The 273,614-nt window shown below is 42.0% G+C and overlaps 5 protein-coding genes and 1 long non-coding RNA gene across 10 annotated transcripts in view; 4 read left to right on the top strand and 2 right to left on the bottom strand.

Annotated features, from left to right (window-relative positions):
• The first annotated feature begins 32,833 nt into the window (after window positions 1-32,833).
• Window positions 32,834-59,023, top strand: LOC127586409 (THAP domain-containing protein 5-like). 2 transcript variants are annotated; one of them, XM_052044348.1, is made up of 4 exons: window positions 32,834-33,037; window positions 40,757-40,948; window positions 51,343-52,455; window positions 56,279-59,023. In XM_052044348.1, the coding sequence occupies exons 2-4, from the start codon at window positions 40,790-40,792 to the stop codon at window positions 56,405-56,407; spliced, it is 1,401 nt and encodes a 466-aa protein (XP_051900308.1). In that variant the 5' UTR covers window positions 32,834-33,037; window positions 40,757-40,789; the 3' UTR covers window positions 56,408-59,023. The 2 variants fall into 2 exon arrangements, with proteins under 2 accessions (XP_051900308.1, XP_051900307.1); XM_052044347.1 differs by having other exon boundaries at window positions 51,340-52,455.
• Window positions 59,024-61,590: 2,567 nt separating this feature from the next.
• On the top strand, window positions 61,591-120,342 carry LOC127586408 (uncharacterized). Of its 4 annotated transcripts, none has more exons than XM_052044345.1 (25): window positions 61,591-61,939; window positions 68,586-68,829; window positions 70,078-70,182; window positions 72,980-73,135; window positions 74,712-74,807; window positions 78,461-78,915; window positions 85,787-85,901; window positions 88,600-88,985; window positions 89,877-90,024; window positions 93,746-94,042; window positions 95,166-95,390; window positions 96,468-97,285; window positions 98,580-98,683; window positions 100,855-100,903; window positions 101,055-101,216; window positions 101,795-101,906; window positions 103,562-104,010; window positions 105,692-105,853; window positions 109,549-109,660; window positions 110,276-110,736; window positions 111,886-111,980; window positions 113,934-113,985; window positions 115,863-116,020; window positions 118,190-118,300; window positions 120,260-120,342. In XM_052044345.1, exons 2-23 carry the CDS (start codon window positions 68,769-68,771, stop codon window positions 115,917-115,919), a joined length of 4,677 nt encoding a protein of 1,558 aa, XP_051900305.1. In that variant the 5' UTR covers window positions 61,591-61,939; window positions 68,586-68,768; the 3' UTR covers window positions 115,920-116,020; window positions 118,190-118,300; window positions 120,260-120,342. The 4 variants fall into 4 exon arrangements, with proteins under 4 accessions (XP_051900305.1, XP_051900306.1, XP_051900304.1 ...); XM_052044346.1 differs by having other exon boundaries at window positions 74,682-74,807; window positions 96,468-96,514; XM_052044344.1 differs by having other exon boundaries at window positions 74,682-74,807; window positions 103,565-104,010.
• A 1,067-nt stretch (window positions 120,343-121,409) lies between these two features.
• On the top strand, window positions 121,410-131,455 carry LOC127586452 (uncharacterized). Its single transcript, XM_052044427.1, has 3 exons — window positions 121,410-121,464; window positions 123,211-123,374; window positions 125,166-131,455. The coding sequence occupies exons 2-3, from the start codon at window positions 123,320-123,322 to the stop codon at window positions 125,978-125,980; spliced, it is 870 nt and encodes a 289-aa protein (XP_051900387.1). The 5' UTR covers window positions 121,410-121,464; window positions 123,211-123,319; the 3' UTR covers window positions 125,981-131,455.
• Window positions 131,456-140,537: 9,082 nt separating this feature from the next.
• On the top strand, window positions 140,538-222,567 carry LOC127586261 (mitogen-activated protein kinase-binding protein 1-like). The gene is made up of 29 exons (XM_052044066.1): window positions 140,538-140,858; window positions 165,797-165,888; window positions 173,737-173,799; window positions 176,229-176,286; window positions 179,850-180,020; window positions 180,521-180,658; window positions 181,456-181,638; window positions 181,730-181,890; window positions 181,992-182,181; window positions 182,453-182,602; window positions 183,126-183,301; window positions 185,143-185,234; window positions 188,479-188,604; window positions 191,937-192,007; window positions 193,419-193,540; window positions 195,291-195,366; window positions 196,806-196,917; window positions 198,668-198,731; window positions 199,295-199,417; window positions 200,644-200,759; window positions 202,943-203,008; window positions 203,540-203,574; window positions 204,691-204,936; window positions 212,453-212,550; window positions 214,678-214,732; window positions 217,093-217,369; window positions 217,511-218,350; window positions 220,290-220,375; window positions 221,029-222,567. Exons 1-29 carry the CDS (start codon window positions 140,742-140,744, stop codon window positions 221,269-221,271), a joined length of 4,347 nt encoding a protein of 1,448 aa, XP_051900026.1. The 5' UTR covers window positions 140,538-140,741; the 3' UTR covers window positions 221,272-222,567.
• Window positions 222,568-226,970: 4,403 nt separating this feature from the next.
• On the bottom strand, window positions 226,971-240,790 carry LOC127586286 (uncharacterized). Its single transcript, XR_007958669.1, has 4 exons — window positions 240,701-240,790; window positions 232,587-232,654; window positions 230,282-230,338; window positions 226,971-227,673 (listed from the first exon to the last, which is right to left on the bottom strand). It is a non-coding gene; the product is annotated as an uncharacterized LOC127586286 (long non-coding RNA).
• A 25,092-nt stretch (window positions 240,791-265,882) lies between these two features.
• The window catches only part of zgc:162698 (Transmembrane protein 87A-like), a 47,596-nt gene continuing 39,864 nt past the window's right edge, over window positions 265,883-273,614 (bottom strand). The window contains exons 19-21 of the mRNA XM_052044095.1: window positions 271,238-271,290; window positions 269,977-270,007; window positions 265,883-267,531 (exon numbers count right to left, since the gene is read on the bottom strand). Of these exons, the coding sequence (XP_051900055.1) occupies window positions 267,490-267,531; window positions 269,977-270,007; window positions 271,238-271,290 (126 nt within the window). The 3' untranslated portion in view covers window positions 265,883-267,489. The remainder of the gene's footprint in view (window positions 267,532-269,976; window positions 270,008-271,237; window positions 271,291-273,614) is intronic.

Raw genomic sequence — 273,614 nt, 5'->3', positions numbered from 1 at the left:
TAGATCGGGGAAAGGGGAGGTGTGATGGGACCTGGATATGCCTGTACACCAGTCACTGAAAACAAGCGCTCAGGAGCAGCAAGCAGTAAAGAAAGCAAGTGGTATGTTGGCCTTCACTGCAAGAGTCATAGAGTCATACAGCTAGAAACAGGCCTTTGGCCCAACTCAACCATGCCAACCAAGATCTCCATCTAAGCCACTCCGTGTTTGGCCCATATCCCTCACCTTTCCTAGTCACATACCTGTCTAAGTACCTTTTAAGTGTTATTCATGTACCTGCCTCAACTACTTCCTCTGTTGAATAACCAAATCTATTTTAGTAGCTGAATGCTCAAACACCTCCTGTAGATCTGTTAAACCGTTAACCCATGCCGACTTTGTCCAATCTCATAAGTGCTTTCCCAGTGTTTCTTTATTGCATCTTTTATAATGGCCTCTAATATTTTCCCCTCCATGGATGTTAGGCTTAGTGATTTGTAATTCCCTGTTTTTCCTTCTCTTCCTCTTAGCTTTAACAACAGAGTCACATTCGCCACCCTCCGGAGTTTGAAGCATTTTGGAAGATGACCACCAATGCCTTCACTAACTAGGTTAACGAGGTTTGGAAGATGACCACCAATGCCTTCACTAACTAGGTTAACGAGGTTTGGAAGATGACCACCAATGCCTTCACTAACTAGGTTAACGAGGTTTGGAAGATGACCACCAATGCCTTCACTAACTAGGTTAACGAGGTTTGGAAGATGACCACCAATGCCTTCACTAACTAGGTTAACGAGGTTTGGAAGATGACCACCAATGCCTTCACTAACTAGGTTAACGAGGTTTGGAAGATGACCACCAATGCCTTCACTAACTAGGTTAACGAGGTTTGGAAGATGACCACCAATGCCTTCACTAACTAGGTTAACGAGGTTTTTTTTTCTCTTTCTAGCGTTCGGGACAGCGGCGAGTGACTGCGCAGGCGCGTGACGTCACCCGGAAGCGCGCGGGCGATTTAAAAAGCAGACGAGCATATCCAGCGGGCAGTGTCGGAGCGGGCAGTTGAGCGAGAGGGAGCAGAGTGGGTTCGGCTTTGGCTCAACGGGCTTCGGCGAGAGCGGGAAAGAGGCGAGATTATAGAGAGGGGTGAGTTATTAGTTTAGTTTAGTGTTGAGCTCAGTGATATTCAGCAGTATGCATCTGGATTAGTGTTGTGTTTGGAGTGTCAGATGTGGGGACCTGGGAGACGACCAGACTCCCTGATAACTACATCTGCGCAAAGTGCACCGAGATGCGGCTCCTCAAGGAACGGATTGAGAGTCTGGAGCAGCAGCTGGATGACCTTCGGTTGGTTAGGGAGAGCGAGCAGGAGATAGACAGGAGTTATAAAGATTATGTAGACAGCACCTCAGTGGCAGTCCCCCTCAAAAACCGATATCTCATTTTAGATTCGGTTGGAGAGGATGACTTCATAGAGGAAGACCTCAGCAGCCAGGACCTTGGCACCGTGTCTGATACTGTGGTCCAGCAGAGGAAGAGACATGCAGTGGTTATTGGGGATTCGATAGTAAGGGGTACGGATAGGAGATTCTGCGATAGCGATAATGAGTCTCGGATGGTGTGTTGCCTCCCTGGTGCCAGGATACGGGATATCACAGACCGTGTCGAGAATATTCTGAGGGGGGAGGGTGAGCAGCCAGAAATCTTGGTACATGTAGGTACCAATGATGTAGGTAGGAAAAGAGAAGAGGTCCTGAAGGAGGAATACAAGGCATTAGGGAGAAGGTTGAAAAGTAGGACCTCAAGGGTAGTAATCTCAGGACTACTACCCATGTCGCGTATCAATGACAGGAAGAATAGAAAGCTCTGGCAGTTAAATGCGTGGCTGAGTGACTGGTGCAAGGGGCAGGGCTTCAGATTCTTGGATACCTGGGACCTTTTTTGGGGGAGGCAAGACCTATTTGCTAAGGATGGGTTGCATCTAAACTCCAAAGGGTCCAATATCCTGGCGGGAATGTTTAATTTAGTTGTAGGGGAGGGTTTAAACTGATCTGGCAGGGGGATGGTAACCAGGATGCTAGGTTACAAGATGCTAAGGTGAGGGAGAAAGTGTATAGAAACGAATCCATTGAGGATGGCAAGAATGACAGGCAGGTGATAAGTCAGGATAATTTACTGAATAATAGAAGTACAACAAATCCGGATGTTAGGATACAGAATGTTAGGATCGGGGATGAGGATGTTCGGATACCGAATGTTAGGATAGGGGATGAGGTCTACACGAACATGTCTAAGATAGTAGGTAGCGAAGATAGTAAGAAGGATGGACAGGTAGAAAGTCAGGATAATCTGCTGATCAATAGAGGTACAATAAAATCAATAGCAGATACCAGTCTAAACATACTATATTTAAATGCACGTAGCATCAGGAATAAAGTAGATGACCTAGTGGCACAACTACAGGTTAATAAATATGACATCGTTGCAATCACTGAGTCGTGGCTTCATGATGGATGTGATTGGGAACTGAATGTCAAGGGGTATACAGTATATAGGAAGGATAGGAGGGTAGGCAGAGGGGGAGGTGTGGCCATGATGGTTAGTAGCGATATAAAATCAATAGAAAGGAAGGACATTGGGTCAGAGGAGGTGGAATCCTTATGGGTGGAGCTGAGAAATAGCAAGGGTAAAAGAACAATAATAGCAGTCATATATAGGCCCCCGAACAGCAGTCAGGAAGTGGACCATAAGTTGCAGATTGAGATAGAAAAAGCATGTCAGAGTGACAATGTGAAGATAATTATGGGGGATTTTAACATGAAGGTGGACTGGGAAATGCAGCAAGGCGGTAGTACTCAGGAGAGTGAGTTTGTGGAATGTCTAAGGGATGTTTTTCTGGAGCAACTTATTGAGGAGCCCACCAGGGGATCGGCTGTTTTGGATTGGGTGCTGTGTAGTGAACCCGAGGTGATTAGGGAACTAAAGGTAAAGGAACCACTGGGAACAAGTGATCACAATATGATTGAGTTTAGTTTCAAGTTTGAGAAGGAGAAGCTGATAACTGGTGTATCGATATTTCAGTGGAATAAGGGAAATTACAAAGGTATGAGAGATGAGTTGGCCCAAATTGATTGGAGGAGTAAGTTAGCTGGAGGGACGGCAGAGGAAAAATGGAAGAAATTTCTACAGGAAATAAGGACAATGCAGGACAGATATATTCCAAGAAAAAAGAAGGTTTTGAATGGAAAAAAGGCACAGATGTGGATAACGAGGGAGGTGAAGGATAAAATAAAAGCAAAAGGGGCGGCGTACAAAGTAGCAAAAATTAGTGGGAAAACAGAAGATTGGAACGATTTTAAAAATCTGCAGAGAGAAACTAAGAAGGTCATTAGGAAAGCAAAGATGAGTTACGAAAGGAAGCTGGCGGACAACATTCGGAAGGATTCTAAGAGTTTTTTAAATACATAAGGAATAAAAGAGAGACACGGGTTGACATAGGACCAATTGATAACGGTGCAGGAGGTATTATAATGGATGATAGTGAGATGGCAAGGGAATTGAATGAATATTTTGCATCGGTCTTCACCGTGGAGGACATAAGCAATGTGCCCATTAGTCAGGAGTCTCACGAATTGGAGCTGAGTTCAATTGAGATTAATAGGGAGAAGGTGCTTGGAAAACTAAAGGGGCTTAAGGCTGATAAGTCTCCCGGACCGGATGAGGTGCATCCCCGGGTTCTGAAGGAGGTGGCTGTGGAGATAGCGGAGGCGTTGGCGATTATTTTTCAGGAATCGATAGATTCTGGCATGGTTCCGGAGGACTGGAGGGTAGCGAATGTAGTTCCGTTGTATAAGAAAGGTGGGAGGCAGCACAAAGGCAATTACAGACCTATTAGTCTGACGTCAGTGGTGGGAAAATTATTGGAGTCTATCCTCAAGGAGGAGGTTACCGAATACCTAGAGGCGCAAGGCAAGATAGGACCTAGTCAACATGGTTTTGTGAAGGGGAGGTCCTGTCTGACCAACCTATTGGAGTTTTTTGAAGAAATCACAGGTAGGGTGGATAAGGGAGAGGCGGTAGATGTTGTGTATTTAGACTTTCAAAAGGCCTTCGATAAGGTGCCTCACAAGAGACTGATTAATAAGATGAGAGGTCATGGAATTATGGGCAGGGTAGCAAAATGGGTGGAGAATTGGCTGGTTGGCAGGAAGCAAAGGGTGGAAATAAAAGGATCTCGTTCTGGTTGGTTACCGGTTACTAGTGGTGTGCCGCAGGGTCGGTGTTGGGGCCTCTCCTTTTTACCTTGTACATCAATGATTTGGATGATGGAATAAATGGTTGTGTGGCTAAGTTTGCGGATGACACCAAGATAAGTGGAGGAGTAGGGAGCATAGAGGAAATAGAAAGAATGCAGAGGGACCTAGACAGTTTAGGAGAATGGGCAAGGAAATGGCAGATGAGATTCAATGTTGAGAAATGTGCAGTTGTACACTTTGGAAGTAGAAATAAGCGGGTAGATTATTATCTAGAAGGAGAGAAGATTGATAGTGCGGTAGTACAAAGGGACTTGGGGGTACTTATACAAGATACCTTAAAAGTTAACCACCAGGTTGGATCGGTGGTTAAGAAAGCGAATGCTATGTTGGCATTCATCTCGAGAGGTATAGTGTATAAAAGTAAGGAAGTGTTGATGAGGCTCTACGCGGCGCTAGTGAGGCCTCATTTGGAATACTGTGCGCAGTTTTGGGCCCCGCATCTTAGGAAGGATGTGCTGACGTTGGAGAGGGTTCAGAGGAGATTTACGAGAATGATTCCAGGAATGAAAGGGCTTAAGTATGATGAGCGTTTGTCGGCTCTTGGACTGTACTCGCTGGAGTACAGAAGGATGAGAGGGGACCTCGTAGCGACATTTAAAATGTTGACAGGTAAGGATAGAGTAGATGTGGCTAGGCTGTTTCCCTTGGTGGGCGTGTCCAGGACCAGAGGGCACAATCTTAGAATTAGAGGGTACAGTTTCAAGACAGAGATGAGGAGAAGTTTCTTTACCCAGAGGGTGGTGAAATTGTGGAACTCCTTGCCACGCACAGCAGTGGAGGCCAGATCAGTGGGGGTATTCAAGGAGGAGATAGACAGATATCTAAATAGTCAGGGTATCAAGGGATATGGGGATAAGGCTGGCAAATGGGATTAGAATAGTTTTTTTTTTCTCTCTCTTTTTTTCCCACCCCATTTCTTTTTCCCTTTTCCTTGGAGCAGACTCGATGGGCCGAATGGCCTGCTTCTGCTCCCTTATCTTGTGATCTTGTGATCTTTAGTACTCTGGGATGTAGATTATCAGACCTGGGATTTATTGAGCTTTAGCCCCATTAATTTCCCTGGCATATTTCTTCATTAATATTGATTTCCCTCCCTCTCCATGTCAATAGGTTCCCTCACATATCGAGGAGGTTATCTGTACTTCCTTTGTGAAGACAGATCCAAAGTATGTGTTTAATTAGTTTGCCATTTCTTGGATCCCAGTTATAATTCCTGCCCATTTCTGTCTCTAAAGGATCCACATTTGTCTTCTCCAACCTTGCCAAATGCAGTTTAATGTGGGGCAAGTGTGAGGTCACATACTTTGGAAGAGGAATCTAAAGGCAGACCATTATGTAAATGGAGAAAGACTGCAGATGAGTGAAGTGCAGAGGGGTCCGGGAGTTTATATACAAACTGCAAAATGTTAGCGAGCAGCTACAGCAAGTGCTTACGAAGACAATTTGCCTTTTGCTCTTTATTGCAAGAGCATTGGAATGTAAAAATAAGGAAGTAGTGTTACAAATGTACAGGGTGTTGGTGAGGATGCACCTGAAGTACTGTGTACAGTTTTGGTTCCCTTATTTATGAAAGAATATATTGGTGTTGTAGGTAATCTGAAAGAGAATCACTAGGATTCCCTTGGGATGAGAGCATTGTCCTATCACCAGCAGCTAAAGCAATTAGAATAATATTCTTTGAAGTTAAGAAGAATGAGGAGTGAACTTATTGAAACATATAAGACCCAGAGGGGATCCTGACAGGGTAGATGTTGAAATGTCTCCAAGAGTGGGAGAGTCTCGGATGAGGGGACATAGTTACAAGATTGGGGATGGGGTGGGTGTATTGTGAAGGGTCATGGCTGTCACATGACACCATTGAGCACATGGTCGAAAGCCACACCACTGTCAGTCAAGGTCTGGCTCCACCTACCCATCAGTGCACACCCTTGACCATTGGCTCCTGTACACACCTTTGTACCTGGCCTTGAATCATTGGATTGTTTGAATTACCTGGGCTGGACCACCCAGCCCTCCAGCACTATAAAGAATGCCATACGTGCCTGGTTCTCTCCCTTTTGATTGCTCCAGGAATTGTGAAACAATGCTGAAGAGACCATTGGTAAGAGTGTGCACTTCCACAAGGGTTAGGAGCATCCTAAATAGATTCCTGGGAGTGTAGAGCCGATGCTTGCACTGAGTCGGGGGCGGGGGGGGGGGGGTCAGGCATTGTATTGTTTCTTCCTTGATCATTTGTAGCCAGTTTGTTGTGTGTGTGTGTGCGCGTGCACACACCTCAGCCTTGTGATTTCCCTCACGTTCGCGATCACCTGTGTGTGTGTGTGTAAGTGCATCCATTCCCATTCATTCTGTCCCGCATTTGTCTTTGTGAATAAATCATTTTCTTACTCCAAAGATTGTGTCCAGAGTCCTTGCGCTTTGAGACCTTAAAGAACTTGTCTTACAACAGTGGGGGTGCTGTCATTTGAAACTGAGGGGTATTGAACTTCTTCTTATGGAGGACGGTGAATTCTCTCCCCTGGAAGGTTGTGCAGCCACAGATGAAGGTGGTCATCAGGAGGAGGGTGACACTGGGGACACCTTTACCCCCATCGTCCAGGGACTTGTGCATGGTGACCCGTCGGACCCGCTCCACCTTGGATCCCCAGATGAACCGGAAGACGGCGCGGGTGATTTCCAAGCCAGAGGAGGAAGGAACAGGCCACACCTACGCCAAGTACAGCAGCCCTGAGAGCGCCTCACACCTGATGACCAAGTTCTTCCCAGTTATCGATAGGGAGCGCCATTCCCACAGTCCCAGTTTCTGCTTCACCTTCCCAATCCGCTCCCGCCAATTTTTGTTGCACGCCCCGGCCCCTCCGAACCAGATCCCCAACACCTTCAGATAGTCAGGCCTGATGGTGAAGGGGACTATGGATCGGTCGGGCCAGCATGTACGTGTGTGATACCCTGTCGAAGCCTGACGTATGTCTTGCTGTTGTCTAGGTGCTCCAAAGCCGAGTGGAGAGCCAGTGAGATTGCATCCACTGTAGACCTGTTGTGGCAGTAGGCAAATTGCTTTTCATTTTGTAAGCCATTACAAAACCCACCTAACCTACTTGTATTCCTTTTCAGCCTTCTTAACTAACTTTCCTGCCTATCTTAGTGTCATCAGCAAATTTAGTGACTATACTTTCAAAGCCTTCATCCTAGTCATTTGTATGAATTGTAATAAGTTAAGGCACCAGCACCAGTCCCTCTGACACACCTTGTCAAACAGGAAAATAATTATGTAAGCGTACTCTCCATTTCCTGTTAGTCACACCAATATGCTATCTCCCACACTATGAACTAGTATTTTCCACAATAACTTTAGAAGCAACCTCTTGCTAAATGTCTTCCGGAAATCTAAGTGCAGTACATCCACTGGTTTCCCTTTATCTACAGTATACTCAAAGTGTGACCCATTTTATTTCAGCATTAGTGTAAGTTGTGACATGTCAGTGTTCATACTCCACATTCAGATTAGTCATGTACACCAAGGTGCAATGAAATCCTTGCTCGCATGAAAGCTCACAGAGTAAAACGTAAACATGGTAATAATAAATACAGCGACAAGCACTAAACCATAGAATGGTGCAAAGATTGCAGTGCAATCTACATGACTCTCCTGCCATTTCAGTTTTCAGTCATTCTTTTTCCCTCCTGTGAATATTTGCCTCATTTTCAGATGCTTCTAAACTATTTGATTCCACTGTGGCAGAGTTCCAAATTCCAAACATTCTCTTTGCAAAGCAGCTTCTCTCCACTGCGGAAGGGGAGGAACAATATATTGAACTCTTAGCAGCTAAACAAGCCTCCCCCTATGACTTGAAGAAAGTATTGGAATAAGCACCAGAAATAGCCCTGTATCTCTAATATGCAGATACATTTATGTGGATTATCTCTATTTTTCCTCATAGTACTTTTAATCTAAAAATCATATAATTACAGATTTGACAGGAACAATTAAAACTTACGGTGAAATACGTACATAAATCTTCCGAAGGAATTATCTTCAGGATAAGATGTATCTTTAACCCTCCAGGGTAAATAAATAATATAATTGCATGGTAACAAATTGAAACCATATCTCACTTGTTGATTCAAAAAGTATTCCAATATGTGATTTAATGTAGGAATCATGGCAATCTGATCCAAATGCCAATAAATCAGCTCACAACATAAAATAATGAAACCTAGGATAAGCTGAGTCTACCCAAAATGGATTCTGATTCTGATTCTAATAGTTCATTGAAAACGGTGTCACAGGTAGACAGGGAGGTGAACAAGGCGTTTGGCACGCTGGCCTTCATCAGTCGGGGCATTGAGTATAGCAGTTGGGACATTATGTTGCAGTTGTATAGGTCGTTGGTGAGGCCACACTTGGAGTACTGTGTACAGTTTTGGTCACCCTGTTATAGGAAAGACGTGGTTAAACTGGAAAGAGTGCAGAGAAGATTTACGAGGATGTTGCCAGGACTAGAGGGCCTGAGTTATAGGGAGAGGTTGACCAGGCTGGGTCTTTATTCCTTGGAACGTAGGAGAATGAGGGGCGATCTTACAGAAGTTTAAAATTATAAGAGGCATAGATCAGGTGAATGGTAACAGTCTATTCTCCAGGGTAGGGGAGTCCAAAACTAGGGTAAGGATTTAAAAGGGACCTGAGGAGCAACTTTTTTCACGCAGAGGGTGGTGAGTACATGGAATGAGCTGCCAGAGGAAGTGGTTGAGGCAGGTACAATAGTATCATTTAAGAAGCACCTGGACAGGTACATGGAGGGGCGGGGCTTGAAGGGATATGGGCTGAACGCAGGAAGTTAGGACTAGCTGGGTGGGCACCATGGTCAGCATGCACTGGTTGGGCTGAAGGGCCTGTATCTGTGCTGTGTTGCTCTATGACTCTCTATGACTCTATAGTAACACAATAAGTGTTCACTGATGCAAATGGCTTAGGTATGAAGCAGTATCATGAATAATGTGTCTAATATTAAAGGGATTGAATTTTTTCAGCAGGGGAGGAAGGGATTTTTAGCTACATTGTCTGACCATAAGTAAGCAATGATCTAGCAAGCAACAGTACCAACACATTAGTGTCACCATATGCTTTTACCTTATAAGAAGTATGGATGGAAAAGTAAAAGGCAGTAAATTCATTATCTAGTGTACTATTGAACCAGGTTCAGTCTTGGCTTGTATCCAATTCGGTGATCTCAGCTGGAACTATCTTAAAGTGACAATTAACCCTGGTAGCACTCAGCTGATAAAGGGGAAAGAAAAGACAGAACTCTTGTCCCCAGTCACTGTTCAAATGGAAACTGTCTTGTTAGCACAGGGTGAGAGCAGAATCTGACATGGCTGGGGGACCTCACTTGGGTATAGGCTTCTGGCATCGTTATGCATGAGCTACAAGCTTGTGAAAGAGCTTCCACTGAGCCACAATGACATACTTTCAGAGGAGACATTAACTTCATATTACAATAAAGCACCAAAGCAAGCCATAAGGCCTTATGGAGGCCATTCAGCCCTATGAGTCTGTTCCTTCATTCAGTAGAATGTTAGCTGATCCAACATTCCACAATCCCACTTTCCCGCCCTGCCCCATATCCCTCGATTCCCCTCCTGGTTAGAAACCTATTGATCTCAGCCTGAAGTATACTCAAGGATTCTGCCCCCACAGCCCCCTGTGACAAGGAATTCCAAAGACTCACAATCCTCTGAGAGAAGAAATGCTCCCTCATCTTAATCTCAGATGTGGGAAGGATATTAAGGAGAAAAGTTTGCAAAGAAATTGCAGAGATGTACAAAAGCCACAAAGCAATAATAGGTGACTTCAACTATCAAAGTATAGACAAGGATAGCAATACCTAAGGAGCAAAGAGTGGGAAGATGGATTGTCACAGTCTTTTCCCTAGGGTGGGGAGTTTAAAACTAGAGGTCATGGGTTTGAGATGAGAGGGGAACGATTTAAAGGGGACCTGAGGGGCAAGTTTTTCACACAGAGGATGGTGGGTATACAGATCAAGCCACCAGAGAAAGTGGTAAATGCAGGTACAATTATAACATTTAAAAGAGTTTTAGACAGGTTCATGGATAGGAAAGGTTTATAGGGCAAATGCAAGCAAAAGGGACAAGTTCAGGGAGCTATCTTGGATGAGTTGGGCCAAAGGGCCTGTTTCCGTGCTGTATAACTCAATGATTCTATGTGCGTCCTCTTATTCTGAGACCCTCTGGTTCAGGACTCTCCTGTCAGAATAAACATCCTCCCTGTACAGCTGCGGGAGAAGCTTATATGTTTCAATAAGGTCTATACAGGTTTTGTGGTTCATGTAAGCCTTTTCCTGTTCCTCTTCAACATATCTTGCATTTCTTTCTTCATTGTATATTTTTCTAATGTAAAGTAGCTTGCCAAAGATTAATCAAAGAGGCATTGACTGCCAAAAGAAGGGTTTGAGCTCATTTGTAAATGTTTCAGAATTAGAACCAGAATGAGGATTACTATCACTGACTTATATGACATGAAATGTGTTGTTTTGCGGCAGTAGTACAGTGCAAAGACATAAAATTACTATAAATTGCAGAAGTATATAGATAGTGCAAAAGAAGGAATAACAAGGTAGTGTTCATGGGTTCATGGACCATTCAGAAATCTGATGGCAGAGGGGAAGAAGCTGTTCCTGAAACTTTGAATGTGGGACTTCAGGCTCCTGTACCTCCTCCCTGATGGTAGTAATGAGAAGAGGGCATGTCCCGGATGGTGAGGGTCCTTAGTGATGGATGCTGCCTTCTTGAGGCACCGCCTCTTGAAGGTGTCCTCGATGGTGGGGATTGTGCCCGTGATGGAGCTGCCTGAATCTATAACCCTCTGCAGCCTCTTGGGAGCCTATGCATTGGAGCCTCCGTACCAGGCTGTGATGCAACCAGTCAGAATGCTCTCCACCGTACATCTACAGAAATTTATGAGAGCCTTTGGTGACATACCAAATCTCCTCAAACTCTTAATGAAGTAGAGCCACTGGCATTCCTTCCTCATGATTACATCAATGTGTTGGGTCCAGGATAGATCCTCTGAGATGTTGACACCCCTCTGTTTGTACATATCAAGCTGATGGACAGGACTGGTGTTACACCTCTACTGAGCCACCAAAATAATTGTTCCAGAGGTGAAAGTAAGCCCATTCAGGACTTAGAACCCTCCAGGCAAGAAATATCCCTCATCTCGGTTCCAAATGGACAACCCCTTATCCAGAGACTATGCCCCCTAGTTTGAAATTCACCAGCCTGAGAACAGTGTCGATTCCTCTCAAGAGTAATGACTGAGGCAGCCTCGTTGATACTTCATGTCACTGAGGAGTGACACAGCGGTTTAAGGAATTGAGCTAGTAATGCTAAGTCCTGGACTACTGATCTTCAGACACAAATTAAAATCTCACAATGGCTGCTGAGCAACTTAAGGAAATTGGGAATCAAAAAACTTGTGACCACGGATTGTTGGTGAACTAACACTTGCTATTACAGCACAGAAGGAGTCCATTCAGCCAATCAGGCCCACGCCAAATCTCAGTAAAGCAATCCCATCAGTCCCATCCCCTTTGCCCCTGGAGTCACACAACGTAGTCCCTCTCTGACGCCCATCAACTCCCCTGTGTTTCTTTTGCCACTTATCTATCCTAGAGCTAACTTACAGCAGTTAATTAACCTACCAACACATCTATGAGTTGTAGAAGAGCATCCCAGAGAAACCATTGCAGTAAGGGGAGAACGTGCAAACTCCACAGACAGCACCGGAGATAAGGATCCAACTCAGGTCACTGGAGGTGTGAAGCAACAGGCTAACCACTGCGCCTCTAAATGTCCATCAGGAAAGGAAACCCTTGCCCAGTCTGGGCAGTATGTGACCCAGATCCACTCTTAGCTGCCCTCTGAAATGCCAATGGGAATTGGTTTAAGGGTGGAGATTTCATGGTTGATGTTAAGGATTTCCAGGACCATTGCTTTCTGAATACATACCTCTCTGCTAGTTCTTGCCAGTGGGACAGAACACAGCCAGGGATCATGATAGAGGAGAAACAAGAGACTGCAGACGCGGGAATCTGGGCCAACAAACAGTCTGCTGGAAGAAATCAGCTGGTTGAGCAGCATCTGTGGGGGGGGGGGGGGGAAGGAACGGTGAATCTTTCAGTTCGAACCCCTGGATCAACTCCTGATGCAGGTTTTCCACCTGAAACGTTGACAGTTCCTTTCCTCCCACTGATGCTGCTCGACCCACTGAGTTCCTCCAGCAGATGTTTTTTTGATCATGATAGATGAGTTTTTGATGCTATCTGAAGGATATGATTCTGTGAATACGACCAGGTCAGGTTGTTATAATGCTGTTAATCAACAGGTTAGGCAGCATCTGTGGAAAGAGACACAACAGTGATAGTGATGATTTTCTTCAGACTTAACAGGCTTTTCCTGAGGGAAAGCTCTTGCAATGTGGACATTGGAGTTACTCTACCCAGAGTGCAATCTACAGCTTCTTCCAGTGGTGTTAACATGGAGAAGCACTGATTCATTAGGGAGGATGGTAGATGGTGATAAGGGAGGGGGTTCTTTACCCGTGTTTCACTGACTCAGCTGAGCTGAGAAGCCTTTCTCCATGCTGCATAATTCTATGACATTACAACTCAAGAATGGAAGGGATCATCGTCAAGCTAACTCCAAAACTCCTGACCCGCAGAGTTCCTCCAGCATTTTGTCTGCATTGCTCCAAAACACATTAAGCGGGGAAGGAAGGGGGTGAAGCTGAGGATGGTTAGTCACAGGTGCCGATGAAAACAAAGCAAAGATTTTGTTGGAAGGAGGAATGAAGTCAGATGAACATGAAGGACTCGGAGGTGTGTCAGGTCCCAAGAGTTATCGAAGTCTGTGATGCTTGCACCTGAAAGGAAGAAAGAATCTCTTGATAGAGTGATGGTTGAGGTGAAATATGAGCAGGAATTGAAGGCTAGAAGAGCTTTGCTGCTATGGCTCAGACCTTGCTGTGCAAGGCCATCGTCTGTTCCTAAATGATTGCCAATGGAATTTTCACTGTACGATCATGAAAGTCACCTCTTCTTACCTTATGATGGAAGGAAGGCCATTGATGAAGCACTTAAGCTGTGCTTATAGTATTGCCCGAATGTACACATGCTACTGTGGCAAAATGATTAATTTGCAACAAACGCAGCCATTTCTTTGCAGCATGGGGAGATTATTTCTCTTTCTTCCCACTGATTCCAGCTTTACCCAGGCATCATAATGCATAGTGTTCCTACATCTCTACTTTACAACAATGGCATCTCCTCCTCCTTCTCCTGTTCACTACCTCACAACATCAGGACATGTAAATCTCTTGGCTTTTTCAGTTGCTTGCCATAGGGTGAGACATTCTGACATTGATTCTCTGATGCTATCAAACAATCTTCCATTGAGAGGCTTTTAATCTCCATTCATCACTTCCTTTGTTGTACGCCCACCATTAGAAAACATTGCCCTTTATCCTCTTCATGTTTGCACCTTACTTGTCTGGCTGCACTGCACTTTCTCTGTAATTTTATCACTATATTCTGCATTCTGTTTTCTTTTCCTTTCGTATTTCCTCAATGTACTTGTGTATGGAATGATCTACCTGAACGGCCTGCAAACAACAGCTTTTCACTGCATCTCCGTACATGTGATAATAATAAACCAATTACAACAGTCTTCGTGGACTCTTTATAAAACTAGGATCGGCCAACTCCTTGTTGCATGTCTGATGATGATGGCTTTAATGTGGCCTTTTCTCCACAACGTTCTCCTCAAACACCTCATTTCACTCGTCACCAAGTTCCTTCCAGGTTTGCTTACTGCTGACAAAGGTTTTATGGGAGAGATTTCTTCTTATGGCTGATTGAGGCTGTAGGATTGGTGACATCTGGCAGATTATTTGGCTTGCCCTGGTGCATGTGGTCTCTCTCATCCATTCATCAATGGTGCTAGATGTCTCCAGGCAGATGAACCAATCCTTAGTGACGCATGATTAATCTCAAAACAAAATGCTTGTTCTCCCTTTTTGACTGACTTTGCTTCTACTTTTTCAGTATGTATTGCAAAGCCCCATTTATCACCAAAAAAGGAGATTTGTTTGTTGCATTTGTAAGGGAATGCGGACTCTTGTGGTATTATTATTCAAACATGCAATGAACAGAAAGGGTGATGAATTGTATATTTGCAAAGTTCCCTCTTTTAACTGTTACAAAACATTTGCTTACAGAATTTGTCTTTGTTGACTGTTGAAAACCAATTCTCAGTCAAAAGATACCTTTCTTGAATGTGCTTTCTGTACTGCCTGACAGTTAGGATGTTGCCTGCACAGCCTCTGCCACAATATAGTCACATCTAGCATCTCTGTTTCTCCATCATAGTCCTACGTCTTCATTCTAGCTTCTGGTGCAAAACTTAATGAGTGACTCATAATCTTGTGGTGTCTCTATTTTCTAGCCTCTGCTTTTCTCTCTCTGTTAGCACAGCCCAGCTTAATGATGTGTCCAACAGCCCTGCATTTTGCAAACCCTACATTCCTTTGTCTGTATTCTCACTCTCTAACTGCTCTCATTTCATGGCTTTTGTTCTCTCCCTCTCTCCCTCTCTCCCCCCTCTCTCTCTCTCTCTTTCTCTCTTTCTCTCTCTCTCTCTCTCTGTACTTGTCTTCATTAGCCCATCAACCAGATAACATCTGCAACTTATCCACAGTTCAACCCTGGCCTCACCCTATCAACGATGTTCCCTTTGTCTTGTCTGACATCTCCCACCTTCTCTGCAGCCTAAAACTAACTCACTCCATGTTCTGACGAGGGGTCTTGAACCTGAGATGTTAAGGCTATGACTCTAACACTGCTTCTCATTCTATAGAAACTGCTTAACCTGACGCATCTTTCCCACATCCTGTGTTTTTAATTGCCAAGAGCATTATAATTGAGATAAAACGTTATCAGTTTTCCCAGAATTTACTTCCTTTACATATGTGGCAGAAGAAAGGTTTACAGAGGCACTGACAATAAAACCAAAGTTCAAAGCAAACTGATACAGGGAAATTAATAACCAAGGAAACCATCGCATTTGTTTGTTGACACTGTCCTACCTAAGGTCAATGCAATCATCAGAACTATGAAGAACAGTATACGGAAGTTGCCCTAGTGTGTACGTCAATTTTATATAAACTGTCCTCCAAACTTCGGATTCTTTTTGGTTCTGGTGAGTTCGAGGCCAATATGTCCATCTTGAGTTATGGTCCCAGAACTCCCCAGAACAAGTTATGGTCCCCAGAACATTATGTGCAAAATGAAGTGTGAACATATGTTTACACACCTGTTGTTTCTCTGCATCATTGATGTTTTATTCTGAAGCATTTTGTGGTCACCTTATCTGGTGCTGACCTGCTTAACACTAACCATCAGATTGAGCCCTTTCCAGTCACCTTAAAGGGCCCTTTCATACTTGTGAACTGATGTTTGATTTCCTTGTTTGTTGTTTGACCCTGAAGAGTTCACATTGTCCAGTGAAGGAAAGGCTAAAAGTCCATTCACATCACACTGGATTATGGGACAGTACAGTGGCACAGCTTGTAGAGATGCTGCCTCGCAGCATCAGAGACCTGGGTTCAATCCTGACCTCAGGAGCTACCTTTGTGGAGGGTGCAGATTCCACCCCTGTGACTGCGGGGGTTTCCTCCGGGGGCTCCAGTTCGCTCCAACATTTCAGAGACGTGGGGGTTGGTAGGTTAATTGACTCCAGTGTGCAGGTGAGTGGCAGAATCTGGGGGAAGTTGATGAGAATGTGGGGGAAATGGGACTAATGTAGGATTAGTGTAACTGGGTGGCCAATGGTCCACTCTTGTTCCTACCTTCTATGTTTCAAGAACCAATGCAGCAGATGGTACCATGGTAATTAGGTGAGGGACTGAAACTATGACTTTCCACATACTGCTACAATGGGACAGGCATTGACATTAATAAATGTCACTAAGTGATGTCATCATTGTGGCATCCTGGTGCACGGGAGCTATCTGCTTGCAGTTTAGCCCCGTGTTTCCCACATTGCATCTCAGATCCACTTCATGGGCTGTAAAGTGAGATGGGGAAAGGTGGTGTAAAAATACAAAGCCAGTCTTTCGTTGTGACCTTGCACCTTATTGCACTGCACTTTCTCTGTAGCTGTGACACTTTACTCTGTACTGTTATTGTTTTTACCTGCACTACCTCAGTGCACTCTGTACTAACCCAATGTAACTGCACTGTGTAATGAGTTGACCTGTACGATCAGTATGCAAGACAAGTTTTTCACTGTACCTCAGTACAAGTGACAATAATAAACCAATACCAATACCAATGGCCTGTGTTAGCTGCTGGTGTTCTTCTTTGGCTGGAGACCTGAGAGGGTTTGGGGGTTGGGGAGGGATATTGAGGAAGTGAGGGCTTTGGGGAACTGCCACAGGTCAGCATAGGTCAGCCATTTTCATCCTGAATGGCAGGGCAGGCTTGAAAGATCTGGTGTTTGACTCCTGCTCTTATCTTCTTGTGTTGTGAATAAGACCAGGGAACAGGAGACTGTGAATGTGTATGATGACCAAGATTAGGCAAGACGAAACATTCTGCTTCATTTCCTTCTGCACTGCTGGCAGCCGTCATCTGCACTACTCTGCAAGGTTGGGAATGTGCAGGGCATGCAGTGAGGTGCATTCACGCGTTCCCTGTGAGCCACTGTTTTCAACAACAAGGAGATGACAGGTGTGGCCATTCAGTAGAACATCTGGCAGTGCTTGAGATGTCGGTGTAGGAAGCCAGTATGGGCAGTATTGAGTGTTTGAGCCTGAGGGAGAACTTCAGTGAAGGATAGGGTGGTGGTGAAAGGGTATTGTTTTGTTATAGTTAATGAGGTTAAGAATTTCAGTCTGTATTTTGATATGCATGTGACTAATAAAGATATCTTATATCTTATCTTATAAGTTATGATTAGAAAACATTTTATTAGTTTTCTTACCCTGATGTCTCCATTTGGATCATTGAATTTTTCCATGCAATGGATGAACCTCTGCTCCCAGTTTACTCCTCCAGATACCTCCTGACCAGAGCCAGGGCTCTGGCTGCCTTTTACTTGCACTGAGGCCAGCAACGCCGCGCCTGACAATCTTGTTAACGAGATAATTCCTTTCTCCAAGAATCACACCTTTCCTACAGTGTGGCGAACAGAACTACACACATTACTCCAGTTGTAACTTAATTTACATTCTACAAAGTTGTACCACAACCTTCTTGCTCCTAATAGAGTTTGCTCTGGCTCCTACAGACAGGTATTCCATGTCCCTTGTAATCCACTGGCTGCCTTCAGGGTCCTTGGACATGTACACCAAGGTTCCCTTTGATCCTCAATATTTCCTTGTATCCTGCCATTCATTTTGTATATCCTGCCCTCATTAACCCTCTCAAAATGTATCAACCTCACACTTTTCAAGATTAAATTCCATTTGCCATTTCTCTGCCCACCTTACCAACTCATCAATATCATTCTGTAGCTGAGGACCACCCACCTCACGATCAACACCACCACCAAGTTTTGTGGCCTTCATCCACTTACTAAACATACCTCCTATACTCACATCCTGATCATTAATAACAAACAGCAAGGGTCCAAGTACTGATCCCTGCGGTATGCCATGGTCACTGGCTTCCAGTTGCAGAACAACCCTTGACCATCACCCCCTACCTCACGTCACCAGGCTGATTTTGGATCCAATTTGTCAAATTGTCCTGGGTCCCATGGACTCTTACCTTTAGGACTTGTCTCCCATGTGGGACCTTGTCAAAGGCCCTAGTCCATGTAAACTACAACTTTCATTGACGTTTAGTCACCTCTTCAAAAGCACGATTAAAGAAGTCAGACAGAATAAAGCCACACTGACGATCCTTGATTAATCTCGGTCTCTCCAAATTCAGGTTAATCCTATCTCAGAAAATTTTTCTTGATTACCCTCTTGCTCATAGTACACGTAAATTCTGTAGGATTTTCCTTAATAATGCCCCCCATTTTGTCTGCTTAATTATTTTTTAATACCACCCCCCCCCCATACCTTCTATCTTCAGTTAGGCCTCTCCTGCTTTCAGTTTTGTAAACTTGCTCCAGGTTTGATCCTGACTTCAGGCGCTGTCTGTGTAAAGTTTGCACATTCTCTCCATCACGGTGTGGGTTTACCCCGGGTGCTCCAGTTTCCTATCGCCTCTCAAGGACGTGATAGTCGGTTAATTGGCTTCTGTAAATTACCCCATTGTGTAGGTAAGTGGCAAAAAAGAATGAAAGGGAGTTGATGAGCATGAGAGAGGTTATTGTACTACCTCAATGCACTCTGTACTAACCCAATGTAACTGCACTGTGTAATGAATTGACCTGTACGAACAGTATGCAAGACAAGTTTTTCACTGTACCTCAGTACAAGTGACAACAATATACCAATACCAATGCCAATACAGAGCTAGAGGGAAATAAGGAAGCAGGAATGGGATGGAATTGATCTGCTGGGAGCCAGCATGGAATTGATGGGCCGAAGGCCTTCTACGACAAAACTAAGTAAGGGTGTTCAACATTCCCTCTTGATTGACAGTCAAAGGCTTTAGTGAAGTCAAACAAAGGCCACGTACAGTGGGTGGTGCTGGTCCTTGCAGTTCTATTGGAGTTTCCACACAATGAAGGTCAAGTCCATTGTGCCTCTGGATGGATGGAATCCAAACTGCGATTCAGGGAGCAGCTTCTGGGACGAGGTGTTTAAGGAGGACCCTGGCAGTGACCTTCCCTTGGGGCTGGCAGTAGAGAAGCTCCTCTGCAGTTACCGCTCATCTCCTGCCAGCCCAGCCATTCCCTTTTCTCTCTTCTACCTTTTAGGAGAAGATACAGTAACTTGAAAGCCTAGATAACCAGACTCAAGAACAGCTTCTTCCCCACTGCTATCAGACTTCTGAACCAATCACCTCTTTCACATCCCCTTCCCGGGGGTGCTGCCATATTCTTGAACCCTCAGTTCTACCTCTTCCGTTTTTTCACTTTAGCATATCTTTTTGCATTACTTCACTTTGCACTCCTATACTTTGCACCATTCCATTGTTTTTGCGTTTGTCGCTTTATTTATTATTGTATTCATTATTACCATGCAAATTATTTACTCTGCGAGCTTCACACAAGCAAGGAATTTCACTGCACCCTGGTGTATATGACAATAAACGAATCTGAATGTGAATCTGAATGACAGCATTTCTGTAGCCCTCTGGCATGTCCTCCTCTTCATAGATGTGGATGATGAGGTTGTGGATTTATGGAAATCAAGATGTGGAATCAGTGTGGGTGGTGCGATGAAGCACCAAGAAGCAGAGAACATTGGTGGGCGTTGTCTATTGGCCTCCAAACAGTAGTGGTAATGTAGAAGGCAATATCAGATAGGAAATTAGGAATGCATGTAACATGGATACTACTGTATTCTTTAATCTACATATGGACTCGACAAAACAAATTAGCAATAATGGAGGATGAATCCTTGGTGAGTGTACAAGATGTGTTTTTTAGACCAGTCAACTAGGGAACAGGCTATCCTAGATTGCAGTGAGAAGGGGTTAATTAATAGAGACACAAGAGATTACAGATGTTGGAATCTGGATCAACTAGCAGTCTGCTGGAGGAACTCAGTGGGTCGAGCAGCGTCTGTGGGAGGAAAGGAATTGTGAATGTTTGGGATCGAAACTCTGCATCAGGAGTGAGCGGAGAGGGGAGACGGCCAGTATAAAGAGGAGGGGGAGAGTGGGAAGACAGGAGTTGAAGCTGATTGGTGGACTGGGGGCGGGGGGGGGGGGTGAAAGATGACAGGCAGGTTGTGCCAGGTAGGGGAAGGGGGGGGGGGGGAATTGGGAGACGGTGGCAGGTGAATGATAAGCAACAAACAATCTGCTGGAAGAACTCGACGGGTTGAGCAGCATCTGCGGGAGGAAAGGAATTGTCGACGTTTCGAGTCAAAACCCGGCATGAGGTGAATGATAGATGGAGCCAGGCAAAGAGAAAAAATGAGAGAAAGATGGAGTGAGGTGGAGGGAGGGGAATGCGAAGATCGGAGACAGCTGCTGGAGCGAGACAAGCAGGAACACAAAGAGCTAGCAGTTGCTGGAATCTGATAAGTAAAGGAGGTACTGTCAGGGGAGAGGTCTGCGGTTAATCATAATCTTCTTCAGCATGGTTCATTAGGGCACTCTTCCCGTAACATGGCAGGATTCTTCATTAAGATGGAAAAATTCTTAATTTGATGGCATTCTATGTTGGCGCTGGAAGCGTGGCGACACTTGCGGGCTGCCCCCAGAACACTCTACACAAGAGATGCATTTCACTGTGTGTTTCGATGTACATTGGTATTGGTATTGTTTATTATTGTCACTTGTACCGAGGTACAGTGAAAAACTTGTCTTGCATACTGTTCGTACAGATCAATTCATCACACAGTATATTGAGGTAGTACAGGGTAAAAACAATAACAGAATACAGACTAAAGTGTCACAGCTACAGGGAAGTGCATTGCAGGTAGACAATAAGGTGCAAGGTCAAACAAGGTAGATTGTGAGGTCAGAGTCCATCTCATTATATAAAGGGACTCATTCAATAGTCTTATCAGAGTGGGATAGAAGCTATCCTTGAGCCTGGTGGTATGCGCCCTCAGGCTCCTGATCTTCTGCCTGATAGGAGAGGAGAGGAGAGAGATGACCCGGATGGGTGGGGTCTTTGATTATGCTGGCTGCTTCACCAAGGCAGTGAGAGTCCATGGAGGGGAGGATGGTTTCTGTGATGTGCTGGGCTGTGTCCACAACTCTCTGCAGTTTCTTGCGGTCCTGGGCAGAGCAGTTGCCATACCAAGCCGTGATGCATCCAGATAGATATGGTGCATCAATAAAAGTTGGTGAGTGTCAAAGGGGACATGCCAAATTTCTTTAGCCTCCTGAGGAAGTAGAGGCACTGGTGAGCTTTTTGGCCATGGCGTCTATGTGGTTGGGCCAGGACAGGCTATTGGTGATGTTCGTTCCTAGGAACTTTAAGCTCTCAACCCTCTCGACCTCAGCATCGTTGATGTAGACACCACCCCCTTTCCTGAAGTCAATGACCAGCTCTTTTGTTTTGCTGACATTGAGGTTGTTGTCATGACACCATGTCACTAAGCTCTCCATCTCCGTCCTGTACTCCAACTCATCGTTAATAAAGAAATCTTATCTTATCTTATAAATGGGGTAGTTTGATCTGAAATTTGCATCCTAAACCTAAAGAAAGGAAACTATGAAAGTACGAGATAGAGAACGCCAATGAGAGGTATGGTGGGAGACAAACAATTAGCAAATACTTAAGGAAAGGACACAGGAATTGCAAGTTGAATGTTTAATTCTGGAGCAAAAATGCAAAAGGAAAATTGGCTTAACTGTGTCTTACAAAATAAATTAAGGATTGCATCAGATCCTAACAGGAAACATATAAAGTTGCCAGAAGTTGCAGGCTTGATTGGGAGCAGTTTAGAATTCAGCAAAAAAAGACAGAGTTTGATGAAGAGAATGATAATAAAATGAGTGTAAACTTACAAGCACCATAAATATGTACTGTAACTACATCTATAAATATGTAAAAATATTTTAAAAAACCAATGCAGATGTAGATTCTGTCTGAGTCAGAAATTGAGGAAATTACAATGGGTAACAAAGAAATGGCAGAGTAATTACACAAATGCTTTGGTTTTGTTTTAACAGGATACAAATTAATTCCTAAAAATGCAGGGGAACCAAGTCCTTAATGAAAATGAGGAACTCAAAGAAACCATGCATAAACAACAAGAAGATGGAGTATACAAGTGCGACAGAGACCCTAGTGGTATGGTGCCAAGAAACAACCTGTCCCTCAATGTCAGCAAAACAAAGGAACTAGTCATCAACTGCAGAAAGTGGGGTGGAGTACATGCCCCTGTCTGTAGCGATGGTGCTGCAGTGGAGATGGTTGAGGGTTTCAAGGTCCTAGGCATAATTATCACCAACAATTTGTCCTGGTCCACACATCTTAATGCTACGGCCAAGAAAGCACACTTGTGCCTCTACTTGCTCAGAAGACTAAGGAAATTTGACATGTCTCTGGTGACTCTTACAAATTTTTACAGATGCAACATATCTGGATGATAACAGGTTGGTATGACAACTGCTCTGCCCAAGACCTCAAGAAATTACAGAGAGTTGTGAACACAGCCCAGTCCAGCACGCAAACAAGCCTCCCCTCCACTCTGTCTACACTTCCTGAAAAGCAGCCAATGTAATCAAGGACCCCTCCCTCCCCGGTCATTCTCTCTTCTCCCCTCGACCATCAGCAGGAAGATACGAAAGCTTGAAAACACATACCATTGGACTCCAGGACAGCTTCTATCCCACTGTTATCAGACTCTTGAACAGACCTCACATACACTAAAGATGAATTCTTGATCTCACAGCTTAGCTTGTCGTGGCCCTTGCGCTTTGTTTGTCTACCTGCACTGCACTTTCTCTGTAGCTGCAATACCATATTCTGCATTTTGTTTCTTCTTATTACCTCCATGCACTTATGTACAGCATGACCTGCCTGGATGGCATGCAAGCAAAGTTTTTCACTGTATCTCGGTATACGTGACAATAAACCAATACCAGATCACACTGTAGAAATTAATAGCACTGAAAGGCAATACATTCCGAGGGCCTGATAATGTGCATCCCAGAATACTAAAAGGGATAGCCATGCATGCATTGGTGGCCAACTTCAAATATTTTATAGATTAGAACATAGAACAGTACAGCACAGGAACAGGCCCTTTGGCCCATGATGTCTGTGCCAAGCATAATGCCAAATTAAACGTCCCTTCATGCTGCACATAATCCATATCCCTCCGTTCCCTGCATATTCATGTGCCTATCTAAAAGCCTCTCAAACGCCACTATCATATCTGCTTCCATCACTACCCCGGCAGCGTGTTTCAGATATCCACTGCCCTCTGTATAAAAATCTTGCCCAGCACATCTCCTGTAAACTTTCCTCCCGTCACTTAAAGCTATGCCCTCTGGTATTTGATATTTCCATCCTCGGAAAAAGACTCTGGCTGTCTACCCTATCTATTGCCTCTCATAACTTTATAAACTTCTATCAGGTCTCCTCTCAGACTCCAACACTCCAGAGAAGACAACTCAAGTTGTCCAACCTCTCCTTATAGGTAATACCCTCAAATCCAGGCAGCACCCTGGTAAATCTCTTCTGCACCCTCTCTAAAGCCTCCACATACTTCCTGTAATGGGGTGACCAAAATTGCACACGATACTCCAAGTGCGGTCTAACTGAAGTTTTATACAACTGCAACATGACTTCCTGACTCTTACACTCGATACCCCTAGCGATGAAGGCAAGCATGCCATATGTCTTCTTTACCACTCTATCTACTTGTGTTTCCACTTTCAGGGAGGTAATGGACTTGGACCCCAAGATCCCTCTGTGAATCAATGTTGTTAAGGGCCCTGCCATTAACTGTATACTTTCCCTTTACACTTGACACTTTAAGTGCAACATCAAACACATACCCAGATTAAACTCCAAGCTATGGTGTACTTGGATCTTCAGAAGGATTTTGTAAAGCATCACACAAGTGGTTAGTGAACAAAATTAAAGCACATGGCATTGGGGGAAACATATTGGCATGGGTTGAAAACTGGTTAATAGACAAGAAACAGAAGGAATAATTGGGCTTTCTTGGGGTGGCAAGCAGTGACTAATGGGATACTGCAGGGATCAGCCCTTGGGCCCCAGCTGTGTACATTGTACATGAATGGCTTGGATGAGGGAACTGGTTGTAACTTTGCTGACAACATGAAACTTGCATGCACTGAGGTCCCCTTCTACATCAAAATTTCCCAATCTCTCACTGTTTCAAAGATAAACTGCCTCTCTGTATCTCTTGTGGGAATGGATGATCTCATATTTATCCACTTTCTGTGCATCTGCTGTGCATTTGCCAATTCAATTAACTTGTCTAAATCATCTTGAAGTCTCTCTTTGTCCTCAGAACTTGCAAATGCACAGCAGATGCACAGAAAGTGGATAAATATGAGATCATCCATTCCCACAAGAGATACAGAGAGGCAGTTTATCTTTGAAACAGTGAGAGATTGGGAAATTTTGATGTAGAAGGGGACCTCAGTGCATGCAAACAGGTAAGACAAATGGAACGTTGGCACTCATTTCAAGAGGTTTTGAATACTTGAACATGGATGTCTTGATACAATTAGATAGGTTGCTGGTTAAACCACAACTGCAGTTTTGTTCTCCTGAACCAAGAAAGGACATCCTTTCCATAAAGAGACTGAAGCAAAGATTCACCAGACAGATTCCTGGGATGGCAAATCTGTTGAATGAGGAGAGATCAAATCGATATTTCTATTGTTTAGAAAACTTAGAGGAAAGCTTATCAAAACATACAAAATTCAGGCAGGGCTCAGTAAACAGGATGTGGGGAGGGTGTTTCCACTGACCGGGAACTCTAGAATGAGAAGTCGCAGTCTCAGAACAAGATATTTAGGACTGAGATGAGAAGGCATTTCGTCACTCAGAGGGTAGTGAACCTGTGAAATTCTCAAACACAGAAGGCAAAGGAGGCCAAGTTGCCGAGTTTAAGAAGAAGGGAGGTAGATCTCTAGACACTAAGAGCATCAAGCGTTAAGGGGAAAGAGGAATATATTATTGAACTCAAAGTTCAGCTGCGATCGTGTAGAATAGTAAAGCAGGGTCAAAGGGCAGAATGGCCTAGTCCTGTTCCTATTTTAGTCATTTCTGTTTCCATTTCACTGAAGTTCCACACCATCAAGTTTTGAACATCAGAAGGATACTGTCTGCTCATGAGGCCCTTTTTTTTAGCTGACATATTGCTTTTTCAGCTTCTTGGGCGGGTGACACAGTGGCACAGTTGGTAAAGCTGCCACCTCACAGCACCAGAGATCCAGGTTCAAGCCTGACCTCCGATCCAACTGTGTGGAGTTTGCATGTTCCCCCTGTGACCGCGTGGGTTTCCTCTGGATGCTCCCATTTCCTCCCACATCCCAAAGAAATGCAGGTTAATAGGTTAATTGACTGCTGTAAATTGCCTCTGTAGTGTATAGCCGAGTGGTAGAATCTGGGGGGGAGTTGTTGGGAATGTGGGGAGAATAAAAACTGGGATTCATGCAAGGACCAGTGTAAATGGGTGTTGATGGTCAGTGTGGGTTCGAAGGGCCGAAGGGTCTGTCCTGTTGGCCATGAAGGAATTAGAATATGAAATGCAGCTTACTGGAATGAGTCAAGGACAGTGGAAGTCGACAAAACAAATGTCTTTGTTGTTGCCTTGTGGTGGAAAGAATGGAGGCTGCCGTTTAGATATTTATAGAGATATTTATTTATTTGTCACATGTACATGGAAACACACAGTGATATACGTCTTTTTTCGTTGCTAAGAATGTGCTGGGGGCAGCCCGCAAGTGTTGCCACACTTCCGGCACCAACATAGCAGGCCCACAACTCCTAACCCGTGGGAGGAAACCGGAGCACCCGGAGGAAACCCACATAGACACAGGGAGAACGTACAAACTCCTTACAGGTAGCAGTGGGAATTGAACCCGGGTCGCTGGCTCTGTAATAGCGTTACACTAACCATTATGCTACCATGCTGCCAGCAATGAGCACAAAATGCTGAAGGAACTCAGCAGGTCAGGTAGCAGCTATGGAGGGAAATCAACAGTCGATGTTACAGGACGAGACCCTTCACTGGCCCGAACACCGACTGTCCATTTTCTTCCATAGATGCTCCTGACCGGCTGAGTTCCACCAGCATTTTGTGTCCGTTGCTCCAGATTCCCAGCATCTGCAGTCTCTCTTGTGTCTCCATTTTGTGAACAGGTTCTTGCTTAGGGATGGCTGGATCAAAGCAATTGAAAATGGATACGGTGAGGTCCCTATTGATAATCTGCTAAACCAGAGATCATGTTCTTTTGGAAGGTTTGAACTGCAGATTTATGGAAGGGCAGTTTGTGTCTATGAACTGAAGTAAACTGAGCCCAGCAGTTAACTAACCTGGCTGAACTGGTTTTAATTGGCCTGACTCAGGGTGAACAAAGAAAGGGACATGAGTCCTTATTTGGGAGAAGAGCAATAAAGTAATGGACCAGAGCCAGAGACAACAAAATCAAAGCACAACAGTTTGAACTAATAAGGAAAGGGAATAAGAATGAGGGACATTGGATGTGAAGCAGTGAGAACTCTGGAGGCTAACTATCACAAGGAAGACCCCATGCCTGGGGCAGGCAGAAGAAGAAGTTGGCCAACAGGAGATCCCCTATTTCAGTGTTGGGACATCACCTCCAGGCCAGGGCACCCACGGCCTCCGGATCCCAGTCACTGTGTGGCCTCCTGTACGTCGGAGAGATCCGACACAGATTGGGGGACCGCTCCATCCGCCCTAACAGCTGGGATCTCCAGGTGGCCAGGCATTTTAATTCCACTTCCCATTCTCACACTGACGTGTCTGTCCATGGCCTCCTCTACTGCTGAGTTGTGAATAGACGCAGTTTAAAGCAACAGCACCTCATATTCTGCCTTGATAGTTTCTGACCTGACGGCATGAACATCAATTTCTCTAACTTCCGGTACCACTCCCCTCTGTCCCGAACCCCCTTTTTAACCCTTATCCCACCGGCCCCATCACCCTTCTCTTTTCCCTCCCCTGCCTTCTTGGTCTGCCCATCACTCACACATTCCTCCCTCTGGTTTCCCTCCTCATCTCCTTCTTCTTTTCCATGGTCCACTGTCCTCTCCTATCAGATTTCATCTTCTTCAGCCACCTATCACCTCCTAGCTTCTTACGTCATTCCCATTCTCCCCCATCCCTCACCTGCCTATCATCTCCCTCTCACCTGGATCCACCTATCACCTGCCAGCTCCTGCTCCACCCCTTTCCTCCACCTTTTTATACTGGCTACCTCCCCTCTTTCTTTCCAGTCCTTATGGAGGATCTCGACCCAAAATGTCAACTGACCGCTTCCCTCCATAGATGCTGCCTGACCCGCTGAGTTCCTCCAGCATTTTGTATGTTGCTCCAGATTTTCAGCATCTGCAGTCTCGTGTCTCGAGTTTTGAATTAATTAAGATTCATGTGGTAATTTGACCGAGGAAGGATCAACAGTCCAAAGCTGTGTCCCTCTGTGACTCCTCTTGTTTCTCAAGGATGATGGTGAGGCAGGGCTGGATAGCTTGCTTGGGATGTTGCTCAGGGCAAGGAAAGAGTTACAGATGAGAGGTCAAAGTGTTCCTGTATTTCCAGTGTTCCCCTTTTGCTTTCTGGTGTGGTGTGCATTTCAAATTGGAGGTCAATTTACATACAGTAACCTGATGTGGTTACAGAGAGCCACCACACCCAGGAGATCTGTAGAGAGCAGCTTGCAACGAGTCTACTCATTACCCTTACTATAATCGTTCTACGCTTTTAAATTTAAATTCTATGTAACTTACTATACCTGTACTACTTCAATGCACTCTGTACTAACTCAATGTAACTGCACTGTGTAATGAATTGACCCGTACGATTGGTACACAAGGGAAGTTTTTCACTGTACCTCAGTACGTGACAATAATAAACCAATACCAATACCAATATCAAACATTGGAATCACCAGGGCAACCCAGTCACACCCTATCAGAAATATTCCCCTTGTCCTAGCCATCCCTTCCCCACCCTCCCTGTAACTTAAAACTAACTTGTTTACTCACTTTCCTGTTCTGATGAATGACCTTTTTTCTCTTTCCACAGATGCTGCCTGACTGGTTGAGTATTTCCAACATTTTCTGCTTGTATTGCCAAGAACACTTTCATGCCACTGACTGCAAGATCTTGTTATATGTATATTGATCTCCAAGCACTAAAACTTCCAAAGCACTTCAAGGAGCTTTAGTGCCATGGATTGGGAAAGTTGCTGGAGATGTTGCCACCTTCCATTCATCTTCAATTTTAATGGCTGAATTCTACTGGAGGCCATGGCCATTAGTACCCAAGGCAGAGGATTTACCTCAGGAACATAACTGAGGGGCTAGGAATGTCTTACTGAATGGACATATTGCTAATTGGTCTTGGCCTACTGCAAGGATTAAGAGATAGGGTCAAGTGAAGGTCAAATACCTTTCACTGAGCACCGGAACATGCAGCTTTCTGCTTTTTTAATCTGTGCACAAGGTTCCAACTTCCCACAATGTTTTGTTGGAACATGGTTCATGAACACAAGACTAATTGGATGGTCCTCTCAAACAGCCAGGATGGGCACAATGCAGTAAATGCCCTTCTTCTGGGGAGTATCATTCAATGAAGTATTTATCCTGCCAGTTTACGTCAGGCTGGTGTTGGTAGTTACTGTGACATGCTCTCTTGTATAAGACAGTGTCTGCCCTCTGTTGGTAATTGCCTACAATACAGCCCATTTACTTTTGAATTTTCCTCTTTCCTCTCCCAAGGACGGTGATTCTCATTGGAGTGCTGCTCCATAAAGTAAACATGGATTTGCTTTCATATAATCGAAGATCAAGACATCCAGAGACTTCACAGCCAACAGATTGGTTAGAATTCCAGTTATTTTGTCACACAGGAGGCAATAATGCACAGAAAGATTCAATAATCTATGACTTTATCACACAGGTATCATTCAGCCAGATCTATACTGGACTTCCTTCTCCATCTCCCCCTAACCCCACCTCCAAGGTCGATGTATCCACTCTGAAGTGTGTTGCCCAGTGCTGTATTGGGATCCCACCATAACCTCATACAACTGCAATGTGACCTCCAACCCTTTGAATTCCAGCTCTCCTGAGCCAAAGGAAGGGTCGAGAGTGAAAAACTCCACTCTGACATGAATCGCCAATCTACTGTGAGTCTGAGATCAGTTACAGAACTTGATGACATAACAACGTCCAATGCTTTCTCCTTATTGTTAATGAGTGGAAGTTGCCTGTGTGTAGTTCCTTTTACTAGGGCTTCAGGGAGCGAGGTCTTCAGTAGCAAGGGGGCACCAAGATGACTGCAGACCAGATTTGGCTGCATAAGCATCAACAGTGACTGGACTTCATGTACTTTCAGGTTTATGTTGGTTAGGCCGCACTTGGAATATATTGTGTAGTTCTGATCGCCACACTATAGGAACGATGTGATTAAGTTAGAGACGGTGCAGAAAATTTTGTTGCCAGGATTGGAGGGCTTGAGTTATCAGGAGAGATTGGATAGGTTGGGTCTGTTTTCCCTGGAGGAAGGGAGGCTGAGAGGTGACACGATAGAGGTACAGTATATAAAATTATGAGAGGCATAGACAGGGTAAATCGCTAGAGTCTGGTTCCCTTGGTAGGGCTGTCTAAAACTAGAGGGCATAGGTTTAAGGTGAGAGGGAGGACGTTTAAAGGGGAACTGAGAGGTAATTTTTTTCACACACTAGTCCTTTTCAATGTGGGTTTCCTCCAGGTGCTCTGGTTTCCACCTACATCTCAAAGATGTGCGGGTTGTAAGGTTAATTGTTCACTATAAGTTGCCCCTAACATGGAGATGAGTGGTAGAAACTGGCGGCAGTTTTTGAGTATATGGGGAGAAATAAAAAGGACTAACGTCGGATGAGTTTAAATGGGTGCTTGATGGTTGATGTGGAATTGATGGGCCAAAGGGCCTGTTGCTGTGCTGTATGACTCTGATTCTAATGACTTAACCACATTTGGTTAGTAGCTCTATCCTGGTTACGTGTTTTACTGAACAACAATACTGTAGAAATGCAGATGCGGGGCACTTCAGGAATAGATAAATAAATTGTCAGAGTAAGACAGAGTCAAGGGTTCTCACTTCAAGGACTGAGTCTTTGAAATATACCCTCCACAGGTGCTGACTGGGATCCATTCCCAATTCTTAGATCTGGCCACCCACCTAACTGCATCCCCGTGACCGCTTCCACACACCTAACCACGTTCTCAGTTTCCGGCTCCCACCTCACAACTAACCCCACCATGATGTCTAATGCATTGTTGTATCAGCCACTGCTGTTAATTATATGTCAAAATTCATAACCCTTAAGACCATAAGATATAAGAGCTGAATTAGGCCATTCGACCCATGCTGCCTGACCTGCTGGGTTCCTCTAGCAGTTTGTTTTTTTTTTGCGCCAGATTCCAATATCCGCACCACAAGACCATAAAAGATAGGAGCAGAACCAGGCCATTCGGCCCATCTAGTCTGCTCCACCATTCAATCATGGCTTTTTTTTTAAACAATGCCACTCTTCCACCTTCTACCCGTAACCCTTAACTCCCATAGCAATCTAGAACCTATCAACCTCTGCCTTAAATACACTCAATGACTTGGCCTTCACAGCCCTATGGTACACATAGGTTCAACTGAACATATGTATGTGTGCTACACATAGGTCCAACTGAACATATGTATGTGTGCTACACATAGGTCCAACTTTACATATGTATGTGTGCTACACATAGGTCCAACCGAACATATGTATGTGTGCTACACATAGGTCCAACTGAACATAGAGTGGCATGCAAAAGTTTGGGCACCCCGGTTAAAATTTCTATTACTGTGAATAGCTAAGCAGCTAAAAGATGACCTGATTTCCAAAAGGCATAAAGTTAAACATGACACATTTCTTTAATATTTTAAGCAAGATTGCTTTTTTATTTCCATCTTTTACAGTTTTAAAATAACAAAAAAAGGAAAAGGGCCTGAAGCAAAAGTTTGGGCACCCTGCATTGTCAGTACTTAGTAACACCCCCTTTGGCAAGTATCACAGCTCGTAAACGCTTTCTGTAGCCAGCTAAGAGTCTTTCAATTCTTGTTTGGGGGACTTTTGCCCATTCTTCCTTGCAAAAGGCTTCTAGTTCTGTGAGATTCTTGGGCCGTCTTGCATGCACCGCTCTTTTGAGGTCTATCCACAGATTTTCGATGATGTTTAGGTCTGGGAACTGTGAGGGCCATGGCAAAACCTTCAGCTTGTGCCTCTTGAGGTAGTCCGTTGTGGATTTTGAGGTGTGTTTAGGATCGTTATCCTGTTGTAGAAGCCATCCTCTTTTCATCATCATCTTTTTTACAGATGGTGTGATGTTTGCTTCCAGAATTTGCTGGTATTTAATTGAATTCATTCTTCCCTCTTCCAGTGAAATGTTCCCCGTGCCATTGGCTGCAACACAAGCCCAAAGCATGATCGATCCACCTCCGTGCTTAACAGTTGGAGAGGTATTCTTTTCATGAAATTCTGCACCCTTTTTTCTCCAAACATATCTTTGCTCATTGCGGTCAAAAAGTTCTATTTTAGCTTCATTAGTCCACAGGACTTGTTTCCAAAATGCATCAGGCTTGTTTAGATGTTCCTCTGCAAACTTCTGATGCTGAATTTTGTGGTGAGGATGCAGGAAAGTTTGGAGAAAAAAGGGTGCAGAATTTCATGAAAAGAAGACCTCTCCAACTGTTAAGCACGGGGGTGGATCGATCATGCTTTGGGCTTGTGTTGCAGCCAGTGGCATGGGGAACATTTCATTGGTAGAGGGAAGAGTGAATTCAATTAAATACCAGCAAATTCTGGAAGCAAACATCACACCATCTGTAAAAAAGATGATGATGAAAAGAGGATGGCTTCTACAACAGGATAACGATCCTAAACACACCTCAAAATCCACGATGGACTACCTCAAGAGGCACAAGCTGAAGGTTTTGCCATGGCCCTCACAGTCCCCAGACCTAAACATCATCGAAAATCTGTGGATAGACCTCAGAAGAGCAGTGCATGCAAGACGGCCCAAGAATCTCACAGAACTAGAAGCCTTTTGCAAGGAAGAATGGGCAAAAATCCCCCAAACAAAAATTGAAAGACTCTTAGCTGGCTACAGAAAGCGTTTACAAGCTGTGATACTTGCCAAAGGGGGTGTTACTAAGTACTGACCATGCAGGGTGCCCAAACTTTTGCTTCGGGCCCTTTTCCCTTTTTGTTATTGGAAATAAAAAAGTAATCTTGCTTACAATATTAAAATGTGTCATCTTTAACTTTATGCCTTTTGGAAATCAGGTCATCTTTTACTCGCTTAGCTATTCACAGTAACAGAAATTTTGACTGGGGGTGCCCAAAGTTTTGCATGCCTCTGTATGCATGTGTGCCACACATAGGTCCAACTGAACATATGTATGTGTGCTACGCATAGGTCCAACTGAACATATAATTGAAAACAAAAGGTCATAAAATGATGAATTAAACACTGTTGAAGTTGGCCAACAGTGACAATGAGGCGCCAGGAGAAAATATGGCGAACAGGTCGCCCGACGCGCCACACGCCAGGGTGGGCGCCGCCATGTTTGATGCAGGCGCCGGGCGCCGTGACGCGCGGTGCCCCCGGAGTCACGTGAGGAGGGGGGGTCGGCGGCGAGGGCGCGCGTGGGCGCGCGCTGCTGGAGTGCGGCCGTCGGTTTGAATTTGAATTTGAACTTGAAGGGGAAGCCGTTGCGGGGCCGCGGGCCGTGCCAGGGCCATGCCCAAGAACTGCGCGGTGACCGAGTGTTGGCGGCACGCAGGGCAGCTGGCGGCGGACAACCGGAAGATCAGCTTCTATAAGTGAGTGGCGGCGGCCTAGGGCCGGACACCGGCGGGTGTGGGGGCGAAGGGCGAGGCTCTCCGGCCTGCTCAGCCCGGTGAACGTGCCGCCGGAGTAGGAGGGGAGGTGGGGCAGAGGGAGACCGTTCAACCCTTCTGGCTGCTGCTCGACACCCGATGATCCGGCATCCCGGGACGTTGGTGCCGGACGGGCCGTTTTTCTGGACCAGTGGATGTTGCTCCCATTAATGCCCAGACTCACCTTTACTTCACTGTTATATGTTACGCGGCAGTATAATAACATTTCCAGCGAGTTTAGAGAGAGTATGAAATATAAATGCACCGTGCACCCGTCCTGGCCACAAATCTGCCCACATCCCTAACCCCTGGTGTTCTGGACACCAACCCTGGTCTCAGCCACAGTCCAGACTCCGGACGTACAGAGTCACAGAGCTATACAGCACAGAAACAGGCCCTTCGGCCCAACCTGTCCATGCTGACCAATACCCTGCTTGTTGTGTGGAGTCCTGCCTCATATTACAGACTGATGAGCGAGCCAGATGCCTGATCATCAGGGTTTCCAATTAGACGCTGGATTATCAGAGTTTTACTGTACTCATTCCTCCACCAATATAAACAAACTCATCAGTTCCGTGTTGCCCCTGGGATCTTGCTGAGTACATATGGGTTGCTGGGTCTGGCTGTCACCCCTTGATGCTCTCAGTCTTGATGCAGGGTCTTGACCTGAAACATCGACCATCCCTATGCCTCCACAGATGCTGCCTGACCTGCTGAGTTCCTTCAGCAACTTGTTTTTTGCAGCACAGAAGCAGGCCCTTGCAGCGACTGCATCCATGCAAACTGTGATCCCTAATGATAATTCCATTTGCCTGCACAAGGCCCATGTTGCTCTAAGCCTTTTAAGCTTTATAATTGTATCCGCCTCTACTATTACCTTCTGTGTGCAAAATATTATGCCTCAGATCTCCTTTAAATTTCTCCCCTCTCACCTTAAATCTGTGCTCTCTAATTCCAGACTCCCCTGCCCTGGGGAAAAAGATTCATATTAGCTATCCTATCTATGCCCTCATAATTTTATAAACTTCTGCAAGGTCACCCTGCAGCCTCCTAAGTTCCAGTGAGTTACTCTCCTTTAATTACAGCCCTCCATTCTAGGCAACATGCTGGTGAATCTCTTTTGCGCTCTCTCTATTGCTACCACATCCTTCCTGTAGTGTTTGGACTGGAACTATACACAATACTCTAAGTGCAGTACAACCAATGTTTTGTACAGCTTGCAACAAGATGTCCCAACTTTTATTGTCATAGCATCTGAAGGCAAGCATACTGAATACCTTTTTCACTACTCTGTCCGCCTGTGTCACCACTTTCACGGAGCTATGGTCTTTCAGCCCAAGGTCTCTCTGTCCATCAGTGCTCTTTAGATCCCTGCTATATATTTATTCTGTATGTCCTACCAGACTTTGATCTCCCAAAATAGCATCTCACACTTGTCTGGATTAAATTCCATCCGCCACTGCTCCACCAAACTCTCCAGCTGATCTATGTCTCACTGTATCCTTAGTCAGTCTCCTTCGCTATCTATGACTCCACCAACTTTATGTGTTGTCTGCAGAAGTTACTAATCATACCTCCTTGAGTCTCATCCAAGTCATTCATGCGTGTGTGTATGTGTGTGTGTGTGTGTATATATATATATATATATATATATCTCTATAGAGGTCTGTGGTACACCACTTGTTACAGATTTCCAATCGGGAAAAAAACGCCCATCCATTACTGTCTCCTTATCACTAAGCCAATTTTGGATCCGTTTGACCAACATGCCCCGTATGCCTTGTACCTTAACCTTCTGGACTAGCCTTACTCGAGCCTCATCTATTTTCCTGGTCACCTCCTCATAAAAAAACCTCAATCAGATTTGTGAGATATGATCTCCCCTGCACAAAACCATGCTGATTCCTCCTAATGTCCCTGCCTTTCCAAGTCAACATAAATCCTCTGCCTCAGAATCTTCAACAACTTTCACTGATGTGAGGTTCACTGGCATGTAGTTTTCAGGCTCATCCCTACAGTCCTTTTTGTAAAAACATTGGCTATTGTCCAGTCTTCTGATACCTCACCCATGCTTAACAAAGATGCACAAATCTCCATCAGAACCCCAGCAATCTCTTCCCTTGCTTCAATTAGCATAATGAAACCAGATGACTGCAGACCCCCCCATCTTTAATCACCTTAATATTAATTAGTTCAAAGCTTAATTTTCTGTACTCAAGTCGCTCATTTGCTGTGTGAAAACCACTGAGGAGTTGCATGCATAACTTGCCATTGGTTGTGGGCGATAATGTGACTAATTTTCAAATACCAACTCTGTTAAAGATGTTATATGTAGAACCAGTTTATGGGACCTTTGGAAAATACATTTGACATCAACTTCTTTGTTTCAGTATGTTTACAACAAGTTCTTTTAAGCAAAATTACCCTCTTTAATATAAATCCACTGAATTCGGGTTTAAGTCCTGAGGACTGCAATGTGTCAGTTTAGAAAACAGGATGCTGTTCCTCGAGCTTGAATTGGGCTTCGCCAAATAGTGTAAGCCATCAGAAGTAGTGTGGAAATGGAGAGGAGAATTATAATGAAAGCAACTCAAGCTCAGGGTCACCTTCGGGGACTGAAGGAAGGTGTTCTGCATTGTCGTCATCCAATCTGCTTTTATTTCTCCAACTTAGAAGAGACCACATCATGATCACCAAATGCAGTGTGCTAAGTTGGAAGAAGTACAAGTGAATTCTTCACCTGGATGGCCTGTTTGTTCTCTCTGGATGGTGGAAGGGAAAGTCTTGCATCTCCTGTGATTGCATGGGAATGTACTGTGATTGTTGATAGAAATACAAGTGTGACCCAGTGAGTCTCAGAATGTTTAAAGTGGAGGGGAAGATGTGGTTGGTTATAGGATCATGTTGAGGATGGAGGCTGATCTGTTGAATGTGGAGGCTTATCGGGTGGACAGTGAGGACAAGCTTTGAGTGGGAGAAAGAGGTGAGAGCACAAGTACAGGAAATGGAACAGATGGTTGAGAGACCTGTTAACTATTTCAGAGAAGAAACCAGTTAAGGATAAAGGAAGATGTCTCATAAACACTGGTGTGGAAAGTGGCAGTAGTGGAAAGTGGCAATAATAGAAAGTGACGGAGCTGGAGAAACTGGCAAAATAGAATGCTGCCTAGGTAGAAGCAAGGTGGAAAGAGATATGGTCTAGATGGTTGTGGTCCTCTAATGGATATTGACTGATAATCTATCTCCTGAGATGGAGATACAGAAGTAGAGAAAATAACATAAAAGAGCAAGGGAAGAGTCAGAAGTGGACCCTGTGAGAGTAGAGATTGGCATCAAAGCTGGTGAAACCTTCGCAATCTGTATGAGAGCAGGGAGCAGTACCAACCATCAGTGTATCAGAAAGAGGTGAGCCTGAGTATCACTGAAACAAAGACTGTTCCACATATTTCACAAGGAAACAGACAGAGATCTCTTGGACCCATGTGGGTTCCCATAGCTACATTGACTTGAAGGCAGTGATTAGAGTTAATAAAATTGTTTGATGTGAAAATTTGTTCATCTGGATGAAGGAAAATGTTGGTGAATGGGAAGGGGCCGGGCTTCCATTCAGGGCCAATAGGCTTTCCTGATGTAGGATAGTGGTGTAGAGGGAGTGAAAATCGATGGTGAAAAGGAGTTTGTTGGGGCCAGGAAAATGGCAAAATGGTGAGGGCAAGTGAGTTGTCACAGATGTAAATGGGAACAAACTAGACAAGGGGAGAAAGAAAGTTCGAGGCCAAGGGGAGATTGATGCAATGGGTCTACCAGGACAATCCCACATGAGGATATTGGGGAGGACATAGAAGCAGATTGTGTGTGCTTGAGGGACAATGAGGCTGTGGAGAACAGATCTCTAGAGAAAATTAATCGGTGGCAATAACCTTGGGTTCATTGAGATCATGGTTCAGAGGGAAATATGAGCAAATGGCAAAGAGCTAGCCTCTGAAAGATGAAGGTCATTTCACCAAACAACAATACTGTCCTTGTCAGCATGTCTGATGACCACATTGGGATTTGTCCTTAGTGAGCAGAGTACAGCTAGTTTTGAGGGGGATAAATGAGAGACTAAGGGCAGTGGAAAAAAAAATTGAAATGCTCCCTGTCATTTTGGCAATTAGCAGTCAATAGATTAGTGAGGGTGATAGGTCAGGGGGAGGGGTCCAGATTCTGAAGACTGGTCCACAGTCTGGAATGTAGACTGCAGTCAAAAGAAATAGGTGTGGAGGTGAGGTAGTGAGAGCGGTGTTAGGTTTGGAATTCATTGAGAAGTACTAATTAGTGTGAAGTACTAATTTGTTGGAGCTGTAGCATTTTGGATGAGACAATGAGGCTCCATTGCTCCACCTTGATTGTATAAGAGCAGTGTAGTTCTCGGTTGGTATTCTGGCCAATGTCACTAAAGCACTTGGTCACTTAATTGCTTTTCATTGCTGCCTGTGGGACTTTGCTGTGCATGCATTAACTGTTGGATTGCCTGTTCATGACAGCGATTTACATTTCAAAACTAATTATAAAGTACTTTGAAAAGCTGAGGATGTGTTCATCTCTGTGAATAAACTGCATGTCATTTTTACTGGTTATAATGTGCTTCTTTTCACTTTCCTATCTGGAAATGCCTGCACTCGATATGTCAACATGATTGTAGGTAATAGATTTTGCACCAATTTATTATCCATTTAGACACTCTCCTACAATATGGGCAGCACAATATGTCTTTTTCTCTGAACTTGTGAACTGGTCCTAATAAATCCCAGTTGCTAATATTTGCTGTATAGTATAGTTTGCACTCTCTTGCAGTATATTTTCCAATATTTTTTGTTATGGGGACTTGCATAGATTCATGGGATAGATTGATGGCTACTGTGAAGCACTCAAAAAGAATTATTTGAACCTCCCTTAATTATGGAAAGCAGACTATTTCAACACTAGAATACATTGTACTTCACAGCACTTTACCCTTACCACATTCTACATGCAGGTTTTAGATATGTTCCAGCCATATTGTTATTCTTTATGTCCAAGTAAAGCAAATTTGTTACATTGTTGAGGTGGTAGAGAATTACAGACTAATGCATTACGGAAAGAAGCCACGCCACACATTGTATCTGCATAGAACCTTTTAAAGAGCAATGTGATTACTCCCACTGCCCTGGTGTTTTCCCATTTCTCTCAATTTTTTTTTCTTATTCAAATTATTATATAGTAGGATACTAAGAAGTGTAAAGGAATAGGGGGACCTTGGAATGCATGTCCACAGATTCCTGCATGTCACTGTTTAGGCTAATAAAGTGGTTAAGGTGGAATATAGGACTCTTTCTAGTTGAAACATAGAATATAAGAGCGGAAAGTTTGTGCTAGAACTTTTAGGACAGTTTAAGTTGTTGCATATCTTTTTAGTCACAATACTGCAGGAAATATGAGGTGGGACTAAAGAGGATACAGGGAGATTTGTGAGGATAATGGGGAGAGTGAATAGGAAGAACCTAGTTTCTTCAGTTCCTTTATAGAGTTAAAGTAGTGGGTAGAAAGATTGGGGAAGAATACCTTCACTCAGTCTGTGTGGGAGCTTGCAAGAGATAGAACCCTCATTCTGTTTGAAAATTAACTGAATGTACTTTTAATGTGTCTCTGGGCAGTGAAATTAATCCTTTTCAGCTGGTATTAACGTGGTAGGTGAAATGGTCTCCGAATCCTCCTCTTAAATCTTTGCATTCTTTCTTAAGTGGTGCCTAGAATTGGATGAGATCCGACAGGTGGAACCAAACTGATAATTAGTGTTCGTCTTTCTTGTTTATATATTCCATTTCTCTATTTAATAAAACCCAGTGTTCCATAATTTTATTAATTGCATTGCCACCTTCATAAACCCAGTTAAAATGTAGTATCTTTAATCTGGTTTAATCTTTCTGACTGAAATATATGATCTCATTTTTCTGCATTGGATTTCATCATTCTTTGTTTGCAATCCTGTTGCTTATATTGAGTGTAGATGAGACTTGATTGGCGACCTTTCCCCTTCATGCAGATGTTCTAATAAAATTATAAAAGTTGACAACCTAGTTAGAAGCCATTTGTCCTCTAATGTCTGATCTGGTTTTGGTTAAAGAAATCAAAAATAACCACTTTGCTCTATTATGTCTCAATAATTATGCAATTTTCTCATTTATTTATTGAATTTAACTTCTATTAAAAGTTGATATGAGCTTCTCTTTTCTGTGATTAAAGCAGTTGTAATTCTGGCATCCCTTTCCAAAATGAAATTTCACTCAATTGTTCATGCTAGTTTTGTGAAGAACTTAACTTTGTCATTGAAGAGGGAGTGCCTCACTGTGGGAGGGGTGGTGAGGAAAGACTGCCACACTCAGAATACCGAAAAAAGCAAGTGAGGAGATTGCTGGGGCTTTGACAAAGATCTTTGTGTCCTCACTAGCGAGGTCCCAGAGGACTGGAGAGTAGCAAATGTTGTGCCATTGTTCAAGAAGGGAAATAGGGATAATCCAGGTAACTACATGCCAGTGAGCCTCACGTCAGTGGTAGGGAAGCTATTGGAGAGGATACTGAGGGATAGGATTTATGCGCATTTGGAATGACATGGCCTGCTAAGGGACAGTCAGCGTGGCTTTGTGTGAGTCAGGTCATGCCTTACAAATCTGATCGACTTTTTTGAGGAGGTGACAAAGGAGCTTGATGAAGACATTATTTACATGGACCTTAGTAAGGCATTTGATAAGGTCCCTCGTGGTAGGTTATTCTGAAGATAAAGATGCATGGGATCCAGGGTGAATTACAAGTCTGGATTCGGAACTGGCTTGCCCATAGAAGACGTTGGAGTGGAGGGCTGTTATTCTAGCTGGAGGTCCGTGCCCAGTGGTGTTTCGCAAGGATCAGTGCTGGGACCTGCGTTGTTTATGTATCAGTGATTTGGACAAACTTGGGTTGTTCTCCCTAGTGCATTGGAGCTGAGGGGAGACTTGATAGAGGTTTTTAAAATTATGAGAGGCATAGATAGGGTAGACACTCAGAATCTTTTCCTCAGGGTAGAAATGTCAAACACCTGAGGACATGTTTTTAAGGTTAGAGGGAGGAAGTTTAAAGGCGATATGAGGGGCAAGTTTTTTTACGCAGAGTGGAGGTGCCTGGAATAGGTTATCAGGGGTAGTAGTGGAAGCAGGCAGTTTGGTGGAGTTTAAGAGGCTTTTAGATGGAGACATGAATATGAAGGGAATGGAGGGATATGGATGATATACAGGAGGAGGACATTTAGTATATATTTGCATCAAGATCGGCACAACATTGTGGGCCGAATGGCCTGTCCAGTGCTGTACTGTTCTATGAATCTCTACCCAAAAGAAATAGTTTGGTCAATTTACTTGACCCATCACAATTGGACAAAAAAGGTAGCTTCCTTTCTCCACAAAATATCTTGGTTGATGTTAGATTGGATTGAATCATGGAGAAATCCTTAATTTACTAACTGGAAACAAATGTGTAAATGAGAGGTCTTGAGAGTGAGTGTTGGTGGAGCTAATGAAAAGATTATTTTAAAGATTAGTGCTTTGAATAAGCTGTTGCCTATAGTAGCAGAAAGAGTCTCACAGAAGCAACTTTTTTGTTTTGATTGAGGTTTCCATCGAATGACAAAGAAAGACTCGCACAATGGCTTTCAAATATGAAAAGGGAGAAATGGGTTCCATCCCAGTACAGTACATCTGCAGTGAACATTTACTCCTGAAAGCTTTGAATGGAGGGTGGGGGACACGATACTTGAAGGCAGATGCTGTACCTACAATTTTTTCTTTCCCGGAGCAGCCTACGGTACGTTGCTCACAATAGTTTGGATTTTCTGCCATATGTACCTACCCCAAAAGCTGGAGTACTTCTACAAATGGATCTGAAATTGCTTCATATGTAGTGCATGGTGCAATTGAACCCTAGCGTGTCAAAGAAGGAGGGACAAATGAAAACCTTAGTGTTTTCTGACCTGATATCTAAGTGAAGCTGTTACCAGTAGAGGTGATTCCTAGGTGGATTAAGAACCTAGGTAATAAGACAGAAAATGTGAATTCAAATCCCACCATAAAATTTGAGAACTTGAAATCTTTGTTTATTAAGGCTGAAATAAAAGATAACTTCTTGCCAGTCAGAGTGACCATGACCGTTTTTAAAAAACCCAACTATATCCATTCTGCCTGTGTTTGTCTTTCACCTCGCCTGTTGATTCTGACTGCTTCCTCGGGTCCCCTCTGGTCTAAGAGCTGACAATAGGTGATGACATTTCCATGATCCCCCATATCCAGAGAATGAATTTCATTTTCAAAAAATCTGGCACAGCCAATAAATGAAATTCAATCTAAAAGGTGTGCAGGAATTTATAACAGACTTAAGATATTATATCAAAAATCATTGCTTTTTTTGAGATGGATTTTTGCCTGTTGTATGAGGGATATTTGTTGGAGAATCAGTACATTTTGATAATCACATGGATTCCAGCAAACTAGAGTGGAAAATTATTTCAATGCCAGGTTAAGCTACTTTGATGCAACAGTGTCCACTGTGAAGTATGATAATCATATTTCTTAAACTAGCCTTCTTGTGGCCTCCCAGATCACTTAAGGCATAACTTTATAAAATGTGTTTAATCTGGAATGCATGAGTTTCTGAAGTAAGGCAACAGATGGAGCCTTAGAAGAGACGGAGTCTCAGAAGAAGAGATAGAACAATGAAGTACTGTAATAGTTTATGCATATTGAGTGGTACCTTCAAGAGTTGAGGTTAACCAAACTCCTTTCTTGTAGGACCCTTGCATCTAATGGTGGGAGCTTTTCATCATATTGCTTTGAGCTCCGTGAAAAATCTGGGCCACAATGTGAGGACTAGTGCAATAGTTCAGAGTTAGTAGAGTACGAGTATGGGTTGGTTTGTTGAAGCTTTGTAATGCCATGGACAAACTCAGTTCCATGAGTTAAACAGAAACACCCATATCTTGCAGCAATCTGATAAAGGAAGGTGAGGAGCAACTTAAAAAGACTTCTTGAAAAGGACACATGAAAAATTCATGTGAATTAAATTTAAGTTTAAATCATTGCTGCAGCACAAGAAGACAGGTGTATAAACCAGTGAAGAATATTAATTCAGGAATAGAATAGAAGGACGAAGCATAGAAAACTTGACCACAAATAATCAAGGGTAATAGAGATTTTAAAAGAGAGAATTAATCAAGAGAGAGTTCAAATGTGAAAACTGGTTCAGATTGAGCTAGCTGTGTTGTATGGTCCTCACATTAAAACTTAGCTATACTGAAAGTTTTCTTATGGCCTGATACACAGATTTGGCTTAATTTTGCTCAGCTATACATTCCATTTCAATTTATACTATCAGCAACTGGAAGGTAGTCAAGAGACACAAGGCCTTTTCACTTCTTGTACATTCAGGCAAATGTGAACTGGATTTCTTCTGTTGCAAAGTTTCTCTAAAATGGGCAGGTTATCTTCCTGATACACAACCCTTTTGCAGAAGAACTGGCTAGATGCGATTTGGGGAGATGACTGACACTCTACTTCTGTATCACATGTGAATATGAAATAGTATTGAGACACTAGAACTTGGTTCAGCAAACACCAGAATTGTCTAACAATGGGATAAACCCGTATCAGTAGTGCTCCTACTGTCATGGTTCATTTACTCTTCTAGGAAAGTCACTTTATTTGTATTTCCCCACACTGGATTAAATACTTGCAAGAACAAAGCACAATTAATATTGTAAGTGTGCTAGTTCATTAGTGTCTTTTGATTCAAAGTTTAATAACTTATAGTCTAATAGAATCACATGAGGTTCAATAAATTAAAATTGTATCATTTGATTTGTCACACTGTAGCCATTGAATATAAATGGATTATATGTACTATATTGTGGCAGCCCGCACACGTGGGACTTGAACCGCCATTGGGAGCTGTGGGCAGACACGCGATAGCGTGTTTGGAACTACCCGCTTGGGGCAGACCCTCCGGGGACAGTCGGACGTCACGTCCGCCCCGCGGGTCGCTGGGGCCCTTGGGATGGGAGATTGAAGCGCGCGATTTGGAATCAGTAAAGGGTTTTTTTTTGAGTTCAGCACTCTCTGCCTCCATGTGTTCCTTTAGTAGCGCTTTGCGTGTGGCTACATTGGTGACCCCGACGTTCCAGACGGCATCTGGAGCCGGTGACTCAGCGACCAGCCATAAGTTTGAGCAACTCGCACAGCGCGGTCTCTCTGAAGCTCCCGACTTTCTGGGCCACTCAGCCCCACATTTGGTTCGAGCAGGCTGAGGCCCAGTTCAATATCAGAGACATTATAGCCGACGCCACGCCGTACTACTACGTGGTCAGCACGCTCGACCAGGACACGGCAGGCCGGATCATCGACTTCCTATGCCAGCCACCAACGGAGGATAGGTACACTAAGCTTAAGGCGCTCCTGATCTGTACCTTCGGACTCTCCCGCCGCGAACGGGCAGCGCGGCTCCTACACATGGACGGTCTGGGCGACCGCATGCCATCTGAGCTCATGAATGATATGCTGGTGCTCATGGACGGCCATAAGCCATACCTTTTATTTGAACAGTTGTTCCTCGAGCAAATGCCAGAGGACATTCGCCTCCTTCTCATGAGTGAGGATTTCAGCGACCCACGCAGGGTCGTGGCTAGAGCAGACATCCTTTGGCAGAGTAAGCAATGTGGAGCAGCCTCCATTGGCCTAGCCATGAGCGCGTGCCCCAAAGCCCAGGCCCCGCAACCGAAGCTGTTGAGACCCACGGGGGAAAAAGACAAAAGTTCGGAACAATGGTGTTTCTATCACCAAAGATGGGGTTCAGGCGCACGCTGCTGCCATCCACCATGTGCTTTTCTGGGAAACGCCGGGGCCAGCTGTCACTAATGGCTACGACAGCTGGCCACTGAGACAGCCTCCTGTACCTCTGGGACCGACACTCCGGGCGGCGCTTCCTGGTAGACACCGGGCCGAAGTCAGTATACTTCCCCCCCCGAACATGGACACTCGTAACGCGGTCCCAGGCCCCGAACTCAACCGCTGCAAATGGCACCAGTATTCGGACATACGGCCCGCAAACTATCTCACTGTGTTTCGGGTCCAGCCATTTCACTTGGACTTCCACGTTGGCAGCGGTGTCACAGCCACTACTAGGGGCAGATTTCCTACGAGCCAACTGCCTCCTGGCCGACCTAAAAGGCCGGTGTTTGATCCACGCGGAGATGTTCCAGACTTTCCACCTCAGAGAAGCCAAGCTACCCGGCCCTCCACCTGGATTCCGTGACCCTCTCGGGTAACGAATTCACCAGGGTGTTGGCGGAATTCCCCTCCGTAGTCACCCCGCAGTTCTCCACGGCCGACCCCAAGCACAGCGTGCAGGACCACATCCCCACACAAGGACCGCCACTGCACACCCGAGCTTGCAGGCTCTCACCCGACAAGCTCCACCTCGCCAAGGAGGAGTTCCGTAAGATGGAAGAGATGGGAATCATACGCCACTCAGACAGCCCATGGGCATCCCCGCTGTACATGGTGCCCAAGTCCGCAGGAGGATGGAGGCCCTGCAGAGACTACAGAAGGCTCAATGACGCCACAACCGCCGACAGATACCCCGTACCCCACATCCAGGACTTCACGGCGAACCTGCATGGAGTGACCATCTTCTCGAAAATCGACCTGGTCAGGGGGATACCATCAGATCCCAGTGTACCCTGACGACGTGCCCAAGACAGCCCTCATCACCCCGTTCGGCTTGTTCAAATTCCTGAGGATGCCTTTCGGTCTCAAGAATGCAGCCCAAACTTTCCAAAGGCTCATGGACTTGGTGGGACGCGGCCTGGATTTCGTTTTCATTTCCTTGGACGATAGCCTGGTGGCCAGCAGTTCACACTAAGAGCACGTGGCACATATGCGCCAGCTCTGCCAATGCCTGAGCGACCACAGACTGGCAATCAATCCGGCGAAGTGCCATTTCGGGCTGACAGAGATCGACTTCTTGGGCCACAGAGTCAACTGACATGGCGCAGTTCCCCTACCGGACAAGGTCCAGGCCATCCGCCAGTTCCCCAAGCCCAGCACGGTCAAGGGCCTGCAGGAGTTCATAGGGATGGTCAACCTCTATCGTTGGTTTGTGCCAGCAGTGGCACGCATCATGAGACCCTTGTTCAGTCTGATGGCCGGCAGGGCCAAAGAGGTGGCATGGGATGCGGAGTCCACGGAGGCGTTCTAGCAGGCCAAGGAGGCGCTGGCAAAGGTGGCCCTCCTAGTGCACCCGAGAGTTGATGTACCCATGGCACTCACAGTCAACGCTTCCGACACTAGTCAGCGGAGTCCTGGAGCAGCTTGTCGAGGGCCAGTGGCGACCACTCGCTTTCTTCAGCCGGCACCTATGGCCACCAGAGGTGAAGTACAGCGCCTTCGACAAAGAGTTGCTAGCGCTCTACCTGGCTGTCCAGCATTTCTGGTACTTCCTTGAGGGAAGGGAGTTCACCTTGTATACGGATCACAAGCCCTTCACCTTCACACTGGCCAAGGTATCGGACCCATGGTTGGCTTGGCAGCAGAGGCACCTGTCCTTTATTTCAGAATTCACCACGGGGAAGAACAACGTCGTCGCCAACACACTGTCTCACCCCTGCCTCCACTCAGCAGGCATATCGTCCTCAGGAATAGACTACGCAACACTGGCAGAAGCACAATGGTTGGATACCGAGATCCCGGCTTACCGCACTGCCGTTTCGGGGCTCCAGTTGGAGGACGTCCCCATCAGCCCGGCAGCGGATCGACTCCTGTGTGACGTGTCTACCGGCAAACCCCGACCCGTGGTACCAGCAGCATGGAGGCGCCGGGTGTTCGACATGCTGCACAACTTGGCCCACCCACCCATCCGGGCGTCCATCAAGCTGGTAGCGGACAGGTTCGTCTGGCACGGTTTGCGCAAACAGGTCGGACACTGGGCCAGGACCTGTGTACACTGCCAGACCGCTGAAGTCCAGCGGCACGTGAAGGCTCCCCTCCAGCAGTTCCAGCCAACGCACAGGAGGTTCCAACACATTCACATGGACATCGTCGGCCCCCTGCCAGTCTCCCGGGGCACCAGGTATATCTTTACCATGGTAGACAGGTTCACCAGATGGCCAGAAGCCATGCCGCTTGCAGACACGTCCACTGAGTCCTGCGCCAGGACGCTCATTGCAAACTGGATCGCCAGGTTCAGCCTCCCAACAGACATCACCTCCGACAGAGGGGCGCAGTTCACTTCTGGTTTGTGGACAGCACTGGCGCAGCTCCTGGGCACCCAGCTGCATCACACCACAGCATACCATCCCCAGTCCAACGGTTTGGTAGAGCGATTCCACCGGCATCTCAAGTCGGCCTTGATGGCGCGCCTCAGGGGCCCCAACTTGACAGATGAGCTTCCCTGGGTCCTACTGGGCATCTGCACAGCCCCCAAGGAGGACCAAGGCACCTCCTCGTGGAATTGGTCTACAGCGCCCCCCTGATGGTCCCGGGCAAGTTCGTACCAGAGGCCCGGAGTTCAGAAGAAACTCCAGCAGCGGTGCTAATGAGGCTGCGGGACAAGGTAGGGACCCTGGCGCCGGTCCCGACCTCCAGGCATAGTCCCACGCCATCCTTCACCCCTAAAGACCTCCGAGTCTGTGAGTATGTTTTTATTCGCAGGGGCATGCACAGGTCACCTCTACAGCGGCCGTACGAGGGACCCTTCAAGGTGATCAGGCACAACGGATCCACATGTGTCGTGGAGGTGGGTGGCCGGGAAGAGACTTTTACAGTGGACCGTCTCAAACCGGCGCACTTGGGCATTGAGCAACCAGTGAGGGTACCTGCACCGTGCCGGCAAGGCCGGCCACCCAGGCAAGCCACACAGACTGCGGGCTCCACTCCCCCGATGGACGTTTCTTGGGGGGGTGGGGGGGTGGGTGATGGTGTGGCGGCCCACACACGCGGAACTCGAACTGCCATCAGCAGCTGTCGGCAGACACGCGGTAGCGCGTTTGGAACTACCCGCTCGGGGTGGACCCTCCAGGGACAGTCGGACGTCACGTCCACCCCGCGGGTCGTGGGGGCCCATGGGATGGGAGATTGAAGCGCGTGATTTGGAATCAGTAAAGGGTTTTTTCTGAGTTCAGCACTCTCTGCCTCCATGTGTTCCTTTAGTAGCGTGTTGCGTGCGGCTACAATATTTTTAAAAATCTCCAAATTGATTGAAAACACAAAGTAGGGAAATAGGACAAGTAGGGCAGCAAATGTGGTAGAGAGTTAACTTTTCCAATCAGTCATTGATAATTGAACTGAAATGTTCAATTATCTCTGCAAATGTTGTCTGGCCAGCTGACTGTTTCCATTATTTTCTACTTATTTCAGTTTTCTAGCATGCTTAGTATTTTACTACTGTAAGTCTTCAAGCTATTCAAGATCCTGCTGTTCTGACTTCTTTCCTTGTGTGGTTGTCCAATAACATGTAATGGTGTCATTCTATGCCATTCCTGACAACATTTTGAAAATAGATACTTTATTCTCCTAATGACAGAGCTAGGAACTGATAACTGATCAAGGTAATTGAATGCATTAGCAATGTCTCTTTGCCTGCTGCTAGGTGTTTTGTAAATCATGTTTATCAGAGAAAGTAAGTTATCTCAAATCAAGAAAATCGATGGTGTTGTTGATAGTGAAGAGGATGGTCTGAGGTTAGAGGATGATAGTGATCAGTTGGTAAGATGGGTAGAGCAAAGGCAGATGCAACTTAACTCTGATAAGTGTGAAATGATGCACTTAAGGTGAACTAATAAGGGTAGGACGTGGACAATGAATGGTGGGGCCCTAGGGAGTATTGAGGAACAGAGCTAACTCAGTGTACAGGTCCAAGGATCCCTGAAGACGGCAGCACAGGTAGATAAGGTGGTAAAGAAGGCATACAGAATACTTGCCTTGCCTGGGCGTGGAATGCAAAAACTGGGAGGTTAAGGTACAATTGTATGAAACATTGGTTATGCTGCAGTTGGAGTACTGTGTAGAGTTATGGTAATTGCACTGGAGAGGGTGCAGAAGAGATTCACCATAATGTCGCCTGGGATGGAACATTTCAGTTAGGAGGAGAGACTGGATAGGCTGAGTTTGTTTTCCTTGGAGCGGAGGAGGCTGAAGGGGGACCTGACAGAGATAAATAGTAAATTTTCCCCATAGCACACGTATCCAAAACTAGAGAGTATATGTTTAGGGAAATGGGTAAGGAGTTTAGAGAAGATCTGAGGGATAACTTTTTTACCCAGAGGATGATGGAATCTGGAATGCATAGCCTGAATGGTGGTGGAGTGGGTACTCTTTATAACATTTTAAGAAGGATCTAGACAAGCATTTGAATTGCCAAGACATAGAAGCCAAGGACCCAGTGCTGGTAAATGGGATTAATATAGATGCTAATGGTGGATAGGTGCTTGATGGACATGGTTGGCTGAAAGGCCTGATTCTTTGTTGTATGACTCTGACTAAGGGAGACATTCTTGTCATATTTAGATATAATGTGACTGCTCCTTAATATATGGTATCTGAACAGATTTCGAAGACATATCTTCCATGTGTTGATTTTTAGAATTCATTCAAGGGAAGTGGGCTTCACAGGCTGAGCCAGTGTTTAATTGCCTGTCCTTAATTGCCCTTGAGAAGGTGGTGGTCAGCTGCTTTTTTTAAACCACTGCAGTCCTTAAGTGTGGGTATACCCACAATGCTGTTAGGGAGAGTGTTCCAGGGTTTTGACCCAGCAACAGTGATGCCAGTTTTCTTCCTTGGTACCAAACATTGTGTTCGTACATTGGAAATTTATGTAGGCGTTAGTTAATTATTGACCACAACTGGTCAATTAATTACTAGCAGAGGTGTGAAACTATTTAAATGTAAGTCATGCACAGTAATATGTGCTAAATGCCTCTCATTCCATAGTTCTGTTTCTCAGAGTTGTGAAAATAATCAAATAGAAAAGTAAAACTGTGCTTGTATGTTGATAGACCTGAGTTTAAAGTTAATGTTAAGCAGTTTGTGATCACAGCTGCAAAAGTAAAAGGGTGGGTCATTTTGAAAGGGTGTCAGAGCTGTAGTTGTGATTAAACTCATTGAATAGGAAAGGATTTTCTGTGCAAACAGTTGATATTTCCAGAGAAGGTCCGAGCACATCAATCTGTACCGAGCTCTTGGGTAGGGGAGAATTGATACATACAGATGTTTAGAAAGAATCTTCTGATAGCTGAAACTGAGCATGATATTGAAAGGAACCTTTGAAGAGATAGTTGTATTACTAGAGTTGATTCCATTTTTGATTATTGTCATGCTAACGTTAGTGTGTCATATTGCATATCTCGGCAGTCACAGATGGAATAAAGCTTGCTGGATCAGGTCTGGGGAATAAACAGGGGCTAGATAACCTCCAAACATTCTCCTTCATTCACTTAGATCATGACTGGTTGGTATTCTTATGTTTGAAATTATATTTTAGATATTTCTAATTCTAAATTATATTGTTTCTCCATGTTCCTTTGAAGGCACTGACTTTTGCTCGCTTGGGTAAAATTACAGGTGGCTTGGTTCAGTTGCCCTGCTTTTGGCTGCCTCCGCAGAGGTGGTGGCTTCAAGGGCACAATCTAGATAAGTAAGCAGAATTCTGAAGGTTGTATTTACATGACATCCCATTTATGGACAATGTGAAAGATTTATTCCTTTTTAGGTAAAGGTAAGATCCCATATAACTATTAGAAAAGTAATAAAGATGTTCTTCTGGTACCCTGGCTAGCATTTCTAAAAACAATAGTGATCACTTTAAAGTGAAAAGCTTGGGAAATCAAAGACATTGCAAAACAGAATTATGGAAATGTACTTTCAGGAGACACTTTGGTACATTCTATCCACGTTATCAGCTAAATAATTCCACCTTCCGGTCAGTGGTCTGCAGCCTTGTAGTTAGAACGCAAAAAGTGCCTACCTAGGTGTACTTGTGCAGAGAGTTTCTGCCTCAGCTATCATCGAGTCAGAGAATTCCGTAGTACTGCAGCTGTTTGAGTCAAAACTAATTTCCACAATCTCGATTAGTGCAAGCTCTACTTCTCTGATGCCTCTCCTAGATAGTCATTCTTCATTTGTGAGCCAAGATGGTGGATGATAGAATCTATTACACTGAGAAGGACATTGTGATTGAACCTGATTCTAATCTTTGAAATCTCCACACAAGGACTTTCCACCAAATTAAATTTGTAATTGGGAAGCCTTGTTTTTTTTTCAATACACTGCACAAATGGCTACACTTCAAAAGGAAAAAAAAAATCAATAGCTATTAAGGTTCATTATGTTCTCAAGTCATAAAAGATGCTGAGAAATAAGTTTTGGGGAATAAAGGAGATGTAATAAACAGAAAGCTCAACGATTCTCCATTACCATCTCCCTGTCGTAAAGGGGTGTGGTCAAATGGTGAAGTGCTTCAAGTGTTACCTAGAGTAAGATAACCTGACACAAAATAGAAGTATATAAAATTGAGAGGCATAGATAGGGTAGATAAAATCTTTTTACCAGGATGGAAATGTCAAATAAAGTTATGTCCTCTAATAACTTGAAGGTAAGGGGGAAGTTTAAAGATTTATGAAGGAAGATTTTTTTCTTACACAGAGTGGTAGGTGCCTGGAACATACTGCCAGGGAAGTGGTGGAAGCAGATACAATATTTATTTAGACAGACACACAAACAAGCAGGAAATGGAAGGATATAGAGCATTGGCAGGCAGGTGGGATTAGTTTAGATTGGTATCGTAGTTGGCGTAGACATTATGGGTCGAAGGGCCTGTTCCTGTGCTGTACTGTTCTATGTAAAATAATAATGAATCTTAGAAGTTCTGGTCCATGGTGTCATATTTTGCCACATCTTGCCCATATCAATTAGGCCATGAAGGTGGTTTTCGTGATTTTCTTTTAAAATATAATTTTAAACACCTAACTATTTTTGAAGAATTTCATTATTACACCAATCATGTGTCAGTGACTCTTGCACTGTAGGTATACTCATGGCACTGTTGCTGACATGATTTTTTTTGAACTAGATTGTGTTATTTATAACTTTGAAATTAAACTTTTGAATTTGAAATTTTTAACAACAGTTTCTAACTCTTCAAAACAAAACTTTCAGCAGAAAAGGAGAGCAGTTGCTCGATCAAATGGAAATAAACGGCAAAAAAAGAGGTTGGAAGCTCAAAGCAATGAAGAAGAACCATTGCAGCAAAAGCAAACTGTTCCAGTTCAATCTCCTGCATTGACCGAGCCGAATGCACTTACCGTCCTAACTCTGCCAACAGAATCAACTTGTTTAACAGAGGCAGCTGCATCAACTTCAGTAACTGAATTTGATAAGGTTATTATATCCTCTGTAGATCCATGTGATGAATCTATATCTGAAACAATCACACCATCTACCACATCTTTACCAAGTGTGGCAGCAAACTCCTTTGGCTCACTACAGATAGCCAAAGATGGACCATCTCAAACTTTACTCGAAGAGCAATCAGTGTTACCATTTGAAAATGTTGCAGCTATTGAAACAGTTCAACTTGCATCAACATTGGCATCAATTGATACTGTAGGAGCTACTGCAATGATGCCATCTGTCGAAACTTTACAGTTTACACCAATGCAGGCATGTGATGAACCAGAATCAACGTTTACATCGATAGAAATTGTACTACCAGCACAAGACCAACAAGACATTGAAACATTGTCATCCTTCCAACAAGAGCCTCCAACACCAGTCCTATCTACCATTGCAACGCCTGCCTTTGAGAATGTAACTGCTTTAGCGGTAGAGTCAACTTCCCAAGTGTTATCGCCCACTAACCTGTCTTCTCAGACATCACATTTACTGACTGCGGCAACTGAGCCTTTGAAATCCGTGTCTGCTTTCGAAACAGTGTTGACCTTACCCTCTACACTCATTGTGCCAATTATGTCAACTCTGCCAGTTGTCCAAAGCCATGCAGCTATACCTCCTGAGCCAATCATTGCAGCAGTAGAAACAGTTATGACCACACAAAGTGATACACAGGAAGTACAGGGTGAACATTCGTACTACAAAAATGACCTCACCATTGAACAACTTGAAGAGATTGTTGCTAGCCTGCAGAAAAAAGTGAAAGTTATACAGCAGCGAGAGAGGAGGAATTCAGCCCGGCTAAAAGCCATGGAAAATCTTGTGAACCAACTGAAAAAGGAAAATGTTATATCAGAGGAGAAGTTGAAAATAATGGAGATGGTAGGTGGAGTTAATTTTAGGCTTATTGAAAGTCCTAAGTAACAGCATACAATGCCATCAAGGTAGATAGAAGTAAATGAGAACTTGGTAAGGTGAAAGAGACTAGTTAACTATCTGCTTTCCTGGCTAGTCTCTCATTTTCCACCCTTTGTAAAAGTTAAGTATGTTTAGAAACTGTCTTCCTAATCGTAACTTACACAAAATCCCATTTGCCCTTCACCCCTGCTCACAGACAAAACATTCCATGGTCTCAGACCCTCCCTATTTCTGTAACTTCCATCAGCGTACAACTCTGAGGCCTCTGCTGTTTTATAGTTCTTGCCACATGGAAATTACCTGTTTTTGTCACCCCCTAGCCATACCACCCACTCTTCCATATTTGTATACCATTCCCTGTCTTATGGCACTTTCCCATGCAACCACAGGAGATGTAATACCTGTCCTTTAACACATTCCCTTCCACCATTCAAGGACCCAAGCAGTCTTTCCAGGTGAAGCAGTGATTCACTTGCACTTCTTCCATTCCAGAGCACTGCATTCAGTGTTCACAATGTAGCCTCCTCTACATTGGTAAAACCAAACACAGATTAGGTTATCATTTGCGGTTCACCCATGTTCATTCTGCAGGAGTGCCTCTGAACTTCTGGCTGTCTCCCACTTTAATTCAACATCTGACTCCCACTTTGACCTTTCTGTCTGTAGCCTCCTGAACTATTACAATGAGGCCCAACACAAGCCTGAAGAACAACACGTGATTCTTCTGCATTTTGCAGCCTTCCAGCCTCGATATCAAATTCTCTAACTTTAGGTAACTCGCACTTTCTTTCTGTTTGTATCAGACTAGCCATTTCTGCCTGTCATTTTGATTATTTTTCCATATTTATAGTCTGTCCTGCTGGGCATGTCTAACATTAGTACAAGAGTGATGGTATTATTCCAATTGTCAGAGGACATATCCTTTCCTATTATATACACATTACACAGACAAAGAAGCATTATCTCATCCTAACTGCTGCTCCTACTGCTACTTTAGCTCATCTGTTTTCACCCTATCAGAGACATTCCCTTTATTCTACCTATCCCTCCCCAACTTTCACCACTATTGTAAAGTAACTTGTTTTCTCTCTTACCCAGCTCTGATGATAGGTCCTGGACCTGATAAGTTAACTGTTACTCTATCCATAGATGCTTCCTAACATGCTGAGTGCTTCCAGCATTTTTTGTTTTTTTTTATTTGCCATCTCATGATTAACAACTGCACTTCAGCTGCCTGGCCTTAAATTCAGGAATGCCATCAGTAAATCTTTTTTTGGTTCTGTTCTTCTTTATAGATTTTCCTTAAAAAATTTACCTCTGCGACCATATGATACTCTTTTAACTTTTGCTCAGTAATACAATTTGGGGCATTGTACCTCATTTTAATGAACATTTATAGAATAGTTGTTTTCATTCCAATAGAGAAATAAAAGTTTTTTTAAAAAAGGAAATGTATCTGAAAATTGCGTTGAAGTCCTGGATTATTGCTATGGGACTTTAATATTCTGTTTTATTTTAGATTCTTGTTGAATTTAATTAAAATAGTTCTTCCTAAATAAGATTGCAGATATTGGAAGCACCCTTGATGGGAAATGTTTAGTGGTGATCCTCCATATGTTGTAATTAAACATTGAGGCTGGGATTTGAATCAAAATTGTGCTAGTATAAAAGGGTACAAGAGATGATGGTACTATCCCAGTTATCAGAGGACATATCCTGCCTATTATATACACATTAATGTAATTTTTGAAGTTTTGGGTTTATCATTCTTGTCTACCTTGGATAGAAAGATATTTCCTTATTTAAATTCAAATGCTTTTTGAGAATATAAGTTGGTGTCAGAGGGGTGGGGGTGCTGGTGGAGGTGAGGGGTCGAGGAAATCATATTCCTGATAGCAAGAACCACTATCCAAAATTTTGAACATTGTCATTGTATTGGTTTTGGATCGACACGTGCTGCTTGATAAAGGCCTTACCTTGAAATGTCATGGGGTAGGTGTCTTAAGGTAAGTTTAAGATAGGTGTGAATGTATTCAAATATTTTTTTCAGGTATGTTTTTGGCCATATTGACTAGTATTCATTTTACACATACCTACTGATTTATAATAGATTTTTGGCTGCCTTTTTTGTCCTCCCAGATTTTCTTTACCATACCAAAGCATTCTTATTTATTGGAGTAAAACTTGAATGTTAGCAGCTGGTTACAACATCACAGTTGACTTTGATCTTATTCTTGCCCGTTTCAGAGATGACGTATTTTTTGATTCTGACTACTTTTGTAAAATCAGTTCTGTGCCTTCTCATGTATAAACAGTTATGATTTCTGCACCTTCCTCTCAACTTGGGTGGTTCAATGCTACTATCTGTTTAGGTATCCTTCATTCTATCCTCCGCCAAAATACATTGCCCTTGGAAGGAGCTTAGATCTTTGAATACTCGTAATCGTATGTCCTAGTACCTTGGTAACTTTCTCATAACATAATGATCAGAATTGTAGATGCTATTAATTACAGACCTCTATGAATGTAGAAACACTTCATTCGCTTTTTTATTGTACCGAATGCAGAGGCTTCAGCACTATATCCACCTGTTTTTCGAAATCATCTTTTTGTTGTGTGCTGCAGAATAATACTTGGCTTGTTGTCACTGTTGAGCATTGTTCCAAACTTTATAATGGTGTACTTTTCTACAATAAGTAACATTTGGCACCTATCAGCCTAACTCTCCAATCTTTTATCGAACAATTTGGGATAGTTGGCCTGCTACCCTGTTGCTACCAGTTTTCCGTCCTCTATTCCAAATCAATGGCTTGTGAACAACAATAGCCTCAACACTCACCCTGACAGAGCTGCTGGTTACTTCTTTACAAGATAATGTGCATCAGAAATAGAGTCTCCTGCTCTGTGGGGCCTCTCTGATTTCAACTATAGTGATCATTCTCCATTGCAAACAGAGGGAATCATGACTTTCTGGTTTAAGAATTTATGTGGAGCACTTAGTTGTTGGGATATTGCATAACAGGCTGGGAAATTTGTATCCTCTGTTTGTAGCACAGAGTGGGGTCTCTGCAGAATGACTTCCTATTCTGAAATAAAAGCACCGCTCTTTGAAATATAATTGTTTTCAGGACTTTCCCCACACATTGATGTGGGCTGCTAGAAGTGCACAATATTCAAGGTTTCCATGTCATGGATTAAAATTGATACTTCCAGCTTTTTAAAAAGCTAATAATATTAGGTTCTAATATAAAAGGCACTCAACAAAATGTACTTGTCTTACACTTGTTGAAGGAATCACAGAATAGCAACTAATGAGAAAGCTGAAAACATGATTCCCAATTTGGATTAATTTTGTGAAGCTAGATATGCCTTCACTTTAACCTTTAATACCCCCACACAGAAATATCTTGTCTTCATTCTCTGCCTCAGAAAGCAAGATTGAGAATGTGAGCATGCACTTTGTTAGTCTGTGCCTAGATTCCCTGTACATCAACCCATGAAAAGACCATTTTAAGAGTGTTAGCATTGTTAACCTGCCGTTTGTGTATCATGATAGTGTAACTCAGTGAATTTTGTTACTTTTTTTGTTCTGCTGTTTATCAAACTGCACAAAACCTGTATGGTTCTGGGAGGGTCTCACAAAATTTACTCTTTAAATTTGGAAAAATTACCAATTTAATAAGCTGTACTTCACAGACTGAAAATTGACAGTTGTCTTAATGGTCATCATAGCTTTAAGAAGTTGTGGTATTTTTGGCTAATCGTTGTTTGTTGTTACAATTTTCAGACCTGCTCACAGACAACTGCTCAGGTGATGAATACCTCCAGTACTGTCACAGTCACTTGTGAAGATAATGGCAATATAATTTACACACTTCAACAGCCACCAATTGAAGAATGTGATCATGTTCTTTGAAGATGTTCAGCTTCAAGAATAATTGCTTACTAATCACTGCAACGGTTATTGTGTGTTTGTTCATGAAAAAATATTTTTTTAAATGAAAGATTAAATTATGTTTTATTTCTACCATTTCTCTGTTATCAGCTTTCCTCAATCCAGTTGCAGTGATGATCTTGACTAGATGGAGTTTAATGTGCATGAATGTTCATAAACTTAAGAAATTTTTGAGTCTTGCGAGGCCCTTGCGCTCTTTATCCTCCTTGTGATCGCTATGTTTATAACAGTTCTGAGAGCTATAATTCTCCAACTTGAAAACTTGTCTCATTCTATGGAAAAACAAGCTATTTATTCTGTTGAATTGCTTGTTCCTACCATTTAAAATTCTGCATAGCTTACTTTGGTTTGCCAGTTTTTTTTCCTTTGCTCTTCGGCTAATGGTCTGGACTTCTTACTGGTGCTCACTCATATGTGAGCCTTAGTGATGAGTATTTTTAACCTGATGGTTACAATTAATTACTTTCACTGAGGGACAGTTTTCCAGGACATGGAAGGTTTGAAGTAGGTAATATAGCTGCATCAGGAAATGATTAGTGTGTTCTTGGATGGAGATGAGATCAAAAAAATCTGTAAGAAGAAGAATGCTCTTTTGCCGTTACTGTCAGCTATGCTTCAGTGGTACCATTCTCAGCCTAGTCAGAAGGTTGTGGATCTGGGTCCCATCCAATAAACTTGAGTATATGTTGACACCCAATGCTGCACTATTGCAGATAGTCTCTTGGGTGTAATGTTAATGCCACCTTCTCAGATGCAGGTAAAACATTAGATGGCACTTTTTGAAATAGAGCTGAGGATTTCTTCCTGGCATCCTGGATAATTTTTATCCAAAATGTGGAACATTGTGTTCAAGTTATTTAAGATGATTCCTAGATTACACAAATTATACTGCCAAAACAAAGCACTAAATTGACTGTAAAATACTGAAGATCATTGTGCATTTGTGAGACATTTGTGGCTATGTTTGCTCCAGACTGTTAATATTTTATATCTAACTAAGGAGAGTTAAATATCTCAGAATCAAAATCAGAATCATATTTATTACAATTCAGGCAGGTTGCTACAGTAATTCGTAGGGTGGGGAGGTGAAGAGAATTATTCTGAATGGTATTCAGTCCTTTCCTTAGAAAGGCAAGAATAAGCTTGACTATAGAGCTCCCCAGTTGATGAATAGTCATCATTTTCACTGTTCAGATTATCACATACTTGCACCTGAAGCAATAGCAGGAACAGTAGGAGAGGAAGTAATTGAGAACATGAAAGAAATCATGTTATCTGGAAGCTATTAGGCAAAGCATTCCAGCACAAAATAAATGCAGAAACATGTGTTATATTATAATGTAAGCATTTGGATATTTAATGATTTCACTAAATCTTGTGAGGTAAGAAATGGTATTTCAATCAGTCTTGACTGAATTGTCTTCTGAGTCGGAAGATCAAAGTACGGACAGAATTCTGTTTTGATGGAAGAGCTGTCTTTCAGGTGCATCATTAAACTAGGACTCTGACTGACTTTGATTGCGAACTTTGACAAGTCCCATGGTATTACTTTGAAGAGCAGCAGGGGGTTTATCACTGATGTTCTGTCCAATGTTTAGTCTTCACATAATTTAAGAAAATACAACTGATCATTTTCACACCATTTGTGTGATTTTGCTGTGTATTTTGCAGTGTACTGCTGTCGCAAAACAACAAATTTCACATCATCTGTCAGTGATAATAAATTTCATTCTGATTCTGATTCTGAATTACCTGCCTTGTTTCCCACTTTGCAACAGTGACTGCTTTGAAAACACTGCATTGGATGTAAAGTACTTTATGACGTCCTGAGGTTCAAATGTGCTATAAAAATGTGTGGTGCCTTCTTTTCGCGTATTCATAACTGAATCCAACTTTGTGGCAATTCATATCTTCCCACAATGGCACTATCTTCACATTCAGAGGGAGGAAAAAAAGTCCCATCTAAGGAATTAATTTGTTTTTAGTAAATATCATGTCCAACCTGAATAAGAGAGCATTAAGATTCTATGTCCTTAAACAGCTGTATTGAATTAACAACATTTTGTTAAGAAATATTTATATAATTAATGCCTTCCGATATTCCAAAGCTCTTTACAGCCAGCATACAGTGAATTTAAATGATTTGTTGCTTTTAAAGTAAACACATTGTATACTATGTGTTTTGCATTGGTTTTCAATGTTTTTCTTGATGACTTGTGCTTTGCTCCCTACATTTTGGCTGTCAAATTTTTAGATGATTGGCCAAAGTGACAATTTTGTTCAGCTGCTTTTACTAGGCTGCATTCTTAAAAAAAAACAATGTTGGGTTGAGTTTCCCATATTTGATGGCTACTTGTTCACTTTGGAATTGCTAGTGTTAACTAACATTTTCTTAAAATATGGAAAGGGGAGCTTTAATTAGGGTAATACTAGGAAAATGAGGACAGTGTGCCTGCACAGAGTTTGAGGCAGGACTGCCACCTCTCAGGGCATTAAAATTGTACAATTTGTTGGCTTCCAAAAGCAGAGTAACTCATTTAAACAAATCTGTAATTGCTGCATCCTAAACGGTGCACAGCATGGTAATATTGCATTTACAGTTTCAGATGTATTTAAGCTTGTGTTAAAGGACATGATTTTTATTGAGTTTTGATTCTGCATTTATAACATCAGTATTTTGGAATTTTAACAAATGCCAATGTCATTCTGCAATTCATCTGAGCAAAATTGCTTAATTGCCAATGTAAAAAAAAGTGTAGCTTTTTCTAAGACATGGGATTTAGGATTGGTGCTAGCATCCTGGGCAATTGACAGATTACAATAGTTTTTAGTGTTTCAAAAGTGATGTGCAACTGAAATGTAAAAGAAAAACTGAAAATATTGGAAATCTGAAATACTGGAGACACTTAGTGGGTCAAAAATGGCAGTGGAGAGAGAATCGGGGTAATGTTTTAAGTCAATGATATCTCATTGGAGTTGCAGCTGTTCCAGAAGTGATATAGTTTCCAAACTGCACTTTATCATAATAATTGCCTTGTTCTAAACCTTTCCTCAGCCACCAAATGGGATTCTAAATTTGCCATCACTGCAAACTTGTGATTCAAGTTTATTTTTGAATACCTTTTATACTTATTGAATTTTAAGTGGAGCCTGTAACTTCGTTTAGACAGTAAATTACACACAATTCCACCTTTGGACAAGTTAAACCTTATCAGTATTGGCCTTGTTGTTGTTCTCAGTAAGCCTCGTAACCAAGTGCGATTGCAGGGATGTGAAAACTGCGAAAGGCTGAAGGAGATGATTTATCCTCGCTCTCTCTCCTGATTCTATCGCTGCAGGCAGAGGTGTGAAACTTGAACAGGCAGGAAAATGGAAGGTGAGTACGGGCCATCATCACTTCTCCTTGGTGTGAAAAAGCAGAGTTTGCTGGCAGCCTAAGTTCTCTTGCCTTGCATGGATAAAGTTTGGCTGCACTGGCGTGCGGGTGAGCAAAGCCTGCGAGGTGGACGGGCTGGGGGGGCGGGGGGGGTGGAAGATAGGTCCATGGGAGTGCGTTTGCAAAAACAAAAAATCCTGCCATGCTGGCTTTTCCTTGTGGGGAGCCTGGCGATAATTGCACCAGAGCCCTGTTGGTATTACAGCCGGGCCACGCCTGCAGGGCCAGCTCTTGGAATGGAGTCGGAGTAGCGAGGGAAAGGTCGGTGCCAACCGAGCCACGCAGAGAACCGGCACCACCGGGCGATGCCACCGCGGTACCACGTGCCCGCCGGGTGGGGGGGCGGTGAGGGGTGAGTCACGTGGTGCGGGCGGGCGGTGCGTGTTTATTTAGAGGCCCTGGCAGCGGGCTCCAGCACCTCACCGCCAGCGAACGGACACCTGCGGCCGCCCCCGGGGGTGGGCAGGGACCGCCAGCGCGCCCCGCTAACGGCGCCGACTAGTCCGAGGTAATCAAGCGGCCGACGGCACTAGCGTGTGCGGCGGGTGAGGAGAAAGAAGGGGGTGGGTGGGGGCGCAGGAGTGACCACCCACCACCCCCCCCCCCTCCTCCGCGCCAGCACGGAGAACCAGGCGGGCAGGCTGCGCCGCCACTCGAGGCCGAGGCGCCTTTTGTTCGGTGGTGGAGGCGTGGGCCTCGGCTGCGCGCACCCCCTCCCACCTCCCGGGCTGCCCCCAAACCGCTGGAGTGAGAGGAACAGGCGAGGTGAGCCGGTGAGGAGGGCCCAGCCCCCCCGACAGCGGGGCTGCGCTTGGCCCGGCCCAGCCCCAGCCCCAGCCGCGGGCGGGCGGGGAGAGAAGGGCCCCGGCCCGACCGCCTCCCACAATGGAGAGCAATCACATGCTCGGCTGCGCCCAGCGGTTCGCTCCCATTGTCTGCGAGTTTCACAGATTTTTTATATATCCTTGAACGATCTGCCCTGGCGGCCGTTCCTAAACCAAACCCCCTCAACCCTCCTCTCTCTACCAGCCAAGCATCACGAACAAAATCCCGCTGCAGAGAATCGGTCCATGTGAAGTTGGCCGCCGTGAAACAGCGCGCTGATCTCCCCTATTTGTTCCTCCCCGGCCCCTCTGCCGCTTTATTGAATATAATGGGAGTTGTTGCTGCTTCCCTTCCAGGATGTCCTTGCCGAGCCGAGTGTGGAGAGGACGCCTGACCCTCGGCGATGGCTGACGGCGGCCAGGAGCTGCCGGGCTTCTCCCACCCCCCTTTCTGCTCCATGGCCGTGCACTGATTGAGGCGTTGCTGCGAACTGCAAGCTGCCAACGGATTGCAAGCGCATACCTCTGGTAGTATATCCACACATACACGCTTCGCCATGGACGGAACAGAAACTGATGCCATCGCCCCCAGCCGTCTTCGCCGGCTTGAAGACAATGACGTGATGAAGTCTCCTCCATCCTGCCTCAAGTCTGGGAACGTCAAGGTCTATCTGAAAAAGTGGAGCATCTGGGACAAATTTTACAACTTGGGCACCGAGATGAGAATGTCCAAAAGGGGAAGGTTTATGTTTCCATACTGTGAATATTCCGTCTCTGGGCTGGATCCCGAGAAAAACTACATCATGGCAATGGACATCTCTCCAGGGACCAACTATCGCTATAGGTACAATGGATGCAAATGCAGATAATGGAAAGCAAACCCCACATGTGATGGGGAGGCTTTATTTCCATCCAAATGGCAGTGTTTCTGGAAGAGAGTGGATGGTTAAGCCATTGTCTTTTGCCAAACTCAGATTAACCAATTGCCCTACTGCAGAAGAAGGCAATGCAATCCTTCATTCAATGCATCGATATATCCCCCAATTGCACATTATTGTGGCTGATGGAATCATTGAGAAGCTAAACCTGAATGATTCCCCGTGTCTACACATTTGTCTTTCAACAAACTGAGTTCTTTGCTGTGACAAAGTATGAAAATAAATTTATCAGGCAGCTAAACACTTCTATAATCCCTATGGCACTGCACTGCGTGACATAAAGACCTCCAAACAGGTAAATGATCGGCTATAGACTTTTGGTGGAGAATGTTTTTTTAAACTGTGTGACCAAGGGCCTTGCTAATGGAAGCCCAACAAACTTAGTCAAGCTTGTATTCATCAAAGGGCATTTAGCTTTCAGTAATTGGCCTTAATAATATTTAAAAGTCTCGGCACTTGCTCTCAATGATTTAAACCATCCTGATTCACAACTGCAAGGCAAATTCTTGGCAGGTGCCGGTGAAATTATACAAATTAAAGAATGCAGACGCCACAGAGTTTCTGCACGTTTCTGGCAGTGCTGTATATCAAAATGTTTATGATGCAGTGTATCTGATGTGATTAAAGGAATTGGCGCATAATAGTGTTATCTGCAATTGTCGGTGCATTCATTGGACCTACACTTTTGGTTACTAGAAAATAATACAGAAAATTTCTTGGTACCCAAAGTTTCATTTTTTTTAAACTAATCAAATTTTAAATTTGCATTAAGAACCATTTTACATTCATCGAAGGGCTAGACAAGACTTTTCCCACATCTAGCATATTTTTTCCAAGTTGCCATTCATTTGTCCAAGCCAGTTCAGCAACTAGTGCTCAGTGTAATCACAAAACTCCTCCTGCCCTGGTATGTTCTCCAGTTTTGCCAAATTAAGTGCGAGTTTAAAAGTATTTTTAGCCACTCATCGTCGGGTCAGGCTGGGCCTCTTGTCAAAGCAGCTCAGTATTTCAGGAACATGGCATATTTATTATCTCAGTTGCTAACCTCCTCCTGAAATGCTCCACATTTGCCCTTCCATCTGCTCTGCCCCAAAGCAAGGAGCTTGTGGAGTTGGTCATTAAGATTGTTTCATTGCTTTATGCCACATCTTTCCCTTCCATAAGAAGGTTTACCTCTGTCTTAACCCTTCAACTTACATTTTTTTTGTTTCTCTCCCATGGTGCTTGCCCATTATTTTGACCACATAGGACTAGTGAGAGTAGGACTAGGCAAATGGGAATTGCTGAATTTCTACAGCTATTTCACTTTCTTGCTGTCCCTGATATCCTCGTGAGTCCCTTCGTGACAGAACTCTTGATAACAGGCATGAATATAGTAAACAACTGAAGACCATGGCCAGAAATTTACAACCCTCTGAATGAAGACACTTCTCATCATCTCAGCTTAAATTGACCAACCTGTGATTCTGAGATATAATCACTGCTTCTAGACTTGCCTGCCTGGAGAAAGTAGGAATTTTATAGTTCAGTGAAATTGATTATTCTTCCAAATGTTGATGAATATGGACCATTGTTTCCTCACGAGCAACTCCTCACTCAGTCAACTTCGTTGTACACTCTTAAGGCAAGTACAGTAAAATCTGATAATCTGCTCTCCAGTCTTTCGGATATCATGATGGTTCACCATCTGGCTTGCCTGGTTCTGTTTTCCACACTCCTTTAAACCTACTGGGGCTGTTTCCTGTGCTCCCTTTAAATTCACCTGGTTCACTGGAAAGGTTATTTCTTTCCAGACTGTTATTTCTTTCCAAACTGTTTTTCTTTTTTAAAAAAAAATTAAAAGTGTATTAATAGAATTAATATCCATTAGTCCTGGTGCCAGATTATTAGAGTTTGACTGTATGCCTTCCTTGGGCAAAACACAACCGGACTCATTAAACCATCATATAAATTGCAGCATCTTTTCTACTCTTTACTCCAATCCCTTTCAGCAAAAGGTAGTGATTACATTGCTAGGCCAGCAGCCAGAATTCTGGGTCATTTATCTAGAGATGAGAATTGGAATCCACCATGGGCAACTGGAATGAAATTGAAGTAACTTTGTAATTTTTTTTAACAGTAAGTGGTGGTAATCGTATCTGTGGTACCACCAGATTTTCATAAAATCCCATCTGCCCCTTCAGGAAAAAAAATCTGACATGTTTGCTTGATTTGGGGTTTGAGACGCTAGATGCACAATGGGAGTGTCCCTTAACAGCCTCTTAACAGGTGCCATTAGGGAGGGCAATAAATGCCAAGTTGCCAGCACAACATTGTGAATCCTCTCAAAATGTTGTGTTTATGTTTTTTGCACCAAAATGGATAATTTCACACATGCCCTAATTAAACTCTGCTATCTTGCTCAATCAGTCTGTATCCCTTTGTTTCTTGTGCTTGACTGCCTTTGCAGTACACATGGATGCCTTGTCCTTGGGTTCCCTCATTGAAGTTATCCATACACATTCTATATAGCTGAACCCTTGGCACTGATCCTTGCTGCATTAGACTATTTAAAGCCCTGCTATCCTATTTATATTACTGTCTTGCAGCAAATAACAAGTCTTTAATCTATATACCAATATATTTAAAAAAAATCCTAAACTTGTTTAATAGTTTCATGTGGCATCTTATCAGATGCCTTTTGCAAATCCAGATATACTATATCCTTTGGTTTTCCCCCTTATTTTCCAGTTAAGTGCACCTCCAATAGACTGTTCCTGTTAAAACACTATTTTCTTTTAATAATACTGTGCCTATGCTTGCTGTTTCTTTCATATCTATTGGGGAATAAATCTACGAGGGATTTTTAAGAACTGATGTCAGTTGACTAGCATATTGTTCTGTTTACTCTCTCCCTGTCTTGAATTTTTACATTTACAAACAAATTCCCTTTCCCTGTGCCTGAGTTAGCTGAGATTGTAAAAGGTTTCCTTTCCCTTGCTAACTGCCTCTTAGTTTCAAATTTGCCTTCTTCAGCACATTCAAATCACCTATCCATCTACAGCTTGTTTTTTTTCTTAATTCATGAAAGTGGAGGTGCCCTCTCCCAAATCTGTTTCCCATCTTTCTTGCATTATTTGATTTGGGGTCACTTTGGATTCTGAGAGTCATGGATTACAGCAAAATGCCTATAATCTGGAACACTCAGGACTTTGGTGCTGACTGGCAGATTTTCCAGACTACTGGATGTAATTCCTATCAATAACAGAGTTTAAATTCATTTGTTTAAAGGATGATGTTACCAGTATTACAATAAACTTTCTATTGAGCCAGTGAGTTTTGAGGGTGTGTGGGGAACTGGGGCTCCAGTGAGTGCAGGCAACGTTGCCTATGAGCCAGATACTGAACCATTGGGATGTCTGAATAATCGGATAGGGATTACAGGAGTTTTATGGTACCTTGTATGTAACGACCAAGTTGCTAGGAAGGAATGGGCCATTTAATTCCTCAGCTTGATCAGCATTCGGGAAGATTATGGCTGCTCCTGTACCTCAGCCTGGCCACTTCCTGTATTCCTTGATTCCTTTCTGCCCAAAAATCTGTCATAGTTAATCTTGTCAAAGCTTGAATATTTAAGTGTCTGGGTAGACAGTTCCAAAGATTTTTAATCATCTCAGTAAAGGCCCTGTCTCCTCAGGATTTCTGAGCTGTTTCGACTGGGTTAACCACCCCATCTTCCACCAATACCACTTTTTTTTTCTGCTGAGTGGACTGTCTGTGTCTGATAAACATCTGCACTGGGTTACTGAGACACAAGAGATTGCAGATGCAGGAATCTGGAGCAGTCTCGTGTCATTATAAAGCCATCTCCCCTTTACACTCTTGTCCCTGGTGCAGGGTCTCGACCCAAAAATGTCGACCATCCCTTTGCCTCCACAGATGCTGCCTGACCTACTGAGTTCCTTCAGCAATATGTTTTTTGCACCTGCTTACCTCTGGACTCTTTTCTCCAGGGCCCAGGAAATCTCTGGAAGGTAGATGTGGGTGTTCTGATTTTTTTTCACTTCATTCAGTCCCTTGGCAAAGACATATGAAGGCAAAACATAATTTTCCATCCATTTGGTGAAAATGCCCTGTTCTAACCTCACCTTTGACCCCTTCACTGCCTATCAGACTGGGTAAGCTGGAAGTTCTTCCATTTCAACGTTTGGGGTAGATTAAACCTGTTATCCTTGGCCCTCACTGCAAGTTGTTCCCTAGTTACCAATTCCATTCCTCTTCTTGGTAACTGTCTTAAACTGAACTAAACTGTTGACAATTTGGGGCTCTTGTTTGGCAGTAAGAAGACTTTAGATTCTGTAACCTCTTTCTTAAAGACCATAAGCATGTCTGTTCCCCTGTTTTAGCCCATCTACTTTGCTATCTCCTTGCTTCATTGTTCCAGTGCTATCCTAACCTCCATCTTCTACAAACCTATCCAAAACTATATTCCTACTTGCATTGTCCCTATCATCTATCATTAGTGCTCACTAAACTACACTGTTTGCCAGTTTTGCAAGTCCTCCATTTTAACATTTTCATCCTTGTGTTTAAATTTCCCCACAACTTTGACTGATCCATCTCTGCAAACCACTCCAGCCAAACCTAAGAACACTGCTTCATTTTTTTTACTTTGGAGGAATGGCACAGAATGTTAGCCTTCATCTCAAGGGAGCTGGATTATGTGTATCCTATCCTCTATTTTTTGCCCCAGTCATTAGTGATCTATTCAGCCATATAGGCCTAGGGGCAGATTTGCCCCTCTAAACCCCTTAGCCTGTCATTTTCATAAGGCTTGTTAAAACATACCCCTGTCCAACCTATTGGTCACCTATAATAATATTATAGGTGATATCCCTCCTTTGAGGTGGGGGAGAAAGGTCACTGGTTTATTGCACTCCTGTGACCACTTTGGGACGAGGATTCTGTTAATGGCTGGCTTTAAGCATGGTGTGAAAAGCAAGTTCTTGGGGAAGCTCAAAGGACTTAGAAATGGAGTGTTGAACTAATCTGCTGTGTAGTTTTAATAAGTTGACTTTCATAGCTAACGAGTAGGTCATGCATCCCTTAAGGACTATTATGCCTTTCAGTTAGATCATTTGTGCATTCATTTACCTCAGTTCCATAACTTTAATACTCTTGCTGGTATTAATGTTCTGAAATCTTGGGATGACCCACAGGTTTCAGAGCGAGTGTCCTGGATTTCCACTATCCCTGTCTGAAATGGTTCCTTGTATCTCTAGACCTGCAGGCTTAATAAATGTTTGTTTTGAAGTTTTGTTACGTTATTCCAACTGTTGAGTAATTCGAGATGGGATGTGTTTCGGATGCAGACCGAGAGGCATAAAATATAATGTCTTTTTGTTTTTTATTTAAAAAAGTCCCTATGTGGTTTAATCCAGCCACCAAAAATTAATCATCTGACAAATTATGCCTGAAGTTGTCTATTCTTTTATCTCTACCCACTCACTGAACTGTCCAAAATGAGTAAATGTTTTGTCTGATTCTATGCTGGTATAAGAAAGCCATGTGAATGCTTAAAAGAGAAGTCTATTTATGACTCACTTTAATTATCACCCTTTCTAGTGAGGATTTATCTCATGAGGAACTGTTTACTTAAAGTTGGAACAGCTAAAATCTATAATTGAGTAATGGAAAAACCCTATGAATGGAATTTTGATGAGACCTTTTCTTGTTAGTGGAACTGCTGCCTTGCTGTGCCAGTGATCCGGGTTCAGTCATGACTTGTGCTATCTGTATGGAATTTGCACATTCTCCTTGTGAATCTGTGGGATTCCTCTGGGTCCTCCATTTTCCTCCCATAGTCCAATGACATGGGCTGGTAGGTAAATTAGTCACAGTAAATTGTCCCTAGTGTGTAGGTGAGTAGTACAATCTGGGGGGAGTTAATAGGAAGGTGGGGGGAATAAAATGGGATTAGTGTATATGGGTACTTGATGGTCATCATGGACTTGATGGGTCCAGTAGCCTGTTTCTGTGCCTATGACTCTTAGTAATTGAGGTTGTCCTCTGCTTCTCAATTTTCCCTGGGCTCTCTTCTGAAGATATTGATTATTTTGGTCCTATAGAACCACATACTCTAACAGTCTTGATGTGCATTTCTCAAATAGCTGCTGCTGTAATTCTTGATTATGAGACTGGATTAAGAATAAATTGGGGGTAGGTGGGGATGGCAGTAGGTATTTTCCCCAAACCTAGTCCTACCCTCTTGGACATCCGATGGAGTGTTTCCAGGAAGAGTTGCTGGTTATCAGTCATAAACCTTGTGTATTTCTCTACACAACGCCTCTCAAAGAAAAACTTCAGGCTATGAGCAGTATGATGTTTTTATCACACCAGCTGCAAACTATATAATGGTGTGCAGATTATTCCTTTCTAAGCAGGGTTAGGAGAGAAGTGGGTTTTAAGAAGTTATTAAAATTTTGGCATTCATTTGTGATCTGGGAAAAAAGCTGGTTTTTCTTTGCTCCATGTTTCTTGTTTTTGTTTTGAAATGGAAGGAAGAAACTAAGGAAGAAAGATTAATTTTAAGAACTGAATTCGTGGTCACTTACAAGTTACTCAACTGGAGAATAAAGAATAGTCAACTGGGGAAAAGCACTGACCTTAGAGATCTTCTTTGTCATTCTGGGGGGTTTTCTTGAGTTGTTCTTGGGTTTGTGAAAAATTCTTCCTATCTATCCTATAGGAAACTTTTGAGAATGGCCTCTCGTACAGGTTTTTCTTGTTTTATTTTAGAAACTACCTAATTATTGTTACTTTTCAAACCATGGCTGAAATCGGGGAATTCCTGTCTGGAAAGTTGACTGGTAACCAAGTGCATGGATGTTCCAGTACGGTACGTGATTGATTCCAGTTTCTCCCTATGAAGCACTGAACTTTTGTCCATTATATGTCCACAGGATGGTGCAAATAGCCGAAGGCCTCGGAAGCGATGTGAAAAGAAGCCCTTCTTCAATGTAGTAAAAATACACAGTACCACAAATGATCAAGAGTCTGAGCAGAAACTGAAGGCAATTATTCCCTTAAAGGATGGTGCAGGAAAAATCCAGGAATGTACAAATAATCAAGAACCTTTGAAACGAATGAGAAGAATTACACCTGTAGAAAATGTATTGCAAATAAAACAGTCATTCAGTTTTGAAGGTCAGTAATAGAAATTTGTTTTTATGTTCACAGAATACTCTTGCACGTCTGACTGTTGAGTTCCCTGAATGCATTTTTTAGATTCTCAAATCTGGGTATTGCAATTCATTTTTCATACTGTGCACTTTTCTCCACTCATTTAAGTTTCTTCCTCATTGGGGCAAGGTTTCACTAGTACCTGATACCATGCTGTACCTTGCTCAAGTGACTATTTTGCAGGTCTTTTCTAAATCGTTGCCACTGGGGTTAATTATACAGGCAGTGCCATTACAATTGATTGACCTTTTTTTCTTGCATTTTTGCTGTTTTTTCTGAATCCAATAGAACATTGGACATTGAGCCTAGAATTTAACTCATCACCCTTTATGTGGAAATATTTCTTTGAAAAATGTTCCAGGCTTAAGTTATCACCTGTAAGGTTAAAAGTAAATACTGCTTTTTGAAAATATTTTTTATTACATGTTACTTGGGTTTCATATAATTCACGTACAGTCAGTTTAAAATAATAAAACATCTTTTGTATTCAATTCGATACTGGAATTCAGTTTGTATAACCTAATTAGTGCCTCAATTATGGATTTTAAAAGGATGCTTCATCAAAGGGAATGACTTGGAAAAGGGATGTATCACTTCTGTCAGATGTGGCCTAGAGCAATTATAGCACCATGTTTTTATGAAAATGCATTGGTCAGCTAGAAATAAGAAGCTGTAGAATATCATTTCTTGTTGATAACAAAGTTGGCTGTTAACAAGCATCCCATGAAATTTAATCCCATTTCATTATTTCTTGTTACCACATTGAATCAGCTGACAGCAGTAGATTCACATACTAGAAGTTCTTTGAATCCCTTGGGTTGTAATGATTATGATTGTGAGTAAGAAACTTCTGTACTAATGCTGCTTTTAACTGATTTCTCCTTTTTAAGGGCTTTGCCTCATAGGACACTGTCAAATAGGGACAAGGTGGAAGTAAGTAGCATGAACTAATGGGGACACAAACTAGATGGGGTGAGTTGGGGAGTGGAGGTGGTCAGTAGGTACATCAACAGCAGAGAGGCATCTGGATGGGACTGTTGCAGGATCGTAAGATAACACTTGGGAGAAAAGTGATTGTCTAGCATACCGAAGTGCAAACTTGAAAAATAAAGTGAGGAATGTTTCCTTGAAATACCTGAGAAATTTGAAGGCCCACTTAGAAGCTTAATTCATGGATTGCTTTTAATACCTAACTTCAAAACTCTCCAACAGGTCCTCCGGACAGGATAGCAGAGATTGAAAAACTTGAACAGAAACTACGGGAAGAGCTGAGATGGAATGGATCGCATGAAATACTGCATCCAGTGCTACAGAAATGTTAGTACACTTTGTTTTGCTGTTTTACGTACACATGATCCTTTTGTTAAAAGTTCCCTTACCCTTTTGATCCTTTTAACTTCTGCGGGTGGGCAAAAAGGCACAGAGAGGGAGAGAAGTCTTAAACATTCCACTTAAGCATCACATTATCGGGTTTTTTTTGGCTGCTGAGTGCATTTTACATGTCTATGTGTGGTAAAGCCAATAATTGGCATTTAAAGCTGCAGGAAGATGTCATGCTGGTGGAATGAGGAGTGTTTTTCTGAACTGGAGCAGAGTAGAAGGCACTTTGTGTGACTGCACTATGGCTGATATGGTAATGCTTATTGCAGATATCAGATACTGAAACTGAAAATCAAAAAAAGACTGCAGTTGCTGGAAATCTGGAATAAAACCCGAGAAACTGCTGGAAGACACTCAGCAGGTCAGGCAGCATTTGTGGAAAGAGAAATGGTTAACGTTTCAGGTCTGGAATCATTTATCAAAAATATTAGGAATAACAATGGCCCTAGTATCATCCCCTGGGGTACTCTGTTGTTGACTTCTCTCCAGTCCAAAATAAAACATTTCACTCTTCCTGTTGCTACAGACCCTTCTAGACATAGACTTTTAATCAAGATTGAAGCCAATATGTGGCACCTAATCAAGTGCCTTTTGGAAATCCACATGTATCACATCAGCTGTGTTTTCCTCATTACTCCTCTGTTATTTCTGAAAATGAATTTCACACATGAAAATCTCAGCATAAACTTCAGAACCTAAAAGAATCAGGCTGTACACTTGTAATTGTGTCTGCATGGATTTTTGTAAGGCATTTGATGAGGTCCCTCATGGTTGGTTGATCCAAAAGTATTAGGGATTGCATGGGATCCACAGTGACTGGTTAGTTTGGATTCAGAACTGGCTTGCCCATAGAAGGGTAGGGTGGAAGGGTGTTCCTCTGGCTGGAGGTCTGTGACCGGGGATAGGTGCTAGGGCCTCTGTTGTTTGTGACTAAATGTAAATGACTTGGTATGAAATGTAGATGGGGTTGGTTAGTAAGTTTGCAGATGACACCAAGGTTGGTGGAGTTGTGGACAGCGCAGAGGGTTTCAAAGGATACAGCAGAATATAGATCAGTTATAGAAGAGGTTTACCAGGATGCTGCCTGGATTAGAGGTATGAGCTATAAGGAGAGTGTGGACAAACTTGGGTGTTGTCTCTGGAGTGCAGATGCCTGAGGGGAGATTTGGTGGAAATTTATAAAATTATGAGTAGGGTAGGACAGAATCTTTTCCAGGTAGAAATATCAAGTACCAGAGCACATGCATTTAAAGTGAGAGGGGGAAAGTTTAAGGAGATGTGCAGGCAAGTTTTTTTTTACATGGAGAGTGGTAGATGTGTCTGAAATGAGCTGCCAGGGGTGATAGCGGAAGCAGGTAAGATAGCACCATTTAAAAGGCTTTATGATAGACGCATGGAAATGGAGGGATATGGATCATATACAGGCAGAAAAGATTTAGTTTAATTCAGCATCATGTTTGGCACAGATGTTGTGGGCTGAAGGGCCTGTTGTGCTGTACTGTTCTATATCCACCTCTCTTACAGACCTTTTCCCACTCGCATGCCTATAGAATATTTCTTTGTTTATTTGCTGCCAGTATTCTCTCTCGTTGTTTCTGTAATCAGCTTGGTTCTCGGTTTTTGTTAATAATCTGACTTCTGCTCGTATGTTCTTCTGTTAGTGGTTAAGGAACAAAGTTTGTAACTGGGACAGAAGATGTTAGCTTTGGTCTTCTAATCTTTTAATTGGTTGAAATTGCTAACAATGATGCAATGAATGAAACTAGTCTTTAGGGACCTGAGTGCATCCAACCAATGACTTTTTAAGCCCTAGGGAATAAACACAGTATCAAGAAAGAGAATGAATTAGACAGGTGAACGAAAAATGAAATTTGCTACGGGTTTGAGGAAGTGAAAGAAAGGAACAGATACTGAAAATGAATTCCACAGTTGTAACGTTTCAGCATTAAGGAATTAGGCTCAACACTTGTAATTTTACTCATGGGTTGTGGTCAATATTTAATGCCTTCTCTATTTGCCCTTCAGAAGGTGGTTTTGGGCTGCCTCTCTGAACTGCTGCAGCCCTCATGACGAAGTTTCTCCCTCAGCACCATTAGATGAGTTGTTCCCAGGATTTTAAGTACAGCAACATCTATTTCCAAGAGTGTGATTTGATGCTCTTCAATGCCCCCCTCCCCTTTTACTCAGGAAGGTGAAGTTATAGGTTTGAAATATGCTGTTGAAAATGCCTTGGTGACTTGCTATTGAATCCTTTTACTCCAGAGACAGTATTTTCCAAAGATTAATGAGCAATCATTGACAATTACATGTCATTAAAAGGATACTATACATTTATAATTATCTTTGAGTTTAATGGCCAAATATAGTGAGTTAACAGAAAATATGAGACGTGGAGAATGATACTTTTCTTACAACAACAGCTCAGCACTTTTCTCCACACAGCCCAACTTCCATGTTTCCTTCAGCCACTTGTACTCTCTGGCAAAGTGTCCAGTGGTGAGCCCTCAAAAGTGAGCAAATGTAGCTAATGTTATTCCTTATATCCCTCCTGAGTGGCCTGACTGAAGTCAGGAAGTCAGCGTACATTGATTACCTGGTAATACTATGCTGTAGTACCTTACAGTAATGCACTGAATTACTAATCCATGGTCTTTTAAACTAAGTCAAATGATCCTCATAACTGAAGTAATCTCCCAAATTATTGTGCTTATGTTTGCTGTCATTTTTTTTCTAGCTGGCATAAAGTTAAGTGGCCTTCAGCCCACTGAGTGGCTAAACTTGAAATATTTAGGACAGGCTTTGTATCATGGGCACTCTGTTCCCGGTTCTGAGCAGAATGTTGAATTGAATTATTCCTCTTTTCTTGGAGCGGAGACGCATGGAATTCGAGGTAAGTAAAGTATTCAGCCTGAATAAGTGTGCTCTTGAATAATCCAGTTTGTGCAGCCAAGGTATTGGTGTTGTAAGAGGAAGGATTACTAAAAGGATAACAATTCTGTTCTTGCATTGCCCATCTGAATTGGGCAGATTAGTTGCATTAATAATACCTTTAGCAATGTTTAGAGAGTGAATAATCTGACAATGTAGGATTCTAGGCATAAGACACTAACCTCAGGCTATTTTGGTGCACCTTATGGAAACTTGGACTATTTTAAGTTAATATTCTTATGTATTTGCATTCAGCGCAATTGCTGGTAAAACCAGAGAGACAAAATCACCATACAGCCCTCTAGTGCGATATTAAATTCTTTACATTAAAGAAGTTAAAAAGCACATCTACGCAGTAAAACAATCAAAGAAAATCAATGCTACCTTAAATAAATGGAATCATAATTACTTCTGTAGAGAGCTGATGTCTCTCATTCAGTTGAATGGAGACTGCTGTGCATGTACCAGGTTTAATTTGCCACATGTTCAAGGACACATTTCCTAGCTGAGAGTTGAGACATCTGTGAAAAATTTGTTTTTTTTTCCCCCACAAGGAGTCCTTCAGAATTGCACATGGGCATGTGGCAGGATGGAAAATTCCATTGGCTGATTCAGACTCCCATCACTGCAAACCAGGACGTCTGCAGGGAGCCACTGGTACATCCTGGCACCAGTTGGAAAATAAAATAAAAATAAACAAAATGCTAGAAACACTCAGCAGGTCAGACAGCATCTGTACACAGAGAAACAGATAATATTTTAGGTCAAGGAATATCCCAATATAATAGAAATAAAGATAATGTCCATTCCACATCCACTACGATGATCTAAGCAGCATCCTGAAAATCATACAACATCAAACTCATGGCACAGAAAGAGACCATTTGGCCTCTCGAGTCCATGCTGACTCCTGATGGAGCGATCCAGTCAATCTTGTTCCCCTATTCATTCCCCACACCCCTGCAAATTATTTTTCTTCCAGTGCCTATCCAATTCCCCTTTAATTAATTAATTCACATTGTCCAACTTGTCCAATATTCTCTGGTCAGTTTAGCTGAATCCACATGCCATAGTTTGGATGCATCTGCAGCTGCTATTTTGAGGAAGGGAAGAAAAAGAGTAAAATCACACAAGTGGGCTTTGATGATAAAGGTTTTTATGCCATTTGTGACTAGCCCTCAATTTAAATCATGTTTCTATCAATTAAGGCTTAATTGAGAGTTTCTTCGTTGAGTGACCATTAATGATGTTATCTGCAAACAAATAACATGTCTTAATATATGAGAATCTTCTGCGTATTGGTCCTCAAAACCACAAACCTCCATCTAATTGAAACCTGTATTAATTTTTACATTAGCTCATGGTCGCAGTACTGCTTTGGTAAACCGATATTGGTACTGGGAGCTCTAAATGAAAAATCCATGTATAGGGAGATCAGAAAAGAGCACGTATGCTAAACTTGTGAATTTCCCTTATGTTTACATGTCTTGTGGATGTATTACTTCCAGAAACTGGGATTCCATTTATTTCCCGGACAGGAAAAACAAATGATCTCACCAAGATTAAAGGTTGGAAGAATAAGTTTAATCTGCAGCCTGGGTCACCTGATGACAAACCAAATCCATTACCTACAAGTGAGCAAGAATTTTTTTGTTGTTTTTTGTAATTCTTTGTATTGCATGTATTTTGAGAAGTTCAGAGATCAACACACTACTGATATTTGTGTAGTATCATTACAAAGGATTAAAATCCTACCCAATTTCTGGAGAATCATGAAGATTAATGCTGATGAAAATGTGTAGCAAAAATGTACATATTGAAAGCAAAATATAATGTATTTCATACTGTATACTGTAGTTTCTCAAATCACGTGTCTTTTTTTTACCCCTCCTCCATGTTTTCAAGGTTAGTAAAAGATGCACCCCTAAAGTTACTTCAAGGCCAAAACCAATGCTGGACCATTATGCAACAAAAACTGTAGCAGTAAACACAAGCCTGAGAATTGCATTGTGACAAATCCTCACCCTGTATTAGTTATTTTCATAAAGATTTTATCCAATTGGTCTAATAGAAGGAAGATCCTGTATGAAAGGGTAGAGATGTTAATTCAGCTTGTTGAAGCTCTGCGGTGCTGGTGATTGGATTATAATGTAGAAACACCAGTATACCTGTTTATTATGCTTTCCCATATGGACAGAAATCACTAGGGATAACAGCAAAGAGTTTTTTAAAATTGAAGAGGGAATGATGAGCATTGCATTTACCAGTTTTAAATTTCATTGCTCTACTGTATAATATCTATTTGCATTGCAAGCTGCTCAGTGTTTTTGAAATCTTGATTTAATTAATCATTGGATGTTAATTTGTTGTATCTGCCTGTCTAAACAATATTCATATACATGTCATGTTTTTTTGGTAATGTCTTTTTCACTTTTTGGCTACAATAATCTTTCATTCCTGACAGGAAGAGTAATAAACAAATATGTTAGTGTAGCAGCAACGATTTTTATTTATATAATATGTAAAACAGCCCAAACCTGTTCATAGGAACATGCAGCAAGTGTGTAGGCAACCAGTTTGGACAAAAGAGAACAGAATATTAAAATATTGAAAAGCCAGACAGAGGAAGTCCGAATACATAGGGCATTAAAATGTCATAGATGGGTGTAGAAAATAATCAGATGTCTGGAATTCTTGTCTTTATATACAGTGGAATGACATACAAGGACAATGAAGTTGTGCTATACCTGTATGTAGCCTGGTTTAGACAGCACCAGGAGTACTATGAGCAATTCTGCACGTGTCACCTTAGAAGCAAGCATTTTAGACCTGTAGAGTGTGCAAGGTAGATTTACAAGTTTGATACTAGGCTCAAAGTGCAAGTTGCAAGCTATTCTTTAGAACTTAGAAGACTTACGGGTGATTTGTTAGTGTTTTCAAGATGCTAAGGATGGATGGAAATTATTGCTGCTGTTTGGGGAGTCTAAGTTCAGATGATGTATTCTGAATATTAGAGGCCATTCAGGATTAAAAGTAGCAGATGATTCTGCATGAAGGCAGTGGTAGAAGCTTTGACCTCTTCCCCACGAAGTAAAGAATACTCAATCATTCATGTTAAATCTGATTTAAATTTGTGATTAAACAATGGTATTGAGAGATGTGAAGAAAAGAAGTTGGGTTACAGCTTCTTCTTGAATGGAGGAACAGGGGCTAAATGGCTTATTAAACAAAATTTAATGAAGATGAGATATTAAGGCAGATGTCTGGGCAAAGGAGATAGTTTTAAAAGAAGAAAAACTAGTTGAAGTAGTTCCAGAATTTGAGGTATCGGTTGCAGAAGGCAAGGTAACAAATGGTGGAGCATTTAAAATAAGAGATGATAAAATGGCTAGAATTGGAGTAGTGGAGATATTCCAAAAGTTAAGAGCTGGCAGTAATTGGAGAGGAAATGGATGTGCAAACAAGGCAAGATACTGCTTAATGGATAGATACTGCTATAGGTAGTCCTTGTCCAAGCTTCTCTTCTTCTATCTGCTACATTGTAAATCAGTATAGTCTGTTCCATGTTTAAATTATCCAGTTCTAAGTGTCCCCCCTACTCCTCCAACCCCAGCCACCACCTGGATGGGGAGAGTGTTTGAACTTCCAGCTGGGATCTCTAGTGGATGAGCTCCCTGTGAGTCAATGGCAGTTTGTAACTGGATAGACACCACAAAATCACTATACTGGAAGAATGCCTGTGATGCAAAGCATTTCAACTCAAGTGTTCGAGATTGGTTGAGGCCCAGGTCAGCAGTGCTAGTCAAGTGTACAGGATGGAGTGGAGAAGGTTTATTGTGAGGACAAAACCGCCACAACAGCTTCATTATGGTGTATTGTCCTTCATCAATAGTGGAATTGAATTTAGGAGCTGAGAGGTAAAGTTGCAGCTATATAGGACCCTGGTCAGACCCCACTTGGAGTACTGGTCTCATTTCTGGTTGCCTCACTACAGGAAGGATGTGGAAGCCATAGAAAGGGTGCAGAGGAGATTTACAAGGATGCTCCCAGGATTGGGGAGCATGCCTTATGAAAACAGGTTGAGGGAATTTGGCCTTTTCTCCTTGGAGTGATGGAGGATGAGGGGGGACCTGATAGAGTTGTATAAGATGATGAGAGGCATTGATCGTGTGGATAGTCTGAGGCTTTTTCCCAGGGCTGAAATGGTTGCCACAAGAGGACATAGGTTTAAGGTGCTAGGGAGTAGGTATAGAGGAGATGTCAGGGGTAAGTTTTTTGCTCAGAGAGTGGTGAGTGCATGGAATGGGCTGCTGACAACGGTAGTGGAGGTGGATACGATAGGGTCTTTTAAAGAGACTTTTGGATAGATACATGGAGCTGAGAAAAATAGAGGGCTATGGGTAAGTCTAGTAATTTCTAAGGTAGGTACATGTTTGGCACAGCTTTGTGGGCCAAAGGGCCTGAATTATGCGGTAGGTTTTCTATGTTTTTATTATTGATCAGATTTGGCCTGCCTTGATTTGACTACAGATTGGTGAGCACAGAAGTGAAGAATGATTGAGGGCTGGTGTGAGTTAGGATATCAACAGCAGAGTTTTTGATAACCTAGTTCAGAGTTGATAGAATGGAGAGCTTGGCCAGGAGTTCATTGTCAAGACAACAGGTACGATTGACACTTTCAACAGCAGATGAGTTGAGACTGGGGAAGAGTCTAGCTTTGAGGTTAAATATTATTGATGACACATCTGTGGTCTGAATCTCATTTTGAGATCAAAGATGACACCAAGTTTGTGGACAGTCTAGATCAGTTCCATACAGTTGCCTCAGAGGAGATTGGGGTCAGTAGTCATCTAGCACAGTTTATGCTGGAGTCCAATGGAAATGGATTCAGTGTTCCAATAGTATGTTTACTGCTTATCAGGCATTGGACTGTCTATGGCTGGTTAAATAAGAATAGAGTCGCCAAAGTACAGTGGACCCCACCCCAGCTGGATGTCAGTGAGAGATGTAGGAGGAGGGTGTTTTTTTTGTTCAAAACCATGTAAAAGACTTGAGTCAAGCAGGTTCAGAGTGCCAATTCCAATTATTGAGCTGACTTGTAATAGAAACTGACAATATGAACCTACTAATTTCTTTCCCTAAACCAAGCTTGAACTGGGAAGAGTTTGTAGCTTGCTGGTCCAGATTAATTTTGATTTTTTGTGCAAGTTGCATTTAATGCAGTATTTCAGTAACTTTGTTTTCTCTCTCTCAAATTGGTACTGTTATTCATTCTCTGTTTTAACAGGTGCCACCACTACAGTTATTAAAAATAGATCAGCATTTGTTAGTGATCTGCTTGATGAATATCTGGAGAAAGAAGGGAAGATTATTGAACAGCAGTCTCTGCTGTATGACTACAACATGCCTGAAATTGGTTGTCATACTCCTAACTTGTTTGATTCATCATGCAATATTCAACAAAACACTACTACCCGTTCATCTGACTTGGTTGTGCCACCAAAAGATAAATCTTCATATTTGGAAATGTCACCTGTGTTAGAGAAACACTTCAGCGTTACAAACAAAGGGATATTCATCAGAGATGTACAAAGCAACAGCGTGGATGGGAAGGCGAGGTGTAGAAAGCCAAACAGCAATTCTGTGGCTAAAAGGTCAAAAATACCCAGTCAATATAAGAATGCTACACGATTAACTCATAACAGTAGCCAGTCTAGATTTCATGCTACATCCCCACAAAAGGTGAGCAATTTAATAATGATTTTATTTTTAAATAGTTTTTGATGAATTTTGTTCACCGGTAAGGGACATAGAGAATCAAATGCTTTTAGGTTAACAATAAATAAATTTCTTCAGTGTTTTCCTAACAATATTGGATGGATTGTCTTCTCATGCACCAATGTAAAAAGGATAAAATTTACCATGGCAATATAAACCGTTGCATTATCATTCTTATTTAATTTGGATATGTAATTGTTTTTTGTCTTGAGGTTGGAGTTAATAATTACGTGAAACAATTTGCTTTTAACAATTACTAGGAAGGTAATTTCACAGGGATTTCACTTCCCTTTAATAGTAGCTAGATTTGTACATAGCATAATCATCGTTGTAGACAACATAAATTGGCTGGAAACTAAATTGTATGGTATGGGAAGCTGGCCCTTTCTTCATTATGTAGCTTCAGTAAAGAAGCATTTCAAACTGAATGTCAAGATTTTGGCTCAATTTAATGTGTAGCTGAAGAATGTTGTAGCATTCTGAGCTATATATAAATTGGTATATGAGTATATACCATTTTTATACCAAATTTTCATGTGGACATTAGAAACAAAATCAGGAGTTTAGCCGCTTATGTCTGCTCCACTGTTCATTCAGATCATGTCTGGTCTTTTGCCTTCATGCTATCCTTTACTAACCCGTCTGGCTTGATTTGTTTAACTTTTTAAAAAAAACAACTGTCGATCCCCATCTTGTCATTGAGTGAGCCCCTCAACCCTCCTCGATTTAGAGAATTCCAAAGATTCACTGTTCTCCAAACAACAAAACTTTTCCTTGTCTCGGTTCCTGAATGGTCAAACCATCATTTTGCGACATTGACTCCTGATTCTAAATACCACAGCCAGGAGAGCCATCATTCCTGCGTCTACCCTTTCAAGCCCCATAAGTATTTGATATATTTCATTAAGACTGCCTCTTTTTTAAACTCTAGGGAGTAAAGTCCCAGTCTCCTTAATCTCTCCTCCCAGGAAAACTCCCCTGCCCTTCCTGATTGTTACTGTAGTGAACGTTTGTTTTGCTTCCTCTATCACGTGTATTTGCTTAAGGAGGGAGCCCATGGTATTCCAGATGCACTCTAACCAGGGATGTATATAACTACAACAAGACATCTTTACTCTTGCTTAAATCCTCTTGCAATAAAGGACAATATACAGTTTGCCTTCCTATTGCATGCAGAATCTGTTTGTTTGCCTTCAGTGATTCATTTTTAAAGGTATCTCTGAACACCACCTCCTTTCAATCCATCAGCACTTTAACAAAAAAACTACTCAACTTTTCTATTTTACTTAATTGAATGACTTCAAATGTTTTCGTACCATCCACTTGCATGTCCTTGTTCATTCATTTGACCTGCCTTTATTGTTGAAAGGCTCTTCGCAGTCTTCTAACATACTCCATTTGTATCCAGTCAAATCTAGTTTACTTTGTACCGATCCCTTCTGCACCCCACCAGTCACTGCCTCCAAACCTGGAAATGATCCATGACCAACCTTATTTGGTAAGGAGTGTAGAAAAGCATGTTGGGATCAGGACCAGGCATAACTGAAAATGAGGTGTCAACTACAGAGCAGCATGCTGCAGACTAAGCTAAGCAGATCTGAGCTTAGCCTTAACAAAGTGACTTCATTATAAAACTGCAGCAGAGTGATTTCTAGTGCTGTCTTTGTGGAGCTTGCATGTTCTCCCTGTGACTGCATGGGTTTCCTTTGACCATGAGAAATAGGAGCAGAAGTAGGCCATCTGACCCATTGAGCCTGCTCTGCCATTCAATAAGGTCATGGCTGATTTGACTGTGGACTCCGATCCACCTACCTGCCTTTTCCCCATAATCCTTAATTCCCTTACTATGCGAAAAGCTATCTAACTGCGTCTTAAACATATTTAATGAGGTAGCCTCTACTGCTTCCCTGGGCAGAGAATTCCACAAATTCACTACTCTCTAAATCTATCCCTCTGATTCTTGAGGCTATGTCCCCTAGTGCTAGTCTCACCTACCAGTGGAAACAACCTTCCTGCCTCTATCTTATTTTATCATATCCCTTTCATAATTTTATGTTTCTATAAGATCCCCTCTCATTCTTCTGAATTCCATTGAGTACAGTCGCAGGTGACTCAATCTCTCCTCATAGGCTAACCCCCTCATCTCCAGAATCAACCTGGTGAACCTCCTCTGTACTGCTTCAAAGCCAGTATATCTTTCCTCAAGGAGACCAGAAATGCATGCAGTACTCCAGGTGTGGCCTCACCAGTACCCTGTACAGTTGCAGCACAACCTCCCTGCTCTTGAATTCAATCCCTCTAGCAATGAAGGCCAACGTTTCATTTGCTGCCTTGAGAACCTGTTGCACCTGCAAACCAATCTATTGTGATTCATGCAGAAGCACTCCCAAATCCCTCTGCACAACAACATGCTGTAATCTTTCACTATTTAAATAATAGTCTGATCTTCTATTTTTCCTCCCAAAGTGGATGATGTCGCATTTACCAACATTGTACTCCATCTGCCAGACTCTTGCCCACTCACTTAACCTATCTATATCTCTCTGCAAACTCTGCACAATTTGCTCTTCCACTCAATTTAGTGTCATCAGCAAACTTGGACATGCTACACTTAGTCCCGCCTTCCAAATCGTTAATGTATATTGTGAACAGTTGCGGGCCCAGCACCGACCCCTGCGGCACCCCGCTCACCACTGATTGCCAACCAGAGAAACACCCATATATCCCAAATCTCTGCCTTCTATTGGTTAACCAATCCTCTATCCATTACTAATACATTACCCCCAAATCCATGCATCCTTATCTTATGGATAAGTCTTTTATGCAGCACCTTATTGAACGTCTTCTGGAAATCCAAGTATACGACATCCATCTGTTGCCCTCTATCCACTACGCTCATTAGATCCTCAAAGAACTCCAATAATTTTGTCAAACAGGACCTGCCCTTCCTGAATCCATGCTGTCTGCCTGATGGAACCGCTTCTATCCAGATGTCTCACTATTTCTTCCTTAATGATAGCTTCAAGGATTTTCCCACCTACAGACATTAAGCTAATTGGCCTATAGTTACCTGCCTTTTGCTTACATCCTTTTTTAAACAGTGGCGTGATATTTGTTGTCTTCCAATCTGCCGGGACCTGCCCAGAGTCTAGAGAATTTTGGTAAATTATCACAAACGCCTCTACTATAACTTCCGCCACTTCTTTCAGCACTCTGGGATGCATCCCATCAGGACCAGGGGACTTGTGTACCTTTAGGTCCACTAGTTTGCTCATCACTACCTCTTTAGTGACGGCGATTGTACTGAGGTCCTCACCTCCCATCACATCCATAACATCTCTTTGGCATGGTATATGTGTCCTCTACCATGAAGACCGACACAGAATAATCATTCAAGGCCTCGGCCATTTCCACACTACCCAATATTAATTCCTCCTTCTCATCTTCCAAGAGACCTACATTCATTTTAGCCACCCTTTTCTGCTTTAATTATTAAAAACTTCTACTGTACGATTTTATATTTTGTGCTAGTTTACTTTCACAATCTATCTTCCCTTTCCTTATTGTTTGCTTAGTGGCTCTTTGTTGCCTTTTTAAAGCTTTCCCAGTTTTCCAGTTTCCCATTCCTCTTGGCGACTTTGTATGCATGAGCTTTTGGCTTGATGCCTTTTTATATTTCCCTAGTTATTCCAAGGCTGGCTCTCCCCACCCTTACTGTCCTTGCTTTTAACTGGAATATACTTTTGTTGAGCACTGTGAAAAATCTCTTTGAAAGTCTTCCACTGTTCCTCAACTGTCCCACCATATAGCCTGTGTTTTCAGGCTACACTAGCCAACTCCTCCCTCATTCTGTTGTTGGTCCCCTTGTTTAGGCATAATACTGGTTTTAGATCGAATTATTGCACCCTCCATTTTGTATGAGAAACTCAGTCATACTATGATCACTGTTTCCAAGAGGATCCCAAACTACAAGATCGTTAATTTTACCTGTCTCATTGTATGGGACCAGATCTAAGATAGCATTTTCCCTTGTAGGTTCACTAACATGCTGTTTAAGAAAGTTGTCACGGATACATTCTATGAAGTCCTCCTCAAGACTGCCTCGACTAACTTGATTCGCCCAATCTATGTGGAAGTTAAAGTCCCCCATGACAACTGCCGTCCCATTCTTGCATTCATCAAATATCTTTTTGGTTTATTGCCTGTTCCACTATAATATTATTTGGTGGCCTATAGACATCTCCCATCAGTGATTATTTTCCTTTACTATTGCTCATCTCTACCCAGATTGACTCAACATTCTGCTCCCTGGATCTTGTATCATGTCTCATTATTGCCCTGATCTCGCTCTTAATTAAGAGCGCTACCCCACCTCCCTTACCTTCCTGCCTATCCTTCCATATCACCTGATACCCTTGGATATTTAATTCTTACTGTTCTTCACCCTGCAACCACGTTTCTGTAATGGCCACTAAATCAGACCCCTTTGTGCTGATTTGTGCCACAAGTTCACTGACCTTGTTTTGAATACTACTGGCATTCAGATAAAGTGTCCTTACACTCATTGTCCTTTTAGAATCTAGTAACCTCTGTGTCCTTCGCATTTGACTTTTCTGTACTCCACTCTTATTTTTCTCTTTTCTAACTTCTGCTCTGGTCTCTGCTTTGCTTCCCTCTGTCTGTCTGTATGGATTCCCATCCCCCTGCCATATTAGTTTAAACCCTCCACAACAGCACTAGCAAACAATCCCCCAGGACATTGATCCCAGTCCTGCCCAGGTGTAGACCATCCGGTTTGTACTGGTTCCACATCCCCCAGAATGGTTCCAATTCCCCAAGAATCTGAAACCCTCCCTGCTGCACCACTGCTGAAGCCACATATTCATCCTAACTCTGCTGCTATTCCTACTCTGACTAGCCCGTGGCACAGGTAGTCATCCTGAGATTATTACCTTTTGAGGTCCTACTTTTCAATCTATCTCCTAGCTCCCTGGATGCTATGGTTTCCTTCCATGTCCCAAAAATATGTAGGCCAATTGGTTAATTGGCCACTGTAACTTGCCCCAAGTGTGTAGATGTGGTAGAATCTGGAGGTGGGAGGGAGTGGGGAAGAATGGGGTGTTGATGGGAATGTGGCGAGTATAAAATTAGGGTAGAATTAGTGTAAAAGGGAGTACTTAATGATCAGCATTAGACTCGTTGAGCTAGGCCTGTTTCCATCCTCATCCCTCTATGACTTTATGGGGTTGCGATGTTTGCAGTCATCCAGAAGTGTCGAGTGGATGATTTGTCTTGGCCACCTCCTGAGGTCTCCGTTATCATGCGAGCTGGTCTGCAGTCAATTTGATTAATTTCCAAGTCATACCAAGAAATGCTGAGTCACAGGCTAGGGTAAAAGTTGTGGGCTTGGATAACATCCTGGAACTAATGATAAAGGTCTGTACCACAGAACTGGCTGATGCTCTGTCTAGGCTGTTCTAATACAACTACTGCATTGGCATCTACCTGACAGCAGAAAGTCCCCATGAAATACGGGACAAATCAGTCTGATCAATTACTTTCCATCAGTTTATTCTCAATCACTAGCAATATGATGGAAGGCATTCTCAAACATGCTGTCAAGTAGCAGTTATTCTGCACTTTGGGTTTGACCTCCACTACTTGGACCTTACTGCTGGTTTGGTTGAAACACGGACTAAGAAGTTAAACTTCAGAGGTGAAATAAGAGTGATTGCCCTTGACATCAAGGTAATGTTTAAATGCGTTTGGCATTGAGAGGTCTTGATGAAACTGTGGGAATTGGGTTGGGGGAATTCTGCACTGGCTGGAGTCAAACTTAGTACAAAGGTTATTGAGGCATCGATACAGTTCCTCGGGTCAATATCCTGGACCCAACCTCCAACTGCTCCATCGATGAATTTCCCTCCGTCATTATGTCAGAAGTGGGAATGTTTACTGATTTGAGTACTGTTGATTTCTGTTTGCATATCGTTGGCTAATGAAGCAGTATTTGCTCATATGGAGCTAGATTTGGCCAACATTTCAGTTTAGGCTGATAATTTTCAATTAACGTGTGGTGCCAGACAACGACCATCTCCTTCAAGTGAGCATTGCCACCTCTCCTTGCCATTAAAAGGTATGAGTATCACCAGATTCCCGATATCAACATCACAGAGAACCCTGTTGCACCACCAGCAAAGTTATTTGGGCAGATCAGAAATACGCTCTTTGGTCTGCCCAAAACTTGTTGGTCTTCCAGCACTGCGAGATGCCCGTAGGGGAATACTGCCGACTGGCACATTCCAGGCTGCAGGAGTACGTGCTGAGGGACGCACTGAAGCTGGGTGCAGCCAACGCAAAGGCTCGGTGGGGAGGGACTACAGTTTAGGGTTCTTCTGCCACTGGAGAAGGAGGGGTGGGGACAGGCGAGAAAGCCCCTAAATATTGTAAATACGGGACTGGGTAGCTTCCAGGGAGCCACACTTGTGGCATCAGTGCTTTTTTCTTATTATATATATAAAAAGGTAATGATAATGAATGATCTGTACAAGAATGTAAAGGTTTGCACTGTTTTGTAATTGTATATAGTTTCTTTTATTATGAATAAAGTTTATTTTGAATAAAAAAAATTGCCTACATGATTGCTGCTTTGACAACACTCAAGCTCAGCAGCATCAATGACAAATCAGCCCACTTGTGTGGTCCCCAACCTGACACTAAACATTCATTCATGTTGCTACTCATTGTGGCTACAGTCTGTATGATCTAGAAAATGTTCTGCAGCCATTTGCCAAGCCGCCTTTCCTGAACTATGATTCTTCTACTTTTTTTTTAGAAACAACTGAAACCAAGTTCTACAAACCTTAAGGTTGTGCATGTAACATCAAGTCCCAAAGGTGGAAAGAAATCCAGCACTTCAGGAAGTCAAAATGAAGCAATATACATTTCAGGTGAGGATAGTGAAAGAAATCTCACAAGATGAAAAGGAATCATAGACACCATGTCTTAAATTAGTAATGTATTTAAATGAAAATCTGATTAAGCCATGAATATGCAAATTATTTATTTCCTCGTGAATTGAGTTCTTGTCTGCTGAAAGCTTGGGCTATTAAGGTTGTAAAAGATGTCATGCCTGAATTGGAGCTTAGCCTGACTAGTAATAAAGGGAGTAAGAATCCCATCTTTGGATCCTGCCAGTTGTTTACATTGGCCATTGTTAAGGCAAATCTTGCATTTAAACAATATTTGATATTTGAATGTTAATTAGCATTGGTCATAGTCGTACAGTAAAAAAAAAGCCCTTCAGCCACCATGTCCACGTTGACCAGTGAGTACCCATCTATACTGATCTCATTTTCCAGCATTTGGCCTGTGGCTTTTTAAGCCTTGATGATGGAAGATGCTTTGAAAATTATCAGTGATTACCTATAACATCCCCTCAGGCAGTGCATTCCAGATTCTAACCACCCTCTGGGTGAAAAAATTCTTTGACAGAACCCCTCTAAAACCTCCACCCCTTACTCTGTCTATACCCTCTACTCTGGGAAAGGTTTCTTACCAGCAACCCTCTTTATGTCCCTTGTAACTTTGTTGACTTCAATCGGATGCCCTCTGTCTCCTAGACTTCATGGAAAACAAACCCAATCTTCATTGGCTACGTTGAACGGTCTCTGTTCCAAGCCTATTCTGGCCCCATTCCTCAACTCTTTCTCGGCTATATTGACAACTGCATCGGTGCCACCTCTTGTACCCATGCGGAACTCGACAGTTTCATAAATTTTGCCACAAATTTTCATCCTGCTCTCCAGTTAGCTTGGACCATCTCTGACACCTCTCTCTCCTTCCTTGATCTTTCCATCTCAGGAGATTCCTCATTCACCGACATCTTCTACAAACCCACAGCTACCTTGATTACAGCTCCTCCCACCCTCTCTCTTGCAAGGACACGACCCCTTTTTCTCAATTTCTCCACCTTCGCCACATCTGCTCCCATGATGAGACTTTCCACTCCAGGACATCCGAGATGTCCAACTTCTTTTCTAACTGGGGCATCCCCCCCCGACTGTGGTCGAGAAAGCTCAAACCTGTATCTCTGCCATTTCCCACACCTCCGCTCTCACCCCCACCCCTCCCAGACCCAACAGGGATAGGGTCCCCCTTGTCCTCACGTTTCTTCCTACCAGCCTATGTATCCAACACGTCATTCTCCGCCACTTCTGCCATCTCTGATGGAACCCCACTAACAAGCACATCTTCCCCTCCCCACCGCTTTCTGTCTTGTATAGGGACTGCTCTCTCCGCGACTCCCTAGTTTACTCCTCCTCCTCCTCCCACCCATCCCGCTCCCACCCCAGGAACTTTCCACTGCCCCGGTCATAGGTGCAACACCTGCCCCTACACCACCTCCATCCAGGGACCCAAGCAGTCCTTGGTGAGACCAAACGCAGACTAGGTGATCATTTCGCAGAACACCTGCGCTCTTGTCTGTAAGAGCGACCTGCGTCTCCCTGTTGCCAGTCACTTCAACTCCCCCTCCCACACTATCACAGATATGTCAGTCCTCGGTCTCCTCCACTGCCAAGTGAATTCCATGTGTAAACTGGAGGAACGGCATCTCATTTTCCATCTTGGAACCTTGAAGCCTAACAGTATGAACATTGAATTCTCCCACTTTAAGTAATCCCCACACCCCTTCCCCCCACTGCACCCCCCCCCCCACCATGTCTCTTCTTTTCTTCCCTTTGCTAGCCTCCTTCTGTATTTCTACACCGCAACCCCCCCCCCACCCCTTTTTCTCTCCTTATTTTTGACCGATCCCCCCTGGCGGATCTGCTCTCCCCTCTTCCGCTGCACCAGGACACCTCCCCTGTCCTGACCTGAAACAATGACTGCCTGCTTTTCTCCACTGATGCTGCCTGGCCTGCTGAGTTCCTCCAGCATCATAGTGTTTTTCATCTGGATTCCAGCATCTGCAGTCCTTTGTTTCTCATCTCTATTCACATCGCTGGTCTCCCAAACACTTGTTCGTATGTACGAAGTATCCATAAGTCAGGTGTTCATAACCTGGGAGAGGACCTGTGCATTAAGTTGAATATTTATCTGTATTATTTATGTGAATGACTCTTTCTTAAGTTTAAATCTAAACCTGACCCAATCATTTTTTACCGAATGTTTTACCGAAAGACTAAAGCAGGTGAAAGGTTGCTGCTTTGATATAAATGCTCTTTTAACTGCTCTGACTGGAGGCTCTTTCATCCAGTCATTGTCCTCTTCATACTACTCACTCACTCCACGCATGCTTTTCTCACCAATTCTGTGATCCAAATAGTCTGCACTTCTGCCTACTTTAAGGCATAATTATGTTTTTATGTGGATCAACAGTAGCATTGTTCTCTACCTATCAACACTACTGTATGCAGGGAGCAAGTCCATGACTAATCCACCAGTTGAATCAACGGTTGATGGTTATTTTATGTTCGTACCACTTGTTTTTGCACTGCCAGTGAAGTATTTTGGAATAGATAAGGGCCAAGACAAAATGTTAATTCATTTAATGTTATTTTTATTGCTCTAATTCAGTTTCTTGTCCTTCACCCATTACCAAATATATTTTCCATTTTTATAAACATTTTTCTTCCTCTTCCTCAGATTATAAAAATGGTGAAGAGCCAGAAGAAAGATGTAAGCAGCTACCGATGACCACAAGCAGATCGTCTGACTCTAAAACCGTTGAGATAATATCCTACTGTGCATGGAATGAAAGTCGTGTTAAGATTATTAAGCTGATCGCAGAGTGTGCTATGGCTAATAAACTTCCCTGTACACAGCGGTTAGACAGATATGAAATTCATTTGGAAAAAAGAGAAGGGACTCTGTTGTTTTCCCCGAAGAAGCAAGTTGATTTAAGAGCAACCATCCAGAATTTCTCTGACTCTGAATGTGTCTTTGACAAGCCAATGATGCAAACTATGGTGATTGAAGCTGTGGTTGGCAACTCTGCTTTTAAAGCAAAACTGAGTCATTTAATATCCAAGGTGAGAGCTTCACTTTTGTCATATTCCTTCCTGACAGAGATCAGTGGGATCTCTGTCACTTGCTATGCCACCTAAAAATGTGCAATGTTCCATTCAGTGACCCGAGTTAAAATTTGTTAAGACTTTCTAACAGTAGGAATATTTGAGTGAGATTTCTTTCTAGAAATTCCCAGTGTTGGTGTTCTCTGGGACACAAGATACATTTTATTAACAAGGTTATAATTGCTGAGTCCTTTAATTAGCGTGTTGTGCACCTTTCATCAATGGATGTGATTCTAGTTGGTGCATATTAGGAACTATAGCATTTTCTGGGTGTCCTCATTGTAGAGCTGAATATATTGCAATTCCATAGTACAGGAGATCAGCTTTCCTTCATTCCGTGATGGAGTGATTAGGTTCTGATTTGTTGCAGGGTAATTCAATACCGATCTTAAGAGAGGAAACCCGACAACAGGTGGATGTATAGCTGCCGCAAAATAACACATTTCACGACATATATCAGTGACAATAAACCTGATTCTGATCAATTTTGATGACCCTGACTTGAGCACAGAACAGTGTGTGCATTGAGAAAGGGTCATTGATGACAAGATGATGGGGACGGGGGTGGTGGGGTTGGCAGGCTGTGGAATGGAGGGGAAGTGAGGAAATCTTCTATTTCTTCATTGAATGGCATAATTCAGATGATTAGATATTTGTTGCATATCCAGCAGTTCATCCATAACATGTTTAGAGCCCCTTCCCCAGCTGTGGAGAATTGTTTGGCTTCTATGTTTGTAATGCCTTCAGGATGGAATAAAATTAATGTCTTTGCAGGAAATTTCTCTCAACATTTGTGTTAAGTTTTGCTAGATTTTGTAATTTTTTTTTGATTTGTATATTGTGCTTTAGGCTTCCAAGAATAGCTCCAACCAACCGCCTGTGGAACAGCTTAGTTCACCAGTTCATGTTGTAATGGATTTAGAAAAAAATGCATCATCACCTGAAAAGTCCCCGAGTGTAACCAGTTGCACTACTTCCCTATCTAATAGACTGACTAGTAAGTAAAAGCTCACAGTGAACTATATACATTTGAGTACTTTTCATCCTGTTTTTGTTTTTCGTTACGCTAATTTTAATTTAGATGGTACCTTTTTAAAGCAGAGTTAAAGGCCCAAAACATCTTTGTATGTATCTGATTAGAAACTGACTTAATGAGTACGGTGGACCCTTTAAAGTTTTTCTTAGGCAGTTGCATAGTATTCAAGGTGCCTCATTAGTGAAGGTGTCACTTTTAGTTCATCACTTGGACCTAACCAGACTGAGGTTAGTTCAATGTAAGCAATCCATGGCACAGTTAGAAGAGAATTTAAGACTTCTCCCTGATGTACGTGTCAACCAACACCACTAAATACACCTTCGTTAATCATTCAGCTTATTTGCTGAACACATGGGCACGTTGGTATTTCAAAAGTAATTCATTGGCTTTAAGATACATTCAGTTGCCTCTAGGATGTCCGGAAGTGCAATGGATTACTTTTCATTTTCTAAAGTCACTAGCATTTGATATAGGATGCCACATCAAAGGTTATTGTGAAAAATAAAAGCTTACAGTGTAAGAGGAACATGGTGTGGGTAGAAGGTTGACTGTTTAATAGGATACAGAGAATAGGCATGAATGGGTCTTTACATGTTGGCAAGATGAAACAAATGGCATTCTGCAGGGATTGGTGCTGAGGTCTCAACCATTAGTTGAAGGTATGGTTACTTAATTTGCTGATAAGATAAAGATAGATAGGAAAATATGCTGTGAAGAGGACCTGAGGCCACAAAGGGATAAGAGTAGGTTAAGTAAGTGGGCAGAGATCTGGCACATGGACTGCAATGTCTGTGATGTGGAAAAATGTGAAATTGTCCATTTTAGCCAGAATTATTTATTTTGAAAAGGCATCATCTAAATGGTGAGAGTGTGTAGAGCTGTAAGATGCAGAGACATTTGGGTGTACAGATGCAACCTATAATTAAGAAAGGCAATAGAATTTTATCATTTATTGCAAAGGAAATTGAATTCAAAATTAGGAAGGTTGCACTTCAGGTACATGGGGCATTTGTGAGATCTCATCTGGAGTTCAGTGTACAGTATTGGTCTCCTTATTTAAAGAAGTATGTTAATGCTTTGGAAGTAGTTATGAGAATGTTTACAAGGCAAAAACCTCAGGTTGGACTGTTTGTCCTGTGAGAAAGGTTGGACAGGCGAGCTTGTATTTGCGGAGTGAGAAGGAATGTGATTGGAAACGACAGGTCCTGAAAGATCTTGACAGGTCCATGTACAAAGGATGTTCTGTGGGAGAATCTAGAACTAGGGATCACCATTTAAAAATAAGGGGTCGATAGAGATGAGACAAACTCATTTTTCTTTAAGAATTGAGTCTTTGGAACACTTTCTCAGGGGAACTAGAATTTGAATATTTTTAAGGCTGAGGTAGATTATTGATAAGCAAGGAGGTGAAAATTTGAAGGAGATAGATGGAAATGGGGAATTGAATTCAATCAGCTGTGATCTTATTAAATGATGGAGCAAGCTTGAGGGGTCAAGTTCTTGTTCCTAATTTGTATATTTATGTGTACTGGTTTGGGTGACCATGTTATCTGTGATATAACACGTGTATTTGTAAAGTGATACACTTAAGCTTAACATTTGCGATCTAGTATGTTTGACACTGTAAATCGTGCAGATGGGGCAGGGAGTTGCAGAGAGACGGTATGCAGTGGGCAAAACTCTTCCTGAAGGATTCTGGTTTGAGATTATCCAGTTTGAAATCAGGAAAGATGAATCAAATGTTTGAAATGGCAAAGAACTAGGAACAAAGAGAGGGATTTAGTAGAGTTCAGAAATCACTGAAAGTTAATGGTCAACCATAACAACAATTGAACACGCAGATGAAATGTTGCTGTTTATCCCAAAGGGGGTTAGAACACAGAAGAGTGGAAGTTATCCTTCACATGGCTTTGGTTGGACCACACTTGGAAGACTATCTTTGATTCAGAGCTTGGAGGGGTGCACTTAGAATTAACAGAAATGATTGAAAGAGTTAAATTATCATGTTGTAGAAACTGATGTGTATTTGCATGAGCATTGTGGATTCAGGGATGATTTAATTGAGGTGTTTCAGTCGATCAGTGGAATTGACAGAGAAACCATGTTCTCTGGTAGGAGAGTCCCAAGCAAGGAGTCCTAACCTTGGGCTAGAGTTCGGCTGTTCCAAGTTGATATCCAGAAGCTGCCCTTCACTCAAAGGGAAGGGGAAATCTGTCCGACAGAAAGCTGCTGCCGAGCATCAATTCAGTATTTTAAAACTGAAGTTGATAGATTTTCTTTAGGTTTGTTAGGCAGGGTTGTTGAATTTATGAAATATGTTGGCATAGATCCAATTCAGTCGTAATGTGATTGAAAGACCCAATGAGACCTAATCTTAGGAACTAGAATAGTTGGACAATTCTAGTAAAAATTAAATTGTGTAATTAAAAAGGAGAGGTGGGAGATTGCCCCAGGACTGACCATCACAGTGGTGTGGGGCAACTGAAAAACTTGGAATGGAGAAGTAAGCTGAGCTTTACTGCAATGGACTGGCAGCCAACGTTGAACTTTATTTTCTAAACTCCTTTCTTAAAAAAAACGAACACATTAATTTTCTGTTATGTTAATGCTGATTAGTTGATCATACAAACAAAAATAGGCTTGAATCTCTCTGCCATTCAGTAAGATATTAAATCCATCTTGCCACTTGATCTCCAGTTACTCCGAGACCTCTGGTGTCCAAAACTCTATCGATCTCAGCCTTCAAAATACTCAACCACTGAACATTCATAACTGTCAAAGAATACCAAAGGTTAACAAACATTTGCTGAAAGAAATTCCTGCTCCTCAGTTCTGTCATTCCAGTCTTGTTCCTATGAGCTCAAATTCACAGACACTGACTTGGAACTTTTAATGCAAGTAATTAATTCTTCTAATTAGTACTTGAGTTTTCCCCCCAGTGTGAGAGAGAACGGAATGACAGAGTAAGAAATTTTTAAATGTTTAAAAAAAATTTTTATTTACAGCGTGGTAACAGGCCCTTCTGGCCCAATGAGTCCGTGCCGCCAATTTTAAACCCAATTAACCTACCCGTACATCTTTGCAATGTGGTAGGAAACCGGAGCACCCGGAGGAAACCCACGCAGACACGGGAGAACGTACAAACTCCTTACAGACAGCGACGGGAATCAATCCCCGATCGCTGGCGCTGTAATAGCGTCGCGCTAACCACTACGCTAGCATGCCACCTGTGTGGTTTGCTTGTTTTTTGCTTTCCAATCCTCTCACTTTATCTTTTGGTGCAGACTGTTTTATGTGATAGTTATGGCACAGAAAGAGCTCCTCAGCCACTTCCCCTTCTCTTTCTCCAAGGAAGTATTTTGGCAAATTTAAGGTATGTTGGGGAAAAAAGAAAAAAACGGTGCAAGATGTTCTCTGCTCCTTGGAACAAGCATAATGGCCTGCTTTTCCCATCCTGTATATTTCGGTTTTCTATTCTAGGTGAGCATCTTCCCCTGTTTAATTAGTTATTAATCATGCCCATGCTGCTAACATCTGAATATCAGCAGTGAATCAGTTGCATAATAAACATACAAATCGAGCTAATATAGATGTAATATAATATTTTGTAACAGTAAACTAATATAAATGTTCATATCGTGGTACGAGATACTTCACCTTTGTATTCCATTTTTATCTGCAGCAGAAGATCAACCTCAATCACCTCCTGTGTCGATAGCCCAGCAAAGGGAACAAGATGTGTTCATTGCAACCACTGACACTACAGTGAAAGATGTTCCCAAAGCCCCCTCTTCTATTAGATCTGCCATCACTACATTCCAGAAGATTGGGGCTTTGAGTACATTGGCGACCAGTACAACTCTAACACCTACTTCAAGCTGCTTTGTGAATCCTGTTGCATCACAAAACAAAACTGAAAACCCATCTACTCCAACCCGTTACCTATTGTGTAAGACCAATTCTTCTGGATTGACATTAGGTAGGCTTGATATTCATGATTTCCAGTCACATCTGCAACCATGTGATTTATTAACATGACAAGTTGGTGAATATTTTTATGCTGAGTTCAAAAGTCTGAATGGTACAGAACTAACAAAGATATGACATGGAGAGGAACGGAAACTTGGGTATTTCAGTGCTTAATCAGAAACAGCATGAAACCCACCTGAAAATTGAGTTCAAATAAATATGATAATTTAGCCAAAACATAATTTGATATTTGAAGTAAATCAGTGATTTTAGATTTTGCAGTAGGAATAACAGCTAAACTGCTGGCGTTTGTCATTGATATTGCATGAAATGTCAGTGTTTGGGATTTTCATGGGTGTATACTTTATGCATGCTTTTTGAAAGTTGCCAACAGGTTGCTACATAGTCCCATGGAATCAACAAAAATTATCTCGATCAATATGGTTCACTATATGAAGCAGCCCTGCTATTAAATATCCTGAAAACTCTGCTGTTAGTTGCCTGAGGTTTGAGATTTTAATAGCATGCTAAACCATAATTTCTGTATAGCAGATGATCTAGTAACGTAATAATGTTATGTATGTCTATGGTTCTAAAGTGGGAATTACAGCATAATGTTACTAATGTAGTGATATTTTAATAAACATAACATTTCATTTTATATTGCCTTAATTTTAAGCGATACGTTCCAATTTTTATTTAACACTTTTGGTTCTATTTCTGGTTTCCTGCCTCTGAGAATTCTTTAATATGATTGGCTGGTCATCCCACTTAACAGTTGCTGGCCACCAGAGATCTGTGTACTCCTTCCCCAAAGCAAAATATTGCAGATTTTGGAAATCAAATAAATACAAAGTACTGGAAATATGCTGCAGGTTAGGGGCATCTGTGGAGAAAGACACAGTTAACCTTTCAGATTGATGGCTCTTAAAGTTTGTCAACCCTGAACTTTCCACAGTGTGTAACATACTAAAATGCACTGATGTTGATTCTGCTGTTATCATAACATGCATTGGCAGGAGTGAGCAAAAGTTACTGAAGAATGGATTTTCTGTGTAACTTTATCTACCTTGGCAAATTATGTGAATCATTGGTTTCTCTTGCAGTTTTTTAATGGCTCACCTTTCTGTTAGGACCAACTGACTCTCTTGATCAAGATGGCCGACAGTGCTCCGTCTCAGTCACAAGCACCTTGAAGCTACAGACAGGAGACAATCTAATGCTTCAGCCTATTAAATGTACAGATGGCCGACAGTTATACAAGCACTCCAGTGGGAAAGTATTCCAACTAGTTTACACAAAGACTCCAGAGCAAATCCCAGTGCAACAGTTTGATCGCCCTCAATCACCCACTCTAGGTATGTAATGTAGAAACAAGCAGGATATTCAGGACTGGTAAGTTATGTTTGGTACTCAAAGTCTGTGTCTTGACTTGTTTTGGGTAACCATCTTATTGCAATAATTAGGGAAAAACTGTCATTAGGGAAAGTATGGCATCAGAATCACACACATTGATGTTTCTAACCACCAAACCAGCACAGTCCGGGGGGGGGGGGGAAGGGGGGGGGCGGTGGTGGTGGGGGAAATGTTATAGCCATACAATATCTAGGGAAGGCTTTTAATCTCACATCATGTATGGGTAAGGAATACCTGATAAATTGAGGTGCAGTGAAGCCAGCCTCACAAGGCAAAGGTAATGCTGGTGAATAACTAATAGATTCCAAGGAAAAATGTATGATAATTGATAACAGTTGTTATTATATCTTGAAAATTGTAATGCCTTTGTTGGATAATGTGTTTTTTCTTTCCCAAAGTAATATTTTCATGCTTGGCACCTTCAAGCTGGTGAACATTTCACAGTTGCTGGGGAATCTGATTTTTTTTTTAACTGCTGATTTAACCCTGATTGGTTTATTATTGTCACATGCACCGAGATACAGTGGAAAAACTTTATGTGCCATCTAGGCAGATCATGCCATACGTAAGTACATCGAGGTAGTGAAAAGAAAACAGAATGCAGAATATAGTGTAGCAGCTGAAGAAGCTAGAGAAGATGCATTGCGGGTAAACAAATTAAGCATGGCCCTTGCATTTTATCTGTGCACCTGCACTGCATTTTTTTTGGATAATGCATTTGAGATTTTAAAACATGGTTCATAATGTAATGTCTCAACTCAAAGATCCAAAGGTTGGTCTAACTTCCTGAGATTGGGTGAATTGAAAGTATTGATTTTTGAATGAAAGGGTTTGTTAGAGCACATCACAGTTGCCAAGCAGAAGTATTTCATTGAGAAGCATTTTATCTTTTTGAGGGGTTCACATGAAACCCCTTTTGTATGATGGCTGCTGGTTTATTGTTTTATTTGACTAATACCTTGTCCTTTGCCATAAAGTATAGCTCATGATTTTGAAGATTAATATTATTTTAATTGCAGGAACCCCTCCACTGGTCGAAATGCTTGCACCTTCTGCTGCTGCTTTGGTAGGTGATAGTAACACTCCTCAATGTATAACGGCTGCTACAAGTTCAGAATCGTATACCAAAAATGGTCCACCAGAAACGAGTGCCGGGACAGGTTTATGCACCTCTGCATCTCTGTGTGATGTTATCTGTGATACAGTACCGCCACAACTTCAGAGTAGCTCTACGACTTGGAAATTGGTGGATGAAGCTTCCCCACTCCAATCACTACATGTCTTTCCAGAAACTACCACAACAGAGGTCAGACAACACAACAGACCATATACTATCATTCCTTTGGCTGATTGCCAGTCCAAACCAAATACTGATGAATTAAACAATGATGTACTTGACTTAAAGATGGAAACGGATCCAATGAAATCGCCTGAGCCAGAAGAATACAATGAAAGCACTGGTACTGTCAGTGCCTTTCCTATGAAAAGTAGAGGCATTACTGTCACTGGAGCTTATGAAACAAAATGGGTACCAGAGAACAGCAAATTTGAAGAGTATCACAAAAGGACTGATCGCACATCACAATTTAATGTACACAAACCCAGAGAAACCCTTGTTAAGATGGAGAGGGACGTATCGGAAATAAATACCTGTGAGCTGGTTGATCCCGACGGTTCTGAAATATGCACTGTGACGGTAAAGGAGGAACCTTTGAATGATGAAGAAGGCAATAATTTTACTACTTTAAGAGATGATGCATTTAGAAGCTCCAAGCTGTGGAACCGATCGTTCAATTTGAACACAGAAGCTGTGACTGAAGCAGAATTAGGTGTACAGGTCTGTGTGGAAGAACTAATAATTCTGAAATAACATTTTTATAATTCATTGGCTTTGCAATAGAAAGAAAATTCTGGAAATTGCAAGGCAATAGAAAATTCTGGAAATTAAATGGACTAGGGTTTTTGTATATGTGCCTTTGGCTAAAAATGGTCAGTTGACATTAAATAACAGATATAAAGAAGCTTATTCCATGTGAAATAGTTATACCTAGGTAGAAAATATTTTCAGTTTAGCAGATGGTTAAACAGAACACATGTCTCCTCTATGGAGAATTTTTCCTTTTCTTTCACTCCTTGGTGAAGAAAATTACAGCCTTTCAATAGGTTATTTGTTGGGTTTTTCTGACCCTTCTAGCATTCCATTTTCGCTTGATCCTCGAAGCAATTACTATTCATTTTTGAGCAATACTCCCAAGAGTTCCTCAAATGAGTGACACTTTCAAGACTTGCCTTAAATGTCAGTGTTAGATGGAGCTCAGTAGATAAGGAGAAAATAAATAGATGCATCAGAGCAAGGAGATGGCAGTTAGTCAGAGTGGCCCAAGGATAAGTTTAGGGTAGACACGAGATGCACTTTCTTCACTAAGCATGTTAAGTATCCGTGGTGGGTTACCAGTATCCTGAAGCAGTTTGAATAATGAAGAAGGTTAGGTTAGTTTGTCAAGGGGAGGTGGCTAGTTGAGCATAAGGGCCATTAATAAAACTGAGGACTCTTTTTCCATTCAGGCAGCCAAATAACTTCAAACGGGAAGTGTAATCAGTGAGGAGAGGGAGAAAGCATTTAACATTAAACATTTGCATTTTAGGGTTGGGGTATCTTCTCACAAAATTAGAAGCCATCTTCAGTAAGCGACCTAGATAGTGAAGGTGGCGGACTCGTTCCACCCGGCTCATGGGGCTGCCCAGTTTTTTTTTCCTAAGAGCTTGAATCTGTTTTTCGTGTGCCACGTTAGTCAGGAGCTTGTCACTGCAACAGCCCACCTTGAATTCCTTGGGCAGCAGCACATTCAGTGCAACCTCTGGTGGAGATCTGTTCTTGGCTTAGCACTGTGAGGGTTTTTACCCATTTTAAAAGTGAAATTCCCTTTGTCAGAAGATGCTATTAAGCTAGGTGAACCATTAACAGACTAACTGGAGAAATATCTGACTCAAATTTTGCTGATTAGTTTGAAGTTGCTGCGCACGAGATGTCTCGCGATCATTTGTTACTTTGAAGGATGTTTTCCACCTGATGACACGTACTCTTTTCCTGCCATTTCTGTAACGATTATGATTGTTTTTTTTCCCTGCAGACTCATTCCAATAGTAGAGGTAGAATTGGATTTGGAAAGCTGATGTCCAAATCAGGAATGCCTAGAAATTTATTAACTGACAATAAGCCTGATGTGCCTCACAGGTCAGTAACAGTTAAGAGCAGTGAAAATTTGTTTGAAGTATCTATTATAAAGGGCAATAAAGTGAAAGTAAATCTGGAGCAATATTTTTAGCCCACGACAGTCATATAAAGAATCAAGAGTTGTAAAGGGCATCAGTGTATTTCCTTACATGTGGCATGATCAGTAGCTGGAAAGGATTTTCATCCTGGACACATTAAAAAGAGAACCTAGTGCTGTAATGATAAGTCAGTAGAGTTGTATTCCACAAAGATACAGCCAAATTTAAAGAATAATCTTTAAACCCCATATTCATCATCTATTCTGAGAGGATAAAATGTATCTTGAACCTCCTATAAATGAACTTCTATGAGAGGAAGTTGTGTTGTTAAAGTTCTACCCTCAATTGCACAGTTGAAAGTTAAGTTTGTTTGCCCGAAATGTGAGGGTTTTTATCTGAGCGTATGGTTTCATGAGATTTTATTGATCAAGGCAATAATACTCTGGGTAAAGCCACTGGACAATAATTTGCAGGCTATAATGATAATTGGTTACGATGATTAATGATCATTATCATGTATCATTATGATCCGCATATAATGATGGGGATAAAGCTGTCCCCATCCCCAACGTCATCAAGGGGCCTTCCATGGTGTAGATTGATCACCTTACAAGGTGCAGAACAGCTGATAAAAGCTTGAATAGCTAATAAAAGCTTTAATTGGTGTCACAGCCATCAAATCATTGAATGTTGCTGTATGACAGATTCCAAAACTATTTTGTTTTTATAAGAACTGTTCACATCTTACAATTTTTTTAAATAACTAAAAATATCTAAAATTCAAACAGAAATCTAAGTTAACAGATATCTTGGTGTGTCATAGATCTTCCTCTCCATTGAAGTGGGTGGAGATGCTGTTCCAATGTTAGTTGAAACTAGCTTAGGTTGTTTGGGCTTTATTTTGCCCAGTTTATTCTGCCTGCCGCTCCCCCCCAAAATTCTTAACTGAGCTAAGGGGGGAGGAGTTCCCCAGTGGAATGTAGATGTAGAAATACCAATCACCAGCTGACAGGAAGCAGGAAACCCACATTTGGTGGTACTTTGAAAATGGAAGTGCCAGTGTAAAGTTGAAATTAACTTTGTGTAGCCTTGGCTATTCACTTGTGACAAGTAAAGGACAGTGCCTCCATTTTGCATGGTTAAGAGTCATTCAACATTGAAACATGCCCTTTGGCCTCATGAATCACCAACCATCAAGCACCTGTTCATGCTAATCCTACACAAATCCCACTTTGTTCTCCTCACATTCCCATCAACCCCCCTTCCAGATCGTACCGCTCACCTACACACTAGGGAAATTTGCACTGACCACTTTAAGCTCCCAACCTATGCTGCTTTGGGCTGTGGGGGCACCCTGGAGCACCAGAAGGAAACTCTCATGGTCACTAGGAGAACTTCAGACCCCACACAGGTAGCACTGGAGGGCGGGATCGAACCCCGGTATTTGGAACTGTGATGCAGCAGCTCCACTAGCTGTACCACTGTTCTGCACACAGTGCCTTCAACGTTTAAAGCGTGAGCACATCTTCATCAGCAATTAATTAATCATGCACTTTTGCTCAGGGGTGCCCAGACTTGTGCTTGGTGGGCCATGTTCAGGTTAGAGCAGAAGATCATGAACCAACGCTTCAAAACATATGATACACCACTACATAAAGGCAGCTGGGCATGTATAGAAATATCAAATGTGTGAAATACTGTAAATGCTGATGTATGTAGGAGGCTGGTGAATGTCAGCATCCTCAACAGCTTCCACTGCAGTTTTCTCTCCAGCTGACTTCCTATGCAGCCTCCAACCTGTGCAGTGGTATGAAATTAGGGAGGAATGACTCTTTCTGTTATGTGTGATCCCTTGAATCGTGTGGTAGAATGTCAGAGTCTTCCTTTCAGTGGACCTGCCAGGTTTGCAGAGAGTAAAATATGGGTTATCCTGATTTTTATACTATTTAGGATAATCTCACTGTTGCAGGAATTTTGGAAACGAAATTTTGGAAGCATGCAACATTTCCAATTATATTTTTCTTTTTTTTTTGTTGCACTCTTGTATGATAATTGTTGAGATCTGCTTTACTTGCACTGATAAGTTGTTGCAATGGTCTGCGTAAGCCCTTACAAACTATTCCTGTTCTCTAGGGGATTTTTCCAGAATTCACAATCATCCACCCACTCCACTCAAAGAAAGGTGAGTCCAAATCAATGTTTATTTATGTTGCATGGTCATTAAAATTGACAATCAAACCTCAGTTGAGATGGTCATTGTACCTCAGACACTGTACTGTCCTTGATATCTCATGAAGGCTCAGCTGCTTTCATAATGATTTTGTTATTCTTAGGCATTTGAACCCTCTGTGCTCTGTGAAGCTCGAAAGAAGGCAATATTACACAACATGAGAGAACGAGAGTCCCGCAGGATGATGGAAAATCGTTTCAAAATACTGAAGAACAAGCTTTTTGATGACAGGCAAATAGCCTCAAAGGGTGCTATCCTTGATGAGGTTTGTGAATGATTTAATGTTCATAGTGTGAGGAGTGACAAGAAATTGGCCATTTTTTCAGTTGTTTTTGCATGTTACTTCTCCAGTGCACATTGATCTTCTAAGGTGTGAACAGATATCTTTGGCAAATAAGTACTTCTGTGTGCCATTTGGTGCGGTCAAAAGACTTTTTACTAAATTAAACTGACCCAATTTTCTTGCTGCAAGTAATTTATTTGGCTTGCCTGCTGGAATTTGAAACACGCAAAGGCCATTGAAATCACACCACAAATATAATTCAAGGTAGGGTTTAGTTAAACATCACTAAAATAGTAAAAGAAAAATATTTAAGCAATACAGCTTTTCTTTTCTGTAACCAGGTCAACCACAGATTAAGAATAGATAGCAACAGGTAGAGAGAAGGGCTGGAGAGAAGATGCAGGTGTATCATTTGGCACACCCAGCGCTTAATTCTGCACAGACCTTTTTGAAGTTAATGTTGAGGATAGAAATGTGTGAAGTCACTGCATAATATTCCCAAACGTTAAACTGGGCATTGATAATTTTTTGTATTTCATGTTTTTGCTTGTGATCTACAGGCCATTGATGTAATCACTAACTTGGATAGACAGTCTAAAAATCTAACAATGGAGAAGGAACTACTTCTGGGGAAACAAAAGATCCTGTTAGAGAAAATTTCTCTCTTATCTGGTAAGACCATTTCTGTTGAATGCTTAGAAATGTTCCCCTGACAGAACCATTTGTAATATGCTTATTGATCTCCATTGAAACAAAATTCATAGAGGGCTTGAGAGGGTAGGTGCTGAGATGTCATTTGGGTGAACTAAGAATCACACAGTTGGAATCCCCTGTGTAGGCGGGAAAGATGGTGAAATCCCTTCACTCGGACAGTTATTTGAGTTTCAGCACCGTGAGAATTAAAGGTAGGATGAGACAGAGAAGTGGGATGTACAAGTTCATACTTGACATGATTGAATCCTGATCCCGATCCTGCTCTTAATTCTTTGTTTCCGTCAGTGGGAAAAGTAGTCCAGCAGCAGGAATCAAGAGAGGTTTAGTCTTAAAACTGCCAACAGCAGAGTAGGAGAAAGAAAGAATCATCCAGAGAAGAGCAGAGGATATTAAAGAGTTATTCAATTGTAATGAGTATAATGAGAATAATTAGCAAAAGAACCAGAGAGGGGGGACAATTATTTAATGGTCTGGAGTGCAGTGTCTGAAAGTGCTGGAAGCAAATTCGGTAGCAACTTTTAAAAGGAAGGTGAATAAATATGAAGGAAAAATTGCAAGCCTATAGAGAGGGCATGGGAGTGGAACTTGGTAGATTTCTCCATCAGGGAGATAGCAGTGGTATAATGGACTAAATGCACCCCCTCCTGTGCTGTAGGAGTTCGGGTTGAGGAAGGCTCTTGCCTCATGAGACTCACCAGACATCTTTGTTTTGGTGATGGGATGTGGGGAAACACTAATAGCCACCTAAAACATCATTAAGAGTAATTGTATAATAAATGCTGGAAGCACTCAGCAGATCAGGAGATCAGCAGATCCTATGGAGAGAGAAAGAGAGTTAACTATTCAGGTTGATAACTTTTTATCACTACTGGAATAGTGAGAAAACAAATGTGTTTTAAGTTACAGAGAGGAGAAAAGGTAGAGAGAACATGTCAAGTGATAGGGTGGAGATCAAGATTGTTCAGGTACCACACATACTGTTGGTGCCACCTAAGACAGGGCAATAAATTCTTCCTAATTCTAGCTGATCTTCCTGGGGAGGGCAGCAGAGAGAACATTAAAACAATAATAGAATTATGAGATGCAGAAGACGGTAGTTGCTGTAAATGTGAAATAAAAGAGAATGCTGGAAAGATTCAACAGATCAGGTAGTATCTGTGGGGAAAGAAAAATCAAGCTAATGTTCCAGCTGGAATATCTTGCATCAGTTCGGACACAAATATGATAGATTAGTTATCTGAAATCATTGACTGCAATGATTTCAAGTTTCAAGGACTGCAACCTGTAGAGATGGAATACGAGTTGCTGTTCCTCAAGCCAATGTTGGACTTCGGAAGAGTGGAGGAGGTCAAAAAGACAGAGCAGAATAGGATGGAGCGTTAAAGTGACAAGCAGACTGCGCACTGAATTTTGCCACTGAAAGTAACACAAGCCACTAAATAAACACACAAAAGATGAACATACCTGAAGGAACATGAATACTTTAATTTCTCCAAATGCATTGAATACTATTTACCTTTTTTGAATATTCTACTTATTTCATAGTTGATTTTTATTGTGAATTTATGAGCTTGAATTGATGAATAGCAACTGAAGGACTGTGTTTTCCCCAGCAGAAATGGAACCAATTATAACACAAGGCGGCATTGAAGCTGGTGAAATAATTGAGACTGGGGAGGCTTTGAGTTTCTCAAGTGAGAGAGACTCCTCTTCTCAGAATTCCTTTGGAATGAAATGGTATTCAGAAGGTGGTCCTTTGGATGTCATGCCTGATCACAGGACAGATAGTGGAGTAACTCTGAAATATGAGACGAATTCAGCCAGCTCTGATGATATAGTTGCCGTTAAAGTTGGCGACTACTTGGGTGAGAAGTATAACAGTCAACTGGACTATCCTGGTGGTACTGACACCTTTCCAGTGAAAGAGGAGAATATTAATGATGATGAATGCTCTGCCTTCAGTTATCTAAAGGAACGTTGTTTTGGAAGCTCCAAGTTCTGTAGCTTTTCAGATTTCAGCACTGATATGGAAGCATTGAATAAAATCAACATGGATGCACTGGTATGTGTAGAAGTGAACTTTATGTAATTGAACGGCTCTTTATAATATAGTAAGTTTGACTGTAATTGGTAATGATTATTTCCCAATTTCAAAATGTTAAAGATTTTCAATATGTTGTGGAAACCTATATCCTTTAGTGGACCCAGCCAGATCTTGCATGGATGTTACCTTTTGTATGGCCCCTTGTGTTTCTTTCCTTCCCATTGCGACAACTGTAACTTTTTCACCAGTTATGTTGAGGAGAGGATGGGGACTGGAGAGGAGGACCAGGTGTGCAGAGACTACACCAGTTTGACTATAACTTCAGATATTTTTCTACTAGTTATCCCTACTTTTTGGGCATTACTTGCAGGGTTACTTATAACCAAGGGGGAAGAATCATAGCTTGAAGTGGCAGAATTATACACTGGGACCAGCTGGGCAATCAGTAGTATAGTAGATTAGCCCAGCTCAGATACTGTTGCCAAATTGGAGCATAGCATCACCCTTCAGCCCATCAAGTATGTGTCTGTTCTTTCAAACAACAATACTTCCATTTTCCTGCTCTTCCCCTGGGTCCCTTCAGTTTTTTTCTCCTTCAAACATTTATTCAGTAGCTTTTTATAGGTTTTAAGTTTTACACATGGATACACAATGCTGTTAATTCCAACGTCATGAGCAGATCTAAGCATTAAAAGTGGTTTGGAATTTTAAAATTAGAAAAGTGTCACCAACCATCTTTGAAGTGTTGGTGAACCCAGATCTTAGTTATGACATAACTAGCACTCAATACAATACACTCCCTAGCAAACTAAAACACAGCAATTTTAAATCAAAAAGGAGAAATTAATGCTGCTGTTCTGTTGACCATAAGATGGAATAGAAATGCTGTGCAACCCCTTTTAGCATCTACAGCAGGGAAGCTGTGGTCATTACTTCAGAGAAAAACTGGGTACACAAGCTTTAAGATCACTGGTATTTTCTCATTGAGCAGTCTGAATTGCAAGTCAAAAAATGTGAAGCAGCCAACAATTTGCATGTTTTAAGGAAATGGGAGGGCTAATGTTGATCACAGTTAATGTTTTAGTATAGCTATAGGAGAAGAGAAATAAAATCAAGTGTTTATTGGCTTAATTCTCTGATTCCTTTATGCCTGACTCTCAACAACGGGCCAAGAGATTGAATTCTTAAGTATCTTCCAATCCCTCTTGTTTTTGTGCCTGTAAATACATTGTGGAACAATGTTTTCAGATAAACGCTTTGACTCTTTGCTCGAGTGAAATGAGGCTTGTATCACTGGGAAAGGAAACGTACCTGATTTCTCTGGATTTTCGAGGGATTAAGGCTCTAAAGTATTCTAAGAAATTAGAGGCTTGCAAAAGAAGTGAATACACCAGAAAAAGTGATGAGGTGTGAAACAGAGAGGGAGGGAGAAGAGCTATTTGGGGACAAATAAATCCTCTTGTTTTCCATTTTCGCTGGACCCGAGCTAGCAAAGAATCTCCAATGATAAATAAACATGAGTTTCATATATCCTAATGCCCAGAAAAGTGATGAAAGGTTCGAACTGAACGGTAATTCCACTTAAGAAATGCAAAGGCAGTCTTCAGCAAAAAAAAATATGCAGAAGTCTTATAACTTAGTAATTTTTTTGGCTTCACTATGCCGTGTCATTTCCTACTTCTCGATTTCAATTCTCCAGGGGTATGGTGAACCAAAATGTGGTTGGACAGCCAGGAGGAAAGCAACACATCACACACTGAGAGAAAGAGAATCGCGCAAGTTGATGGAAAATCGCTTTAAATTATTGGAGAGCACAGTTTTCAATGACAAAAAGGCCCCAAAGGGAGCCATTCTCCTTAAGGTTTGTTTAGAAGAAGTCTGAACATTATTTCCTTATTTGTGAACAAAAGAAACCTTTCATATTCTGTGTGAGCTCAAAGTATGACCACTGCTTTCATTTTGATGGTTTAATTGCTGTTTGAGATGTGATATGTTGATCTGTCTGTTTTTCAGCATAATATTTTGAATTTCTGTCAACTGTTCCAACTCATTCGCCCCCCCTCATAAATATGCTTCCTTTTAGCCAGTGGTGCTGATGGCTGGGGCAAGCCGCAGGTTTGTTTTCTCTTCGTTGGATCTTGTTAAAGGATCACGAAGTTGCTGCTTCAGCAATACTCAAGTAGACACTCAGAAAATGGATGTAGCAAAAATGTGCTTGTCTCTTCTACATTGCACCTGCAGCCAGAAAATAAGTGTTGCTGCACATTTGCCTCTAAAACTATAAGGGTATTGTCTGGTCCACCCCTACAGCACAGAAACAGGCCCTGTGGTACATTGAGTTTGCAGTAACTATCAACCACCCATTTACACTAATCCTACATTAATTCATTTTTTTATTTCTCCCACATTCTATTCAACATGCCCCAGATTCTACCATTTACCTACACACGAGAAAATTATAGCGGTCAATCAACCTACCAACCTGCACGTGTTTGGGATGTGGGGGAGAAACCAAAAACCCATGCGTTCACAGGGAGAACGTGCAAGCTCCACACAGACAGCACCGGAGGTCAGGGTTTGAGCTGGTCTCTGGCGCTGTGAAGTAAGCAGCTCTACTACCTGTGCCAATGTGTCAGGCTTCCAAACCAAATCATGCAAAAGTAAATTGGATCCTACGTGCATACTGATAGCTTCCAGCTCTACTCGCCATCAGTTCTCCATGCCTGTGATTTACCAAAGTGTTTGACAAGAGACCAGTACTGGTTGAACAGAAATTCCATCCAATTAAGTCGTGAGATGATCGAATCCATTGTATTTTAACTTGTCCACGTACTTGTTACTAGGTACAGAGACTGCACAAGACTGCAGCCTTGCCAGTCTGTTTGACCCTGAAGTAGGTTTCGGGTCCCAATCCTCTCCAGTATCAAGGTAACCTATTTCCACCTCCAGACGCACTCCAACAGTTCGCCTGCTTAAGTATTTGTCCATTCCATTGCTATTGCTGGCTGACCATTCCAGTTTTCTGGCTGATTTTCTATCTGGAAACATCCATAAACTTCTACCAAGTCCACTCACCCATCACCACTTTTCGCTAGAATCAATGCCTTGCTGGACCAAAAGTTAAAGTTCTCATTCTTGTTTCTAAATTGATCTTTGACACCACTCATTCCCATCTCCACAACCTTCTTCAGCTCTGCAATCCTCTGAGATTTCTATGGCCTCATGCAGCTGCTGATTTTCGGTTAAAAATGCGGCTCTTTGAATGTGCTGCGGGATCTTTTAAGGCCAACCAGTAGGCTAGACAAAACCTTGGTTTACCTTCTCATCCAGGTGATGCTACCCTTGATGCTGCAGTGCTGTCAAAGATCTGCACTGGGCTCTGGTCTTTGCTGTGGCACTTGAATCCGTGTACCTCCAGTGTGGGGGTGATTGCTACCTCTGAAATACTGCTGATTCTGACTCTTAAAATTTCAAAAAAATAATAGTGACCATGAAATGATTATTTTTAAAGTCCTTCCTTGTGGAAGGAAATCTGTTATCCAATATAGTCAACTCTTAACTGCCTCCTCTGTTCAATGGCAGTTGGGTTTTACGAGAAGCACCTGCCTTGCCAGTGACACCCATATCCCATGTACGTACAAATAAATAAAACAAATACTGGGCAATCAGTAAACTTTTATGTTCATCACTGATCACAGGGAACAAGAAATAAAGTTAAAGCATGTTGACACAACACGTAGGTGGAGCGGTAAAGGGATGTTGGCTTTATAGTGTTAACCAGTGAATTATTGAACTATTTGGAGTAAGAAAGCAAAGATTTTGAATCGTAGAATCTTTACACCACTGCTCAGTCCATTGTGGCCATGCTGTTTGTAGATGAATCCAGTCAGTTCTGTTCCCCACTCTTTCTCTGAGGCCCTGAAACTATTTTTTCTCAAGTGCCAACCAGTTCCATTTAAAAGCCTCAGTAGATCTTTTCCACCATCCTTGTTAGTGGTGAGTGCAAGTTCATAAGAAGAAATTTTTTTTTTCTCACCTCCATTTCTCCTTGACACCTTTAAATCAAGGGTCTTGAACTACTGGAAACTAGATTTGTGTTCATCTTACCTGAACTCTCAAACATCTCTGTAAAATTTCCTGCATCGTAATTGCTGTAAGGAGCTGAAATACTCTCTGGAACCACTCTAGTAAATCTTGCCTCTTTGGGACCTTCACATTCTTCCTAAAGAGTCGTCAAAGTCGAGTTTAATGTCATCTGCACAAGTACATGTATGCACAGGTGCAATGAAAAGTTTACTTAGTGGCCACGAGAAGGTGTGGTACTCTGGTTGTGGCCAGTGTTTTATGAAGGTTCAGCATAACTTTTTATTTCTTATTCACATTATAAAGAGAGAATTTTGTTTCCTAACGTATTCTTGACGTATCCTACCACTTTGAAAGATTTGTATGCGCACACACACCCAGGTCCTTCTGGTCCTGCCCACTGTACCATTTAGTTTGTATGGTCTCTCCTTGTGCTTTCTACCAAGAGGTATCACTTCACACTTCTCTGTATTTCATTTCATCTGCCACTCACTTGTCCTATCTATGTCCTTGTCGTCTATTAATACCTTCCACATTACTATCTCATTTCCAAAGTTTACTCATCCTAAAATTTTGAAATTTTATCTTGCACATACTTTAAGTCATATATATCAAAATAAGCTGCGGTTCTAGTCACCGACCCCTGGGGAACATCACTGTATACTATTTTCCAGCACCATCTGCTTTCTATCCTTAAACCTACTTCTTATCCATGCTGCCGCTGTGGATATAAGTCCACAGTCCTCAGTTTTGCTAGGTAGCATTTTTATGTGGAAATTCAAATGAATGACATACCTTGCATTCTCTTCCTTGCCCGTCTCTACCACCTCATCAAAAGATTGAATCAGACTACTTTTGGGTCCTTTCAGAATGATTCTGTGATTGAAAAATCATTGCCGTTTTGGTCTGCAGAAGTCAATAATTCTCTGGGTAAACTGAACCAGTGCTGCTTTACTCACAACCTGTGATGTGTTGTTGCATGTTTTCTTAACCATATTTACTGTTCCACATAGTTGATGATGAACATCAAGTTTGCTGTTTTCCCAAGGTTTTGTTTATGGGGCATGGACAGCCCTGGCATTTATTCCCTAATTGCTCCCAAACTGAGTAGGTAGTTAAAAGTTGATCACACTGGAGTCACGTGCATGACAAACACTGGGAAAGCATTAAGTAACCGATTAGTGCAGGATATTAATATTTCATACGTGTGTTTGGCTTTGAGCATTTTGAGAACAAGTTCTGTTGTGGAGTGGCTCCAGCATAAGTGGGGTAGATTTGCCATCTGGATTGCTTGCTTCTATTTATGGATTATTTAAACCATTTGGCTACAGTTCTGTACTTCACTGGAAGTGACTGTGTAAACCTCCCTTGTTCATGTTAGGAGGTTTGCTGCCTTATGGACTGTCAGAGGATTGACAGATAATTTCTGGCACTGTCTAGTCAGGCATTTTTATCTTGGTTTTATCTTCGCAGGCCATTAATGTGATCAGCGACTTGGATATACAATCGGAAAAACTCTCCATGGAAAAGGAACTGTTAATGAAAAAGCAAAATAAATTGCTCGAGGAAATTTCACATCTGTCAAGTAAGGGGCGTTTTTTTCTTTAACTTTGTGAGGGTAAAGAAATAATTCAGATCATGTAACTTTGATCTGTACAATTCTTTGATCCCAGGAGAGATTACACTATAGCTTTTGACTTGTGCTACTGCAGTGTGAAGGTCAGTGAAGAAGATTCTTCTCCTTTGTGTGCGTGTGGATATGATAGCCAAACCAGATCTTTATGTTTGGTTGTGATGGACTTGGTGCGCTGAAAATTAATTGCAGTAGTTCTTGTTATTGGGAATTCATGTACCAGAATGAAAGAAGACAATTTGTCCTTCTGTTACAGATCTTTGTGACAGCAAGGGAAATCCAGTAGAGTTATTGGCCTTGTTACTGGCCTTGAAATCCAAACAATGCATTCAAATCTCACCCAGACTGGTTGAAAATTTGAATTCTGTTCAGATGTAGTTGTGGAATGATGTGATCGTGAAGCAGCTGGTTTCTTGTAAAACTCAAATGGCCTGCTTGGTTGCAGGCATGACAGTGTGGTGAACTTTTAACTGCCATCTGAAGTGCTCCACTGCTCAGTTAGAGGATTATCACAGCTGTCGTAGAAGGGCCAGTTCAGATGATCTGATCAGCTGCTTCCTTTTGTAGATTCAAGGTCTGAAGTACTTCAGGACCAGTCGGAAGAGGATGGGCGTTTCAGTACAAAGGGGATCTCTGACATAGAAGCCTTAACCTTCCAGCAGCCTTCTGATACACAATGGCTTGAAAACAGTGATCCTTCTGAAGCTGCAGAAATAAACGATAACGTGGTTTCAATTGTGTCAGAATGTCACAATGATGAAGGAGTTAAATGGGAGCAAGATGAAATGAAGGTCAGCAGCTTAAATACAATAAAGGTGGCAGGAAACTTCAAAGAGAATTACCAAGAACTTATGAACACTGATGGTTATGACCTCTCTGCAATAAGACGAAAGGCTTGTAATGGTAAAGATGAAGATGCCTCCTTCACTGTAGGGAAAGAATCATCTATTGGGAGCTCCGATTTTGGCAGTCATTCAGATTTCGACTTAAATATGGATGAAGTAAACGAAATAGATGTGGAAATATTGGTATGTATTGGATGCTGTTGAAATGAACCTGTTTCTTAAAAGTGATCAGGAGTAGGTTTTTTTCATTCAGAGTCATGCAGCACAGAAACAGGCCCTTCAGCCCACCATGTCCATGCTGACCATCAAGTACCCATCTGTACTAATCCCATTTACCAACACTTGGTCTGTAGCTGCCTGTGCCTTGGCAATTCAAGTACTCGTCAAAATAGTAATTAAATGTTTTGAAAGTACCTGTCTCCTCTATCCCTGAGGCAGTGCTTTCCAGACACCAACCATCTGGCTGAAAACAATTTCCTCCTCTGATCCCATCTAAACTTTTTATCCCTTATCCAAAACTTATGCCATCTGGTTTTAGACACCTCTGTTACAGAAAACATTTCATACTGTCTACCCTACCTATACGCCTCATAAATTTGTATGCCTCTATCAGATCTCTCGTCAGCCCCCAGCGTTCCAAGGGAAATGCACCCAGCCTATCCAGTCTGCCTTCATAACTGATATTCATCCCAGGCAAAATACTGGTAAACCTCCTCTGCATCCTCTCCAGTGCAATCGCAACTTTCCTATAATTTGGCAACCAGAACTGTACGTGGTATTCTAACTATGGCCTGATCAGTGTTTTGTAGAGTCTGTAACCACCTTGTTTTTATAGTCTGTGCTCTAACTAATGAAGGCAAGTATTTTGTTTTCTGCTTTCGTCTATCTGTGTAGCCACCTTCAGGGAGTCATGTTCCCTCAAAATCAGCTTTCATTATTGATTAACTATACCCCTTCTATTGGATGAAACCACTAGACAAACCTGTTGAGACATGCAGACTGAAGAGAGTACACTGGTCTCAGATACACTGATGTTTAGTGTTCTGAAGTTGGTTCATGCCACAGGGGAATTGGCCCAGGTTGTAATGTCGACTGTACTGTGATCCTGTTAGACGTATGTGAATGTCGGTGCTGGAGGAAGTTTTTGTTTTGCTGTTCCTGCCAATGTTTGTTGTGTAAGCTCCTGTGGATAGAGCACTTGTTACCTGTGTCCATCTTTAAAGGCTTCACTGTGAGTGATTTCCAGTGTTGGTTGGGTGAGTTGGTTGTGTAGAATTTAATTATTATTAATACAGTAACCCCAATCCTCATTATTTATCATTATCCACACAGACTCATTCGGAGAGTGAAAATGTGGATTTTGAGATGGAGGATGGAGAAGTAAATGATGGAACCTCAGCATCTGAGAAATTATGTGCACCTCCCAGGTTAGTGCAGAGAACCCAACAATTGCTATCATTCTGTTTTCTAGAGAACCTTTTAAAATCAAGTTTATGCATTCTTGGCTTTGTTCTGGAAAAATCAATGTCACAATGTGCCCTATTAAAAGGCACTTCATAGGGTCGCTGCACGGATGTGTCTGCCCAAGGAGTCAGATGCAACTGTATCAGCTTTGTGAATTTCCCCTCAAGTGATACAGAGTTCGTGTATGATAATATGTGAATCAGCTCAGGCTTGTGGATAGGGAAGTAAGAGAGTGTGGAGGGCCAGACTTTGAGAGCCCAATCAGGGCTTGGGAAAGAGGTGGTGGAACGATTGGGGTTAAGTCAGGGAGTTGCTATTATGGGAAGTGGAGATACATAACGTGACTCCCTTGAGTGAGATCTCAACCAAAGTAGCTCGATGGTAAACCTGGTTGTTTCAGGTGTAAGTAACAACTTCCACTGCTCAGAATTACATGTAGGGTGATCTCCCTTGCAGCTGTCCAAGTGAATGGACGTAATTTAATGCACGGTCACACTAGATGTGGTGATTGGCAATTAGAAGCACCCAGTTAAATTCCCCCAAGTCAACTTGGAAATTTGGGGAAACCGTGATTTTCAGACCCACAGCCCTGAAATGTCCTAATTTCTAGGTTACTGACATTTTTTTGCATGGGGAAAAGCAAGTGGTAGAGTAATTGTAAGATTCAGATGAAGGAAAGGGTAGAAGAGAAGGCCTAAGATAATAGAACACAGGAAGGTTGAATGACAAAAGGGACAAAAAGTGTGGCAATGGGACAAGTATAAAAAGCAAAATTGTCTGGTTCCATTTGTAACTCTCCACTGTGAATCAAATAATCACCTGGCATGGTTCTCCTCCTGCTCCCAAACAGTTACTTCTGTTGTATCCCTGGATCTGCCCTTGGTCCTCCTCTAATTTCTTGGCAACATTATCAATGCAACATCCAGCTTTATCTTACCACAGACTTGATGAACCTCTTCGCTGACTTCCAGCTGTCGCACTGCTTGTCCTTCCAAAACTGAATGGGTAGTAATTTTCTCCAAATAAACGTAGGCAAGACCAAAATCATTGTCTTCAGTCTCCGGCCTCCAACTGATCCCTAACTGTACACTTCATCCCCCTCCCTGGAAACTAACACCAAATCTGACTGACTGTTTGCAACAAGATGAGCCCATTTATGGCATCAGTAAGACTGCTTTTTTCAGCTCCTTAAGTCCACCTCTGCTACAACTTTTGACTATTTTAAGATGCTCTTTGCTGCTGCTTTCTATCTACCCCCATCCAAATTGTAATTCACAAAGTCCTGTTCACCCATCATACCTACTCTTTGCGAATATGCAACATATTGATTTAAAACTCTCATTGTTGTTTTCATAGCCTTCCATGTGTTTCCTATCTCTGAAATCTCCAACTTTATAGTCTTCAGTGATTTGCCCTTCTCCAGTTCTTGTCCCGTCTCTCCCAACTGTGGTCTCTTCTGTGCATCCCCAATTTTAATTGCTAATCCTTCGGCATTTATGCTTCCAGCTGGCAAAGCCGTATGTTCTGGAATCCTCTCCCTAAACCTCTTCTGTACCTCTTTAAGATGCTCCTTAACACTTGCCTCTTTTGCTTTAATATCTCCTGTGGATGTGACTATTTCAGCTTTCATTTGCTAATCCTCTTAAATGAAAAATCTTATGCTATGCTAAGAGTGCTGTATGAATGCTTTTGTAAGTTGTAACAAAGGTCATCAAACGGGGAGTATTTTCTTCTTTCCCAAACCCAGGTGTGCTGAGGTGAACTATTCAGCTGACTGCACACACCACGATTTGGACTTCGAACCTCTTGGGATCTCTGGTCTCTGTGCTGCAGAAGTGCATTTACTTGGGGTACTTTTTGTAAGAAAGATGACTTCCAACTCTGCATTGTAATTATTGAATGTTTATTTTGTTTAGGTGGCATTTTCATAATTATTCACAATCTCACAAGTTTTCACCCAAGAGGAAGGTAAGTCCTGATGACCGGTGTTGGTTTAATCATGTCCTGCATTCATTTGAGATGTGCATATTCTAATAGGATGTCTTCTGTTAGTTAATTTTTATATAAGTAGCTTTGGAAACAGAACTATAGAATTATAAAATATTGAAGCACGTTATCTTTCTCCTTCTGGTATAAACCCAGTGGTCTGTCTGCTCTCCGTACCACTGAATATTATTATTTAGAATCCTGCCCTCCAGTAGGTTTCAGAGACGTATTCTCCCTACAGCAGCCACTCAAAGCACTGCCAATGCTGTCTCTGTAGAATCTTCCAAATCCACTGGTGTGATAACTGACCTCCCCAGGTCAGTACCCCCAACACCGAGATTCTAATTACACAACTTCCTCCAGTGGGCAGGCCATATTATTCGAGTGCTTAACACCAGGTATTGGAAACAACCACACTACTTTGAGCTCCATCACAGCAAAGTACTGCCATGAAGCCAGGGAAATGGCTTCAAGGATTTTCTCAAAACCTCCTTGCAAAAACACATCCTGAGTGACATGTGGGAATCCTGACTCAAGACCAATCAATGTGGAAAAAGAACATCCAGGAAGGCACTGAGAGCCCTGAGTCTCTTCAGCAGCCTGCAGAAGCCAGGGAAAATGGTGGAGGAGCACATCACTTCCCATGCTGACCTCTGCAGACCTCTGACAGAGTCTGCAGATCCTACATGCATCTGTTAATCCAACTTGGAACACAGAACTGGAGTAGAAGTAAATCATCCTCAACCCTCAGTGAAATTGATCATTCAGCAGTGACTTATTGCAGAAAATTCCACACTTCTGTAAGGGTTTTTTTAAACTAACCTGCTCCTTCATTCTTTTTGTGTTCTTTGTGCCCTCATTAGTGTTTTGTCACTCACTGCAAGCAATCTTTTGCCTTTTATATTTGTGACCACAATATCAAACACATTCATTAGGCCTTCCATTATATAAACACTTCTAAGATTTTGGGAACCAACCACACCATATTGGTTCTGAACAATTGTTAGTTATGGAAGCTATTACTTTAATTTTTAAAAAAAACTATTTTCCATTTGTTTTTGTATTGTCTGATAAATGAAAGCTCCACTAGCTATGGACTTGCTAGGATTCTCTCAACAACAATTTACCAATTTTCAACAGCCTGGCTAATAGCTGTATCACAAAGTTTATTTGGGGGCAGCAGTGGGTTTTCTGTTGTACTAAGATAACTTCACTTGGAAACCAGTGCAGATTCTAGGTGATTTCTGGATTATGATTAGAATCATAGAACGTACAGCATAGAAACGGACCCTTTCAGCCCACCTTATCCATGCCGACTGTGATGTCTGTCTACGCTGCTCCCATTTGCCACATTAGGCCCATATCCCTCTAGGCCTTGTGGGCTGTACTGCTGCAGGATCTCAGCCTGAAACGCTGACTATCCCTTTACTGTCACAGATACTGTTTGACTTGTTAAGTTCTTCCAGCAGCTTATCTTTTGTTCCAGATTCCAGCATCTGCAGTCTCTTGTGTTTTCCTCTAAGCCTTTCCTATCCAAGTACCTGTCCAAACGCCTTTTAAATGTTGTAATTGTATCTGCCTCCACCACATCCTCTGGCAGCTCGTTCCAAATGTTCACCACTCTCTGTGTGGGTGGAAAAAACTTGCCTCAAATCACCTTTAAATTTCTCCCCTTAATTCAGGTCTTAATTCAGTACCTCTCTTTGAGTGTGTTCTTACGGGTTTTTACTGTCAGTTAAATTTCTGCTGTCCAGAAAAAGTTTGGTCTTTCTATGAAACATGCTATTTTTAGAAGCAGTAGCAGGCATTTCCTGTGGATGTGAGCTTGCACGTCTGTGCAACATATTTTTATTTTAAAGAGTCACAGTGCGTCTGAGCTGCGAAGAGTAGAAAGAATCCACTGTTGCACACGCTGAGAGAGCGAGAATGGCGCAAGCTGATGCAGAAACGTTTCAACAAGTTGCGGGAGCTGCTGTTTGAGGATGAGAGAGTTTCTAAACGTGCCATCCTTGATGAGGTTTGCTAAAGAATTTCTCTGGTGTTTTGTTTCTTAGATTAAGTTAAGAATCTTGACAGTTTGTTCTTGTTTCCTTCAGGAGTATGTTCTATCTTACTAAGTTATCAAGAAATTGTGGAAGGAGTAAAGAGCCATTCACTCCTGCTATATGTTGTATGCACTGTAACCATCAAAAAGTCTATTTTGTTTACTTAAACTCTGAAAGGAAGGTACTACATAAAAATCTCTGATCCCCAAAGGCAATGGGGCAGGACACCAGAATCTGTACCCGCCTTATGATTACATTGTTTAACTTGACCTACTGCCCTTCACAAATAGTATTTGTACTATTTTCCTAGCACAACAACAAAACAATCAACATGCCTTCTGGGGTATTTATTACTGTACAACATGTGAAATATCAGCCTTTGCCACTTGTGATTGATGATGCAGAATGTTTTCACGGGGGCTGTTTAGCACCCTGAGAGCAACATCTCTCGTGGATGTCAGCAGGAGGATAGGTGAGGGAGGGAGAGATCAAGATTCAAACTGCAGTATCCTCTTATATCTACCTGAGGTTTTTACCACTAGGGGACACTTAATCACTTCGCTTAGAATCAATGCATTTAGTTAATCCACACTTTATTTAGGCTTTATAAACTTCTCAGTAATATCCCATTGTTAATGTAAACTGACTCATAAATTACAGCTTTTCTACTACTTTGCTGGTTTCAGATTTATTTAAGTAGTAAATTAATGTCTTATAGAGTTGAATTCTGTCTCCAAGTTCTGCCAAAACTTGTTGAATGTTGTTTACAATACAGTAAAACACTGTAAATCCAGCACGTTTAGTATTTTGGTGGTACCAGACTGATAGATACTCCAGACTATTGGATATCAATTAATACTCCAACACTTTTAATTCACTTTTTAAGATATTACACAGTAGTATAATAACTTTTCCAGTGAACCCGATTAGTTTAAAGAGAGTATGGGAAACAGAATCCCGGGGGAGCTTGAAGGGAATGTAGGAGACAGAACCTGGCCAGCTTCAAGAGGGCACAGGAACTGAATTATGTGAAATGTTCTCATTTTTTATTGTGTCCTTGTGCACCTATATGCTGAAAACAATGCAATTATCTGTTGGCACTGTAACCAAAATCAAAATAGTATCTACTGACATAACATTTAGTATTTCACTCTGCAAGTAGGACACTGCTGTATGTACAGAGATAAAATGGCCAGGAATGTTACACTGCAGTAAAGGGTTGGTGGGAAGCAAAAATGATCAAAGATTGACTGAAACTTGAGACTCCTCACTTGGAATTCAGCCTTCGAAGTCTTGTTTGTAATTCTTTTGAAGATGATTTTGTTTTCTGCAAAGTACGTAAGAATCAGAACCAGGAGTAGGCCATTTTGGTTCCTTATGCCTGCCCTACCTTTCAATAATATTATTGCTGATCTTTCAATTCATTGCTATTTCCTGCACTAATCTCATATCCCTTTATTCCTTTAATATCTAAGTTTGGTTTTCTGAAAAAATTATAGGTGCCAACAGATAATTGCTTAATTTGATGTTTCTAACTTCTATAAGAAAATTAATTTTATATATGGCATCCAACCATACTTAAAGTTGGGACTATTTCCTTTTTCATTTGAAAATACTGGTTTTACAACTTATTTGTTCAGGGTTTCAAATTGCATTTTCCTGCAATTATGAAACTTTACGAGCACCTTGGCTTGGGCAAGGCAAGTCAAATGGATGTGGCACCCCAAAGCATAAATGGTTACATCAGAATAAAGTAAAATGGGAGACCTGCCCAAGAAACCAGTTTCTAAGTCAGAGGAGCAGTGGAGTGGTGAAAACTAAATGCCAATTATTTCTCATTTATTCCTGAAGAGTAATCGCAGATGACTTTGTCAGAGGCAAAAATGCCAGAAATTGTGTTCATTGCGGGTGTTTCAGAATCTGCTACTGCATTAATTCATGCTGTCCAGAGTTTGACAATCTACATAAGTTATTAATGACTTGCAATTAAATGTACACCAGATTTTTATGAATATTAAAAATGTGTTTATGGATAATTATAACCATTTTGCGTTGTTTTAACTTTTTGATTGCTGATTTTAGTGAGATACATCAGTACTAATACCAAGCTTTTCGTTACATAATTTTGTTCATCCCAACAGAGCATCAATGAAATCCAGAATTTGAGTCAACAAAGCCAAAAACTCTGTATGGGAAGAAGCTGCTAATGAAAAAACACAAGGCATTGTTAAAAATAATTTCAGTTCTCTCAGGTATTCTTCCCATGAAAATCTGTTCATTTAATTAATTCTTTAAGGAGTTAAACATCAGACTGGTTGGAATAGCCCTGTTTAATTTTGTTAATCCTATAAAACTATGAACATTCCTCTGTGATGGTGTGTCTACAATATTTGTAGTTGTTGTTGAAGACCATAAACCTTGTGTAAACCTTTCAATCCAAAATGCTAAAAATATACAACAGCCCTGTGAAGAGAAGTGAGGTGGGTTTGTTTATAGAATGACTCCACTGAAAGGGTGTTATTTGGCTAAACCTGCCCATGTAACCTTTGGGCAAATATAGAGAGGAGTTGAAGTAGCATCCAGAGTAGAGAAGTTGTGATAGAGGCCATTTGATATATTAGGCCCATGTCAAATTTTTGATAGATTTAACCAATTGTCCTCCCTCACTTGCCACCTGTGCATATATGTACCAGTGCATATGGCAATAAACTTGATTTTAAACTCAACTTTGATCCTCATTGCATTTCTGCCCCATCCTCCCCCTTAAGGGGGATGTCAGGAGTAAGTTTTTTTTTACACAGAGTGGTGGATGCGTAGAACGCACTGCCGGCAGAAGTTGTGGGGCAGATACATTAAGGACATTTAAGAGACTCTTAGATAGACATGTGAATGATAGAAAAATAGGGGGCTATGTGGGAGGGAAGGGTTAGATGGATCTTAGAGCAGGATAAGATGTCAGCACAACATGGTAGGCCGAAGGGCCTGTACCGTGCTGTAGTGTTCTATGTTCTTTAATGACTGTGGCCAAAGGTGGTGAGAATCCGTCCTTGTATTTCCTACGGCAGAGAATAGGGCCTATCAAGTCTGTGCTGTCTCTCTGAGCAATCCCATTCCCCCACTTGTCTGTAACCCACTCTTGTGCTTATTAACTCCTCCTTACACCCCTCTGCCCCCCCCCCCCAACTTCACCCTGCACCCGATTCTCCTGATGCCCACCTACACTAGGGATAGTTTACTCCAGCCACATAACCATCATGTCTTTGAGATGTGGGGGGAATCCTATGTGGTCATGGAGAATGTGCAAACTCCATACAGGTAGCAATAGAGGTTGGGATCAAACCCCAGTTGCTGAAGCTGAGGCAGCAATGCCATCTGCTGTTCTACTGTACTGGTTGAGGTGAATTGTATACTTGCATTACATGGCTAATTGAAGCCAAAAGTGTTTCTCGTTTCATTATCTTTTAATATCTTTTAAAATATATTTTAAATACAGGTCTGGACCAAGTCAGCGAATGGCTTATTTCTGATCTGTAAACTCAGTGACTAGTAAATCTTGCATATTATCATGAGGCTTACTATTTCTGTAGCTAATGCAATACTTGCTAAATTTGGTTCAACAAATTCTTCCTGAATTTGCAAAATGAGTATAATAAGAGTTCCTAAAAACAGGTCTGAAACTTTGCCTTGCATATTCCATAGATTATTTAGATAGATTAACAAAAGTAGATACAACTGACAAAGCTCTTAAATCCTACTGTGTGATAGAAATGGTGCCTCTGTATCCTCGTTGCACTTCTGCTCCATCCTCCTCTTCCTTTGAATTACCCTGGTTCTCCTTTGAAAGGGTAGTTATCAAAGGTTCCCAGCACCTTTTCTCAGAAACATCCCAATGAACACATCAACTGTAAAGGGTATAACAAATTAGTTCAGATCTATGCTAACAGTGTCACTTGCACTCTCTCCTCCGTGCTTCACTTGTTCAAATTTTGTCTACCTGCACACGTTTCCAGTACTGTTACTGGTTGACAATGTAAAAGTAAGGGTCCTTGTTCGGTAAATATCTCGGACGATGAATACCTAGGCTGTGATCAGCTAAGTCCGTATGGTTCAAGAGTCAACTTGGGAACATTTTGCTCTTAAATTAATGTTGTAGTTTTTGGATCATATGCTCTATCTTTGCAGACTAATTGTGAATTTCTCATATTATACAGCAGAGAAGAAACTTAAGAATCAGAAAAGTGGTGAGAAGAATTGTGAAAGACTATGAACGTAATGGAGCCACTGTTTCTACAGGCAGCCTGTAAGTAATGAAGTGTTCTATTTCTGAATTGATCCACAGATAAATATCAAGTCTAGCAAGGTATTTTCCTTTCAAGTGTACCCTGCGCTGACTCCATTTTTGTTATTCATACATGGGAGGTGGGCATACTGGAATCACCAGCACTTCATTTTTATCCAGCCTTGAGTGCCCTTGAGAACATGATAGTGAACAGCCTCCAGAAACAAGACTGTCCATGGGGTGTTGCAGGACTTTGCCTTGGCAGGGACGAAAGAATGGTGATTGCTTCTAAGTCAGAATAGTGTGTGATTTGGACGGACTTGCAGGCAGTGATCTTCTCACGTATGTTCTGGCTTTATCCTTCTGAGTAGTAGAGGTTGTGACATTTGCGACAATTATAAAGGAAGCCTTTGGTGGGGGGGTGGGGGTTTGCCCTGGTGGTACATGCTGCAGTTTGCTGGTGGTGGAAGGAGGGAGTAAGTATTTAATGAGATGCCTTCCAGTGGGCTGCTTTTTTCTTCATTGTTATTAGACCTGTTGCCATTAAGTCAAGTGGAGAGTATTCCATCAATGATCTGATTGTACATCGTAGATTTTGGAAAAATCTTGGGAGGTGAATTATTCATTGTGGAATATCCTGCCTTGTAGCTTTTGTTTTTATGCGAATTAAGCTCCTGATCAATGGTAAGGTCCTAGAATGTCGACAGTAATGTATTTGAATATCATGGGGAGATGCTTAGACATGGCTGGAATGTTCATTGCCTGCCAGTTGTGTGACATAAATGTTACTTCCCATCTACTAGCCCAAGTCCAAACATTGTCTAGGTCTTGCTGCATGCAGACATGGAATGCTTCATTATCTGGAGGGTTGCAAGAAGAACAAAACACAGCAAACTTTGGGGGAAAGGTCACTGATGCAGATAAAGATGATTAGGCATGGGAATCTCTGACAGTGAAGTCCTGAGGTTAAGATGATTGCTCTCCAACAGTGTACTGGAAATACAGATATGGGGAGAACTTCAACTGCATAAAATGACCAAAGACCATCAGAGTTGTATTAAATTACTTAACTGTGTTTTCAGCTATCATCTGCTGCAAAGGAGACCAATGAAGATTCTGCACTTGTACCAATAGCTGGTAAGATTTATTTAGTCCTTTCTTCAGTAGCATGTAACAAAACCATATCTATTATTGATCTTCCTGGTGCTGATTGGGAACCAACTACGAACAAGTTGAACTGATAAAGAGATGCATTCTGCCAAATGTTATGAGTTGCATCTCCTTCTTGCTCCTCAAAGATAAAGTTATCCCTATTCCCCAGAAATTCCTGCCTGAAAAATCTAAAACATCAGCTGTTCTTAAAATGTAGGAGTAGGATTGAGCCAGTTCTATTCACAAAGAGATAATATAATAAGAGTGTTGATTGATCTTTAGAAGAAGATTGTCCAATCATTTCAGAATTGAATTGGTCGTTTTATTTACATGGAATGAAAACAGCCATATCAAGCTGGTAACTGAGTTAATAGCATGAAGTGATCATGCTGTTTTATTTGTACAAATATCACTTAAAGCAAAAGACCTGCATTTATATAGCCTTTTCTTAACCTCAACATTCCCTGGAGTGCTTTACAACCAGTGAAGCAATTTTGAAGACCAAAATTATGTAAATTCTGGAAATTCACAATGAAAATGAAAGTGCTGGAAATTTTCAGCAAGTCAGGCAGTGATTGTGGAGAGAGGAACTGAGTTAATGTTTCAGGTCAGTGACTCTGCAATCCGTGGACATCCCTCCACTTGATGCACCCCACTACTGATCATAGCTTAAGGCATTGGGGTCAAAGTTTTAAAATCTCTCCCTCACCCTCTCTCCCCTCCGTTGCAACTTATATATCATGGAAACTGGAGAAATAGGGAGAGCACCCTCCAGTATTGTGAGCAGTTCTGAATTCATTGATGCAGAGACATTGGAGAAGATCTGTAAGAGTAAATAAATAGGATGAAAGCAAAAGAAATTATAGTCACAGGAAAGATGGAACAGACATGGTTTTTTTTTCTGGAGAACTAAAGGGTTTGATGGGGTAAATATGGTAAAGATGTTTCCACATAGGGGTGATCAGAACTACCAGGTATGATTTTTAAATGCAACTGTTTTTTTAAAAAAAATAATTGGAGTGGAAATCCAACTCTGGGATGGGTGCTGGAGAAGCATATTAGACAAAGTGACATACTAATAGACTTGTATGAAGATGGGAGGAGTTCAGTGTGGCAGCTAAACAACACAGTGGGCCTAAAGCAGGATGTCAAAATGCTGGAAGTACTTGGAGGTCAGGAAATGTCTCCAGACGGGAGACTCAGCAGGTCAGGCAGCGTGGACCTTTAGCTGAATGATTTTGTTTTTCTGTTCTTTTACTTAATACTGCATATATTGTCACCAAGATCATTCAGCTTGTCTGTAGTGAATCTGATGAGAGCTTACAGGACGATTAAGAAAAAAGTGCAGGTTACCAAAGGAAAAAACCAATGCTTCGAATAAGTGTAATTTCTTTTTGCAAGTTGAACAGGACTGGACTCATTCAGCTATAAAGGATGAACATATCAATGAGATGTACTTAACAACATAATTTAGGCTGAGGTTCTTGTCCTAACTATATGGGAACCTTCTGCTTAAATGCCCAAATCTAAAGATTCAAGAGGCAAAAATTGAACTTGCTGACACTGGTGAATACAGCCACACTGACACACTCCCAAAATTACTGCAAAGTTGCCAAATAAAAAGAGAAGAATTGTATAGTTACAAAGGGCCCCAGAATCTATCTCAGTTTTTAAACAATAGTGTTTAAAATCTGACACTTTTAACTTATTAATAAAACTTACTTGTCACAGGAACTCCTTTTCATCTTCTCCTTGAGAAATTGCAGTTTCTCCTCATGGCGAAGAGTTTGGAAGAAGCAGTCCTTTTGAACAGCCAGAAGCACTTGGCACCAAAGGACTAATGTCAGGGAGTGCTATGGTATGCCAGCAAGAGGAGACGCGTTTAGCTTTTCCAGGTACAGTGGCTTCTAAAGAGTGTGTCAAGATAATTGTTGTTTCTAAATTCTAGAATATTGGGAATATGAAATGCGGTCCAATCCTAAATTAGAGCCAAGTTGCTGGTAGAGGTGGGTGCTTTCATTTTCCAGGAGAGAACATTAACACTTAGCTTCAAAATGTACTTCGTGTTCATTGATGGACTACAGCCCGATTAAACTGCTCAGCCTTTGGAAAGTTATGGAATGGCACTGAAGCAAGGCATTCTAAATCACTTTGCAATCAATAATGTAGAGGTAGTGTTGTATAATTGGGAACATGAAACAGATTTCGCGTAAACACACAAACAGCAATGTTGGAGCAGGTAACCTATTTGAGTGATGTTCGTGGAGGAATAAATATTAAAGGCTCCCATACTGCTCTTTAAATAGTGCCATGGGGTGGTTAAGATCAATTGAGGGAGGAGGTAGGGTTTCATTTAAAGGTCTCATTTGATATAATGTAACACTCCCTCAGTATTGCACTGAAATGTCAGCATAGATTATGCATTGGATCTCTAGAGTGGAATTTGAACCAAAAAACCTTCCACCACCAAGACCAGAAAGGTGTCAGCTGGGCTGCAACTGACACTTAACACAACTGAAGCAGGTGAAGAAAGCTGAACTTCTGTGTGCTCTGTAAAATAATGGTACTGTTTTCGTAAGGAGATAGGAAGGGTATGAAGAGAATTCATTGCTGTACTGTGACAGACTCCTACATGCAAAGGTTTGAAAAGAGGTGAAACTTGTGAAATGTTTACAGAATGGAGTTTGCCTATTCTTCCTTTGACGGTATTGGTATCCCCTGGGTGCTCTGGTCTCCTGACATCCAAGGAAATGCAAGTTGGTAGGTTAATTGGCCCTAGTGTGTAGGTGATTGGTAGAATCTGGGGTGCTGATGGGAATGTGGGAGAATAAAATATGGGATTAAGCGTTTTATATTAATAAAAGTTGAAGGAATTTTAAAAAATCTACAATGGTGATTGAAAATACTTTTTCATATAAACATTCATGCAAGTGTATGAAGGGGCAATTTCGAAACACTAATTCTCAGAGATATACAGCACAAAACTCTGTTTGATAACACTGCATCAGCCAAAGGGTTGAAGATGAGGCAGTGCATATGTCTAATCAGAAACAAAGTTCAATTTTTTTATTTATTCAGAAGACAATCCATTTAGGTTGGAGGAAACAAAACCACAGTGATTTCTCCCAATAAAAGCATGTTAATTTCATCAGAAAAATGCAGTGAGGGTAGGACAGTTGTATGCGTACAGTCAATCACAGTAGTTTATAAGCAGTGTCTCACCAGGGAAATTACTAATTCATTTCTGCACGCCCTGGCTATGTTATTGTCACTATTGTGGACTAATATTAGCATATGACTTCAAAGAAACCTGAAGACCCTAAAAATCTGATGGATGTCATCATTCTTAGCAAACGACTGGCTGACCCCACTAGCAGCAGAGAAATTAAGATTTGGCATCTTTTGGGTTCCTTGGTGTGGACTTTGCCCTGATGCTTTCTAATGCAGTTGTAGCAAGCTACTACTGTGGAACTGACAACTGTTCACAAATCAGTGTCCTGTGGGGATAACACATTTTTAGAACTAGTCATCTGTGGCTGATTGTAATGTGGATTTTGAATTTTTAGTTGAATTCATTCTTATTTATATTATTGACATTGCAATTTGTTTTTTATGGCTTACTTATAAATATGCTGTACAAATGGCTTGTATTTTGGAATGTATTAAAATTTCTTTTTTTTACATAGAGAATTACTTGCACAAGTCATCTTCCCAATCAAGAGAGGACATGGTCGTACAGAGGCAACCAGAAAAATCGGGACAAGTCCGTGGTGTGGTATCAAGAGCCATAGATGTAGCATCAAGGAACCTTAAGACCGTGAAGGATGAAGAAGAGCACGTGAATGCATTGAGCCAGAAATTCAAACCAACAACAGATCTGTCGCCACTAAATGGAGGTCAACTTGAAAAGCCAGCACAAGAGGCTTTGTTTTGGTCAAAGTCAACAAGCAATTGCAGTACTGAGGTGGCTCTGGGAAAAGATCAAACAGATCCAAGATCAGCAGTAAAAGGGAAGCTGCAGGTTATCAGATCAACAAAGGGACAGGATATTCTTCAAAAACTGGCCAAGAAAGTGCAGGAGGCTGGAATAAAACCATGGACATGGAAGTCAAAGCGAGAAGATTCAGAGAATGTCCCACAAACATTGTTTGACAGTGCTAGCAAGTCAATCCAATGTTTCCAAAAGGCTTCCACCACCCCTGGAAGTGAATCTCCCATCACCCCATGTGTCTACACAGATGCAACAAAGCTTTTTATGGAAGGTAAAAGCTTGCATGGACTTCTGCCAGACCAAATATTGAAGCAGGGCCCACCACTGAATACAGGGGAACTGGGGCAAATGGAATCTGAACTGGATGTGGATTCAGCCTCCTCCAATGACTCTACCACAGCAGCACATGCAGTCAGAGAGCCCAAAATATTTATATCTTCTGTAGATATTCATTCAGCCAATGAAGCAAATGCAAATGGAGGCTACTTGCTTCTAGATTCCACACAATAGTAGGAAAGGTTCCTGAATGAAGTAGCTCTGACCGTAACAAGTGTTACTGTCTTCTCTCTTTCTCTTGTACTCCTGTGCCGAAGATCTCTCCACGCCTTAATGGAAGACTGCTGAGTAACCGATGGCCAGAAATGTTGAGTATGTTTTCGTTTTGGATAGATGAGCCGTGACTAGGATTGGGTTCGCCTGAAGCAAGCTTCTGAAACTAATAGCAAGGGCTGCACCCTGTGCTAATGTTGGATTTGACTTGATGTTTACACACAATCTTTTTAAGCTGTTCAAGAAAGTCTTGCTATGCTGCTTCTTTTGGCCAAACTAAAGGCCAAGTTCTCTTCTCTTTCTCTTTATTCTGCCCTCGTCAAGGTTACCGTCCTTCCAGCAGGAAGAGTGTAATCGAAGGGGAGTAGCTCTATGAGTGGATAGAACTGCAGGCTGTACAGCTGTTGACTTTGTTGCAATATTGGCACTTGCACAATAAGGTGATTATTGGATGCAAATGGGGGCAGGGAATTCAAACCAGAGTGAAATTAGAATGATCTGTGTGAAGAATGCATCCCAAGAAGTGAGACTCTCTGGCAGAATTTTGTATTTATGGAGATACCAACAGTAAAAACACCGCTCCGTCCCATCCCACGTAGGTTAGTAGCTGAAGCAAATCTATTTAATGTGCAAAAATAAACCATAAGAATGTTTCTTTTAATGTGAATGAGAGGGCCCTAATTCTACAACTTATTGAAGGTCTGTAGGAATGGGATCACTTTGCATGTTAAACTCTGAACTTCTGAAGACGTGAGACTCAATGTTTGTTGTGCATAAACTAGTGAGGCAGGGGTTATATCTTTAAAGTTTAAAGTGCTCACCATGCTTACAGGTTTGGGTCTTCAGTTTTTAACATGGTCTTAAGTGGGAACATATTGCACAAAAACCTTCACACAAGGTTATTTTTCCCCTTGTGTAGCTGTTATTTTTGTGCAGCACTTAACAATTGTCTTTGACGTTTTTAAAAATGTTTTAGAATCTTACACTAATGCTAAAATGGCTGAGAGGATATCTGGCCTTTTGCAGAATAGCCACTTATGGGCTACACTTGAAAGAATTAAAACGGTTAAAAATTTCAAAGTTGTAATTCTTAAGGCTTATTGCTCCCTGCAGAGCCCACCATGGGGCAGTATATGAACATTTGGTTCAAATGTACTTGCACTTGACTACAAGATGAGTCACTTTTTATTATAATTCCAAGTAAAAGGATTTGAAATAATTTTCTTGTGGTCCCAGTGCTGGATGCTCACTGTTCCCTAGCTGAGAGCAAGTGTGGGTCCTGCTTCCACATTCTTATTATGGAATAGACTCCCATATACAGTAGTGCAGGCCAAAACCAGAGATATATTTTATTTTGAAAACACACCGCTCCGTCCCATCCCAGCAATCAGCAATATTTTAGTGGACTTCAGCATCAATATGGATAAATGAATGAAGTTAAGCCCTGTGGTCAGCCTTATCAAGAATTATCTTGTCTGATCAGGTGTGAATAATGCTGTGATTCTTTTATCCACACCATTCTGTAGGAAGCAGCAGATCCCTTGTGGTATCTCCACTGGTAGCTTGGCTACTCTGCTCTGGTTGTGAATTACTGGTTTATAAACTTCTTTTCACTTGGGTATATTGGTGCAGGACCCATATAGCTTAGATGTTTGAAGAATTGCAGTTTAGTGAAGAGACTTGGACCATGTACAAGGTTTTTCTAACCAATACTTGGACTGTGGTTATGATGTTCCTCATGTGCTTCTATCTCTGGTGGACCATCACTTGCAAGTTTGTAGCTCAGAGTGTTCAGTTCAATTTGTACCACAGTTCTTTGTGTCGGTCTAATGTTTGTGGGTCAAGTGGTTTGCAAAGGTTGATTTTAGCACTGTGACCTCTGATGGGCAAATCCTAAATGAGAACACAAAAGGGTGGCTAGAAACTACAAGATATGCAAGTTATGGGAACCTGGATTTAATCCTTGTACATGTTCCCCTGGGCTCCCTGCTTGTGTATATATGCAGCCCAGAAAAATCCACTGGAATGTCATCTGGTTATGATCACTTGTTGCTGTAATTTGTAAGAAGCTCCTCTCCTTTATCTTGCATGATTATGGGGACTAGGTGGGGAAAAATTGGTCTGATGTCAGATTAGAATGTATCCTTGAGAAAGATTTCTGGAAGTGGTGAACAGGTGAGAATACTTGTGCACATTTTCAGTACTGTATCTTCATATTTCACACTGCTACACATGATGCACATTTTGCCATAATGGATTTGAAGGGCCACCAATGTTCTACCTCCTCATGATCTGGCCTTGCACTGCCATGAGGAAATATCCTCAGACACCTTTTGTTTTCCTGTTGGGATTTGATTATTTTTCACGTTTTGTGTCTGCACAGCCATCTCTGGCATTTGTTGTGTTTCACATTCTGTTTTGAATGCTTTTGAAATTTTCAGCCTAATTTAACAGTGCTTTAAAGTCAGAGGCATGGCATAGTTGTGCATCATTGGAGACTTTCTTAAAGGAAGTAGAGGCTCTATGTACAGTTTATAAAATTCTTTGTGTATACTATATATGATTATCAGATTGGAATATTGCTGCAGAATTCAGCCATTTGAATGGGACTAGTACATTGGAGATGCTGCATTGAATAGATCAACAACACTACACTTAAATCCTAGTCTCCATAATCTCTCTGGTTGAATGTACATTACACTAAGGGTTAGTTATCCATAATACATTGGTTTAGTATTCACTTCAATTGCTTGAGCTAGAACTTAATGGAAATTTGTGGGGCTAATTAACAAACTTTAAGTAGAAAATAGTCCTTATTTTAACAGCATTTAATCATTCACTAACCTCCTTCTGTTGAGTGAGCTGAAACATCAGTAGCAGTAATAGAATTGGCTTGTAATTTGTTTGGTATTCGAAAAGGAGACACTTGCAAGTGTTTCATGTACAGTGGGAGGATGTAACTGGCGCTAAAGGACTGCAGGGATTTGTATCTCCTTCCCCGTTCCAAAAGCAAAAGTACAGCAAACTGTTGCAGTTCCATTCATACCAGAATGTGCTGCATGAAGTAAGAAAAAAACTTGGTAGAGGGCAAGACATATTTGTTTTAAAATACGAATCATTTAAATTAAAAACCAACAGTTGGAAGGGCACATCAGGAACAATTGAGTTAATGTGTCTGTAAATTAACTCTAATTGTTACTGGTTGATTTCTCGCAGTGAGGAAATCACTGTTAACCAGCACACCACTGAAGTTCAGGCTTCCTGTCCTGAAAAAACTGCATGCAAAGTTAATTTGCTGTTAGTCATTTTAAAGGCTGAGGGAAGGAGGGCGGGACTGCTGGTGAAACTAAGCTTTCCTGGACACTACTGCTCTGTTTCTCACTCCAGTTTAAAACCTAGTTTTGTTTTTAGCTTGACTTTGTTTTGGTGGCCATTCCAAAATAAAAAACTGTTCCTACTGCCTTGCATTGCACCTTGATCTCTATATATCTGTGGCTGGAATATAGGATGAGGAGCAGCCACAAGGACAACCCACTTGTGATAATGGCCTTTCAGCCCCCGCTTGAATTTGAGCTGCATCTGGTGAAACTCAGGGTAAACATAGAATACTGTGTTTGTTCACTTGTGCAGGTGTAAGAATGAGAAGCGTGCTTGATCCCATGGACAACCGAACTCTCGTGAGGGAAGGTCGGTTCACAGCACTTCTACATGCCTCTCAACAGCTCACATAACCATTCCTGACCTGGGAAAGTTTCTTTTAATTCCCCTTTGGCCTGTAGCATTCCAACCCTTTGCTGTTGCTTCTGCTCTTCCAGATAGCCTGTATGTTTCTTGTCATTTCAGTTTAGATTAAACCTTACTGCAGCTTATGGAAAATGCAAAGATTGGAACCTTGCAGCTTGAGAAAATGTGGGCACCCAGCTTGAACTGCAAAGCAAAATGTAATCTATGCACTGTGGCAGATATCCTAGTCTGTCTTCAACAGTTATTTAAAAATCAGTTTTATTTTTATTTTTAAGCTAGTCTTTAGATTGCATAGTTGGTATACTAGATGAGGGAGTGAACATATCCGTTATGGAAGCTGTCAATTACATCAGTGATTAATCATGGGTAAATTTGGATCAGATAAGACTTTTGGATTGCATTCCCAAAACAAGTGAATTGTAAAATCTAAGTATAAAATAAGTTTTAAAGACCTCCAACTTTTTGGGCAGGTGGAAGCTACCCTTGGGGAGGTTCTTGCTCCATACCTCGAGTTTACTCTCCCAACTCTCTACTGATCATCCTATCAATGGGTTTGTCTGGTGCCAAGATATTTTTCAACTCACAAGGACTAATAAAATCAAGTACACAGCCATTAAAAGACTATTTGTTGACAGAATAAAAAAAAATATAGGAAAATATATAAAAGCCCACCATTGTACTTGTTTTGACATCAAGGCCTGTTTTCTTTGACAAAATGCAATTATTGGCACCATGTTTGGTGTAGACCTGAAGGGCCTGTTCCTGTGCTGTACTGTACTGATGACTGTAATTGGGATTCAACCTCTCATGTAGTCAATTTAAAAAAAAAGGTGCCCTCCCATCTAATGCTTTGGCCGAGTACTAGAATTTCAAGTAATTGTTTAATCATGACTGTGACATTTAGAATTGAAGGAAAATAAAGTGGTTGTGTCAGCTTGGTTCGGTTGCTAACACTCTCATCTGAGTGAGAACATTGTGCACAATCACCACCTTAAGACTCGTCCATAACTTAGTCTAACCCAACCATTGTTTATGAAGTTGATCTTCTTAGGATAATGTACCATCAGCATATTGAGGTAGGCATTAGAGACCTGTATGTCAATGAAGAGGGGAGATCTCATGCTGACCTGGCCAACATTCCTCCCTTAACTGGGTATCACGCTCAATATTAGTGAACTCTTGGTTACCCAAATTGGCTGCTTAATTTGCCCACATAACAATCACTGCATTGCAAGATAATTGTAAGTGTGAAGCTCCTTGAGACATTCAAGAGATGTAATTAGGTGCTATGTGAATGCAATTTTTTTTATAATTGTAACATACAAGGTATTTATCAGTGTAACTAATTTGTGTTGCAAGAATTCTGTGAAAATGGATATAAGCTGGACTGTGTGAAGATTCCAGAGCATGACTGAAACATTTAATGAGGAAAAACTCTTTAATGTTATTTCATAAAATGTAGAAAACATGACTTATCATTTTTAAAATTCATGGTGTTGTTCAAGTGCTTGTCTGCATAATGGAAGTTTTCCTTTCACGTTGTTGTAGTTCATTGTGACTAAAGGATATCTTTTTTAAATAGCAAATATTGATTTGCTAATGAATTTATCTAAACCTGTTTGTAAAGTAATACCAGTGTTATTTGTATTTTTAATATTTTTCAATGAAAGGTGCATCACCTAACAATTGGTGATAATTATTTTTAGTATGAATACTCTGTAAATACAGCAAACTAATTAAAAAGTATGTTTGCTGCAAAGTAAGTGTTTTATTTGGCTAGATGATCTTATTTGCATCCAAGTGACAATCTGGTGATCCCCAGAAGTCTTGATCTCTCTCCCTTTCTTTACCTTAACTCCTGTTCTCTTCCTTTTCACTCACTTCTGATCAATTTTAATCATTCTTGTTCATCTCAAATCCCTAATGCACTTCTAGCATGCCCTTAGTATATCTCTACTCTGTTATTTTACTACATTTGCTTACGGTGAAGAGTTGGCCTGTGAACATATTCCACCAGTTTTCTGGTATCTTGCCAAGTAGCCATTCAAGTAGATGGGGCTGTTGGCCCCAGGCTACAGAGACTGGGCTCTTCCTCCCTATATGTAGTGAATAATCTAGTTGAGATGCTTATGACTAAGGGATTTGATGAGAGAAGCACTCCTGAGGTGAAGTTCAAAGCAAAGGACTATAACTTTAAAGTAAGTAGTAGGCTGTTCAGGAATGAAGTCAGGAAGGGCAGTGGGAACTTAGATCATTTGTAAACTCAAAATCTGAGATCTGATTTTTAAGATGAGCTTATTAATTACCGATAGGAAGGTGAATGGAATTAAAGGACTGTATGTTTACTATTCTGTGCTCAGTGACACAACAAGAATGATTATTCCATCAGTTTAAATCTATTACATGGTGATGATTGGTCCCTGAACCACAAGGACCTGCTTTCCTACGCACTGCAATCTGAATTCCACTACTTTCCTTTTTCTGGCTCCCTGAATCAGGATTGTGCACCATCTGGTCCTATTTACAAGAACAGGCTTCCCTTCTGACCTTTTGGATGTGACACTAAACCAAAATCCCAGTTGTCTTTTCGACTGGTTTCAGGAGATTCGTTGGCAATGTTTAGAGAGCAGAATAAGCACATGAAGTATTAAATGGTTTCTGTGTTATTGCACAGTGGAGACTGCAGTCTAGGTTTATTATGATTTACTTGCTGAAGTAGAGTTGCTCACAAGTAGAGAGAATGTCCAATTATTTATTCCCTCTTGCCAAATCTCATTAAAATTTCAGCCAAAGAAATGATCAAATAACCATTAGGTCATTTTAAATAAAGAAGTCATATGTTTTAAATAGGATATTTAAACTCTCAGTGGCACTGCGATTAATCAGCTCAAAAACCTCTTGCACATTATTATGCAAACAGTTTGTTCAGGAATTTGCAATAGAAATCATTTCCACTGTTGGTAAGACAGTATCCCTGTCATTAAACTACTTTGCAATTTACAGGCATGAGAGCCAAATGGCTACCTTTGCTTCTATTTCCTATGCCTCTCCACCCCCCCCCCCCCCTTTTTTAAGGATACTCAGGAACATCTTGAATAACCTACACAAATAAAAACACTCAGGAGGTCTCAGCAGGTCAGGCAGCATCTATGGAGGGAAGTGGACAGTCAACACACAAAATGCTGGGTTCCTCCAGCGTTTTGTGTGTTGCTCTGGATTCCAGCATCTGCAGTCTCTTGTATCTCCATTTATGACTAAGCTATTAGCCTTCTGCTGTAAAGCTTCCTGCTCTGGCCCAGTGTCAAATTTTGTTTGATGTTGCTTGTGAAGTATTTTTAAATGTTTTGCCACATAAAAAGGCATTATGTGAAAACTGAAGCAAGAGAGAAGGACTTTGATTGATGGCCTGCCTTTCACTACTCCAGAATAATCCAAAATGTTTTGCAGCTATTTAAGTACTTTTCGAAATGTAGGGATTGAAGTGGTCAATTGCAGAAGAGTTGAACTTTCGGCAATGGCCAAGTGATTCATGTAATATTGGTGAAGGATAAACACTTTCTAGGATGTAGATAACAACTCCATGGCTCTTGAATCTTTTACATCCACTCATGAAAGCAGATGTCACCTCTGACAGTGCAAATGCAGACTGTTAGAACTTCCATCATCTCAGCCCATATATTCCTGGTCATTGCAAATTTTCCCATTGTATCACCTCTGATTCTTGGGTTAAGGCCTAAATTCCATGTAAAAATAAAATAAGTGGAGGCAAAGATGTGGTTGACATTTTTTGGGTCAGGACCCTACATCAGGACTTGATCCAAAACATCAACCATCCCTCTGCCTCCACAGATGCTGTCCGACCTGCTGAGTTCCTCCAGCAGTCCTCCAGATTATAGCAGCAGCAGAACCTTGTGTCACCAAATGCCATATTCTCTGGTTCTCATTGACCCTATGACCACCATTTCCAAGTCAGAACACCTCTGTTAAATTTCTTAATCTTTGTTCCAGTAAGAATAACTTGTCCAATATCTCCACATCACTGAAAACATTTGCACCCTCTCTGACACCCTGACATCATTCCTAATGTGCGGTGCCAAGTATTTGCTTTAATAGTCCGCTTAGTCAAAACAGTGACTTACATTTGTATTCCACGCCCCTACTCATAAGGACAGTTCTATGCACCCTTGTGGCTGGGCACTTAGCTGCTTGCCTCCTGGAACTCTCCTGGAGGCATTCAGCCATTTCTCATTCTGTGCATTTCCTGGCTATCTTTCCTGGCCCAGCAGTGCAATGTTGGGAACTGCACGTATTTCATACATCAATGTCTGTTCCCATATTGTCCAGGTTGTAGAATGAAATGAGATCAATGCACAAAGAAGGAATGTATTTTCTCCCTTGTTTATTTGACAAGTTGTCCATGATTCTTTTCCATGAAGGACTGAGTACACAGATTTTATGCACTGACCCATTCAGGTCAGGTTGCTTCAATTTTTTTTGTGTTCAATCTCCCACTGTTTCCATTCCTGATTCTGATTTTCGTGTCAGGTTGGAGGTTGTCAGTTATGGAATATTTGGTTGGGTTTTAAGAGTGTTGTCCCTTAATGTAGGTTTTCGTCAGGCTTATTGTAAGGCCGTATTTAGTAAGTACTTGCAAGAAACTACCAGTGAGGATGTGTAGATTAGTCTTGTTATCTGTATCAGAGGCCAGGCAGTCTGCATAGAACAAACCCCTGACAAGGACATGACAGACATTTGAGTTGGTCTTGATATGAGCTGCCTTGTAAAAGTATCCTGTCTGACTGTGTGGAGATGTATCCCTCCTGTTTTATTGTCAAACTCATGGAGAACAATAAGCTAAACAAGAAACCAGCTTGGTGCAAACACACGACCTGTTTATAACGTACAGCAGCATGGTACTCAAATTGCTGGACTTGTCTTTAAAGGCCAGGTATATTAATCTAGGGATGTTTGAACCTTACCATGGCATCTAGGAAATTTAAACATTTAAATAAATCTGGAATAAAGCGCTAGAATCGTGAAGCTATCAAGTTTCCATAATCTGCTTTACTTAATGACTTTCAGAGAAGGAAACTTGCTATCCTTTTCCTGTCCAACCTATGTGTGACTCCACACTTGCCAGTGTGGCTGACTTAGAATCCCCTTCTGCAATGGCTCAGCATGGCACTCAGTCCAAGGGCTTATTAGGCATAGGTATTAGATTCTGACCTGCCAATGATGGCTACATCTTGTGAATGGAGAAATAAGAAAAAAAACTCAACTCTGAATCTTGCTTGCACCGTTGCTGAGTGAAGGAAAGTGACTATGTTCAGTTGTCTGAGGATTAAAGGTTCCACTTTTCACCTCATAACAAATCATGAAGAAGCCATCTCTACCCAGAAGGTTGAACGGAGCACTGGGTGGAGCACTCCCTGAGAGGTATAATATGCACAAATACTGTCTCCAATCTAATAGCAGAAGCTACTGAAGATCTGGCTAACCTAAGCATCAAAGAACCAAATAAAGCTCCAGGTCCTTGCTGATAATGAAATCAGATATGGCATCTTCACCAGAAGGACGGCAGTGGTTCCAAGATGTTGGCTCACCTTCCCAAGGGCATTAAATCCTGGTTTTGCTGGCAATACTTGGATTGCAGAAAATTATTTTTCAAATGACACATGGGCCAGGGAGGTTAGAGGCAGGAGGTTGGTGATAAGACTTACAGGAATACATTCAGAGTTGGCCATGCTACTGGCCTAGCAAAATAAATAACCAGCACATAACAGAAGTTTTAAACTAAACATCACATGACTGCAGTCCAGCAACTGAATCACTCCCACTTTCTGGTCCAGTGCTGTTTGCAAACTCATACCATATCTGTAGGTTCTGTAACTTGTGTTTAATGTTTGCCTGTCTGAATTCAATCACCACACTGCCAGCCTTCAATAACTTTCCTCTGTTTTTGATGATTCAGAATTTGGATGCAAGTCTCATCTCCTAATGTGGAAGAGAATGAAGAGCTTCACCATTTTTGCCACTGATTTGGATGAGTTATGTTTGGAAAATTGAGTTGGAATCTAATTGAAACAAATTCTGATGCAATAACATTTTTGAAACATGATTCTGTGTCTATTGCTAATGTGTGGTTTGAATACGCTGCTGCTGCGTCTGCAAGAAAGTCTCTCTTCCTGGGTGGGGCAAGCAAAGCGCTGCCCTGTGAAGTGCAGAATGCAATGTTATGTAACCATTGGGCGAAGGAATAATATGCTCACCAAAGATTCTGTTGACAAATTTCCTCCTAGAAGCCTGCAGATTTCTTTGGCACCAAGACTGAGATTAAAGATCAAATATGTTGCCTCTGTCACCTCCCTCCCTCCTCCCCCTCCCTCCCCCTAGCCCACCAGATCAAACTTGATAGTTTAATAGGTTGGAGGGTGTCTTTCCTCTTGGGAAAGAGTCTAGATTTAGTGATCAGTGTTTAACAATACAGAGTTGCCCACTGAAGGCAAAGAAAAAGCATTTTTTTTCCTGGGGGATGTGAGTCTTTGGAATGCTTCCTCAAAGGGTGGTGGAAGCAGAATATTGAACATAAAGCAGGAGGTAGATAGATTCTTGATAACCTTTCACCCCCTTGCTTATCACAGGTAGGGAGGAATGTGGAATTGAGGTCACATTCAGATCAGTGATGATCTTATTGAATGGCTGAACCTACCCGAGGGGCTGAGTGGCCTACTCTTGTTCTGAATTCATATGTTAGTGTGTCCCCTCCAGTCCTAGACTAAAGCATGCATCTTTCTCCAGTTTCTCACCTGTTCTCGGCTCTCTGCAAGCTTGCCTCTTGTTCCCTCAACATTACACCCACTGGCCACTCACTTCCCTCCTGACGTAGTGTAAACAGAACATAGAACATTATAGCACAATACTGGCCCTTCCGCCAACGATGTTGTACTGATATTTCACCCTGCTCTAAGATCTATCTAACCCTTCCCTCCCACATAGCCCTCCATTTCTCTATCATTTATGTGCCTATCTAGGAGTCTCGCAAATGTTCCTAATGTATCTGCCTCCACCACCTCTGCTGGCAGTGCGTTCCATGCACCCACCACTCCGTGTTTTTAAAAAAAAACTTGCCTCTGATATCACCCCCCACCATACCTTCCACAATCACCTTAAAATTATGCCCCCTCACGTGAGCCATTTTCACCCTGGGAAAAAGTCTCTGACTGTCCACTCGATCTATGCCTCTTATCATCTTGTACTCCTTTATCAAGTCACCTCTCATCCTCCTTTGCTCCAAAGAGAAAAGCCCTAGCTCACTCAACCTATCCTCATAAGACATGCTCTCCTGACATTGTTAAAAATCCTCTCTCACCAGGGACAGACCACTTCACCATCACTCTGTCATCATGAACACTGTCAACGTAACCGTTCCGTCCCTGTAAACTACATCTTCTCCAACTTCCTTTCTTTCTCTCCAAAGTCTCCAAGTTTGAGCCCAGCTTACCCACTACTCCTTGTCTGAATGCTCCTGATCATCTTTTTGCCCCTGCCACAGCATCTTTACATCTCCAATTAAAATCATGACACCCTATATCATTGTGACAAGGGTAATCCATTCTTCCAACTCCTTTTAGTCAAGCTCTGCAGGCTTCGACATGGTTGCCCACGCCATCCTCCTCCATCTCCTCTCCACCATCACCCAGCTGGCTGGCACTGACCCCGCCCAACACCATTCTTACCCATTTGGTCACAAACAGGGAATCACCCATCATGGTTACTCGTCCACACCTGCACTGTTACCACTGGTGTCTCCCAAGTTTCTGCTCTAGTCCACCTCCTATTTCTGATCCTTAGCTACAATAATCCACAACAGTGACAGTTTCCATGTGAATTGATAGTATCTAACCTCCCTGTCTCTCTAGACTCCACTCTCTATAAATTGTCAGTGTGTTGCTTGATGTTCAGTACTGGAAGAGCAGAAATGTCTTCAACTAAATTTTGGCCAAATTGATGCCTTCATCTGCACTGGCTGTTATAACTGCCTCTCCCAGCAAACAGCTTCATCCCCTGCCTGCCAACCATCTGAAACTGATCCAGACAGTTCACATTGCTGGTGAGTAACCTCACCCCAAGTTAGTTATGGACCTCATGTTCGTTTTATCATTAACTGCTGATTTTCACCCCAGTAACATTGATTGACTCTGCCCTGCTTTGGCTCAACAGCAATGGATATTCTCATCATATCTTCAAACTGAATGATTCCAACACACTCTTCAGCTAGCCCTGCTTGGGGTTATCTAAAACTCCATTGCTTGTTTCCTAATGAAGCCCCTCACCTCAACGTAGAAGTGCTCCAGCTCTAAACTCTGTGCTGTCCAGCAGGAGGTGAGATTGCCTGCACATGACCTCCAGCTTGTCTTCCAACTTGTACTTTTCAATGCACAGGTATGCTAGTCAGAGATGGGCTGAACAACAAACAGGGGAAAGTCAGCTGACGAGGTAAGTACCGTCCCACTGATTCTTCGCCAAAATCAATCTTGATTTACTAGTTTCTGAAATTCCTAATGTTTCCATCGACCTTCGTCTGTAACTCTGGTAGAAGCTGGCGAGATCTCTCAGTGAACCTTGTGCCTGGTTACTGCTGTTTCCAGGAGATTTCTGATTGCCTTCATTCAGCGAGTCAGTTACTGGGATTGGTTCGCCTCACGGTGGTAGAGCAAGCTGAACCAACACTACATGGTGTGAGAGAGTGATACAGCCGAGTGAGATACTCCTGCTTCTGGAGAATGTGGACTTAAAAAACAGAAGTAGGAGGAGGCCATTCAGCCCCTCATGCCCTACTCGACCATTACTCAAGCCTCAGTAATAAATGTTCATGAAAAAGATCCTGGAAAATGTGGATAACTTTTCATATCTCCAGAACCATCTCTCAGCAGAGGCAGACATCGATGATGCAATTTACCTCCAGTGCACCAGCACAGATCTTGACTGTTTAAGGAAGGGACTGTTCAATGCTCTTGGCCTCAAGCCTGTTGCAACACCTGTGCTCTATTGGACTGCAGTGATCCCTACCCTCCTGCACACATCAGAGATATGTGGTACCTACTGCAGGAACCTCCAAGTATTGGCGAGCTACCACCAAATGTCTCTGCCAAATCCTCCAAATGCACTATCAAGACAAGTGAACCAGTGTCCCAATCCCTGCTCAGGCTATAAGTACACTCCAGCTTTTCTGATAGGAGAGTCATATTGCTTACTTGTCTGAAACAAGACTCCTAAAACAGGCAACCCAGTCTAAGTTCTGTCATTGTAAGAGATTAATGGAGGAAATCTCTGTGAAGAATGCAACTTCCCCACCAAATCATGGGAATCCCAGTTTTGTGACCAGTCAAAATGGAGTTGGATATGGGAAGGCACCAAGAACCTGAGTCTCTTTATTGGGAGCGGGTGGAAACTCATTGAAAATGGCAGAAGTAGTTAGTCCTCTTTCACCCCACCACCGACACGCAGCAGCAGCAATTTGTACCATCTACAGGATGTGCTGCAACAACTCATCAAGACTCCTCAGACAGCACCTTCCAAACCCAACGCCTTGACCAACTGGAAGGGCAAGGGCAGCAAAAGCATGGGGAACACCACCAGCTGGAAGTTGCCCTCCCAGCCACACACCATCCTGACTTGGAAATATATTGCCGTTCCTTCACTGTCGCTGGATCAAGATCCTGGAACTCCCTCCCTAACAGCATTGTGGGGATACCTCAAGGACTGCAGCAGTTCAAGAAGGCAGCTCACCACCACCTTCTCAAGGGCAACTTGGGATGGGCAGTTCTCCAGTTGTCTGCTGCCGATTGAGTTTGAATTGAGTCCATGTGCCATACTGTGAATTGGGTCCTCGTGTAGGGCTTCCACCCAAAGCGTCGACAATTCCTCTCCCCCCACAGACGCTGCTTGACCCACTGCGTTCCTCCAGCAGATTTGGTTGTTGCTCCAGATTCCAGCATCTGTAGTCACTTGTGTCCCCATGGACAATTAAATCCTGGCTCAGCCTTTGAAGCCCATGTCCCTTAATTGAATAAATAGGCAACCCATTTGCCCACCCACTCGAGCATCTATTGCCCTGTCTGTGGTAGAGTTTGTAGATCTCACATTGGCCTCACTACCCACCTCAGAACCTACAGAATTGGAGTAGAAGCATGAGAAGATGAAGATATCTGTCGACTATCAATGCTCACGTTTAAATTAAATAACTTGCATTTTTTCTACTGTTTCTGTACCCACACACAGAAGCAGAATTATTACTGCAATAGCCCACGTTGTATGTAAATATTCCCAAAGACTGATCAAGCAAGAGATTCAAAAATACAACTGTAAGAAGATAGCTGGGGTAAAAAGAATGTGAAATATAAGCTGCAAAGTTACTCACTTGAGTTTTGGATTGTCGATGGCGTTCATTGGTTCAGTCCCCTGCCAGTCATTCTGGTTTTATCCAATGACTACAGTGTGAGGGTTGACCCGAACGGTTCAGCGAGTCGATCCGTGCTTAGTGAGGGAGGCGTTGACTTAAATTCCTTTTCTGAAGTCTACTGGTTAAGACATTTGCCAATCTCCGCTCAATCCAATCACCAGGCAGAACGGTCTCCCAGGAGAAGAGAATCTCGGTGGGATTGGGCAAGCCGTCGGTCAATCACTCCCGGTTCTCCAATCGCCTGCTGCCGATTGAGTTTGAATCGAGTCCGCGCGCCGTGCCGCGAGCGAGGGTGGCCGTTGGAGACAGGAATTTAAATCTCGGCTCGCGAGTGCGCGGTGGCGCCCGGAGTAAATAAACAGCAGAAAGTGAACAAACTTCCCCGAGTCCGCCAGCGCGGCCGATGAGAGCGCACGGGTTCTGTCGGCGTTAGGCGACGGGTGGCCTCTGAGGTGTCTCTTTACGATTGTTTGGAAGTTTTGGCCAGCGGGCCTCGGGAGGCAGCGCGTTGGCCAGATGGCGACGGCCGGGGAGAGCAGCAGCATCACCAGCCGCATCAGGAACCTGCTGCGCTCGCCGCCCGCGCTCAACCTCAGGAGGTCCCGGCCGGCCGCCAGGGATGTCTCGGAGCGGGTAAGGCCGCGGGACGGGAGCCCGGGGGTAATTGGGTTGGGGTGGGGAGGACAGTGGGGCGAGGTTGAGGCTGGGGCGGATTGGGGATGGGAACTGAGGGCTACAGACCTAGGGCCCTAGTGAGGTGTGTGGAGCTTTGAGGGTTGAAATGGGTGGGTGGGGGGGGGGTGAGGTGTGGAGGTAGGTGGGTGGGTGGGGGGGGGGGGTGAGGTGTGGAGGTAGGTGGGTGGGTGGGTGGGGGGGGGGGTGAGGTGTGGAGGTAGGTAGGTGGGTGGGTGCCGGTGGGTGGGTAAGGTAGGTGGATGGGTGCTGGTGGAGGGGGTGTGGTAGGTGCGCGGGTGGGTGCTGGTGGAGGGGGGTGTGGTAGGTGCGCGGGTGGGTGCTGGTGGAGGGGGGTGTGGTAGGTGCGCGGGTGGGTGCTGGTGGAGGGGGGTGTGGTAGGTGCGCGGGTGGGTGCTGGTGGAGGGGGGTGTGGTAGGTGCGCGGGTGGGTGCTGGTGGGGGGGTGAGGTAGGTGCGCGGGTGGGTGCTGGTGGGGGGGTGAGGTAGGTGCGCGGGTGGGTGCTGGTGGAGGGGGGTGTGGTAGGTGCGCGGGTGGGTGCTGGTGGAGGGGGGTGTGGTAGGTGCGCGGGTGGGTGCTGGTGTGGGGGTGAGGTAGGTGCGCGGGTGGGTGCTGGTGGAGGGGGTGTGGTAGGTGCGCGGGTGGGTGCTGGTGGGGGGGTGTGGTAGGTGCGCGGGTGGGTGCTGGTGGGGGGGTGAGGTAGGTGCGCGGGTGGGTGCTGGTGGAGGGGGTGAGGTAGGTGCGCGGGTGGGTGCTGGTGGGGGGGTGAGGTAGGTGCGCGGGTGGGTGCTGGTGGAGGGGGTGAGGTAGGTGCGCGGGTGGGTGCTGGTGGGGGGGTGAGGTAGGTGCGCGGGTGGGTGCTGGTGGAGGGGGTGAGGTAGGTGCGCGGGTGGGTGCTGGTGGGGGGGTGAGGTAGGTGCGCGGGTGGGTGCTGGTGGGGGGGGGAGGTAGGTGCGCGGGTGGGTGCTGGTGGAGGGGGTGAGGTAGGTGCGCGGGTGGGTGCTGGTGGGGGGGTGAGGTAGGTGCGCGGGTGGGTGCTGGTGGAGGGGGTGTGGTAGGTGCGCGGGTGGGTGCTGGTGGGGGGGTGAGGTAGGTGCGCGGGTGGGTGCTGGTGGGGGGGTGAGGTAGGTGCGCGGGTGGGTGCTGGTGGGGGGGTGAGGTAGGTGCGCGGGTGGGTGCTGGTGGAGGGGGTGAGGTAGGTGCGCGGGTGGGTGCTGGTGGAGGGGGTGAGGTAGGTGCGCGGGTGGGTGCTGGTGGGGGGGTGAGGTAGGTGCGTGGGTGGGTGCTGGTGGGGGGGTGAGGTAGGTGCGCGGGTGGGTGCTGGTGGGGGGGTGAGGCAGGTGTGGGGGGTGTGGACTGGGGGTTTAGAAGATCGGATTATGGTCGTGGAGTAGAGGTTTAGGGTTGTGGATGTGTGTGATGGGGTGTAAATGGGATCTTGGGGAAGCAGTGGCAACTGAGCTAGGAAGAGGTATGGGAGAATAGGTGGTTAAAGAGCAGGTGGGCGTGGGACCTTTTGGATGGGAGCTGCAGGCTGGGAGTAGTGGTTTTGCATTGTGATGTTTGGAGGGGGTGGGTTAGGGTTAAAATTGCTGATAGACTGTATTGCGGACGGTACAAAAGCCAGACTGGGTAAAGATATCCCTCTGTGGTGAACTATTGGGGTTATGGAAAGGAAATTAGCATTAATAAGAAAATAGTTTTGGAGAAACTAATGGCGTTGAAAGCAGATACATTTCCAGAACCTGATAATTTGCATCCCAGGGTACTAAAGATGTTGCTGTGGAAATAGTGAACATCTTGGGTGTAATTTTCTAGAATTTTGTATATTTATGGAATAGCATATACAGAATAACGTTGGAGGTTGGTAAGTGTTAACCCTGCTATAATTTTTTTTTAAAAATGAGGGAGAGAAAATCTGAAAATTACAGACTGGTTAGACAAACTTCAGTACTGGGGAAAATGCTGGAGGCTGTTATGAAGCATGAGGTAACAACAGTTGGAAAATATCACTGGGATTATCACAATGGATTTCTGGAAGAGAATTATTGTATGTCAGGCCTTCTGGAGTAGCCAGTAGTAAAATGGGAAACCAGTAGATGTGATGTACTTGGATTTTTAGGAAGCCTTTAATAAAGTTCCACGAAAGATTGGTGAGTAAAATTAAAGTATTGTGGGTATATATTATGTGGATTCAAAGTTTGTTGACAGACAGGAAAGTGTAAGAATAAATAGCTCTTTTCGGGGTGGGGGAGGTATGGCAAGCAATAACCAGTGGGGCATTATGGCCATCAGTGCTTGACCCTCAGCTGTTCAGAATGTATATCAATGATTTAGATGAAAGAACAGAATATGTTATTGAGAATTAAAAACAAACTGTAAACATTCATCAGCTTAGGCAGCATCTGTAGATAGATGTTTTGAGCCAAAGCTACCTCATCAGAGCAGTGCTGCCTAACCCGAGTGTCTTGCGGACAACACTAAACTGGAACATTATGAAGAGGATACAAAGAGGTTTCAATGTGACGTAGATTAAGCGAGTGGGCAAAACTTGGCAGGAGCAGTATAATATAGTTCAAGTCTTTTTTTTCTTTCCCTTGTTACTTCTAACAGCCTGGGATTTATTTGTTCAGGCCTGGCAATTTATTCACCTTCAACAATGCAGAACAATTTAATACTTTGTCTCTCTCTATACATTCTTATCCCAGCCAATATTTAACACCTTTTATCTTTCGTTATAACAACATCATCATCATCATCCACCTCTTTTGAAGAGACAGCCACAAAGTATTCATTAAGGACCTTCATACACAGGGGAACTGGGCCTGACACCTTGTTTCGCACTCCACAGATACTGCCTGACCTACCAATTATTTCTAGCATTTTCTGTTTTTATTAGCTTTTTGGCCCCCAGTTGACCCTACTCTTGTTCTCTTCCTCTTTATGTGCTTCATGTATTCTATCTTTTGGATATTTGTTTTTTTCATATCCTTTCTTCGCTTTCCTAATTTCTCTTTCAAGGTAGCTTTAAACTTTGGTCTTCTGGTTTTTTTGCAGTATTGAACTCTTGAAGTCTAACCAAACTTATTTTTTGCCCTCCTATACACCTTGTAAACTTAGGGACCCTTTGGCTCGCCATCTGTGCTAACCATTGAGCACTCACTTGCACTAATCCCATTTTATTCTCCCTACGTTCCCATCAACTTCTGTCCCAAGATTGTAACCACTCACCTACACATTAGGAACCATTTACGGTGGCCAATTAATCTACTGACCTACACATCTTTGGGATGTGGGAAGACCTGGAACATTCAGAAGAAAGCCATGTGGTCATAGGGAGAACAGTCAGCACTTCAAGTCAAGATTGCCAAATCTAGAGCCCCTGCATGAAATGTGCATAGGAAGATGACGCAAAAAAAGTTTAGAATCAATCCGGGCCTTTCCCCAATTTAGAATCTTGACTTGTGTTTTATCTTTGTCTTTTCCTATAAATATAATTGGATTATGACCACTGCCACAAAAGTGCTCTCATGATGATCCTTTTACCTGCCCTGCTTCATTCCCGCATACCAAATTCCTGTAAGTCTTAAGGCCTCCCTCCTGCACTGCTTCCACAACCACACATTGATCTGCACTGTTATTACTTTACTCACTGTTATGTGATACTGGAAGTAAAACCCGGATATTATCACCTCTGAGCATCTGTTTGATCTTTCAGGACCTTGGCAGCACCACATTCCTATTTCTCCCTATGTTGTTGGTAATACAATGGACTATGACCTCCTAGCTGTTCACCCTCAATCCAGAATGGTCAGTGGCTGCTCAATGATATCCTTTGACTTTGGCATCTGGGAGGCAAAATACCATCATGGAATCATGTCTGTGACTACAGAAACACCAGTTTACTTCCCTAACTATTGAATCCTCTATCACTATATTGACCTTTCTCCCCTTCTCCCATATACAGCTGAGGTCTTGTCTGTGACTCCACTTCCAAGGAAGCTCTCCTCTATCACTAATCTACCACATGAATGATAGAGAAATGGAGGGCTATGTGGGAGGGAACAGTCAGATGGATATTAGAGCAGGATAAAATTTGGCACAACATGGGTGGGCCGAAGGGCCTGTACTGTACTGTAATGTTCTATGTTATCAAAAATGTTTAGAGAGCAAAATGCCTTCGAGCCTCCCTCTGATCATTTTTATTTGGTCTGTCTGACAGTTATACAGTCCCTGTCTGTCTGCATATTTCACAATCACAGATACAGATTTCGGATCATTAGCAAATCAACTGGGAGGTATAAGTTCTTGTTTTTATGCCCTGAAGATCATTGCCTGATAAGATGATCAAATCTGATTCCATGTTAACCTTTAAATGGATATTTTAGTACTTTTTAAGAAGAAAGATCAAAAGACTCTGGTGAAAGAGGAAGGGAAGTGGAACTAATTGTACTTTTTCATTCTCTAAGGGGCATTAAATGCCCTGCTACTGTGCTGCATTGATTCAAGTAGGAAAGGAAAACTGCACATAAAACTTAATATAATAATCAACCAATTGATGCTGGTCCACAAACAAATGAATAATCTAATAAGGAAACTTGAGAGCCAAAAAGATGTTTTGACACTGGAGTAGGAACTGCTGCAATGCTAAATGTTCATGAATGTATTTAACAAACATAGCTGGCAGTAATTGTTGAAAGACGTGCACATTCAAAATGGTGATGTGACATGTTGTAATGTTGCTATTTCTACAAATGTATGTCTACCTGCATGTCTCCTTTGAAGACAGTACTTATGAAACCAACTGTTCACTTAATGTGATGGGGATGATGTATGATCAGTGTTTGATTGAGAGAGAGAGAGAACATAGAACATTACAGCAAAGTACAGGCCCTTCGGCCCTTAATGAGTGGCATTCTTAGTTCAAAAGTTTAATGAATCTCTAAATTCCTTGCAGATTTGATCCTCCTACATTTTCCCTCCCCGACGGATGGTGCCCTGTAAAATAGATCTGGAACACATCTTTACTACATCTTAACTTAACCATATGGAACATTTACAAATACTCTGCTTTCTTTCCTATCATACGTGACTATCCTACATCTAGGAATACTTGGCATGTCTCCATTACCGCCACAATATTCCCAAATAGCTAGCTACACCCTCATCTAACCCACCATATCTACCATACTCGGTTACAATAGCACTTTTTGTTACCTCTTCAATCACATTCTCTGTGTTTCTTCTTGCATAAGAAAGTTTATTTAAGAACGGGAGTAGGGATAACCCTGGGAATTACAGGCCAGTGAGTCTTGCTTCAGTGGTGGGCAAATTGCTGGAGAAGATTCTTAGAGACAGGATTTATGGGCATTTAGAGAAGCATAGGCTGATTAGGGACAGTCAGCATGGCTTTGTGATGGGTAGGTCGTGCCTCATGAGCCTGATTTGAATTCTTGAGGATGCGACAATGCACATCAAAGGTCGAGCAGTGGAAGTGGTGTACATAGATTTCAGTAAGGTGCTTGATAAGGTTCCTCATGGAAGGCTCATTCAGAAAGTCAGGAGGCATGGGATTCAGGAAAACTTGGCTGTGTGGATTCAGAATTGGCTCGCCCATAGAAGACAGAGGGTGGAGGTAGATGGAGCGTATTCTGCCTGGAGGTCTGTGACCAGTGGTGTTCTGCAGGGTTATGCTCTGGGACCCCTGCTCTTTGTGATTTTTAGAAATGACTTAGATGAGGATGTGGAAGGGTGGGTTAGTAAGTATGCTGATGATACAAAGGTTGGTGGTGTTGTGGATAGTGTAGAAGGTTGCTGTAGGTTACTGCAGGATGTTAATAGGATGCAGAGCTGGGCTGAGAAGTGGCAGATGGAGTTCAACCTGGAAAAGTGTGAAGTGATACACTTCAGGAGATTGAATTTGAAGGCAGAATACAAGGTTAATGGCAGAACTCTTAGCAGTGTGGAGGAACAGAGGGATCTTGGGGTCCACGACCGTAGATCCCTCAAGGTTGCTACTCAGGTCGATAGGGTTGTTAAGGTGGTGTATGATGTGTTGGCCTTCATTAGTTGGGGTATTGAGTTCAAGACCCACAAGGTAATGTTGCAGCTCTATAGAACTCTGGTTAGACCACACTTGGACTATTGTTCAGTTCTGGTTGCCTCATTATAGTGGCAAAGATTAGTTGATCATTAAACTTTTGAACTAAGAATGCCACTCATTGAAGTTGCTGTTGGAAGTAATTCTGCATCAATTCACTTGTTAAAAGTGTACTTATTACTGGGATGGCCATCTTTAGTTATTACTGGGATGGCCATCTTTAGTTTTTGTTCTTGCATCTCATTAGGCTGCACGGTGAGAGGGGAATATAAAATGTATTATGATGCTCTTTAAATGGGAATTGTAATGAATGACAGCTGAAGATAAATAAGCCTGAATTTATTATTCCTTCCTGTTGGTGAGGAGAGCAGGAGGCCAATATTTGATATCTTGCACCCTGAATCGGGCAATCTTTTCCATTCTCCCGGTTCTATCTCCATCACATTTACTCTGATGTTGAGACTTTCTGCATGCATGCCTCTAAAACGTCTTTCTTCCTGAACAGTGATTATAGTGGACAGAGCACCGAACTGCATCTCAGTTTCCCACACTTCTGTTCTCAACCCCTCTCCTGAACAGAGCAAGAACAGGGATCCTGTGGTCCTTGTCTTCCATCCACCAGTCTCTGCATTCAACAGATAATCCTTTGCCATTTCTGTCAGCTGCAAAAAGATTTAGGCATCTGACGTGTATTCCCCTCCCCTTCCACCATTTCAAAGGGATTGCTCCCTTGTGACTCCCTGGTCAGCTCTTCTGCGCCCACTAATTGCCTCTTGTCTAAAGGCACTTACCCATGCAACCACAGGATACAACATCTACCCCTTTCATCTTGTCCCTTCCAAACATACAGGGTAGCAAAACAGTCTTTACAGGTGAAACAGTGACTCCCTTGTAATTCTTCCAATATAGCGTACTGCATTCTGTTGTACGCAAAGTGGCCTCCTCTAGAAACCAAGCATGGATTGGATGATTGCCTTGTGGAACACCAGCATTCAGCCTGCAGGAATGACCCTGAGCTTCCTAATGTCTGTCACTTTAATTCTCCATCCCACTCCCACTTTGTCCTATCTATTTGTAGCCTCCTGCATTATTACAATGAGGCTAACACAAGCTTGAGAAACAACACCATCTGCCTGTGCACATTGCAGCCTTTCAGATTCTATATCGAATTCCTTGGTTTTGGGTTCTTTCTCCTTTCTTGTGTCTGTATCAGAGCTGATCATTTCTGCCATCATCAATCTGATTTTTGGCTCAGTTTTTCTTTCTGTTGGTATAGTCTTGCCTATTGGGCATATTCCATAGCCTTACTATTAACAATACATGGGCAAAGAATCCTATTCTGATTCTAACTGCACCACTAATTTAGTCTTGCCCTAGCAGGGTATTTTTTTTATATTTCATTCATCCCTTCCCCCACCTTCTGCTACTGAAAACTAAACTTGTTTCCTCCCTTTCCCAGTTCATGTTGAAGGGTCTTGAACCGGTAACTCTTCTTCTCTTTCCATGAGTGCCTCCTTACCTGCCATATGTTCCCAGCATTTTCTGTTTTTATTTTGGCTTTCCAGCATCTGTTTTTTTTATTTTCACTGACTCTCAATCTGGGTTATGCTACTACACTTAGCTGCAGGCAATGATCTGTATCATTCTGCTGCAGATTAGTTAATAACTAAATTCAGATGTGAATTGGAATGAACTCTGTTAAAGAACATTTGACCTTTAAAATACTTAAGTACATGCTGAGATCTGAAGAAAGAAGAGGATCATTTGTGCAGTGGAAGAATTGGAGTGGGGGAGGCTTTTCAGCAAAAACCTGAGTGCTTGTTTTTCATTTTTTGTTAAGATGTCATGTCGTAAATTTGCTTTGGATTCCGTGACTTGAACAGCATAGTAAAACTTGGCTTTAGTGATGGAAGATGTGAAATCTGACAGGGAAAGTCTGCACGGTTAACTGACTTTTAAGCCTAAAATAATTTTGTTATGATTTGTTTTATTTTCAAATTGTTTCCAAATTTTTATTTGTAACCCATATTAAAGTTGATCCTTTACATGGTGATATTTCTCTGTGTTTATGGATCTGCAACCTGTGCCCCATCTTTCACATAGTTTGAAACTGCTGTGTCGAATTTTCTGAAGTAGAACACTTTTTTTGACCCAAGATGTGATGATATTCAGTCCCTAGAGCATTTTTTTTTTCACTGCACTCTCTCCAAATGTATGGTTTGTTCTTGTATTTTTCGCTCTCGCTAATGAGACTGGAGCTCTATTAGCATTTACATTAAGTTGTTGGGAACCCGGTTGAAATTTTACAAAACATCTCTTCACTATCACCACCAATAACTTTCAAAGGCAATTGATTAACTACAGTACCTGGGTAGGTAGGTGGGTGGGAAATCCAAGACTTCAGGGAAAGAGCAGAAAAGTGGATTTAATTGGAGAGGGCTTTCAAAGAGCCAACACAGCTATGATGGGCCAAATGTCTTCCTCCTATGCTATAAAATCCTGCTTTCAGAAGTAAAAGTGAGTGCTCAGTTAACACGTAGTGTCAATTGGAGAAGGACCACTCCAAAGAAAATGGAAGATCATAGCTAATCTGTGTATTAATTCTGGCTCATTACTTATCTCTACCTTTGTAGAACAAAAATCACCAAGGCAAATGAAGCCTTGGTTTAATCTCATCTTTTTAAAAGAAATAGCTCTTCTTAAAATTCATCAGATCTGCAGTACTGCATGGAAATGTTGGAGACTTTATGTTAAACTTCTAGTATGTGGCTTGAAACCAGAAGATTCTGATCTTAAACCAACAAGTTATCTCCTGTTCCAGGAATACTTTAGATTCATATCCACTCCAGCAACACTTGACCACAAATTTCTTGTATGCCTTAATTAATTGGCTACAATTGTAACCTCACAACAGACAAAATTTGAACTTGTGTTTTAACTAAATTTGTGTAAGTAGCCAATTTGTGGCTGGTAACTCTGGTATAAATAACCCACTAATGCCATATTTATAACATTTTCAGATAATTTAAAAATAACACCATATGCCATCAGGTTTTATATTGCGCTTTGGTATTTTGTGAGGGTGGACAGTTGTTGATGACTTTTTAGAAGGACAGGCTTTCAGTGTTATATTTTGCAGCAGTTTAATGGAAAGTGCTTAGATATTTGTATCATCCAAGTCTTTTGACATAATCTAATATCTTTAATTGCACACAGAATGGAAGCTTTATTCATCTTCATTTTCTTATGTAGACTGAGCATTTGATAGTTAAGGTATGTTTAGCGGGCAACTTTAAAATGATTCTTCTATAGCTTTTCAAGGAGCTAAAATGCCCATTGTGTTTACTTGGTATTTAAACTATTCTCTCATGTACATGCAATAAAATAAAATGTATTTGCTCTGAGCACTTACAGTTCTAACTTAGTACATCATTTGTACTGTAATGCAAGGTCAATGCCTAAATCAGCTCTGCAACACTTTTTGAATCTGATAAGAACAATTCAGAATTGTTATTATGCCTTCTAGATTATTTTATGCTCAGTTAGGGCTTCTAGGTCTTTTACTGGCTTTTCTGTAACCAACTAGCAACTCTGTACAGGTTTTCTTTCAGTTCTTCAATGCTGTTCCTTCAAAATTCCACTTGGTTACGTTGTATGGGGACTTTGAGATGACCTCTCGCATCTACCAATATGCTTTTTTAGAATTGTGGATTATTTCTGTTTTTGCAGCTAACAATGTACATAGAACACTACAGCACAGCATAGTACAGGCTCTTCGGCCCACAATGTTGTGCCGACATTTTATCCTGCTCTAAGATCTACCTAACCCTTCCCTCCCACATAGCCCCCTATCTTTCTGTCATTCATGTGTCTATCAAAGAGTCTCTTAAATGTCCCTAACATATCTGCCCCTACAACCTCTGCCGGCAGTGCATTCCACACACCCACCACTGTAAATTAAAAAAAACTTACTCCTGACATCCCCCTTATACCTTCCTCCAATCACCCTTAAAATTATGTCCCCTCTTGTTTCTTAACATTATTCAGTTTATGAAGATAATATTTGCAACTAGCATAGTATTTTTAACTTTGGTTTGTGCTCCATTTCTTTTGACTTTTTAAAAGGTGGGTAGACCACATAAAATATATTTTGTAGCTGGGCCTAATATCATTTCCATTTGCAGTGAATAACCCTCATTCAATGTGCTGCTTCCCTGCAGTCATTGGGTTCTTGAACCAACATGCACAACCCTAATTGCTACTTCATTATAGCAACAATATGACTACTTTGCACTACAATGGACTTCTATTTTGTTCCAACTGCGTTCTTTCTGGTATAATGTGGTATAATTATGTTAATTTGTTTTTCTTGTGAATGTGTATCTGATGCAATATGCCTGTGATGCTGCTGCAAGTAAGTTTTTCATGTTTCATGCTTGTACCTGGCTTCCTCTTGTTTCTTCCTTTTCTCCCTTTTTTTTGTCCCACCAAAAATGTTTATTTCCAGTAATCTAAAAATCTGTTATTTTGCAAGCAGTTGTTATTTCAAATGTTTTGAGTTAAATTACTACTAGGACCAATACATAAAGATGATGTTGAGATTATTGGGTTCCCTGCGTCAGACATTTCATTAACCAAGAGTAGGTAGCTAATTGAATTGCTGTTACAGAGCCATACAGATACTGATTTTAACCAGGACAGGTCTTAATTCCACTTCATTCTACCTCCTCCAGGATCCACAAGCATGGCTGTTCTGGTAGACCTAATCTTTCAGCTTGGTCTTGTGCTACAGACTTTATTCTTTTTTCCTATCTTTCCACTTATATCTGTGATAGTTCTACACGCTACCACTTTGACAGTTTCCTTCTCTCATATGGCTCATCATCACCATGGACATCCAATTCCTCTCAAACTCCAACCCATACCAGAAATGCCTGAGGGGCCCTTCACACTTGAGCAGAGGCCCAGTGGGTCCCCCTTTCATCACCCTCCATCGCCTGGTTGGACTTTTCCTTACATTGACCAACTTCTCCAACTCCACTTGCTCTTATTTAGTCAACCTGTACCAATGGAAACTTGCGTGGGCCCAAACTGTCTGTCTCTTCATTGGGTACATGGAATAGTCCTTGTCTGTGTTTCAGTTCTATTCAGGCTCCCTCTGTTTTTTTTTCCAATGATGACTATTGGTACTGCTTCCTGCACTTGCTCAGAACTCAAACTTCATTAACTTTTCTGCCAATTTCTCCCCTGCTCTCTTTTTCATGTGTTTACATCTGATTCTTCCCTTCCAATTTAATTTATTGGATTTGGTGCTCGCCTAATAGACTCTTCTATTGGAGTAACAAAATGTAGATTGAGTGATCACTCTGCAGAACACTTCCATTTGGTCTACAAGAATGACACTTCCAGATGTCTGTCACTTTATTTCTCCTACCTTCACTTGTGCTGACCTCTCATTGGCCTTTTTTTTCCATGCAGTGTACAAGACCAATTTCATCTGGAGCATATTCAATCGGAGCACATTAATGTTCTTGGGACTTTTGATTTGTCTCTTTACTCCAAGATTTTGGGAGCATGTACTATTTAGGAATCTTTGCTTGTATATCTGTGGGGAATACTAGATTATTCATATGAAATTGTACAGTTTCCTCTGATTTTGCTCATCAGTTGCAAACTCAACACCTGCTCATCAAGTTACCTCTAGCTCCTTGAAACAGGTACTGGAAAATGGCCACAACTTGTGAAATTAAACTGCCTTGTAGGGAGAAAGGCAGAAGCAACCTTGAACTCTAGTGTGTGTGTATGTTTTATATTTTACATAAATATAAATAGCTAGACTAATTGGCATGTAACTTCTTTTAAGCTGGTACCTATTGAAAAGTCAAAATAAAATCTGATTATACTGTGAAACGTTTGCATATTGACTTGCATCATGAATTTTTAGCTTTGCAGTCCTGTTATATTTCATGAAGATGTCATAACTGTATAGAATATAACCCAGGACCTTAGGTGATATGTTATGGTGTTTCTTGTGCATAACATTACAGAGGCATTCACAGTCAGAAATGAGCCATTTGGCCTCGCTTGTGGAAAAACTGCAGATGCTGGAAACATGAAATAATAACAAAAAACGCTGTTGGTCAGGCTGCAACTGTGGAGGGAGAAGTAGTTGACATCTGATTGGCCTTTCATCAGTTCTGAAAAATTGGCTCCTACTATCTCATTGACCTGAAATATTAATTGTTTCTCGTTGTTTCAATATGTTTCTAGCATTTCTGTGTATTTTGTACTCTGTATAAAGCACTGGTTCAAAATGCCTGACTCCATTCCAGCATTTCTTTTCACCAGTTTCCTATCTGATCGACAGACTCTTCCTCTAGCTATTTCCCTCACTGTGCTGATCTCATTGCTGTGCACAGGACACATTTGATTGCCCATGTATGTACTGGTAACAATATATTGAAAGATATACCTCCCCTAAAACAGGCTTTTCAAGTTCTTCATGGCCAATATTTAACAGGCTTTTCTTTATTTGTTGGGGAAGTGGAAAGGAGAAGGATCTTGTATGAGGCTGCTGTAACCAGGGACAATCAGCTTGGCATAAGTCACCAACTTTTGTAACTGGCTTGCAGGATTTAAAAAAAAAAGCAAAATTAACAGTTTAATGAACAAATTGTACAGTCATTTATTGCAAGCTGTAAATGTAAAATCAGAGCTAATAATGGTGGTAGCTTAATACAACAATGCTAGCTTATATTTGACCATTTATATTAATACAATAGTCAGAAGCCAATTTCATTTCAAATTAGCCTTAATGTAGAGAAATATTTCTATTCTGACATGAAGATACCATAATAGTGAATGTACAGATGCACATCTTGGATCAATTGGAAGCAAAAGCTAAGATATTTAAACATGCTGAACACTGAATTTGTAGCATAATAAGAAACCATTTGTATTTCAAAATTAGCTGCAGTTCTTGGGAGGAATTACAGTAACTGTTGAAACGTAGACTTCCATTTTGGTCTGTGCAAAAATTCTACTAAAGACCTAACTCTGCAAATGCAAGTCAAGCTAGATTTTCTTAAAGTTTGTATTATGGAAAACGAAGGAGACTTAATAAGGGAAAGATACTTAACAGTTGGCAAGACTATCTGAATCTTCCTAAATTAGGATGTTAACAACAAAGAGGGTCCAGTACAGTCAAACTTTCTAAATAGCATGTCGGTTGGTCTCAGCAGCTTAATAGTGGTTTGTTGCTCCACAATGCTATATTGTTTCATTGGGGGCTGATTACACTGTTCGAAAGTCTAGCAATTAGTGGAAGCTGATGTTATAGCAACTGAGAACTTCCACTTGTTTAATAATATTTTGAGTTCAAAATAAACAATGATTCATGTTGATACTTTTTTTCCACAACATTCTTGAAGTTGCTGAGATGAAATAACTTCTGAAGATTATTAACTTGTGGTATCAAAGGCTCTCTATGCTAACATCCCCACTCCTTACCACCCTCTTTCTTGTTTGAGCCAGTGATCCTGTTCCTTGGCTAGGTCTCACTCGCAGTGCATGTGTAATAACGAGAATCCAGCTACTTTTTTTTGTGCTTAAGAATGGAATTGTACTTCTATTTTTGGTATAGCTTTCCACACTGTACCTAATACATTTAGGGTGTGTGTGTTGACATAACAATGACTGTGATCCCAGCAAAGATCCCTGCAGACACCACTTCTGTGGTGTTGCATATTTTGAGCCCATAGACTTCTACCTGGAATGTTGCTGTTAAACTGTCAAAATAATTAGTAACATTGGATGCAGTAACATTCTGATGTTGTACTGTAAGATAAGATCCCTAATTTGATTCCTGATCTATACTGAATTCTAATTTTAATCAGGGTGGCAATGGGTACCCTGCAGTTTGTAGCAATGTCTCTGTTTTTCAGGATCTGAACATAGCTCGCAAGGCTGGTATTTATTGGCCATGACTAACTGCCTTTAAAAGGTGGTAACGAACTGTCTTCTTTAACAGCTGTAGTCATTCTACTGTAACAATATTCTCACAGTACTGTTGGGGAGGTAGCTGCAGAATTTGGATCCACCAACAACGAACATGAATTAGGAGTAGACTACTTGGCCTCTCAATCCTGATCCACTAATTAGTTTGTGACTGACCTGATGTAACTTCTGCATTCCTATTTACCAATTTAGGGTTGTATGTTCAATGAAGTTCCCTTGCACTCTTCTAAACTTTAGTAGATACAATCTAACCTTTTCTCATAAGATGACCTGTTCATTCCAGTTGTTAGTCTAGTAAACATTCTCTGAACTGTTTTTTACATATTAACATCCATCCTTGAGTAGAATACTGGGTAGCTGCTGCCTCACAGTTTCAGTTTACCCGAGTTCAACCCTGACCTCTGCTGTCTGTGTTGAGTTTGCATGTTCTCCCTGTGCAAACTCCCTGAGTTTGCATTGGTTCCTCCCCAGATACTCTGGTTTCCTCCCACATTCCAAAGATTTGCTATTTAGTAGGTTACTTATCCACTGTAAACTGCTCCAGTTTGTAGGTGAATGGTAGAATTTGGGAATGTTGGTAGAATAAAATGGGATTAGTGTAAATGTGGGATGGACTCAGTGGGCCATTGGGCTTGTTGCTTCGCTGTGAGTATGACACTATGGCTCCAGATATGGTGTCACCAATGTCCTCTATAACCTCCTGTACTTTTGTGTTCAATTCCCAAAGCAATAAACCATAACATCGTTGGCTTTCCTCATTCCTTGCTATCTTGTAGCTTTTTGTGAATCTTACAGTAGGGCATGCAGGTTACTCTGCATCCTAGAGCTTTGTACTACTTTGACTGTTTGGATAATGTGGTTTTGCTTTTTTTTTCTCCTGCCAAAATTGATTATTTTATATGTTATCATGTTAGACTTTTTTGTTACAGATTTTTGTTCATTTTGCTCTATCCTCCTTGTGCTTTTTTCACAACATGGAGTCCACTTGCCTTTATTTCGTCAGCAAATTTAGCAACCTTCATTGAAGGCATTTATATAAATTATAAAAATGTAGCCGATCGCGGCGCACTATGGAAGAAACAACGTGGAGGCAGAGAGAGCTGATCTCCAGAAACTTTACTTCAACCACACAAAAGCCCCCACCACCGCACGGGCCCTGACCACGTCAGAACGTTCCCGGAAGGTCTGCCCTAGGAGGTAGTTCAAGACGCACTTCCATGCATGTGCCCGATGGCGGTTCGAGTTCCGCGTGTGTGGGCTGCCACACCACCCCCCCCACCCCCGAAATGTCCATCAGGGAAGGGGAGCCCTCAATCCATGTGGCTTGCTGAGGAGACCGGCCACCCCAGCGGGGTGTGGTACCCTCACTGACTGCTCAATGTCCAGGTGCGCTGGTTTGAGGCGGTCCACTGTAAAAGTGTCTTCCCAGCCACCCACCTCCACGACACACGTAGATCCGTTGTGCCGGATCACTTTGAAGGGTCCTTCATACGGTCACTGTAGAGGTGACTTGCGCAGGCCCCTGCGAATAAAAACATACTCTCAGTCCTGGAGGTCTTTAGGGGTGAAGGCTGGTGTGGGACCATGCCTGGAGGTCGGGACCAGTGCCAGGGTCCCTACCTTGTCCCGCAGCCTTGTCAGCACCTCTGCCGGAGTTTCTTCCGGAGACTGCGGGACCCCGGTACGAACTCGCCCGGGACCATCGGGGAGTGCCATAGACCAACTCTGCCAAGGAGGTCCCAGGTCTCCCTTTGGGGCTGTGCAGATGCCCAGTAAAACCCAGGGAAGCTTGTCTGTCCAGCTGGGGCCCTTGAGGCGCGCCATCAAGGCCAACTTGAGGTGCCGGTGGAACCGCTCGACCAAACTGTTGGACTGGGGATGGTACGCTGTGCTGTGATGCAGCTGAGTGCCCAGGAGCTGCACCAGTGCTGTCCACAAACCGGATGTGAATTGTGCTCCCCTGTAGGAGGTGATGTCCGTACTAATGCCGAACCTGGCGACCCAGTTCGTAATGAGCGTCCTGGCGCAGGGCTCAGTGGACGTGTCTGCCAGCGGTATGGCTTCCGGCCGTCTGGTGAACCTGTCCACCATGGTAAAGATATACCTGGCACCCCGGGATACTGGCAGGGGGCCGACGATGTCCATGTGGATGTGTAGGAGCCTCCTGTGCGTAGGCTGGAACTGCTGGAGGGGAGCCTTCACGTGCTGCTGGACTTTGGCGGTCTGGCAGTGTACACAGGTCCTGGTCCAGTGTCCGACCTGCTTGCACAAACTGTGCCAGACAAATCTGTCCGCTACGAGCTTGATGGGCGCCCGGATGGACAGGTGGGCCAGGTCGCGCAGTACGTCGAACACCCGGCACCTCCGTTCTGCTGGTATCACAGGCCGGGGTCTGCCAGTAGACACAGTGCACAGGAGTCGAATCGCTGCTGGGCTGATGGGGATGTCCTCCAACTGGAGTCCCGAAATTGCGGTGCGGTAAGCCAGGATCTCGGTGTCCGACTGTTGTGCTTCCACCAGTGTTGTGTAGTCGATGCCTGAAGATGATATGCCCGCTGAGTGGAGGCAGGGGCGAGACAGTGTGTCGGCGACAACATTGTTCTTCCCCGTGATGTGGCGGATGTCCGTGGTGAACTCTGAAATAAAGGACAGGTGTCTCTGCTGCCGAGCTGACCATGGATCTGATATCTTGGCCAGTGTGAAGGTGAGGGGTTTGTGGTCCGTATAGACGGCGAACTCCCTTCCCTCGAGGAAATGCCGGACAGCCAGGTAGAGCGCTAGCAACTCTCTGTTAAAAGCGCTGTACTTCACCTCTGGTGGCCGTAGGTGCCGGCTGAAGAAAGCGAGTGGTCACCACTGGCCCTTGAGCTGCTCCAGGACTCCGCCGACAGCTGTGTCAGAAGCGTCAATGGTCAGTGCCGTGGGTACATCGACTCTAGGATGTACTAGGAGGGTCACCTTTGCCAGTGCCTCCTTGGCTTGCTCAAACGCCTCCATGGACTTTGCGTCCCATGCCACCTCTTTGGCCTTGCCGGCCATCAGGCTGAACAAGGGTCTCATGATGTGTGCCACCGCAGGCACGAACTGATGATAAAAGTTGACCATCCCAACGAACTCCTGCAGGCCCTTGACCATGTGGGGCTTGGGGAACTGGCGGACGGCCTGGACCTTGTCCGGTAGGGGGACTGTGCCATGTCGGTTAACCCTGTGGCCCAAGAAGTCGATCTCCGTCAGCCTGAACTGGCACCGCTGGGTTGATTGCCAGTCTGTGGTTGCTTAGGTGCTGGCAGAGCTGGCGCAAATGTGCCACGTGTTCTTGGCGTGAACTGCTGGCCACCAGGATATCGTCCAAGTAAATGAAAACAAAATCCAGGCCGTGTCCCACCGAGTCCATGAGCCTTTGGAAAGTTTGGGCTGCATTCTTGAGACTGAAAGGCATCCTCAGGAATTCGAACAAGCCGAACGGGGTGATGAGGGCTGTTTTGGGCACGTCGTTGGGGTGCACTGGGATCTGATGGTATCCCTGGACTGGGTCGACCTTCGAGAAGATGGTCGCTCCGTGCAGGTTCACCGTGAAATCCTGGATGTGGGGCACCGGGTATCTGTCAGCGGTTGTGGTGTCATTGAGCCTCCTGTTGGGCCTCTACCCTCCTGCAGACTTGGGCACCACGTGCAGTGGGGATGCCCACGGGCTGTCAGAGCAGCGGACGATTCCCATCTCCTCCATCTTATGGAACTCCTCCTCCTCGGCAAGTTGGAGCTTGTCAAGTGGGAGCCTGCGAGCTCAGGCGTGCAGCGGCGGTCCTTGCGTGGGAATGTGGTGCTGCACGCCGTGCTTGGGGTTGGCCGTGGAGAACTGCGGGGTGACTATGGAGGAAATTCCACCAACACCCTGGCGAATTCGTTACCTGAGAGGGTCATGGAATCCAGGTGGTGGGCCGGTAGCTTGGCTCCTCCAAGTTGGGAAGTCTGGAATGTCTTGGTGTGGACCAAACGCCGGCCTTTCAGGTCAACCAGGAGGCAGTTGGCCCGTAGGAAATCTGCCCCTAGTAATGGCTGCGATACTGCTGCCAATGTGAAAGTCCAAGTGAAACGGCTGGACCCGAAACGCAGTGGGATGGTTTGCGAGCCGTATGTTTGAATACTGGCGCCGTTTGCAGCGGTGAGCTCGGGGACTGGGACCACGTTACGAGTGTCCATGTTCGAGGGGGGAAGTACGCTGACTTCGGCCCCGGTGTCTACCAGGAAGCGCCGCCCGGAGTGTTGGTCCCAGAGGTAGAGGAGGCTGTCTCAGTGGCCAGCTGTAGCCATTAGCCATGGCTGGACCCCGGCATTTCCCGGGAAGGCACATGGTGAATGGCAGCGGCACACGCCTGAACCCCATCTTCGGTGGAAGAAACACCACTGTTCCGAAGCTTCGTCCTTCTCCCCAGTGGGTCTTGATGGCTTTGGTTGCGGGGCCTAGGCTTTGGGCTGCACGGTCGTGGCCAGGCCGATGAAGGCTGCTCCACGTTGCTTGCTCTGCCAAAGGACGTCTGCTTTGGCCGCGAACCCAATTGGGTCGCTGAAATCCTCACTTGCGAGGAGGAGGCGAATGTCCTCTGGCAGTTGTTCAAGGAACAACTGCTCAAACAAAAGGCATGGTTTATGGCCATTCATGAGCGCCAGCATATCGTTCATGAGCTTGGATGGCGTGCGGTCGCCCAGACCGTCCAAGTGTAGGAGCCACGCGGCTCACTCGCGGTGGGAAAGTCCGAAAGTACGGAGCAGGAGCGCCTTAATCCCAGGGTACCTGTCCTCTGTTGATGGCCGGCACAGGAAGTCGATGATCCAGCCTGCTGTGTCCTGGTCGAGCGTGCTGACCACGTAGTAGTACCTCGTGGCGTCCGATGTAATGTCTCTGGCAAACTGGGCCTCAGCCTGCTTGAACCAAACTTGGGGCTGAGTGGCCCAGAAAGTCGGGAGCTTCAGAGCAACTGCGCTGTGTGAGTTGCTGGAACTCATGGCTGGGCACTGAGTCGTTTGTTCCAGATGCCATCTGGAATGTTGGGGTCACCAATATGTAGCTGATTGCGGCGCGCTATGGAAGAAACGACATGGAGGCAGAGAGAGCTGATCTCCAGAAACTTTACTTCAACCACACAAAAGCGCGCCAATAAACTCTACCCACAAGACCCTGCCAATGCGCGGGCCCCGACTATGTCAGAACGTTCCCAGAAGGTCCATCCCTGGGAGATAGTTCAAGACGCGCTTCCGCGCCATGCGCCCAATGGCAGTTCGAGTTCCGCGTGTGCAGGCCGCCACAAAAAGTTCAATCCCTGTGGCAACACACCACTCTTTTTTCTTGCTAACCAGGATATCTGATTTCAGGTTTGAGGTTGCATTCCTACTGGTGGTAACATTTCACCCCCTTGCGTATCAAAAACCTATCTCCCTTTGCGTTAAAATATACAAAGCTATGCTTTCATTGGACTGAGGAAGAGCTCTAAAGATTTGGGGCTGTCAGAGAAAATTTCATCTTATCTGTCTTAAATGGGTCAATCCTTATTTTAAAACAGTGATTGATTTGTTCTGTATTATCCCATGGAGGAATAGTCCGCTCCACACCCATCTTTCCAAGACCCTTTGGGATCTTTGCCTTTCCTTCCCTTGTAAGACAACCTGCTCAGTTTAGGTAACAGCCTAGTAAGCCTTTCTGATCTGCTCTCAATGTATTAACACTTTCCCTAAAATAAGGAGACTAAAATGAGTACAAGAAGATAAGAGCAGGAGTAGACCACCAGGTCCATCAAGCCTGCTCTGCCATTCAATATGTTCGTGGCTGATCTATGCTGGCCTTGCTCCTCTTCTGTGTCAGTTACAGTGAACATTACTTCACATAAGGTCTCACCAATGCCTTGCATTACTGAAGCATAACTTTTCTTCTGTATTCAACTGCCCATTTTACATTTTCCCACATCAAATCTTTGCACACTTGCTGAATGTATTTGTCTCTCTTAGCCTGGTCCTCTTAATGACTTATTTCCAGCCTATCTTTGTGTCGTCAGCACTTGTAGCAACCATGCTATTTGGAGAGTTCATCTGTTATTTATGTAATTGTAAAAGGTGTGGCCCCAATACTGTTCCCTGTGGCACGCAAGTAGTTGTATCATGCCAACTGGATGAAGACTTATTTATACCAATTGCTTCTTTAAGCCAGCCAATTTTCTACCCCATCCATGTTGCTTTCTAACGCCATTTTCTGCAACAACTGTGATGCAGTACATTATATACTCAAATGCCTGCTGGAAATAGAAATATAATTTAAAACCCATGTGAATTCTTCACAAAACTCCAATAAATTGGTCAAACATGATTGACTTTTAATTGTTTCCTGATGTAAGATTATTAATAGTTTCCGACACTTTCCTTGATTATTGGCACAGCAAGCAGAGCTGTTGCCTCAGTGCTGTGATCCAGGTTCATCCCTGACTTTGGATGCTGTCTGCATGTAGTTTGCATGTTCTCCCTGTGACTGCATGGGCTGCTTGGTGTTTCAATTTCCTCCCACATCCCAAAGACTGGTTTGGTCACTCTAATTTTCCCTGGTGTATTAATAAGTGGTAGAATTTGTAGGGAGTTGATGGCATGGGTTACAGACAATTTCTGGAATTATTTGGTAAGCCAGCATAGACTCAAGCTGATTGACATAGAGGAAAACCATAAGGAAACATTGGTGTTAAGCCAACTGATTTTTATTTGTCTCCCTCTGAATAAAGGAGTTACAATTGCTATCTTCCAATTGAACAGAACCTACCCTAATCTAGGGAATTTTGTGAAATTAAAATCCACGCATCGACCATCTCACTAGCCACTTATAAGAAGAATGATGATGAAGTCCATCGGAGCCTGGAGACTTGTCAACCTGCAAATCCAATAATTTGCTCATTTCTGCTTTCCTGGTGATTGTAGTTTTCCCAAGTTCATCCCAATTCCCAGTTTGCAGCGATCTCTGAGATGTTGCTTGTATTCTGTAAAGATTGATGCAAAGTATCAGTTTAATTCATCTGCCTTCTCCTTGTTTTCAGTTATTAGTTTGCCCATATTCACACTCTATAGGCCCAAAACTCACTTTTTTTTCTAAATCCCTCATAACTCTTACAAGCTAGTTTAATATTTCTGGCTGGCTACGTTTTGTACTCAAATTTATTTCCTTTTTAGCCATCCCTTGCTGTTTTTATATTTTGTCCTGTCTCCTGTTCTACTACCCATCTTTGTAAAATTGTATGCTTTTTTTCTTTGTTTGATATTCTTTATTTAAACGTGGATGGTGCATTCTCCCCTTCGAATATTTTTTTACTGAAATGTATCTATTTTGTGTATTCTGAAAGACCCCCATAGCTATTAGTCACTGCATCTTGATTGTCTGATTCCTTAATTTGCCAGTTCCCCTTGGCTAGTTTTACTTTTGTGCCCCCACAGTTTAGCGTAAATTAAGTTTAGCGTAATAGTATTGGACACAACCTTGTGAATTGTAAATGCTGATACCTTTGGGGAGGTCATTAAACATCTCCTGTTGCAGGTCTGGTATAGCTGCTCTCTGGTTGGATCCAGAACATACTGTTGTAAAACTATCCAGAAAATGCTCTGTGGACTAATTGAGGTTACCTATACCCATCTGATTTTTCTAGTCTATATATAGATTAAATCCCCGATATCATTGCTGTCTTCTGTCAAGCTCCCACTATTTCTCCCTTTATGCTCTGTCCTACTATGGTTACAGTTAGGAGCCTAAACTACATTTGCATGGTTGCTGCTTGATTTTGCTGTTCATCTCCACCCAGACTGCTTATGTCCTGGTTTCCTGAACTTTTTTCCCCAGAAAGTTATCATTGGTTTTGTTTCAATATCTGATGGTTTTGGTGTATGTCAACAAATCCAGATTCCTTTGTTCAAGAAAGCGAGTAGGGATAACCCTGGAATTACAGGCTAGTGAGTCCTTACTTCAGTGGTGGGCAAATTACTGGAGAAGATTCTCAGAGACAGGATTTATGGGTATTTAGAGAAGCATAGGCTGATTAGTGACAGTCCGCATGGCTTTGTGATGGGCAGGATATGCTTCACAAGCCTGATTTGCGTTCTTTGAGGATGTGACAAAGCACATTGAAAGTCAAGCAGTGGAAGTGGTGTATATGGATTTCAGTAAGGTGTTTGATAAGGTTCCTCATGGAAGGCTCATTCAGGAAGTCAGGAGGCATTGGATCCAGGAAAACTTGGCTGTGTGGATTCAGAACTGGCTTGCCCATAGAAGACAGAGGGTGGTGGTAGATGGAGTGTATTCTGCCTGGAGGTCAGTGACCAGTGGTGTTCTGCAGGGATATGCTCTGGGACCCCTGCTCTGTGATTTTTATAAATGACTTGGATGAGGATGTGGAAGGGTGGATTAGTAAGTTTGCAGATGATACAAAGGTTGGTGGTGTGGATAGTGTAGAAGGTTGCTGTAGGTTACTACAAGACATTAATAGGATGCAGAGTTGGGCTGAGAAGTGGCAGATGTTCAACCCAGAGAAGTGGCAGATGTTCAACCCAAAAAAGTGTGAAATGATGCACTTTGGAAGATTGAATTTGAAGGCAGAATACAAGGTTAATGGCAGAACTCTCAGCAGTGTGGAGGAACAGAGGGATCTTGGGGTCCACGTCCATAGATCCCTGAAGGTTGCCAAGCAGGTTGAAAGGGTTGTGACGAAGGCGTATGGTGTGTTGGCCTTCCTTGGTCGGGGTATTGAGTTCACGAGCCGTGAGGTAATGTTGCAGTTCTATAAAACTCTGGTTAGACCACACTTGGACTATTGTGTTCAGTTCTGGTTGCCTCATTATAGGAAGGATGTGGAAGCTTTAGAAAGGGTGCAGAGGAGATTTACCAGGATACTGCCTGGATTGGAGAGCATGTCTTATGAGGATAGGTTGAGTGAACTAGGGCTTTTCTCCTTGGAGCGGAGGAGGAGGAGAGGTGACTTTCGATAGAGGTGTACAAAGATGATAAGAGGCATAGATCGAGTGAACAATCAGACTTTTTCCCAGGATGAAAATGGCTTACATAAGGGGGGTATAATTTTAAAGTGATTAGAGGAAGGTATTGGTGGGGGAGAAAAATGTCAGAGGCAAGTTGTTTTTTTTCACACGGTGGTGGGTGCATGGATCGCACTGCCGGCAGAGGTGGTGGAGGCAGATACATTAGGGACGTTTACGAGACTCTTGGATAGGCACGTGAATGATAGAGAAATGGAGGTCTATGTGGGAGGGAAGGGTTAGATAGATCTTAGAGCAGGATAAAATGTTGGCACAACATCATGGGCTGAAGGGCCTGTACTGTGCTGTAATGTTCTACGTTCTTTTGGAATTCATTAGTCAAAAGGGCTGTGGAGACTTGGTCGCTGTGTATATTTAAGGCAGATGGATCACTTTTTTGTATATTAAGTGACTTGGAGAAGGTGCAGTTAAAAAAAAAATCAGCCATAATCTTACTGAAATATGGAGTAGGTGTGAGGGGCTGAATGCCCTACTCTTTCATATAGAGCTCATTGATTTCTTTTCCACCCACCAAACTTATAATTGGGGCTAACAAAAGGGAAATTGGATAAGCAAAGGGCTACAAGGAAAGAGTAGGGAAATGGAGCTGACAGGATTGCTCCATTACATGAAATGATGCAAAGCAAAGTAGCAGTGTGGACTGCGAGGAGGACACTGAGATCCTTCAGGAGGCTGACTAAACCTCAGTCTGTCACCAGACTCCTTCTCCTGACAGCTAGACTACCTACAGCAGACATCTCAAGGCACTGAAAAGTACCAGTGCTGTCTCTACAAATCCTCCAAGTTTGCTGGAAGGATAGGCAAACCAATATCAGGATCCCCAATGTTCCCACCATCAAGGGCCTAGTTACTTTCAGTTGGCTACATTAGCAGGATGCATCATTGGCATGCTGATGCCAGACTCCTGAAACGGACACTTCCAAGTTTGCTTGTGGGAAGAGATTACCAAGTGAACAGAAGAAAAGATTTGAGGATATTCTCAAAATCACAAATGCAAATCCTGTTGACTCTTGATTCACTGGCACGTGACTGTTCAAAGTGGAGCAGAATCATTCAGAATGGTATTGAGAACCTTGGCTATGCAAAGAGAAGCCTGCCATAAGCAGCAGAAGGAGTGCACCACTTTGCCACTTACCCACCCACTGGCCCTGTCAGTTTTCTTCTGCTCTGTCTGCATTTCCCATATTGCCCTTGTTAGGCACCTTGGAACCCACAAAGCCAAAGTGGAATCAAGTCATTCTGAATCCTGAAAGTCATTGTAAGTCTGGGAGAGAGCATATTCAATTTGCAAAGTGGCCTTCAGCTTGATAACAATTCCATCACGATCAATGATTAACTTTTTCTTCCCTTTTTGCAGATTGTATGTATTATAGCAGCAGTGCAATCAATTTTTAATACTAAACAATTTTGTGTCATCTATTTGGTGAGGCCATTGAAATCTGATTATCCTTCACCTTTCTACTTTCATATCGTCACCCATCTTAATTCCATTCCTATAAATGCATTTTTAACCTGATTTGTGATTTTTGGGAAGGGATAAATATTTAAAATTGCATCCTTGATTATAAATATGATGTAGTGGAACTATGTGCTAGTTTTAATATTGTTTTCTTTTTGGTGCTTCGTCAAAATACAATTTCTGATAATACCAATAAAGTAATCTGGATGTTTTGCTATTTTGTTTTTCTTCCAGATTACACTGGACAAAGTCCTTGGGATTACAGCATCCAGCAGCAGTAGTTTAGCCTGTGATTTGACCACAGGATTAGTGGCATATCCAGCAGGGTAAGTGACAAAGTAGACCCAGGTTTTGTGGGGAAATGCATGAATGACAATTAAGGCAGTTGATGGGTATAATGAGGTCTTTTTAAGATGATTCTCAAGAATCTGCCCATTCAACCTAGGCTCTAAGATTATTGGCTTCATGCCTGGTCATTTTTTTGCCTCTTCTTGCCAGCATTGTATTTTTATTGCTGTACAAAAGAATAGTTCTCAGCAATGATAGCAAGTTCTGGTGGCACCTGGGAGATTTTTAAAGTTGGAAAAGGCTGAATACAGTGATGGATATTTCAGGTTAGAAGTACAGAAAACATTGCCTATTTGGCATAGATACTTGGATAGAGAAAATGAATGTACAAAAAAAACAAGCTGCTGGAGGAATTCAGTGGGTGAAGCAGCATTTCTGGACGGAAATGGACATTCAAGCTTTTGGGTTGAGACCCTTCATCTGGACTGAAAGAGTAGGCATGGGCAGGAGCTGGCAAGTGATAGATTGATCCATGTGAGGAGGGGTTGAAGATGGAGTTAGGTGGGGGAGGGAAAGGTGGAGATAGTGACAGAGGCTGGGAGGTGATAGATGGAGACAACAAAGGGCTGCAGATTGTGGATTTATTCATCCTTATGCATTCCAAGACATCCAACACATCCATCTTCTTAATGCTGACTTTGGACTATCAACGTATCCTTTCCTGAACTTGCTATCTTCCATGTCCTTCTCCTTGGTGAATACTGACATGCTTTGTTACACACCAAGTGGGGGGAAAAAGTTGATCAGAGAAGCAGGTCATGTATTCTGGTCTGGTGGTAGATGCTTTTATAGTAGATTAATGCAGTGATTAATATAGAGCATAATTACAACATATTATTGCTTAAATGAAGTTTTATGCCTGTGTTTTTCAATCAATAAGCATTGTTTTCCTTGGGTTATAGTCTGAATAATTAGAATAATGCACTGGGAGCATAGTAGTGCAACTGTCTCTTGGCTTCACTGACACGGTTTAGATTCTGATCTTGAGTGCTGTCTGTGTGAAGTTTACATTGTTCTACCTGTGACTGTGGGTTTTCCCCCAGGCGCTCTGGTTTTCTCCTACATAACAAAGATGTTCTGGTAGGTTAATTGGCCACTGTAAATTACCCCTTAATGGGTGACAGGTGAAATTTGGAGGACGGAGGATGGGCAGGAGTGATAAGCATGTGAGAAAGAATGAGTTACAGGGAAACAAATGGGGGAATGGAGCTGGGATTGCTCTGAGAGCCAACAGAGATTTGACGGACCATATGAGCATCTTCTCTGTAAGGAAATGTAATATGAGCAGGCAAAATTCCATGTTGTTATTATTATACTGAGTATGAAATTGCACTGTTGAGGCAGTTTAATTATATACACTTGCTAACCATGACCCCAAAGTTATAACACATCAAGCTACATGGTCTGCTCTTGCTTTTTATACAGGGATAACGAAGCTGTGTTCACTGACAGATTAACTGCTCTTCAGCAGATTTAAGTGATTATTAAGACTCCTAGGTCCAAACTCCTGACTCTATTTATAATTTGAATATGACTGCAAAGTACTTCAGGTTCTCACCTTTCCCTTATGGATTAAGTGGCTGTTAATGTGAATCTGTAATGTCTTTTGCATCAGTGCAAGCTATGCAATATAGTTGGTATGCTACAAAATTTAAACTTATTTCTGAACCCTATAGCTAAACTAGTACTCCAGTGTTAATTGATAAACATGCACCAATGAAAGGCTGTCAAGAGTATAGAGTGAAGTAATTGGTGAGAACTGCATTCATGTAGAAAATTGTAATCCTATGCAAAGAAAGTAAATGTAATTTCAATGGGTTGGAAAATAAGTTAATTTTATACAGATTTGATTCTCTAGCTGGCCAATCTAATGGCTTGCCATCAGCTTTAAATATCCTTGTGTTTTAACCTTAAATAATGTTTTCTTTCTGCCGTTTAATTAGAATGGTGTTGCCAACTGTTTAAAAATAATGAAGAATTCTGTCTCCCAGTAATGTGCCAAAATACTAGCAACTTAAATGAAAGTTTGGTTCAGGATTTTAGTCTGTTGCTTTTTTAAAATGTGTTGAATTAACCCAAAAAAAGGGTGGTTTTGTAAAAGGTAATAAATTGCAATTATTATGGTAACCTAGTTGTCCTTATTTTTAAAAAAATATTATTTAAATTTTAGAGTCTGTGATGTTTAATCTTGATATTCTGCAGTACACCTGTCAAACTATTGTACAGACTGATTTCAAGTCACTAGATCATTGTTTTATAAGTGTTTTCTTAAATGAACTACTCAGGAATTTGAATGCTGGTCTACCCTACTACATGGATATTTGATTTTGAGAAGCATTCTAATATAGATGAGGGCTTTCTAGCTAGCATGTGTGATTATTTTGATCCCTTCTCACTATGGGAAAACTTTCAGCGTGATTTGGGTATGTATGTGGATCAATCTGGATGTAATGAAGAGTGCTCAGTCGCAAACTGCAATAAAGTTATGAAACTTGAAATGTGTAACTGAGAATGTCTGTATTCACCAGGGAAGAGGACATAAAGGATAATACGTTCAGGGAGGGATACATTGATAGTCTGGAGCATGTCAGTATTAAGAAAGTTGTGGCGTTAGGTGCCTTGGAACACAAGGATGGATAAATCCTCAGTGCTGGATAAAATCTATCCCAGAATGTTATGAGAAACAAGAGGAGATTGCTGGGGCCTCTTGTTTCTCGTAACATTCTGGGATAGATCTTATCCATTTTCGCATCTTTGTTAGCCACAGATGTACCAGAAGACTAGAGGATAGCTAATCTCCTTCATTTAAGGACAGCAGGGATAAGTCGGTAGCTATAGGCCAGTGAGTCTTGCATTAGAAGTAGGGAACTTATTGGAGAATTCTAAGGGAAGGGATTGATGTACATTTGGAAAGATAGGGACTGATTTTGAGATGGTTAGTATGGCCTTGTGCAGGGAAAATCCTGCCTCATTAATTTGATTGTTTTTTGAGGAGATTAATGAAAGTGTGCAGTAGATGTTGTCTGTATGGACTTGAGTAAGGCATTTGACAAAGTCTGACTTGTTAGGCTGGTCCGGTAGGTTAAGGGATCCAAGGTGAGCTGGCTAATTAGATCCAAAGTTGGATTGGTGTTTTCTCATTGGAAGTTTGTGATTAGTGGTATACTATAGGCCTTGGTGTTGGCACCTTTGTTTGTGATGTATATTAACAACTTGGATGGGAATGTAGAAAGCATAATTACTATGTTTGTGGATGATGTGAAAATTGGTAGTGTTCTGGACAGCAAGGAGGGCAAATGGAATTTAATCCTGTTGAGTGTGAGGTGATGCATTTCAAGAAGTCAAATGGGGTAGGACCTGTCCAGTAAATGATAGAGCACTAAGAAATGTTGATGAACAGAGACCCAGGGGTCCAAGTCCATAGTTCCCTGAAAGTGGCAACACAGGTAGATAGGGTGGTGAAGAAGGAATATGGCATGCTTGCCTTCATAAGTCAAGGCATAGAATACAAGAATATGGATGTTATTGCAACTTTACAAAACACTGGTTAGGCCACACTTGGAGTATTGTCTGTGGTTCTGGTTGCCACACTATGGGAAGGATGTGGTTGTGCAGAGGAGATTCACCAGAATGTTGCTGGATAGGCTGGACATGTTTTCCCTGGAGTGAAGGAGGCTGACGGGTGACCTGATAGAAGTGTATAAGATTATGAGAGGTGTAGATAGACTATCTTTTTTCCCATGGTAGGGGTATCAAAAACAAGAAGGAATAAGTTTAAGTTGACGGGAAGGAGTTTTAAGGAGATCTGAGGGATATGTTTTTAGAGTCATAGAATACTACAGCACAGAAACAGGCCCTTCAGCCCACCTAGTCCATGCCAAGCTGATCTTCTGCCTAGTCCCACCTACCTGTACCCGGACCATTTCCCTCCAAACCCCTCACATCCATGTACCTACCCAAACCTCTCTTGAATGTTACAATTGAATGTTGCAATCTACCACTTCTGCTGGCAGCTTGTTCCACACTCACCACCCTCTGAGTGAAGAAGTTTCCCCTCTGATCCCCCTTGTATATTTCACCTTTCACTCTAAACCTATGTCCTCTAGTTCTAGCCTCACCCAGCCTTGGGGGGAGGGGGGAGGAAGCCTATATACATTCACCCTATCTATACCCCTCATAATTTTGTATACCTCTATAAGATCTCCCCTCACTCTCCTGCACTCCAGGGAATAAAGTCCTAACCTATTCAACCTTTCCCTATAACTCAGGTCCTCAAGTCCCAGCAACATCCTTGTAAATTTTCTCTGCACTCTTTCAAGCTTATTGACATGGTTCCTGTAGGTAGGTGACCGGAACTGCACACAATACACCAACATCTTCTACAACTTAAACATAACATCCCAACTCCTGTACTCAATGCCCTGATTTATGAAGGCCGAAGTGCCAAAAGCTCTCTTTACAACCCTATCTACCTGAGACATCACTTTCAAGGAACTATGGATCTATGTTCCCAGGTCCCTTTGTTCTACTGCACACCTTAGAGCCATACCATTCACTGTGTAAGTCTTACCCTGGTTTGTCCTCCTAAAGTTGAACAACTCTCACTTGTCTGCATTAGATTCAATCTACCATTTTTCAGCCCAGAATTGTAGAGACATCTGGGAAACGGGGCCCCTCAGCCCACCAAGTTAGCACCAACCATCGGCTACCCTTGAACTTTTCCCACATTAAACCCATTTTCTTCTCCTTCTCTCTCCTTTCCACCACACCCCCCAAAAAAAAAGAAAATTTACCACTTACCTACATGTTAGGGGCAATTTAGTGGCCAATTAACCCAGCCTACAGGTCTTTGGGATGTGGGAGGAAACCTGTCACAAACCAGCAACAAAAGAAACACACTGAGCATGATTCAGTGTTAAAAACTATTTTATTAATCACTACTTATGATAATACGGAAAATAAAAGTAAAAATGTTAGTATGTTAGAATTCAAAAATGTTAAACCTCGAACGTTAACCCCAAAACTAAACTCTTCGTGTGTGGGTGTGGCAAAGTCCAAAACTCCCAGTTCCGGAATGGTTCTTAAAGTTCAGTTCCGCAAGCCATAAGGTGAAACATGAGCAAGGGCTTCTTCAACAACCACAGTTGTCTGAAGATAAGACGTAGACGTAGAGAAACATAGAGAGAGTACATATGAAATCCAAATGTTCCACGATGGAACCCAAACGACACTTCAGTGTTTACTCGGTAGTGACTTCCTCACCCCGAAAAGCATTCGAATCGTGGTCGTCCACACACAAATACCTGTTTCCTTCTACAGGTCAGCAACAAAGTGAACTCCACCGGATTACTTCCAACTTCCATACATGGATTTCAGTGGCAAACAGTTATTGTTTCTCATCCATCGATAGAGAAAACAAGCAGGCTGGTGTCTCTCTCCCTTCTCTCTCTCTCTCCTTCTTCTTCTAACTTCTTCAACAACGTCATTACGTCCTTTATCTTCTATTGACGTAAGCACGCCCCACACACACAAACACACACACTCTCTATCTTAAAGGGACTTTCACTGAGTCCATAACAAAACCACAGCACCTGGGTAAAACCCACATGGTCACAGGGAGAATGGGCAAACTCCACATAGACACTACCTGATGTCAGGATTGAACCCAGGTCACTGGAGCTGTGAGGCAGTGGTGTAGAAGCTTTGCACTGAGCTGCCCTAACCACACAGTGGTTGATGTCTGGAACGCATTACCTGAAAAGATGGTGGAATCAAATACAGTTACTTCAAGAGACATTTTAGATGCTTAAATATGCAAGGCCTAGAAGGACATGATCCTAATGGGGCAATTGGGATCAGTATAGATGGGCAAAAAGGTTGTCATTTGAGGTAGTAGGTGCTAGGACCTGTTTTGTGATGCTGTGCGACTGCCAGGTCGCTTCACTTTTTGAGGGTAGTAAGCACGGAAATTCATAGGCCACCTGTCATCCATGTGAGAAACCTTAAATCATTCAACCAGTTTTGACAATTGCATTTCACGCAAGAAGCATTAATACATTACCAGAAAATGTCTGAGACCACACATCACCAATACCTCTGTCTTTATGTAAGAACTTCATCTTTGGTGTCTGTTAATTCTTTAAAATATGTATCATTTTAAAACTCAAATGTTCTATTGTTCTTGTGAAATGTTTCATTCAGCTCAAATTATTTAACATCAGATTTCAAAAGGAAAATCTGTTTGTGTATGCAGTATCTTTTCCAATAGACTATGGGAGATGGATAAAGAATATTGCTTACAATAATACTTCTGAAATTCTAGAGTGAAAGTTGCTCAATGATGGGGTTAGGGCATGGAAATCTTTCACTGTTCATTGAGTCACATTTGATTTTGAGCAGCTCCATGGATATTCTTTTTAAAAAGTGAACAGTCAAAATCTTTACCTTTTTATATTCTTTTAACTGAGTGAAGGTGTTGAATTTACAAAGTTAATCAACTGGTTAAACTCTCCTTTGGAGCACCTAGGCATCTGAAAAACAATGTATGTCAGGCTGCTGTTTATCAATCAATACAGCTCTGCATTCAACACCATCATCCCCTCAGTACTGATCACCAAGCTTCAAAACCTGTGCTCTGTACCTCCCTCTGCAACTGGATCCTCTACTTCCTTATTGGAAGACCACAGTGCGGATCAGTAATAACATCTCCTTGCTGACAATCAACACAGGCGCACCTCAAGAATGCATGCTTAGTCCACTGTGCTATTCTCTCAATGCTCATGACCGTAGTAAGCACAGCTCAAACTCTATAAATTCGCCCATAGCACCACTGATGTTGGTAGAATCTCAGATGGCAATGAGGTGGTGTACAGGAGTGAAACAGATCAGCTGGTTGAATGGTTCACAATAACAACCTTGCACTCAATGTTAGCAAGACCAAAGAATTGATTGCTGACTTCAGGAAAGGGAAGTCAGGAGGATACACACCAGTCCTCATTGAGGGGTCAGTGGTGGAAAGGGTGAGCAGCTTCAAGATCCTGAGTATCAACATCTCTGAGGATCTATCCTGGGCAATCACTAAGAAGGCATGCCAGTGGCTCTACTTTGTTGGGAGTTTGGGGAGATTCAGTATCACCAAAGACTCTTATAAATTTCTACAGATGTACAGTGGAGAGCATTCTGACTGGTTGCACCACAGCCTGGTATGAAGGCTTTGATGCACAGGATTGCAAGATGCTGCACAGGGTTATAGTCTCAGCCAGCTCCATCACGGGCACAACCCTCCCCGCCATCAAGGACATCTTCAAGAAGCAGTGCCTCAAGAAGGAGGCATCCATCATTAAGAATCCTCACCATCCAGGACATGCCCTCTTCTCGTTACTACCATTGGGGAGGAGGTACGGGAGCCTGAAGACCCACACTCAACGATTCAGGAATAGCTTCTTCCCATTCGCCATCAGATTTCTGAACAGTCCATGAACACTACTTTGTTGTTCCTTTTTTTTGTTGCACTATTTTAGTTTTGTAATTTATGGTCATTTTATATCTTTGCACTGCTGCCACAAAACAAATTTCATGACATACAAGTTGGTGACAATGTGATTCTGAATTGGATTTGTTTTAATCTAGGTAAATAAGCAAGAATAAGAAAAGATTAGTTTCACAGCACGTCATCACTGTGTCATTGTATGTTTGGTGTGGAATTGGTTTTGGTGAAGTTAGGGATTACTTTTTAACATTGAAATTGGTGTTCTCAAATGAGACAACTGTAATTTGATTTTTTTTTAGTCTGTAATGAAAATTGAGTTCTAATTTTCTGTTTTAAGGTGTGTGGTGGTGCTCTGCAACCCAAAGAAGAATAAGCAGACTCATATTCTCAATGCTTCCAGGTAAGTGAGATCCAAAGACAACAAGTAAGACTCCTTTAACCAAGCAGTTGATCTGTACCATTGCTTGAAGGGATATGGCTTAGACCTGCCACTACAAATTCAGTGGTTTCTGAGGTTTTGTCCATTGTACATTTTGTTTCCTCTGCAACAGGACACAAAGGAAAATATCGGGAGTTGAAGGTGGGACAAAATGATGACAGGCATGATTCCAATGTGGACATAGTGCTGTAGGAAGAATGGATTACAAAAATCAAAAGTGGCCTACCTGCAAGAACCTCTTTCAGGAGGCCTCACTTAACTAGCTCTGCTCCTCCTGCAACAGCACTGTGGAAATATAATTATTCTGGGACTATTCCTCCAAATAACATGATTAGATTTTTCAAGCAGTACTCCAAGGGAGCAATTTCTGCAGCGGCACAATTCAACCTGGAAATAGTTGCAATCATGTTCTTCTTCAGAAATTAATTACAGGAGCCTGAAGACCCACACTCAACAATTCAGGAACAGCTGCTTTCCATTCGCCATCAGATTTCTGAACAGTCCATGAACACTACTTTGTTGTTCCTTTTTTTTGTTGCACTATTTTAGTTTTGTAATTTATAGTCATTTTATATCTTTGCATTGCTGCCACAAAACAAATTTCACGACGTACAAGTCGGTGACAATCTGATTCTGAACTGGATTTGTTTTAAGTGCACCTAAGTGCGTATTGCCAGAGAAAAACAGTACTTTGCAACTAAATTGTTAAAATCCCAACTATTGTGGAGCAATTCAATGAGTCAAGCATGAAAGAATTTTTGGTGCACAATGTGCCATTTAATGCCTACTTTTGAAAGATTATCAGTTAATGAAAGATATTTAAGGGTGTTAATGATTTAAAGAACATTGCCTCTCATTCTCCACAGATGTCACTCAGTCTAAGTGGTTGCAGTGTTCTGGTTATTTCAGGTTTTTACTTTTAAGATCTATTAAGATTAAAGTTGGGTAGAATATTTTGTGTTTTTTGTCAATATTCTATTGACTATAAACTTGTTGGGCTTGCTTAATTGGCTTAGGGAAATAGTGCTGAGTTTACGGGTGATTTTAAGCTGCTACGGTCAGGTCCCAGAAATTTGGGTGTTTTGAAAAAGCTGATAAACTAATTGAACAAAAAAAAATCCAAAGAAATGGCTTCCCTGCTTGTGTTCCTCCTGTGAGAATAAAACACCTGGTTGAAGTTGGTTTTGGTAAAGTTAGGATTGTTTTAAACAAATTCAACTTTGTCTTCTCAAATGAATATTTTTCACAATATAGTATTAGTAGTTGGTTTCCAGAGCCAAGAGCTGTCAATAACAAACTTGTTACCCTGTTGCCTCTATTGATTTGACATGTTAACGTTTGGGGAGGGTAGTGCTCAAGTTGGAACATCACCTGATTAATAGAATGGACATGATTGTTTTTCTATTTGTAGAAGCTCAATTATATTTGGCTTCTGGTTTTGGTAGTCCAATTGTCTCTCCATTACAGTTGCTAGCCTTTGTGGTAGGGTGTTGTCTTCAGTGCCTTGGCACCATACTCAACTGTTAGTAGTTATGAAGGATAAAAAGTAATTTTATTTTTTTTCACCTGATCTTGTATGACTTCCTACCAGTTGCAGATTACAATCGGAATCTAAATACTGATCACTCTAAACCTTGAGAGTATTAATGCCGATTATGGCATTCCAGGAGTTAGTTAACTTTGCACAAGCCAAAGGCTTGAATCCAGTGACCTTCAGTTCAATCATTGCTTGAGATTGTCAGTTGAGGAATTAAAAAAAAATAAAACTGTTATTTCTGCTGCATTTGTTTGGATAGGTGCATTAAAATGTGTTCTCAAATCCTAGTCCAATTTTAAAGCCATGAAGTAGGGAAAAGTACAAATCTTTTTGGTTTGATACCATTTCACTACCCTGTTTACCACCTAGTCATGATTGCTTGAATAAATGGATTAAATGCTAGTACACCACAGTAGAAAGGATTGCTTAAAAAAAAGTTGTACCGTGTAAATTAGCCATGGATTCTTTAATTCTAGTTGGAAGTTCGGGGGTGGGGACAAACTCTTCTAACCTTAGTCCTTTTTTGATTATATAGGTTATTGTTTGCCAAATCCAGTTGGCCAAATTTGATGGTAGGTATCACATGCAGAACAGGAGGAGGAAGGTGTATTGTGTGGGTAGCAGGTGACTGGTGGTAACAGAAGGGACCTATCTTGGGGAAGAGGTTTTGGACTGCAAATGGCATATTATGTTGCATTTCCAGTAGCTAAGAACATCTTAGACTCCCTAGTATGCAAATATTTGAAGTAGATAGTTGGGTATTCAAAATTCTTCTATGAAGGATGAAATGACATTTAAAATGAATAATGGTGCTTCAGTTCAATTATTGACTTGAGGTTTTTTCTTGATTTAGAAAAGCAGTCTGTTCTTTGGCATTCTCACCAGATGGAAAATACTTGGTTACTGGGGAGGTGAGTATGTTTTCAAAATGACTAGCATAATTTACAGTAGTATTGGTTTATTATTGTCACATGTACTGAGATATGGTGAAAAGCTTGGTGAAAAACTGCAAGCCATTCTTACAGTTCATTTCAAAAAAATAAGGTAGAATGTCATTGTCTGGTTCTGTAATATGGCAATGTTTATTTAACTACATAAGTGTAAAGAAACAAAGTCTGTTAATTTATTTAAATACAGCCCACTTATTTATACTATTTTTGCTTGAACTCCAATTCATTTTGATAAAATTTTAGTTTGTTCTATATTCCATTGAATGCTCTAAATTTGGTGCTTTGCCCCTGTAAATTTTTTTATTGAAACTTGGGAACTTCCATTTACTCTTCACCTACTAAATGTATTAACCATCAATTTCTGCCAAACAGTGGGTAAAGTTATCTAAGATTGAAACTTTTTGGATGCAGCTTATTAGTAATGTAAGTTTTCATATGGTGCTTGTGACTAAACTGCCTGCACCAATAAATCTGATGAATTTATTTTTCATGCTGTAACAATAACTGGGGAAAGAACATGTTGGAATCGAGACATTCCATTAATATCAAAATTCACTGCTTAGTTTTTAATGGACGAGTGACCTAAAGAAGTTTTACCTGTATTCCTGAATTCTGCATAACCTTTAGTTGATGGGCTGTGTTAACTCTGACATTCATTAGGGAATGCTAACTGAAATTCAAACACTAAATTTCACATGCCATTTTCAATTGACAGTTATGAGAAGGATGTAATAAAGTGTTAATTTCTGTTGAAATACTTTCAATTATTGACATCAAAGTTGCCTACTATTGTCTGCAGATTGAAAGAACATCTCACCTAGGGATCATTTGCACTGAGTGTGATTTGGCCTTTTGATATTGTTTGACTGTAGCACTGAGTGTATGAACCCAGCTGGATGCTAGGTTGGAAGGACTGATAATCAGTCCTCGGTCAATCCCTTGTAGTTGAGGATGATGGGGTTCTACTTCAGTTCTGTGGTTTTGGAGGTGACTGAAGAGGTCAATACCCCCACCACCCCAGCTATGCCTGCCTCTTTGTCAGCTACGTGGAACAGTCCATGTTCCAAGCCTACAGCGGTAATGCCCCCCAACTCTTTCTCTGCTACATTGATGACTGCATTGGGGCTGCTTCCTGCATGCGTTCTGAGCTCGTCAATTTCATCAACTTTGCCTCCAACTTCCACCCTGCCTTCAGATTCACTTGGTCCATCTCCGATGCCTCTCTCCCCTTTCTGGATCTCTGTCTCCATCTCCAGAGACAGATTAACCACAGACATCTTCTACAAACCCACTGGCTCCCATAGTTACCTTGACTGCACCTCTTCCCACCCTGTCACTTGTAAGGACACCATCCCCTTCTCCCTTTTCCTCCGCTGCATCTGTTCCCATGATGAGGCTTTCCATTCTAGGACACCAGAGATGTCCTCCTTTTTCAGTAAATGGGGTTTCCCTTCCATCATCATCAGTGCTGCCCTTACCCGTATCTCCTCCACTTCCCACACATTTGCCCTCACCTCCTCCCCCTGCTGACCATAACAGGGACAGGGTTCCCCTTGTCCTCACCTACCACTCCATGAGCCTTTGTATCCAACGCATCATTCTCTGCAACTTCTGCAACTTCCGCCACCTCCAACGGGATCCTACCACTTGGCACATCATCCCCTCACCCCTCTCTCCGCTTTCCAAGGGGACCGCTCCTCCGCGACTCCCTTATCCACTTGTTCCTCACCCCCCCCCCCGCCCGCCCCCCCAGCACTTATGCCTACAACCACATCAAGTGCTACACCTGTCCCTACACCACCTCCTTCACCACCATTCAGGTTCCCAGACAGTCCTTCCAGGTGAGGCAGCACTTCTCTTCTACCAAGTTGAGGCCAGATGCAGGTTGGAGGAACACCATCTCATATTCTGCCTTGGGAGTCTCCAACCCGATGGCCTCAACATTGATTTCTCCAACTTCCAATAACCCCACCCCTTCTTTTTCTTCCCTCCCCTCCCTCTCACTCCTTTGTCTTATTCCTGTGGCTCCCTTTTCCTGCCTTGATGACCTGCCCATCTCCTTTCCTCCCATCCCCCATCCTTTATTCTGTACTCTACTGCCCTCTCCTACCAGATTCCTCCTCCTTCAGCCCTTTGCCTCCTCTACCTATCACCTCTCAGCTTATTACATCTTCTCCCCCCCCTTCCCCCATCCACCTACTTTCCCCCTCTCACCTGGACTCTCCCCTGCCTGCGTGTGCTCCGTCCCTCCCCCTCCCCCCCACCTTCTTATTCTGGCTTCTACCCTCTTCCTTTCCAGTCCTGATGGGGTCTCTACCCCAAACGTCAACTGTTTATTTTCCTCCATGGATGCTGCCTCACTTGCTGAGTTCCTCGAGCACTTTTTGTGTATTGCTCCAGATTCCAGCAGCTGCAGAATTTTTTGTCTCCACTGAAGAGGTCAATGTAGGATTTGCAGACTTTACTACAGGTGGGCCAGGAAGTACTTGGTGGAATGTGTGTGTGGGCTGTTTCTTGCAAGGTCTCCACCTGTTCCCGACAATCTTTCTCAGTGCCATCCTGGATGGTCCTCCGTTCTAGCATCCATCATTAACCTGGGTTCATTCAATCTACATTTTGAGCATTTATGAGCCAGGGATTTCCATGAGTCAGTGAGTATTTTGCATTTTCTAAGAAGGCTTTGAAATCCTTATTGCCTCCATTCTAGGATGTTAATTCAAATATATGGGAGAATGAACCTTGCACTAAACATCTGCAACAACAGACCCCTACCAAGCTGCCCTGCTGCACAACACAGCATTTGGTGTTAACCAGAAATATTCAAATCTGCTACTTGGAATCTTAGAGCAATACAGCACAGATACAGGCCCGAGTACATGCCGACCACGGTGCCCACCCTGCTAGTCCCAATTTCCATTGTTCGACCCATATCCCTCCAAGCACCCATCCAAGTGCTTCTTAAATGATTCTATTATACCTGCCTCAACCCCTTCCTCTGGCAGCTCATTGTGAAGCTTTTATAGAAATGTCACAATACTTGATTAGAAATGCATGCCAGATACACCTTTTGCTGTAAATTTTCAGTGGTGTTACCTTTCTTTCCTTGTAACTACTTGAAGAGAAAATTAGAAACATAACATCCAGATTGGTAACAGCATGGGAGAACTCACCAGGAAAGAGAATAAATATAACTACATGTTAAGTGGAAGCATGAATATGAAAGTAACATTCTGTCAGGGTGGGTGGACAGGTGGGTTGGAGCTTTGTATATAAAATAAACCTAACTCTCAACTAAAAATGTATCAGCAGGGAATCCAGAGGTAATGGGAGGAAGATTTTTAAAAAACTTATTCAGCTATACTGTAAGCTATAAATTAAACAGATATTGCTACTCCAATGCGTAAATGCAATTGTGCAGTGTGGGGGTCAGGGAAGTTCTAAGTTCAGTAATCTGGTGCTAAATTATTTAGTTGATCCTTGTATGCTCTACAACTGTGCTGATGTAATTTTATTTTTAAATGTAGAGTGGACACATGCCCGCAGTGCGGGTCTGGGATGTGGCTGAGAAGACGCAAGTGGCTGAATTACAGTGCCACAAATACGGAATATCATGTGTATCTTTTTCTCCCAACATGAAGTATATTGTATCAGTAGGCTACCAGCATGACAAGCTTGTGAATGTCTGGGATTGGAAGGTAGGATTTTGAATATGTTTTTTTGTTGTTGTTGTAGATGTAATTAAAACTGAAGAGAGTATGTTGGAAATGCACATGCTGAGGGATAAAATCCAAAGAGAATAATATGTCTGGAATGAAAACCAACAGAACTTCAGCATAGTTTGAATTCAAACTGTAGTAATGCAAGTGTACCTAGTAACCAGTAGTAATGAAATGCCAGAAAATTGGCATCTTGCTCTCCCCTTATGATCTACATTGCATTATGTAAAACCATCTACCCAAGGATGGGAGGAACCACAATCTAGCCATCTTCATCCAAGACCACCCTCTCCCCACACCATCAAACAAAAATCATTGCATTCTGGTTCTAAATTTCAGTCTTTCAGTCTGTTTAATTATTGTGGGCCTTATTCCCCCTTGTGATATTCATCATTGTCGTGAAAAATTATCATAAGCTGAGCATGGGGAAAAGTCATGTCTTGTGCATTGATACTCACAGAAGTACTTTTATTTGACAGAAAAACTCCATTGTAGCATCCAATAAAGTTTCCAGTAAGGTGACAGCTGTTTCATTTTCTGAAGACAGCAGTTACTTTGTCACAGCCGGCAACCGACATGTCAAGTTCTGGTACTTAAATGACTCCAAAACCTGCAAGGTAGGTTATTGTCATTGTCTGAGTGCATCTTCTAATCCGTAACGTGGCTCAAAATGCTCATCACTGTAATGAAAATTGTTTTGGTCTTGCCAACTGTGCTGATGTGAAATAATGAGTAGTTTTATTTCAAGATGATGTGTTCTTAACAGCTGAGCAATGCTTACAATACTTATGTGGATAAGTATTTTTTTGAGTTGTCATTGCCTTGGTGTGTTGTTTTCTTAAGTTTTGTTTGAAGTTGTGTAAGATGGGAAATTTATTGTCTTTTGCATTTTATTTCTTGCCACAAAAAAATTCACAGTATTTGCTTCCTGCTTGATTGATCACTTCTTCCATCTAAACCATCTGAGTTAAGAGGCTAGCTGTTAATCATTCTCCTTCACCCAAAGTCAATTGTCATAAACAGATGTGGAGGTAATCACTTGGAAGTTTGATTCCACATCGCAATGTAGGTGTGGTTTCTGCCATCCTTGTTGAGGTTGTAGTTGTTTCTTATTGAACCATTAATGTTAAAAATATCTTGTCTACTAAGGTTAAATGAGTTTAAGCAAGTCTGTTATATAGTTTCTGGTTTGGGTCTTCTATCAGTTCTATATTAATGAGATTAGGTTTTTGGAGGAGCCAAGGATTTTTTTTAAAAGTTGAATGAGGTGAAGACTGAATTTTATAATGAACTAACTAGATGCTTTTGGCCAAGTTTCCAAGCAATCTAAATTGGGTGCTTGGTGGCGTCCTTGTGTGACTTGCCATCCTTTCATTCATTGCTAAACCAAATACCTGTATGTTTTCCAATCCAGGCAAATATTACTGTTCCCTTAATAGGACGATCTGGATTGCTGGGTGAGCTCCACAATAACTTTTTCTCTGGAGTGGCATGTGGTAAAGGGAAGATGGCAAGAAGCACCTTTTGCATCACCAGTTCTGGTCTTCTCTGCCAGTTCAATGGCAAAAGAGTACTTGATAAATGGTTGGATTTGAAGGTATGCTGATCTCTGCTTTCTCTAATACAAAGTGAATAAGTAAACTTTTATTTTTGTAAATTAAAAAACATCTTTTCTCTGTACTCTTTAGACCTCTGCAGCAAATTGTATCTCTGCAACCCAGGATTTCATCTTTTGTGGTTGTTCTAATGGAACATTAAAATTATTTAACCCTGTAAACCTCCATTTTATTACCAATCTGCCCAAACCACACTATCTGGGAGTGAATGTGGCATCAGGAATTGAGCCAAGGTAAAGAGAAAAATTGCACTCAGTTTTTACATTTTTACTGCTTAAAACTGTCTACAAGAAGCAGAAGTGAAAGGTTGCTAACTCTAAATATGTCTCCACAGCCGTTTATTTGCAAGGAAGTCAGATGCCATGTATCCTGACACTGTTGGTGTGGCCTTTGACCCTTCCAGTCGATGGTTGTCATGTGTGTACAATGATCATAGTCTCTATGTGTGGGATACAAAAGACATTAAGAAAATTGGGAAAGTTTACTCTGCGTTGTATCATAGTTCCAGTGTATGGAGTGTGGAGGTATGATGTCACTATATACACAGTATCTTGTTCCCCCTAAACTTGGATTGCCATAGATATTTGTCAGCATTTTTGGTAAATTTGATAAATTTATTCCCATTCTGGGGTTTTCTCTGCTCTCCCACTGACCTCTTCCCCTACCCTTCTCATTCTCCAGTCTGTGCATGGGAATAGAACTATTTTTTGTATAATTGTGTTCACTTTAACATAACTCCCTTACTAAAAACCCAAGGTGTAAACAATACACTAGTTGTTTTTCTTAATTTTTCAGGTTTATCCAGAGTTGGAAGATATTAACCTAGCTTGCCTGCCACCTGCATCTTTTCTAACTTGCTCGTCAGACAACACTATCCGATTGTGGGATTCTGATGGTGCTTCTGAATTTCAATTCACTTCATTCCGTAGGAATATTTATAGCACAGTGAGTTTTGACCTCTGCTTTCCATTTCTACCCTAACTCGGTATTGACCTTATCCAAAACATTTGTTTTTACTTTGATGTGAAAGCAAATATTTTTAGGGTTCTTTTGTGTTCAGGCTATCAGCCAGTTGTTAACAAACTGCCACTGCTCAGGATGCATGTCAGGAGAGAGACTTCCATTCAGTTGAAGAGAATGAATTCCCCTTGTCAGCATTGGTAGAGTGGTTAAATAAATAGACTGTAGCGCATTGAAATTTAGAATCTTAGTGATGAACAATGGAACTACAAATTACCACAACCTCTCTAATATGGGTAATATAATCCTGAGAAACAAATATTTAATTTGAAATAAAATTAAGTGTGGCTCTCTTGGACAGGAGGATTTGCTCTGGGGAGCTTTCTTAAAAAAAGACAAACTTTAAACAGATTATTTTGCACCTGTTTTCACATTAGAAGGCAAAGATGGAATTCAATGAGTGAGAAACTTGAAGTCTTCATGATTCTTGTTTCTTTTTCCCCCTCAGGACTTAATCAAAATTGTGTACGTTGATGACAATATTGAGTACCTTCAAGACATCAGTAACAATCCTGACCGAACTGAAAATGGAGGAACTTCTGAGATAAAATCAGGAATTCGGGTCATAACCATCAGCCCTGATGGGCAACATCTGGCTTCTGGGGATAGGATGGGGACCCTGAGGTACAAATGATAATGAAGGTTTCTTCTACTGTTTAATAGAACTGTTGACTTTTAAGGAAAATATTTTGCTGAATGTGAGGATTTTTTTTTACTCTGCCATTAAATGACTGTGAAAGGGTCTTTTAAGAATCCTAAGTGTTATGTGATTACCTAACCTGTTTTATGGTATCATACAGGTTCAAAAGTAGCAGGATAATCACTGATGGAACAGTGCTAAATAATTTTAGTAGATAAGAGCAGTTTTAAAAGAAGTTTATAAACAAAATTCATCATTCCCTTTCTGGATTCCTGCCTCAAAGGATGATTATCACTAATCTATTCATGAAGAGCCCACAATCTCCCATAGCTATCTCACTCGGAGTCTATTCCATTCTCAGTTCTTCCATCTCTATCGTATCTACTCTGGTCTGACTTTTCCCATAGATTCCTATGAAATGCCTTCCTCCTTCCTGAGCAGTGATTACCTCTCTACCATAGTTGACAGAGCCCTTTTGGTCTCTTCCATCACCTTGCAGATAGAGCAAGGATTGAGTTCCCTTAGTTGTCACTTTATACCCTACCAACCTCTGCTTTCAGCATTTATGGTCTTGCAGCTTCTGCCACCTTCAGTAAGATTTCAGCGCCACACTCGTCAACCTGTCCCCTTTCAACATTCTGAAGGGACTGTTCCCTTGCTCTTCCATCTCTTCTACCACTTCCTTTCTCACTGCACTGTCCCATACAACTGTAGGAAATGCAGTAACTGCCCTTTTACCTCTTCAATTCAAATCATTCAGGGACTCGAACAGTCTTTGCAAGTGAAGCAGTGATTCACTTCCACTTCAAGTGTTAAGTACTGCATTTGTGCTCACATGATGACCATCTCTAGATTGGGGAAACCAAAAGCAGTTTTGGTGCCTGCTTTGTGGGGCACATGTGTTCAACTTGTGGTGGCAACCTTGAGCTTCCAGTTGCCTGTCACTTTCATTCTACAGTATATCCTACTTCTACTCTGACCATCTGTCCATGGTCTTGTGCACTATGCTAATGGAACCTAGTGCTAGTTTGAAGAACAGTACCTCATCTGTCTGGGTGTGTTTCAGCCTTCCAGACTCTCCATCAAATTCAACAATTTTGGGTATTTTAGTCTCTGTTTTTATTAGAACTTACCAGTTCTGCTGCAAGTTATCCATCAGTAATAAGTCAGAGTTTTTCTCTCCCCACCAACTCTGCCTGACTGCTGAGCATTCCCAGCCCCTTTGGCTTGTATATCACAGCCTTCACATGTTTCTTTGTTCCAGCTAGCTGCCTTCAACATCTTGTCACCATGGCAACCCTGGCCTTGAAGATATTTTTTGTCCTATCCACCCCTCCCCTGCTTCATCTGCAATTTAAACCTATTTAAACCTTCCTGGTTCTGACAAGGTTATTTTGACCTAAAATGTTAACTCTGTTTTTGTTACCACAGTTGCTATCTGACTACCTGAATAATTCCATCTTCTGTTTTTATTTATAATTTATAATGCTTATTGAAGAGGGAATGGAATGTGGCAGAATTTACCATCATTGTGTACTGTGACAGTCATGAGTGAATGAAGGAAAAATGTTATGCCCATTGTTAATGGGAATTTGAACATTCAAAAGCCCATTGAACTTTGCTCGTTTTCCTATTCTTATTTGTGGTCATGATGGCAATTGTTGCTTCTCCCAGTTGTGCTTGAAAAGGTGGAGGGTTTGCTTGATTGGTTATAGTCTGGGAGCTGATGGGTATCTGAGTGTAATTGAGTTGTGTAACCAGAAGTGTTTTGTTTCAAAAGAAATGTTTTATTACATGGTAAAGTTATATATTTTCTTGTTTTTAGAATTTTTGATATGCAGTTCTTGGATGAACTAATGAAAGTTGAGGCTCATGATTCTGAGATTCTCTGTCTTGAGTACTCCAAACCTGAAACTGGTGAGTAATTGTGCAATGTACTTTCTTACAGCTGCCTCTGAATTTCCTTCTGATTATTGAGCTTGTACATGCTTAATCTTTTGTTGAAGGCAACTTCTATTTGTTGTTTCTCCGACAATAGGGATAGGGCCTGGGTGCTGAAGATGAATAGCTGATGCACCCAAACAAGAATAGTTGGCAAAAAGCCTCCAAGCCCAGTTGAAATCCCTTAAAGCTACCATGATGCATTTGATCTGAGACTTAAATGACAAGCTTTTGTTTAAAGAAAACATGGCAACATAATTTAAGGAATGTTTACTTATTAAATGTTTCATAGTAGTAATTAAGAATGCTCAAATTTGGCTGTCCACAGAAATTCATCTCCATCTTGCATTTGCTCCATGACAGCATGTAAACCAGGATACTGACCAGTAGGTATACAACAAAACCAATCTTGTTGAAGACTGGTATCATACAAGACTGTATAATTGCCATGCACTTTATTCAGTCTTTCTTGCTGCAGTATTGCTTCACCTGCTCCAAAATCGTCATCCTGTGTGAGTGGATCTAATCTTCAGAACCAAAAGAAGGCTGTTCAACATTTCAGCACCTGAAAGCCAGTGGTTGAGCTGCAGCATTCATACATTTGTTTTTGTGCAGAGCTACATTTGTTTTTGTGCATACTCTGAGTCCAAGTTCAACAAAGCATGTGAGAAGCTGGGACTTGAAATGGATATCTGCAACGCCAAGGTCCCCTATCGAGCTGCTCCTTCTGTGTCACACTACCCTCTGACAGTAAAGTTTCACAAACTAACCACTCGACCTGTTGACTGCTACCTGCCACAGTTGAAGGAGAGTCTGCAGTTCCTGTGTCAGCCACCTTGGAGCCCACAGAACCAAGAAAGAAGAAAGTTAATCTTGATCCTGAGGGACAGCTTAAGAAGAAGAACTGGAAATGAACTTTGATCAGATTTTATGTGCTGTGAGAGAATTTTCTGGTCATCAATGGTGTGGAGAAATTTTTTTTATTTAAATAAAGGATTAGAAAAAGGAGTAGACCACAAGCATTTGATAAGATCATGACAGATAACACCATTTTGCTTGCACAATCCTCTTTTTTTCTTTTAATTAATCCCTGTTGAGCTCAGCTTGAATAAATTCATCATTCGCACCCCTGAAGGTTTAAAATTCCCAGATTTTCTTGGCTTAAAAATTACTTTCCACAGTTTAACATTTGTGCATTCAATTCTTTTGTAAATAGTTGAGGTGCCAGAAGCGGAAACATCTGACACCTCACTGGTTACAACATTTCCCATTGTTGTCCACTTAACCATGGTAATATTATCCAAAAACTCAATTCCATGGAGACGTAAGAAGAAAGTCGATTGCTGAGGAAACTGAGTCTAGAAGTCTGCAGTTTTAATTCTAGGTAATTGGCACTTGTGCATGGAGCCTAGACTTGTGTGGTGTCTGAAGCCAAGCTTGGCCATTCGTGTGATTTTGGTCAAACCTGTGTGACTTGTGCAGAATCAGGTCTTCATAACGCTTGAACAGACCCCCAAGATGTGAACTCTAGCATTGGAAATGCAATCTTGTGTTCTTGGCCCTTGTGACAATGATGACCTCCACACAGTTCTCGGTGCATGCCTTGCTCTTGAGCCACATTCTTGGCTCCTTCAAGATGATCAGTTTTGGCAATGATGGGCAAGAGACTGATCAGATCAATTTATAAAGAGCCTAGATTTGCTTCTGCTACAATTTGCTCTGCCCTGAGGCTTGTTTGAACTGTTGACAAACTCTTGTCAATGTGGGATGACATTGGCGTATTGTGACAGGACGTAGTGGCCCAGGCATTACGATTCACACACCTGCATAGTGATCTGGCCACATGCAGAGCGTTGCTGCCAGGACAAAGGCTATATTGGGTGTCCTCACCACTCTCTCCCTGAAGATTTGACTCTGCAAACCCGACCCATTTTTGATTTGCAGATGAAGTACAAATTGGCTCAGATGACTGCTCTCACAATGGATATGGGCTACAGCTGTGCCATGTTCAGCAACACCAAGAGTACCTCATGTTCTTTCCTCATAAACCTACTGTTGTCCATGTGCATTGCTTATATCCACTGCTGCAGACTGGTACATACCATGATCCAGGACTGTGTGCTGAGAGATGCACTGAAACTTGTAGCAGTCATAAAGGTGGCAATGGAAAAGTTCAACAGCCACCCAAAACACCGTCCTTGACTGATTACTCATGAAATGCATGTGAAAAGAAAATTGATTTCCCACTGTAATATTTTGTGAACAAATAGAATGTGATGCCCAGTACCATGAATGGTAAATGAACTGTATTTATTTGCAGATTTTATGCATAAGGTATATTTTGGTGATGAAGCTTGGGATCTTGCCCCTTGTGACAACAGTCCTCTCTTAAAAGAAAATGCATTGCAGGGAAAAAATCTCCAGCTGGTGCCTCAAGCTCCTTTTTAATTTTTCTTCTTCACTCTCTTCTCCCATGCCACACCTGCAAATGACCTATTTTCTTCAGTGAAGGACCATGGACAGACTTTGCTTTGTGTATGCTTGGACCAAGCTTTCTATGCTGTTGTGCACCAGTTTAGTGCTCTTTTTATAAATGCAATCCAATTTCTGGGGCCATAATCATCGGTGAAGATGCAACTTCCATGCCTCTGCAATAAATGGAGTTTTGTTTTTTTGGAAGGCTTTTGCTGCAATTTAATAAAGTATTTTATAATAAAATGGGCATTTTTAATTCCCCTTCCCCACCCCCAAGCTTTTCCACACCTACACTCCTCTACCCCAAAAACTGGTGGAGGAGACTAATTTTTTTTTATCATCTGTTAATCACTGTGGGAGGATGACTCCCAAGATCATTCTGATTTTGTTACTGGGAAGTTTTTAACCAATGGCCAATTAACTCTGCTGTTCCACATCTAATTATTCTTTGAACAATTCACCAAATAGATTCGTATTTAACCTAGCCTCAAGTGTTGGTTTTCATTTAGGCTGATTCAGCTGCATGCTACCTTTTCCTATGTAGCATGGAAGAAAGTGTGGCTGAAAGTTTTGAGTAATTGGTAACTTTTACAATTAGAATTCAACTGTATTTTTCTATATATTTGATGTAATTACTAAATAACTAACTTCACATAATTTGAACTTTTGTGTCATTATTTGTCTATTTAAAAATTCTCAAGCCCTTGTTACAGTATTTTTAACAAACTTATTAAATTTTATTAAGGAATGAAGTTGTTGGCAACAGCAAGTAGAGACCGTCTAATCCACATTTTAAACGTGGACAAACAGTATAGCCTGACACAGACGCTAGATGACCATTCCTCCTCAATTACTGCTGTGAAATTTGCAGGTACTTTAAGCAATATAGCTTCCTCATCACTAAATGGCATTGAACTTAATTCCTTGAAAAGCTTTGCAGTGTGCATGTTTGGTCACAACACTTACAAAGATGTACAGTATATGTTCATTCGTCCACTTCTGTTCTGATGGCGCTAACCCATTAGGAGGATACCATGGTCGCTTTCATTATCTCATAGATTTGGGCCACTTAAACCAAATATTACTTGCTTGTGTGGTTTCCCCTTAAAAGAAACAAATGAAATGACAAGAATTTGCCTTGGGTCCCTTAACCCTGCTGTGGATCTCAGTGAAATCATGGCTGACATTCTGCATGTATTTCCCCTTTCCAATTTTATCTCAATTTCCCTTAATTCCCTTATTACAGAAAAATCTCCAAGTATTTTCACCAGTATCTATAATAGTTTGGGAAGAGAATTCAAAAAAGGTCCTCGCCTCTCGCCAGTCCCACATTGTGGCCACAATTGGAAACCTATAACTTCTGCGTTGAAGACAGATGGGTATTGAAAGAAAGCCTCTATCATTTCCTTTCTGTTATAGTTTCTACTGTCTCTGCTACTTTTCCATTTTAGAAATGTATATAACCTACTCTTGTTTCTTGTTGGCCTTTTTCTTTTCTCCCTGTTCTTGGGGTTATTAGGCATTTTGGCAATGCTTTAAGCCTTCAATCTCAGTAACACCCTTGTCTAGTTAGCCATAGCTGCACCAGTTTCCTGATGGAATTTTATTCCTTAATAGAATGATTATTCATAAGATTTATTTCTATAAACATTTGCTACTTGCCTATGATATCTTTTCCAAATATTTGTACAAAACTTTCCACCTCCATTGCAGGATTGTTTAATTTATCACTCTTCCAACAAAATCTTTTTACTCTGATAATCTCACTTTGCTATAAAATATAAGATCTGAAATAGTCCACTACTTGATCTCTCAACGTTTTATTCTCAAACTATCTCAAATGAATTCCACACTCCTCTTCCAAGCTACTATTTCCAATTTGGTTTGCCAGTTTACATGACAAGTTCCCTCCAATTTATTGTTCCTTTGTTTCATGTTTCTAACTTGTGTATAATCTATACAACATCTGTTACAGAGCTGTTGTTTGTATATAGCTCTTCAGGGTTTTCTATCTATTTTACTGAGCACCATCCCTTCTGGTTCCACATCCTGATTTTGCTGGGGTAAGATTCTGCCGCTGCCTTAACTATTAACAGAGATGTCCAACTTTCAGTTTCTCCTGACTCTTTGAAAAGTTTGCCCTGTTACTTCCCAATTTTGGTCACCTAATAGCCTGGGTGCTGTTAACTCCTGAGTCGGACCCCTTTATCTCTAGTTATGCTCTTTTTCAGTACACTGGTCCCAGCTTAGTTAATCCAAGTTGATCGGTAACTAAACTGTCTAAATCCTGGTACCAGTACTATTGAAATTATGCTCCCATATCATTAAGCTCTAATCTGGTTTTCCTAGTATCGGTTTCTGTCTGGCCCAATAGAAATAATTACATTTTTAAGTTTCTGCTTTTTAATTTGCCTCATTAACCTTAATTTGCCTCATTAACTTTTAACTCTGAAAAATACTCTGCTTTGTCCTTTCTCTCTAGTTGGTTCCAATGTACACCATGACAGCTGGGTCTTCCACCTGTTTCGAGTTGTAGTGTAAAAGAGTTGTACAGAACAGAAACAGGTCCTTCTGACTAATGTTAACGTCAAACATCAAGTGTCCCATCTGTATTAATCCTATTTACCAGTACTTGGTCTTGAGCCTCGTATGCCTTGACACTTCAAGTGCTCATTCAGTTAACTTTTAAACACCTCCACTGTTCTGGAAAACATTTCCATCCCGGGTAAATCTCCTTCGGACCCTCCAGTGCATTTCTGTTGTTCCTATAGTGTAGTAACCAGATCTGCATACACAATCTCTGTGGCCTAACCAAATTTTATAAAGCTGTACCATGATCTCCATGCTGTTATATTCTTTGGCCTGACTAGTGAAGGCCAGTATCTTGTATGCCTTTTTCACCACTTGTCTGTCTGTGCTGCCAGCTTTTTGGAATCAATGGACTTGAACACCAAGGTGCCTCTGTCCCTCAATATTCCTTGAGGCCCTACCATTCATTTGTATATCTCCTACCCTTATTAGACCCCCCCCAAAATACGCCCTCTCACACTTATTAGGATTAAATTCCACCTGTCATTGGTCCACCCTATTTACCAGCTGATCAATATCCTTCTGCAACCGAAGATTATCCTCGCTATCAACACTGCTAATTTTCATGTCACCTATAAACTTTACCAACTGCATTCACAAGAAAATCATTAATGTATTTGACAAACAGCACTGATCCATGTGATATGCATACCTGACTCATATCCTCTGGCTCCTTGCACAGGTCACCCCTTTTGGACCCTAGGGGTTCTGCCCTTTCCCTAGTTACCTTCCTTGCCTTAATTTGTTGAAGAAATAAGGAAGTATTGTTGCAATTGTACAGCATGTTGGTAAGGTCAAATTCAGTTCTGTGCACGGTCTCTGTCCACTAACATGAGAGGTAGTCCAAAAGTGACTCTTTAAGCTAATTTGTGGGCTGGGAGGGTTGTCCCTGTCACCTGGTGGTTAAAGAAGTTGGATCTGTATTCTTTGGAGTTTAGCATAATGAGGGGTGATCTTACTGAAATACAAGATTCTAAGGAGGCATGGCATGGTAGGTCTTGAGTTGTTTCCACTAGTGGGAGAGTCTCAAACAAGGAGCCATTGTTACAAGATAACAAGGTGATCATTTAAACCTGAGCACGGAAGAGGTTCTCACAGAAGGTGGTGAATCTATGGTTGTGGGGACTTAAGTTACCAAGGCACTAAGCTCTGGAATTGCCTTGCTAAACTATTTCACCTCTATCTCTTGTAACTTCGTGGGCCTAACTGGCCTTTCTATGGTTCAATGTTCAATTTAGATTGATAATGTTCCTCTGAAGGTCCTTGAATTTTAATATTATCAAAATGCCTGTTTGTATTACTGTTGCTGTATGTTAAATAGAATTTTTTGTTTATGTAGGATTTTTTTAATGATCTCATTGAAAGTATTAAATTACTTAGAGGGCTTATTACATTTTATTTTGAAATGTGCTTTTAAAATCCATTAAAAGCAGCTCCTGTAGATTATTGCGCACTTACGGAGTGCAGTTATGTACAGAAACATTTGACAGTTCTGGTGTTAGTCTATTTTTTAATCTCTACTGATGACTTGAATATTTTCCAAGTCACTTGATATATATTATGATGCAGATTCTTGACAATGTTACTTGTGTTCCTTTTATTCTCTCCCTGTAGCCAGTAATGATATTGTCAAAATGGTTAGTTGTGGAGCTGATAAAAGTATCTACTTTCGTACTGCACACAAGGTAAACTTTTTTGTTTTTTTAAAATTTTTTTCCTCTCCTTTTGTATTTTATGCGTGTTTATATAGTGGCTCACCCTGCGATAGGAAAGATACCATTAAGCTTGAAAGAGTGCAAGGGAGATTTTAGGAGGATATTGTCCAGACTCAAGGGACTGTGTTATGGAGAGAAGTTGAGCAGGTTGGGACTTTCTTCTTTGGAGTGTAGGAGAATGAGAGGTGATCTTATAGAGGTGTATAAAATCATGAGGGGCACAGATAGGGTGAATGCATGTAGTCTATTTGCCAGCGTTGGGGAATCAAGAACTAGATAGGGCATAAGTTTAAGGTGAGAGGAGAAAGATTTAATAGGAACTTGAGGGGCACTTTTTCACCCAGAATTGGCCAATATATGGAATGAGCTGCCAGAGGAAGTGATTAAGGCAGGTACATTAACGACATTTAACGACATTAACGACATAGATTCCTATCTATGTACCTGCTTGGAAAGGTACATAGATAGGAAAGATTTAGAGGGATATGAGCCAAACATGGGCAAATGGGACTAGTTTAGATGGGAATCTTGGTTGGCATGGACTAGTTGGGCCCAAGGGCCTGTTTCCATGCCGTATGACTCTGACTCTAATTGGATGCAAAGCTCTTTAAAATCACTTTCAATGTAGTGATTTGCATTGCTTAATGTGATGTCAGATGATAATCCCAAAATCTAGCCTTCTGTAAAAATATGAAGTGGAAATTGAGCATCTAAGGTTATTTCTTCTGAATTTCGGTGAAGTTAGTATTCTTGGGATAGTATCTTAGGGATATTTCTATACCAAGAATTACTACAAAAAACATGCACTGCAGGTAAAAACTTGGTTCTTGTAATTTGGCAAAGTTGAGTATTGCTAATCCAAGTTTTGTTACCCTTCATGACTTCAAATTTTTCCAAAAACAAAAACCCTAAAACTCATTTCTCCCGCTAAATACTCATTCATATAAGAATAGTTAATTAATGGAAAAATGAAGCAAATTGTGGACAGATTTTTGAAATATCTTTTAGTTCACTTCATTAGAAGTTGAGCTGCTTTTTATAAATTAATGTCCTGACTTGCAAATGTGAGCTGCTTTCCTTGGAGGAGGAAAAAGTGCACTTTAATGATTTCACTGTTGTTTATGGTTTTTAAATTTCTTACTCTTAGAAAACTAAGGGTACACTGATCCCATAGCAGAATGGTAATGGAGGAGTGGGTTCTGAAGAAGTGGAGAGAAACTTCTTATTGGTCAGCACATGAACTTCTTAACTTTCTTCTCTTTTTGGTGGTTATATCCATCAAGATGTTGATATTGTTTAGTTGAGTGTGGGTAATATTTTCCTGAATGTTGGTGAGGAGAACTCCTGGTACATTCACTCAGAATTGACTTTCTTTTGACAGTCTGTCGATGGAGTTCAGTTTGCAAGAACTCATCATGTTGTTGGAAAGACAACCCTGTACGACATGGATGTTGATATCACTCGAAAATACGCAGCTATAGGCTGCCAGGACAGAAATATTAGGTAAGCTTCTTTCTTTCAGAGGGAATGGTCTTTGGTTTTTTTTGTATGCTCTATTGCATCAGTGCTCCCAAGTCAGATGCCACAAGTTAAATTCCTTTGAAGTGGAAAGGTTATAAATAATAGAAAATTCATGATATATTTGTGTCCATGTTGATCAGAAGTAAAAGTGCTATTCAACCTAGACCAACCTTTCAGATCTTGATCTGCAGACCTGCAGGACATGAGTGTTCAAATACATCTCCTAGTACATTGGTGAAGGTTTCTGCCTCTATCACTCTTTCAAGTGGTGAGTACCACACTCTGGATGAAAATATTTTTCAGTTCCCTGCTAATCCTTCCACAATTACTTTTAAATCTATGCTGCTTGGTTTTTGATCACTCAATCAGTGGACATAGACCCTTCCTAATTACCCTTTTTGAGCCCCCTCATAATTTTATGTACATCATTTTAAGTCTCACCTTGGCCTCCACTATTCCAAAGAAAACAACTCCACCCTCTCCAGTGTCTAGTGCAGTCACGATTCTCCCGTATTACCACTGTACTCTACCTGTGAGCTAAGTGGCATAATGATTCTATTATCAACTCCTAGCTTTTGTTTTCTAGACTTGATTGATAAAGGAAAGCATCTTGTATGTCTTTATTGACCACCTTAGTTGACTTCTCATAGCTTTTAAGGATCTGTGGATGTACATTCTAAGGTCTCTCTATTCCTCCAACATTGTAGTTTTGAATACCCTTGCCCTGTTGCAGCTCCCCAGATGTATTACTCACACTTTTTTGCTTTAAATTTTATTTTCCACTTTGTTGGCCAGCTGACTAAGTGATCTATATGTTCCTGAAGCCAAACACTCCCTCTTTACTGTCAACCAAAGGGCCAGTTTTGGTATTGTCATCTTTATCATCCCATCAACATTTGTCTAAATCATTAGTATACACAACAAAAAGCAAGGGATCAAGTACAGAGTCTAGTAACAGCCTTCAGCTGTAAAAGCGCACATCAAACATTATCCCATTCCTGGCATTGAGCCAATTTGCCAGTTACCCTTGGATTCTATGTACCTTTTACTTTGACCAGTTTGCCATGTGGGACTATGTTTGGAGTCTTGCTGAAATCTACGAAGGAGGCATTAACTGCACTTTTTTCCTTGACCTCCTTGTTTCCTCCTCGTTGAATTAAGTCGGACATGACCTGAACAATTTAGTCATTTTGAAGCATTAGTAATGATAGCAACTTGTTACATTAAAATGTATGGCATCTTTATCAATCAAGCTGGATGTAGTGTTAGAGTTTTTGTAAATTGATCATCTCCCCGCTTGATTTTATGCCTGTCCCCAGGTTTCACTGCACTGTGTGCTATCTGCAGGTAGGAAGGCAGAAGTCTGCTGTCAGAATGTTCACAGCTCAATCATCATGTTTTTCAAATGTGTTGGAAAGTTGGAACTTCCAGAAACCAATTCATTTTAGTAACTGATCTGTGCATACCTTAAATTACCAGGCATGATTCTTGGTGTATTAACTCATTTCAACTGGGGTGTATTATTACCAGCATTCAAGTTCCCTATCCATGGACTCTGCCAGAAGTACTGTGGGAATCAGGCTGAGCTACAATGTCACATAGTTAAAAATGATGACTCCTGCATGTATTGGTCAGCACCTGTAGAACTGTATCAGTAAAAATATATTTGAGAGGAGAAAACTGAGGAGGTACAAAGAAAATTCATCTGTGTTTTTTCTCTTCAATGTTGCAGAATATATAACATCAGCAGTGGAAAGCAAAAAAAATGTTTCAAAGGTTCACAGAGTGAAGATGGGATCCTCCTCAAAGTAAGAACTGCAAATCTCAAATACTGTGTATAGAATTTCTATGCTATCTTTTCTGTAGTTTTGCAACATAACGCCTAACAATGAGCAACATTAAATGGGATTTCAATGTTTAAATGGTGCACTATGATCCAGTTTAGAATTATTTCTAAAGACTACTTTTAAGTTGTTCTGAGCATCAAATAGGATTGCCAGCACTCCTGTATTGAATGGAACATCCTTTTATCAATGGGAAATTGGTTCTCCTGCACGTGGTTAATGTGGGATGACAAATTTCTTGTACCAGTTTTCTGACTTTGATATCTAGCCAACAAAAGTTGAGACCAAGGAAAGGAAAGATCCAATGCCCAGGATTTTGAGTCAGTGGAAAATGTTACTGGTTCCCTGCTGACAGAATAGATAAATAGAAATTTGCCTCAAGCTGGAACTTCTGGGCATTGTTGGGAAGTATCAGCCATGGTTCTGCCCACAAACAGCTGCTTTGCAGCAGCAGCCAGTAGTTAAATGTCTATCACTGACAGCTTACCAGATTGACTGCTAATGAATCTGACAGAAGGAGGAAGAGCAAGTGTGCTGACAGTCATGTATTTGACAGATGCCTATATTTAAATAGCCACCCCAAATGGTATTTGGAATCTTCATTTTCTGTAGGAATGAGGAAAAAGCCAGGGAATGGGACTAACTAGATAATTGCCCAGAAGAGCCAATATTGACTTGGTGAATGGGCAAATGTGCTCTGATAACAGTTTTCGTTTGTTGTTTGATCTCTTACAAACTAGAAAGGATCCTATGAGAGTATTTGTATAAACAAAGTTCAGAGGAGCACAGGTGATATTTCGATGACCACCAAGCTGGTTCCCTTGCTGTTCATTGCATGCTGTTTTGTGTATTGCAGTACATTGCACTTCAGTATAACCATGCCATCTCAGTTTGTCATCTTCAGAAACTTGCTTGTTCTGTCCCATGTCTTCCTATGGTTGCTGGTATTCAGTCGTCTTGTCCCATGAACTGTTTTTGGCTCGTCACCCCCACTGTCATCTAATTCAAAATGGGAAGTGAGCTGAAGCAATGGCCTACTCTAAAAACAAAGGTTGATCTGGGGTGCCCTCTGCTGCCAGAATAATGAAAGCATCTGAATACAAGTGAATGAATAAAATGTCTTTTATAAAGTTAATTTTTTTTGTATGTGTTATAAAGATTTAAAATGAACATTAATTTTAAAAAGAACAAGCACATTTTCTTGCTAAAGGGCTGGGAAGAAGGATTTGAGTCCCATTTTGGGCTAGTACAGACATGATTGGCTGAATGATTGCTTCCTATGCAGTGAATTTCTCATTTCTATGAAAGATTTTTCATATCCTCTGCATTTTCACCAGTGACTTTTGAATTGACTTATTTGGTTATGGTCTATTTTCCTAGCAGATTGTCTGTTTTTATTTTAGGTTCAGATGGATCCTTCTGGAACATTTGTAGCTACTAGTTGTTCTGACAAGAATATTTCTATCTATGACTTCAATACTGGAGAATGTGTAGCCAGCATGTATGGACATTCAGGTAATCTATTTAAACTTACAAAGCAATGAACTTTTAACTTTCATTCTGTTGCTTAAATTCATTTTTATTCTTTGAACCCCAAATTTTGTTTTCTCCTCCTGTGAAATATCTGGTGATCTCTTGTATTCTTGTTTAAATTGCTTGAGATTTGGGTACACAGAGCAAGTCTTAAGTTGGGTGCCATTTGAGTTAATGCTGTATGTAATAAGCATTCACAGTCAATTGGAAATAATTTGCAATGACTCATTCACATTTTTTTTTGTAAATGTGAATTTTTTAAAAGTATGGGATTGTTTAATGCCTCTATATGAAAAGCATTTGTGTTTTTTTAAAGAATAAGCGTGACTAAGTTTATTGACGGGTATTAATGTAAACAATTGAAATTAAGATTTTTAGCAGTGACTTGTTACAACAGATACAAAAGTGCAAGAAAATAACACCAGGTGTAGGTTACATGCCCCATAAACTTGCCCTGCCATTTAATATGATCGTGGCTGATGTAACCCAGTCCTTAACTCTTCCTGTGTCCCTCTCCCATTAGTGAAAGCCTATCTCAATCTGTCCTGTCATCTCTCCTTAAGATCTTGTGTTTCAATAAAATCATTCCTTATTTGTATAAACTCCAAAGAATACAGATCCAACTACTTTGGCTATCTGTGATAGGATAACCCTCTCATCCCAGCATTTAGTTTAGTTTAGTGAATAGGCAAAGACTACTATAACACAGTGATTACAACCCTCTGGAATTCAACCACTTCAGGATAACTAGTCTTTCCAGTTTGTCAGAACTGACCAGTTCTGATGAAAGCTGTCTTCTGATAATATTAACTTGGGTTTTTTTGTCCACTCAGTCTGCCTGAGCTGCTGGCTATATTCAGCATTCTCTTTTCAGATTTCCACCGATTTAGTGTTCTTTATCTCAGTTCCAGCATTACATTTTCTCTCCACTGTCCCACTTCATTTCCTTCTATTTACATTTCCAGATAGATTGGCTGCAATTTGGCATTCCTTCAGCTCACCCCACTCAGTTGACAGCACCAAGATTTATATCATTCAGACACCTTTGGTCTCTATCTAATAACGAACATTCCTTTTGTCTTCTCCATCCCTCCCCGTTCTCTGCAGCTTAAAACCTTGCTTTTTCTTTACCCATTCATTACATCTGTCTAAAATGTTAACTGTTTCATTGATCATAGATGTTACCTGATCCCCTGGGTATTTCCAGCATTTTATTTTTTGAATTTCTAGCACCTGCATATTTTTTTTTGCTTTTCAGCTACTAAATTGTGCATGGATTTTGGAGCTGTAGTGGAGTCTAGATTCTATCCTATTTGCATGCTCATATGTGGAGGGGGGGCATGGGTGTTTGGAGTTGACAGGTAACTAGAGTTTTGTGTTGAATGTGAAACTCACATCAAGCATTTTGCCTCCCCCTGGGCAGTCTTATTACTTTGAATTGTACATTTAACATTTACTTTTGTTGGACTAAAAGGAATCCAGCATTGCCCATTGTGGGAGAAGTTCCTATCCATTGTTTTTGTGACGTCTCTGCAAATCCACTGTCCTAAAATAAAAGTTCTTCAATATGGAGTTTATAGAATTGGATTGAAAATTTATCAAAATAAATAACTAGGAATGATTGAATCTTCAGAAACAGCCACAAAATATTGAATTTCACTTGCAGTAATTTGAATCTCTGTGTAGAAAAATTACAAGATATTTCAAATTAGCCTTTATCTTTCTGTTTTAGAAATTGTAACTGGCATGAAATTTACTCATGACTGCAAATATCTGATAACAGTATCAGGAGATAGGTAAGTACTTCCTGCCAAATGTCTCTATAGGTACTTGGAGAACCTTAATGTAAAATGTGCTTGGATGTAAAGAGAATTATTGAAAGGCCCCATTTTGTAAACCAACACCACATGTATAACTTCCCCTCCTCACTGAAGAGGCTGCTATATTTTGTTTTTGATCATGAAACATTACCCCTTTACAATCTATGGTGCATTTTAATTGGAGAAATATGACTTTGATTATGTCTTATTCCATATTTTGTCAATTACTGAATGACCATTTCAGCACTTAATTCTGAAATGTTATTAGCAAATGGACTTTTCTCATTGTTCGGTGTTACAAATCCTCTGGAATCCACCCTTATTTCTGCCTCCTCCTTCCAAAAAAACACACCTACTTAATGTACTGTTTATTCAGCCAGTTCGTAGTTCCTTTGTAATTTAAAAGCTGAGAGCTAAGGGTGCTGAAATGCAAACTAATGTATCTAGTGATTGAATCTGAACACTCTTCTAATTTGTGTATCATAGTATTGTATTGTAGGTCTATATTCAGGGTTTTAAACTTTATTTATTATCCACAGTTGCATTTTCATATGGCACTTGGACCCTCAATTGACTGCATGCATGAGGCATCGTCTATTTGAAATTAAGCAGATTACTAAGAAAGACAAGACAGCTGGAGCCAAGGGTCCTGCACCAATAAGGTATATTGTTTTAAAATTTAAAACCACAGATTTGCAAAGTGCTTCAGAAAATCAGATGGCTTTTGAGTCTTAATTTTATTTAGAGATCGCAAAGTTTGATGATCCAAAACTTACGTGGGCGCCACTCTTCCCAAGTATCTGCAAATGCAATATTGATCACTCTAATCTAAATGCACAAGAATAGGCCCCATGATTTAAAGCTTTTAGTCTCATGTGGTGCCATCTCCCCTTTTTCACCATCTTCCCTCTGCACCAACCATATCTGCCCTGCAAGCTCCAAACTTAAAAAAAATTGATTGGTGTCTCCCTCCAACTACTCAACTGCTATTCAACTTGGAGTGAAACATGTAAGTCAAAAGCCACAAGATTTAAATGTTTTCAATAGCCATTAGTGTTACTAATCCCATTCATTAATTAGTTTTACTGGGAACTTTGTACAACCCTGATCTCTGAAACAGCATAAATTTGAAAGAAAACATGGCGCAACTGAATCCTCTGGTCCGATTGCATTGCAAAATCTACATAAATTGTGTTGGATGAACAACTTGGCCTATAATCCAAAGTAATTCGGGATTCAACATCAACTCATGGTGTAAGCCTAATACCATTTGGCAGTTAAGTCTCAAAGCGCACATCTATCACCTTTTTACAACATCAGCAAAGGATTTTACAGCCAAGTACTTTGAAGTAAAATCACTGTTATTTCTAAAACTTGGTTGACACTACCTTTGAACTTGTGGACCTGTGCACAAATTGCTTTAGTGATGCTGATTGAGAAATAAATGTAGGTCAAGACACCAGGGAGAAGACTCCTGTTCTTCATATATTGCGGTGGAGTATATTGTTACCACTTCAAGGGATGAATGGGGCATCAGAAAGTTTACAGCTTGGGCAGTGTAGCAATCCTTAATTATCAAATGAGGTATGATACTGAAGTCTTGCATAGGTCAGCCCCTGAGTAAGATGGTGTAGGTTCAGGTTTGCTATCACAGTCCTGCTCAAGACTAACTGACACTTATTGCTGATTTAACAATGTGCTTGTAGAATGCTTTATTCTTCTGCAAACTGCACTTTGCTATTATACAGGCATGTGCAAATTTATGCCCAGGTAAGCATTATAGTAGTATGTTCATTATGTGACTGATTAGCCAATCGAGTTTTTGGAGACTTCCAACATGGGAAAAATTTCACCTTCAATATTTGTTAACTGTTCTGCGTTAATTTAGGAGAGAGACCTTTATGGTGCAAAAGTTAACTTCAGATGATCAAGAAGATGATATGAGTGAGGAAGATGGAGAGGATGGGTCATTCCAAACTCCATTGAAAGAACACATGGACAGAGGTAGGAGCAGATTAGTACAGTATGTATTATGAAGTATATTAAAGATGAATACAGGTTCTTCCTAGGTTACAACAGGGCTCCATTCCTGAGGACTATTTGTAACCTGAACTGTTTGTAAGTTGGAAATGAACAAAAACCGGCATGGGAGAGGATCACAGAGACAGCTGTGACAGGAGAGTGAGTAGTGGAAAGTGTGGCTGCCAGTCAGCCTCACTGACCCAATGAGTGAGTCTGCTTAGTGCTCCCAGCTCTGCTTGGCTCAATCCAGCCCCCAGTTGTTGCAGCTTGGGAGGGGGGCAGAGAGAAGGGACGTGGAAATGTTCCAGCAGAAGGTGCCTGTAGCCCCGCAGCAGATGACAAATCCCTCCCGCTGGTCTCCCAAAATCTTGTCCATATGTATGGGGTGTCCATAAGTTGGGTGTTTGTAACTTGTGAAGGAGTTGTATGGAGATGAATTAAAAATAGTGTCTGTCTTCACAACAAAACTTCTCCAGAAATACTGAGAACCATAGGGTGCAGTGCAGATAAAGTAAAAGAAACTAATATTTTAAAAAAATCATAGTAGGTGGGGTGAATACTGGAATCTATACTAAGCATGTGATATAAAGGCACCAATAAATATATGCTGATTCTTCTCATATTTTCTCAAAATCATGTTTAATCTATTGAGTTCTTTGAGGGTGTATTTAGATAAGAGGGACCCAGTGGATGTGGTCTACTTGGATTTTCAGAAGGCTTTCAGTGAGCTTGCGTAAATCTGATTGAATAACATTAGAACACATGTAACTTGGTAATATACTTGTATGGATTGAGTGGTTAGGAATAAATGGGTCCTTGGGTTGGCAGACTGTATCTAATGGGAAACTGTAGGGATTGTTACTCACCTCAATTATTCACAATATACATTGAGGATTTGACTGTGGGGATAAATTTAGCATTTTTGGTTCATTAATGACAAAGCTAAGTGAGAAATCAAGTAGTTGTGAGAATGCAAAGGGATAAACTGAGTGAATGGGCAGCCATGGCTGATAGAGTGTAATGTAGGAAAATGAGGTCATCTTTTTCAGTAGAGTAACAAAAATGCTGACTTAAATAGTGAAAAATTAGGGAATGATGTTGAAGGGGACCTGGGCATCCTTGTAAATAAGTCACTGAAAGCTAACATGTAGGTGCAGGCAATTTGAGAAGAAACTGGTATGTTGGCTTTCCAACCTTCACTGCAATAGGATTTGAGTACAATAGTAAAGAGATATTTTCCTACAATTATATAGCACTCTAAAGCCATGCCTGGGGTATTGTGTACAATTTTGGTCTACTTAAAATATATAGTCGCCAAAGGAAGCTTGCAGTGCAGATTCATCAGACTGGTTCCTGGAATGGTGAGTCTGTCATACAAGTAGAGCACAAGTAGGCTTGGCCTTTATTATTCTCTAGAGTTTAGAAGAATGACAGATGACGTCACTGAAAAATCCAAAATACATAGATGACCCAACAAGTTAGCTATGGGGGGGATGTTTCCCTGGTCAAGGAGTCTAAATCTAGGGCCATAGTCTCAAAGTAAGGCCATTTAGGAGTGAATTGAGGAAATATTTCTTTGCTTAGAGGATGCTTTGTCTTTGGAAGTCTCTACTCCAGAGGGCAATGAAGATTCAATCATTGATTGCATCGGAAGAAAGATCAGAAGGTTTCAGGTATTGGAGCAAATGAAGGATATGGGAATCATGCAGAAAGTGGTGTTGAGGTACAAGATTAGCCATGATCTTGTTGAATGGCAAAGTTGGCTTGAAGGACTGAAGTTCTTACTCCTGCCTTCTAATTTTTTTTTCAAAAAAAAAATCTTAAATTGAGCTTGCATTTTCGTTAGTGTACTGTTACAACATTGTTTTTTTAAAGTGTGGCTTTTGCTAAAGTTAAGAAATCTTGTTGTTACCTTTAATAACATTTCCATAAATACCAGCAATCTTTTTCATAAATATGATCCAAAAGCAAATGTGTTTGCCAATTAAGTTGTCATTTTCTTGAGCTTGCACACAAAATGCATTTTTATTCCTTTCTCATTCTGTACAAAATCTTAGGAAAGAATCCAAAATAGTTTACCATCGGGAGATTGTTCCCCATTTTGTGGAACAATCAAAACTAATCTTATTGCCTCTTTCTTTCTACACAAACCTTTTAATGTGCAGATAAGGCTGAAGCTGCTACATTCCTGCTGACTAATGGGAAACTTCCAATGTGGGCAAAGAAGATTGGTAAGTATTTGAGAGGAATAGAATACTTTGTCGTTTTAAAAAAAATGTAAATAGTTTTTCATTTAACAATAGTCTCAGTTTATAATATCTGAATTGTTTCTTTGCCCTTCTCCATAGATGGTCATTCTGTGTATAAATCTACAGGTGGCATGCAGCCTGTTTAAGTGAAGGGCTTTGTTTATTTTTTGAGATAATTGTAAATACAAATGTATTTAAAATGGTAAACAAGTTGCTTGCCGGTCTCGATTGGTTATGTAATGCACTGGAAGTCGTTAACTGAACTCTCCGTCAACTGCTCAGGTTATATGGAATTTAGGAATATATTAGTGGATTTTGCTAAAGGGTGGCATGCTGTGCCCACTTGGAATGTCCTGTCTACAGGCATCTTGTAGTAAGAAACTTGAGTAATGCATAGATGCAGCTTTATATTTAAGAAAATATCACAGGTTTAAAAATGGGTACTCAGTGAACCCAAGTTAATCTCATGGTGAGTCTGAGATCTGATTAGTGACATTTTCTCCTATTTTAAAGGTTTGCTCAACATTAATCCACTGCATTTAAATGAAGTTGGTATGTTGAGACTTAGAAACTAGACATAACTGTAATTGTAATTATTTATAAATTAATAGACAGTTAATTTAAAATTATTAACCATAAGTAATTACTATGGTGAAGAGGAGTAAAAAGAAATGTTGTAGTGATAGGAAACACTATCACTAAAGGCTGTATTGTCTGTCCAGTGTCGGGGTAATGGACACACCATAGAGAATGGAAGCAGAGCTTTTGGCTCACTGGTGCCAAATCTAAAATAGCCAATTCTTTGGTTGATGCCATAATGTATTGCCTCCAGAAAACACTCCCCCAAGTGCACTCGATGAATTCTTGTGGCTATCATTTCCAACTTGACTAAAACTAATCTACATGAAGATTTTAAGTTGCATGATTAATGTACTACTTGTTTTTACTTCCCTTATTATTTGGTTTGTAGCAAAAAAACTGCTGGAGGAACTCAGCAGGTCAGGCAGCATCTGTGGAGGGAAGTGGACAGTTGACATTTCAGCTCAAGACCCTTCATCTGGACTCAGCTGAAACTCCAACTTAAAGCACAGTTGCTCATTTTTCCAGCTGTGATTTACTTGAAGCATTTACTGTTTCTTTCTCTACAGATGCTGCCCTGACCTGCTGAGTATCTCCCAATATTTTCTGTTTCAGATTTCCAGCATCTAAAGCTTTTATCTTCTTTAATTGGTGAATAAAGAGCTGAAGGAAATTAGCATTAATATATTTTAAAAAATAGAGTTCAAAAAATTAAGGCTAGATTCCTGACAAACTCCTGGGAACTAATGACCTGAATCCTAAGGTTTGGAAAGAATGGCTATAGTGATGGTGGTTAACACCTTTACAAAGTTCTATAACTTTTAAAACATTCTGAAATGAAAAAAATTGAAACAAAGGAAAAAGTTGCAAAAAAATGTCCATGGAATGGACAAATTTCAGTCGTTCTGAAATAAGTGAAAAAAACTGAAGATATGAGACACTGTCTCTCAGCACTAATCAGTTCATTAGCTGTGAGGGTTCTTACTCAAACTTGCAGACAGCCAGTATATCAAGGTTGATGTGTATCAATTTTTATCACATGATAAGAATTTTCAAGAAGAATTCATTTTAATGTCTATTCACAGGAGGCAGGTGACAACAGTGTGCACAATAGAACAGGGCGTAACACTGAGACATTTCATCCACGTGGAAGATGGGCTGAAAGGATGGACAAAGATCTTATTCACTCCATTCTGGGAATGGGGCAGCTGGAGGAGTACTGTGCAACCCCAACTCCAGGCAGAATGTCAGTGGCACAAGGGAAGCCAAACAGCTGCTCGGAGCAGGACAATTTTGAACCACGTAATTTGGATAACTTTCTAAGATGGTTGGTATGCTTCTGTGAACTAGTAACTTTTATGGATTGGTAATGGTCAGTAATGAATTAGTTATACAAGTGTTTAAATGGTGCTTCTGTCACGTACCAGCAACAAAAGAAACACGCCGAGTCATGTATAAGTGTTAAAAAACTATTTTATTAATAACTACTTACGATAATAAGAAAAATAAAAGTAAAAATGTTAGAATGTTAGAAGTAAAAATGTTAGATCTTAAACATTAACCCCAAAAACTAAACTCAAAGTGTGTGTGTGTGTGGCAAATTCCCAAACTCCCAGTCCAGGAATAGTTCTCAAAAGTTCAGTTCAGCAAGCTGTAAGGTGAAACGTGAGCAAAGGCTTCTGTAAAACCACCGTTGACTGAAGACAAGACGTAGAGAGAAAATAGAGACATGACGAAATCCAAATGTTCCACGATGAAACCCACACGACACCTCAGTGTTTACTCAGCAGTGCCTACTCCACTGCTTTGTTCCGAAGTATCTGCCACCCCGAAAGGTACTCGAATTGTGGCCATCCACACAAATACCTGTTTCCTACTACAGGTTAACGACAAAGTGGACTCCACTGGATTATTCTAAAAATCCATACGTGGATTGTAGTGACAGACACAGTTACTGTTTTTCATCCATCGGTACAGAGACCAGTAGGTCTCTGTCCTCTTTTTATTACACCCCCAAACCCCGTCTGCTCCAAAAACGTCGTTACGTCCTTATCTTCTGTTGTCGTCATCACGCCCCACACACACACTACTGTGCTATGTCTTAAAGGGACATTCACCAATAGTAACCTAGTCCGTAACACTTCCATATATGTAGAGGAAGGAAAGAATTTGAAATGTTGTAAATTTTGTTTTTTTTTCCTGCATTTTCTTAAGAATCTAGTAACATTAGAATCCCAGCCTGGAAGATTTGCTTACTGTTGACATCAATGTGAGAGACAATTGATGGTCTGTTTTCCCTTGCCTGGAGATTACTATGGAATAAATAGGAGGAGCAACTTGATTTAGTGACATGATCATCATAATGAAATTCTGAAACTTTATAACCATCTGGCAGTCACAGTTTAAAATTGCTCTCTGAGATGTTCGTGTACATTGACTTTTTTTCTGTTGGCAACTGCTGCTGACACACATTCTGGAATTGTACCAAGATACTTGTTGCATGATGACATATCTGCAGGGTATTATCATTTTAATATCTGTTAGATTAATAAATTCCAAAATATCACAAGCTGCTTATGTGTTAATATCACAATTATTTAAAATAGGAACTATATGCAATGCTATTTTCTGCATTTATTGAACATAGCCAAAAAAATAGAATTGGAGTCCCTGTTAGAAATTGAACTGCTAGAATCTAGGTGCCCTCTGGGGTGGGGAAGTAGTGTGGCACTTGTGGGGCAGGCTATAAATTGTAATACAAATTATGTCCAGCTTGTGAACAAGAGTGGTGCTTTTGGTATGGATTGTTTAGAAGGAAGTATTATTAACTACTTCTTAAAAAGTGTTCTTAGAAAAACAACATTGCAGAAATTTCTTGTTGAGGATAAAGCCTTGCCTTAGAGGGTAGAATGTAACAGTAGTAAGAAATAAACTAAATGGCTCAGAATTTGTAGAGGCAAAGTTTAGTCATCGGATTATGTCACTGACGGCAATTTCTTGTATGCACACGCGTAAGGCTAAGTTGCTGTCAGTAATTCGATGCTCCTTGAGTTATGCTACTCAGCATTCTTCAGTATTTCATGAACTGACGAGATCAAGTATCCAAACAACCTTTGCTGTTAGAATCCTTCAATGTTATGCTTTGTTGCTTGAGGTGCAAGTGAATTTTTTTTAAAGATGCACTGTCATACTGCTTAAACGATCTCAGCATTAATTTCATTCACTCAGACGGAAATTTGTTTTTTTTTGATATTTTAAGTTCAACCTTTGATCTCATTTGATTCTTTCAATCATTAGGGATCAAGGGATGTGAGATAAAGGCAGGAACTGGGAACTGAAAATGGATGATCACCCACATCCATTCTGAATGGTGGGGTACAACCAAAACGGCCTACTCCTGCTCCTGATGGAGGGTCTCTGACCTGAAACGTTCACTGTCTCTCTTTCCATTATCATAGATGGGGCCTGGCCTGCTGAGCATTTCCAACATTTTCTGTTTTTGTTTCCGTTTTACTTCTGTTTTCTATATATCTGTCTGTTTGTTTTGGTTTTGTTTAAAAAAATTTAAATCTTTTCAAAAAGAAATTTGTATTATTGGCAGCTTATTCTACATAATAAACTGTTGCTGGAAGCCAGAAATTCCCCTTGTAATTACTATCTGATGCTGGCTGATATTAGGAAAAGTGAAGTTTGGGCCACACAAAACAGAACCCAATCAATGTTAAAATTTCTGCTGATGCAAATCTTGCATGTGCACAGTTCTTGGGATGTTTACTGAAAATATTCTTGTTTATAACATTTGGTTCATGATTTAAAGTGGAAATTTTTAAAAATGTATGTAGATTTACACGTTGCCTGGCTCTTTGCAGTCATAGGATCTGTTGAAATGGATCATAATAGATATCTCTGCAATTTTATAATGATTTGTAAAGAAACATCAATCCTCTGCCTTTGTCATGCAAGAAAACAAAAGTATATTATTCTTTTAATCTAGTACATTATAGGCCCTCCCCACGTTATTTTCACCCATGCATACGAATGAGCTGCAACAATCAAGAGCTGGGTCAAACCGAGCAGAGCTGTGAGTGCTGAGTAGACTTGCTTGCTCGCTCACTCACTCACCTGAGTCAGTGAGGCCAGCTGGCGGCTGCTCTTTCTGCTCGCTCTGTCTGTATCTGCTCGCTCTCCTGTCTCAGCTGTTTCTGAGATCCTCTCCCACACACTTTTTGTTCCTTTCCAATTTACGAAAAATTTGGGTAATGAATGGTTCTTGAACAGAGCCCTTTCTTAACCCAGGAACTGCCTAAATTGTGAATTTGCATTGAGTTTATTCATGTTTTAAAAATTAGCTGTTAAATGCATCTAAAAGCAGGAATCCTTGACAAAATGCTCTGAATTTTAGCATTACAAAGTCATTTAAGATCAAAAAACCACCTCGTAAAAAGACATTTTCTCCTTGCCCTCCTTCCAAGCCATGTATGTTGCTGTCCTGTGGAAGGCAATAAGTAAAGATCAGGTCTGCTTCCTTCAATCACCAGCCCCCAGTACATTTGAAGCATCTTCCCCTTCACAATGAGGAAAACCCAAGTGAAAATTCTTTGATTGAATCGTATGTTCTTCCAGAGTCTAGTTCACAATGAATTCACAATGAGCTAAGTGATCCCAGATAATATATTGAAATTATGAGTTTGTATTGAGTACACATGAGAAGTTGGTTCTTGAGCTCGTGTTGTAAAACCAGATTTCTAGTTGAGCACAGTCCATAGAAAGCAATTAAATGTGGTTGACCCTGAACTTGCACCACAGCTTGAGAAATTGGGAATAGTAATAAATGCTTACATTTCTACCCATCCCTTGAAGAACTGTAAATAAAAGTATAGCTGATGTGTTTAATAAAGTAATGCAAAGAGACTTGTCAGAAGTATATCTGTAGAGTTGTATTCACTCAGTTGTCTTCCATTTTGAAGAAACAGTCTTACAGTAAAATGTCAGAAGATCCTGACTGGCTAACATCAGTCACTAATTGAGACTGCTGATGTAATATGTGGATTATTATATTGCAGACTTTGCATTGCTTACAAGCTGGGTGGGGTTTACGCAGCTGCATTACTCTGTGATTACATTTTGTACACAAGCTGAAGTGGATTCTAGTGTTCCAGGTCATATTGTTCACTTCATTTATTCCATGAACTGGAGAAATGGGGACTATGCAAGTGTTTTTCATTACGGATTGCAGAGCTGTTCAATGGTGTGTATTTGACTGTTGTGTATTTCAAATGTCCACTTGGCAAAATGATTTCCTACACTTTTGTGTAAAGTCAGTTAAGACACCAGTTTTATTTGGATTCAGTTTTCAGCTTTGTTTCTACTGAAAATTGGCTTTCATTTTAAACCTTTAGATTTGGTTTGATTTACTTTTTAGTGTGGGGGGGGGGGGGGCAGGGGAAATGTTTGTAGTTATATAAACTCCAAGAAACTTGGTTTACGGAATTATGGAATCTTGATGTGCGATGTGCTTTTACAATGCAGAAATTTTAAGCTTGATTACTTGCAAAGACTGCACTTATTTTTACTTTTTTCCTAAAAGACATTGTTTTGTTTTGCATTTTCAATGCAATTCATTGAATCTTTATACAATCAAAAGCTTGCTAATAGACAGTCAAGTTCACACTGGATATCTTGGTATATTTAAATAAGTGCTTGAACCAGCAGAGATGATTTGAGCATAAAGGCGTATCTTTATGAATGGCATGAAGAGTGATTTCCTTTCCTTTCATTTTTTTTTATTATGGAAGCTTATTGTCGACTTTGCATTTTTTTTTAAAAATGGTTAATATGGAGAAGATGTTGAGGGAATTGTGGAATAAATTGGTACCATATTATTCTTTGGCACAGCAGATTTATAATGCTCAGTTTTAATCCTAAAATTTATTACTATGTTATAATACCTAAAATCTTTTTTTTAAGATGGAATTTTCCCCTAGTCTTTTGTCAAGAAATTCTGTGGGAAGGCCAAGTTCTATTTGCCCAGAGGATACAGATAGCACCCTTTCCCAGAAGATGGATGTGGTGGAAACTGAAGCAACCATGCCAACATTTTATCCTTTGCTGAATGATGATCATTCTACCAGTACAGAGAAGTGCGTATTCTGAGCATTGTTAAATGTTGAATTCTAAAATTACTTTATGGTATTCATAACAACTTCTCTCCATAAAATTGTTAAATCTTATCTGTCCTATGATATCCAGCATTTATCATTTGCTATGCAAACTATTATGTAATGTAGATGGAGCTCTTTATTTTGTCCAGTATCTCCAATCAGAATAATTTGAACAGCAGAGTGGCACAACAGTTAATTCTGCTGCCTCGTAGATCCAGGGACCGGACTTCAATCCTGTTCTTGGTGCTGTCTGTATGTTGTGTGAGTTTCTTCCCATGTCCCAAAAACAATTAAAGGGGTGTTGATAGACATATGTAAGAAAATAAATTACAGATGTACAGGGAAGTAAGGAGAGATGGAATTGCTGCTCTCTGAGCTGGCATGAACCAAATGGGCTGAAAGACCATATCTTGTTAAAAGTACAAGATAAGATATTTTAAGTAGGTTGTCACTACAGGAAGATTTGGAGTTTGCCAATAACTTATCAATTTGAATGCACCATTAACAAGAGAACTATTAAATAGAAGAATGTAAACCATATTTCTTCAAAGGTGAAGATAATGGGGGTAAGTATGCATCTGGTTATTAAAGGTATTCTTTCAGTGTGACGTGTGAAAAGGAAATAGTTACACTTGCAAAATGTGTGTGAATGCCACTATTTAGTAAGATTTTATAATGCTTAGTTTGAGTATTTATTAATTTCCTGCTATAGCTTGTAGCTGTTGTGCATCAACTGTATATCATCTTGCATGGCAGTGATTATCAAGTAAAAGAACAACAAAAAAAACTACAAGAAAGTGATTCTGAGTGGCCAGTTGTGCATTCAGTGGAGAACAGTCCTGATAGTGCCTACTCAATGGATTCGGGAAGCAGCCGCACCACCAGTCATGAACAACAACAGGATGGTGAGAGATCCTGTAAAGGAAAATAGCAACAACTTTGCTTTCTATTAATAGAACAAGATTTGAGATTTGGAGGGAGGGATATCTGGGGAGAAAGTTAATACCAGTGTTAGTGTTGAATTCAATAGTGCTGGGAATTGAGGTACAAGAGGATAGTAATTGAGTCCGGGTTAACATCAAGCCATCTGCTTATGTTTTTAAAGTTCTTGTGTCCATCTGAACTTGATACACTCAGGCTTCTGTGATCAATTAGTCTGTGTGGGTTGCAGCCTGTAGAGCACTTTTCACTGCATGGTGGTCTTGTATTTAGTCTTTTCTAACAAAAAAAATGAAGGTATTAATTTACAAAGCTGTTTTACTTTTCCCAAAGAGGGTGTATTGTTGACCTGCGGAGTTGCATTTATTTACATATTGGAAATTTCTTGAGATGGGTGTGTTCTTGAAAATGTATTGTGGATTCCCTTTTACAAAAATGCTGTTTTGCTTAAATCTACTCACTATATCTAGTGCCATCTCCCTGCTTGCCTTTGCTATCTACCTTGGAGTAATTTCAACCTGGCTTTGGCACCCTGAACCTTTATTGCTTAATGCGTCTTTAATTGGAATGTAATAGCATTGTGGTCTTTCTGGGAAAATGTGATGTGATGTTTTTGTTGGATAAGTGTGTAATGGAGTGGTAGAATTTACTGAAGAAACTTTAACTGAAAATTAATTGAAATTGAGGGGTTTAAAGATTATTTTTCGGGAAATCAGAAAGAACAGGTGTATATTGTTGGTCACTAATTGTAAAGCAATAGAAGAAAAAAAATTCAGGATGATGAAAGAACCCTAGAGACATAGTTGTTAGAGGATTCAGTTTTGTTATTTAAGAAAGGTAGTGTAAAGTGTGGAGGACAACTAAAATTTGTCTAAGAACAAACAAAATGGCACTAGGGCATAAACATTTTAATAAAAAGACAAATGGTAATAAAACAGCAAAATAGTATAGATGTTGGAAAACTTAAAGGTGGAAAATGCTGGAAATACACAATGTCAGGCGACATCTATAGGTTCAGATTTCTGTAGGGACATCTATACGTTCAGATGGATGATCTTTCATCAGAGCTGGAAAAAGTTGGGTGTGAAACTAACTGAGTTACAGAGAAAGGAATGGGGAGTGAATAACAGAAAAGTTTCTCTGAAGGCAGGGGAGATTAAATAACTGAAGGATTAATGGAACCAGATTCTTTAACTAGTAAAAGATTGGAACTAATTGAATAGCTATACCAAAGAGGCTTCAGAATAATGACTTCCTGTGGTATATTTTAATTTTGTGATTTTTAAAATTGTTAGCTGCAAAATGTGTTACATTTTTTCTTATGGCTTTTTTCATTGCGCAAATGTTGCATGGGTTTTGGTACAATGAACCAAATATTGAAATGGTGAAATACAAAAAAACTAGAAAGCTCAAGTAAATTCTAACTATGCTTGTCACATCTTGCATCTACCATCCCTAGATTCTGACTCTGTGGGTCAGCTAAGTTCTGATGGTCATTCTTCAGGATAGAAGAGGAGGAAGAACAGTGCAGCACAATACCACAGGAATTACATGCAGCAATAACACCAGACAAGAAAAATTCTCAAACACAACTTTGAAGCTCTAGCTAATGAGTTTTCTAATGGTACTAACATGTATAAAATGTCATTTTCCTTTCCCTACTTTGTCCAAACTAGTGACCACTTGCAGGTGAATGTGACTAAAATTGGTTTGTTAATTTACAGAAAAATTTGATAATTCATGAAAGATCTTCAAACAAAATGCAAAAAATGGCAACCACTTCTTCCTGAATCCTCGTTTAAGTATTTCTGCTCGATTTCTGTCCCGCTGCCAGAAAAGTAGTAGGTTAGTATTGAACAGTTTGAAAGGTTTAATGCATGTAATAGCCTAGCTTTGTGAACCTCTTCAAATTTTTGATTACATTTTACCAATCCTTCACATATTAAGGCTAATCTGAAGTTTGTTCTGAGTGACTATAGTTTATTATGTTGGAGAATGACTGAGACTGCTGTACCCTCTGTATCAAATCCCTGACCTAAGCTTGTTCATTGCTGGTGATGGTCCGGCACCTGTCCTATACTCCAAGTTTATTCCACTTGCATCCAGAGGATCAAAGTTAATCAATTTAATTGCAGGCCTTCACTTGTAAAGGTTGAGTCCTTTCCTGTGGGAGATAATATGGCACATCGTATTTTGACTGAGATTGGACGGAAAAAGATTCAAGTACAAGTTATTCACAAGGCCCTTAAAGGAACATTAATTAATGTATATTTGGCATTCTATTCCCTGAAGTGACTTGGGACATTGGAGACTTCAGTTTCCCACAACATTCTCCAGGATTGATCTCAAATAGACATGCTCTCATACTTGGCCTCGTGCGTGTGTAAGTCTACTGACCACAATATGTGAAGCAGTCCAGGCAGTTACTTTGCCCTTGTTAAGGCTGTAATTTAATACCCAAATTGATCACCTGGGCTTGAGAAAATGTATTGTCTGCTAGCTTCCATTACAGTAAATACCATGCCTATATTATCACCAGAGGCACAGAATGAAAGCTAAAAAGCACCTTTATTCATTTTGTGATTTGATATGGCTATGCTTGCTTGAGTTCACTGTCCTAACTTTATTTTTTAAAAGTGCTTGGTTCTTTAATTTTTATTACAGCAATTTCTAGCCCATGGAATGCAGCAGCTTCCTTGGTAGTCAACTGTCTTGCAATCAGCCTAATTGCTGAAGTATATTGAACTATTTTCTTAGCTTTTTAAAGGAACACAATTTTCATTTTTGACTAACCTCATCTTCCAGTGCTTAGACTCAGGCTTGTGTCAAATAATCAATCTCCATCCACTTATCTATGCACACTTAAGCATATGTACTGGTACCTCACTTAGCACTCTGGATGCATTCCCAGAAATGAGAGTGCTATTGGAATCTGCACCAAAAGGGATCATTGTAGGGTTATCTATAGAGATGCAAACTTGCAGCACTACTTTTCAGGGCACCTGGTGTGAACCTTGCCTTCCCTGCAGCCACTGTGATGACAAACTGGTGTGAATCCAGCTAATGGCATTGCTGCTCAGTGTGTAGGCTGGTGTTGAAGAGGCCGTGGCAAGCAGTATGACTTCCAGGTGCTGAGATGTGGAGTTTGGGTACAACGTAGCTGGCAGAGTGACTGGCATCACCTTGCTGCTTCTTGACGGGCAGTGTGGATCCTCTGGTCTCTCTCCTCACATGTTGGAAGTGATGAAAGCTGCTGTCTTTTTTTTGTTTGGCTTTGCAGCTTTTTTCAAGCCTAATAATTTCTGTATACCGTTGAGGAAATCTATAGAGCAGGTGCTGTCAATCCTTGGCAATTGGCCTGAATTCACTGCTTGTCAGGATTTGGCCTTGAGCCCCACATCTCAGCACTGAACAACTGCACTGCACACAAACACCAGTGTTCACGGGCAGCCTCAACGCCACCATATTGTGGGTGGTTCATTGTTGGGAGGTCACCATCAGAAAATTGGGTGTTTGCACCAGGTTCACAATAAAGCAGTAGCATGCAGCCCAAGCAGTTGTCTGTGTAGCTTCAAACTGGAGGGCCAAGAGTGCTATAACAAATAGGTGCTCTGCAGGGTAGTGCAGTGAGTATCTGTGTAAGGAGTAATGATATCTTTTTTTCTTTTCTCTCCCTCTCCCTCTCCCTCTAATGTGATCAATTACAGTGTGTGATCAATCACAGTGCATTGCAGCACCAATTAGTGACAAAGGTCTGGGACCTTCCTTGCCTGCATGCTAATAGGCAAACTTGATCGTGTCATTGTATGCAGTTCTTGGAGTTGAAGATCAGAATCTTTGGTTGCAGATTAATTTGATATTTTTAAGAGGCATTTCATTCAGGTGGTTTAAAAATATGCACTGTAATTTCCACCACTGTAGGTGCCATGTACAGTATATCAAAACACTCTGACTTCTGTTTTTTCCCTGCAGGATAGCAGCAACTTTCCCCCTCAACTCCCAACAGCAGGGCAAACATTTGCAAGACGTGAGTAAATAATTTTGGCTTAGTTACATTTTAAAATCTTTCTCGGGTGGGATTGAACAACTTGTGTAGTTTCTTGAGCTACATACAAAATGCTGGAGGAACTACTATTTCTTGGTGTTTATCACTTTCAACTCAATTTTCAATGGAGATCAAAGTATAGTTACATTGAGTTTATGTATATTTTGGCTAGGTTTCTGTAAGTCAAAGCTGCCAGTTGGATAGTAGACTGATAAATTCACCAACCTTCATTTCTTAATGGGAAACCAAACTTGATGCATATAAGTTGGAGAATATTGTACTACTGTGGTGCTAAGTCTCTAATGCTCTAGGACCAATTCTCCCAACCCTTGAATTATGTTTTGCTACAGAACTATAGATGAAGGGATTTCACCTGACAGTTTGCATTGAAGATTTTCAGCAAAGTTTGTCATTTTTTGCAAGATTGACAGACTGCATGATAAATTTAAGTGTTTTCCTGGATTGAGAATATTAACCCCTGTAAATCATTTTAAATTAATGGCTTAATCTTTTTTTAAAGAATCTGTTTCTGGAAATATAATTAGTGAATTGAATGTGCTGGATAATTGTCCCCAAAAAGTTAGAGAAACTCCCTGTGACTTTAATCAAATTGGTTTACGTGATGAATTTTTTTCAAAAGCAGAGTTTTCTCAGGAATAGACCAATTTCTCCTAAATACAGAAACTTGTGTGTGATTAAATTTTTCTTTATGCTTTGGTAAGTAATCATGCCAACTGAGGACAAGGAATGTTGCACTTCGACTCAATCCTTTTCACTTTTCTGGTCATGGAGATTGCTTGCATATCCAATATTTATTGCCCTAGTCACCTTGAATTAACAGAGTTGGCAGTGCTGTTAGGTAGGGAGTTACATGATTTAGACCGGTCGATGATAAAGGAACATCAAAGTATTTCCGTATCAGGATGATGCGTGACATCACGTATGATGATGAGCAGAACATGCAGGTGGTGGTATTCATTTGCATTAGCTGCCTTAGTTTGCCTTGGTGGTAGGGGTCGCAAGTTCTCAAAGTATATGTAGGCTTTCCACCAGGGATTATTGGATGGTAGAAGGGAGCTTTTCCTAACCCAAAGGTGCCGAGCATGTTGCATCATCACAACTGCTCTCTTGGATGATATTAGGATAACTGATGATCATCAGATCTTTTGGTCTCTAATGTGCTGCTTCATTCACTAAGCTGTCAAGAGGACAATGCCTGTTTACATCATCTTAATGATATTTAGTTGGTATTTCCAATATTTGTTTATCATTTGCTATAAGGCTACCAAAACTAAACTACCCCAACTACTCTTTAACCTTTGCACTATATTTATTGTAACCATAACTTTCCATTTGCACTCACTAGCATCTTTTAAACTTTCAAGAATAATTATACATTGTATTTCTATTAAACCTTATCTTGACTAGTTGTTAACTCATCAGGATCACTGCAGACTGTCATTAGCTTCACATTGTATCTAAATTCTTGGATTCATTATTGGATCCCAAGTGAAGCTAATTCAGCTTTAGAACTGAACTATTTATTGCTTTTAGAAAAATAAGAAATCCTGAATAATTAAATCCAAATCATTTATCAAAGTTTCCCACCAGATATTTGTCATGTTCTATACATTTTCAATTGTGTTACAGGCAACGTATTTCTTAATTGTTTTATTAAATATTTTAAAAGTTGATGTGAATGCAATTATTTTAACTTTGCCCAGGGAAGGTTATGGGGGCTGCATATTCCACTGTCTTTGGAAAGTAATTTGCATGGAACGACATATAATGGAAATGAGAGTTCCCATCAGTATCTGATAAGAGAAGTTGCAGTTAAATACCCTTCAGTGTTTACTTTTCTCTGTTCGAATGTTACTGTGCATTTCTAATTGTTTTAGCTTTGCATTTGCTGCATCTGCAGACCTGTCTCTCAATCTCTTTATTTCAGGATGTAATATGTTTGTTTATGGTATTTAGCACTCCACTTAATGTTGAGATAGGGAAGTGAGTACTATGTGATGGAATGCATTTCCTATGGAAGCAATTTATTAATTGAGATTGGAAGCAAACTATATTTGGAAATTTTTTTTATTTACAGCGTGGTAACAGGCCCTTCCAGCCCAACAAGTCCACGCCGCCCATTTTTTTAAAACCCAAATTAACCTACCCATACGTCTTTGGAATGTGGGAGGAAACCGGAGCACCCGGAAGAAACCCACGCAGACACGGGAGAACGTACCAACTCCTTACAGAGAGCGACGGGAATCGAACCCCGATCGCTGGCGCTGTAATAGCGTTGCGCTAACTGCTACGATCTTATCTTAATTATTTTCTCACTTCAGGTAACTCTCAAGTCCACACAGTTAAGTGCTGAAGAGAGAGCTTCTGCACAAGCTAATGAATCACAGTTACAGTCATCTTTCAATGGGACAGAAATTCATCAAGGTGTAGAGAGAAATTGTGTTGAGAAAGTGACACATGAAAATGAACAGCATGCAGGGTCGATGAATACAAGTGCTGAGATGCCCCTTGCATTGCCTGGGGTGAAAGATAGAACAAATAATGGAAGAAGTCAAATGGGTAGAAGATCAGCCTCTGTCAAAGACCTGGCACAAATGGGTAAGATTTGTCCCGATTTCACTATTAGTTTCAATTAGAAGTATTTCTGCAAATAATACTTTCTGATAGTAAAATTGTCAGTTCATATTTTTGACTTTTACTGCAAGTTTGTTAAATATTTCATATTTTACTTTCAATTAGAAGAGCAGGCATTGTCACCTTCATTCATGACAGCTTCTCAATCAAGCAAACTTGATATGCAAGTGAATGAGGAAACAATGAGACAGTCACTTCATGGCAAAATAACCTTGTTTGCTGATTCACTTACTTCGAAGAACAAATCTGGCAGAGCCAGGTCTTACATGGATCCAACAGCCAGCTTCAGAGCCAAGATGTCTCGTAGTGCATCAATGGGAGAGAACCTGAATCTGAAAACCTTAGGACAGTCAAGTGGTATGAGCTTGCCCAATTCCAAAGCATCATCTACTACAGACTTAACAGCAGAGGCAATGATGGAATCGATTCCAAGTGAAGTATGTTCAATTGAAGATTCTAAAGAAAAGACGTTGCCAAAACAATCATCACAAAGTGGTATTTTGCCTTATGGGAACCATCAAGCTAGAGCCAACTTAACCTTGAACCTTTCTAAAATTCATACAGACAGATTGTTGATGCCTCCTCCAATAGCTAATGGTGTTGCCGTTTCAAAGGTTAAACAAAAGCTACGAGCTGGTCAAGATTCCACACGGCTGTCATCCTCTGCAGTTACATGTGTGCAACCAGTATGTTTAATTAAAAAGGATCAAACTCTCTGCGACCATGAGGAAAATGGGAATGGTCCAAATGTGAATTCATTGGAAATCCTAAAGAGAGAGAGTGAACATTCAGAGCACTGCAGCAGTTCAGAAGATGCAGGGGAGCACACTTTGGATGAATGTCAATCTTTAGACTCGTACCCAGAAAGAAACACTTTGATAGGGGAAGTCCCCAAATCATCTGGAGAAACCCGGGCGGTTGAAGAGCAGTCTACCAATGAAGCAGGTATTTTTAGTACTCATTTTTATTACTTCTCTGACCCAGAATATTTTTTAAAAATTGCTAGTTTATTCTTCACAAACTCCAATTCTACTTAATATCCTCTCTGCAGCAATGCTAGTCTACCATTTCATGTGCTTAAACTTTAATGCTTTTTGTCCAGCAGCTTACAACTGTTTTGTTGGGTAATTGGGACCATCCTGTTCCTGCAGTAGTTAAAATATTCACATGTAAAACATTAATATTGATAATGAACACTTTACATAAATTGAGACTGTTTCCTAATACTTCAGTTGCCGCAATATAGTTTCTGGAAATCTGAGCTGCGGAGTCCAGATAGAACAGTTCAGATTCGACCAAGGTAGCTGCGAAATTCCAATTTTTATTTAAGTCTGGAATAAAAAGCTAGTCTCAGTGATGGTGGCCATAAAACCATCAGATTGTCAGAGAAGGAAATCTGTCTGGCTTATAAATGACTCCTGACCACCAGTGTTGTTGGCCCTCTGAAGTGGTTTAGCAAGCCACTCTATTCAGGGGATGGTTAAAGATAGACAATAAGCACTGGTCTTAACAGCAACATCCTGTAAATGAATAAATATAAAATATACTTTTAATCTGCAATTATCCCAGCATTTACACAAAGGAATGTTCAGGCCACATGAATAATAAATGACTTCAACCTTATTAATGCAACAATTTTTTAAAAAATTCTTCTATTTCCTATAGACTTGGAGGAAAATGTTCATAATTGGAGAAGTGTTTTTGCTGCAGTGTTTTCAAGTTTAAATCCTTCCTATTCTTTTGACAAATGGAAACGAACTCTGCTAATAAAAGCATAGTTTGTGGATTCAGTGCCAAGATAGACCCAACTTTCAGCTATATATTCTCAATCCCAAGCAGAGTTTGTATTTGGACAACGTGCAGAGCCAGAAGATCGCTGGTCATTTCAGTAGCCTGTATATCATACGTGCCTATCTCAATTCGTAGACAGTGGAGGGACACTGACAAGCATGATGGTACAGCCACTAGAGTTACTGTGTCACAGCTCGAGTGACTAGATTCAATCCTGACCTAGGGTGCTGTTTCTGTGAAGTTTGCACGTTCTCTCTCTCACTGTGTGTTTCTTTTGGTGGTGTGAGAGAAAACCGCAGTTCCCAAAGAAATGTGGGTTGGCAGGTTAATTGGCTGCTGTAAATTGCCATCAGTGTATAGGTGAGTGGTAAAGCTATTGAGAATGTTGGTAGAACAAAGTGGGATTGATGTAAGATGGTGTGAGTTTAGTGTGCTTTACGACTATTTTATAGAATTTGAAGAATCTTTCAATGTTTGAATAATGGTGTACACTGCATGACTGCTAGCTATCTGCTGGCAATATCTGAAAATTGACTTTTCTCCTTTGCTTTTTGATTTAAGTATATGTAGAACTTGAAGGTAAATCAAAAGGTGTAAGCCATGCAATATTTTCTTGTATTCTGAATCTGTCAGTCATCTATTGTATCACTGTTACTTTTAATTTTAGTCTATCTGTCAGGTGTTGGAATACACCATGCGTGGGCTGTCTGTGTGTTAAATTAAAATGCCCAACTAGCAGTATTCACAGTATATTGACCAAAGCAGAAAATCTATATAATTTTATCTGCTTTATTTAATAATGTCACATTAATATTTTTACTCTGACTTCTTATAAATATATTAATTGGCACTCCTCCTCCTCTCTGCAACTTGATTGTTTTCTCACTTTTCCAATTTTGATGAAGGGTCCTTGACCCAAATCATCAATCTTCTCTCCCTGCTGCTGCTTGATCCGAGTGCTTACAACATTTTCGGATTTGCAGCATCTGCAGTTTTCTGATCTAATAAGTTACTTGACAAGTTGCACTGCATCACTGGTGATTTAAGGGCTGGTGGGAATATGTTTTTCTAAATTTGTTGTCAATTTTTACAGATCCTGCAGTCAGTATCCAGAACTGTGAAAATGTTGTAACAGAACTTCAGAACACTTTGCAGAAGGCCTTGCAACTGTTTAGCAAGGTTTGTGGACAAACTTAATTCATTTTAATAACATTTTAATTCATCACTTTTCAATTTAAAACTTTATTTTCATTTGCATCATATTTCATGAAGGATACACTTAGCTGACCTGTTGGAGGATTGGTCAGCTAGTACTTTGGCTTCTCTAGATATATTTATTCCATAATGTTAACCAAGCCATGATAAATAATTGAGATAATACGCTAAGATGCATCTCAAAGAAGCTTACAAAAAATGTAGCAGTTGAGCATTGATCAAAGGGCCTGAGCAATATGACACAGTGGTGTACTTGGTGCTTTAAAAGGTCCTAGCACTCCAGCGATTTGTTCAGTCATAGGTTCACCACTGCAAGTTTCACTGTCACATCACCTAAGGTCTCTGGCCTTGGGTGCAACTGAAAGTTCACTATTTTTTATTAAAGTTGTCAACTGTATTTTGCTATTTACTGCTGTGGCATGGTGCATGGATGTTGTTTGAAAACCAATTGTAGATGAGCTATAATGCCTTTTCTGCTCAGCCTGCTATCTGAAGCATCTAACTCGTGCAAAATAACTTGCTATTAGATAGCAGCTGCTGCTTAAAATACTGAACTGCAGTAGGAGAGGGAAATATTTATTTGTTTTTCAAAGTATTGTTCCAATCCAATCTTACAGGTGACATCCAGCAAAGCCGCACCAGAAGCGAAGTCCCAGATGACAACTATCCTGTGTGATGCATTTTCCTCTGCGAGGAAGCATTTGAACTCTGTAGCGTCTTTGCCAGTTTCAGAAGCTGTGGTAGACACGTCACTTTTCCCTTCAGAATCTCTGGAGAATGGCAAGGCGACAGCTCTGCTTGAGCACTATTCAGAACTGTTGATAAAAATGATAACACAGAAACTACAATTACCAAAATAAATGGCACCTCTGAAACCACAGAAAGAAATAAAGTGCCTGGGTCCTTGGTGTTTGTACAGGACTCCAATAAAAGAACCATAATTCCTCATCAAATCATAGTTTGCAGTTGTACTTTTAAGCTGGAAAGTATTTCCGGATTTCCTTGTGCTGTTAAGGATCGATCCCTAATTCTAACCCTTCATTGATACAGAAGCTTGTGTATGAATGTGATGAGCAGAGAATATTTAACTTTTTAAGTAATTCAAGATGCTACCACCTTCCCCTCAACCCCTGCCATTTCCCACTCAAAAAAAAATTAAAAATTGCACTTGCCTTTTACTGAGAAATGGGACTCCCAAAAATGATTTTAGTAACTTATTTTAAAAAGTTCTTAATGAGAAAGCTAACTTTTCACAAGTATTGTTTTTATTTTGGAAAATATGCAGCCTTCACAGAAAGCTAACGCTATATTAATTTGTGAAGCAATCACAAACCTGCAAAATATTTGTATTCAGAAAGATGTAACTAGTTTTATTATGGCCGGAGTTAATGTCTCAAACTGCAATCTACTTATATAGTTCACTCTATTTTTATAGTTCAATTATCCAATAATTTCAATTGAATAAACACTGGAAGTTCAACTTTTTTGGATTGGGGGGTTGGGGAAATAAAGGTAAGATTTTGGATTTTGATTAGTAGATCATCTTCTCATCACAATACAGTGCCTAGGTTAGCTGGTTGCATCTGGGCAGTTGCAGTAACAACATTTTGGTGCATCAACATTAACTTGCATGGAGGTTATCTGACTTATTAAAGGGCTTGTGTATTTCAAATCTGTCTCCTGAAGAGGGACTTAGTTTTAATTTTCTTTTCCTCTCCTGGCCCAAGGAATTGTAGCTGGTTTCTTGCATCTTTCTTTACAAAAATATATATTTGCATGTAAGTATTTTTCAGAGCAGGTTTGAAATTTTAAAAAGGAGCTAAATCTGTTAAAACTGTAGAATAACTCCCCAGGCAAAAGCCCTTTGGGGGGGGGAAAATGTTGTTTGTTTTAATCAGGGTTTCTGATGGCCTTTTTCTTAAAACTGCATGTTTTTAAAAATGCTGTATGATCCACATGGATTTCTTTTGTTGTGCTGCTGTACATATACCTGTATAAAGTTAGATTTTTACAATACAATAATGTATAAAATAAGCACACCTTTTCTGAAGTTGCATTATTTTTAGGATGTTTTTTTTTTGTCTGTTATGTATGTTTTTTTTGCCAGTTGGTGTGTGGATTTTTTTTCTCGAATCTCTTGCCTTAAATCTTTTGAAATAAACACTGTTTAATGTGAGCATTTGGAGGTGAGGTCAAGCATTTTAATATACAAGTAAGATTGTGAATGTTGAAGTTTCCTACTGTTCATGAACATATGAAATAGGGGTGGACCAGTTCAGCCCCTTGAGCATGCTCTGCTTAACATCATGACTTTAAAATCATGATCACAACTCTACTCTGCATTCGCACCTAATTAAGGTGACCTTTCACACACAACCCTCTCCCCCTTATTAAGAATCTATCTACCTCTGGGTTATAGATATTCAGACTCTATTCCTCAAAGAGCAAAGAAAGTAATTCCAACCGCATGGTCCTCTTGGAGGTAAAATTCACCCCCTCTCTCCAATGGGCGGCCCCTCATTTTTTTAAAATCATGATCCCTAGTTCTAGGTTCTCCCATAAGGAAAACTCCACCCTGTAAAGACCCCTTAGGATCCTGAGTTTCACTTAAGTTTTCTCTCTCATTTCTAAATTCCAACAGATACAAGGCAAATTAATTCTTCAATCCTAATTGCTCAAAGACAAAATCTCCCTTTTCACATCAAATCTTAAATGGTTCTGCAATCACCAAATTGGCATCTTTCAAGTTATGCTACCGCTAACCTCTGGTACTTTGTTACACAGTCCAAATGCAGCCAATTTGAGGCCACTCCAAGGAAAGTACATGTAATGAAGTTCCCCAAAGTTGGAGTGGCTGTTACTAGCTATCTGTACGCACTTCCTTGAAGCTAAACTCATGGGTGGGAGGCTAGAAACTTAGTGGCAGTCACTACTTTACTCTGGAAGCCAGAAAAAAACTAGATTGTTGCACTGAGATATTTGTGGTGCATATCAGAAATATCAGAAATTCCTCTCTGTTTAATGTTAGAGCAGCTATTGCTAGTAATTCCAAAAACTGCAATAGCAATTAATACTTTTATCTGTCTTGATTGTGTTCCCTTGCATTGGATTTTCCACCGAGAGCCAGTGCCTTAGGATGTGTATTTGTCTGCAAACTGAGGTTCAAATCTATTATAGCATTTTGGGGCTTTCACAAGCCAAATACTCCTGACAATGATTTTTATACTTTTACTCTTTGTGGGAATTAGCACACTATTTCATTTTAATTCTTTTTAAAAAGTCTTGAGAATTTAGTTATTCTATATATTTAACAACTAGAGTTGTAGCATTTGTCCCACATCCCACCCCAATACAACTCTTGCACTGTTTTCATCCATTGTTTCATACGTTGCATATAAATCCTATTCCATCATGTGAAACTTCATTACTGAGCTGTCTTTGATTCTGTAGCAGACCAATGGATTTGAAGGAGAGCCTGTAGCCCATGGTATTCTGGATCAGCTGAAATAAGAAGAGAATGGAAGTCTGCAGGAAAAGCATGGAAAGATTCCAGGTGATGACAGTGTAAATGATTTACTTATTTGGCCTTATCTGTCTCTGAGACAACTATTTCAGTTTACATTTCCTTATTTAATGTTCCTTGTTTAGAGATTTGATGTGAAGGCAAAGCAAACATTCACTTTCCTTAGCTTGTAATCTGGATTTGAATCTTTCTGGACCTGATGTGGCAGCATTGGTGTTATTTATGCTTAATGTTGTCCGTGGTGATGAATAGGAAGATGGGAGGCCAGAGTCGGTCCAGAAAAGACCATATGGGCACAAAGAACAATAATTAGCTATAACAGCAGTGTGATCGTGAGACATTGTCAAGTAAGCTGGATATAGAAAGTCAAGAAATTTGTTCTCGTGTGCACAGAGAGAGGCCCTTCAGCCTACATCCATACTGATCATATATTTATCTATATTCATCCCATTTCCCAGCACTTGGCCTGTAGCCTTCTATGTCATGGTGTTTTACGTGCTCATCTTACAAAACAAAATTAGTGAGATTCCCTGTCTACCTCCATCTCCAGTGCAATCCAGATTTTGACTACCCTATGGCCGAACAAGTTCTTCCTCAGATCTGCTCTAAATATCCCACACTTGAAATCTGTGTGATCTGGTTACAGACCTCTGCTGAGGTAAGTATTTTCACTGCCTAACCTATTCACGTCTGTCATAATTATGCATACCTAAATCAGATGTCCATTTGGCTTTATCTGCTCAAAAGATAATCCAGCCTGTTCGGTCTCTCTTCATAGCTGAAGCACTCCATCCCAGGCAACATCCTGGTGAATCTCCTCTGCACCTTGTCTGATGCAATGCATCCTTCCTATAGTGCGGTGAGCAGAGCTGCATATGGTATTCTAGCTGTGGCTAATGATGTATATAGTGGTATATAACCCACTATATCTATCTCTGCTGCCTTTGGAACTCCTTAAACATATAGACAAAGCTGCCTCTGTTCTTCTACTTCTGAGGGTCCTACCATTCATTGTGTATGTCCTAATTTTATTTGTCCTCCCAAAATGTATCACCTAGTCAATATTCAGTTGATGTTCCTGTGCAATACTGACAGATTGAAGGAATTTAGTGAAGTGAGCATCTAGTTGGGTGTTTTATTTAGGTGCTTTGGGAAGTTTCTTCTAGTAATTTATTGTTGTAATTGAGGTGCGTCTTAGCTGGGTGTGCTTAGCTAAAGTGAAAGAGGAGATTTGAGATCAGGGAACTGTGAACCTTCACACTCTAACGCATAGCATGTGCTTATGATGAAGAGAGAATCGGTGATGCATTTGACATCTCTTAATTTGCTGTAAACATTAGTTGTTGCTGTAAGTATTTTACCATGTCTCATTGCTAATTCTGTGGATGGAAAACAGGCCAGGTTCATTTGAATCCAGTGAAACAGCTTGTCCCCTAGCTACCCCACTTTGAAAATCTTGTGAACTTAAGGGTTTTGCAGATAATTCTATAAGTGTCAGGTTTTTGAATTGTCATGTGAAATCATCCTTGATCGTGGAGGACTGCCTCAAAAACTTTCAGTCCTTTTTTATAGAACACTGGAGACATTGCATGTAAGTGTTAATTTGCTGTTAGTTTAATATGATACCTCGAACTCTCAGTGCATCTAGGGGCCAGAAAATTGACTGCTGTGATTGATTTTTGTTTTCTTGGAGGTTACTTGAAGCTAAGCAAGTTTTAAAATTCTGACTCTGGGCATTATTCTGTTGAAGTGTCATTGATCTGAAACCATGGCTCTGTTTCTCTCTCCATAGATGCTGCCTGATCTGTTTCCAGCTTTTGGTTGTTATTTCATACTTGATCTTCTTATCCAGCCACGTTCTCCACACCTACATTGTCTCCTGGTCTGGATTTAAAAAACACTCTCTGCTGTTACTACCTTCATCGTATAAGATGTTCCATAAAACCTCTTTGGATCATTTCCTATACTGCTATCATTTGAAATAAAAACAGAAAATGCTGTACTCAGCAGGTCAGGCAGCATCTCTGGAGAGGTTTATTTTCCTCTGGTCAACCTTCATCAAAAGATTAACTTGAAATTTTGTTTCTGTTTGAGTATTTACAACATTTTCAGTTTCTATTTTTTGGGTTTCCAACATTTGTAGATTTTGCTTTCCTATATATTACATACTGGCGTCAAATATAGTTTGATAACACTGGTGAAGCACCTTGAATTGTTTTATTATGTCACTATAAATTGGTGAAAGGCCAAACTTGAATTTATATGGTACCTTTCATTTTGATATGTTGTCATCTAAGTAGTATGGTAGCATCAGTGTTCCCAAAGATGAAATGCCCAGATAATTCGGTGAGTTTGTGCTGAAGGGTAAAGACAGAATACAGAAGGACTCTTCTTCAAACAGTAATCTGGAATCTTTGGACGACATCTTATTTGATGTATGGTATACTTGACAACACATTCCTGAGACTGCAATGAACTGTTAGTTTGGTTTCATCCTAATCGCTGGTGAAAGATTTGAACCCACAGCATTAGACTCGGAAATAATAATGTTGAGAATTATGCCGCAGTTGACAGTAGTCTGACATTGAAATGATAATATTTTGTACTGCATTATTATGTTTACACAGTGGGCAGCATGAGCATATTCCTCAGTGTAATCTACTTTTGCACAACCATGTCTTTAAATTGGAATATCCGTCACCATTGCTCTGCTGAGGGGCAGCAGCATTGGCAATGTACTTTTTTTTCCATGTATTGGATGTGCAAAAGATTCAGTAATGTGTTGCAAGGGAAGGAAATGCTTTACCCCATTTAACTTTCTTCCCCCAATCAGCAATTAAAGGAGACTGGTCATTTGTTTGATGTTTGATCCTCTGTTTTCTTGTTATCCTTGTGCTTACTGTGCAATTGATGGAATATTGTTTTAACATTTTATTTTAAATCCTGGAAACCTGCAATTCCAACTCTAGAAGCAGATTGGAACAAAACTTTTCCAAAAAGAAAAAGTTGTATTAGAAGAAATCACATGCATGCTGATTATTTTTAATTTGTAAAGTTTATTGTAGTAACATAGATCCAAACAAGTTTATTTTGGTCATGCATATTGAAGCAGTTACTGAAGTGGTTAATAATATTGCTTTCTATAAGAAATCTTTGCTACCATTTCCCACTATTTCTTCTTGTGTCAGCTCTTTGCTTTCTAATCAAAATAATCATTTAGTACTGTCACTTCTTAGCTTGGTCTTTCTTCCAAATTTATTTGCATTGGCCTGGATTAAAAACCAAAAGTGAAGCTAAGCCAAGACAAACAGTTCAATCTGAAGAATTAAAGTTTGAAATTTTAACATCTCTCCAAGGCATTAGAAAAGTTGACTTTGCTTTAACTTCAGTCCAAAATCTAATTCTGCTTAGTCCTCAAGAGGCTATAATATGGCTTTCTACATTTATAGGAAATTAACAGTTAACAAAACTACTTTAAAGACTTATGCATATAAAGAGCCTGCTTAACAACCCATGAACAACATGAAGAGTTGTCCAGAAACCTGGATGAAATAAATTGAACTGCAAGGAACTAATAGAGGGATATGCTTAATCTAAAAATGAAAGTACCCCTTGGAATCCAAGATGCAAGGTATAAGAATAAGCATTAAAGTCAGTTGCTACTTCAACAGCTTGGTTTCCATTACTTGCAGTGATGTTTCTTTTTCTTATGTTTCTTTTCTTTCTTCTTTCCTTCACACTGCATGGATTAAAAAGGCATGTCAATTTAAAAACTACACATTAAGTAATCAATCAGTTGTATCCAGATCCTTCAGTTTTGGATGATGGTTGAGAGCTTTCAGCACTCCCCAAATTTGTAAGCTCCTTTGGTCCATTTGGAAACAGTAACACTATGCCTATTGTTAAAATAACCCTCCCACTTTAGAAAAATTACCCAACTTTAAAATTTTGGCATTAGCACAGGGGTGTGTCCTTCCAATCCAGCTCAGTGGAGGCAAAGTATTAAAATCTGTCATGTCATCCTATATGAATGAATATTCTATATGAATAGGAATCTTCTCACATCACTAACTTCACACAAGGCTTTGAGTCTGTTAGCCCAATGTGCCTTTAATGCATTCACTGCCATTGTATATTAGACTAATTCAGACATGTATTGTAATTTTGTGCATTACCACTGTACAGAGAACTGGCCAGGAACTGCTCATGTTCTCCTGCTTCACTTTAGCATCTGTATCACCAAGACATGGGATGCTACAGACCAAATGGCATTAGTGTAGATGGATACTTGATGGTCAGCATAGACATGATAGGCTGAAAGGCTTGTTTCTATTTTGTGAGCCAAGTGGCAAACCATTGGAAGTTCTGAATAGTTGGATAGTAGAATGACAGTTTTATTGTATTTCCTTTGCTGTTGCCTCAGGATCACTGTTCATTGGTGCAGAAAGCTAGCTATTCCAGAATCGGTGTTCTATTTTCATGGCTGGCCTAGTTAGTAGTGACTCCAGTTATTGGTGGCCCCACCCCCCAAACTCTGGAAGTTAATATTCAGGGAATTTATCAAAGGTAATTCTGTAATGTTATTGGAGACAATTAGACTTGTTAGAGATTGATATTGGATGGCATTTATTTGGCATGAATATCAGCCGAAACCTGCAATGCTGTTGTTGCCTCGTTCTCTAAGGGTTGCGAATGGAACTGATCACTACAATCATCAGGAAACAATTCTATTTATAAGACAGGAAGCTCATTGACAAAGCAGCCCAAGATGGTTGGTCCTATAACACAGCTCAAGATTGGGTTGTAATTATTAGCTTCCAATTTTACTGGGACTCATTGATACTACACTGTTAAAAGCTGCTTTGACGTGAGAGCAATTATCCTCCCAACCTCTGAAATTCACTTTACAGCCTTAGTACAAATATAAATAATGACATTGGGAGCTGAGTGGTCCTGGTTGACCAGCATTGGTCAACACATTACTAGCACGTAACCACAAACTTAATGTGAAATAATGTGAAGTCGTCCACTTTGGCTGAGTTTTAAAGCATAAGAGATTGAAAAGAGCTGGAGTCCTTTTACATGGATCAGGTAATTGGCATGAAATTAGAAAGACAAACACTATGCTGTCCTTTTTCAATAAAGGATTTGTATATGCAAATAAAGACCTCATGGTGCAATTTATATACAACCTTGCTAAAGGTCCGTTCCCCATATCCAGTAAAGAATATTCTTGCAATAGAGGGAGTGTAGTGAAGGAATACACAGTGGACCTCTGGATAGCAGGTTTGTTGAAAGATGAGAAATTAAAGCAACTTGGCCTGAGTTTAGGGAAAAATATGAAGTAATATCCTTGAAACATACAAAATCCCTACAGGCTTTACAGAATTGATGCAAGGATGATGTTCCCCAGCAAATACTAAGGGCCTCTCTCAATATAAGGGCTAGCCATTCAGAACAGATGAGAAGACATTTCTTCACCCAGAGGGTGGTGAATCTTTGGAATTCTGCATTGGGGGGGTGCTGTCACTGAGATAAATGATGATATTAAATGACAGAGAACATGAGAAGCTGAGTGGCCTACTCTTCTTATTAACCGAATACCTCATGGTTTTTAAAAAAGGTTCCTAAAGCATTAGCTCATTATTAGTTAATGAATCCTTTTGGACAGTATTTAACATCCGTAGCCTAGCAACCAATTACCCATGGCATTAAATAAATCTGGGTCCTTGCCTGATTGCATCAGATACTGGTGTAGGATTAGATCACATTTCTAGCTGAAAAATAACATTTGCCTAAGCCCTGAGCACTGAGTGGGATCAGGTAACAGAAGATGATCTTGTTGGGCAAGGAGAAAGTCAACTCATGACATCACCTCCAGTGCTAAGCAATTGTTCTTGCATTAGAAAAAAAATACTTGCCCATATGTGGTATGTTACAGATACAAAGACATTAATGGCTTGTTTATTGGGTTGTTTTAAACAATTCTTGGGTCAAGCCATGAGGGGGAAGGTTTATTAGGCACTGGATCCCAATAGGAATTTTGTCCAAAAGAGTAAATTATGATTTAAAAATTAGAGTACTACATTTGAGTAGTATTTGTGAAAGGAATGGGATCACAAATGCACTGCAACATGGAGAAAGAATCTTTAAGTCATCATATTACACGAGGGAAAAGTACAAAGCTATCCTTCCATGGAACTAGATCAACACCTGGTACCATTATAAAAATCCAGCAGGACGACTTTAATTCTCTTGTCCAGAAGTGGGTGTTGAGGAAACTGCAGCCAAAAAAGCCATCTCCCATAAGTTTTCCCTGAATTCAATAACCAAATTAAGAGTCCTACCTTTCCTTTCCCCTCATCGTCTGAAGAGCTTGAGCTGCTGGAGCTTGATGAACCACTCTGTAAACAAATAGTTTAGAGTTCAGTTCAAGAACTGAATCACAGCCCTCCAAGATATTTGGAACTGTTTTTTAGCCTAACCAGAGGTTTAGTTTTATACCAACTTTCATCAAGATTATGGCTCAGTTGTTGCAGAAACATGTGGTCTTTGTACCATTCCAGAGACCAAATCTAGGCTGTTACTCCAGTGTAGTACTGAGGGAGTGCTGCATAGTCAGAAGTGCCATTATTCAGAGATTCCATGGCCTTATTTGAAGAGAGCAAAGGACTTTGTCCTGTCCCATTAACAATGTTTGTACATCATCCAGCACCAATGATTTGAACATTGGTATCTGTGGAACTTTATATGCAAATCCTCTGCCAAAGTGAATCATTGCCAGCAAAGCAGTCACTGTGAAAGTGCAAGAAACTCAACAGTTTATTTGCATACAGGTCACAACAGGATAGAATGAAGCATACCAATAGGAAGTATCCATGCTTCAATTTGGGGGCTAGTATGTGGGAATTTGTTTAGCACAAAGAATGGCTGCTTAATGGAGGAAGATCATAAATCATAACCCAATGGCACTGAGAGGAGACAGGGAAAACACATTGAGGGGGGGGGGGGGCGGGGAGAGTGGTTGTCCAATAGGGAGAATATTCCTTTCGATCATAATGTCCTATTAAACAATACTATACTCCTTAGAACAAGAATTCACTTTGATAATGTGCACTGAAGTCATAACAATTAACATTTTTAGTCACAGGAGTTAATCAGCGAGATTAGAAAAAACACAAAATGCTGGCAGCTCAAGGAACATTTGTGGACCAAAGGATCTCTAGTCAAAGATCCTTTGTCAGAACTATGGGGAGTTTGAGCTAGATACTTCATGCCATTAATGCATTCAAAGATTTGTTTAAAATGCTAATATGGGATTAAGTTAAATTGTGAAAATTGCTGTTAGAAAGTGAGAAATGGTATATTTAATCCTCTACTTTTAAAATTCATGTGGTGTACTTCACCATGCACAAATTGGCTGCCATTTTTCTTTGATTTTAGAGGTGCAAAAGGCCTTGGGATGTCCTGAGGCTGTGAAAGGAGCTAGATCACTGAAATGACTCCTTACTTCTGTCCTTAAAGGGACCCTTACAATGGGTTTCCTTATGAACATTGTTTCCCATCTTTTCTCTCAGTTCAATTTATTGCAGCACTGCCCACAAAATGATGAATTATTTAAATCTACAGCTCTATATAATAAAACAACCTGGGGCAATGTTGAATTCACTGAGTTTGCAATTGTGCATATGGTGATCAATTTAGCAAAGGTTGTATAAATAATGGAAACTATGGAGGGTAGATTTACTAGTATGTCACAAGTTTAGAGATCTCTATCTCATTCCAAAGCAAATGAAATATCAAATTTTTAGTCACAAAAGGTGGTGGAAACTGTGTCTACAAATTCATTTTAACATGGAATAGGGCATCTCTACTGTTGCAGAAACTGCAAAGGTGATGAAGATAAGGAAGGGGGTGGAGAAGATTTGATACCACACCATTTATTGGCCAGACTGCCTTATTTTTGTGATTTGATTTTCATGTTTCACTATTTTACGGATGGCGGAATGCATCCAAGTTGAGGCTGAAAGGTTTAGCAATTCCCTGAAGTCCAGGGATGTAAAGCACAAAGAACATTTTCATGAAAGGTTAGAAAACCATGTTGGTACTGCATGGTTGGAACATATCCATTAAAAATACATTCAAATTACAAAGGGATAACATTGAAAATGAGTTAATTAAATAGCATGGTGGTGGGGGGGGGGGGGGGGAAGAGAAGAGAGATAAAGCACCTTGTGTGTACTGGAGCCTCATTATCCACCTCACAGCTGGGTGGCTTTGTTCTCTCCTCCCCCTCAACAGAAGACTGATTTTAAACAAATCTCTGACATCAACAAAATGGTGCAGGGAATACAAGTGATGAACTTAAACCCATTCCAACAGGAACACAGATTTGATTATAACACTGGTTATAGATAGTCCATGGGCACTGTCCTTTTAACCCCAGTATGGATGAGAACAGAGGAGCAGCCTTGCTTCAGATGCCAATACATCCCATAAAGGATTCATCTGTTGGCAATAGAGGCTGGGGATAGGAAGTGTGATTTCACACACCTGGCAACAGTAAACCCTCGCTCACCTTTCTCACTGTGACTGTCAGGAGAACCTGGCAGTTAAAGCAGAACAGTAAAGGTTCATATTAAGCACTGTTACCTTTTTCTCGCACTTCCCTTTATCCTTTTTTGCTTCACAGGACTTCACTTTCTTTTCCTTGTCAGAATCTGATTGCAAAGAAAAAACACAATATTTTAGAGTTGGGCTGAGCTATGAGTACAGGTATAAGATATTTATTAGTCAGGTACATCAAAACAGTGAAATGCGTCTTTTTGTGTTACTGTGAACGTACTGGAGAGCAGCCCGCAAGTGTTGCCACTCTTCCGGCACCAACATAGCATGCCCACAACTTCCTAACCTGTATGTCTTTGGAAATATGGGAAGAAACCCATGCAGACATGGGAAGAACTCCTTACAGATAATGATGGGAATTGAACCCAGGTTGATGGTGCTGTAATAGCATTACACTAACTGCTACGCTACCATGCCACCCTGTGCCAGGTACTTGGGTAACCAGACTAGTCTGAATTCCATCATGGCAGCTGGGAAATTTCAAATTCAGTTAATGATATAAATCTGTAATAAAATGCCATTCTCATTAACAGTGATCATGATGTTACCAGATTCTCATCAAAAACCCATCTGGTTCACTAATGTCAAGAGATTGCAGATGCTGAAATCTGGAGTAAAAATACAACTGGAGGAATTCAGCAGGTCAAGCAGCAACTGTAGAGGGTAATTCCAGATTTGGGGTTGAGATGTTTCATCGGGACTGAAAGAGGGGAGATATACAGTATAAAGAGGTGAGGGGAAGGGGGTGGGGCAAGACTTGGCAAGTGATAGGTGGATCTGGGTGGGGTTGATAGGCAGCTGGGGGAGGGAAAAGTGGAAATAGTGACAGGTTAGATGATGGGTTTGTCTCCTAAGATGTAGGCAGAGTGATCAAAGGGGAGAGAAATGTCAAATGGATTTCTACTCTTCCCTCCTCACCCATCACTTACCAGCTCTTACTCCACCTCTTCCCCTCACCCCTATACTGTTTATCGTGCCTCTATCTTGCAGTCCAGTTGAAGGGTTTCAACCTGAAATGCCAGCTGTTCATTTCTGTCCACAGATGCATGACCCACTGAGTTCCTCCAGCTGATTGTTCTTCTGGTTTACTGATGTACTTCAGGAAAGGAATCTGCCATCATTAGCCAGTCTGGCCTACATTGTAACTGTAAACTGATGTAATTGACTCTGATGTAATTGGCACAGTAGTGTAGCGGTTGGCAAAATGCTATTACAGCACCCAGGTTCAATTCCCACCGCTGTCTGTAAGGAGTTTGTATGTTCTCCCCCGTGACTGCGTGGGTTTCCTCCGGGTGCTGTGGTTTCCTCCCACATTCCAAAGACATATGCGTTAGGAAGTTGTGAGCATGCTATGTTGGCATCGGAAGCATAGTGACACTTGCGGGCTGCCCCCAGAGCACTCTGCTCAAAAGATGCATTTCACTGTGTGTTTTGATGTACATGTGACTAATAAAGATATCTTAAATCTTAAAGTCTCTTCTGAAACCATTGCTCAATACTTTGGGAATAATGAGGGACAGACGATAAGTGTGGCATTCAATGTGGCCATCTTCATATTGGAGAAACCAAACACCCTGTGGAAAAGATTCTGACTACCTATCCTATTAAAGCCCCTCGTAATTGTGTAAATGTCTGTAAGGTCACCCCTCAGCCTCCTATGTACCACTGAGAATAAACCCAGCCTGTCCGATCTCTCCTTGTTACTACAACCCTCCATTCCAGGCAACATCCTGCTGAATCTCTTCTGCACTCTGTTGCCACCACATCCTTCCTGTAGTGTGGCGACCAGAACGGCACACAATACTCTTAAGTGCAGTCCAATCAATATGTTGGACAACTGAAACATGACATCCCAACTGCTATACTCAATGCCTCAGCCTCTGAAAGCAACCATACCAAATACCTTTCTCACTATCCTATCCACCTGTGTCATACTTTTAGGGAGCTATGGATTTTCATCCCAAAGTCTCTCTATATAAATACTCTATATGCCCTACCATAATTCAACCTCACATTTGTCTGGATTAAATTTAATCTGCCACCACTCTGCCCAACTTTCCAGTTTATGTCCTGCTGCATTTTTAAACGACCTTGTCATCTACAACTACAATTCTCATTATGTTCATAAATCAGCAACCTCCACAACTAACATACCACCAAGCTTATAAAATAAGTACCGATGTACTGTCCTCATTAAACAGAAGTGATGCATCCACAGTGTACATTCAAGGCTCCATAGCTGGGAAAGAGCTGTGTGGTTAGGCAGACGCAGGGAGGGAACCAGGGTTGCCAGTGATAAATTCTGGAGTTTGCTCTTACACTGATTGTACCTTGAGCAATCAGTGGTGAAATTCAGCAACCTTTATCATTCTAGATAAATGTACCTTATACTGAAGTAATGACTAAAAAATATAAACAAATAATCTTACTCCATATTAATGTCAGGATTTATAACCCCAATCATATTGGGCTTTTTTTTACTCTTAAGGTGAAGGTTCTGCAAGACTGGTTTCCAAGCACGTTCCTAGGCTGCCACGCCTTGTGTTTATCATGTATTTTTCGGTAGGGTGGGTGTGAATAATTGTGGTCTTTGGCTTTGAAAGAGAGGAGTGACCAGAAACAGCAACAGGTGCAAGAATGTTATCTGAACCCAACTAGTTTGGGAGCAGCTGTTAGTAAAGTTGAACTGCCACCCTGTTCTCAGTTTACAATGAGGCATCACTCACCATCCCTACCAAAACATTAACCTGAATTCATGTTTATTCAGGGCAGACTTTAGCATGAAGCCTTGAGTTCTACTTCTATTATCCTCTTTGGGTCTTCCTGTTCATCCACTTTTCAGTTCTCACATTTTCCTGCACATCCCCACCCCTCATCCCACACACTCTGCTACCAGCATACGTTCCCTCCCACTACTCCCCTTACGCAAACTGGCAGTTCCCCTGCGTCACTCTTCTGGCACTCTCTGCCAAACCCTACCTCCTTATCAGCAGCAAACCGCCCCCTCCTCCCTCATCAAACTTCACACCCACCAGGGTCAACCCTCGTTCCATCAAGCTCAGCGTTCCCACTACTCCTGCACCTCTGCTGGCGGATGAACATCCCCAATCTCCGCATTTCCTTCCAGATTGTTCCACAAACTCAGGAATGTGGCTCTTATCATCCACACATTGATGAAGCAAACTGGTGTAACTGCATATTACATCTTAGTCTGGACAAACGGTATGCCCACTTTGACTGCAATCACCATTTTAGCTATTCTATTCCCAAGTGACCATTACTCGCCAGGCTTCCCCCACTTAACCATCATGGCTGATTTACTAATCCATCACAAGGCTGGGCAACAAATGAGATTATCCTAATTTGGGCAGATAGCCAGGCTGGTTCCAGCTCTGCACACATTATAGCAGATCGTGTGTTCATTGCCGAGGAAGCGTTTCAACAGAAGACCCTTTGCGAAGAATCATTTAGAACAGGGGGTGACACAACCCCACAGTTCCAGCAACCTGGGTTCAAGTGTGACATCGGGTGCTGTCTGTGAGGAGTTTGCACGTTCCCCTGAGAATGCAAGGGTTTCTGGGTGCTTCAGTTTCCTCCCATGTCCCAATGGTTGTGGATTAATTAGCTACTATAAATTGCTCCTAGTGCATGGGGGGGGGAATAAAATGGGATTAGCACAAATGGTTGGTGCGGACTCAATGGTATGAAGGACCCGTTTGTGCTGCTTCTGACTCTAATATTCATATTTAACACAGCCACTCGTACAGTGTCATAGGTAAGCAACTGTCTAACCTTTGAGGTCAACATGATATCTGTATCTTTCATTCTAACATCTAAATATCCAAAATTAAAGTACTTTTGGACGAAGTTGAGGATTCCCACGAATTCATTGCTCCATACTCCTGAGTTAGACATCTACACTTAAATTTAGCCCTGGAAATTTAAAGATATTTGACCCTGGAGAATGAGTCACAGAACCAATACGTATTATTATAAGACACATCTTGACAACTTGTTCAACAAAACCTGCACCACCCCCAAACTCCACCACCACCTCCAAAGCTCCTTTCAAAGTCACACACCAGTCTGCCTTTGTACACTGGCACCATTTGTCATCAGTGGGGTAAAATCCTGGTTCTCCTTCACTATAGATACAACTTCTCCATACGGTTCAAGGAGGTGGTGGACTGCCAACTTCAAGGGCAACTCAAGTTGAGTAATAAATTGCCCTTCCAGCAGTCGTGAACGAGTTGGGCCAAAAGGACAGTTTCTGCACTGTACAACTGACTCAATGATAGCCTTTGAATTTGTCAATGAAAAGGAACTAGGAGAACTCTTGTAACTCTTCTGCCCTCAGAAATTTGCCTCCATCTTATCTCTGCCACACAATAGTATGCTTGCTATAAACCTAGCCAACAGGTCCACAACAGACCTAATCACAGTGCAATCTGGGGTCAACAAGACAGTGATGATATTGCAACAGTTATATATTCTTGCTCCAACAAGCAACTCTAACAAGCTTCTCGCTGGAGTGGAACATATCTACCAGACTCAGGGCAAACTGCTCAACCTACATTGTATCCACTCCAGAACCAAGGTCAGTCCAACCTCAAGCAATGCTTCCACACGCACACATTTTGGAAGTTGAACTTCAGGTTGTTGTTGACTTCTTCATTGAAGCATGCATGGGGATGGGCATTACACTGAGCATCTTCAAACCAAAAGGTCCTTCAACCAATCTGCCCCCACTGTACAACTGCAATCTCCACTAGCAATGGTTCCTGACAAGCAATTTTCATATCTTTGCCCTTAGTATATCTTTGGCCATTCTGAGAATAGCAACTAAGGGCAAGTCTTCAAACCCCACACTGGGTCACAGTGCTTCCTGTACACCACAGAGACTCAGACTACCTACTGCAAGCACCTCAGAGCATTAGGAGAAATACCACCAATATTTCTCCACAAAATTCTCCAAATCCACTGGCAGGATGTGAACCAATGTCAGTGTTCTCTCCCAGGCCAACGTTGAGGCCCTAATTATATTCGGTTGTTCCACCAGCTAGGCCACCCCGCTCACATGCCTGACACCAGATACTTGAAGCAGATATTCTGTTCTGAGCTCTGTCATGGGAAGAGAGTGACAGGTGGACAGAGCAAGCGATTCAAGGATGTTCTCAAAGTCTCCATAATGATGGAGAAACACACAAAGCACTGGAGGAACTCAGCGGGTCAGGCAGCATCCATGGAGGGAAATGGACAGTCGATGTTTTGCATTGAGACCCTTCATTTGGACTGAAAAAGGGGAGCTGGCCAGTGTAGAGAGGTTGAGCAAGAGCTAGAAGGTGATAGGTGGATGCTGGTGAGGGGGGGGTGATAGGCCGATGAGGGAGGGGGGAAGAGTGGGAATGATGTCAGAAGCTGGGAGGTGATAGGTGGAAGTGACAAAAGGGCTGAAGATGATGCAATTGAATAGGACAGGAAAGTGGAGCTTGGAATAAAGGGCGGGAGATGGGGAGGGAAACCAGTGGGAGGGTGTGTGGGTGATGGGAAAGAGATAGGGTGATGGGGGCCAGAGCATAAGCACCACCTCACAAAGTATTCACCAATCACCTCCTGCCCCACCCATGCGAGAGACTGCAGGTTCCCACACTTGCCTCATCAGCTTCCACACCACCTCAGAACTGGAATGGAAACAAGTCACCCTCAGCCCCCAGGGTCCACCAAGGAGGTGGAGACTTGGGAATGACTTATTTTTGTTATGGCTTCCAATTAGCCAAGAATGCAAGTAAGAAGGCATGCATTTAAGGTGAGGGGGTGTAAGTTCAAAGGAGATGTGCAGAGCAAGTTTTTCTTCCCACACAGTGGTGGGTGCCTGGAATGCACTGCCTGGGGTGGTGGAAGCAAATACGATAGGGGAGTTCAAGAAACTCTTAGGTACGCACATGAATGTGAGGGAAGTGGTAGGACATGGACATTGTGTAGGCAGAAGGGATTTGTTTAGTTGGGCATTTTATCACTAATGTAATTAGCTTGGCACAACATTGTGGGCCAAAGGGCCTGTTCTTGTGCTGTACTGTTCTATGTTCTATTCCCTCCTAATCACACCTCCCTCAGAAACTTTAAGCATGATCTATTTGTCAGTAAAGATATAGAATAAAATTATACTTCTGTAACCACAATTTACACTGTAAATTAAATGGAGCTTAATTTTTATAAAGTTATTAAAATGAAAGGAACAATTAGGAGCTGCACTAATTGAAGATTAATTGCAGAGCTGTACTCTTTGTTTAAAAGGTGTTTTGATCAAAGGAGAACTGAAGGGATTAGTAGAGAGAAATATTTCTACAGGGTGGGACAAGTGCCCTGAAGTTGGGCAACAAGCAGGGACAAGCAGAGGTAGCAACAGTAGGTCTGCAGGTCCCTTAATATTTCATGTTAACAAAACATCAAATTAATAATACATAATTTGTTAACAAAATATATCAAAGGATATGGAGTTAGGTCACCAATCACCTGCACTATCACTGAGTGAGTAAACATCCTCAAGGGGCTGAATGGCCTTATGTCTATTACTAACTAGGCTGAAGGGTTGGAGTATAACATCTGTATCCATGTGTACTGGGTGTTGGGCTCCTGCTGAGCTTAACAGGGCACCTAAAGTGTTAAAATCATGAAAATATGTTTTGTCCATCTATGTGGATCACTGAAGTGGTTTCTGCTTCCCCACTATAAACAGTGCCGACTTTACATCACTGTCACTCGGTCTATATCTGGACCTCCCTCCCAGCTGCACTGTGGGACTACCTGCAGCAGAAGTGGTTTGAGGACTTGCCTCACCACCACCTTCTCAAGGCCAACTAGGAATGGGCAATAGTTGTCGGTCACACCCAGATCCTGACCGAAAAAAAGGGTCAATCGTTACCTTGATAGCACCGCCTGAAGGAGAGTGGCAGTGGATTCGGCAGTAACTCCAGACGGGTCATGGATACACATGGTTAAAAAGGTAAAACTTTTCAGGAGCTTGGGGAAAACTTTCCTTCAAAAGCCCATGGAGACTGTGATAGATTGGTGTGAGGGAAAGGAAGCCAAGTGCAGCCAGCACAGATCAGGCTCAGGAGATGAATGCTAAAGAAACAGAGAATGCAAGTGGTTCGATGGAGCTGGCACAGGATGGATGGGTCAATGGCCTCATCCTGTGCAGTGCACAGCCCCAGGTAACTCTCAGCCTGCAGTATAACTTATCATCTGCAAATCACACAGTACCTCAGCAAACAACACAGGGAGTGTGTGTGGCTCCAATTCCCAAACCCCAGCTTTGCATTTCAGTAGTGGTTAGAATGCCTTGGGTAGGATGCATGGAACATACACAACACTCTATTCAGCCCATCCTGCATATATGCTTAGTCCTTCTTTCTATCACCCTTCCTCTCAAGCCTGAGCGTGACCCTCCGTTCCCTCCTCCCTCATACATTGCCAGCCTCCCTACTCCTCACTCAACCAGTGGGAGATACTTCCTCATAGGAAATGGGCCAAATTCGGGCAAATGGGACTAGCCCATCTTGGTCAGCAGGAGCCCGTTTCCATGCTGTATTGCTCTGTGACTTTAAACAACCCCTTTGTGCTAAAGCATACCCTCCACCCATCTTCTCAGCAACTTACTTTCTCTCTTTCCTAGTCCTGACCTGAAATGTTGACCGTTTCTCTCTCCACAGACGATGCCTGACCCGCTGAGTGTTTCCAACATTCAGGTCATGTTTCAGCGCTGCATTTCAATATCCCGTCTCCCCTCAAACATGCCACCGTTAAAGCGGGGACCACCACCCCGGGGCACTGCGCTCCCTCTCTCCCTCTCTCTCCGCCCCGCAAGCTTCCGCCTGTCTCCATGCCCTTCCAGCTCCCAGGGCATCTGCTCCCTCGGGTCTGTGAACCGGTCCCGCCAACAGCCCCGGGGCTCAGCGGGAATTAAAACGGCAGCCAGGGAGCGGCTCACCCCAAACCCACCCACCGCTGCTCTCCAGGGGCTCAGCTACAACACAAACTTAACCAATGCAATCGGCTGTAAAGCACTGAAACCGGGACTCCAGCTTCACGCCACACCTTTGCATGCACAGGAAACATACTTTCATTTCATTCCTTCTTACCTGAAGAGTCCATGATGCCGGAAAGTGAGGACTGACCACTGCCCGGCTGCTTATAACGTCTTTGATGGGTTCCTCCCACTTCCAGCCTCACCCTTCAAGGGCGGTGTCCCAGCGGGTGGAGGTTAACTAGGTGTACCTCAAAGCAGGGCAGGGTGTGTCCGCCAATCAACTTAGTGTGCAAGCTTTTTTTTAAAAGAACAGTGTCATTAAATCATTCACGATTTCTTATTGCGTTTTGTTGGCAGTAATGAACTTGAACAAAGAATCAGGAATATTCTTAGATGTGAGTTTTGTTTGCAAACGTCCCTGTCGAGTTGGCTGTGAGGTAATGGATCCAAGCCACTGGCCTGGTGCTCCAAGGGAGATTAGGCAGTGGAGACAAGAAGATGCTGCAAAATCTGGAATTTGGAGCAACAAACAATCTGCTGGAGGATCTCAGTGGGTCGAGCAGCATCCGTGTGGGGGGGGGGGGGGGGGGGGGGAGGAGGAATGGTCGAAGTTTGGTTTTAGATTAGGGGGTTCCGGGTACAGCACAGAAACAGGCCCTTCAGCCCACTGCCCATCAGCCACCCCAGAAACTTGTAAATATCAAGAGAATCAAGGAGTCTGATGCAGCAAGGTAGAAGATCAGTGTGACCTAATTGGTAGAGCAGACAAGAGGGGCCAAATGGCCTTCTCTGCCTTCCATTCCTTACTCTGTCATTTCCAATTAGATTCAATCCTGAAGACATTAGAGACCGCAGATGCTGGAATCTGGAGCAACAAATAATCTGCTGGAGGAACTCAGTGGGTTGAGCAGCTGAGATTCAATCCTGGTCAATTGGGATGGACTGGGCTTGTATCCACTCCAGTTTACGACAATGAGAGGAGACCTCATTGCAACAGTAAAAATTCTGACGGGTGTTGACTGACTGAATGTAAGGAGGATGTTTCTCCTTGGGCGCCTAGAACAGGGGCAGGAAGTCAATTTCAAGATACAGTCCAAGACATTTAGGACAGAGATTAAGAAAATTTTCTTCACCAGAAGGTGGTGAACCTGTGGAATTCTCTTCCCCATTCAAAGGTGGATTTGAGAAGGAAGTACATAGATTTCGAGACACAAAGGGCTTTGAGGGGTATGGAGTGAAAGCAGGAATGTGGAACTGGGATCAGGATGATCCATGATCTTGTTGAATGGGACAGCAGGCCTCAAAGGGCCAAAAGGCCTACCCCCACTCCAATTGCCTCATGTTTCTAATAATGAAAACACTAAAAATCCAAATTTAAAATTCACAGTAAAATTCAAAATCTTATTTCCTGAGCATACTCACTTTAATAACACTTTAAATAAGCCTCTTCCTCCCTCATAAGCTATCGAACTGGTTTGACTTCCTTGGCTACTTGGTGCAGTGTGGTGAAAAAGTTTCATAAACAATTTTTGGGTTTGCCTTTATCTCACCATTTCCCCAACATTTGGATTTGTTCATCAGTTCCATAAAAGGGAATTCTATCTTTGGTAAAAGGACTCAAAGAAGGAGAGACTTTACTCCAAACAGAAAGTTGTGATAAGCAGATTCAACAGGAACTTGCAGAAGGCAATCGGAAAATGTTTGTCAGTTTGCGGGGAAAGAGCAGATGGAACGGGACTGATCGGTGGGACCAATGTAAGAGCAGGCACGGGCAGAGGAGGCACAAGAGGTTCTGCCTCGTGTCGTTCAATGACATCACCATCCGCTCATTAAATGCTACCACTCTCACCCTCCCACACGCACTGGTATCCCTCCTCACATTATTTCCCAAACCTCTCAACGTCTCATCAAGCTTTGTAACATGACACGCGTTAGATTTCTGTAATTAAAAGGAAGCTAACCACATTTTAAATTGGATATAAATTTTTAATGGCAAGCTTGACATAAATACAGAGTATTACTTTCATACTATGTTTTATCAGCTGAGTAAAACACCAATGCATCTAAACATCTAAATCAAAAAAATCAAAAAAAATCAAAACATCTAAGTAACACATCACTGAACAATCTACACTCTCAGGATTAACATTGTGCCCTAAAAATAAAATGCCCCAAAGCAGTTCAGAGCAATGCCACCAGACAGACAAGATGCGCTAAAAGGAGAGTTTCACATGTAGGCCAAAGAGATAGTTTTAAGTATCTTAATGGAAAGGCTAGGTAGAGATGTCTAGGGGAAGAGTTCAGGAGCCTGTAATGGTGTAATGGTGGGGTGTAGGAAAATGAGGGCACAGTATGAGCAATGCAGAGAGGTGCAGACTTGTAGGGCTGGAGGAGGTTAAAGAGATAAGGAAGAGGAGGGTGGCATTTATATACATGCAGAAGGTTGCTTGATCTGCAACGTGCTGTCTGGATGGGTAGTGAGAATGTTGCAAAGGTAGCTGAACACATGGGCACTTCGGAAGTGAGAAACGTCACTGACCAGTAAGCTCAGTATTTGTGGATAAGTAGGATCGAGTCCACTCAAGTGTCATCATTCACCTTACTGAATCACTCCCTTCACTCACCACCTCCGCAGGTACAATCTCACTAACTTCATTTGAACACCTCTGGTTTCTAATGTGGGCAGCCAGGGAAGTTGGAGGGTCGAGTATGTCACGGACCAAAAGTCTCCTCCCATCTGTACCTCATGCCCCTCTTCTCCTTCCTCCGTGCATCATCTTCCTCTTCCCGATTTCTCCGCCACACCATATCAATGTGTGAACGGGATCTTATTCCTGCACATTTTGTGACCTCCCCTCCCCTCGCTGGTGACAGTAGGTAGTTTGACCCATAGAGTCATACAGCACAGAAACAGTCCCTTTGACCCACCATGTCTCCGTCAACCATCAAGCACCTACCCTCATCCATATCATTTCATCAGAAATCCCTTAGTTATACTTTCTTTAACTACAATGTCAGACAGCGATGTGGGAGCGGGAAGAATCCTACAGGAAACTATTACGGAACAGAATTGCAACCAGTGCGATCAGGGACCCAGGGCGTGGAAGGAAGCTATACAAATGGTAAAAGCAGGGTACTTCCTGAAGACTCATGCAGAAGGGTGCATGCATTAAGGCTACCCACTGACAGGAGAAAGGCCATGTACCAAGTGTGTAAAGGAGGATTAATCTACAAATAATGATAGGATGCCTTAAACATGCTAGAAGAGCAAATTCTTCACGGAGTCCCTGCCAGAAGTTTTCTTCAAATGGCTCCTAACAGATGCAGTTCTCGGCCTTGGTTTTCTTGCTGTCTCTCTCGCTCCCACCTTTCACCTGATCTGCCTTCCCTTTCTTCACCTTCTTCTTCCTCTCCATACATCCAGTCTGTGAACGAGAGTCATAGAATGAGTGGAGATAACACAAGGGACACAAGGGCACCCATCAACACCAGTTGCATAAATGCACTTGCAACTCTATTATCAGCCCTTTGTTTAGCTTCAAGCACTGGCTCAGTGTTCAGTGGAGGACAGTTCACGTTAAACAGGCTGGCGCAAAGAACCCTCAGAGTTGGAGGAAAGAGAGAACGAACCGGGTCCGGCCCCGTACCAAGCAACAATCTAGTTTGTAGGAAGCCAGTTCACCCAAATCAATCTTTGGGACAATTCAGTCTCAGAGGACCTTGTAACATTCTCTGGCTGCGTCTTGCACGTAGGAACTGAATATTTATCTCAACAATTATGTCATTATTGTACAATTTGGTTCCCCCTAAGGTGATCCTGGGTATGGAGACAGGTTAAACCAGTTGGGATTCTATTCATTGGAATTTAGAAGAATGATAAGTGATCTTATTGTAAGATTATTAAGGGGCTTGACAATAAGTGTTTTCTCTCATGGCAGAGTCCAGGACCAGAGGGCTTCAGAGTAAGGAGGTGCCCAATTAAGACTGAGATGAGGAAGAATTTCTCCTGTCAGAAGGTTGTGGGTCTTCGGAGCTTCTCACCACAGAGAGGCATGAGGGCAGAGTCCCTGGGGGCAGAGGGCAGAGTCCATGAGGGCAGAGTCCCCGGGTATATCTCAGGCTGCAACAGACAGATTTCTAGATTAGTAAGGGAGTCAATGGTTATGAAGAACGGGCAGGAACATGGACTTGAGGAACCGCAGATCACCCAAGATCCTACCGAAAAGTGGAACAGGCTTGAGGGTTAAAATGGCCTCCTCCTGTTCCTACTGCTAACAGTCTAATCCCACACTGTGACCACTTTGATTACTTTGCATACAATGGACTTTGTTTTTTTTTGATCTGATTGTGTTCTTTCTTGTAAAAATTGTATATAAAATATATAATTTATGTTTTGAATGCTGCTGGTCTGATGCTCTGCGCCTGTGACGCTGCATGTCAGTTTTTCATTGCACCTGTGCACACATGTACTTGTGCATGTGACAATAAACTCGACTTCGACTATTTTACAAGAAATCGTGAACATCCAAATTTTGCTTCCCCACCCATTGAATTCAACCCATCTTCCATTCCATCAGCTACCATCGTCTTTTCCAAATGCAGAGTAAAACGCAGTTGCTACAAGTGGACAAAATGGGAGATTGAGCAGTTCAAGTACCGGAATCCCTGAGGACCAAAGATAATGATCAAGGTGAATGAAATGTTGGCAGTGTGCGAGGAGCTTGTGCTATAGATGTAGCACTGCATCCAGTTCATAGCACAAGAAGAGGAAATCAGCTCCAGACTGACCATAGCACAGAGTCACCAGAGCTAGAAAATGGTTAAATTATGAAGGAAGATTGCATCACTGGGCCTGCATTCTTTAGTGATCCAAAGATTGCAATCTGAGGTACTCATTGCAGATAGACCTGATGGGCAAGCTGAAGAGAATTTCACCGAGTTGACAGGTCAGAGTGTAGGGACTTTAACATCATTAAAACTCAACTGTTTTATGGTGACATTGGGAGACACATTTTCACAAAAGCAGATGGAAACATGGAGGTTGCTGAGACAGTGGATCTACCGAAAATTTTGGTACCAACTAGAAGATTTTTCTTTAGTTAAGGGATACAGAATAAGGTGGATAAATCCACCCAGATGTAATTAAGTAATGAAATTCAACAGACAAAGCTGGAAACACTCATGTCTTTGAGACATGGGAGGAAACCGGAGCACCCAGAGGACACCCACGTGGTCACAGGGAGAACGTGCAAGCTCCACACAGGCTGCACCAGAGGTCAGGATCGAACCTGGAACTGTGAGGAAGCGGCACTACCCGCTGCGCCACCGTGCTGTCCGTGAGGACTCAGGCATCGAGGAAGGTGATGCGATGCTTACCTTCCCCTCGCCTTCACTTTCTGAGGAGCTGCTGGAGCTAGAGCTGGCGGAGCGAGCGGCTTCTGTCTGGAGGGAGAGAGAACGGAATGGAGTCAGGATGGAGGCCGCCCACGTCAACCACGCCTGCTTCATTAGTTCAGAAAAGACCTTCTCCATGTAATGAGCCCATAGTGAGACGTTCCCGCCTGTACTTGTAGGTTCAAAGATCCTCAGTAACATAGTCGTAGTGAGACACAGCACAGAAACAGGCCCTTCAGCCCACCGAATCTGTGCTAACCATCAAGCATCCATTTATAATAATCCTACCTTAATCCATTTTATTCTCCCCACATTCCCATCAACTCCCCCCAGATTCTACCCCCCACCTACACAATAGGGGCAATTTACAGCTTCCAATTAACCCACCGATCGGCACGTCTTTGGGATGTGGGAGGAAACCGGAGCACTTGCAGGAAACCACACAGTGACAGGGAGAACATGCAAAGTCCACACAGACAGCACCGGAGGATTGAACCTGTCTCACTGAAGCTGTGAGGCAGCGGCTCTTCCTGATAAGCGCAATAATCTGCCTGGATATTTTGACTCCAGGGATTCGGTCATAAGTATGGTGAAAGTATCTTAAATTTCTAACTGGTGCGGTTGTGTAAGCTTCTTATTAGTAGCTGTTGGGTTGCAGACAAACCCTTGGTCATTCCCTCTCTGGTACACCGTTCCAGTCTGTACCAGCTTACTTACACCTCTGGTCACAGGGCAGCACAGTGGAGCAGCAGGTAGTGCAGCTGCCTCACGGCTCCAGCCTCCGGCGCTGGCTGTGTGAAGTTTGCACGTTCTCCCTGCGACCACGGGGGTTTGCTCCGGGTGCTCTGGTTTCCTTCCCACACCTCAAAGACATGCGGGTTGGTGGTTAATTGGCCACTGTTGAGCGGTAGAATCTGGGGGGAGTTGGTGGGAATGTGAGAGAGAACAGATTACAGGGAAATAAATGGGGGAATGAGATTGTTCTGAGGCCTAGTATAAACTCGATGGGTTAAATGGCCTCCCATTTTGTAAGGAAATATGCAAGATAGGTAAAACAGGAGACACAAGAGACTGCAGATGCTGGAAATCTGGAGCAACACACAAAATACTAGAGGAACTCAGCAGGTCAGACAGCATCTATGGACCCTGGGTCCAGGTGAAGGGTCTCGACCCGAAACATCGACTGTCCATTTCCCTCCATGGATGCTGCCTGACCCGCTTAGTTCCTCCAGCACATTTATGTGTTGCCTGTGAAATAAGTAGGATCCCCCCCCCCCCCGCCCGCCCCCACCCCATAAGCTTTGTCCATGTTGCTGAAGTGTCCCACTTCATTTTCATGCTGGTGTAATTTGGGAAAGTGCAGTATCCTGGGTGTAAGCAGCCCCCACCATTTTAATTCAGCATTGCTCATTAGCAGACCACTCACTTGGGAGTTAGCACAGGAACGTCCCAGGTCTGATGTGGCTTCAGGGTGCCCATCGACAACGTGGACGTCACCACTGCCTCAGGACCTCGAAACCGAGGCGAGCGTAGAGGGAGATTCCCACTTGTATGTCGATATATCGGGGCCAGTGTACCTCAGTCACGGTCAACCATCCGATGGATCTTGCAGGTCTAGGTCTGATCTAAAGAGTGGCCACAGTCACCGTGGTAACGAGAAATCCCACAACAAGAGCATCCTCCCAAACATGCAAATAACTGTCTGAACTCTCTTTGAAATCCATGCAAAATGAGCGAACAAGTCCGGCAGGGAAATACTGTGAGCCACATAATGATGTTTCAGCACAATGGCCATGCAAAGCCTCATTGTGGTTAGAATGGACTACAGGGAATATTAGTGGAGGAAAGGGATTGTTTTGTGAGCTGGCAGAGATATTTGCAGGCATTAATACAGTAGGTGAACTGAGAATGCACCATTCAGTGGCTCGCTAATGATAAAGTGCAGTTTATTTGCAATATTCCCACAGATTTTGAATGTCCCTTTCTTTGTCCTGCTTTGTCCAGATGCTGGAATCTGGAGCAACAGACAATCTGCTGGAGGAACTCAGCAGGTCGAGCAGCATCTGTGGGGGGAAAAGAATTGTCGATGTTTCGGGTTGAAACCCTGCATCAAGACGAGGTGTCGGATCAGGTGTCATTGCTTGATTGGGGGTGATATTTCCATATGATGTAGAGGGAGGTTGTTCGGCCCATCAAATCTCTGCCGGTTGACAGAGAAATCCCATTCTCCCACATTCCTATCAACTCTCCCCAGATTCTACCATTCACCTGCACACAATTTACAGCGGCCAATTAACCCACCAATCCGCATGTCTTTGGGATGCTGGAGGAAACCGGAGCACACGGGGGAAACCGCCACGGACAAAGGGAGAACGTGCAAACTCCACACGGACAGCAGTGGAGGTCAGGATTGAACCCGGGCTGTTGGAGCAGTGAGGCAGCAGCACTACTAACTGCACCACTGTATCACCCACGAAGCATATGCGGCAGCCTTTGTACGTCCAAGCTCACCTTGGGTGTCTGATTCTTTCTGTCTAATAATAAGATTGAGTTTAAAGCAAATCCATGGGAATGCTAAGGGAAACATTTAACAAAGGAATTGTATCAAATTCACACAAAGTAACAGAGGTGGAGGGGGGCAGAGTGTGCCAAGCTGAGAAGTGGGATTGGTCCCAACTCCTTGGACACAGGAATACAGTGGAAAGGGGAAGGGGTGTCGATGGTGTGAAATCAGCCCCTTGATGGATTTCCTGAACCCCCAGGACCCCTCTTTCTGCAGGGACACAAGGTGAAGGTTGGGTCTGATTCCATCTCAACCCATGACTTGTCAGCCCTCAGAGTCATAGAGCATGGAACAGGCCCTTTGGCCCAACTTGTCCATGCTGACCAACGCGGCAACCTGAGCTGGTCTCACTTCCCTATGTTTGGCCCATATCCACGGTAGTGTAGTGGTGAGCGTAACACTATGACAGCACCAGTGACCCAGGTTCAATTCCCGCCGCTGTCTGTAAGGAGTTTGTACGTTCTCCCCGTGTCTGCGTGGGTTTCCTCCGGGTGCTCCGGTTTCCTCCCACATTCCAAAGACGTACGGGTTAGGAAGTTGTGGGCTTGCTATGTTGGCACCGGAAGCGTGGCGACACTTGCGGGCTGCCCCCAGAACATACTATGCAAAAGATGCATTTCACTGAGTTTTGATGTACATGTGACTAATAAAGAGATCTTACCTTATCTTATATCCCTCTAAACCTTTCCTATCCAAGTGCCTTTTAACCATTGTAACTGTCCCCACCTCCACCGCTTCCTCTGGCAGCTCGTCCCACACACCCACCACCCTCTGTGTGAAAACGTTGCCCCTCAGGTCCCTTTTGAATCTTTCCCCCCTCACCTTAAACCTATGCCCTCTAGTTTTAGACTCCCCGTTCCCTGGGGGAAAAGAGTGTGACCATCCACCTTACCTATGCCCCTCATGATTTTATAAACCTCCCTAAAGTCATCCCTCAGCCTCCGACGAGGGGTCGCGGCTAAAACCGGGTAAAGCAAAGACAAAGTGGTTTCACACTCCGGCTGAACACCACTAAAGAGAGGGAGTGTCGGAGATTGTTGGCTGGATTTTATAACGTGACTGATGGGGAAAGGCAGGGGACGGAGTCTTAAACAGAGGCAGATCAGAACAACCTTTACCTTTTTATGTTGTTTGCCACACTGGTCCTTGGTATCACCAACATTCTTTCTCTCGCCGTTGCTGACAGAGGTATCACCTTGGTTCCCTTGGGCATCTCCCCGGTTCTCCACAGCGTCACTCCCTTCAACGTCTCCATGCTTTACTTCGGGATCACCAGTGCTTCCACTGATCGCTGAGGCATCTCCTGTGTCCTCTTTGGCATCACCCTGCTTCACCTTGGCTTCCACAGTGCTCCCGCTGGAATCACCAGTGTCCTGCTTGGTGTTGGACGTGTGCTTGGCAGCACCATCCTCCGCTATCTCATAGCCTTTAGCAGAGGTCTTGCTGTTCTCTGATTCCCGACAAGGAGAGTTTAGCATTAGCATATCATTGACAGTACAAGTTTTTGGGTGGCGCAGCTGCCTCATAGTTCCAGTGACCCAGGTTCGATCCTGACCTCCAGAGCTGTCTGTGTGGAGTCTGCACGTTCTCTCTGTAACCGTGAGAGTTTCGCCCGGGTGCTCCCGGTTTCCTCCCACATCCCAAAGACGTGCGGGTTGGTAGGTTAACTGGCCACTGTAAATTGCCCCTAGTGTGGGGGTGAGTGGTAGAATCTGGGGGGCAGTTAAGGGGAACATAGGGGAGAATAAAACGGGATTAGTGTAAATGGGTGCTTGATGGGCAGCACAGACTTGGTGGGCTGAAGGGCCTGCTTCCACGCTGTGTGACTTTATGACTAAACTGCACTGTTCAAAAGTTAGCTCTGCAAAGAGACTGCACATCTTGTAAAGAAACTATCTGCATCAACTGTCCATTTCCCCTTCAGATGCTGCCTGACCTGCCGAGTTCTTCCATCAGTTTGTTGCTTACAGCCAGAGGATATAAAGGAAGTGAGAGAGACACACAGTGGGTTTTGACCCTCTGTTTCTTCCCTCTAAATGAGGGAAGAACCATTATTTTGGGTAGAACAGAGATTATTCTTCTGGTAAGATAAACCCTCTCCCTTTAAGTCTACAAACCATGTGCCTGGATGAGATCATTCAACTTGGTTGGGTCTGTTTGTTCCGTGTGAAGAGATAAAACTGTGATTTGTTAAGGTCAAATTTCTGAGCCAATCACACTGTTACCAAGCGAGTCTTGTCTCATTTCAGATCACAGTTATCAGCCCTTTGCTCTATTTATGAAGGATACATTGACCTGTACAAAACCTCAAGCAACACAGAAGGGAGCCATTCAGCCCATCACGTCCACATCCTCTGAAGGAAGCAACCCCATATCAGTGCCATTCCTCTCTCCTTATTGCAGGCAGACAATAACGTGCAAGGCCATAACGAGGTAGATTGTGAGGTCAAGAGTCCATTTTATCGTACAAGGGGACCGTTCAATAGTCTATCCCGCTGTTATAAGGCTATCAAACAAGGGAGAACGTGAGAACTCCACACAGACAGCACCCAGGGTTAGTATTGAACCCCGGTCTCTGTAGCTATGAGGCAGCAGCTCTACTTGCTACGCACGGAGACACCCTATTTTAGTTACATTATTATATTAAATGTAATATAAACACTCAAATGATTGATTGAAGACCATGGAGTTGTTCTGGATTCGAAAAAGATTAAGGTGACTTAGTTATAGATGAAAATGGTAGAAACTAGATAGTAGGCAATGAACTACTTGGAATACCATTGTTTTTTGAATGCACTGGGATACATCACCAGGCTATGTATCAATAAAAGTCCGGATGTCCCAAAACAGTGCACAACCAATGGAATAATTTCAAAGTTCAACCCTGTAATAATCCAGATAACACAGCAAGTTCACACAGACACACATATTATCCAGATAGCATGCTGGTTCAGTACACATCACCGTCACCAGGGCAACCTTGCCTTGCCCTTTCAGAGACGTTCCTGTCACCTCACCACCTCTCCCCCACCCAGTCCACCATTTAGAACTAACTAACACTTCAGAACCAGGAAAGAGAGATGAAGTAAATAGTTTTGTTTTAAATTTTTATCTCTCTGACAAAGGGCCTTCAACTTGAAATGGTAACCGTTTCTCTTTCAACTGATGCTGTGAGACTTGCTGAGTCATTGAGCTATACAGCACGGAAACAGGCCTTTCCGCCCAACTCGGCCATGCTGACCAAGGTGCCTACCTGAGCTAGCCCCATTTGCCTGCCAGCCACGTACCTGTCTAAATGTCCTTTAAGCGTTGTAATTGTACCCGCCTCTACCACTTCCTCTGGCAGCTCGTTCCATATACCCACCACCCTCTGTGTGAAAAACTTTCCCCTCCACTCCTCTTTAACCCTTTCTCCTCCCACCTTAAACCCATGCCCTCTAGTTTTAGACTCCCCTACCCTGGGAAAAAGCCTGTGACAATCTGGAAATCTAGTGTTAGCAAAATTTTCTGCTTTTAAGATTTCCAGGATCTGATTTTTTTTCCTACTTTAACCTTTCGTCTCATTCCACAGTTCTGACGAAGGATCTCCGACCTGAAACATTAACGCTGTTTCTCTTTCCACAGAAGCCGCCTGACCTGCTGAGTGTTTCCAGCATTTTCCGTTTCATGTCGGCTTGCTTTGGTGACACTGGTGGAGGGATAATTACTGACCAGTATGTCCTTCACCTCCTTAATACATTGCCCTGGGATATGTAATTATCACCCAAAGAGGGGACCTTGGTGTAATGTCGCATCTGAAAGCTCCCTCCAACTGTGCAGAGATTATGTGCTGAAATATCTGGAGCAGAACGTCTGATTCCAGGATGAACGTACTTTGAGAATGTGAGAGAATCTTGTTCCCTCCCCGCACCCTCGCTGAACTGGTGGATCACAGGAACAGGGGCAGGGGCAGCACCAGGTGTACTGAGAACTGAGGTCCCAGCCTGGTGAAGTTACCCCACGGAACTGCATGCACAATGAGTGGCAAGAACAGCATGTAACAGGCAGAGCTCAGCAATCTCACGGTCACAGATTAGATCAAGTTTCTGTCTACCACACCGAGTCATGAATGGTGGTGGACAATGAAGCAGGTAACAGAGGCTCCAGGTGTATCCCCATCCTTGTGTTCGGCCAGGAGTGGATGATCCATCTCAACTTCCTCCTGGAGGTCCCCGCCATCACAGCAACCTGATATCACCAGACAGCTGAGAGCATTGATGCAGCAAAGGCTCTGAGACCAGACAACATTCCAGGAAGGTACTGAAGACCTTCCCTCTAGAATTCTCTGCTTCTCAAGCTAAGTTGTTCTACTGCAGCTACAACAAAGCCATTGACTTGATAATATGGAATATTGCCTAGGTATGTCCTCTTCACACAAAACAGGACAAATCCAATCCAGCTAATTACTGCTCAAGTAGTGTTGGAAGGTGTCATTGACGGGGTTATCAAGTGGCAACTTGTTTGTTGATGCTCAGTTTGGGCTTTGCCAGGATCACTCTGCTCCAGACCTTATCACAGCCTTGGTCCAAACGTGGACCAAGGGGCTGATATCCAGAGATCAGAGTTACTGCCCTTGACATCAAGGCAGCATTTGACCGAGTGTGGTATCAAGGTACCCTAGTAAAACTGGGATCAATGGGCGTCAAGAGAAAAACCTTCCATTGTTTAGAATCAAAGGAAGATTGTTGTGCTTGGCAGGAGTCAATCATCCCAGTCCCAGGACTCACTGCAGGAGTTCCTCATGGCAATGTCAGAGGTGCAACCATGTTCAGGTGCTTCTTCAATGACCTTCCTTCCATCATAAGGACAGAGGTTGGGATGTTCACTGATGATTGCACAGTGTTCAGTTCCATTCACAACTCCTCAGCCAACGAAGCAGCCAATACCAGCATGCAGCAAGACCCAAACAACATTCAGGCACAGGCTGACAAATAGGTAGTAACGTTCGACCATCTCCAACCAGAGTGTGCCGAACTACATATCCCTTACATTCAATGATATTCTCATTGCTCAGTCCCCTACATTCATGGGATCACCAATGACGAAAAAAAATAATGGACCAATCACATAATAAGTTGTCCACGAGAGCAGCTCAGAGACTTGGTGTCCTGCAGAGAATGACTCACCCTCTGATGTCCATCTAAAAGGCATGTCAGGAGTGCGAAGCTCTCTACTTGCCTGGATGAATGTAGCTCCAACAACTTCCAAGAAGCTCGGTAAAGCAGTCCACGTGATTGGCACCCATCTACCTCTCTAAACGTTCATTCCCTCCACCACTAAACACACGACAGCTGCAGCGTGCACCATCCACTAAACACACTTACCCAGACCGCACTGTGGCAAACACCTCCCAAACAGTGACCTCTACCACCCACGTGGACCAGAGCTTCAGTTGCAGGGGAACACCACTACTCACGGGAAATACAGTGCTGACCGTTCATTGTCACTGGGTCTAAATCCTCAGACTCCCTCCCCAACAGCACAGTGGGACAACCTTCACTAGAATGACTGCAGCAATTCGAGAGCTGGTTCACCACCACCTTCTCAGGGGCATTTAGGGATGGACAATAGATGCTGGCCTTCCCACTGACACCCAGATCCTGGAAAATAAATTAATAACAAAATAAATAGGTGCAACAGAGGGTTTCAAAAGCTGTTGGCTTTAACCTTGTTATCGTAATCTCTCTACTCAAATAAAGCGAGATCATCGTAGGAAAATGAACTCTGCTCTGCTGTCATATATCAAATACCAATCTCATGTACAGCCGGCAGAGATTCAATCCCAGCTCAGAAGGGTGTGGAGAAATTTGTCTTGCAGGTTTTTCTTAAAGGAGACAGAGAGGTGAGAGGTTTAAAATACACTTTACATGGAAAATTAATTCAATTCCCTCCGCCGTCTGTAAGGAGTTTGTACGTTCTCCCCATGACTGAGTGGGTTTCCTCCGGGTGCTCCGGTTTCCTCCCACATTCCAAAGACATACGTGTTAGTCAGGTACCATGGATGTAATTGGGTGGCGTGGGCTCATTGGGCCGGAAGGGCCTGTTACCGTGCTGTATAAATGAAGTTTTTAAAAAAAGTTTAAAAAGCTTAAATCATTCATCAACTGATCTTAGAACAGTTTTCTAATTAACCTTGAGGTTCTGTTCACAACTCATTAACCTGAAATATTAAATGCTTCTCTTTCCACAGATGTTGATTTTCATTTTGTAGCATTTTCTGTTCATATTGTTTGCTCTTAGATTAAATCACACTTCTCTCTTTTCTGTTTAGTCAAGTCCCCACACCCTCCATTCACACATTTAAACCTGGATTTTGCTTTAGGGTGGGTGCCCTTATTTCAACTCAAGTTAAATGGACCCTGATAGAGGGTGTTCACCAGAAATGCAGGAAAATAACAAACCAGTCTGGCGACATTGTTCAGACACATGATGGATACTTTGAGAGTTATCTTTTTCATTATGCTGTTCCAAAGCAACACTCAGAGCACAAATCAACCCTTAGTGATTCTTAAGCAAAATAAAAAAAACGTGCTGACTGCACCAGAGGTCAGGATCGAACCCGGGCTGCCCAAGCTGTGAGGCAGTGGCTCTACTAGACAGTGCCATCCTCAACACCGACGCATTTCCAAGTCAGAATACTGTTAAATTATTGGGAAGCTGAGGTGGAAGTGATCACAAACACCTAGAACATAGAACACTACAGCACAGTACAGGCCCTTCAGCCCACAATGTGGTGCCGACATTTTATCCTGCTCTCAGATCTATCTAACCCTTCCCTCCCACATAAACCCCTATTTTTCTATCATTCATGTGTCTATCTAAGAGTCTCTTAAATGTCCCTAATATATCTGGCCCCACAACCTCTGCCGGCAGTGCGTTCCACGCACCCACCACTCTCTGTGTAAAAAAAACTTACCCCTGACATCCCCCTTATACCTTCCTCCAATCACCTTAAAATTATGTCCCCTCGTGTTAGCCATCGTCACTGTCCTTATGCCAAGGACAGTTGTAGGTTTGAGAGGTGCAGTTGGAAGCTCGTTGACAAGTTGCTGCAGAATCATTTTGCGGATGGAACCCGCGGTGCAGCGTGCAACAGCGGTGGGGATGGTGAACATTCCGGGTGGTGGATAGGGTGCTCTCTCCTGGATGCCATTGGACTTCACGTTTCTTGGAGATGCACTCATCCAGGCGAGGGCAGAATACGCCGTCACCCTCCTGACTTGTAGATAGTGGAAAGGAAAATCAAAAAGAAAATACAAAGATGCTGAAAAACAGAAAATACTGGGAACACTCAGCAGGTCAGTCAGCGGTGAGAGAAACAAATTCAACATTTCAAGTCCGAGACCCTCAGGATTGATGGTGGAAAGGCTTTGAATAACCACCTGGCACTGAATAACCAACGTCCACGTGGGGTATTTATAAGGCAGGGTGAGTGCCAGAGAACCAGTGGTGACCTCCAGGATGTCAATAATGAGAATGATGAGTTAATGCTGCTGTGTAGCACTGACATGCCACCTTCCATCACTTTACTGAGTTAGTGAGGCAGTCATTTGGATTGTATTGGATTTGCCCTTTTTTTGGTGGACAAAATATACTTATGTATAAAATTATAGAATTATGAGGGGCCTAGGTAAGAGCGAATGAGAAAGGTTGTGCTGGACAGAGTGTACAGGAGATTTGCCTGCGGTGGATCGGTTCAGTTCGGAGGAGAGACTGGGTAGGCTGGGTTTGTTTTCCTTGGAACAGAGGAGGCTGAGGGGGGATCTTATAAAGGTGTGCAAAATAGAGAAGCATAGATGGGGCAGAAAGGAGGAACCTTCTCCCTCAGGAAGGCAGCATCCATCATTAAGGACCCTCACCACCCGGGACGTGCCTTCTTCTCGTTACTACCACCGGGGAGGAGGTACAGGAGCCTGAAGACCCACACTCAATGATTCAGATTCAGGAATATCTCCTCAAGAGTTGGCAGCTTGACCGAGTATATCATAACCCATCCTTGAGGCTGGTGAGTCAGTCTTACTGCTTGGGATTCGAATCATGTAAGTGAGACTGGAATCCTCCTCTGAAGCATGTTAGTGATCTGGTGAACCATACAGGCAGCCCACTGCTGAGACTGAGTTCCACCATTCAAAGGTTTGAACTATTACTCTGAGTGAATCTTATGATAATGTGAATTATCTGTTGATGATTGATGGGGCAAAACTTCAGTGGCACGGTAGTGATTAGCGTAACATTATTACAGTGCCAGCGACCCGGGTTCAATACCCGCTGCTGTAAGGAGTTTGTACGTTCTCCCAGTGTCTGCGTGGGTTTCCTCCGGGTGCTCCAGTTTCCTCCCACATTCCAAAGACGTACAAGTTAGGAAATTGTGGGTATGTTATGTTGGCGCCAGAAGAGTGGCGACACTTGCAGGCTGCCCCCAGCACATTCAAAAAGAGGCATTTCACTGTGTGTTTCAATGTACATGTGCCTAATAAATAAATATCTATCTTCCCCTCCATCTTCAAATTTCTGAACAGTCCATGAACACGACCTCATTATTCCTTTTCTTTGTAATTTACAGTAATTGTGTCCTCGCACTGTACTGCCGCCGCAAAACAACACATCATACAAGTCAGTGATAATAAATCTGATTCCCATTGAGGTTTCTAAAACTAAATGCCGTAGGTTTAGACTAAGGGGTAAGTGGTTTATGGGGGGGGGGCGTCAAAGGAAGAGGGTGGTTGGAATCTGGAATGTGCTGTGGATGTGCAGGCAGAATCTCACAACATTGAAGTAGCTAGGTGAGCAATTGAGTCGCCATAGAAGGTGTGAATTGTTCTAATAAATAGGGTTAGTGGAGATGGGAAATTGATGGTCAGCATGCATCTGGTCGACAGAAGGGCTTGTTTCCATGTTGAATGACTTCATGACCCTCCATTCTCCCGACTACAGTACAGGATCCAAATCCAGAAGGTGTAGATTTAAGGTAAGTGGTGGAGAGGAGATGACAAAACACTTTTTCACCCAGAGGGCAGTGGGGTTCTGAAACACGCTGCCTGAAAGTATGTTGGAGGCAGAAACTGTCGTCATGTTTGAACAGTACATGAAGATCTTGACCTGCTGGGTTACAGGCCCAGTGCTGGAAGGTGGGATTATGCTGGAGTCATAAGGCCATAACATATAGGAGCAGAATTAGGCCATTTGGCCCATCAGGTCTGCTCCTCCATTCAATCATGGCTGATTTTTTTTTCCTTCTTTTCTCAACCCGATTCTCCTGCCTTTGCCTCATAACCCCCTTTACCAATAAGGCAGGAGAGTGAAAGATCATGGAGTCCTACAGAACAGACATAGGCTAGCATTGGCTATGGGCTGAATGGCCTCTTGCTGTGCTGTATATTTTCTATGACTCTGGGCAGTTCCCCACTTTGCTGGGCAGATGCCAGTGTTGTGGTTGCACTGGAACAGATTGGCCAGAAGTGCTAGCGAGTCACTACTCCCACACTCAGCACGAGTGAATCAATCTGATTCACATTCTGGCCCCTGCCATGGTTGAGGATGAGGTTGCTCGTGGATCTTCATCCTTTCATTAGGTGCACGTCTCGTTCACAACTCGACGTAGAAGACCGGACAGCTTTGAACTAACAGCAGAACTGCTTAGCTCTGTCTACATATTTAGCACTTGCTGGGTCTTCACTTGGTTGACACTGAATTTTTAGATAAGGCCAGTATATCCTACAATCCTCATCGAAACCTGGCTTGGTAACAGGAGCAAAAGGGTAAGAACAGGTCCTGTTGGTCACAGACTGTTGGAATCCAAACTGAGCTCAGGTCTGGAGGGAGTGAAGCCCTCTGCCTGCACAGAATTGAAGAATAATACAGACTACCCACAGTGCCTTGTAGGTGCCCTGATTTGCTGGCACATTCAACCTGAACTTTCTGGAATAGGTATCGGACCCTACTTGGAGTATTGTGTGCAACTCTGGTCACCCACATTACAAGAAGTATGTGGAAGTTTTGGAAAGGTGCAGAAGAGGTTTACCAGGATGCTGCCTGGAATAGAGGGTATTGGTATTGGTTTATTATTGTGACTTGTACCGAGGTACAGTGAAAAATTTGTCTTACAAACTGATCTTACAGGTCAATTCATTACACAGTGCAATTACATCAAGTTAGTACAGAGTGCATTGATGTAGTACAGGTAAAAAAAATAACAGTACAGAGTAAAGTGTCACAGCTACAGAGAAAGTGCAGTGCAATAAGGTGCAAGATCACAACAAGGTAGATCGTGAGGCCATAGGTCATAGTCCATCTCATTGTATAAGGGAACTGTTCAATAGTCTTATCACAGTGGGGCAGAAGCTGTCCTCAAGTCTGGTGGTACGTGCCCTCAAGCACCTGTATCTTCTACCTGATGGAAGAGTAGAGAGAATGTCCCGGATGGGTGGAGTCTTTGATTATGCTGGCTGCTTCACCAAGGCGAGAGGTAAAGACAGAGTCCAAGGAGGGGAGACTGGTGTCCGTGATGCGCTGGGCTGTGTCCACAACTCTCTGCAGCTTCTTGCGGTCTTGGGAAGAGCAGTTCCCATACCAAGCCTTGATACATCCTGACAGGATGCTTTCTGTGGTGCATCAGTAAAAGTTGGTGAGAGTCAAAGGGGACAAACCAAATTTCTTTAGCCTCCCGAGGAAGTAGAGGCACTGGTGAGCTTTCTTGGCCATGGCATCCACATGGTTTGTCCAGGACAGGTTGTTGGTGATGTTCACTCCCAGGAACTTGAAGCTGTCAACCCTCTCGACCTCAGCACCATTGATGTAGACAGGTGTATGTACACCGCCCTTTCCTGAAGTCAATGACCAGCTCTTTAGTTTTGTTGACATTGAGGGAAAGGTTGTTGTCATGACACCATTCCACTAAGCTCTCTATCTCCTTCCTGTACTCCAATTCATCACTGTTTGAGATACGGCCTACAAAGGTAGTATCGTCTGCAAACTTGTAGATGGAGTTAGAGCAGAATGAGTTATAAGGAGAGACTGGAGAAACTTGGATTGTTTTCTCTGGAGCGTCAGGGTCTGAGGGGAGACCCAATAGAAGTTTATAAAATTATGAGAGGCCTAGATAGGGTAGAGAGACAGAAACCTTTCGTCCCCAGGGCAGTAATGTCGAATACGAGAGGACATGCATTTAAGGTGAGAGGAGGAAGTTTAAAGGAGATGTGCAGGTCAAGTTTTTATTTACACAGAGATCTGTACAGTAAAGACACCTACATTAGACTATTATTTATTGACTACAGCTCTGTCTTCAATACTACAATTCCAAGCAAACTCATGACCAAACTCCAAGAACTGGGACTCAACACCTCCCTCCGTAACTGGATCCTTGACTTTCTGACCAACAAATTTTTTGGGCAGATATGACCTTCATGACTCAGTGTTTGTGCCACAAATTCAGGATATAATGAGTGCCCTTGCTCTTCTCAGTGAATGGGTAAGGCCCGGGGATAAATACTTAATATTCCCCCTAATTCAACCTGAGTACAGTACGAGGTATGGAGCCAATACAAGCCTGGTACAGAGGCTCCAATGCACAGGATCACAAGAGGCTGCAGAAGGTTGTAGACTCAGCGAGCTCCATCACGGGCACAACCCTCCCCGCCAGAGGACATCTTCAAGAGACAGTGGCATCCATCACTAAGGACCCTCACCACCCAGGCCATGCCCTCTTCTCCTTACTACCATCGGGGAGGTGGTACAGGAGCCTGAAGACCCACACTCAACGATTCAAGAACAGCTTCTTCCCCTCCGCCAGCAGATTCCTGAACGGTCCATAAACCCAGGAACACTGTCTTGTTAGTCCTTATTTTTTGTACTTTTTTTTTGTAACTGATAGTAGTTTTATGCCTTGACACTGTACTGTTACCGCAAAACAACAAACTTCATGTCATCTAAGTCAGTGATAATAAACCTGATTCTGAGGTCCAAGGATATTTTCCTTAAAATTGGCTCAGAATAACACTGTACAACTTAAAGTCTGGTTAGTTACACCCCAAAACCAAACCAGGTGCCACCCCAGAAGGCTGGAGTCAGAAATGTGGTGGCCTTGTCCCAAAGAGTGCCCACTGGCAGTTCACACTTGTTGTTGGCACTGCTCTGGGAGTGAGGGGACCTTCAGAGGCACTCGCTAGGATCTGCTGTCAGTTCACAGGCAGACTCAAGAGTGTGGCAGCCGCAACAACAAGTGCAAACATCAGAATCTTGGGAGAGCAACCATCTCAGCTCCTTCAGAGGATACTTATAGTACCCAGACCACACAGCATCATCAAACGATGCAAATCGAGGCCATTCAGTCCATTATGCATGCACTAGTCCTACAGTATACCTGTCAATCAATCCCACTCTCTTGTTCTCTCACCAAAGCCCCATTGTTTTCCCTTTAATTCTTTATCCACTGTTGAATCACCCACACCTCCTTTTGAGCGCTTCAAGCTCAAGCCACTCCATCCCTTCAAAAGGTTTGAGCAGAAATTTCAGCTTCCCGCAGAAGGCGGAAGGCACTCCAGCTAAAAACTCAGGGACGGGCAGTCCACCCGGGGGTGTCACTGATCTCTGCTGCTTGGTCACTCCAGTGGGTTGAGGTCAGAAGATTCACCTAAAATGCTGAGTGAGATGGGGAGGGGAGTGAATTTAGGGGAGGACATTCCTGGGAGGGGCTTTCTCGCCCCACCACGTGTTGCAAAGCCCGTCCAGAGATATTCCGAGAAGCTCTTTAAAAACGTTTATCACTGGGCTGGGACGCCGCCTTTATTGGGGCGACGATGCTTAGCTCAGTGATAAACGTTTTTAAAGAGCTTCTCAGTATATTTCAATCGCCTCTCCTCCATCCTTAATATCACACAATAAAACAGCGGGCATCCACACTCTGTCCCGCAAAATACCGTCCGTCTCCTTCCCCTCGGTAACCAGGGCTTCTCCTCCCCGGGGTCTGTGTCCCGGCCCCACCCACATCCCCGGGACTCAGCGGCAGCGAAGTCCCCACTGAAGGTACCTCAATCCCTTCCATTGCTCTCCCTAGACCAAATTGCAAACACACACAACCCATGGGAGAGTCCAACTCAGCCCGCCCGAGTTACAGACTCACAAGTTTGCATCTTATTCGCACTCTGCGATCAAACATTTGGAACTCGATCCCTGCTGAAAAATAACATTCCCCAAACCCTTCCGTCTTACCTAGAGCCATGGTGTGGAGTGAGTGGGGGCCAGAGGCACCGCCGGGTTATTTATAGTCTGGGGGCGGGGGGTGTGAGCTGGCACCGATTGTAGTCCCAAAAAAAATCCCAACTTCATTCCCATTTTTCTGCTGATCCAGGATCCAAATACATTTCAAAAACTGCGTCCAGCAGATAGTTCCATAATTCTAAATTGCAAACCAACCTATTTCTTAACACCGTTACAAATTGGGATAAACATTCCCGTGGTTCACTGCTTAGAAATAGATGTTTTTCCTGCTCTCCGGGATATCTGTGGAGTGGCGCAGCGATTAGCACTGCCGTCTCACGGCTTCAGCGACCCGGGTTCGATCCGGACCTCTGGTGCTGGCTGTGTGGAGTTTGCACGTTCTCTCGGTGACTACATGGGTTTTCTCCCACATCCCAAAGACAGGCGGGCTGTGTGTGTAGCTGAACTGTAGAATTGGTTGATAGGAATGAGGGGATTGTTGCTGTACATCATGATTCTATGACCTGTCTGTATCCAGAGAGCATGCAGGCTCTCCGAAATGGTTCACCTCGCTCCTGATGTGTTAGGTTGACAAACTTCTCAGCACAAGAGACTGCAGATGTTAGAACCTGAAGCAACACACACACTGCTGGAGGAACTCAACAGGTCAAGTCCTGTTGCAGGGTTTCGATAATTCCACAGATACTGCTGAACCCGCTGAGTTCCTCCAGCAGATTGTTTGAAAACTTATCTTGAACCAGCCGGAGTAACCAGCATGCCCTTTTGATGCCCCTCACTTACACGATGGTCCCACTATTAAACTGAAAGTTATTTGGGGTAAAACTATATTAGGGTGGTGTTCGGGAAGCAACACCTTCTGCATCAAATTAGGACCTGCTACAATCTCAGGGTGCCCCCAAGCACTTCCAGCCGGAGTGATGTGGCCATTATTGCAGCACTGGAGGTGGGGCAACCCAGTTACCTGCAGCAAGCTTGCAGACACAGTGATGCTGGAGTAGGTAGAGCCTCCCAGTAATACACCATTCACACTTGCAACAGTGCAGCATTCCCTCCATCCTGCACTGTGGGTTTGGGCTCAAGGAGCAGGGTGAAACTTCCTCTGTAACACTATATTCTGCTTTGTTTTACCACCTCAATGTACTTATGTATAGAATGATCTGCCTGGATTGCATCTTAGTACATGTGACAATAATAAAACCAATCCCCACTCCCTGATTGCTTGGAGCCCCTATCAGTACAATATGGTTAATAAAGGCTCTCTAATAACATACTGGTGTATGACTTGAGACATACTGGTGTTCCTCCATGCAGTGATGGAGCCTTGATCCCACCCTTGGCGACCCCAAGTCAGTGCAAGCATTGCAAATCCCTGAAGAACAGCCCAAGACTGAAAAACAATGACTAGGGGTCAGACACCATTGATTTTTTCACTGGAAGTAATGCAGAATTGAAAGTCCAAGGGAAAATTGGGAGGTTGATGCTCATGAAACTCTATCCCCAAATGCCTTTCTTCTTTGAAGCTAATAGTACAAGCTAGACATGTGCCTCTCACGCAGAAACCAGGAGATTTGGACCATTGAGTTGGTGTCCTATGTTCACTTGCTGTAAATTATGAGATTAAACAGTCTCAGTCAGGTCCTAATGGGTAAAGCCTTTTCATCCCTCTCCCTGATGCCTTGGGGTGACCAACGAGGGTTACACAAGGTATCTAAAAGTTATCCAGATGCAGTAAGGGATTGCTCCTTTGGGAAGGGGCTGAGGGAATGGCTGCAGTTGAACAGAAGTTTCCTTATTTTGCAACTGCTTGTTAGGAACCTGGGTAAACGAAAATCGGAACCTCCACTCCCAGCACCAACAGCCCTTGCCTTAAAAACAAGCATTTTTATTAAAACTTCAGCCTCAACATCCTGAAATAGCACCTTAGGAAAACTTTTAGAACCAGTTCGAAACATGTATTTACAGGTTGGCCCATCCAACAGTAACTACACACAAAGGCACTTTATGCTCATTTAATGTTTCCTCCATCCATAGCTTGTTTTCTCTTTACATTAGAAAAAGAAGTCCCTTTAATACAAAGACACCATTTACAGGCCATGCAAATGATTTTAGGGTCTGTGGCTCTCTTATACAAGAGGATGCTGTCAAGTAGTTTCAGAGGAAAAGAAACCCTTCCCTCAGTTCGGTACTGGGCTGCACAGTTGGGTGTAAGCATGATTCCAAGTGTGCGGCAGACCAAGAGGTTGCCAGTTCCACTGATACAAGGATCATTCTATGTCCTCACCTTCCCTACTCCGACCTCATCCCAACAAATAACGTCCCCGGTCTCCGTGAAGGCTGGTATTCCCTTTCTGCTGGTGTTTGTGGAAGCCTGGCTCCCCTCCCAGGAACAACAAATATCCTTCTCCCAAAGATAGTACAGAAAACAAAATACACACACACATTCCCTGTTGATAAAAAAAAAGCCTGCCTGCACAGAAATGTGACACATGCCCAGATTTAACCAAAATGTTTTATTCCACTCTTTCTGTAGGTTTAGTCAGAGCTATACAGCACAGAAACAGGCCCTTCGGCCCAACTCATCCATGCTGACCAAGTTGCCTCACTGAGCTGATCCCATTTGCCGGTGTCCCTCTAAAGTTTAGTTTCACACTTTTCTCTGCCCCATTTTCTACTAATAACACAAACACTGAACCCCTCTGTGATTTGTTAGCGACAATCCAGATTATTTTACTGCATCGTCAGTTCAATCTAATTGATTAAGTGGACAACAAGATAACATAATACTCCAACAGGTAACATCTAGTGCAATCGACTAACCAAAAACATGAACTTTGAATTTAAAATACTCGCTGCCCAGAGGGGGTACCAGCAAATAGTGTGCCTTAATGCTTGTCTGCAAGTTCCACAGTACTTGTTACAAGTGCAAAATGACCTTAACTGCTCTCTGCTTCAATCCAATAGCCAACAGCTGTAACTATGTAGATTTATTAAAATGTTCCCTCAGCACTGGCTCAAAGCAAATTAAACAGAATTTAGAATCAAGCCTCACAACCCTGCATCAGACAGCTCAGAAGCAGTGTAGGATTCAGTGGTATTAACAGCAAGCTACAGCTTAAGGGAGTTCTTTTTGAAACAAAACAAAATCTGCAGCAATATCTTAAGTTCTATTTCGTGTGCATTAGTCAGATGCTCGAATGAAGCCATTGAGTTTTAAGGTCTGAATGTTGTCAATATTGGCAGCAATGAAAATAATCTTCCTTAACTCAGAATCAAAATCAACACACTATCAAATACTGAAGCTAACTGGTTTTGCAGTATGTACAATGCTGACCCATTCATTATTTATGCTCTCAATGAAGTCCTAGAAACCTACAGCATGGAAACAAGCCCTTCAGCCCACTGAGTCTGTGCCAGCACCCACTTACACTAATCCTACATTAATCCCATTCTTATTCTCCCCATATTCTCATCAATTTCCCCCCGATTCTACCACCACCTACAAACCAGGGGCAGTTTACAGCTACCCGCACATCTTTAGAATGTGGAAACCCATGTGGTCACAGGAAGAATGTGCAAACTCCATACAGACAGCACCCTTGGCAAAGATTGAACCCAGGTCACTGGTGGCGTCCTGTAGCAGCTCAACCAGCTGCACCACCCAAAATGTACTAGTTCAAATTAGCTTAAAGGAGCAGAGTACTGTAACATTGGATGATGCAGTTTAGCACACGGGGAGAATGTAGTACAAATAATAAGGGGGCTCAAGCATTTCTCCCTGCAGTTCAGAAGGAAACACTCACCTTGCTGGCTCTGTGCTGCACTGTGTTGCCATGGACAACAGGTAGGTCAGCTGCCTGCTCACAGTGTCCAGCTGGGATGATACTGAGCAAATGAGAAGAGGCACGTGCACAAAATATCTGTGAAACTGAAGTTGTTACTATTCACAAATCAGAGTCCTGAACAGCACAGGCAGAAAATGAGATGAACAAAATAAAAACATTAGAGATGGGTGCATGTAACAAGTAATTGAACAAACCCAAACAAGTGATTTACTTTTATAGCAATGCCAAATAGAGCAACATTTGCAGTTTCTTTAAAAAGCCTTTTTACCAAATATGATTTATTGATTGATATCCATAGATGCAGTATATATCTGCTTATCATACCTTTACAGAGCAGAATCAAAGATTTTAAGAATGCACCACACATCTTAATGTCAACATTCGGTAAGCAACATATACAGAGTTGTGGAGTTAGGATCATGGTGTCAACTGCGGAACCACATCAATTTTAGTAAGGACCGGACCAAACTAGGTCCAATCCAGAACAAGACCAGGCTTTAAGATTCAAAGTCAAGCAGAAGTCACCTTCAGGTTGGTACAAGCAGGTATGCAAGAGTTGTACTATCAACCCTATTGACAAGTCTTCATAGCATCTAGCTAGAGAACAAGAAGCATTTTGACAAATCTGACTAGGGACAAACTAGAGGTTGTTTGGAAAAAACCAGGCTAAAGTATGTCAGCTAGCCAAGCTAAACTACAGATCCCTATAAGGGACGTGTTTACAATTCAAGGTTCTAAGCTTCAAGACTTGAACCAATCCGAATCATAACTGCTGTTGGACAACTAGTGCAGTTCTTTAAAATCTTGTGTGACCTAAAAAGCCTTTTACAATAATTTAGAGCTAGTTTTAAACAAAGCAGTGAATAACTTTACATGTAAGGTTATAATGACCTTTGTTGTATTGAACCTCTATTTAAAAATAAATGAAAATTTAGGGGGATAAAGGATGACAGATCCAAATGGAATATTTGAGGCTCATCTCATTGTTATCATTTATAGTGTGTGGCCCACTATTCAGCTATAAATCTATGGCCAACCCAGTGGGCCTGCTCCTGGACTCGACAACAGAGAATGTGGTCAGAATCCTTGCCAACTCTCACCTTTCCCAACTCAGAGCTGGGTTGGAAAATCAAAGCACCAAAACAACCAGTTGCACACTCAGATTTCTAAGGCGAGCTGGGAAAGAACTTCTTATCTACAACGTTTTCCCACAAGTGCCCCTGGAGGGTCTGTAATAAGGGGAGGAAATGAAAATATAAACTGGACTGTGCAGTTAAAACTGAGAGCATGATCTTAAATATTACATTTGTAAGTGACACACATTCATGGCTGCCTACCTTAAACCCATTTAGGGAAATTTCAAAATGGAAAGAATTTGTGATTATATTGAATTCAGACATGGATGTATAAGTTACAAATATTCAGCCCAACAACCCTTCTTTGTATGTGCCGTTTATTTTACATTGCCCAAGTGTTCCTTAACTGGCATCCCAACTGCTTTGCTTAGTTCTACTTCGAATCTTGTCCTTCCCAACAAAAACAATCCCCTTTGCCTTTCCACTCTGCTGGTGGCACTTTGTAGAATTCAAACAATCTCACAACCTTGAGGGGATTTAAACTAATAAAATAAAAAGTAGATTTAAAATGTTCATTCCATAATGTGAACAGATGAGAGCATCTAAAGTAAAAAAGTTGTTACACTATTGCAAAAAGTCACATCATGGAGAATGTTTTGTACATTCTTTCATTTTTATCTGCATTTTATAAAAGTGTCCAAATGTCACATCCTCTCCATTAGAGTTTTCATATTGCTAAGTAATGCTCTGCCTGTAACATACTTCCAATCAATTATTCCATTTTGGAGATTTCAAACTTGGTTGTCATTATTTCCTGAAACGAGACAGAGACAAAAGAATAGTGAAATATTCAGATTAAGTGAAAATCAAAAAAACTGCAATTGCCAAACATTGGAAATAAAAACAGAAAATTCTGCACTCAGCAGGTCTGGCAGCATCTGTGGGAAGAGAAAAAGATTTTAGGTTCAGGTCAAAGCCTCTTTGTTAGAACTGGTAAAGAAAGAAAATCTGCAGTTTTAAGTTGCAGAGGGGGTCAGAAGGATGGATAGAATGACGTGTGTATCTGTGATAGGGTGTGGTCAGGGGTGCCGCAAAGATGGGTCGTCCAGTCAAATGGGTCAGAGGATGATTATGCTTCTGTGTCATGTGTTGCTAATAGCAGAGATGTGGGACATGCCCAGCAAGTCAGGCTGTACTAACGGAGAGAGTAAACCTGAGCCAGTATCACAGATGGATGATTTGCAGCAGAAATGGTCAGTTCTGATATAGACAGAAAGTGTGTTACCGAAAGTTGAAGAATACTGTGGCTGGAAGGCTGCAATGTGTCCAGACAGAAGATTAGGTGTTGCTCCTCGAGTCTGTGTTGGGCTCAATGTAGCAGTGTAGGAAGCTACCGATGGATAGGTCAGATTGGGAGTGGAATGGGGAATAGGGGAATGAACAATAGACCATAGAACACTACAGCACAGAAAGCAGGCCATTCAGCCCTTCTAGTCTGTGCCGAAACTTTATTCCGCTAATCCCATTGACCTGCACCCAGTCCATAACCCTCCACACCTCTCCCATCCATGTATCTATCCAATTTAATCTTAAAATTTAAGATTGAGCCCGCATTTACGTCAGATGGCAGCTCATTCCACACTCCCACCACTCTGAGCGAAGAAGGTCCCCCTAATGTTCCCCTTTCACCCTAAAGCCATGTCTTCTCGTACTTATCTCTCCTAATCTAGGTGGAAAGAGCCTACTCGCATTTACTCTGTCTATACCCCTCATAATTTTGTAAACCTCTATCAAATCTCCCCTCATTCTTCTACACTGAGAGTCATTCCCACAGACTGAAAACCAAAGTGATGACCCAATCTGTGTTTGGTTTCTCCAGTGTAGAGGGACTACATAATGAACACTGAATGCAGTTTACTAGATTGCATTGTTCCCTTTGCAGCTCCCTGGTCTGCTCTTCATCCCTTCCCCTCTCATGGCACTTTCTTGTGCAACCGCAGCTGTTCTTTCAACCCTACCCTTCCCATATTCAAGGGACCCAAACAAGTCTTTTCGGACGAAGGACCCTTAGGAGCACTGATATACAGAGGGATCTTGGGATGCAAGTCCATAGCTTCCTGAAAGTGGACTTCTTTCAATCTAGTGTACTGCATTTGGTGTTCACAATGTGGTCTCCTCTACACTGGAAAAAACAAGTGTAGGTTGGGTAAAGGAAGATAGAAAAATATGAACAGTTAAAGGTCAAATTAATGACTTTTGCAAAAAGACGAAGCTTAGTGTTTGCGTCTTCTACATTACTAAGCTTTTCTCATTTGTCTTGTCAAACCTCATCCAACCAGAGAATTAACCAATCTTCCCACTGTACAGTCATTTCTCACACGAAAGCCTTCACGGCTTGAGTGGGCTATTCAACTGCAAGCCCAAGAACACAATAAACAGGAGCAGAAGGCCACTGGGAGCATCGAGCCCACCCTACCATTCAATGTGACTGTGGCTATAATCAATCCTATTATCACCCAAGGTTTGAATTGTACACATTCCTCCAGGCAATACGAGAAATCCTGACTGGTTATCCTCCCCACCCAAACCATAGTACCTCTCTTTACAGCCTCCACCACAGTTTAGTCTGGGGTCCTGCCACCACTGGACATTGGGGTCTGGACCCCGTGTAACAGCCTCTCAAACGCTTCATAGATGCATTGTTTAAGGAGGAAATGTGAGTGACATTTATGCCATGCAAGACAATGGATTGAATTGATGGTACAATAAACAGAGAACGTGGTGCACCAGATGTATTTGCTGCATATATTGTGAATAAAGTATACTTTTGGGAAACAGATTCAAGTGAAACAAATTCAATGACTGTAGGCTCTTGGATAGGCACATAAATATATAGAGAACGGAGGGATATGGACCATGTGTAGGCAGAAGGATTAGTTTAATGAGCTGTCTTTAGCTTAATTAGTTTGGCACAATATCATGGACTGAAGGGCCTGTATCTGTGCTGTACTGTTCTATGTTCTAAGTGTCCCCTTTCTATTCAGTGTGTGCTATTTTGTCATCACCCCCAACTGTTTAAGGCCACTAATTCAGCACACAGTAAAGAGCAGGTGTTGGCCCTTCCTGCTTGCTAGACACTGGACACAAGATGCCTTTTACCAACCGAGTAACAATGAGAATTCAATCTGGCACAAAGTCACTCCATCAGGGACAGTTAACAGTTTACAAGGCAAGTCATAAAGTGTATAAATTATATTACCTCATCTGAATCCAATAGGGTTGGTAGTGTACTAGAAAATAATAAATAGAATCAGAAAATGAAAATTAATATCAATGCATAACACTGCACATCAAACAAGGAAGAAAGACCTGTTTGGTTAAAGGCTGCATTCATCCAATTCAAAAGTATTGTACAAACATAATCAAAAACCAACATATATTTTACAACCTTTCAGCCCTTTTCTGAAGACACACACACCAGCGCGCACAGGTACACATGCACACACACAGACAGACACACAGACTGTAATCTCACCTCTCAAGCACTGGTAGGCCTTGAACGCCAAATAACTATCCTTCCTTTGAGACTAGGCAGCAAGTATTGGAAGGCTCTTTGAGTGCAGGGAGGTTCGCAACTGAGCCTAATACCATTCTCTCACATATTTTCTAGCTGATCACCACCCAGCAACCAAGACCAGTAACCCTGACTAATTACTGCCTTCCACACCAGTGGGCACTGAGGTTAAGACTAGTATCTAACTGCTTGGCCAAGTGAGGTCAGGGAACACTATACAACTGGCCAAAAAGCCAATGTTCTACATGGCTTAGTACACTGCGCCCATAGTAGCACTAATCGGCTTAATCCAACATTTTGTATCATCATTTATTTTTGATATTGCCAGTGTATTTGACAGAGGAGATTTTAGACTTAACACCTGAATCAACATTAGTACAAATTATTCTTTGGCCTAATATCACCCTACACTGGTGCCATTGTATCTCTGGGTACCCAGCTCTGTTGCTTGAGTTATCTGGCTTAAATAACACACATATATAAAGGCATCATGATATTCCAAAGGGCTTTATAATCTATTACATTTTATAGTCTAAACTTAGTGATGCAGGAAGTGTACAATAAGTTCCCACTTGCTATCACATAACAGCAGTCAGATCATGTTGTAGCTGCCTTGCTTGATGGCTAAATATTTGCTATAACTCCCTTGCTCTTAGTCCCATTGGATATTTTATCTCTACCAGTCTTCCTTCTGAAAGAGGACACCTTTAACAGTACAGTGTTACCCAAGTACTGCATTGGCACATCAGCCTCAGTATGCTGTTGAGGGTACCTGGTGTGGAATTTGAATTCACAACCTGTCCCGGAGGCAAGAGTGCCAATCCTCACCCTTGCAAGTCATAACCCCTCACAATTTAACAAGTTTATTAAAATGGTAAAATACAAAATATTATTGGGCTCAAAAATGTGAATGCTACCATTTGTGTTAAAACCTCGAGAAACTTACACATCAGTTAATGAGGATGGGATATTCTCTTCAACCCATTTGAGGTCTTCATCCTGTAGAACAGCAAGCATTCACATTACAGCACTTTTCAGTGATCTTTAGTTTATTTCTCAATGGTCAACAATTGCAACTGCCAATAAAGTAATTAAGAGTAAAATAGGCTTCTAATATCAAGATAATTTATTAAATGTAAATTTTATGGGCATTAAAAAAAGGGTATAATGCTGAAAATCTTCGTGGGAATCACTACCAGTATCAAGCATGCAAGAAGCCTGGTGTTAGCTCTGCCTTCTCTTTGATCCTATACCATAAAGAATCCTGGTGTAAATTGCATTTCAGCTCTTCTGTGGCCTGAGATTTCTCTTTTAATATTGGATCACTCTTGTGCTATGGATTTACAGTTACTAAGAACTGGCCAAAGCATTCAATTTTTCTACCAACACATTTAGTTTCATAGTGATTTTTTATTAACTGGATGCATTACCTGAAGTAATTATGGTTGCGGCCCAAAATGACTCATCAAAATACACCTTGAAAACATTTATAGTGGAAATCCATCATGCAACTTTATAGACACACAGGATGAAGTCTTGGCCTAAACAAATGTGACAGTTTGATTTATTCAAAACCATGTGGTGGAAGAATTTGCGGGCAGGCTATGAAATCCAGGAACCCCCTCTCTGAATGAGCATTCCTTTCACCGAAGGAAATTAAAATTAAAATTTGTCCAAGTGATCACTAACCTTGACAATCCAATTACTTATACATTTGCCCTCAAGGGGAGAGTCTTGGTGAATGGTAGCTTCACTGTGTAATGCGAAGACTTAGAATACAGAGAACCTATTGCCGTCTAGCAAGGAGTTTGAAATATAATAGATAGCTGGACCGCCTCAGTCATCACCCCCAGTGATTTCCCCACTCTTCCTTGCCACAATGCCACACCTTGCCTCCAACAAGCTTCCTGCTGGAGTGGAATAAGGTACAAAACAAATGGGAAATTGTTCAACGTATGCTGCTTCCACTGTGGAACAAAGCACACCTCAACTTCAGTCATCAGTCTGCAGGTGACGCATGTGCCTGAGTGTCAGGAGAATGAGCTCCAAGTCACCCTCGACTTGTTCACTGAAGCATACAGGAGAATGGGCCTTCCACTTAACATCTACAGAACAATGCGCACCATCACCAACACTACCTCCACCACCAACACTACCTCCACCACCACAACCCGCTGTACAACAATGATCTCCAACAGAAAAGATTCACAACAGGACCCTGGAAAACATCTTGTATTTCAGGTGCCACCTCTCAGCAAAGGCAGATGTTGAAGAAATTCACATTCACTTTCAGTGCCGTTGTTCAGCCTTTGGCTTTGAGGAGATGACTGAAGATCAAGACCATACACCCAGCACCAAGCTCACAAATCTACCCAGCTTGAACTCTTGTATATTTCAGAGACATGGTATATGTACAGCAGTCACCTCAAAGCACTGGGAAGGTACCACCACCAACACTGTCTCTACAAAATCTTCCAAATCCATTGGCAGAATAAGTGAACCTATGTCAGTAGTCGCTCCTGTGCCAACATCCCCGACTTTGAGGCCCTAATTACACTCATTTGGCTCCAACAGGTAGGCCACATTCTGTGTGACTGACATCAGACTCGCAGAACAGATACTACATCCTGACCTGAATAAGGCAAGAGATTACCAGGTGGACAGAGGAAGTGATTTAAGGGTGCTCTCAAAGCTTGCTTGAAGTGTAATGCTCCCCACTGATCCGATTTTCTGCCCACTCAAAATAGTAAAGGAGCATTCAAGATGGCTCCGAGAACCTCAAGTTCATTTGTCAGGAGTACACAGAAACCCAGAATAAACTGGGTAATCCTTCCCAAACTACCCATTCCAAACACCTCCTGCCACACTTGCGGCAGAGCAGATGAGTCCTACACTGGCCGTCTTAGAACTGGAATGTTAGCAAATCATCCTTGACCACAATGACTCCTTAAGGTGACAAATACTGACATACTGAACTAAGGAAGCTTTAGCAGTTATAAAGTCAAGAAGGGGTGAAAAAATTTTCTGCAAGTTATGGAGACATCAACAGGCACCTCAAAGCAATCGCTCTGTGCAAAGGGCATTGTAAACATGGGAAGATCTTGTCAAAAGGTTACATTTAATGAAAATTGTAAGCCTGTTAGTTTTTAAATTATGTGCGACTTCTATTGTAACAGAAAATACTTTCTCACTACATTGCCCTCACTAATCTTTGGCCGTGTAGAACACAAGGGTCCACTCATTTTATTTTGTTGTAAACTGAGGTTGCGCAACATCATCTTTTTATCTAGTCTAATTGAAACGTCCTCACGGTACAGGACGTG

This window comes from Pristis pectinata, chromosome 35 (assembly GCF_009764475.1).
Source record: "Pristis pectinata isolate sPriPec2 chromosome 35, sPriPec2.1.pri, whole genome shotgun sequence".
In the NCBI taxonomy this organism is placed as follows: Eukaryota; Metazoa; Chordata; class Chondrichthyes; order Rhinopristiformes; family Pristidae; genus Pristis; species Pristis pectinata.
The sequence above is the reverse complement of the archived record's forward strand: the minus strand, read 5'-3'. Positions and strand labels throughout refer to the sequence as shown.

What these genes read in the sequence shown, in the direction of transcription:
- LOC127586261 (XM_052044066.1), top strand. Translation starts at nt 140,742, where the DNA reads ATGGCGACGGCCGGGGAGAGCAGCAGCATCACCAGCCGCATCAGGAAC. An exon ending in TGCCAGGACAGAAATATTAG is followed by an intron (nt 193,541 to 195,290) that starts GTAAGCTTCTTT and finishes TCAATGTTGCAG; the next exon opens with AATATATAACATCAGCAGTG. An exon ending in AAGATGGGATCCTCCTCAAA is followed by an intron (nt 195,367 to 196,805) that starts GTAAGAACTGCA and finishes TTTTTATTTTAG; the next exon opens with GTTCAGATGGATCCTTCTGG.
- LOC127586452 (XM_052044427.1), top strand. Translation starts at nt 123,320, where the DNA reads ATGTCAGGGAGTGCTATGGTATGCCAGCAAGAGGAGACGCGTTTAGCT. An exon ending in GACGCGTTTAGCTTTTCCAG is followed by an intron (nt 123,375 to 125,165) that starts GTACAGTGGCTT and finishes TTTTTTACATAG; the next exon opens with AGAATTACTTGCACAAGTCA.
- LOC127586409 (XM_052044347.1), top strand. Translation starts at nt 40,790, where the DNA reads ATGGCTTTCAAATATGAAAAGGGAGAAATGGGTTCCATCCCAGTACAG. An exon ending in CTTTCCCGGAGCAGCCTACG is followed by an intron (nt 40,949 to 51,339) that starts GTACGTTGCTCA and finishes CAAAACTTTCAG; the next exon opens with CAGAAAAGGAGAGCAGTTGC. An exon ending in AGTTGAAAATAATGGAGATG is followed by an intron (nt 52,456 to 56,278) that starts GTAGGTGGAGTT and finishes TACAATTTTCAG; the next exon opens with ACCTGCTCACAGACAACTGC.
- LOC127586408 (XM_052044343.1), top strand. Translation starts at nt 68,769, where the DNA reads ATGAGAAGAATTACACCTGTAGAAAATGTATTGCAAATAAAACAGTCA. An exon ending in AAGCAGAATTAGGTGTACAG is followed by an intron (nt 97,286 to 98,579) that starts GTCTGTGTGGAA and finishes TTTTCCCTGCAG; the next exon opens with ACTCATTCCAATAGTAGAGG. An exon ending in GGAAATTTCACATCTGTCAA is followed by an intron (nt 109,661 to 110,275) that starts GTAAGGGGCGTT and finishes TTCCTTTTGTAG; the next exon opens with ATTCAAGGTCTGAAGTACTT.